Below are 282,326 nucleotides of genomic sequence, written 5' to 3'. Positions count from 1 at the left end.
TGTAAAATGTGCCCTGATGTGCTCAGAAGGAACACAGCCAGCTGACACATAAGCCTGTGAAATAGCCTCACACAACCAATGTGACAGGCGCTGAGCAAAGAGAGGGCGCCCCTGCGAGTGCTCTCTATGATGCACAAATAAACGCTGAGAGTGACGCAGCGTGGCCGTGCGCTCCACGTAACAAGACAGAGCGCGCACAGGGCAAAGAAGGTGTGATGCAGCCTCCTCCTCGGAGTCATGCGGAGGAGGGAAAAATCCCTCCAACTTAATAACTCTTGATCTAAAAGAGCTATTAATGTTCTTAGGCATGTAGGAAGGATTCGGGCGTAAAACAGCCGAGCTGCAATCTCCCTGAATGTGCAGGCAAGATGGAGCAATTGAGAGGGCTGACAGATCACTCACTCTCTTAGCTGAAGTAAGAGCTAAAAGTAGAGCTGTTTTGAGTGATAAAAACTTTGGTGAGATTTGAGACAGGGGTTCAAACGGAGCCTTGCTCAACGCCCGTAAAACCAGAGATAAATCCCACTGAGGAGCAAAGGAGCGAGAAATCGGTCTGTCTCTCCTCACGCCTTTGAGGAAGCGTTTCATCAGTGGGTGACTAAACACAGTTCTGTCACCAAAACCTTCATGACAAGCTGAAAACGCAGCTGCATAAGTTTTAACCGTGCCAAAAGCCAAACCTCTGTCCATTAGGAGCTGGAGGAAAAACAGCACGCGAGGCAGAGGACAAGACACTGGATCCAAGCCTGACTCCATGCACCAGCGCTGAAAAACTGCCCATTTCCCCGAGTATGCTGCTCTCGTGGATGCAGCTCTTGCGCTCTGGATTGTGCGCACGACCTCGGGAGAGAGTCCGAGCCTCTCTAAGCGCTCCCTTTCAGCGGCCAGGCCCACAGACGCTGACCAATCACAGGGAAACTCCTGATCGTTCCCCCTGCTTGGGAGAGAGCATCCCCCGCCACGGAATCATCCATGGCAGGCCCACTAGCAGGCGCTGTAACCATGGAAACCATGACGCTACCGTGCGCTCCGGAGCTATGAGGACAGCTGACAGCTGCTCCTCCTGAATCCTCCTCAGAACCGAGGAATCAGAGGGACGGGCGGAAAAGCATAAAGAAACTTTTTGGGCCAGGGGTGGTGTGAGAACGCATCCACCCCCAGAGGAGGGTTGTCTCGTGCGCTCAGAGAAAACCACAGGGCACACTGAGTGTTTTCTCGCGCCGCGAACACGTCCACCTCTGCCTGCCCGAACATTGACCAAATCGGAGACACCAGCTCGGGATGCAGGCTCCAGTCTCTCGCCTGAGGACCTCCCCTCGACATGATGTCCGCCCCCTGTTTTGCACACCGGGGATGTACACCGCTCTGATAGAGAGGAGATGTCTGTGCGCCCAACATAACAGCTTTCTGGCTATGTCCAGCAGCTGCGCCGAGCGCACGCCGCCCTGACGGTTTATATAAGCCGCTGTTACTTGGTTGTCTGTGTGAATCAGAACATGCTGCTTCTGTAGAAAAGGAGTGAAATGCTGAACCACTTTCCACACTGTCAGAAGCTCCAAGGCATTTATGTGGAGAGACATGTGAGCTGACCACTGTCCCCCCACAACCTGAGAGAGACACGTGCCCCCCCACCCCGAGAGAGAAGCATCCGTGAACACAGAAACGTGACATGATGCCTTCCCTAACGGTAACCCCGACTTCAGGACTCGGGTCGTTCCAGTGATCCAAAACGGGAGACACTGAGGGGGAAACTAAAACCATGCGTCTCCGCTGACGCACCGGGTCGATGCGCACACGGATGAACCATCTCTGAAGCCGTCTCATGTGAAGTAATCCCAACGGTACTACCACATGAGCCGCTGACATCATGCCGAGCAGCCGCATAATAAAAATGCTGTCACCACCCTGCTGGGGACAACTCGTCTGAGGAGGGCTGTCAGAGTCTGCGACCTCTCCTGAGATAGCCGCGCGCTCATTGTGGCTGAGTTCAGCTCCACTCCCAGATAAATAATCTGCTGAGACGGAAAAAGCGAGCTTTTTTCCAAATTGATAGCGAAGCAGCTTCAACAGGTGAAAAACCAGCACCTGAGTCTGAGCTGCCGCCTCCTCCCTGGATCGAGCCAGTAAAAACAGGTCGGTGTGCGGGGAGCGAGAGAATAACCGAAGGAGAGACGATTGTACTGGTATTGGACCTTTGAAAACGAGAAACACAGGAATTTCCTGAGTTTCAGAATAATAAAGACGTGAAAGTATGCGCCCTTCAGGTCCATTGTTCTCCTGGCCGCATTCCAGTACTAGTTTTATCGTCAGCGTGTGAAACGGACGCTGCATTATCACTGTGTTGAACAGTGACAGGTCCAGAATGGGTCTCATCCCTCCCGTTTTCTTGGGAACCAGGAAATAACGGGAGTAAAAACCCTGATTCTCCTCTCCCTGTGGGACTCTGGAGATGACATTTTTTGGCAAACTCCTGCACCTCCTTCTGTAGGAACACACACTGATCCTGTGAGGACAGGTGTGTCTCCAGAATCCCGCTGAACGGTGGGGGAGACGAAGCAAACTGCAAAGTATAACCCCTGGCGATCAGCCCGTCCATCCACCTGTCCAGCGAACATACGCGCCTCCACTCTGAGCAGCGCTCTGAGAGCGGCGAGCATGTTGCTGTGGCGCCTCCTCCGAGAGAGAGGTGAGCCAGCTTAAAGCCCTCGCCGCCGCTGCCTGCGTCAGAGAAATCTGAGCTGCAGCACATGGGGGGCTCTGATTGAAAGGGCTGATCAGGCTCTTTTTCCACTGACTAAGAAGAGAGGGAAAAAGGCGAAGCCAACCTGTCCACACAGGAGAGAATCTCTGTCCGTGGGCTCATGAATATTCAAAATGGCATCAGCCAGGATCCCGCTGAACGGTGGAGGAGACGAAGCGAACTGCAGAGTATAACCCCTGGCGATCAGCCTGTCCATCTACCTGTCCAGCGAACATACCCGTCGCCACTCCGAGCAGCGCTCTGAGAGCGGCGAGCATGGTGCTGTGGCGCCTCCTCCGAGAGAGAGGTGAGCCAACTTAAGCCGCCGCTGCCTGCGCCAGAGAAATCTGAGCTGCAGCACATGGGGGGCTCTGATTGAAGGGCTGATAGGGCTCCTTTTCCACTGACTGAGAAGAGAGGGAAAAAGGCGAAGCCAACCTGTCCACACGGAGCAGAGAATCTCTGTCCGTGGGCTCATGAATATTTAATTTGGCATCAGCCGGAGCAAACAGGGAGCGCTCCGTGTGTGAAGGAGCGGTGTGCTGCTTTGATGACTCGCGGCCGTGCTGCTCGTTAACCGAAGAGTTAACGGCAGCAGGCTCGCTCTGTGTGGGGGCTGTGTGATCACCGTCCGCCGCCATGTCAGCGGGTCGGACTTTGAAGGAGGGAAAAAGGAGAGCTCAACAGATGAGATCTGTGAGTGGCTCTTACAAGAGCTGTTGGGGTTGTTGGTGTCGCCACGCCAACTCCTTTCCCTTTTCCGCTGCACACAAACCCCGGAGGAGGTGGAGGAGGAGCTGGAGCAGGGGGGGGGCGAGAGACAGATGCCGCAGGCCGCTGCGGTCGCCTCTGGGGCTGGTCCCGGTGGTCACACCGGATCAGCCCGTGACCCGCTGGGCGCTGAAAGCCGGCCTCACGCCTCCAGATTCTCTCCTCTTCCTCTGCCGTCTTGTGCATGTGCTCCATGAGAGAGTGCAGCTGCTGTCCGCACAGCGCGTCCGCGGAGATGGGGCCATCCAGCAGCTCTTCTTGACTGGCTCTGGGATGAAAGAGGACAGACAGAGCCACATGTTGCGGTATATCTGATGCTGCCAGGCCATGACGCGAGCTGAAGCCACCGCAGAGCGGGATGATCGTGCTCGCTGCCTTGCTCAGCTCCTCTGCTCTTTCAGCCAGCTTCTCAACTCGAAGACGGCCGCTTGGTCTGGATCCAATGGAGGACCGGCAGGAAGCCTTCTTCTGCGGGCTGTATGCTGCCGCCCTCTCGACGATGCCGGAAAGCTCCTGGACGAGCGCTCCGATGACCGGCAGAGAGGTGGTCGACCACAGGGGGACCCCAGCTATACCTGAGCGAGCCCCCACGTGCTCATCCTCGAAGTTGGGCTCCTCCGGCTGGAGAGATACTGACAGTGCCTCCTCGGGGCCGACTTCATTCGAACCCGGTCCTGCGAGTAGGTTGATGGCTTCCTCCAGACTGCAAGCGTCGGCGACGTAGAAAAATCCTCAGCAGCGTCGGTGAAAAAATCCACTCGACGCCGCTCTCTGCTGGGGATAACAGCTTACAGTACGGGGACTTCTCCTGCAGAGTTGGCACTTGTCCGGTGTCCTCCGGGTCGGGTCAGGGCAGGACTCCGACGGTCTGCGACGGTCTGCGGTGGTCTGCGGCGGTCTCCGTTGGTCTCTGACGGTTTCCGACGGTCTCTGACGGTCTCCCACGACGCTATACCTGCTGCTACTGTTGTTCTTCTAGTGCTACTTCATGACTGCTGAAGAAAAAGAGGGAGCAGATTGTATGAACCCGCGGCCATTTATAGGCAAGTAGCGCGGGAGGCCCATCACGTGGGTGGGCGTGGACTAAGTTTTTTCAGTGCTGCGCTGACGCGCGAGGGTGAACCCACTAGCGATAGCCTTAAAGGGCGAAGCCTATACGAAATAGAACTATGCCATTTACGTCTACAAGGTCCTGAAGCAGGTCCATCCTGACACCGGGATCTCCTCTAAAGCTATGGGCATCATGAACTCTTTTGTGAGCGACATCTTCGAGCGCATCGCCGGTGAGGCCTCTCGCCTGGCTCACTACAACAAGCGCTCCACCATCACCTCGAGGGAGATCCAGACCGCCGTCCGCCTGCTGCTGCCCGGTGAGCTGGCCAAGCACGCCGTGTCTGAGGGCACAAAGGCTGTGACCAAGTACACCAGCTCCAAGTAAACAACTCTGCCAGCAAATCAAACCAACGGCTCTTTTAAGAGCCACCCACTAATATCTATAACGAGTATAATCCTCACTCTGAATGATCCGTTACTGTCATGCATTGATATAATTCTGCAATAATCCCCACTCAACCATTAACAGCAGTACTGAGTACAATATGCTTACCAGTTTACCAGCGACCATATGAACCAACGGCTCTTTTAAGGCTACGCCACTCCCAGCTGAAGCGAGTAAATTCATTGCTTTACCGTTTTTTCCAAAGGTCCGGAGCTTTGTGAATGTTTCTGATGCTTTGGTCATACAGCACGTTACGCTAGGTGTTTTTGCCTGTCAGGCTGTCATGATAAGCCTGAGGGAGACAATCCACCTAGGAAAACAGCAAATGGTCAAGGAAATATTTGTCACCCAAAGAGGACAATGCGCACTGAAGGCATTTAATCTACAGATAGATGATTAATGTAGTTAGAATTCAAAGTAAACAAAAAAAATAAAAGGATTGAAAAACTGGATTTCACGATAAGGGGTGCATACATGCACACAGGGGTGAAATGTAGCTGGAAGACAAAAAAGAAGGTGAAGCAGGGCTCCACAAACATCAATATGTTCAAGACATTGTGGCAAGACTTTTCAATTATATCTATTTGAACATACAGGAAGTAGTATCCGCTCTGCATATCACAATGTTGAAAATTGTGAATAATAATGACCACCCTTTGCATTACCACCTTGATTTCTTCGTAATCCAGGTGTCACGAGAATGCCCCATTCACATGGGTGACTAATTACTTCTATTAACGGTATCATTCGCTGAAGGATTGTGTGCTCTCTACATGAGGACAGTGGGTGGTCCTTAAAAGGACCTTTGTTTTTTCGTAAGCAGTCTGATGAATAACTTAACCTCCGAATCCGTATAGAGTGCGTCCCTGTCTCTTCAGAGCGTAAACCACGTCCATGGCGGTCACGGTCTTTCTCTTGGCGTGCTCGGTGTAGGTGACGGCGTCACGGATCACGTTCTCCAGGAACACCTTGAGTACACCGCGGGTCTCCTCGTAGATCAGACCGGAGATACGCTTGACTCCGCCACGGCGAGCCAGACGGCGGATAGCGGGCTTGGTGATGCCCTGGATGTTGTCACGGAGAACTTTCCGGTGACGCTTAGCGCCTCCTTTACCGAGTCCTTTTCCTCCCTTGCCTCGTCCGCTCATGGTTGATGTAGTTTCGGTTTCAAGTCGAATGATTTCGCCATAGAAATCTCTCATATTTAAATATTAGTTGAGAACTTGAAAGAAGACAGGGCGCATATTTTCTTCTTTCTTGGTTTCCATTGCGACTGAAAACTCCCCCGCGGAGTAACGCCATCTACTGACCCATCTGCGGAGCCGGAGATTAGGACTTCATATCTGGGACCAGAATGTTTAACAATATTTGTCCTGAGACGAGCAACATACTGGATGGAAAAGACAGGAAGAAAATGTTTGAGAATTATTATTACTACATTATAACTTTTGATAGATACAGAGATTATCAAATGTTTCCATCAGGGGGGAAGTCAGGGGGATCAGATACAGAAGAGAAGACCGTGCAAAAGAATATTTTATCCAGGGTTTACATTAGTCTAACATGACTTGCAGCTGCTCTCCTGTTTTGTCAGATCAGAACCATGGACAGTTCTGAACAGAAGGTGAATCCCAGAGTAAAAACTGCAGCTCCCCCACCCCACCCCTTCAATCTCTAAAGGTCTTGATCAAACATTCAGGGAACTTGAATTTAAAAATCCACTATGTTTTGGTCCGACTCAAAACAATTCTCAGACAGATAAAATGAAATATTCATGATCAGTTATTTCTCTCATTCATTTTGTTGTTGATCCTCTTTTGGTTTATGGAGAAAATTAAAATCTGTGAGGAAAAAATAAAATCTAAACACTACACATTCACTTAAGAGTTCATTTTTAGCAGGGGGTTAGAAAAGATGACACAGTTCATATTTCCCCTAAATTATAACAAATAACTAATAAATATCCAATATCCAGAGACATAATTAATGACATTATATTTATTAATGTAATAATTTTCGATCAGAAATGTACTAGATAAAAACTTTGGAACCCCAAAAGACCCATTATTAAATAAATAAAAACAAAATTTTGAAATAAACATCATCTTTATGAATAACTGAGGAATATATAATATGGCCATTAGATTGTGAAATAAGGCAATAATGTTATTACATTTTTTAAAATTCTTTCATATCAAATTATTGTAATTTGATATTTCATAATGATTATTTCATACTTATAAAAAATGACTTATTATTTATTTACCAAGCTTTAATCTAAGAAAAATAAGGTTATCCCATGTTTTTTTTTTTTTTTTGGATTTATTTCTTTCCACACTGGCCTTTTAATTTCATAATGTGGTTTTCTTTTTATCAGAATGAGTTGGTCTGTCAGTTGGAGGAGGCTGGGACCTCTGCTTGATCCCTTAAGATCAAATAGAGCGCGGTCACACTGGCCATCCGAAATGTGCCGTGCCTAAGCATGATTGCCCCCCTGCAGTGCTGTTCCCCAGCTGTAGAGTACAGCCAGCGGTCACACTACCCCAATATTAACCAGACTTTAGCGGGTATCAACACACGCACAGCCCGCCTACATCATCATGAAGCATTTGTTTACATGAAGCAGGATCTCATAAGAGTCAGCACAATGAGACACAGAGAGCACTGGCTATTCGAAACATGCTTTATGGCTGATGCGTGCTTAGGCATGGCACGATTGGCCAGTCTGACCGCGTCCTTAGTTAGATTAGAGGGGTCTAGATGAGGACCTCACCTCTCAACTGCTTGAGGAGCAACTCTGAAACTGAGTTCTCTCCTTCAGCCATTGTGTCTCGAACGTGTCATGCCCTCCTGTTTTCAGCTTTTCAGTCTTCTCAGCATTAATCACAAGAGACCCGCGGTGTGCTCAAGGTGTTTCTGGAGAACGTAATCCGTGATGCCGTCACCTACACCGAGCACGCCAAAAGAAAGACCGAGACCAACATAGACATGGTTTACACCCTGAAGAGACAGGGACGCACTCTGTACAGATTTGGAGGTTAAATATCAACACCACGCTGCTTTAAAAACCAAAGGTCCTTTTCAGGGCCACCCATTTCCATCCTTCAGAGAGTAGACTTCCTGAAATATTTTGTTGTGTGGTCTGAAAAGTCAACTGTTGTGATCTTTGAATGGCAGGCTACACTCTCTACATTCAGTTAAGTTCAGTTAAACACAAAACCCAAGGAGTGTGGTGTTGGACAAGCCCTGGGTTTTGTTTAAAGACATGAAACCTGCTCCATGGTTTGAACTATCGACAGTCCCTTTTGACTTGTTTTCTCATAAGGCAGGGTTGTCAAACTCATATCACTCACATCACTCCTTTTACACTCCTTTCACACACCTTTCCACCAACTCCACTGGCCCTCCAACACACTGTACACAGTTACATATACTAATCATGCACTCCCAACCCATCCACAACCTTGCACCTCCATCCCTGTGATCTCCCATATGTCTCCACGCCTGTCCACACACACCTCCTTGACCTCCACTGCACTGACTCACTCATTCTTAAAAGTTAACCTCAGTGTTTTTCTGTTAAAATGTGACACTGATTCGTTCTTCCCCATTTGTTGTTTAAGTTGATTAGGAGTTTTCATCATATTTTTCACAGCCTTTTGTACTTGTGCATTTAAAAATTTGTAATTGTTTCATGCCAATCAATGTTTTATTATTATTATTATTATTATTATTATTATTATTATTATTATTATTATTATTATTATTATTATTATATCATTTTTATTAAGGTTTACTGTTAAAGTTGTCTTGAGGAGATGCATTTTTTTCTTGTTGCATAACAATAAAACCATACCCTCCAGCCACATGTGATGAGATGAGAGATTAGATTAAAATTTATTGTCACTACACATTAAAAGTAGATTGTTAAAAAATGAGGTTTGGAACCTCACCAGAAGTGGAATAGGTAGAAGTGCAAGCACAGCGTAGAGTTAATTACTGATATGACAATATTGTGCAAATTATTGACAAAATATGGATGGGTTGATAGGATGAATATAAACAAATGCTTTAAACATGACTCTCTTTGTTTCCCATAACCTGAAATAACAGAGCAGATGGTCAGTGTGAGGCAACAAATTAAATGCTAATAAAAAGACTGTGATGACACTCTTCAGAATGGACAGAGACAAAACGTGATGTAAAACTGTTGCTGCTCACATTTCTTCACTTTGGTTTCTAGAAAGTTTTAGACATCCACTGAATGAAAATGATCAGAGAGCTAAAGGATTACAGCTGGTTTACAGCATTGTTTTAGGTGGTAAAGAAACAATTTTAGGGATGAAAAAAAACTATTGGCCTACGTAGTTAATACTAGAGTTACCCTCTAGTCAACCCTTTTATTTCTTTTTTTTTTGTTGTTGTCTTACATGTTACAAAAGCAAAACAGTTTCATGTTTCTGCACTTAAATTGTGTACCGTTAGTTGAACAGACAATTTTAAGAATGAAAAAAATGATCAAGAATAGTAATAACAACCCACAAAGTTAATACCTATATTTGAAACCTCTGTTTTCAAAATACTTTTATTAAATGCAATATTTATAAATCAGTTTCACGTTTCTGCACTTAAATTGTGGAAACGTTTCAAGAGCAGATCATAGTAAGACAAAAGCAATCATCAAAAATGTCTCTTATTATGTTCATGGTGTTCAACAAAGGTCAAATTCATTAAGTAAACACAAACATACAAAAATGTTTTACAGTGACTGAAGTCATAAGTATAAACTATGTCACAAAATCAATTCTTTCTAACACTGGATATCTCAGAAGTCACCTTCTGTCACAGTGAGAAACTGTAAACTCCTCAGCCTACATCAGTGTGTTTGCTGCTTCTTCAATAACCTGATATTCTAAACAAAGCACGGTCTGCAGGTGACTTTTCTGCTTTTGTGTCTCTACATAAACTTGTAAATAATAGAAAGAAAAGATGTATTTGAGTTGTGATGCGTTTTACATAGATTTATGAAAGAAAAGAGAAGGACAAGTCAATGTGCAGCTGCTATCACCATGATCAATGTGTGATGTTTGGAGTCTCCCTGAACAAAAGCTCAACAACCTGAGCGACAAACATGAGTTCACTGTGAAGAGGAAAAGCTCCAGTATATCCTACTTAACAAATCAGCCTCGATCTCTCCAAGAACAGTTAGTTGCGAGCATTTTTAGGGGAAGAGAAAACACAAGTTAACTGAATTTTTGACTGAGTGGACGAGATGCTGAGTGATTGAGTCTCTATGGTTCTCATGTGTGCTTTAAGGACAGCCTCCTGCTCAGGATTTATCATCACTCAACCCAGAGAATCCTCCTCACGTCTCCTGTAGCGTTTACTGAACCGAGAAAACTATGGCAGAAGTAGCTCCAGCTCCCGCCGCTGCCCCGGCTAAAGCGGCCAAGAAGAAGAGCAGCAAGCCGGTCAAGAGTGGCCCCAGCGTCGGCGAGCTCATCGTTAAAGCCGTGGCTGCTTCCAAGGAGCGCAGCGGCGTGTCGCTGGCTGCTCTCAAGAAGACTCTGGCTGCCGGAGGATACGATGTGGACAAAAACAAGGCACGCGTTAAGACCGCTGTCAAGACCCTTGTGGCAAAGGGAACTCTGGTTCAGACTAAGGGAACCGGAGCCTCCGGATCCTTCAAGTTGAACAAGAAGGTGGCTGAGAAGAAGGTCAAGAAGCCGGTAAAGAAAGCCGCTCCGAAAGCCAAGAAGCCAGCAGCCAAGAAAGCAGCAGCGGCCAAGAAGCCCAAGGCAGCTAAGAAGGCAGCGACCCCGAAAAAGGCCAAGAAACCCACAGCGGCCAAGAAAGCTGCAACAAAGAGCCCCAAGAAGGCCGCAAAGAGTCCCAAGAAGACCAAGGCTGCCAAGAGCCCCAAGAAGGCTGTGAAGAAGGCCCCTGCAGCCAAGAAAGCCCCCGCTAAGAAGGTGGCCAAGCCCAAAGCCAAGAAGACAGCAGCCAAGAAGAAGTGAGCTGTTATCACCTGACATCAAATTAAGAAACAAAAACGGCTCTTTTAAGAGCCACACACCTGTCACACTAAATGACTCTGTTCCTGGTAAACGAGGTTGCCATGTCTACACTATCATGGCTGTATGAAACAGCTGAAATATCTGCAGGGGGTACACTTTGCAAAGATAATCTGATTCTATACAAGTAGTGATATAACAATTTAATCAAACTGGCCTTTTTTTTTTTATTACATTATCAGCATGACTGCAAAGCAAATAAGAGGTAAGCATCAAATGCCTCCAACTGATATCATAATCAGGCTCTTGATGTCTGATAAAATTGACTGACATTGGGGCAGCAAGCACCAATCAAGTGAGGAAAAGGTGTGTTCATTAGACAGTAAAAGCGTTAAAAAGGCTGTTGCCATGTCAAACAATCAACCAAAATCAAGTGAAAAAACATTTGCCCGACAAAATGTGGAAAATAATGGGTGCGCGAATGATGAAAGGAATTTAAATTGGACCTCTATTTGACTTTTATTTACACATACCATAAGCTACTAAAAGGCAGTTGTGCAAATTATTAAATCTGTGTTCGTATTATAATCGAATAAATGCAGGAATATGATCGCTTTAGATGTGAGTGGGTGGCTCTTAAAAGAGCCGTTGGTTTGTCTTGATAGCAGAGTTGTTTACTTGGAGCTGGTGTACTTGGTCACAGCCTTGGTGCCCTCGGACACAGCGTGCTTGGCCAGCTCACCGGGCAGCAGCAGGCGGACGGCGGTCTGGATCTCCCTCGATGTGATGGTGGAGCGCTTGTTGTAGTGAGCCAGACGAGAGGCCTCACCGGCGATGCGCTCGAAGATGTCGCTCACAAAAGAGTTCATGATGCCCATCGCTTTGGAGGAGATCCCGGTGTCGGGGTGGACCTGTTTCAGCACCTTGTAGACGTAGATGGCGTAGCTCTCCTTCCTGGACTTTCTCCTCTTCTTCCCGCCCTTCGAAGCGGTTTTGGAGACGGCTTTCTTGGAGCCCTTCTTGGGCGCTTTCACTTGATCAGGCATGGTCGTAGAGTATTCCAACTGTTTGAGCTTCAACGGTCGCGGGCGCTACTTTTATAAGTCCTCTATGCAGATAAAGCTGTGTTACCGCTCGTGCAGGATTGGCTGGAACTCGCGTTTGAATGAGGCCTGGACGGGGGATTTGGGGCGGGTAGGCTTTCTCCGAAATCCTTGAGTGATTTCCGCTTCGTCGTTGCGCCGTGTGCCAAATTTCTGTGTGTGTCCTGACAAAGTGTCTTTGTTTCCTGATTCTGGGTAAAAGCAGTACAGAAAATGATCTGAGACGATCCACAGTTACAGATCCTGAAGAGGAATTCCATCAGACTGCTAGAATACACAGAAAAGCCTAGGGATATTTTCTAAATGTACTTATTTTTTGTTGTGTGAAGATGTTATTGCAGTTTTGTTTTGTTTTTTAAACCATAAATAAAAAAAAAACAACATTTCGTCAATAGCGTTTTATACATATGTTTCTGTGTCCCCTTTGCTTTAATGACTTCTGACATCCAGAGAAAAAGACAAACTCCAAATTCTGACTTCTTTTCTCATTAAAAAGAGTAATGTAAACTGTTTTCCTATTCTTGTTGCCCCAATTCTTATTTGTACTTTTTTCAGTTGGGATCTAATGTTGGGCAAAGATTCTCACTCACATGAGCACACTCTCAGTGTTTGCTGGTGAAAAAAAATATGAACGTTATCAACACTGGTGTGCGAGCATATGTGCCAGACCCCATGACACAAATCAACAGCATATGGGGCATCCTACTGAAAGTGTAATACAAATAAAAAAAAAAGAAAAAAACATCTTTTATTTTTAGGATAGGCCTACTTTCTATTGGGAAGAAGCTCTCCCTGGCCAGACCTCTAAAATTTAATTCATGTTAACAAAACCAAAAACATTATTATTATCATTATTATTTTTGAAGTATGGTTTAACAGATATGTGTGGTTAACTCTTAAATGAGTTCAAAGATTTAGATCTATTGTGGGAATAAAATTTAAATTGCTTTAAAAATGCTGAAAAATAGTGTCCCCCGGTTTATGTCACAGTCAAAACACATCAGTTTGAATTTATTGTTTGAGTCTGGATTATAGCCACACCCCTAAATCGTAGAGAGGGAAGCACTCTGAAGTCCCGTACCTATTGAATGCATGGTAAATTGCTGATTGCTATCATTTTATGACATAAAACTTAGTTTTAATTTTGGTAAAAATCTTGGGATTTTTATCAACATATTGCCTTTCTCAGCGAGAACAAATCTTCAAATTCTACTTACTAGCCATGTGCTTGCGAGCATACTGTAGTTAGTCAAAGAATTAGCTAAAAATGTCACAACCCAAACATCTGATGATATTTCGGTCATGCCAAAATACAATGATTAGTAGTTAAACCCCATCATTTTAAAATGTATGATCTGAATAATCATGTCAATGATATGTTTGTTGCAAATTAACATATCTAAGACAATAATTTATTTTGTTTTTAAAGTCATGTTTCCTATTTGAAATTGTAGAGCTCAGAGAAAGATGCCAAACAGAATGCAAAAAGTGGAGCTGAAAGGTTGAGAGAATTCAGACTAAGAGTGAGGGATGACCCAGTGAAATATGACAGATATTTGAAAAGGGAAATAGAAAAAAAAGTAGAAAGTCTATCAGTGTATCTTACAGAGAAAGAAGAGAGATGAGACAAGAGCGGAGGAGATGCAGTGCACAGGAGACAAGTACAAAAAGAGATTGCAGAGGCTAAGGAGTCTTCAAGCATACATGAAAACCAAATGAAAAATAAGTCCGCAAGCAACAAAGACAGACATGGGGGGTATTCCGCCAAGCTGGTAAGCGTCTCAGAAAAGTTACCATAAGGTCTCAATTTATGTTTACAAACAAGAACATCATTCATTACAGTTCTAGACTAAATTAATGTGACACCTGCAGTCCACAAGGCATCTTTCAGAAGACCTTCTCTGAAATGCAGCTAAGGTTATCCTGACGTTTAGCCTGAACGGGACCAGGCTTGTCGTGCTGGTTAGTTTACCATGGTTACCAAGCCACGCTAGCCCTAAGCCTCGTTTGTGGAACCCAACTCTTGCTAAAGTTAGCGAGGCTAACCCAGGGGTGTTCACTTAAACAGATTGTTGAGTAAATACAGACTTGTTTCTTGCTTTGAAAATAATGGTGGTGTCTCTCATCACAAAATGGTGTGTCCATTCCACTTCACTGTAAAAATCAGTAGTGCCTTTCAACTGGGGATTTCTCTTCAGAAATTTAATTTGTTTATTGATATTTAAAAAAAAAAAAAGTGTGATTTTGTCACCACAGGCATGGCCAACATTTAAGGATCGCAACCTTGAAAACTGGGTACGGGTCACAACCAAAACAGTGTAGTCACGACGGAAACAAGATGTGTTTTGTAATAAATAAAGCATAACAAGTTATAAACTAATTTATTAACACACTTCACTAGCAAGGATCACGCAACAACAATGTGAAGTTGAAGATTTAATGAAAAGTAAATAAAGAAAGAATGTTTGAGGGACAGAAAAAGGATAGATGGAGGATTTGTCTCGAGGCTGGTCTGGCAGATCTGCTGGATACTAGGCAGAGGGAGACTCAGTGTGGGGGTTCCCTCTCAGCGTCTCTTTGCCCGAGCTGATATTGGACCCCTGGACTGTTCCTGGAGAGAAAGGTGTAGGAGATGACATTATAGAGAACAAGAGGAGTTGTGATGAAGAAAGGGGGAAAAGGGTTGGGTGGGTTGAGAGATCTGAAACTGACAAGGCCAGATGTGTTTGCCAGGTATATGTAGACTTGTCAGGTGATAAGAGGCATGGTTGAGGCGTGACCCTGCTCCCGAACCGTTTACATATTAACTTCATTAATTTGTTAGCTTTATGTTCTGTCTTGTGAAATATTAACTTTGAAAACAATTGACATTTAGACATTAGACATAGAAATATTGCATTCTATTTCTAAAGAATTGTAATAAGAACATTTTTAAATGAAAATATTCATAATTATTGGGTTTTGAAAAAAATGGCCTCAAAAATATAAAAAGGTTTATTGATAGACAGACAACATCAAGATTAACTGTTCTTAAGATGTGTGACCTTGAAATATGGTCAATATATATATATATATATATATATATATATATATATATATATATATATATATATATATATATATATATATATATATATATATATGGGGGGAATTAGGGGAACTGAAACATACACAAATTACACATGTGTAAAATGTACAATTTACATTTTTGAAATGCTCATCAATGTGCAGTGTCCGTCCAAAACAAAAGAAATGAATGAACAACTATCAAAAGCCCCAATTCTGACACTTTAGGTAGGATGCACCATACACATACCTGCAAACAAGGGTGAAAACACATTTTGGTCACGAGCTTTTAACAGTTGTAATGCAATCCTGATATTTGACTCCCCTTCTCTCTCCTACATTATGCAATGAACACTTATACCCTGCCATCAGCAAGTGGTCTGAGCACGAGGCATTACTCCAGTACCATGTTGCAAGGAAGCATGGCGTAATCTGCCAAACACTTGGTGGATACCTGGAAGATACAATGATTATGCTGTGCAGGAAATTCAGCTCAGTCGTAGAGATGAGTGGCTCTTAAAAGAGCCTTTGGGTTGTTTGTGGTTTGCTATGACTTTACTTCTTGGCGGGCTTCTCGGTCTTCTTGGGCAGCAGGACAGCCTGGATGTTGGGCAGCACACCGCCCTGAGCGATGGTCACTCCGCCCAGCAACTTGTTCAGCTCCTCGTCGTTGCGGACAGCCAGCTGCAGGTGACGGGGGATGATACGGGTCTTCTTGTTGTCACGAGCAGCGTTTCCGGCCAACTCCAGGATCTCAGCGGTCAGGTACTCAAGCACAGCCGCCAGGTAGACGGGGGCACCTGCCCCAACTCGCTGAGCATAGTTTCCTTTGCGCAGCAGTCTGTGGACACGACCCACGGGGAACTGGAGCCCGGCACGGGATGAACGGGTCTTGGCCTTAGCTCTGGCTTTGCCGCCGGTTTTGCCTCTTCCACTCATGATTGGTCTTTTTTCAGTTAGGACTCGGAGAGTAATGAAGTCTTCATCAGCTCAAAGTCCCCTGATATAGGCTGAGAACGCGCGCTTTTCCCCCGCGCACCAACCAGTAAAGAGGCATGGAGCGGAGCAGCAGAGGGCGGCCCGAGCTCAGCTCCGCTCCACCACGCTCTCCAATAAGCAGCGGAGCTTGAGGCGGGGGCTCTGTCCCCCTCCTCTGCGGGGCTGAGCTCCAGAAGCGGCCTCTCACCAATCCCCAGCCGGAGCTCTCAAACAGCGTCACCGTTTCACAGCCGCTCCTCTGCTTTAAAAGCAGCGCGTCTCGCAGTTGCACCACATTTATCTCCAACTTAGAGAAAGAAGACGTCATGGCAAGAACCAAGCAGACCGCCCGTAAATCCACCGGAGGTAAAGCTCCCAGGAAGCAGCTGGCCACCAAGGCTGCCCGGAAGAGCGCCCCGGCCACCGGCGGCGTCAAGAAGCCTCACCGTTACAGGCCCGGTACCGTGGCTCTCCGGGAGATCCGCCGCTACCAGAAATCCACCGAGCTGCTCATCCGCAAGCTGCCCTTCCAGCGCCTGGTCCGAGAAATCGCCCAGGATTTCAAGACCGACCTGCGCTTCCAGAGTTCTGCTGTCATGGCTCTGCAGGAGGCCAGCGAGGCTTACCTGGTGGGGCTGTTCGAGGACACCAACCTGTGCGCCATCCACGCCAAGAGAGTCACCATCATGCCCAAAGACATCCAGCTGGCCCGCCGCATCCGTGGAGAGAGAGCTTAAACTGTCTGCAGCTCAATAATAACAACATAACGGCTCTTTTAAGAGCCACCACACCGAACAAAAGAGCCGAATCTCGCTGAAAATAGAAATCGAACGGGAGTCTCAAAGAGACATGCAACTATGCAATGCAACAAAAATCATCTAACAATTCCGGCAAATTTATGATTAACTCATGTTTTAGTTTCACTATATGTTGAATCCCAAGTATTAACTCCAACCCAGAAGGGACAGATAAACAGGTTGAGTAGGCAGGGAAGAGGTTTCCTCCACACGTCCTAAGCACCGCTCCACCAAACAGCCCAATGCTGCCACACTGTGGTGCTTTGTAACTCCTGCAATGAGTATCAATTTCATATTGAACACGATGACCACAGCAGAAACTTTTCTTCAATAACTGAATTGTTTTATGTTCTGATGAGGTTTTGTCCAAGAAGCAGTAAAAACTTTCTAAGTCACAGAAAAAAATCCTGTGTTGACCTAAGAAGGAGACCATCCTTTCGATGTGGATCACACACCTACTTTTGCTTTCACTGACTGTAGACTTTGAACTGTCGTAAATTTCAAGCAAGGAGTCATATACACCATGAAATGTTTGGCTAAGTTTTGACTGGAGAGGGGAATCCTGTTTTATCTCAGCTGTTAAAACAGCTTCATGATGTTTGGGTTTCTCTCATTCGTTTACATTACACAGTAACTCATGCATTCTGTTGAGTTGACAGTAACAGCGGAAACCGCTGTTTCCATACCTGTTTATTTTTGTTGTTTCCCTTTGTTCACAGAAAGTTTTCTCTTCACTCCCTCTGTGTCCTCTTCCCCTGGGAGTGTCGTGTTGCTGTCCCTGTCCAAGGTGCTGAACAACAACAGGTAAAACCTGCTCTGTCAGTCCTATTAAAGCTCTTTAAAGAACCACCTCACTTACCCCACGGCAGAGATGATTTCTACTCTGTAACAATGTTTTCACTAAGTGTTTCCACACATTGACCTGCAGCAGGCCACCCACTGGAACTGTTAAACAACATTACTATATTCTTGAATTACTCATGCCCCAGCACAATGATAAATGACTCATTAGATGTTTCTCTCCTCTTATCTACCTTAGTATTTCTTTAAATGGTTTAAAAATGTGGGGTTTTATGTCTCGTGAGGACTAATACACTTGAATGTATTCTTTGTTGATGAATTTTCTCCTTAACAAATCTGTAGTTAATATATTTTCCTATGGGAAATGTTAAAACACTAAAATGAGTATTAGAAAAAAAAGAAAGCAGCAGGCCAGAAACGCTTTGGGCTGTGTTACACCTCCTGCAGCAGAGCGCTTCATAAATATGTGGTTGAAGAGACTTGGACAGATTGCTCCGTGGTGAATAAGATACAGTGTGAAAGATTTCAGTGGGAACAGGACTAATAAGATGCAATTATTTCTAGGTGAGACTATGAGCAAAAGAGAAAAGGTGTTTATCGTTTCCTGAATGAACAGGTTTCTCCTGTAAGCCACTGTATTCAGTGTGTGATGTTACAGGTTGTACCACTAAAATGAGCTCCTTGTTGTGTTTGATGATAGTCATGATGCACCTTGTGTTCACCTGGTCAAGGCTGAGTAAATATTTTAGTGAGGATGTCATCATTCTTTTTACACAGATAACATTTAATTAATTAAACAGCTTGGATTGGAATGAGTAACTTCCTTTCATTTTCGCACCACACAGAAAGGAGAGATCATCTTTCAGAAGTTAAACCCGCCTCATTACCCAATTTACAAAGAAGTGCTCAATACTTCATACTTAAGTCAATAGTAAATAAAAGAACTTCTACTTCTGCTGGAGGACGGTCACAGAGCTTCTTCTACTCCTACTTTTAAACTTGGAGAGAGTATCTGTCCACAGTCTTCACAAACTCTGCAGGAACACACACTGAGTGTACCTGCAAGAGAGACTGCCTACAGTCTGAACACATGCTGTATTTTACTTGCTGATTGTAAAAAATCAAACTGATAGAGAACACATTTTTGACATTTTTTTTTTTTTTTGCAAAGGTCTCATACGCTGAACTCTTTCAGCATTTTTCTCTTTTATTTTTTTATTGGGTTCAAGTCAGTGAGGACTGTTTATGTTCTATTTCGTATAGGCTTCGCCCTTTAAGGCTATCGCTAGTGGGTTTACCCTCGCGCGTCAGCTCAGCACTGAAAAAAACGTAGTCCACGCCCACCCACGTGACGGGCCTCCCGTGCTACCTGCCTATAAATAGCCGCGGGTTCATACGATCTGCTCTCTCTTTTTCTTCAGCCGTTATGAGCAGCACGAGGAAAACTTCGCTATCAGCACGCATGGCGTCATCAGAGACAGTCCGGCCCTGCCCAGAATGCCAGACGGGCTACATCATGAGCAGCTGCATGCATTCTTGCTGCGAGTCCTGCCTTGGCCCAGAGCACGCCGGGCCAGCGCTGACTTTGCTAGAGAAGTGTCCCTACTGCAAGCACTTGTCCCCAGAGAAGGAGCGGCGTCGGGTGGATTTTTTCACCGACACTGCTGATGATGATTTCACCGTCGCCGACACATGCAGCCTGGAAGCAGCCATTAACCAACTCGCAGGACCGGGTTCGGATGACGCCGCACTCGAGGAGGCACTATCAGTTTCACTCCAGCTGAGACTGACTTTGAAGATGAGCACGTGGGGGTTCGCTCAGTTTTAGCTGGGTCACCCTGTCGTCGACCACCTCTCTGCTGGTCATCGGAGCGCTCGTCCAGGAGCTTCCTGGCATCATCGAGAAGGCGGATGCATATCAAGGGCTATCATCTCTCCGAGATGGCGGGCTGTTTCACAGCAGCACACACAGCCCACCGTGAGCCCACCTGGCCACGCTTCCCTTATCAGTGCGGAGCTGTGGCTGAACCAGGAAAGCTTCAGGCACAAGTGACGACGAAGTACGCCCCCATCACCAAGGTCGAGGGGCTCACGGATGAGGGCTTCCCGCCCGTCCCTCCTTTGGTCCGGGCCTGGCGGCTGTCTTCGGGGTCGACCAAACCTGATTGGCGGCTGACAACAAGCCTTCTCCAGAACCGTCTTTTACTACAGCACAGCCAGCTCGTCAGCGCGGTGCTGAACATCGACAGGTGGCGTGCTCCTGGTCCAATCTCCCCTTGGAGCTGCCATGGAAACAGAGCAGGTGTCATTGTCTCCCTGTGGGGGTTGTGTGCAGCGAAGAAGGGAAAAGAGTTGGCGTGGCAATGCCATCAAAACCAACGGCTCTTTTCAGAGCCACTCACGATTCTCATCTATCGAGTTTCCCCTCTTCCCTTCCTCTAGTCCGCTCCGCTGACGCGGCTGTGGACGGTGATCACACAGCAGGATCATCCAGGTTTGCCTGGAATGAGGGAAAGGCTTTTGAGTTTCCCAAAGATGGAACTCAAAAGGCGAAGAAAACGAAGACAGCAGGTCCCAGTGCTGCTGAGGCAGACAAACCCATGGAGCAGCCACAAACACGAGACCTTTAGGTTAGCAAAAACAGCTGAAATTCTGCAGATTGAAAATGATATTCTAAGAGATGAAAATGAGAAACTAAAGAAACAATTAGAGAAACAGAAACAAACCTTTTCATTTTACCAAATTTCGTCCAATCCTGAAAAGGTCCAGTATCACACTGTATTGCCTGATGCTGCCATTGTTCTTTTGTATCACTTCTTTCTAAATTTGAGCTAAAGTATCACTCTGATTGGACTGTCCAAATTTGGCCTCTTGTTGATCAGTTGTTTATGACTGATGAAATTAAAACTAAATTTTGGCCATGTAGATCTTGCCACCCGATTTAACTGTAGCACAGCCACAGTGACAAACATATTCACCACCATAACCTGTGCGCTGTATCATATCCTCTATGTTGACATGCTGGAGAACAGCATCCTATCCACAGCCAAAAACCAAGAGTCCTTGCCAGAGCGCTTCAAGCCATTCCCAAACTGCAGGATAGTGCTCGACTGCACAGAGGTTGCTGTCTCCAACACCGAGAGACTGGACACCCAGAGCCACCTCTACAGCCAAAACATAGGGCGGACCACGCTGGAGGCGCTCATCGGTGTTGCTCCAAATGGGGTTATAACCTTCAGCAGTGACCTGTATGGTGGGAGCACCTCTGACAAAGCTATTACATCTGACTCGGAACTACTCCGACATCTACAGCCAGGTGATATGGTGATGGCAGACAAGGGCTTCACAATTAGAGATATCTTGCCAGAAGGAGCTTTATTAAATATCCCCTCTTTTCTTGTCAATGGACAGTTCACTCAACAGGAATTTAATCACAACAAGCAGATCTCAAGTGCCAGAATTCATGTTGAGCGTTCCATCCACAGAATTAAACAGAGCGCGAAGGAGTTAGGACCCAGAAATGTGTGAAACATCACAAACAACGTGGGACTTAACAACCGGATCATCATTCACGACAAAGAGCTCACTCTAGTGGTACAACCTGTAACATCACACATTGAATACAGTGGCTTACAGGTGAAACCTGTTCATTCAGGAAATGATAAACACCTTTTATCTTTTGCTCATAGTCTCACCTAGAAATAATTGCATCTTATAAGTCCTGTTCCCACTGAAATCTTTCACACTGTATCTTATTCACCACGGAGCAATCTGTCCAAGTCTCTTCAACCACATATTTATGAAGCGCTCTGCTGCAGGAGGTGTAACACAGCCCAAAGCGTTTCTGGCCTGCTGCTTTCTTTTTTTTCTAATACTCATTTTAGTGTTTTAACATTTCCCATAGGAAAATATATTAACTACAGATTTGTTAAGGAGAAAATTCATCAACAAAGAATACATTCAAGTGTATTAGTCCTCACGAGACATAAAACCCCACATTTTTAAACCATTTAAAGAAATACTAAGGTAGATAAGAGGAGAGAAACATCTAATGAGTCATTTATCATTGTGCTGGGGCATGAGTAATTCAAGAATATAGTAATGTTGTTTAACAGTTCCAGTGGGTGGCCTGCTGCAGGTCAATGTGTGGAAACACTTAGTGAAAACATTGTTACAGAGTAGAAATCATCTCTGCCGTGGGGTAAGTGAGGTGGTTCTTTAAAGAGCTTTAATAGGACTGACAGAGCAGGTTTTACCTGTTGTTGTTCAGCACCTTGGACAGGGACAGCAACACGACACTCCCAGGGGAAGAGGACACAGAGGGAGTGAAGAGAAAACTTTCTGTGAACAAAGGGAAACAACAAAAATAAACAGGTATGGAAACAGCGGTTTCCGCTGTTACTGTCAACTCAACAGAATGCATGAGTTACTGTGTAATGTAAACGAATGAGAGAAACCCAAACATCATGAAGCTGTTTTAACAGCTGAGATAAAACAGGATTCCCCTCTCCAGTCAAAACTTAGCCAAACATTTCATGGTGTATATGACTCCTTGCTTGAAATTTACGACAGTTCAAAGTCTACAGTCAGTGAAAGCAAAAGTAGGTGTGTGATCCACATCGAAAGGATGGTCTCCTTCTTAGGTCAACACAGGATTTTTTTCTGTGACTTAGAAAGTTTTTACTGCTTCTTGGACAAAACCTCATCAGAACATAAAACAATTCAGTTATTGAAGAAAAGTTTCTGCTGTGGTCATCGTGTTCAATATGAAATTGATACTCATTGCAGGAGTTACAAAGCACCACAGTGTGGCAGCATTGGGCTGTTTGGTGGAGCGGTGCTTAGGACGTGTGGAGGAAACCTCTTCCCTGCCTACTCAACCTGTTTATCTGTCCCTTCTGGGTTGGAGTTAATACTTGGGATTCAACATATAGTGAAACTAAAACATGAGTTAATCATAAATTTGCCGGAATTGTTAGATGATTTTTGTTGCATTGCATAGTTGCATGTCTCTTTGAGACTCCCGTTCGATTTCTATTTTCAGCGAGATTCGGCTCTTTTGTTCGGTGTGGTGGCTCTTAAAAGAGCCGTTATGTTGTTATTATTGAGCTGCAGACAGTTTAAGCTCTCTCTCCACGGATGCGGCGGGCCAGCTGGATGTCTTTGGGCATGATGGTGACTCTCTTGGCGTGGATGGCGCACAGGTTGGTGTCCTCGAACAGCCCCACCAGGTAAGCCTCGCTGGCCTCCTGCAGAGCCATGACAGCAGAGCTCTGGAAGCGCAGGTCGGTCTTGAAATCCTGGGCGATTTCTCGGACCAGGCGCTGGAAGGGCAGCTTGCGGATGAGCAGCTCGGTGGATTTCTGGTAGCGGCGGATCTCCCGGAGAGCCACGGTACCGGGCCTGTAACGGTGAGGCTTCTTGACGCCGCCGGTGGCCGGGGCGCTCTTCCGGGCAGCCTTGGTGGCCAGCTGCTTCCTGGGAGCTTTACCTCCGGTGGATTTACGGGCGGTCTGCTTGGTTCTTGCCATGACGTCTTCTTTCTCTAAGTTGGAGATAAATGTGGTGCAACTGCGAGACGCGCTGCTTTTAAAGCAGAGGAGCGGCTGTGAAACGGTGACGCTGTTTGAGAGCTCCGGCTGGGGATTGGTGAGAGGCCGCTTCTGGAGCTCAGCCCCGCAGAGGAGGGGGACAGAGCCCCCGCCTCAAGCTCCGCTGCTTATTGGAGAGCGTGGTGGAGCGGAGCTGAGCTCGGGCCGCCCTCTGCTGCTCCGCTCCATGCCTCTTTACTGGTTGGTGCGCGGGGGAAAAGCGCGCGTTCTCAGCCTATATCAGGGGACTTTGAGCTGATGAAGACTTCATTACTCTCCGAGTCCTAACTGAAAAAAGACCAATCATGAGTGGAAGAGGCAAAACCGGCGGCAAAGCCAGAGCTAAGGCCAAGACCCGTTCATCCCGTGCCGGGCTCCAGTTCCCCGTGGGTCGTGTCCACAGACTGCTGCGCAAAGGAAACTATGCTCAGCGAGTTGGGGCAGGTGCCCCCGTCTACCTGGCGGCTGTGCTTGAGTACCTGACCGCTGAGATCCTGGAGTTGGCCGGAAACGCTGCTCGTGACAACAAGAAGACCCGTATCATCCCCCGTCACCTGCAGCTGGCTGTCCGCAACGACGAGGAGCTGAACAAGTTGCTGGGCGGAGTGACCATCGCTCAGGGCGGTGTGCTGCCCAACATCCAGGCTGTCCTGCTGCCCAAGAAGACCGAGAAGCCCGCCAAGAAGTAAAGTCATAGCAAACCACAAACAACCCAAAGGCTCTTTTAAGAGCCACTCATCTCTACGACTGAGCTGAATTTCCTGCACAGCATAATCATTGTATCTTCCAGGTATCCACCAAGTGTTTGGCAGATTACGCCATGCTTCCTTGCAACATGGTACTGGAGTAATGCCTCGTGCTCAGACCACTTGCTGATGGCAGGGTATAAGTGTTCATTGCATAATGTAGGAGAGAGAAGGGGAGTCAAATATCAGGATTGCATTACAACTGTTAAAAGCTCGTGACCAAAATGTGTTTTCACCCTTGTTTGCAGGTATGTGTATGGTGCATCCTACCTAAAGTGTCAGAATTGGGGCTTTTGATAGTTGTTCATTCATTTCTTTTGTTTTGGACGGACACTGCACATTGATGAGCATTTCAAAAATGTAAATTGTACATTTTACACATGTGTAATTTGTGTATGTTTCAGTTCCCCTAATTCCCCCCATATATATATATATATATATATATATATATATATATATATATATATATATATATATATATATATATATATATATATATATATATATATATATATATATATATATATATATATATTGACCATATTTCAAGGTCACACATCTTAAGAACAGTTAATCTTGATGTTGTCTGTCTATCAATAAACCTTTTTATATTTTTGAGGCCATTTTTTTCAAAACCCAATAATTATGAATATTTTCATTTAAAAATGTTCTTATTACAATTCTTTAGAAATAGAATGCAATATTTCTATGTCTAATGTCTAAATGTCAATTGTTTTTAAAGTTAATATTTCACAAGACAGAACATAAAGCTAACAAATTAATGAAGTTAATATGTAAACGGTTCGGGAGCAGGGTCACGCCTCAACCATGCCTCTTATCACCTGACAAGTCTACATATACCTGGCAAACACATCTGGCCTTGTCAGTTTCAGATCTCTCAACCCACCCAACCCTTTTCCCCCTTTCTTCATCACAACTCCTCTTGTTCTCTATAATGTCATCTCCTACACCTTTCTCTCCAGGAACAGTCCAGGGGTCCAATATCAGCTCGGGCAAAGAGACGCTGAGAGGGAACCCCCACACTGAGTCTCCCTCTGCCTAGTATCCAGCAGATCTGCCAGACCAGCCTCGAGACAAATCCTCCATCTATCCTTTTTCTGTCCCTCAAACATTCTTTCTTTATTTACTTTTCATTAAATCTTCAACTTCACATTGTTGTTGCGTGATCCTTGCTAGTGAAGTGTGTTAATAAATTAGTTTATAACTTGTTATGCTTTATTTATTACAAAACACATCTTGTTTCCGTCGTGACTACACTGTTTTGGTTGTGACCCGTACCCAGTTTTCAAGGTTGCGATCCTTAAATGTTGGCCATGCCTGTGGTGACAAAATCACACTTTTTTTTTTTTTAAATATCAATAAACAAATTAAATTTCTGAAGAGAAATCCCCAGTTGAAAGGCACTACTGATTTTTACAGTGAAGTGGAATGGACACACCATTTTGTGATGAGAGACACCACCATTATTTTCAAAGCAAGAAACAAGTCTGTATTTACTCAACAATCTGTTTAAGTGAACACCCCTGGGTTAGCCTCGCTAACTTTAGCAAGAGTTGGGTTCCACAAACGAGGCTTAGGGCTAGCGTGGCTTGGTAACCATGGTAAACTAACCAGCACGACAAGCCTGGTCCCGTTCAGGCTAAACGTCAGGATAACCTTAGCTGCATTTCAGAGAAGGTCTTCTGAAAGATGCCTTGTGGACTGCAGGTGTCACATTAATTTAGTCTAGAACTGTAATGAATGATGTTCTTGTTTGTAAACATAAATTGAGACCTTATGGTAACTTTTCTGAGACGCTTACCAGCTTGGCGGAATACCCCCCATGTCTGTCTTTGTTGCTTGCGGACTTATTTTTCATTTGGTTTTCATGTATGCTTGAAGACTCCTTAGCCTCTGCAATCTCTTTTTGTACTTGTCTCCTGTGCACTGCATCTCCTCCGCTCTTGTCTCATCTCTCTTCTTTCTCTGTAAGATACACTGATAGACTTTCTACTTTTTTTTCTATTTCCCTTTTCAAATATCTGTCATATTTCACTGGGTCATCCCTCACTCTTAGTCTGAATTCTCTCAACCTTTCAGCTCCACTTTTTGCATTCTGTTTGGCATCTTTCTCTGAGCTCTACAATTTCAAATAGGAAACATGACTTTAAAAACAAAATAAATTATTGTCTTAGATATGTTAATTTGCAACAAACATATCATTGACATGATTATTCAGATCATACATTTTAAAATGATGGGGTTTAACTACTAATCATTGTATTTTGGCATGACCGAAATATCATCAGATGTTTGGGTTGTGACATTTTTAGCTAATTCTTTGACTAACTACAGTATGCTCGCAAGCACATGGCTAGTAAGTAGAATTTGAAGATTTGTTCTCGCTGAGAAAGGCAATATGTTGATAAAAATCCCAAGATTTTTACCAAAATTAAAACTAAGTTTTATGTCATAAAATGATAGCAATCAGCAATTTACCATGCATTCAATAGGTACGGGACTTCAGAGTGCTTCCCTCTCTACGATTTAGGGGTGTGGCTATAATCCAGACTCAAACAATAAATTCAAACTGATGTGTTTTGACTGTGACATAAACCGGGGGACACTATTTTTCAGCATTTTTAAAGCAATTTAAATTTTATTCCCACAATAGATCTAAATCTTTGAACTCATTTAAGAGTTAACCACACATATCTGTTAAACCATACTTCAAAAATAATAATGATAATAATAATGTTTTTGGTTTTGTTAACATGAATTAAATTTTAGAGGTCTGGCCAGGGAGAGCTTCTTCCCAATAGAAAGTAGGCCTATCCTAAAAATAAAAGATGTTTTTTTCTTTTTTTTTTATTTGTATTACACTTTCAGTAGGATGCCCCATATGCTGTTGATTTGTGTCATGGGGTCTGGCACATATGCTCGCACACCAGTGTTGATAACGTTCATATTTTTTTTCACCAGCAAACACTGAGAGTGTGCTCATGTGAGTGAGAATCTTTGCCCAACATTAGATCCCAACTGAAAAAAGTACAAATAAGAATTGGGGCAACAAGAATAGGAAAACAGTTTACATTACTCTTTTTAATGAGAAAAGAAGTCAGAATTTGGAGTTTGTCTTTTTCTCTGGATGTCAGAAGTCATTAAAGCAAAGGGGACACAGAAACATATGTATAAAACGCTATTGACGAAATGTTGTTTTTTTTTTTATTTATGGTTTAAAAAACAAAACAAAACTGCAATAACATCTTCACACAACAAAAAATAAGTACATTTAGAAAATATCCCTAGGCTTTTCTGTGTATTCTAGCAGTCTGATGGAATTCCTCTTCAGGATCTGTAACTGTGGATCGTCTCAGATCATTTTCTGTACTGCTTTTACCCAGAATCAGGAAACAAAGACACTTTGTCAGGACACACACAGAAATTTGGCACACGGCGCAACGACGAAGCGGAAATCACTCAAGGATTTCGGAGAAAGCCTACCCGCCCCAAATCCCCCGTCCAGGCCTCATTCAAACGCGAGTTCCAGCCAATCCTGCACGAGCGGTAACACAGCTTTATCTGCATAGAGGACTTATAAAAGTAGCGCCCGCGACCGTTGAAGCTCAAACAGTTGGAATACTCTACGACCATGCCTGACACAGTGAAAGCGCCCAAGAAGGGCTCCAAGAAAGCCGTCTCCAAAACCGCTTCGAAGGGCGGGAAGAAGAGGAGAAAGTCCAGGAAGGAGAGCTACGCCATCTACGTCTACAAGGTGCTGAAACAGGTCCACCCCGACACCGGGATCTCCTCCAAAGCGATGGGCATCATGAACTCTTTTGTGAGCGACATCTTCGAGCGCATCGCCGGTGAGGCCTCTCGTCTGGCTCACTACAACAAGCGCTCCACCATCACATCGAGGGAGATCCAGACCGCCGTCCGCCTGCTGCTGCCCGGTGAGCTGGCCAAGCACGCTGTGTCCGAGGGCACCAAGGCTGTGACCAAGTACACCAGCTCCAAGTAAACAACTCTGCTATCAAGACAAACCAACGGCTCTTTTAAGAGCCACCCACTCACATCTAAAGCGATCATATTCCTGCATTTATTCGATTATAATACGAACACAGATTTAATAATTTGCACAACTGCCTTTTAGTAGCTTATGGTATGTGTAAATAAAAGTCAAATAGAGGTCCAATTTAAATTCCTTTCATCATTCGCGCACCCATTATTTTCCACATTTTGTCGGGCAAATGTTTTTTCACTTGATTTTGGTTGATTGTTTGACATGGCAACAGCCTTTTTAACGCTTTTACTGTCTAATGAACACACCTTTTCCTCACTTGATTGGTGCTTGCTGCCCCAATGTCAGTCAATCTTATCAGACATCAAGAGCCTGATTATGATATCAGTTGGAGGCATTTGATGCTTACCTCTTATTTGCTTTGCAGTCATGCTGATAATGTAATAAAAAAAAAAAGGCCAGTTTGATTAAATTGTTATATCACTACTTGTATAGAATCAGATTATCTTTGCAAAGTGTACCCCCTGCAGATATTTCAGCTGTTTCATACAGCCATGATAGTGTAGACATGGCAACCTCGTTTACCAGGAACAGAGTCATTTAGTGTGACAGGTGTGTGGCTCTTAAAAGAGCCGTTTTTGTTTCTTAATTTGATGTCAGGTGATAACAGCTCACTTCTTCTTGGCTGCTGTCTTCTTGGCTTTGGGCTTGGCCACCTTCTTAGCGGGGGCTTTCTTGGCTGCAGGGGCCTTCTTCACAGCCTTCTTGGGGCTCTTGGCAGCCTTGGTCTTCTTGGGACTCTTTGCGGCCTTCTTGGGGCTCTTTGTTGCAGCTTTCTTGGCCGCTGTGGGTTTCTTGGCCTTTTTCGGGGTCGCTGCCTTCTTAGCTGCCTTGGGCTTCTTGGCCGCTGCTGCTTTCTTGGCTGCTGGCTTCTTGGCTTTCGGAGCGGCTTTCTTTACCGGCTTCTTGACCTTCTTCTCAGCCACCTTCTTGTTCAACTTGAAGGATCCGGAGGCTCCGGTTCCCTTAGTCTGAACCAGTGTTCCCTTTGCCACAAGGGTCTTGACAGCGGTCTTAACGCGTGCCTTGTTTTTGTCCACATCGTATCCTCCGGCAGCCAGAGTCTTCTTGAGAGCAGCCAGCGACACGCCGCTGCGCTCCTTGGAAGCAGCCACGGCTTTAACGATGAGCTCGCCGACGCTGGGGCCACTCTTGACCGGCTTGCTGCTCTTCTTCTTGGCCGCTTTAGCCGGGGCAGCGGCGGGAGCTGGAGCTACTTCTGCCATAGTTTTCTCGGTTCAGTAAACGCTACAGGAGACGTGAGGAGGATTCTCTGGGTTGAGTGATGATAAATCCTGAGCAGGAGGCTGTCCTTAAAGCACACATGAGAACCATAGAGACTCAATCACTCAGCATCTCGTCCACTCAGTCAAAAATTCAGTTAACTTGTGTTTTCTCTTCCCCTAAAAATGCTCGCAACTAACTGTTCTTGGAGAGATCGAGGCTGATTTGTTAAGTAGGATATACTGGAGCTTTTCCTCTTCACAGTGAACTCATGTTTGTCGCTCAGGTTGTTGAGCTTTTGTTCAGGGAGACTCCAAACATCACACATTGATCATGGTGATAGCAGCTGCACATTGACTTGTCCTTCTCTTTTCTTTCATAAATCTATGTAAAACGCATCACAACTCAAATACATCTTTTCTTTCTATTATTTACAAGTTTATGTAGAGACACAAAAGCAGAAAAGTCACCTGCAGACCGTGCTTTGTTTAGAATATCAGGTTATTGAAGAAGCAGCAAACACACTGATGTAGGCTGAGGAGTTTACAGTTTCTCACTGTGACAGAAGGTGACTTCTGAGATATCCAGTGTTAGAAAGAATTGATTTTGTGACATAGTTTATACTTATGACTTCAGTCACTGTAAAACATTTTTGTATGTTTGTGTTTACTTAATGAATTTGACCTTTGTTGAACACCATGAACATAATAAGAGACATTTTTGATGATTGCTTTTGTCTTACTATGATCTGCTCTTGAAACGTTTCCACAATTTAAGTGCAGAAACGTGAAACTGATTTATAAATATTGCATTTAATAAAAGTATTTTGAAAACAGAGGTTTCAAATATAGGTATTAACTTTGTGGGTTGTTATTACTATTCTTGATCATTTTTTTCATTCTTAAAATTGTCTGTTCAACTAACGGTACACAATTTAAGTGCAGAAACATGAAACTGTTTTGCTTTTGTAACATGTAAGACAACAACAAAAAAAAAAGAAATAAAAGGGTTGACTAGAGGGTAACTCTAGTATTAACTACGTAGGCCAATAGTTTTTTTTCATCCCTAAAATTGTTTCTTTACCACCTAAAACAATGCTGTAAACCAGCTGTAATCCTTTAGCTCTCTGATCATTTTCATTCAGTGGATGTCTAAAACTTTCTAGAAACCAAAGTGAAGAAATGTGAGCAGCAACAGTTTTACATCACGTTTTGTCTCTGTCCATTCTGAAGAGTGTCATCACAGTCTTTTTATTAGCATTTAATTTGTTGCCTCACACTGACCATCTGCTCTGTTATTTCAGGTTATGGGAAACAAAGAGAGTCATGTTTAAAGCATTTGTTTATATTCATCCTATCAACCCATCCATATTTTGTCAATAATTTGCACAATATTGTCATATCAGTAATTAACTCTACGCTGTGCTTGCACTTCTACCTATTCCACTTCTGGTGAGGTTCCAAACCTCATTTTTTAACAATCTACTTTTAATGTGTAGTGACAATAAATTTTAATCTAATCTCTCATCTCATCACATGTGGCTGGAGGGTATGGTTTTATTGTTATGCAACAAGAAAAAAATGCATCTCCTCAAGACAACTTTAACAGTAAACCTTAATAAAAATGATATAATAATAATAATAATAATAATAATAATAATAATAATAATAATAATAATAATAATAATAATAATAATAATAAAACATTGATTGGCATGAAACAATTACAAATTTTTAAATGCACAAGTACAAAAGGCTGTGAAAAATATGATGAAAACTCCTAATCAACTTAAACAACAAATGGGGAAGAACGAATCAGTGTCACATTTTAACAGAAAAACACTGAGGTTAACTTTTAAGAATGAGTGAGTCAGTGCAGTGGAGGTCAAGGAGGTGTGTGTGGACAGGCGTGGAGACATATGGGAGATCACAGGGATGGAGGTGCAAGGTTGTGGATGGGTTGGGAGTGCATGATTAGTATATGTAACTGTGTACAGTGTGTTGGAGGGCCAGTGGAGTTGGTGGAAAGGTGTGTGAAAGGAGTGTAAAAGGAGTGATGTGAGTGATATGAGTTTGACAACCCTGCCTTATGAGAAAACAAGTCAAAAGGGACTGTCGATAGTTCAAACCATGGAGCAGGTTTCATGTCTTTAAACAAAACCCAGGGCTTGTCCAACACCACACTCCTTGGGTTTTGTGTTTAACTGAACTTAACTGAATGTAGAGAGTGTAGCCTGCCATTCAAAGATCACAACAGTTGACTTTTCAGACCACACAACAAAATATTTCAGGAAGTCTACTCTCTGAAGGATGGAAATGGGTGGCCCTGAAAAGGACCTTTGGTTTTTAAAGCAGCGTGGTGTTGATATTTAACCTCCAAATCTGTACAGAGTGCGTCCCTGTCTCTTCAGGGTGTAAACCATGTCTATGTTGGTCTCGGTCTTTCTTTTGGCGTGCTCGGTGTAGGTGACGGCATCACGGATTACGTTCTCCAGAAACACCTTGAGCACACCGCGGGTCTCTTGTGATTAATGCTGAGAAGACTGAAAAGCTGAAAACAGGAGGGCATGACACGTTCGAGACACAATGGCTGAAGGAGAGAACTCAGTTTCAGAGTTGCTCCTCAAGCAGTTGAGAGGTGAGGTCCTCATCTAGACCCCTCTAATCTAACTAAGGACGCGGTCAGACTGGCCAATCGTGCCATGCCTAAGCACGCATCAGCCATAAAGCATGTTTCGAATAGCCAGTGCTCTCTGTGTCTCATTGTGCTGACTCTTATGAGATCCTGCTTCATGTAAACAAATGCTTCATGATGATGTAGGCGGGCTGTGCGTGTGTTGATACCCGCTAAAGTCTGGTTAATATTGGGGTAGTGTGACCGCTGGCTGTACTCTACAGCTGGGGAACAGCACTGCAGGGGGGCAATCATGCTTAGGCACGGCACATTTCGGATGGCCAGTGTGACCGCGCTCTATTTGATCTTAAGGGATCAAGCAGAGGTCCCAGCCTCCTCCAACTGACAGACCAACTCATTCTGATAAAAAGAAAACCACATTATGAAATTAAAAGGCCAGTGTGGAAAGAAATAAATCCAAAAAAAAAAAAAAAACATGGGATAACCTTATTTTTCTTAGATTAAAGCTTGGTAAATAAATAATAAGTCATTTTTTATAAGTATGAAATAATCATTATGAAATATCAAATTACAATAATTTGATATGAAAGAATTTTAAAAAATGTAATAACATTATTGCCTTATTTCACAATCTAATGGCCATATTATATATTCCTCAGTTATTCATAAAGATGATGTTTATTTCAAAATTTTGTTTTTATTTATTTAATAATGGGTCTTTTGGGGTTCCAAAGTTTTTATCTAGTACATTTCTGATCGAAAATTATTACATTAATAAATATAATGTCATTAATTATGTCTCTGGATATTGGATATTTATTAGTTATTTGTTATAATTTAGGGGAAATATGAACTGTGTCATCTTTTCTAACCCCCTGCTAAAAATGAACTCTTAAGTGAATGTGTAGTGTTTAGATTTTATTTTTTCCTCACAGATTTTAATTTTCTCCATAAACCAAAAGAGGATCAACAACAAAATGAATGAGAGAAATAACTGATCATGAATATTTCATTTTATCTGTCTGAGAATTGTTTTGAGTCGGACCAAAACATAGTGGATTTTTAAATTCAAGTTCCCTGAATGTTTGATCAAGACCTTTAGAGATTGAAGGGGTGGGGTGGGGGAGCTGCAGTTTTTACTCTGGGATTCACCTTCTGTTCAGAACTGTCCAAGGTTCTGATCTGACAAAACAGGAGAGCAGCTGCAAGTCATGTTAGACTAATGTAAACCCTGGATAAAATATTCTTTTGCACGGTCTTCTCTTCTGTATCTGATCCCCCTGACTTCCCCCCTGATGGAAACATTTGATAATCTCTGTATCTATCAAAAGTTATAATGTAGTAATAATAATTCTCAAACATTTTCTTCCTGTCTTTTCCATCCAGTATGTTGCTCGTCTCAGGACAAATATTGTTAAACATTCTGGTCCCAGATATGAAGTCCTAATCTCCGGCTCCGCAGATGGGTCAGTAGATGGCGTTACTCCGCGGGGGAGTTTTCAGTCGCAATAGAAACCAAGAAAGAAGAAAATATGCGCCCTGTCTTCTTTCAAGTTCTCAACTAATATTTAAATATGAGAGATTTCTATGGCGAAATCATTCGACTTGAAACCGAAACTACATCAACCATGAGCGGACGAGGCAAGGGAGGAAAAGGACTCGGCAAAGGAGGCGCCAAGCGTCACCGTAAAGTTCTTCGTGATAACATCCAGGGCATCACCAAGCCCGCTATCCGCCGCCTGGCTCGCCGTGGCGGAGTCAAGCGTATCTCCGGTCTGATCTACGAGGAGACCCGCGGTGTGCTCAAGGTCTTCCTGGAGAACGTGATCCGTGACGCCGTCACCTACACCGAGCACGCCAAGAGAAAGACCGTGACCGCCATGGACGTGGTTTATGCTCTGAAGAGACAGGGACGCACTCTGTACGGATTCGGAGGTTAAATTATTCATCTGACTGCTTACGAGAAACAAAGGTCCTTTTAAGGACCACCCACTGTCCTCATGTAAAGAGCATACAATCCCTCAGCGAATGATCTTAGTTTTAGGAATATTATTGGAATGTACGTGGCATTATTTTGAAACTCAGATTACTTAGACCCTACAGACTGTAATCCGACACAGACTCCTACCAGTCAGGTTCACCCACTCAAAGCCAGTTATGTACGCTCCGTGCAGTGTCCGGAATCTGCTGGACGTAATCTCCGATATGGCAAGGTGAGGTTTGTGTTCAGAAACTGATTCAAGACTACTCTGGAGGAGAGAAAACCAAGGTGGTAACTGAGGGAAACATTGATGTTTGTGATGCCCTGCTTCCCCTTCTTTTTTTTGTCTTCCAGCTACAGTTCACCTCTGTGTGCACGTATGCACCCCTTATCATGAAATCCAGTGTTTCAATCCTTCCCGTGTTTTTTAAATCTAACTACATAAATCATCAAGCTATAGATTAAATCCCTTCAGTGCGCATTGTCCCTTTTGAGTGACAAATTTCTCTTTGACAATTTGATGTTGATGTTTTCGGCATAGAATGAGTGGATTGTCTTCTTGGGGCTTATCGTTACAGCCTGAATGGCAAAAACACCTGGAAGTAACCTGCTGTATGACCCAAGTATCTGAAACACTCACAAAGCCCTGGAAACCTTGGGGAGAAACTGTTCTCACTGCCACAACTGATGATGAAGCGGTGAATTTACTCGCTTCAGCTGGGAGTGGGGTGGATCCTGAAAGACCCGTTGGTTTATCTGGTCGCTGGTAAACTGGTAAGCATCTTGTACTCAGTACTGCTGTTAATGACTAAGTGGGGATTATTACAGATTTACATCAATGCAAAAATGCATTAGTTAGAGAGGAATAAACTCGTTATAGATATGAGTGGGTGGCTCTTAAGATTTACATTTGATAGAAGGAATTTAAATTAAATCTAGAAATTTGGAGTACTCCAGAATACAAAGTACCAAAAAGCAGCATATCAGATTATCATATCTGTGTATCGTTGTTTTCTTCGGTTCAATTCAGGAATATAATTGCTTTAGATATGAGTGGGTGGCTCTTAAAAGAGCCGTTGGTGTGATTTGCTGGCAGAATTGTTTACTTGGAGCTGGTGTACTTGGTCACAGCCTTGGTGCCCTCGGACACGGCGTGCTTGGCCAGCTCACCGGGCAGCAGCAGGCGGACGGCGGTCTGGATCTCCCTCGAGGTGATGGTGGAGCGCTTGTTGTAGTGAGCCAGGCGAGAGGCCTCACCGGCGATGCGCTCGAAGATGTCGCTTACGAACGAGTTCATGATGCCCATAGCTTTGGAGGAGATTCCGGTGTCAGGGTGGACCTGCTTCAGGACCTTGTAGACGTAGATGGCGTAGCTCTCCTTCCTGGTCCTCCTCCTCTTCTTTCCAGTCTTGGTGGCCTTGGAGACGGCTTTCTTGGAGCCCTTCTTGGGCGCTTTCACTTGGTCAGGCATGTTCGCTGTTGAAGATATCAGGACGACGTGGACCATGGCAGCTGGGGTGCCACTTTTATAAATCCTCCATGCAGACAAAGCTGTGCTGGAGCACACAGAGGATTGGCTGGGAACTGTGTTTGGAAAGGGCCTGAACGCACGGGGAGGGTCAGGCTTTGTCCAAAGTCCTCCAGTGATTCCCGCTTCATCCATGCGCCGTGCGTAAAATTTCTTTGTGCGTCCTGATCAAGTCACCAGTTGTCAAGAAACACTAAAGATCATGATAGTATTTCGGTGCGGTAGAAATTGATTATGAATTTCTACCTTTTTTTCCCTATTCAGCATCAAAATCAGACTTTGTATCTTAAAAACCATGACATTTCTAGCACCTACTGTTTTTCTTCCTTTGATTTGGTTTCATTATTGTAGAATTTCGAATTTATTAAGCAGTTGGTTTAAAATCCTAAATAAGATGTGTTCTGTTTAGAAAAATGAGTATTTGAATCTTTTTTTTTTAATTAGTGTATTTTTTTTAGCAGTTTTCCCCCAGGTAAACGCTTTATTATAAATCTTGCTTTCAGTGGACTTTCTGCAACAATATGACACAGTTTTTAAGCGACACTGAGCTTACAACAAATACTAAAGTAAGTTGTATTTTCACATGACAGAGTACATTTCAATGAATCAAATAAATATTAAAGCTTTAAATAAATTAGAATAAAATGAAATAAAATAGAACAAAATAAAATGAAATAAAATAAAATCAATGATCCGAACTCTGGAGGCATCCATGGCAATGTGTAGATTTTCATTTTCAAATAAATTAAAAAAAACACTCCAATGTTGGGTGAAAGTAGCAGTGCAACCACTGCAGAAGATTATTATTTGTGCCGTTAATGTTTAGGAAATAACAGGTTTTGTTAGAGATATATATTTTTGTAATAGTAGATATAATTTAGTATTTCAATGTAGTCATATGCTGTGTCCGAGTTTATGTATATTTATCTGGCAAATAGAAAGATAGCTTCTGTCTCCAGCTTGTGTGAGGTCTCTACAACCTTGCATTAACTTTCACCAAGTCTTCTAGCTCCGTGCTCTGATTCAACACTCACACTTGAAGAGCACTGAACTCACTCTGGAACGCACTCTGAAAACTGACACCAGCTGTGGGTTGAGACAGTGGTGTCAGTCATGCTTTTTGGCCAATTACTCTTGGGCGTTTAGTTTAACTTAACCTCTGAATAGGCATAGCAATGATTGTTATTACATTCTATTGCTCCCGGATATGGGGTCTCATCCTTTCAGGACCAGTGCTGTAAACCTAACCTGCAACCAGAATAAATGCTGAACTGAGAAATGGATCCTCTTTTTGTTATCTTTGGGAGTTGTTCAGTGTAAACATGAGGAACATTCTCTCAACGTTAGATAATGTTTTGGTTCTAACTAACCTTTAGATAACCATAGGCTTAAGTTCCACTTAGGTTCTGTGTTACCAGAGCCAGTGCAAAAGAAAATGTCTCAAAATATTCAGCTTATTGTTACTTCAAACTCCAACTTATCAAAAAAAAAAAAAAAAAAATACCAAGCATTAATAATAATAATAAAAAATGATAATCTAAAATATATTCAGTGTTCAGGAAAAAAAAGTGTCAGATGAGCAACATCTCTTAGTGATGAAGGCTTCAGGTGATCTTCCCTGTAAAATCTGTCAGTCACCTTTAACAGCTGTTTGAGTGTCTACACATGTGCGCTGTAATAACTCAAACGTAAACATAAACAGTGCTTTCAAAAAACTTTCGCGCGAAGAAACCTGCCCTCTGTTTTTATTGTGACCTGACAAGAAGCACAGGGATCACTTCACCAGTAAAATGCATCACTATAAGATTTTTTTTTTTTTTTTTACAATTTAGCCATTCAATGCACCTCATGGATCCAAAGTGAATGAACTGTACTTTTATGTGCAATATCTTTGCAATTACCGATTTTTTTTGCACAACATGGTGTCCAAAATGACCGTTTTCAGTGTAATCTCATGTACAGCGGAGTGTTTCTGTGCTATTTCTTTGAAGTAAAGGTTTTTTTGTTTCGTTTTTTTCGCACATCATGAATTAATTTTATCTGTCACTCTTACCCATCTATCTCAGTGGGTGGGACTTACAATGGTCGAGTCACGGTTGCCAGACTCAGCAGTCCACTGTCAAACAGACTAACACAGCAGCTATCACTGAGGGTCTGCATGAGCTCTACACTGAGTTAATAACATATATTTTAGACCCAAGAGTGTTTGCTAACTTACCTGTACTGGGCTGCCAAATACACGTGGACCAGAGCCCTGTTCCTCCAGGCTAACTCAGTTAGCTGAATGACTTCAGGATCATCATCACACAAGCTTTCTCTGTGCATCGAAGCAGGTTAAGCTACATTACTGTAGCAAAAGGTCAATACACTGAAACCTTCTCTGGGAAATGTTTATTTTTACATAAACTGGACATCCGTCTCCAATCCCCCTTGGCATGCTGAGATGCCAGCATGCCAGCATGCCCCTTCCAGGGGCAGTTTGTTCAGGAGCTGTGATCTGTGCTGCTTTTCATGAACGGTTGAGCCGGTGTTGTGCCAAGGTAGCTACCCATGTCAGGATTCCTACCCCCTCCACGGAGGAAAGCACCTGCGCTGGGTGACGACTATGGCCGATACAACAACAAATTGGAACACTTCTACGTTCACAAACCACAGCAGATATAGCAACAAAATAATACTTGCAAAATAGATACTTAGGTAATTAAATTTGTTTTTTACATTAGACAAATATACATTTTAAATAATTAATGACACATTTAATTAATTATTATTATTTTTTTATTTTATTTATTTTATTATATTATAAATTAAGTATTTCATAACACTTTTATTAATTAAAGAAATAATTATATATTTATTTTATTATTTATTGATTTATTCAATTATGTGTTTAATTAATTTTTTTTTTAATTAATGATGTATTTGTATATTTAATTTTGGCATGTTTAGTCCTCTATACTGATGATGGGGGAAATGAAAACTTATTGACCCTGTGTTTATGATTAACCACCACCCTGTGGTGGCATCAGTTTAACCTGCATCATCAAACCATTTATGTCAGTAGAAGAATCACTATTTCCTCAAACTGACGTGATGTTTTACGTCTGAGAGAGAAAATTTAGATTGTGATACATAGACTAACCCTGTGGTGGCTGGAGGAGTTGTTCCTCACATCTCTTTCAAGCTCACTTACCTGACTGTAGGCTTTTCACTCAGATGGATTTTTAGCTCAGGACTCAGTCAAAGCATCGACTAATGATGCTTCAGTTTGCTGGAGGAGGAATTCCTGTTCAGTCACAGCTCCACAGCTCCATGATGTTTGTGTTTCTCTCTTTGCTCCTCTTCAAGTTTATTTTTCATCATATGCTCACACAGTTACTCACATATAGTGAGGAGTGCACAGTAACATTTCAGATTCAATGTTTCTTTAATTTTGTCTTCAACCTTCATCCACAGAGTCCATCACTCCCTCTGTGTCCTCCTCCTCTGGGAGTTTAGCGCTGCTCCTGCTGTCCAGGTTGTTGAACGACATCAGGTAAAACCTGTTCTGTGAGTTACATTAAAGCTCTTTAAAGAACAACCTCAGTCCACACAGATGATTTCCACTCTGTGATGATGTGTTCACAAAGCGTTTCATACACACTGACCTGCAGCAGGACATCCATCACAACAGGAATGTCCTCACAAAATAAAATTTTGGTGGCTTATGTGTAATAAGCCACCACACCCAACAAAAGAGCTAACATACCTAGAAAATGTGAATCAGACAGATAAGACATCACAAATACAATCACTAAATCATTATCCAATGGTCGACATTGTGATGTGTGACTTCACGTCAAACAAAAAATATACACTCCGAGGATGGAGTAAAAGTTTGTACAGATTAATGAGCCAGTCAAGAGGTCAACAATCCCCTCAGCAGAGCACAGCTCCATTGAACAACCCAATGCTGCCACACAGTGGTGGTTTGGAGCTCCTGCGTTGAACCTTCAACCTGGAATTGAAAGCGATAACCACAGCAGAAATTGTGCTTTAAGTACTGAATTGTTTTAAGATCTAATAATAAATTGTCTAAGAGGAAATGAGTTGATGAAAGACCCAAACAAATCCTGTGTTTGCTTGAGGAAGAGTTATTCAGAAACCATGTGATCTTCTATGAGGGTCTCAAACACACCTGCTTTAGCTTCCCAGACTGTAGACTTTGAAATGACACAAAACTGCAAGTAAGGACTTAGACCATGACTCACACCACGGAAAAATTGCTTCAGTCTTGGCTGGAGGAGGGATTGGTCGCCGTGGTATGCATGAATTCAATGGATTACAGTTATTTGAAGTTGTGAACAGTATGTTTACTTTTCATGGGTTCAGGGCTGCAACCAATACTTCCTTTTCTTTGTCAACAGAAGTTAATCACACAGCTGGACCCCAGTCTAAAGCACATCCCAGCTGGTGTAGTGATGTTTTTGTTGATTTTACAAGAAAAACTTTATTCATCCCAAAGGGAAAATTCAATAGTCTGTCAGCTCATCTTCTGTTTGCACAATAATGTATAAGCCTGATGTCTGTAGGCATGCTGGATCTTCTCTGTGGCAGTCTAAACGAGAGATAGGACTTATAAAGCAGAGAAGGATGAAGACTAACAGAGAGAGGAAGAGGAGAAGCAAAGCCTCTTCATCCTTCTCAGCTTTAGTCCTTCTCTCTATGTAAGTCTTCATCAGGGGGTGCACACGAGCCAAAATATTAGTAATTAATCAAGTAACACATCCTGATTCTTCTATTTCTCCTGAAGAGATTTTGATAAAAACAGTGAATTTGGGGACAAAATATTAAGAGAGTACTGAGGGGGGCCAACAAGGTCCACCTGATAAATCCACCTTGACAAAGTGCCTTGAATTAGACGATAAGAGCCACACTTATGCTCTTTCTGGATGTCACTTACAGGGAGTTTGAAAAAATAAAAAAAAAAGCTCAGTGATTTCTTGAAATATTCAGTTTTTAAAAGTTTGACTTAAAATAAATTGAACTTCTGAAAAATACAAACAGCAAAACAATTTATCATCTCACAATACACCTCACTGCTCACGTGACACACATTTCCAACTGTTACATTTCCTCAGGAGTTTATAAAGTTTCGTTCATGAGCATGGGATTTGTAAAGCAAAACACAATTTCTGTTCTCCTGGGATTTAATAAATAACTTATGTCCAGTGTTCCTGAGTCACCATAAACCAAGTCAAATCAATTAGTTTCTGGGTTACAATCAGATGTGTACTAGTTAAAGGCTAAACGAGTAACAAATAATCTTATAATGAAACATTTTACTGGTAAAATGATCTGTGTGCTTGTTGACAGGTCACAATAAAACAGAGTGCAGGTTTTCTTTGTGTGAAAGTGACACTTGTTTTTTTGAACAGTGAATATTTTGGGGATGATGATTCTGTTTAATGTTGAATTTTTTGAGAATTTAAATTTTTTTTTTTTTTTTTTTTTTTGCAAGATATTTTATTATTCTTTTTTTTGGCAAAACTAAGAAAGATCAACAAAAACTATCAAAAAGAGTACATAAACAAAACCCAAATATATCCCACATTATGGAATTAAATCTCATACAAAAAATAAATATAGAACAGAGAAAATAAAGAGGAAAGAAATAAAAAAAAAAAAAAAAAAAAAAAAAAAACATGTTTGATCCTCACATCACAAAAGAAAAAACAAAAACACTATGACCGTCATTAGTGTAACAGGGCTGCAAGACCAAAGAAAAAGATAAAAAGAAAAAAAGTCACAGGGTGACACGGCTGAAATAATTTAGAAATGGAGACCAAGTTATATGAAAACTTTCAGGTTTTCCACGAGAGCTGAATTTAAGTTGTTCTAGTTTAAGGCAGCTTAGTAAGTCTCTGATCCATTGGCTATAGGAGGGCAAACAGGTAAGTTTCCAGTTAAACAGTATAACACGTCTAGCCAACAGAGTGGCATAGGCTACTGAGTCAGACTGAGAGCATGTCAAAGGGCTGCCAGTTGGAGGGATCCCGAAAATAGCAGTTAGAGGGCACGGTTTGAAGTCAAATTCAAAGATCTCTGAAAAACATTTAAAAATAAGGCCCCAAAAATTTGAGATCTTCGGACATGTCCAGAATTGATGTAATAAAGTTGCTGGTTCCTGTTTGCAGCAGGGACAAATCGGATCGGTATTTGGAAATATCTTTCCCAGTTTAGCCCTGGACCAGTGAATGCGATGGACTACCTTAAACTGAATGAGAGAATGTCTTGCGCTAAAAGAGGAGGAGTGAACCCTGTTTAAAATAAGGCTCCATGTCTCTTCGCCAAGTTCTTCCCCCAGGTCCTTTTCCCACTGTGCCTTGAAAAAAGATGATGGAATCAAAAGGCTGGCAACTTTTCTATAAATACCTGAAATTACACCCCTTTGGGCTTTGGTTAAACTCAGAATATCCTCTAGAGAAGTTCCCATGGGCTTATTAGGGAATTGAACTGTATTTTTGCTAACAAAATCCCTTATTTGTAAGTAGTGAAAGAACTGAGACATAGGCAACTGAAATTTTTCTTTCAACTGTGCAAACGAGGCAAATATATCATCAATGTATAACAGCGATTAGGAAGTCAATCCTAGTGATTGCCAAACTTTAAAGGCTCTGTCATTTAATGAAGGTGGAAACATTACATTCTGTGATATTGGACCTGACATGGAAAGGTGTTTTAAATTAAAAGTTAATCGAAATTGTTTCCAGATTTTGAATGAATGTTTTACCACTGGATTGTTGCCACATTTTTTTTAAAGAGAGAGGTAAAGTGCAACATAGTAAAGAAGAGAGGGCAGCAGGCTAGCATGATTGTGACTCTAGCTGAACCCAAAGAGGAGTTATGTGCTCTTCGTCTGACAGCATCCAGTATAGGAGACTTTTGAAATTTGCAGCCCAGTAATATAATTTGAAATTGGGCAATGCAAGGCCTCCCAGGTCCTTAGATTTTTGCAAATGTCCTTTGCTAATACGTGGTGTTTTACCATTCCAAATGAACGACAAAAAAGTTTGTTCAATTGAAGTAAAAAAAGATGAGGGTATAAAAACAGGTAAACACTGGAAAAAATATAAAAACTTTGGGAGCACGTTCATTTTGATAATATTGACCCGTCCAATGAGTGAGAGAGGTAGAGACTTCCAAAATATAAAGGACTGTTTAAGACTATCAACTAAAACAGCAATATTTTCTTTAAATAAGTCTGAATATTTTCTTGTTACTTTCACACCTAGGTATGTAAATTGATCACGGGCCACTCTTAACTCAAAATGTGAGTACGAAGTATTCAAAGCAAGATTGTTAACGGGGTACAACTCGCTTTTCCCCACATTCAGCTTATATCCTGATATTTTGCCAAATACTTGTATAGCCAATAAAGCCTTGGGTAGGGAATCATTTGGATTAGTAATAAACAGAAGTAGGTCATTAGCATACAGGGAGAGTTTGAGCTTCCTAGTCCCACGGGAAATGCCCTGGATATCATTGTTAGCCCGTAGTGCTATGGCCAGAGGTTCCATCGCCAAAGCAAACAGCAGAGGGGACAGAGGGCACCCCTGTCTTGTGCCACGTTGAAGAGGGAAATACTCTGATGAAATATTGTTAACACGCACTGAAGCCATAGGAGACAAGTATAAGATCTTTATCCAAGTTACGAATTTAGGTCCAAATCCAAATCTTTGAAGGGCGCATGTCAAATAGTCCCACTCAAGGCGATCAAACGCCTTCTCGGCATCAAACGATACTACTACTTCAGGATCTTTCGAGGATGGTGAGTACAGCACATTGAGAAGTTGTCTAATGTTAAAAAAGGAATGTCTGTTTCTTATGAAGCCTGTCTGGTCCCGATGTATTATTTCTTGTAGAGGGCTTTGCTAAGAGCTTTGCTAGAACTTTATAATCTGAATTTAGAAGGGATATTGCTCGATAAGAACCAGGCTCCAGCGGGTCCTTATTTTTCTTTAAAATTAGAGCGATTGATGCTTGATGAAATGTGGGAGGAAGAGATGAGTTCTCGAGGCATTCTGCAAATAATAATGATAAAAAAGGGGAAAGCTGGTTAGCAAAAGCTTTATAAAACTCGTTTGGGAAGCCATCTGGACCGGCTGCTTTCCCATTCTGCATGGTTGATATGGCAGCTTCTATTTCTTCCGATGAAAATCCATGTTCTAAACAGTTAGGAGAGTCTCCGCTAATTGAAGGAATGATAAGACCATTAAAAAATGAGTCAATCAGATGAGGGTCCTGTGAGGACTCTGAAGCATAAAGGGAGGTGTAGAACTGTTTGAAGCAGTCGTTTATTTCTTCATGGGCGGCAGTAATCGCACCTGAGCTCGTTTTTATCTGGGGGATAAGGCGTGATGCTTCAGATTTGCGGATCTGGTGGGCAAGTAATTTGGTGGTCTTGTCGCCCTGCTCATAAATTCTATAGCGAGCTCGATGGAGCAAACTCTCTGCTTGTACAGTAGTAATGCTATCATACTCAGATTGAAGCAAAAGGCGTTGTGTATATAACTCCGGCGAAGGGTCTGTTGAGTATCTATGGTCTAGAGAGGAAATTAATTTGTTAAGGTCATCAAGACGTTGCGTGCGTGTCTTATTAATGGAGGCTGTATAAGCTATAGTTTTACCACGCAAATATGCTTTTAGAGACTCCCATATGATAGAATAAGACATACCTGTGGTTATATTGTTCTTCAAAAATAAAGGGATCTCTGCAGATATCATCTGAATATACTTTTTGTCTGAGAGCAAAACTGGGTTAAGCCGCCACTGAAAACTATTTGGGGGGGATTGTGGACATTTCAATTTAAGTATAAGGGGAGCATGGTCAGAAATAACTATGGTCTCATAGCTAGAGTGCTGTAGGTTGGGTAAAAGTTTGTTGTCCATAAAAAAATAATCAATGCGAGAAAATGTATGATGTACATGAGAAAAAAAATAATATTGTCGCGCTGAGGGATGCAAAAAGCGCCATGCATCACAGAGCCCATACTTTTGAAGAAAGATTTGAATTAGTAGTGCACATTTTGATGGGGCAGTTGCCCTTTTAGACTTATCTAAGGTCGGTGACATCACCAAATAAAAATCTCCACCTAAAATTAGTGAGTGAGAGTCCATGTTTGGAATATTACATAAAAAGGTGGAAATAAAGTTTGTATCGTCCCAATTGGGTGCATATACATTGGCCAAAACTAGGGGAATGGAGAAAAGACTGCCAGTCACTATAACATATCTTCCTTTATTGTCTGCTATCACATCTGTGGCAATAAACGGTGTAGTCTTATTTACTAAACTAGCAACTCCCCTTGTCTTGTTATGAAAATTAGAATGAAACAACTGCCCAACTCAGTCATTCCTTATTCTAAATTGGTCACTTGTTTTTAAGTGGGGAGCTGCACGGTGGCGCAACGATTAGCGCTGCAGCCTCACAGCAAGAAGGTCACCGGTTCAAATCCCCACCTCGGCTGGTGGGCCTTTCTGTGTGGAGTTTGCATGTTCTCCCCGTGCATGCGTGGGTTCTGTCCGGGTACATTGGCTTCCTCCCACAGTCCAAAAACATGCTCATCAGGTAAATTGGTCACACCAAATTGTCCTTAGGTGTGAGTGTGTGCATGCATGGTTCTCTGTCTATATGTCAGCCCTGCGATTGACTGGCGCCTCTCGCCCAATGATACTGGGATAGGCTCCAGCGACCCGCGACCCTTAACAGGAGAAGCGGTCTAGAAAATGGATGGATGGTTTTTAAGTGGGTTTCTTGTAAAAAAGCAAAGTGTGCATTCAGACCCTTGAGATGGCTCAGGACTTTTTTCCTCTTAACAGGATTATTTAAACCCTTGACATTCAAAGTAATGAAGTTCATACCGTTTTGGTCACCCTTACCTTTACTGTTAAGTCTCCCAGCCATATAGTAAACAATACATCATGAACACACAGACGGTAAAATGAAAACACAGTGATGTGATAGATATATTAACAACAAAAGAGCATGAAACAGAAAAAAAGGGGAAACAAAATACAGAGAGAGCCGCCCCTCCCCAACCCCCCACCCCTCCACCCCAGGAAGTACCTCCCCAAATAAGGTACAAGCCCAAACACAACATGTTCTTCCCAAAGTTGTTTGTGAGAGATTACTAACTCCCCCAAACCTCTTGCTCCCCATTTGTCATTGTACTTTCAAAGCCACAAGTTAAACAGTGATATCAGTAATATCAGTATTTCTAACTCATATCATAAGAGCACCAACAGTGCATAAATAGGCTTGTGACTAATAAAAAAGGGAAGAAAAAGAGAAAGAGAAAGAAAAAAAGAAGAAAAAAGAAAAACTTTAAAGGAATGATTTAAACTATGTAAAGATCTCATAATATGACAATTACTAGCAAGTGAGTACTTCACACTCAAAAAGGCACACAAATGGAGAAAAGAAAAAAAGGAAGAAAGAAATTTGTTAAGAGTCAATATCAGTAAACAAACAAAAAAAATACAAAAGAGAGGTTAATAATTGGACATAGAAATAAGGAAAAGAGATATCTATTTGCTTTTACATGGACTCAGACTAGTTATATTTATCACTTTTAAATGTGCCATCCTTCCCAACAAAAGAGAGAGAAAAAAAGAAAATAGTAAAAGAAAAATTGTTTAAAAATAAAGACAATTATATAAATAAGAAGTGTTCCATCAATGCTCATTGGTGCGGCAAGAAGCTTACAAAAATAAATATGTACTCATTTTTCAAATAAAGACACATTAACTCAAGTACCTACACCGCCCTCGAGAATTTGAATTTTTTAACATAATTTTCTTTTACACTGGCTCTAGTAACACAGAACCTAGGGAAAACGTAACCCTTTGGTTTTCTAAAGGTTAGTTAGACCCATATCAAGATCTATCGTTTGGAAAACGTCCCCTCTTGTTTACACTGAAACCTAACAAAGCCTGACGTTCCGTAAACATTAAGGGAACAAGTCATAATCCCCTCCTGTGGTTGCACTGCTGCCTTCACCCAACACTGGGGTGTTTGTTTTTTGGTTGATCTGAGAATGATGAGTAACTGTAGTGCCAAAGTGTAAGAGGCCTGAGTGTGGCTTTAGAAACAAGAGGATGGATGATAATCTACATATTGCCATGGATGCCTCCAGAGTTTGGACTAATGTTGCTTTCAGTTTTGTTAATTCATAAATCATAAAAAAAAATAATAATACTAAAAAAAAAAGATCCCTCAGATTTCTTTACAGAGCAAATCTAATTTAGGATTTAGAAACCAACTGCTTAATAAATTCGATTTTTTGTCAACATTGAAACCAAACCAAAGGAAGAAAAAAACAATTAGTGCTAGAAATTTGATGTTTTTTGAAATACAAAGTCTGATTTTGATGTGGAAAAGAAAAAAAACAGAGGTATAATTCATAGTCAAACTCTGACGGCACAAAAAACTTAATGAAATGATATTTTATAAAATTGTTGAATAATAATTTGATAATTTTAATTTGATTGTAATAATTGTTTGAGTGCTTGTGTTTTTGAGCATGTGTGCTCAAAGCTGGGGAGAAGTAAACCATGATTTTCAGTTAGCCTATTATTAGTAAGTGTTTGGAGCTGTATGTTGGCGTAATTACTCTTGATTAAGTCGGATCAGACATAAATCTGACAAACTGCACAAAGCCTTTGTCACAGACAGAAAATTATCTCCAAACCCTCTGATGGAGCGGCTTAAAACTTGATTTCCCTTTTGCTTATCTTTTTTGTAACTGCGGATAGTGTCTCTTACCATTCTCGGTGCTGTTTTCATGTGAGAATCGGGACATTCAATTAGTGCTCAAACGAAAAAAAAACGACACAACTGGTGACTTGACCAGGACGCACAAAGAAATTTTGCGCACGGCGCATGGATGAAGCGGGAATCGCTCGGGGACTTTGGACAAAGCCTGACCCTCCCCGTGCATCCAGGCCGTTCTATTTCGTATAGGCTTCGCCCTTTAAGGCTATCGCTAGTGGGTTCACCCTCGCGCGTCAGCGCAGCACTGAAAAAACTTAGTCCACGCCCACCCACGTGATGGGCCTCCCGCGCTACTTGCCTATAAATGGCCGCGGGTTCATACAATCTGCTCCCTCTTTTTCTTCAGCAGTCATGAAGTAGCACTAGAAGAACAACAGTAGCAGCAGGTATAGCGTCGTGGGAGACCGTCAGAGACCGTCGGAAACCGTCAGAGACCAACGGAGACCGCCGCAGACCACCGCAGACCGTCGCAGACCGTCGCAGACCGTCGGAGTCCTGCCCTGACCCGACCCGGAGGACACCGGACAAGTGCCAACTCTGCAGGAGAAGTCCCCGTACTGTAAGCTGTTATCCCCAGCAGAGAGCGGCGTCGAGTGGATTTTTTCACCGACGCTGCTGAGGATTTTTCTACGTCGCCGACGCTTGCAGTCTGGAGGAAGCCATCAACCTACTCGCAGGACCGGGTTCGAATGAAGTCGGCCCCGAGGAGGCACTGTCAGTATCTCTCCAGCCGGAGGAGCCCAACTTCGAGGATGAGCACGTGGGGGCTCGCTCAGGTATAGCTGGGGTCCCCCTGTGGTCGACCACCTCTCTGCCGGTCATCGGAGCGCTCGTCCAGGAGCTTTCCGGCATCGTCGAGAGGGCGGCAGCATACAGCCCGCAGAAGAAGGCTTCCTGCCGGTCCTCCATTGGATCCAGACCAAGCGGCCGTCTTCGAGTTGAGAAGCTGGCTGAAAGAGCAGAGGAGCTGAGCAAGGCAGCGAGCACGATCATCCCGCTCTGCGGTGGCTTCAGCTCGCGTCATGGCCTGGCAGCATCAGATATACCGCAACATGTGGCTCTGTCTGTCCTCTTTCATCCCAGAGCCAGTCAAGAAGAGCTGCTGGATGGCCCCATCTCCGCGGACGCGCTGTGCGGCCAGCAGCTGCACTCTCTCATGGAGCACATGCACAAGACGGCAGAGGAAGAGGAGAGAATCTGGAGGCGTGAGGCCGGCTTTCAGCGCCCAGCGGGTCACGGGCTGATCCGGTGTGACCACCGGGACCAGCCCCAGAGGCGACCGCAGCGGCCTGCGGCATCTGTCTCTCGCCCCCCCCCTGCTCCAGCTCCTCCTCCACCTCCTCCGGGGTTTGTGTGCAGCGGAAAAGGGAAAGGAGTTGGCGTGGCGACACCAACAACCCCAACAGCTCTTGTAAGAGCCACTCACAGATCTCATCTGTTGAGCTCTCCTTTTTCCCTCCTTCAAAGTCCGACCCGCTGACATGGCGGCGGACGGTGATCACACAGCCCCCACACAGAGCGAGCCTGCTGCCGTTAACTCTTCGGTTAACGAGCAGCACGGCCGCGAGTCATCAAAGCAGCACACCGCTCCTTCACACACGGAGCGCTCCCTGTTTGCTCCGGCTGATGCCAAATTAAATATTCATGAGCCCACGGACAGAGATTCTCTGCTCCGTGTGGACAGGTTGGCTTCGCCTTTTTCCCTCTCTTCTCAGTCAGTGGAAAAGGAGCCCTATCAGCCCTTCAATCAGAGCCCCCCATGTGCTGCAGCTCAGATTTCTCTGGCGCAGGCAGCGGCGGCTTAAGTTGGCTCACCTCTCTCTCGGAGGAGGCGCCACAGCACCATGCTCGCCGCTCTCAGAGCGCTGCTCGGAGTGGCGACGGGTATGTTCGCTGGACAGGTAGATGGACAGGCTGATCGCCAGGGGTTATACTCTGCAGTTCGCTTCGTCTCCTCCACCGTTCAGCGGGATCCTGGCTGATGCCATTTTGAATATTCATGAGCCCACGGACAGAGATTCTCTCCTGTGTGGACAGGTTGGCTTCGCCTTTTTCCCTCTCTTCTTAGTCAGTGGAAAAAGAGCCTGATCAGCCCTTTCAATCAGAGCCCCCCATGTGCTGCAGCTCAGATTTCTCTGACGCAGGCAGCGGCGGCGAGGGCTTTAAGCTGGCTCACCTCTCTCTCGGAGGAGGCGCCACAGCAACATGCTCGCCGCTCTCAGAGCGCTGCTCAGAGTGGAGGCGCGTATGTTCGCTGGACAGGTGGATGGACGGGCTGATCGCCAGGGGTTATACTTTGCAGTTTGCTTCGTCTCCCCCACCGTTCAGCGGGATTCTGGAGACACACCTGTCCTCACAGGATCAGTGTGTGTTCCTACAGAAGGAGGTGCAGGAGTTTGCCAAAAAATGTCATCTCCAGAGTCCCACAGGGAGAGGAGAATCAGGGTTTTTACTCCCGTTATTTCCTGGTTCCCAAGAAAACGGGAGGGATGAGACCCATTCTGGACCTGTCACTGTTCAACACAGTGATAATGCAGCGTCCGTTTCACACGCTGACGATAAAACTAGTACTGGAATGCGGCCAGGAGAACAATGGACCTGAAGGGCGCATACTTTCACGTCTTTATTATTCTGAAACTCAGGAAATTCCTGTGTTTCTCGTTTTCAAAGGTCCAATACCAGTACAATCGTCTCTCCTTCGGTTATTCTCTCGCTCCCCGCACACCGACCTGTTTTTACTGGCTCGATCCAGGGAGGAGGCGGCAGCTCAGACTCAGGTGCTGGTTTTTCACCTGTTGAAGCTGCTTCGCTATCAATTTGGAAAAAAGCTCGCTTTTTCCGTCTCAGCAGATTATTTATCTGGGAGTGGAGCTGAACTCAGCCACAATGAGCGCGCGGCTATCTCAGGAGAGGTCGCAGACTCTGACAGCCCTCCTCAGACGAGTTGTCCCCAGCAGGGTGGTGACAGCATTTTTATTATGCGGCTGCTCGGCATGATGTCAGCGGCTCATGTGGTAGTACCGTTGGGATTACTTCACATGAGACGGCTTCAGAGATGGTTCATCCGTGTGCGCATCGACCCGGTGCGTCAGCGGAGACGCATGGTTTTAGTTTCCCCCTCAGTGTCTCCCGTTTTGGATCACTGGAACGACCCGAGTCCTGAAGTCGGGGTTACCGTTAGGGAAGGCATCATGTCACGTTTCTGTGTTCACGGATGCTTCTCTCTCGGGGTGGGGGGGCACGTGTCTCTCTCAGGTTGTGGGGGGACAGTGGTCAGCTCACATGTCTCTCCACATAAATGCCTTGGAGCTTCTGACAGTGTGGAAAGTGGTTCAGCATTTCACTCCTTTTCTACAGAAGCAGCATGTTCTGATTCACACAGACAACCAAGTAACAGCGGCTTATATAAACCGTCAGGGCGGCGTGCGCTCGGCGCAGCTGCTGGACATAGCCAGAAAGCTGTTATGTTGGGCGCACAGACATCTCCTCTCTATCAGAGCGGTGTACATCCCCGGTGTGCAAAACAGGGGGCGGACATCATGTCGAGGGGAGGTCCTCAGGCGAGAGACTGGAGCCTGCATCCCGAGCTGGTGTCTCCGATTTGGTCAATGTTCGGGCAGGCAGAGGTGGACGTGTTCGCGGCGCGAGAAAACACTCAGTGTGCCCTGTGGTTTTCTCTGAGCGCACGAGACAACCCTCCTCTGGGGGTGGATGCGTTCTCACACCACCCCTGGCCCAAAAAGTTTCTTTATGCTTTTCCGCCCGTCCCTCTGATTCCTCGGTTCTGAGGAGGATTCAGGAGGAGCAGCTGTCAGCTGTCCTCATAGCTCCGGAGCGCACGGTAGCGTCATGGTTTCCATGGTTACAGCGCCTGCTAGTGGGCCTGCCATGGATGATTCCGTGGCGGGGGATGCTCTCTCCCAAGCAGGGGGAACGATCAGGAGTTTCCCTGTGATTGGTCAGCGTCTGTGGGCCTGGCCGCTGAAAGGGAGCGCTTAGAGAGGCTCGGACTCTCTCCCGAGGTCGTGCGCACAATCCAGAGCGCAAGAGCTGCATCCACGAGAGCAGCATACTCGGGGAAATGGGCAGTTTTTCAGCGCTGGTGCATGGAGTCAGGCTTGGATCCAGTGTCTTGTCCTCTGCCTCGCGTGCTGTTTTTCCTCCAGCTCCTAATGGACAGAGGTTTGGCTTTTGGCACGGTTAAAACTTATGCAGCTGCGTTTTCAGCTTGTCATGAAGGTTTTGGTGACAGAACTGTGTTTAGTCACCCACTGATGAAACGCTTCCTCAAAGGCGTGAGGAGAGACAGACCGATTTCTCGCTCCTTTGCTCCTCAGTGGGATTTATCTCTGGTTTTACGGGCGTTGAGCAAGGCTCCGTTTGAACCCCTGTCTCAAATCTCACCAAAGTTTTTATCACTCAAAACAGCTCTACTTTTAGCTCTTACTTCAGCTAAGAGAGTGAGTGATCTGTCAGCCCTCTCAATTGCTCCATCTTGCCTGCACATTCAGGGAGATTGCAGCTCGGCTGTTTTACGCCCGAATCCTTCCTACATGCCTAAGAACATTAATAGCTCTTTTAGATCAAGAGTTATTAAGTTGGAGGGATTTTTCCCTCCTCCGCATGACTCCGAGGAGGAGGCTGCATCACACCTTCTTTGCCCTGTGCGCGCTCTGTCTTGTTACGTGGAGCGCACGGCCACGCTGCGTCACTCTCAGCGTTTATTTGTGCATCATAGAGAGCACTCGCAGGGGCGCCCTCTCTTTGCTCAGCGCCTGTCACATTGGTTGTGTGAGGCTATTTCACAGGCTTATGTGTCAGCTGGCTGTGTTCCTTCTGAGCACATCAGGGCACATTTTACAAGAGGATTTTCCTCTTCTGTGGCTTTGCACAGTGGGATGTCAGTGGAAGATATCTGCGCTGCAGAATCTTGGTCTTCCCCATGCTCATGTGTGCGGTTTTATCTGAGAGATGTCTCTCTCTTCTCTATGTCCCACTCTGTGTTAGGGATCCTATCAGAGTGATGGTTGTGACATGAATGGATTCATTCTGTTTTCTGGATGAGACAGGCGTGTTGTTGGGTCTGTTCTGTTCATGGTTTGACTGTTACAATGCGTAACGATCGTCTTCTCTGCTTTTCAGCAACAGACAGATGTGTTTTAGGTCTGTTCTGTTCATTGTTTGACTGTTACAATGCGTAACGATCGTCTTCTCTGCTTTTCAGCAACAGACCAGCAGAGTCAGCTTCATGGATCAGGAGTATTCCTTATCTGGAGGCTGAGACGGATGTGTTATTGGGTCTGTTCTGCTCATTGTTTGACTGTTACAATGCGTAACGATCGTCTTCTCTGCTTTTCAGCAACAGACCAGCAGAGTCAGCTCTTATGGATCATGAATATTCATTATCTGGAGGCTGATAAGGAACACATCATCAGGCATGTTGTGTGCGCACGTTCTGCGCATACAGGGCACAGGAGTTCACATGATACAGGATTCTGTGAATGAGCTTGTGTGCAGACCTGAGTTTATTGGAAGCTTTGATGCTGGGTTTTTCGGATGAGGACCCAGTGAGGCATTGACTACATCCTGCTTCGCCTTTAACCCACTAGCGATAGCCTTAAAGGGCGAAGCCTATACGAAATAGAACGTTAGTTACGTATTGTAACTCCAGATTCTATGAGTATAGGCGCAGCCCTTTAAGCTATGGGCCTCACTGGTTCCCCTTATCAGCTGAAGAAAAAGGCTGTTATCGGGAGCAGATTGTATGAACCCGCGGCCATTTATAGGCAAGTAGCGCGGGAGGCCCATCACGTGGGTGGGCGTGGACTAAGTTTTTTCAGTGCTGCGCTGACGCGCGAGGGTGAACCCACTAGCGATAGCCTTAAAGGGCTGCGCCTATACTCATAGAATCTGGAGTTACAATACGTAACTAACGTTTCCAAACACAGGTCCCAGCCAATCCTACATGAGCTCCAGCACAGCTTTGTCTGCATGGAGGAGTTATAAGATTGGCACCCCAGCCGAGAGACAACAAATAGTCTCGATATTTCTCAACCTGCGATCATGCCTGACCCAGTGAAAGCGCCCAAGAAGGGCTCCAAGAAAGCCGTCTCCAAGGCCACCAAGAGTGGAAAGAAGAGGAGGAGGACCAGGAAGGAGAGCTACGCCATCTACGTCTACAAGGTCCTGAAGCAGGTCCATCCCGACACTGGGATCTCGTCCAAAGCTATGGGCATCATGAACTCTTTTGTGAGTGACATCTTCGAGCGCATCGCCGGTGAGGCCTCTCGTCTGGCTCACTACAACAAGCGCTCCACCATCACCTCAAGGGAGATCCAGACCGCCGTCCGCCTGCTGCTGCCCGGTGAGCTGGCCAAGCACGCCGTGTCTGAGGGCACCAAGGCTGTGACTAAGTACACCAGCTCCAAGTAAACTGCTCTGCTATCAAATCAAACCAACGGCTCTTTTAAGAGCCACCCACTCATGACTACAACGAGTATATTCCTCACTCAGAAAACTGCATTATTGTCATACACTAGTAATAGTCCGTTCTAGTCCCTGCTCAACCATTAATATAGGCAATGAGTAAAATACATTTAACACCTCCGTCAACAAGACAAACTGATGGCTCTCATCAGAGCCACTCACTCCCAGCTGAAGAGAGCAGATTCAGCAATTTATCGTTACTTGTGGCAGTGAAACAAAGCTCCCCCCCGGACGTTTGCAGGGCTTTGAGAATGATTAGGATACTTGGGTTATACAGCAGGTTACTTTCATGTGTTTTTGCCTGTCAGGCTTTCACGATAAGCCCGAAGGAAAAATTAACGCACGTGTTGGAATGCCAATACAGTTCTATTGTTTTCTATTCTACTTAACTCTACCCACCCAAAGCTGAAAACATCACGGCAACATCGAGGAAATATTTGTCATCTAAAAAGGACAATGTAAACTGAAGGAATTTGATCTACAGGTTGATGATCTACCTAGCTTGAATAAAAAAAAAAAAAATGAAAAACCCCGGGAAAAGTGAAACAATGGCTTTCACGATAAGGGGTGCATAGGTGATCAGAGGTGGAAGACAAAAAAGAAGGGGAAGCAGGGCTTCATAAACGCCGCTTTGTTCAAGGTATTGTGGCAAGGAATTTCTAATTTAACAATGTGAACATCTAGAAACTAATATCTGCTCTGCATATCACAATGCTGAAAATTTTAATTAAAATGATTTGAACTATAAAGACCACCAGCAGGTTCCGGTCACTGTAGAAAATGTACATCACAGGTTTTGAGTGGGTAAATCTGACTGGTTAGAGTCTGGTCTGAGTAATTCAAGTTTAAAGAGAGTGCCTCTTGCATGACTAATATATTCCTAATAATACTATGAATTCCTTAGGGATTGTGTGCTCTCTACATGAGGACAGTGGGTGGTCCTTAAAAGGACCTTTGTTTTCTCGTAGGCAGTCAGATGAATAACTTAACCTCCAAATCCGTACAGAGTGCGTCCCTGTCTCTTCAGAGCGTAAACCACGTCCATGGCGGTCACGGTCTTTCTCTTGGCGTGCTCGGTGTAGGTGACGGCGTCACGGATCACGTTCTCCAGGAAGACCTTGAGCACACCGCGGGTCTCCTCGTAGATCAGACCGGAGATACGCTTGACTCCGCCACGGCGAGCCAGGCGGCGGATAGCGGGCTTGGTGATGCCCTGGATGTTATCACGAAGAACTTTACGGTGACGCTTGGCGCCTCCTTTACCGAGTCCTTTTCCTCCCTTGCCTCGTCCGCTCATGGTTGATGCAGTTTCGGTTCTATTTCGTATAGGCTTCGCCCTTTAAGGCTATCGCTAGTGGGTTCACCCTCGCGCGTCAGCGCAGCACTGAAAAAACTTAGTCCACGCCCACCCACGTGATGGGCCTCCCGCGCTACTTGCCTATAAATGGCCGCGGGTTCATACAATCTGCTCCCTCTTTTTCTTCAGCAGTCATGAAGTAGCACTAGAAGAACAACAGTAGCAGCAGGTATAGCGTCGTGGGAGACCGTCAGAGACCGTCGGAAACCGTCAGAGACCAACGGAGACCGCCGCAGACCACCGCAGACCGTCGCAGACCGTCGGAGTCCTGCCCTGACCCGACCCGGAGGACACCGGACAAGTGCCAACTCTGCAGGAGAAGTCCCCGTACTGTAAGCTGTTATCCCCAGCAGAGAGCGGCGTCGAGTGGATTTTTTCACCGACGCTGCTGAGGATTTTTCTACGTCGCCGACGCTTGCAGTCTGGAGGAAGCCATCAACCTACTCGCAGGACCGGGTTCGAATGAAGTCGGCCCCGAGGAGGCACTGTCAGTATCTCTCCAGCCGGAGGAGCCCAACTTCGAGGATGAGCACGTGGGGGCTCGCTCAGGTATAGCTGGGGTCCCCCTGTGGTCGACCACCTCTCTGCCGGTCATCGGAGCGCTCGTCCAGGAGCTTTCCGGCATCGTCGAGAGGGCGGCAGCATACAGCCCGCAGAAGAAGGCTTCCTGCCGGTCCTCCATTGGATCCAGACCAAGCGGCCGTCTTCGAGTTGAGAAGCTGGCTGAAAGAGCAGAGGAGCTGAGCAAGGCAGCGAGCACGATCATCCCGCTCTGCGGTGGCTTCAGCTCGCGTCATGGCCTGGCAGCATCAGATATACCGCAACATGTGGCTCTGTCTGTCCTCTTTCATCCCAGAGCCAGTCAAGAAGAGCTGCTGGATGGCCCCATCTCCGCGGACGCGCTGTGCGGCCAGCAGCTGCACTCTCTCATGGAGCACATGCACAAGACGGCAGAGGAAGAGGAGAGAATCTGGAGGCGTGAGGCCGGCTTTCAGCGCCCAGCGGGTCACGGGCTGATCCGGTGTGACCACCGGGACCAGCCCCAGAGGCGACCGCAGCGGCCTGCGGCATCTGTCTCTCGCCCCCCCCCTGCTCCAGCTCCTCCTCCACCTCCTCCGGGGTTTGTGTGCAGCGGAAAAGGGAAAGGAGTTGGCGTGGCGACACCAACAACCCCAACAGCTCTTGTAAGAGCCACTCACAGATCTCATCTGTTGAGCTCTCCTTTTTCCCTCCTTCAAAGTCCGACCCGCTGACATGGCGGCGGACGGTGATCACACAGCCCCCACACAGAGCGAGCCTGCTGCCGTTAACTCTTCGGTTAACGAGCAGCACGGCCGCGAGTCATCAAAGCAGCACACCGCTCCTTCACACACGGAGCGCTCCCTGTTTGCTCCGGCTGATGCCAAATTAAATATTCATGAGCCCACGGACAGAGATTCTCTGCTCCGTGTGGACAGGTTGGCTTCGCCTTTTTCCCTCTCTTCTCAGTCAGTGGAAAAGGAGCCCTATCAGCCCTTCAATCAGAGCCCCCCATGTGCTGCAGCTCAGATTTCTCTGGCGCAGGCAGCGGCGGCTTAAGTTGGCTCACCTCTCTCTCGGAGGAGGCGCCACAGCACCATGCTCGCCGCTCTCAGAGCGCTGCTCGGAGTGGCGACGGGTATGTTCGCTGGACAGGTAGATGGACAGGCTGATCGCCAGGGGTTATACTCTGCAGTTCGCTTCGTCTCCTCCACCGTTCAGCGGGATCCTGGCTGATGCCATTTTGAATATTCATGAGCCCACGGACAGAGATTCTCTCCTGTGTGGACAGGTTGGCTTCGCCTTTTTCCCTCTCTTCTTAGTCAGTGGAAAAAGAGCCTGATCAGCCCTTTCAATCAGAGCCCCCCATGTGCTGCAGCTCAGATTTCTCTGACGCAGGCAGCGGCGGCGAGGGCTTTAAGCTGGCTCACCTCTCTCTCGGAGGAGGCGCCACAGCAACATGCTCGCCGCTCTCAGAGCGCTGCTCAGAGTGGAGGCGCGTATGTTCGCTGGACAGGTGGATGGACGGGCTGATCGCCAGGGGTTATACTTTGCAGTTTGCTTCGTCTCCCCCACCGTTCAGCGGGATTCTGGAGACACACCTGTCCTCACAGGATCAGTGTGTGTTCCTACAGAAGGAGGTGCAGGAGTTTGCCAAAAAATGTCATCTCCAGAGTCCCACAGGGAGAGGAGAATCAGGGTTTTTACTCCCGTTATTTCCTGGTTCCCAAGAAAACGGGAGGGATGAGACCCATTCTGGACCTGTCACTGTTCAACACAGTGATAATGCAGCGTCCGTTTCACACGCTGACGATAAAACTAGTACTGGAATGCGGCCAGGAGAACAATGGACCTGAAGGGCGCATACTTTCACGTCTTTATTATTCTGAAACTCAGGAAATTCCTGTGTTTCTCGTTTTCAAAGGTCCAATACCAGTACAATCGTCTCTCCTTCGGTTATTCTCTCGCTCCCCGCACACCGACCTGTTTTTACTGGCTCGATCCAGGGAGGAGGCGGCAGCTCAGACTCAGGTGCTGGTTTTTCACCTGTTGAAGCTGCTTCGCTATCAATTTGGAAAAAAGCTCGCTTTTTCCGTCTCAGCAGATTATTTATCTGGGAGTGGAGCTGAACTCAGCCACAATGAGCGCGCGGCTATCTCAGGAGAGGTCGCAGACTCTGACAGCCCTCCTCAGACGAGTTGTCCCCAGCAGGGTGGTGACAGCATTTTTATTATGCGGCTGCTCGGCATGATGTCAGCGGCTCATGTGGTAGTACCGTTGGGATTACTTCACATGAGACGGCTTCAGAGATGGTTCATCCGTGTGCGCATCGACCCGGTGCGTCAGCGGAGACGCATGGTTTTAGTTTCCCCCTCAGTGTCTCCCGTTTTGGATCACTGGAACGACCCGAGTCCTGAAGTCGGGGTTACCGTTAGGGAAGGCATCATGTCACGTTTCTGTGTTCACGGATGCTTCTCTCTCGGGGTGGGGGGGCACGTGTCTCTCTCAGGTTGTGGGGGGACAGTGGTCAGCTCACATGTCTCTCCACATAAATGCCTTGGAGCTTCTGACAGTGTGGAAAGTGGTTCAGCATTTCACTCCTTTTCTACAGAAGCAGCATGTTCTGATTCACACAGACAACCAAGTAACAGCGGCTTATATAAACCGTCAGGGCGGCGTGCGCTCGGCGCAGCTGCTGGACATAGCCAGAAAGCTGTTATGTTGGGCGCACAGACATCTCCTCTCTATCAGAGCGGTGTACATCCCCGGTGTGCAAAACAGGGGGCGGACATCATGTCGAGGGGAGGTCCTCAGGCGAGAGACTGGAGCCTGCATCCCGAGCTGGTGTCTCCGATTTGGTCAATGTTCGGGCAGGCAGAGGTGGACGTGTTCGCGGCGCGAGAAAACACTCAGTGTGCCCTGTGGTTTTCTCTGAGCGCACGAGACAACCCTCCTCTGGGGGTGGATGCGTTCTCACACCACCCCTGGCCCAAAAAGTTTCTTTATGCTTTTCCGCCCGTCCCTCTGATTCCTCGGTTCTGAGGAGGATTCAGGAGGAGCAGCTGTCAGCTGTCCTCATAGCTCCGGAGCGCACGGTAGCGTCATGGTTTCCATGGTTACAGCGCCTGCTAGTGGGCCTGCCATGGATGATTCCGTGGCGGGGGATGCTCTCTCCCAAGCAGGGGGAACGATCAGGAGTTTCCCTGTGATTGGTCAGCGTCTGTGGGCCTGGCCGCTGAAAGGGAGCGCTTAGAGAGGCTCGGACTCTCTCCCGAGGTCGTGCGCACAATCCAGAGCGCAAGAGCTGCATCCACGAGAGCAGCATACTCGGGGAAATGGGCAGTTTTTCAGCGCTGGTGCATGGAGTCAGGCTTGGATCCAGTGTCTTGTCCTCTGCCTCGCGTGCTGTTTTTTCCTCCAGCTCCTAATGGACAGAGGTTTGGCTTTTGGCACGGTTAAAACTTATGCAGCTGCGTTTTCAGCTTGTCATGAAGGTTTTGGTGACAGAACTGTGTTTAGTCACCCACTGATGAAACGCTTCCTCAAAGGCGTGAGGAGAGACAGACCGATTTCTCGCTCCTTTGCTCCTCAGTGGGATTTATCTCTGGTTTTACGGGCGTTGAGCAAGGCTCCGTTTGAACCCCTGTCTCAAATCTCACCAAAGTTTTTATCACTCAAAACAGCTCTACTTTTAGCTCTTACTTCAGCTAAGAGAGTGAGTGATCTGTCAGCCCTCTCAATTGCTCCATCTTGCCTGCACATTCAGGGAGATTGCAGCTCGGCTGTTTTACGCCCGAATCCTTCCTACATGCCTAAGAACATTAATAGCTCTTTTAGATCAAGAGTTATTAAGTTGGAGGGATTTTTCCCTCCTCCGCATGACTCCGAGGAGGAGGCTGCATCACACCTTCTTTGCCCTGTGCGCGCTCTGTCTTGTTACGTGGAGCGCACGGCCACGCTGCGTCACTCTCAGCGTTTATTTGTGCATCATAGAGAGCACTCGCAGGGGCGCCCTCTCTTTGCTCAGCGCCTGTCACATTGGTTGTGTGAGGCTATTTCACAGGCTTATGTGTCAGCTGGCTGTGTTCCTTCTGAGCACATCAGGGCACATTTTACAAGAGGATTTTCCTCTTCTGTGGCTTTGCACAGTGGGATGTCAGTGGAAGATATCTGCGCTGCAGAATCTTGGTCTTCCCCATGCTCATGTGTGCGGTTTTATCTGAGAGATGTCTCTCTCTTCTCTATGTCCCACTCTGTGTTAGGGATCCTATCAGAGTGATGGTTGTGACATGAATGGATTCATTCTGTTTTCTGGATGAGACAGGCGTGTTGTTGGGTCTGTTCTGTTCATGGTTTGACTGTTACAATGCGTAACGATCGTCTTCTCTGCTTTTCAGCAACAGACAGATGTGTTTTAGGTCTGTTCTGTTCATGGTTTGACTGTTACAATGCGTAACGATCGTCTTCTCTGCTTTTCAGCAACAGACCAGCAGAGTCAGCTTCATGGATCAGGAGTATTCCTTATCTGGAGGCTGAGACGGATGTGTTATTGGGTCTGTTCTGCTCATTGTTTGACTGTTACAATGCGTAACGATCGTCTTCTCTGCTTTTCAGCAACAGACCAGCAGAGTCAGCTCTTATGGATCATGAATATTCATTATCTGGAGGCTGATAAGGAACACATCATCAGGCATGTTGTGTGCGCACGTTCTGCGCATACAGGGCACAGGAGTTCACATGATACAGGATTCTGTGAATGAGCTTGTGTGCAGACCTGAGTTTATTGGAAGCTTTGATGCTGGGTTTTTCGGATGAGGACCCAGTGAGGCATTGACTACATCCTGCTTCGCCTTTAACCCACTAGCGATAGCCTTAAAGGGCGAAGCCTATACGAAATAGAACGTTAGTTACGTATTGTAACTCCAGATTCTATGAGTATAGGCGCAGCCCTTTAAGCTATGGGCCTCACTGGTTCCCCTTATCAGCTGAAGAAAAAGGCTGTTATCGGGAGCAGATTGTATGAACCCGCGGCCATTTATAGGCAAGTAGCGCGGGAGGCCCATCACGTGGGTGGGCGTGGACTAAGTTTTTTCAGTGCTGCGCTGACGCGCGAGGGTGAACCCACTAGCGATAGCCTTAAAGGGCTGCGCCTATACTCATAGAATCTGGAGTTACAATACGTAACTAACGTTTCAAGTCGAATGATTTCGCCACAGAAATCTCTCATATTTAAATGTTAGTTGAGAACTTGAAAGAAGACAGGGCGCATATTTTCTTCTTCCTTGGTTTCGATGGCGACTGAAAACTCCCCCGCGGAGTAACGCCATCTACTGACCCATCTGCGGAGCCGGAGATTAGGACTTCATATCTGGGACCAGAATGTTTAACAATAATTGTCCTGAGTCGAGCAACATACTGGATGGAAAAGACAGGAAGAAAATGTTTGAGAATTATTATTACTACATTATAACTTTTGATAGATACAGAGATTATAAAATGATACAGAAGAGAAGACCGTGCAAAAGAATATTTTATCCAGGGTTTACATTAGTCTAACATGACTTGCAGCTGCTCTCCTGTTTTGTCAGATCAGAACCTTGGACAGTTCTGAACAAAAGGTGAATCCCAGAGTAAAAACTGCAGCTCAGTCAGATTCAAAACAATTCTCAGACAGATAAAATGAAATATTCATGAACAGTTATTTCTCTCATTCATTTTGTTGTTGATCCTCTTTTGGTTTATGGAGAAAATTAAAATCTGTGAGGAAAAAATAAAATCTAAACACTACACGTTTACTTGAGAGTTCATAAAGTGTCATTATTGAGCAGGGGGTTAGAAAAGATGACACAATTTATATTTTACCTGAAATATGATAAATAACTAATAAATATCCAATATCCAGAGACATAATTAATGACATTATACTTATTAATGTAATATCTTTTAATCAGAAATGCACTAGATAAAAACTATTGAACCCAAAAAGACGCATTGTTAGATGAATGAAAACAACAGTTTGAAATAAACACCATCTTTATGAATAATAGAGGAATATATAATATGGCCATTAGATTGTGAAATAAGGCAATGTTATTGCAAAATATGTTTTTTTTATTTTTTTTATTCTTTCATATCAAATTATTGTAATCTAATATTTCATAATGATTGTTTCATGCTCTAAAAAATGACTTTTTATTTATCTACCAAGCTTTAATCTAAGAAAAATAAGGTTATCCCATGGTGTTTTATTTTATTTTTCGTTTGTTTGTTAACCTCCGAGTCCTGTACGGATTCGGAGGTTAAACCATTTATCTGACTGCCTACGAGAAACAAAGGTCCTTTTAAGGACCACCCACTGTCCTCATGTGAAGAGCGCATAATCCCTCAGTGAATTATACTATTATTGGGAACATTATTGTCATAACGCATTCTTTTGAAACTCGGATTACACAGAGCAGACTCCTACCTATCAGGTTAACACGCTCAAAGCCTGTGATGTACACTGTGATGCACAGTGTCTGGAATGGTCAGGTCTTCTTACAGATTTGGAGGTTAAACATCGACATCACGCTGCTTTGGAAATCAAAGGTCCTTTTCAGGACCACCCATTTCCATCCTTCAAGAGTAGACTTCCTGAAATATTATGTTGTGTGGTCGGAAAAGTCAACTGTTGTGATACTTAAAAATAGTTTTACCAATGACTTGATCCCTTGGACGTACTGACAAGCGACGTGCACTAATGTGTGATCTTTGAGTGGCTGTCTACACTCTCTACATTCAGTTAAGTTCAGTGAAACATAAAACCCTAGGAGTGTGGTGTTGGGCAAGCCCTAGGTTTTGTTTAAAGACATGAAACCTGCTCCATGGTTTGAACTATCGACAGTCCCTTTTGACTTGTTTTCTCAAAAGGCAGGGTTGTCAAACTCATATCACTCACATCACTCCTTTTACACTCCTTTCACACACCTTTCCAACAACTCCACTGGCCCTCCAACACACTGTACACAGTTACATATACTAGTCATACACACACAACCCATCCACAACCTTGCACCTCCATCCCTGTGATCTCCCACACACCTCCTTGACCTCCACTGCACTGACTCACTCATTCTTCAAAGTTAACCTCAGTATTTTTCTGTTTAAATGTGACACTGATTCATTCCCCTATCATTATTCTTATTCTTCTTCTTATTATTATTATATTTTTTATTCAGGTTTACTGTTAAAGTTGTCTTGAAGAGATTCCTTTTTTCTTGATGCATAACAATAATACCACACCCTCCAGCCACATGTGATGAGATGAGAGACTCAAACTTATTATCATTACACATTAAAAGTAGATAGTGACAAAATCAGGTTTGGAACCTCAACAGAAGTGCAAGAGGTAGAAGTGCAAGCACAGCATATAGTCAATTACTAATAAGGACGATATTATGCAAATTATTGACAAAATATGGATGGGTTGATGGGATGAATATAAACAAATGCTATAAACATGACTCTCTTGTTTCCCATAACCTGAAATAACAGAGCAGATGGTCAGTGTGAGGCAACAAATTAAAAGCTAATAAAAAGGCTGAGATTTCACTCTTCAGAATGGACAGAGACAAAACGTGATGTAAAACTGTTGTTGTTCACATTTTTTCACTTTGGTTTCTAGAAAGTTCTAGACAACCACTGAATGAAAATGATCAGAATACTGAAAGATTACAGCTGGTTTATTTTAGGTGGTAAAGAAACAAGTTTAGGGATGAAAACAAACTATTGGCCTACATAGTAAATACTAGAGTTTATCACCTCTGTTATTTCACTTTTTTGTCTAACATGTTACAAAAGCAAAACAGTTTCATGTTTCTGCACTTTTACTGTTAGTTGAACAAACAATTTTAAGAATGAAAAAATGTTCAAGAATAGTAATAACAACCCACATAGTTAATACCTATATTTGAAACCTCTGTTATTTTAATACTTTTATTAAATGCTGCTTTATAAATCAGTTTCACTTTTCTGCTTTAATTGTGGAAACATTTAAAGAGCAGAACAGAGTAAGACAAAAGCAATCATTAAAATGTCTTTTATTGTGTTTATGGTGTTTAACCTTGACAAAGGTCAAATTCATTTAGTAAACACAAACGTGCAAAAATGTTGTATGGTGACTTAAGTAATGAGTAATTGCTGTAACAAAATCAATTATTTCTAACACTGGACACCACAAGAGTCACCCTCTGTCACAGTGAGAAACTGTACACTCCCTAACCTACATCACTGTTTGCTGCTTCTTCAAAAACTTGATATTTTAAACAAACCACGATCTATAGATGACTTTTTTGCTGTTGTGTCTCTACATAAAATTTGTTATTAACAGAAAGAAAAGATGTATTTGTGTTGTAATTAGTTTTACATGGATTTATTACAGAAAAGACAAGGACAAGTCAATGTGCAGCTGCTATCACCATGATGAATGTGTGATGTTTGGAGTCTCCCTGAACAAAAGCTCAACAACCTGAGCGACAAACATGAGTTCACTGTGAAGAGGAAAAGCTCCAGTATATCCTACTTTTCATATCAGCCTCGATCTCTATAAGAACAGTTAGTTGCGAGCATTTTTAGGGAAGGAGAAAACACAAGTTGTCTGAACTTTTGACTGAGTGGACGAGCTGCTGCGTGATTGAGTCTCTATGGTTCTCATGTGTGCTTTAAGGACAGCCTCCCGCTCAGGATTTGTCAAAACTCAACACAGAGAAATTTTCTCCCGTCTCCTATTGCGTTCAGTGAACCGAGAAAACTATGACAGAAGTCGCTCCAGCTCCCGCTCCGGCTAAAGCAGCCAAGAAGAAGAGCAGCAAGCCGGCCAAGAGCGGCCCCAGCGTCGGCGAGCTCATCGTTAAAGCCGTGGCTGCTTCCAAGGAGCGCAGCGGCGTGTCGCTGGCTGCTCTCAAGAAGGCTCTGGCTGCCGGAGGATACGATGTGGACAAGAACAAGGCCCGCGTCAAGACCGCTGTCAAGAGCCTTGTGGCAAAGGGAACTCTGGTCCAGACCAAGGGAACCGGAGCATCCGGATCCTTCAAGATGAACAAGAAGGTGGCAGAAAAGAAGGTCAAGAAGCCCGTAAAGAAAGCCGCTCCTAAAGCCAAGAAGCCAGCAGCCAAGAAAGCAGCACTGGCCAAGAAGCCCAAGGCTGCTAAGAAGGCAGCGACCCCGAAGAAGGCCAAGAAACCCACAGCGGCCAAGAAAGCTGCAACAAAGAGCCCCAAGAAGGCCGCCAAGAGTCCCAAGAAGACCAAGGCCGCCAAGAGCCCCAAGAAGGCTGTGAAGAAGGTCCCTGCAGCCAAGAAAGTCCCCGCTAAGAAGGTGGTCAAGCCTAAAGCCAAGAAAACAGCAGCCAAGAAGAAGTGAGCTGATATCACCTGACATCAAATTTCGAAATAAAAAAGGCTCTTCTGAGAGCCACACACCTGTCACACTAAATGAGTCTGTTCCTGGTAAATCAAGTTGCCATGTCTACACTGTCATGGCAACACTGGATGAAGTCAATATCTGCAGGAGACACAGACTGTACACGTCATCGGAGACTATACAAGTGGTGATATAATAATTTAATAGACCTGTCCTTTTTTTTAAACTTATGAATATTAGTACTGTGAAGCAAATAAGGAATGGAGCATCAAATGGCTCTAACTCACCTGGTAAATGTCATAATCAGGCATAACTAATTAGATTGACTGATGAGACTTGGGCAGAGCAGCAAGCACACATCAAGTGTGGACAAAAGTAAATTGACTTAACAGCAAAATGTTATCGAACAAGCGGATTTGTGTATAACACCAATTTATGGTTTGTTCGTTTAGAAAAAAAAAGGCATATCTGGATACGCATGACAATGAGCCACAAAATCGTCATGTCCCTGTATGGGATGGACCAAAGCCATTCAACCCCCTGCCCATATTACAATAATGTCATCATACATCAGGTACAATTCTGAATAAAACCTGTTGCACTGTTGCCATGTCAACGATCGATGAAAATCAAGTGTGGAAGGACTTGCCTAACGTTGAATTTAGCAGGAATATGATCGCTTTAGATGTGAGTGGGTGGCTCTTAAAAGAGCCGTTGGTTTGTTTTGATAGCAGAGTTGTTTACTTGGAGCTGGTGTACTTGGTCACAGCCTTGGTGCCCTCGGACACAGCGTGCTTGGCCAGCTCACCGGGCAGCAGCAGGCGGACGGCCGTCTGGATCTCCCTCGAGGTGATGGTGGAGCGCTTGTTGTAGTGAGCCAGGCGAGAGGCCTCACCGGCGATGCGCTCGAAGATGTCGCTCACAAAAGAGTTCATGATGCCCATAGCTTTGGAGGAAATCCCGGTGTCGGGATGGACCTGCTTCAGCACCTTGTAGACGTAGATGGCGTAGCTCTCCTTCCTGGACTTTCTCCTCTTCTTACCGCCCTTGGAGGCGGTTTTGGAGACGGCTTTCTTGGAGCCCTTCTTGGGCGCTTTCACTGTGTCAGGCATCTTTGCAGAGTATTCCGAACGGAATGACCTACTACTGTCGCGAGCGCTACGTTTATAAGTCCTCTATGCAGATAAAGCTGTGTTGCCGCCGGTGCAGGATTGGCTGGAACTCGCGTTTGAATGAGGCCTGGACGGGGGATTTGGGGCGGGTAGGCTCTCTCTCAAATCTTTGAGTGATTCCCGCTTTGTCGATGCACCGTGTGTCAAATTTCTTTGTGTGGCCTGACAAAGTGTCTTTGTGTCCTGATTCTGGGTATAAGCAGTACAGAAAATGATCTGAGGCGATCCACAGTTAAAGATCCTGAAGAGGAAATCACCTCTACAGCAGCTCCATCAGACTGCTAGAATAAACAGAAAAGCTTAGGGATATTTTCTAAATGTACTTAATTTGTGTTGTGTGAAGATGTTATTGCAGTGACGTTTTCCTTTTTAAATCATAAAGAAAAAAAATCATTTCATCAATAGCGTTTTATATATGTGTTTCTGTGTCCCCTTTGCTTTAATGACTTCTGACATCCAGAGAAGAAGACAAAGCTTGAAATTCTGACGTCTTTTCTCATTAAAAAAGGGTAATGTAAACTGTTTTCCTATTCTTGTTGCCCAGATCCTTATTCCTACTTTTTTCAGTTGGGATCTAATGTTGGGCATAGATTTCTCTACTGATCGGTTCTCTCTCACATGGGCAACCTGTCAGTGTTTGCTGGTGAAAACAAATATATACGTAATCAACGCTGGTGTCCGAGTATATGTGTCAGACCCATAGACTGTAAAAAAAAATGGACGAAGCGTCGCTGACGTCACCCGTGCGTTCTGAGACACGATTTTGAAGCCAATCCATGGCTGCGGCCATCATGGAAATGCAGCCTTCCGGTGGAGCCAGGCTCCGGTTCAGAGGCGGAGTCTGGGCGGGCTGAATTGTGGTTGGGCGATGAAACCGCGCCCATTTACTGCGACGCTACGGCTAAGCTACGCTAAATGCTACTTGGCGGAGCTAACGTAAGCTAACTGGCTACTGAACGGCAATCCCCTTCGTCTCCGAACCTCCGCACCCTTCGATCGCACTTTTTCAGGTAAGTTGAGCCAAAACTTTAGAAAAGTTGTGAGAAACTGTCATCTTGTATGTCAGTATACAATTTTATTATTTAAACATGCAAGTTATTTTCTAGTGTACAAGTATAGTAAAAATTGATGACAGTAATTAGATATTATCCTGACCATATACTTATCTTGACTATACTCGAGTATAGTCAAGATAAGTATATGGTCAGGATACTTTAAAATAGTAATGTAGTGATTTTTCAAGCTAGGATCCTAGCTTGAAAAATCACTACATTACTATTTTAAAGTATGATTCAGTGTCTGCATTACTTATCAAATGGTTAATATGAAAGAAATTCAAAATTTCATAATCACATTGATATGTGTTTGATTTGGGTACCACTGGATGATAATTACATAAAGTTTAGGTTTTGTAAGAGAAGTATGTGTAATTATGCAGTGCTTGGGCTTGCTCTTTTTTAAAGTTCATTGGGGGAGCATAATATATAATAAGATGAAAGTTATGAGACTAAATAAGGAAGTACATCATACTGCAATGCATTTAATATTATGCTGTTGTGGTTTTGCCACAAAGGAGTCCAAAGACTGTGTAAAACTGGTACTCAAATACCAAAAAGTATGGTAGTTACTTAGACATGACAGTTAAAAAAATCTCTTTCTTAACATATATATTTTTACTTTCCCTTATACACCTAAGAACAAGCCATGACTGCCTGCCCTCCAAACACCATCCCTGTGGATTTTGAACCACCTGTGGCACCTGCAGCAACCTGGGATGAAAGATGACCTCCAGCAGCTCCGTGTCCAGCACCCAGACATGAAAAGAATTTTGTCTGGCATCACCCAGAGATGCCAGTGGAAAGTTAAAACTCAGCAAAGATAGAAAAGAGCAGAAAATTTATAAATAGTGGTGTGCTTCTTGAGCACCCTCACATTAGACATGACAGCCCTGGACTATTTTTGAGGGATGGAGTTATTTCACACCTAGGGGAAATAATATATTTTTTTAAATACATTAGCACAGTGTCTTAAAAACACAGTGAACTGTCTCTGCCTTTGAAGCTGGTCTTCGGGAACTTTTTATTTGATAGTCCATCACTTTCATTTCAAATGTTGAGTTTCAGGTTAAATTTTAAAAGAATCCAAAGCCATAACACTGTTTTTTTTTCTGTGCTTTTTCATCTTTCCAAAACTATTTCATGTTTGTGTCTGTATCTGTTCCTGACACAGTATGGATTGCAGACCTAACTGGCAGGCTTCGTGAGACTCTCACTGACAGCTAGTGTGCTGGGTTCCAGTCTGCAGTCAGTCTTAACCAGACTTTTAAAGAAGTGACACTTTTAGCGCATATACATGGACTTCATTTTTTAAGACTTTTTGTTTGTGCGTGTTGAAGTAATTTTTTTAAAGTTTGTGTTAGTCTGTACAGTTTTGTTTCTTGTTACAACAGTTTAAAAATATGTTTGCACTGAATAAATTATTGTTATGTTTGAATCACTTTGTGTGAATTTCTGACAGCAAGTTTTGGGCTTCAGATACCCTCAAAAGCATGAACTATCAACTCATTCGCTCATTGAAAAGGCTTTATTAACACAAAGCTTTTCTGTGACGGAACATTAATAAGAAAGCATTATATTTCTGTTTGGAGTGAGTTACTTTTCTATACAGAATAACTAATGACTATTGCCCCCAAATTGTAAGTTAGGTTTAAAGACAGCCCTTTTTTTAACAACATTCTGATCAAAGTCAAGATTCAAAAGGAATAATGCATTGGAAAAATATGTGCACTAACAGCACAAGTAAAACAGCGGGTCAGGTGCTGGATTAAATGTCTCAGATCAAGAATAAGATACCTGCCTGCTGCACATAGTTTTTAAGCTTAAATGATAATGTCCTTCCACCCACTCACAGGCATTGTCTGGCTGTGATAATGGGAATTTAGTAACAATTAGATATTGATCCAACTGTAAGCAATTCTATCAACCTGATTTGTTTTTGTGGACACTTTCACAGTTCTGCCACTTGGCCGCAGTATTTTTCCCACTCACCACCGTTTTGGACATACTCACCTGTACATCAGGTAACACAGCGCACCTGAGCACCCAGTTGCAGCTCATCTGCGGTCAGACCTGTTTTTAAACCAGACTGTACAACAACTTTCCCTTTTCCCTTACAGTACTGTTGCCTTGTTTTGAAAATTTATCTGTTTAAGTTTCTTTCATCCAAAGACATTTCTGGCCTTTTTTGAGCTGGGCTTGGGTCCAAACAACACTTCTTACTATCACATTACAACACTAACTATACATTTCTCATACAATGACAGCAATGCATGAGATGATTTTAAGAAAAAATGAAGGAGGCCCATTGAGTTTTGAAAAAGTCTTTAGTTAGCAAATATCCCTGATTACAACAGAATTTTAATTAGTTATCCATCAAGTCAATACATCTATTAACAGTCAGCATTGAGTCTTGAACCCCCACAAGTTTACCTAAAAAGTATGATTAGTTTAACAAGCCAAAAGGAAATACTAATACTACCTTCTTAAACACTTTCAATTGGATCAAGGAGAGCAGTTTAAGGGTTTTATTGCACAAGATGTATGTTGATCCAAAGTCCAGAGATCCAGATCCACAGAGGATGTAACAGAGGGAGCTAGGCAGTGTGGACGAAGGGCAGGATCTTGAAGGAGGCACTGGAGGTTAAACACAGACACACAGGGTAGGGCACAGGTAAAATCACGGAAATGAACTTCAGAAAGTTTTGCAGTCACTAATATCATCAACACTGAAAATGATGCAACTTCTAACAGAGCATATAAGTCACTTAGAGGCTTAGTTTCAATTATGAATCATGGGTCATTCATCACTCTCATCTGAAAAAAAGATATTTCTAAAATAAATGTCAGAGATTTTATGTATAAAAGCAATTACCCTTCCATTACCGCTCTATGACAAAAAAAACTCCCTACAAATGACTGGTTTGATAAGTATTTGTACACTGACAATTACACTATAAAACATGTTCATCTTCATTTATGCCTTAGTTTTGATAAAGTGTGTATAAGTTAGAATTTAGTTTTGGGTATCACTTAATCAGTTTACACCAATAAGGTCTCTGTACCCTGGAGTCAGTGCTGAAGTGACAACTTTCAACGTGTTCACTGCACAAACGAGAGGCCTCGTTGGGAGTCCAGTTGTCTCTTCTCATGTTGATCACCCACTGGTTCAGCCTGTCTGGATCACCTAGAGGAAAATTGACAAGTGCATCAAAATACAGGCAAGCTGACCTTAATCACATGTCTATTGACAATTACAGCTGGGATTTTGTATTTTGGATGTTTCACAATGACTTCATTTTATTTCAAGATATCTCTCCTGCAATCAAAATAGTGTTGTAAATTCTACTGTAATCACATGAGAGTTAAGAGATGAGATTCCAACATGCAGTGTTAGACCTGAATCTTGTAATGCAGTTGCACCTTGCTACTGGCGCACAGTAGTCACTGAAGTCAGCAGCAATTTAAAGTCATTTTCCTCAAAATGAAATGTTTTTTATGGTGGGACTGCATATCAGTCTGTCTATATCATGCCGTTCTTCTTAGTGCATGGGATTTGATTTTGATGAAATATATATTGCAATAAGTTAAAGAAAATGTTTGCATATATGTTAAAATGTTTTGAATAGCATAATAGAGAGAAATAATTATTCATCGATTAACCAAAACATTTATACATTTAGTTCATACCCTTTTATACTAAATACTTAGACACATGTACTTCACTGGCATAAACATGTCTGTAACTTTTTGAAAAGATCAAATATTTGAAAAAAAATCAATGAAAACATATTTTTTCAAAGCCCAAGGAGAATTTTAAAGATGATGAAAAAAGTCTGGGCACTGGCTTTCATATTTTGCACACCTGAGGGTTAAGCTGTACTCAGAGAATAGATATTGTCCCCTTCATTGTAGTGAGATGTCCTGCTTTCACAATGTATCCCACTTGGAGTTCACTGCAGTCATCTATTTAGCCCTCTATCTGTCGAACGAAACGTGTGATTCACCTACAGGCACAGATAAAAACCGAAGAATACAGCACACACTCTGTACATACTGTTTCTGTTTTTAAGAGCCTCTCTTATGGCCTCTCCCTAGTTTTAACAAATGCAGCACAAAGTATTTCAAGGCTGTTGTAGTGTAATTAAAACACAACGTAACCTCATAGACTGTAAACCACGTACCAATACATCCTCAGATTCTCATAATGAAAGCTACTGAATTATGGCATTATACTTTTCAGGAATTTAAAATATACAGATCAGTCGGACCGTTTTCTTCGTTGATAATTTTTTTTGTTGGACAAATCGACGTCCACAGTACCAGATTAATGATCATGTGGTGGACTTGAAATTATCTTACTCGGTAGCTTTGCACTTCACATTTTAACAACCGCGAAAAATTAATTATTCTACATTTAAATCCAAACACATGCCAGTATGCTTTTCTGTCATAGGTTTCCATTAGCACTGCCTGCATGTGTGACTTGATCGGCAATTAAAAGCGATCCAAACCACAGGGTAAGCTGGCTAACAAGCTCAACTCATAAGCCGTGGGCCGTGAGCAGTCTACGGCATAGGCGTAGAGCTGCTAGCCGCCCGGTTCGGCTAGCGTATACGTGCTAACACCTGCTAATACCGTAACACAAAAAATATAGAAAACGAATTACTCACCGGTAAAGCTGCTGCACCGACTTCTTGGACGGTCTGTCAGTACATTCCAAGGCACAGTAGGATACTTTTGGATTCATTTATGATGAAAACAGTTCAAGCTCAACTACACGATCTGTAACCTAGCCTCCGAGCAAAAAAGCTAATAGACGCTCGCTTGTCAGTCAAGTCAAGCACGCCCTCATCTATCCAAATATGGTAAAAGTCGATAAATGTAGATATAATCAAAAGGAAAATGTTAGAAAAAAATTCACCCCCCTCACAGTGTGTGCCGATGGTGAAGTCAACGTTTCAGACCCAAGCCGTTTGTTGAACCAGGCTGTAAATATGCTTTTTAATGCCGTAAAAGTCCGTTTTTTTGGCTGGGGGTCTATGTAACTTCCGGTCTTTCTGCAGCCAGCCTCAAGCGGCGTCTCGACGAACAGCGACTTTTAGCACTTCCGCATAGGCTTCATTTCTACGAACCGGATGTTGCCCCTTGGTCAGACCCCATGACACAAATCCACAGTATACAGGGCAGTCTACTGAAAGTGTCCAAATTAGTGTCCCCTGACATACAAAAAAGGAAACAAAAATATGTTCAATCATATTGCAAATTTATTTTTATAAATTGTTAAAACAAAATATGAAATTGAGATAGAGATAAGCTAAAAATATAGATGATTACAAAAACCATCTTTTATTTTTAGGATAAACAAAACCAAAGACTTGTTTTCTTTTTATTTTTTATACTTTTTTTAAGTGTGGTTAAACAGATATGTGTGATTAACTCTAAAAACGAGTTAAAAGATTAAGATCTATTGTGGGAATCAAATTTAAATTGATTTAAATATGCTGAAAAATATTGTTACCCAGATTTATGTCACAGTCGAAACACAACTTAAATTTACTATTTTTTTTTTAAAGTCTGGATTATAGCCACACCCCTAAATCTTAGAGAGGGAAGCACTCTGAAGTCCCACACCTTATGAATGCATGGTAAATTGCTGATTGCTATCATTTTATGACATCAAAGTTTGTTTTAATTTGGGTAAAAATCTTGGGATTTTTATCAACATATTGTGCTTTTCAGCGAGAACAAATCTTCAAAGTATGCCTACTAGCCATGTGCTAGCGAGCATACTGTAGTAATTCAAAGAATAAGCTAAAAATGTCACAACCCAAACAGTCATTACTGAAAAATCTGATAATGTTTCGGTCATGACACAATCGTTTGGGTTGTGACGAAATAGAAAGATTAGCAGTTAAACCCCATCATTTTAAAATGTATGATCTGAATAATCATGTCAATAGTCTCTTTGTTGCAAATTAATATATCTAAGACAATAATTTTTTATGTATTTGAAGTCCCGTTTTCTATTTGAAACTGTAGAGCTCAGAGAAAGATGCCAAAACAGAATGCAAAAAGTGGAACTGAAAGGTTGAGAGAATTCAGACACAGTGAGGGATGACCCAGTGAAATATGACAGATATTTGAAAAGGGAAAGAGAAAGAAAAGTAGAAATTCTATCAGTGTATCTTACAGGAAAAGAAGAAAGATCAGAAGAGAACGGAGGGAAAGACAGCAAAAACACAGGGATGTGAAGAAAAGAAAAAAAGAGGTGGACAAGACTTTTTTCCCAGTGCTTCTAGCCAAGCCACCTCTTCCAGTGACACCAGTGACTAGGCCTGCAAAGAAAAGGAAAAGTTCACACATGCACAAGCACAGAAAAATTTAAAGGCTAGATTAGAAGATTTTAGAGATGCAGTGCATTGGAGACATGTACAAAAAGAGATTGCAGAGGTTAAGGAGTCTTCAAGCATAGATGATTCCCCCCAAACCAAATGAAAAACAAGTCTGCAAGCAACAAAGACAGACATGGAATCAGGGGTGTTCGCTTTAACAGATTGTTGAGAAAATACAGACTTATTTCTTGCTTTGAAAATAATGGTGGTGTCTTCCATCACAAAATGGTGTGTCCATTCCACTTCACTGTAAAAATCAGTATTGCCTTTCAACTGGTGATTTCTCTTCAAAAATTAAATTTGTTTATTGATAATTTTTTAAAAAAGTGTTTGTGATTTTGTCACCACAGGCATGGCCTATATTTTAGGATTGCAACCTTGACAACTGTGTACAGAACACAACCAAAACAGTGTAGTCACGATGGAAACAAGATGTGTTTTGTGATAAATAAAGCATGAGTTATAGTTTATTATACTAATTTATTAACGCACTAATTTGTTAGCTTTGTGTTCTGTCTTGTGAAATATTAACTTTGAAAAAAATGGATAAAAATGAGACATTTTACAAAGAAAAATAACATTCTATTTCTGAAGAATTGTACTAAATGTAATTATATGTAATACGTTTTTAAATGAAAAGATTCATTTTTATTGGGTTGTGAAAAATGGCATTCAAAATATAAAAAGGTGTATTGATAGACATTAGACAACATCAAGATCTGAACAACTATCAAAAGCCCCAATTCTGACACTAGGTAGAAAGCACCACTCAAGAGGGACAACACATTGGTTACGAGCTTTTAACAATTGTAACGAAATCCTGATATTTGACTCCCCTTCTCTCTCCCTGAGTCATTGCAATGAACACTTGTTTTGTCCCTGCACTCATCAAGTGGTCTGAGCACGAGGCATTACTCCAGTAATGCCTCCCGTGCAACAAACCACGTTGTAATCTACCAAACGCTTAGTGGATACCTGGAAGACAAAATTATTTTGCTGTGCGTGGAATTCAGCTCAGTCGTAGAGGTGGGTGGCTCTTAAAAGAGCCTTTGGATTGTTTATGGTTTGCTATGGCTTTACTTCTTGGCGGGCTTCTCGGTCTTCTTGGGCAGCAGGACAGCCTGGATGTTGGGCAGCACACCGCCCTGAGCGATGGTCACTCCACCCAGCAGCTTGTTCAGCTCCTCGTCGTTGCGGACAGCCAGCTGCAGGTGACGGGGGATGATACGGGTCTTCTTGTTGTCACGGGCGGCGTTACCGGCCAACTCCAGAATCTCAGCGGTCAGATACTCCAGCACAGCCGCCAAGTAGACGGGGGCACCTGCCCCTACACGCTGAGCATAGTTTCCTTTGCGCAGCAGCCTGTGGACACGACCCACGGGGAACTGGAGCCCGGCACGGGATGAACGGGTCTTGGCCTTCGCTCTGGCTTTGCCGCCGGTTTTGCCTCTTCCACTCATGGTTAGTTCTTCTTCACTCTGGACTCAGAGAAGTGTAGTCCTGAACACCTCGAAGTCCCCTGATAAAGGCTGAGAGCGCGCGCTTTTCCGCGGCGCACCAACCAGTAAAGAGACTTGGAGCGGAGCAGCAGAGGGCGGCCCGAGCTCAGCTCCGCTACACCACGCTCTCCAATAAGCAGCAGAGCTTGATGCGGGGGCTCTGTCCCCCTCCTCTCCTCGAGCTGCGGGGCTGAGCTCCAGAAGCGGCCTCTCACCAATCCCCAGCCGGAGCTCTCAAACAGCGTCACCGTCTCACAGCCGCTCCTCTGCTTTAAAAGCAGCGCGTCTCTGTCGGTTACGCATATTTCTCCCAAGACAGAGGAAGAAGACATCATGGCAAGAACCAAGCAGACCGCCCGTAAATCCACCGGAGGTAAAGCTCCCAGGAAGCAGCTGGCCACCAAGGCTGCCCGGAAGAGCGCCCCGGCCACCGGCGGCGTCAAGAAGCCTCACCGTTACAGGCCCGGGACCGTGGCTCTTCGCGAGATCCGCCGCTACCAGAAATCCACCGAGCTGCTCATCCGCAAGCTGCCCTTCCAGCGCCTGGTCCGTGAAATCGCTCAGGACTTCAAGACCGACCTGCGCTTCCAGAGCTCTGCTGTCATGGCTTTGCAGGAGGCCAGCGAGGCTTACCTGGTGGGGCTGTTCGAGGACACCAACCTGTGCGCCATCCACGCTAAGAGAGTCACCATCATGCCTAAAGACATACAGCTGGCCCGCCGCATCCGTGGAGAGAGAGCTTAAACTGTCTGCAGCCTAATAACAAAACAACGGCTCTTTTAAGAGCCACCACACCGAACAAAATAGCAGATTCCCGCTGAAAATAGAAATCAAACAGAAGTCTGAAAAAGACATTCAAAATGACACGAAAAATCTTAATAATTTCGGCATCGTGAACAAATATGGTTTAAGCCTACTTATTTTATTTTCACTAAATATAAAATCTCAAGTATTAACTCCAACGCTGAAGGTACAGTTAATACTGGTTGAGCAGACAGGAAAGAGCTCTCCTCAACAAACAGCCCAATGCTGCCACACAGTGGTGCTTTGTTACTCAGGCAATGAGTCTTCAATTTCAAATTGAAAACGATGACTACAGCAGAATGTTTTCTTCAATAACTGAATTGTTTTATGTTCTAATGAGATTTTGTCTAAGAAGCAGTAAAAACTTTCTAAGTCACAGAAAAAAAAATCCTGTGTTGACTTAAGAAAGAGACCATCCTTTTTATGTGGCTCACACACCTGCTGTTGCTTTCACTGACTGTGAAGCAAGCAAGGAGTCAGATACACCATGAAATGTTTGCTTCAGTTTTAACTGGAGAAGGGATTCCTGTTTTAGCTTAACTGTCAAAACAGCTTCATGATGTTTGGGTTTCTCTCATTCGTTGACATTACACAGTAACTCATGCATGGTGTTGAGTCGACAGTAACAGCGGAAACCGGTGATTCTTTACCTGTTTATTTTTGTTATTTTCCTCTGGGAGTGTCGTGTTGCTGTCCCTGTCCGAGGTGCTGAAAAACAACAGGTAAAACCTGCTCTGTCAGTTGTATTAAAGCTCTTCAAAGAACCACCTCATTTACCCCACGGCAGAGATGATTTCTACACTGTGAGGATGTTTCCACAAAGTGTTTCCACACATTGACCTGCAGCAGGCCACCCACTGGAACTGTTAAACAACATTATTTTACATTATATACTATATCATTATATACTATATTCTTGAATTACTCGTACCCCAAGCACAATGATAAATGACTTTTCTTTAAATGGTTTAAAAATGTGGGGGTTATGTGTCTCTTGAGCACTAATACACTTAAATGTATTCTTTGTTGATGAATTTTCTTCTCAACAAATCTGTAGTTAATATATTTTTGCTGTTAATATATACATGGGAAATGTTAATACACTTAAATGTGTAATAGAAAAAAAAAAAGAAAGCAGCAGGTCAGAAACCCTTTGGGCTGTGTTACACCTCCTGCAGCAGAGCGCTTCATAAATATGTGGTTGAAGAGACATGGACAGATTGCTCCGTGGTGAAGAAGATACAGTGTGAAATATTTCAGTGGGAACAGGACTAATAAGATGCTATTAATTCTAGGTGAGGCTATGAGCACAAGAGAAATGGTGTATATCATTTGCTGAATGAATATGTTTCTCCTGTAAGAGCCACTGTATTCAGTGTGTGCTGTAACAGGTTGTCCTACTAGAGTGAGCTCTTTGTCGTGATTGATGATCCGGTTGTTAAGTCCTACAGCATTCATGATGTTTCACCCATTTCCGGGTCCAAACTCCTTCGCGCTCTGTTTACATCGGAAAACCATAGTGGAACCGGTCAATCTGTTTACTATCACTTCTTTTTTGCGTCGATTAGGGTAAAAAAAGGGCTGAATTCTTTTGACTCTAACAGAGTTGTGAGTGTTTCTGTCCTCCCTGGAGGAATGATTAAGGCTAGCATTCAAGCCTCAATGAGGAAGAGAGAATACAAAGTTGAGGTGAGTTAGGTATTAGCTAGTAAGCCAGGTTTCTTGAATGAAGCTAAAATCTGTACATTCATATTCATTATATTCATTGTATATTGTGATACAGCCCTTTCAACATAAACAGTGTCAAGTCATGAAGTGCAGCCATATTTTGGTGTATTGATGTTTTATTACACCGTGAATAATCAATAAATTGAACAAAATCTACAATAAAGCACAATCGCATGAACAGAATGGTACAATAACAAACTTGATTGGCCAGAGATTTACTTTCACTGTCAATGAGAGAAACAGAGGGAGGATAAACAATATTACAGGAAAAATTAAGCACTTTCAGGACATTTAACTTTTTTTCCTTTCCCATGACATAAAAATTGGTGAATCATTTACCAGGTCTTTCTGGACTCATGGGAACACTAAACTTAATCAGAAATGAAATATTTAAAACTATTTACAACTATTTACAAGAGGCAGATAAAACTTGGAGCAGATACTAAAGGGGCTGTGAGGTTCTAATTTGTAAATATTTCATACAATTTATCTGAGAATGGGCATTTGCAGATTTGTAAGACACACACTTAAAGAATTTTGTTTGCATATTTTGGTGTTGATAGGGGATATGTTGCAGAATGTTATATAATTTAATTCTCTGGATGGAACGCTCAACATGAATTCTGGCACTTGAGATCTGCTTGTTGTGATTAAATTCCTGTTGAGTGAACTGTCCATTGACAAGAAAAGAGGGGATATTTAATAAAGCTCCTTCTGGCAAGATATCTCTAATTGTGAAGCCCTTGTCTGCCATCGCCATATCACCTGGCTGTAGACTAGAGCTGTACGATTTGGGGAAAAGGTGTGATTGGCGATTAGGTGGACAATATTGCGATTGTGCTTGCGATTTAATTAAAAAAAACTTGTGTCGTGAATCTACAGACTTGCTTCGTTATCGTGGAGAAAGATCAAGAAAAAAGCAGAGACAGATTACTGAGGATTTTATTTGTGTAATAATTCTCAAATTATCCAAACTTACTGTATACAAACAACAATGTGCATCACAACAGTAATGTTTGCATTCAAAATAGCACATTTATGCCACTTTTGCTTTGAATGTTTTGAAAATTACATCTTTTTGCTGTGTCATTCAACCGGTAACCAAAATAACACCAAATAAAAGAGGTAGAGTTTCTTTTCGCCATGAGCGCCTCACTTACTTTTTTGTCTTCTTTGTGCTCCATCTTGTCTGATTAAACTGCCGTACCAGTTGGCAGGTAGTCACATGACCATTTGAAACAGTGACTGATTAGTCATCTCATGCTCGCTCTCTTACTCAGTCACACACACACACACACACACACACACACACACACACACACACACACACACACACACACACACACACACACACACACACACACACACACAGGTAGGGGTAGAGATAAACAATGGCAAATCAAATGATTGTTTCTCTACTGTTTGCTATCCATCATTGAGTGTGTATAATTGTGTTATTTTAATATACTTTGAGCTGCAGATCATAATCATCAAAACTAAGCAAAAAAAAACAAAAAACAAAAAACACTTTACATTAAGTGTTTTTTGATGGTCTTACTTTGTTAGATGCTCGTATCACCCTGCTGTCTCTAAATCACACTTCCTCTCACAGATGTGTGTATGAGGCTGTGATTCCACTCTGTTTCCACCATCTTGGTGATTGTATGCTTTAAAGTCGACTGATGGATCGGTTGTAAAGGATGCAGTCTACTTGTAGTGTGGTCGTCTCTGCTCATCTTGATCGGGGCAAAAGCAGCAGAAGAGAAACTGATTCAGCAGAGGGCGCTGATCTACCAGAAACATCGAAATCCACATAGACGACAGAAAGGAGAGGAGGAGGAAGAAAGGCGCTGCCTCGGAGCTCTGGCACGTCCTCGTGCAGTGTTCAAAGCTGCGAGCAGTGTGTCTCAGCTTCCTCTGCCCTCCCCCTCAAAAATGGACAGAAAAGGGCAACAAAGCCCTGAGCTGTCTTCCCAGGACCATGTATCTCTGAACTGAACTCAGCTTCATACTGGACAGACTCGCTGCTTTGAATCCATCTCTCCACCCAGAAAACTTGGACTCCACTGCAGATAATTTGGGAAACATTCTCACCCAAGCCCGCCAAGAAACTATCCCCCAAAAAAACAACTAATACCCCATCCTCACCATTGCCCATGCACCTCCTCCATCTCATCAGCCAGAAAAGAAAAATACGAAGGCAATACATCCGGACAAGGACACCACAATACAAAACTGAACTCAACAGGATAAAAAATACAATTAAAACCCAGCTTCACATTCACCGACAAAACAAATGGACAGATTTCAACAAATCCCTGGAACAAGACACCAACCCACAAACATTCTGGCAAAAAATTAAATCCATCAACGGAAACACCAAAACAACTAATATTGCACCGATCAGACAGAATGGACAGACCTACACAGAAAATATTGACAAAGCGACCATTTTCTGCCAACATCTCAAAACCATCCACATATGCCCTGACAACCCCTTCTTTGACTCCAGCTGGAAAACCCAAGTTGACACTGAAGTATCCCATTACATAGCAAACCGCACCAACCTCCCGATGCTCCCCTCAAGTCCACACCCACTTACTAACCCTGTCGCAATAAAGGAAATTCAACAACAACTCAAGAAAATGAAAAACAAAGCCCCAGGAGAAGACCAAATACACACCATATTAATCAAACAAGCCCCCACCATCTACTTCCTTCACCTCAGCCACCTGTTCACTGCCTGCCTCATTCATGGACACTTCCCCTCCCCCTGGAAAACAGCAATGGTCAGAATGATTCTCAAACCCGGAAAAGACCCACACAACCCCTCAAGCTACCGACCGATCAGCCTACTCAGCCACCTTGGAAAACTATTCGAACGCATCATTACCAGTAGACTTACGACTCATATAGAAGGACTTGGACTGATCTCACTTCACCAAGCTGGATTCAGAAAAGGACGGACCACTACTGACAACACTCTCCGACTATCAGAACATATCCACCGAAACTTTAATAAAAAACATCTCTCTCTGGCCATATTCTTCGACATCGACAAAGCATTCGACAGACTTTGGCACAATGGACTCATCTACAGACTTCTCGACACCAACCTCCAACTCCCACCCTCCACCCAGTCACTCATTACCAGCTTTCTTCATCAACGCCAGATAAAGGTCAAGGTCTCATCTGCAATATCCACCCCTTTCACCCCCCAAGCAGGAGTCCCCCAAGGTTCAGTTCTCAGCCCACTTCTTTTCACCTTGTACGTTTCTGATATATATTACCCCCCAGCCACCGTTGCACAAGTGTCCCAGTTTGCCGACGACCTCTGCTACTGGACATCATCCAAATCACCTCAGCTTGCTGCCAAAAAACTCCAATATTGCATCACAGAAATAGAGAACTGGACAAACCTCTGGAGGATCACCCTCAACCCAAATAAAACTCAACTGGTCATCTTCACCCGCAACCCAAGACTCATGTCACCAAACATTACAGTCACTCTTCATAACACTCAACTTCCGATCAGTCACAGTGCCACCTTCCTTGGCACCACATTCCAAACAAACATGTCCTGGACCACCCACATCACTACAATCGAGCACAAAGCCAACAATAGACTAAACCATCTCAAAGCCCTCTGCGGCAAGCATGGCGCCTCACCCACAACAATAATAAAAGTATACCTTGCATACATCAGACCACTCCTCGAATTCTCAGTACCAGCATGGATCACCGCCTCCAACTACCAAACCCAACGACTGCAGAAAATACAAAACAAAGCAATAAAACTGGCCTACAGACTACCATCTTTCATAAATACGGACTACATACACACACTCTCAGGACTCCAGACTATTAAAGACCGACATATACGACTGACCAGACAATACATCCAATCAGCCACAAACAACCCAGCCCTCAGCAAAACAATTATGGAAGCAAAGGACCTGATCAATACACCCCTTTCTACCATCATAAACTCTGATGACAAACAAACATGATACCTCTTCAACTCCCATCAAACCAATAAGCTCAACATGCAGCTGCCTGAGGAAATGACCACACACGCATGCACGCACGCACAAAACCATTAAAAAAAATAATAATAAAAAAAAAATAAAAAGGGTGTGTGTCTCTGTGTACATGTATATGTGTATATATGTAGAGATATGTATGTGTGTGTGTGTGTGTGTGTGTGTGTGTGTGTGTGTGTGTGTGTGTGTGTGTGTGTGTGTGTGTGTATGTATGTCTATATGTATGTGTATATATGCATGTGTATGTCTTATGGATTATAATAGACAAGTGATTGCCTTGATCTCCATGAGTCTTGTGCCTTGAGTCCCCCCCCCCTCCTCTTAACCAAACAGATGGACAGAAAAGGGCAGAGAAGCTCTGAGCTGTCCCACCAGGCCCAAGAGGAAAACTGCAACTCAGCTTCATACCGTGCTGTATAACTGTCTTTCGAAAATGAGCGGAAGGGGCAAGGGAGGAAAGGGACTCGGCAAAGGAGGCGCCAAGCGTCACCGTAAAGTCCTCCATGATAACATCCAGGGCATCACCAAGCCCACTATCCGCCGCCTGGCTCGCCGTGGCGGAGTCAAGCGTATCTCCGGTTTGATCTACGAGGAGACCCGCGGTGTGCTCAAGGTGTTCCTGGAGGACGTGATCCGTGACGCCGTCACCTACACCGAGCACGCCAATAGAAAGACCGTGACCGCCATGGACGTGGTTTACGCCCTGAAGAGACAGGGACGCACTCTGTGCGGATTCGGAGGTTAAACAATCGACTCCACGCAACTTAGAAAACCAAAGGCCCTTTTCAGGGCCACGCACTTTATTCCGTGAAAAGCAAAATTCTTCAATTTTTAAGCATCGTCTCTGATTGTTCAATGAGGGTTTGCGCAGAAAGGTACTGGTATACTAGCAGAAGTGATGTTTACAGCAATGAACAGTTCTGCCCTATTTGAAATATTGTGTTTTTTTTGTAGCTCTATTCTTAAAGAAGAGCGGGCTCTTACAGCTCCTGAGCATGCAAAAATGCACTTAAAATGGTACAGTTTGTAGCCTTGTGGTTTTGCATGTCCTGGTAGATATGCCTGGTGATTACATTAACCCTTTTCCATTCAGTGTTTCTCAAAGAAGCCCTCTACTTTCCTCGGGAAATTTGTGCTGCAATTGCTACTTTTGTGGAAAATTTGAATCTCTTCACACTATGCACAGAAATAGACACCTGCTGGTTCTGGTGCTTGTGTGCAGGTGTCTCTTTAATTTGCGTTAAGCAACATTACATGCTGTCCTCCTCACAGGTGTCCGCTCTCCCTGAGTGGGGACAAGACTCCTGATAGTGTCCCATTCTCTGCTCCTCGTCTTGGTACAATACTGTATCCTCACAAGCACTGCTGTTACGCCTTCAATAAAAACGAAACTTCCAAGAGCAAGGCTGTGTGACTGAGGAAGAGCTGAGCAACCAAAGGAAGAAACTGTGGGGACAGCTCTCACTCTTTGGGAGTCAGCTATTCTGGATCATGACAAAGCTGTTCCTAGAGCTGCATACTTTTAAAACGACTCAACACCAGGGCAAGTAATTAGTTTGTGGTGTACATATTTTATCAAGATATTTATTTAGAAGGTTCATAGATATTTAGGAAATTATTTCTAAACATGTGTGCCACATTTATTCTTTTTTTTATTTCTATTTGTCTTGGGGCTATATTTTACCTTTGTACCTGCTACAAAAGGTAACCTTCAATCGTCTTGCAGCATCTGTATTGTTGTTCATTGATAGCAGTTCAGCTCTTCTCGAACAAAAGCCTGAGGACTATTCTGCTTTATTGTTATCTATAGATAATTCACACAGGTGTCAGATGAAAAAGTCTGAAGTTCAGGACGGATACATCAACACCATCAGGCCTCTAACTAAAGAGACAAGCACTCACAAGAAACCTGCTGCATAATACCAGTACAAAATTCCTGAAACCACATGGCTCTTAATGTTCCCCATGACCTGACATAAAATAAAAGTTTGGTCGTCGTGAGAAAGCAAACTTCAAGCTTATACAAGTGTTGTGACAAAACATTGCAGCTAAGAAATCTGTGTTTTCCTTTCATATTCGGTTTTAAATTCAAATACAAAATACTGTTTTTCCCTTTTTGAAATGAAAACAAAAAAATGAAACTTAGTTTGTTTTTAAATGTCCCATTTTTAATATAGATCACATAGAGGGCAGTTTAATTATGGGTTGATTTTGATTTTAGATTTTAATTTGTCAGATCATTGTCAGTAAGGAGTTCTAACACTTGTTGATTTTTTTTTAAAATAAAAAAGCTGTCGATCCTTATACATACAAGCAACTCGGTCAACAACCTACGATGATCAGACAAATTAAATAACTATATATATATATATATATATATATATATATATATATATATATATATATATATATATATATATATATATATATATATATATATATATGTAATATAAATAAGCCTGTGGCCTGAAATTTTACATCTTTATTTGTGGAAAAAAATGGGAGGTATTTTATTTCTCCCATTTTAATATAAACCTTTATTAAGTTAAGATCTGGACAAAAGACACTGATTTCTGTTTTTAAGTCTTTTATTTGTTGATCCACAAGAGAAAGAAATTCAGACCAGGATACCTGAAAACCACTGAAACAAAGTTGTTTTAAAGACTAAAAATATGAAATTGATAATATTTTTGTTTAAGTAAAGAGACAATTGTGGGGTGAAATAAAAATAAATCAATACATTGATAACTACTTTTATTGAATGCTTAAAATGTGGAAAAAAAATTTTGCCAAAATTTGTGAGAACATTTCTGGACCAGTTTAGAGTTTAAAGGGGACACATCATGTGTATCCCTGATTTAATGCTTACATATAATCTAATAAATTTGAAAACAAGACCTTACACCCCATGAATTTTCAAAAAATGACATATTGTATTATTTGCTATTGTAGGGCAATGAAGGATCTAAATGTCTTGTACAGAATTGCTTAATAGGCATCCTAGTCTGGCATAGTGAAAAGGAGAAACAAACATGATATGTCCCCTTTAAAGAAAGAAAATCATTAAAAACGTCACTCATTTTTTCCATGATGTTCTGCCTAAACAAAGGTCCAGTTAAAGAAGTGAACACAAACATACATTATACATTAAATCAATTATTTCTTACCCTGAGTGTCCAAAGAGTCATCTTCTATCACAGTGAAAAACTGTACACCCCTCAGCCTACATCTATGTGTTTGCTACTTTCTCAAAACGTGATATTCTGAACAAACAACGACCTGTAGATGACATTTCTGCTTTTATGTCTCTACATAAACTTATAAATAAAATAAAGAAAAGATGTATTTGTGTTGTAATTAGTTTTACACGGATTTATTACAGAAAAGACAAGGACAAGTCGATGTGCAGCTGCTATCACAATGATGAATGTGTGATGTTTGGAGTCTCCCTGAACAAAAGCTCAACAACCTGAGAGACAAACATGAGTTCACTGTGAAGAGGAAAGGCTCCAGTATCTCCTACTTTTCATATCAGCCTCGATCTCTCCAAGAACAGTTAGTTGCGAGCATTTTTAGGGAAGGAGAAAACACAAGTTGTCAGAGTTTCAGACTGAGTGGACGAGCTGCTGCGTGATTGAGTCTCTATGGTTCTCATGTGTGCTTTAAGGACAGCCTCCCGCACGGAGTTTACCACCACTTAACCCAGAACAATCTCCTCCCGTCTCCTATCGCGTTCACCGAACCGAGGAAACTATGACAGAAGTCGCCCCAGCTCCCGCTCCGGCCAAAGCGGCCAAGAAGAAGAGCAGCAAGCCGGCGAAGAGCGGCCCCAGCGTCGGCGAGCTCATCGTTAAAGCTGTGGCTGCTTCCAAGGAGCGCAGCGGCGTGTCGCTGGCTGCTCTCAAGAAGGCTCTGGCTGCCGGAGGATACGATGTGGACAAGAACAAGGCCCGCGTTAAGACCGCTGTCAAGAGCCTTGTGGCAAAGGGAACTCTGGTCCAGACCAAGGGAACCGGAGCATCCGGATCCTTCAAGATGAACAAGAAGGTGGCTGAGAAGAAGGTAAAGAAGACGGTAAAGAAAGCCGCACCTAAAGCCAAGAAGCCAGCAGCCAAGAAAGCAGCAGTGGCCAAGAAGCCCAAGGCTGCTAAGAAGGCAGCGACCCCCAAGAAGGCCAAGAAACCTGCGGCGGCAAAGAAAGCTGCAACAAAGAGCCCCAAGCAGGCCGCAAAGAGTCCCAAGAAGACCAAGGCTGCCAAGAGCCCCAAGAAGGCTGTGAAGAAGGTCCCTGCAGCCAAGAAAGCCCCCGCCAAAAAGGTGGCCAAGCCTAAAGCTAAGAAAACAGCAGCCAAGAAGAAGTGAGCTATTATCACCTGACATTAAATTATGAAAAAAAAAACGGCTCTTTTCAGAGCCACACATGTCACACTAAAGGAGCCTAATTCACAAAGCCACGTTTGAGCCTTTCCTGCAGAATTGTTCCGTTATATGCCCCAGAAAAATCTGCTGTCCGCCAGCCAAGTGATACCGCACGATTATGTTTAGCATTACATTAATAATGTTGTTGAATTACTCCTTTCTTCTACTAACATCATCAATCATGTAGGATACACATATGACATATCCCCCTTCTTTAAGTGCAGTAAAAAAGTAATGATCTGGAGAAATTACAACAAAGGGGCGCAACAATGGTTTGCTTGATGAAGTGGGGGAGCATAAGTACACCAGGATAAATCAAAAGGGAAAGGGACAAATGTTGCACTCTGCCTAACCGTTATCAGGACTCATACAACTCTGTATTACATATTAAATGACTGGTGAACACAATAAACTATATTAGGTGTGCTGTAGCAACAACACAATGTATAAAAAAAAATCATAGACATGGACGACAGTAGTTTAATTTGGCATTAACAATGGCAACAGTGTCACCGCAGTCCTTTTTTGTTACGCGGTGACAACCGTGCATTTCAGTAGGAGATACCTATTCGTGACACAGCACAGTAGTCACCTCAACCTCAATCTTTTTCAGAAGATTGAACTGACTGAGAAGCAAGAGCAGGTTTGACCAATATGTGGTGAACCTCAGACTCGGGAGAGATAACTGGAGCAGATAAAAATGAATGAGTCAACATAATGGCAGGTTATACGCTACTGTGTAGCAGTAGGAATGCTACAGACGTGTATTTTGAAGTCATAGTACATTGGCAATGCTTGTAATTGCAACCTTGAAAATTACTTCGGTCGAATTCAGGAATATAATCGCTTTAGCTGCAAGTGGGTGGCTCTTAAAAGAGCCGTTGGTTTGTCTTGATAGCAGGGATATTTACTTGGAACTGGTGTACTTGGTCACAGCCTTTGTGCCCTCAGACACAGCGTGCTTGGCCAGCTCACCGGGCAGCAGCAGGCGGACGGCCGTCTGGATTTCCCGCGATGTGATGGTGGAGCGCTTGTTGTAGTGAGCCAGGCGAGAGGCCTCACCGGCGATGCGCTCAAAGATATCGCTCACGAACGAATTCATGATGCCCATAGCTTTGGAGGAGATCCCGGTATCGGGATGAACCTGCTTGAGGACCTTGTAAACGTAGATGGCATAACTCTCCTTCCTGGTCCTCCTCCTCTTCTTGCCGCTCTTGGTGGCCTTGGAAACGGCTTTCTTGGAGCCCTTCTTGGGCGCTTTCACTGTGTCAGGCATGCTCGCAAGATGTCTCGGACCGTATGACGTTCTCCATCCGTGAGCTCTAGTTTTATAAGTCCTCTATGCAGATAAAGCTGCGTTGCCGCTCGTGCAGGATTGGCTGGAACTGGTGTTTGAATGCAGCCTGGACAGGGGAAGGGGGTCAGGCTTTGTCTGAAGTCCTTTAGTGATTCCCGCTTTGATTCCCGCTTTGTCCGTGCGCCGTGAGCAAAATTTCTTTGTGCGTCCTGATCGAGTGATTTGCTTCTGCGCCCTGATCCTGACTGAATAAAGATACAGATATGTGAGACACAATTAAAAATCAAAGCAGTTTGAAAAAGGAAATAGTCTTCACAGCAGCTCTTTTAGACATGTAGAAAGAACAGAGGAGTTCACATATTTTCCTCTTTCGACAGATCCTTTTAAAGTTTGTTATATTGATATCTGATGTGACTTAACTGAGATTTATCAGTTCATACATCTCGTAATCCTTTCCTATCATCTGTACTTGTTTTTTTCCAGCAGCACATGAGCACTTGTGAAACTAAAAACTCATTTGTTGTCCATCGCGTGGTGAAGTTACCTGCAGCTCTTTTGCAAATTAAAGTAAAGCAACTTTAGCCTACATCTCATCTTTCACGTTGGAATAATGTTTCCGTGCCCGTAATTCTTTTGTGGTTCCTGACACTTGGAGAGAAGATTACTGCACTGAAAGAAAATATACATTTTGGAAAAAACACAACTTCAGTAAACTCCTCTAACTATATAGGGGGCATTCTACAAAAAGTGTCCTAGATGGGGCTGTCGATATTATTATTATATTTATTATTATTTAAAATTTTGTATGTTTTAATCCCCCAAATTTTCCCCTATATATATATTATACCAAATCTAATCTTCATGTTGTATTTTCAGAATGTTTTGCAATGTTTTACATCTCCCAAAATTTGTCACCACCAAAACATATGTTAATCTATGCAAAAAAAATATAAATATTGTATCAAGCTTTTAAGATTTTTTTCTTCTGTGGTCTATAGATTAACATTTTATTCATTTTTTCCTGGGCAGTTTTCACAACTCAATCAATAAGAATGGATATTTTAACAGATTTCAAAGTTTATATATTACAATTCTTCAGAAATAGAATGCAATATTTCTTTGTAAAATATATTAGTTTTTAACTCAAAATACTTTATTTTTACAAATCACTCGGTCGTGACTACACTGATACGGTTGTGTCCAGTACCTAGTTGTCAAGGTTGCAACCCTCAAATGTAGGCTATGTCTATGGTGAGAAAATCACTAACAGTTTTTTTTCTTTTCTTTTTATTTTTAACTATCATTAAAAAATTTTTTGAAGAGAAATAACTAGTTCAAAGGCAATACTGATTTTTACAGTGAAGTGGAGTGGACACATACCAGGAAACAAACATTTTAACCCACACTGAGGGAACACACTACAGGTTTAAATGGGTAATGTGTGGCTGTCCTGTCAACCTCTTTTTTCTTTTTTCCACATCCTTGTGTTTTTGCTGTCTTACCCTCCATTCTCATCTGATCTTCCTGTCAGATAAGTCACTGATGGACTTTCTTCTTTTCTTGCTTCTTTCTCTTTCCCTTGTTTAAATATTTGTCATATTTCACTGGGTCATCCCTCACTCTTTGTCTGAATTCTCTCAACCTTTCAGCTCCACTTTTTGCATTCTGTTTTGCCATCTTTCCCTGAGCTCTACAAATTCAAATAGGAATCAGAACTTTGAATACAAACAAATGATTGTCTTAAATATGTTAATTTGCAACAAAGAGATTATTGTCATGATTATTCAGATCATACATTTCAAATTGATAACTACTAATCATTCTGTATTGTCACAACCTGAATGATTGTGTCATGACTGAGACATTATCAGATGTTTCAGTCATGATTGTGACACCTTTAGCTTATTCTTTGAATAACTACAGTATGCTCGCAAGCACATGGCCAGTAAGCACACTTTGAAGATTTGTTCTTGCAGAAAAACACAACATGTTGATAAAAATCCCAAGATGTTTACCCATATTCAAGTTCACATATATGTATGACCGTGACATGTTTTAATCTAACACACTGATATTAAGGCTTTAGAAGCAATCAGTGTCATAAAATGATAGCAATCAGCAACTTACCATGCATTCATTGCTGGAATTCATTCAAGTGAAGGAATTCAGGGTGCTTCCCTGCCTAAGATTTAGGGGTGACTCAACCAATGACTTTAAACTGTTGTGTTTCAGCTGTGACATAAAATCTGTGGAAACTATTTATCAGCGTATTAAAAGTAATTTACATTTATTCCCACAATAGATCTAAACCTTTTAACTCATTTTTGGACTTAGTCATAAATATCTGTTTAACCACTCTTTAGAAAAAATATGTAAAAACTTTTTTGGTGGTTACATGAATTTAATTTTAGAGGTCTAGGCAGGGAACAGCTTTTTCTCAATATAAAGTAGGCTAACCTACACCTAAAGTAGGCTAACCTATATATATATATATATATATATATATATATATATATATATATATATATATATATATATATATATATATATATATATATATATATAACTATATATATGACTTGTGGTTATCTCTATCTCGTTTTATTGTTTTTGTTAAAAAAGTTCATAAAAAAGACCTTTGCAACCATATATGACAGAACATAGTTTGCTCTTTTCATGTCAGGGGATGACACAAACACAAACACACACACACACACACACACACACACACACACACACACACACACTTTTATGGATGGCTTACGTAAGCGTATGGTCGGAAATTACAGCTAAACACTTCAGTGATCGACGAGCTATTGCTTGAGTATTACGGGATAGATAATTAACACATATTCTGAACGTTTCAAATTGTACCATGGCCCCTACTTTGCTAACTATAGCTTTCTTCCTGGTAATCTAGATAGGAATTCTCTTTTCGGTGGGAGTGGGTGGCTCTTAAAAGAGCCTTTGGGTTGATTGCGGTTCGGTATGACTTTACTTCTTGGCGGGCTTCTCGGTCTTCTTGGGCAGCAGGACAGCCTGGATGTTGGGCAGCACGCCGCCCTGAGCGATGGTCACTCCGCCCAGCAGCTTGTTCAGCTCCTCGTCGTTGCGGACAGCCAGCTGCAGGTGACGGGGGATGATACGGGTCTTCTTGTTGTCACGAGCAGCGTTTCCGGCCAACTCCAGGATCTCGGCGGTCAGGTACTCCAGCACAGCCGCCAGGTAGACGGGGGCACCGGCTCCAACACGCTCGGCATAGTTTCCTTTGCGCAGCAGCCTGTGGACACGACCCACGGGGAACTGGAGCCCGGCACGGGATGAACGGGTCTTGGCCTTAGCTCTGGCTTTGCCGCCGGTTTTGCCTCTTCCACTCATGATTAATCTTTCTTCAGTATGGACTCAGAGAAGTGTAGTCCTGAACACCTCGAAGTCCCCTGATAAAGGCTGAGAGCGCGCGCTTTTCCCCGGCGCACCAACCAGTAAAGAGGCTTGGAGCAGAGCAGCAGAGGGCGGCCCGAGCTCAGCTCCGCTCCACCACGCTCTCCAATGCGCAGCGGAGCTTGAGGCGGGGGCTCTGTCCCCCTCCTCTCCTCGAGCTGCGGGGCTGAGCTCCAGAAGCGGCCTCTCACCAATCCCCAGCCGGAGCTCTCAAACAGCGTCACCGTCTCACAGCCGCTCCTCTGCTTTAAAAGCAGCGCGGCTCGCCTCCACACAGCATATTTCTCCCAAGTTAGAGAAAGAAGACGTCATGGCAAGAACCAAGCAGACCGCTCGTAAATCCACCGGAGGCAAAGCCCCCAGGAAGCAGCTGGCCACCAAGGCTGCCCGGAAGAGCGCCCCTGCCACCGGCGGCGTCAAGAAGCCTCACCGTTACAGGCCCGGTACCGTGGCTCTCCGAGAGATCCGCCGCTACCAGAAATCCACCGAGCTGCTCATCCGCAAGCTGCCCTTCCAGCGCCTGGTCCGAGAAATCGCCCAGGATTTCAAGACCGACCTGCGCTTCCAGAGCTCTGCTGTCATGGCTCTGCAGGAGGCCAGCGAGGCTTACCTGGTGGGGCTGTTCGAGGACACCAACCTGTGCGCCATCCACGCCAAGAGAGTCACCATCATGCCCAAAGACATCCAGCTGGCCCGCCGCATCCGTGGAGAGAGAGCTTAAACTGCCTGCAGCTTAATAACTAAACAACGGCTCTTTTAAGAGCCACAACATCGAACAAAAGATCCTTAATTTCTGTAGAGAACCTTGAAAGGCATATATACTCGATGGGTTGGCCATCACCCAAAGCTCCACTTTATGTATGTCCAACGATTTAATGTCAATCTTGGAGGGCTCACTATATTAACCATATGAAAGGATAAATCGGCAATGTAAAATATAGCCCAATGCCTGTCAGTAGACAACCAATGCACCGAGCAGCTCTAAGGCTCGTTTTTATTTCATTTTTTTTTTGCGGCACAATGCTGCCCCACAGTGTTTGTTTTAAGCCCCTGCATCACATTTACAGTTTGATCATAGACCCACCAACAGCGACAGCAGATATCGAGCGTTCATAACTGGTTTGTTCGGGTTTCGTCAGAAGCAATATTTAAAATGTTACACCCTTGTCAATTTAAAGCAGAATATTCTTCAGATAATATGACATCCTCTATGAAAGTCTCTAACACACCTACTCCCAAGCCCATTTCACTGACTATAGAGCCACATCGGTTTATTCCATAACTTTATCTAAAGATTTCAATGATCATAAACAAAACTGTTTTCTACAAATGTAAATGTTTTAACAGTTCCCTCCCCACTTCACAACATACAAAAGAGAGAGAGAGAGAGAGAAAGAAAGGAAAGAAAATAGATTAAGCGCAAAAGGAAAAAAAATGTGCATTTATACTTATATTAATGGTACAGCAATAAAAAAAACACTCTGACAAGAAGGAATATAGAAAATAATAGTAGACAAGGAAGAGAAGAAAAACAACCTCACAAAACGGTAATTATTAATTGATAAACATGAACTGTTCAGACAAGAAAAACAAAACACAAACAGATAAACATACAATCAAACAAACCAAAAAAGAAAGGTGTGTGTGTGTGTGTGTGTGTGTGTGTGTGTGTGTGTGTGTGTGTGTGTGTGTGTGTGTGTGTGTGTGTGTGTGTGTGTGTGTGTGTGTGTGTGTGCAGTCACCCACTACCTGTCCTTACCATTCAACTTTTAAGATAACGATATCTTAAAGGGATCTGCTCCAACAGATATTAAATAAAAGTCTGCCTTGCCGTGAAAGACATATTTTTTCTGGCTTCATATAGTACGATGTATCCCTTACCCAGTGTTTGAATGAGGTGGTGTTGGGGTGTATCAATTGTGTCAAAAAAAAAGCCTTCTGGCTAGGAGAGTGACATATGCTATACAGTTTTTTTTTTTTTTACAGAGTCTTAGGGGAGATTGCTGTCCTCAGGTTGGATTCCAAAAATGGCTGTAAGAGGATTTGGGGTGATTGGTCTTCTAAGTATTTTGGACAGTGCATTAAATATGGGTAACCACTATTCTGAAAGTTGTGGACAATGCCAGAAAGTATGAGCTAAAGTTGCAGGAGAGTTACCACATCTATTGCAGGAGTCAGTACTATTTTGAACTGAATCAGTCTGTGCCTGGCACATATTGATGAAGAATGTATTCTGGACATTGTATTTGACCACTCAGTAAAGTTTATAAAATTAATATTTAGATCAGTCTGCCATGCTTCTTTTAATATGTCACAAGAAGCTGTTTCATCGGATGAGAGCTTTAAGTAAAAGATATATATATATATATTGTGCCCCTGGAGGATGGATCAGCTGGGAAAAAGTGTAGATCCGCTGCTGTTCAGGAATTATTGGAAATGATTTGGTATTATTGTGAAGCCAATCTTGAACCTGCAAATATAAGATAATATAAGATAAGATATATCTTTATTTGTCTCACAGGGGGAAATTCCAAATTTACAGCAGCAGGACACAAGAGCAGTAATGGTAATAAGTTAAAAATAAAAATAGAATTAACATATATAAAATAGAATATATAAGCATAAATAAATATCTTAGGAAATGAGAATTTGGTAAATTAAATTTTGCTCTAAGCTGGTCAAATGAGGCAAAAATATTATTTTTTTTATGTACAGATCCTTAAATGACACCATTCCTTTCTCATGCTAAACCTGAAAAGAGTTACAGCAAAATGAGGGAAGAAATTGATTATTTGCTAACAATGGGGCACAAATTGATCCTGCATGCCAGCCAAAGTGCCTCCGCACATGAGTCCAGGTATGTGAAGACTGGTTCAATAAGGGGGCAGATATCATATGCTGTTGTGCAATAGGCATTGTTGAGTACAACAGAGCAGGTAAGGATGTTGGATGAGAGATGTCAGCTTCAGTCTGTAGCCAGGAGGGAGGACTGTCTTCTTTATAAGCCTGAAGCCAATATGCTAAAGCTCTCATCCTACACGCCTAGTAATAAAGCTGGAAATGCAGTGATGCCATGTCCACTTTTATTCATTTCTATTTTTTTTTCTATATATATTTTGTGTATTTGTATAGCTTAAATCCTAACCTTTTCTATATTCTATCCTACATTGTCATTATTTTCTTGTTAATTGTTGCACCAACACACCATGACATATATATATATATATATAAACATATATATACATATATATATATATATTCTAATGAAGTTATAGCATTTCTTTAAAAGAAAAGTCCACATTCCCAACTAAAAATATTTATTTTAATCTTTAGAAATCCTAAGTTTGAAACTATATTAGGTTTTAGGTAGCATTGTCAGGACAACATTTACCAAACCACAATTGCTTAAAGGTTAAGACTCTCACGGGCTGCCTTCTTGGTTTCTGCAGTTTATAAAGAATGCACAGCGCAAAGTACGTCAAACCCTACCAGAAGGAAATGTGCGCTTTTAAGCGGTGAAAGGTGATTTTTTTTTATTTTTTATCGGTTTATCATTTACAACATTCCCTAGGTGATAATTCATATCTAAAGTTTCATGTATTTATCATAACAACTGCACGTGACTCTTTTTATTTGATCGAAACTTATCGAAATAAAAAACACATAAATAACATACTATTTCACTTATTTTTTTTCTACTTGGATTAAGCTAGTTTTAAAGGCTATTTTTTCCGAAACCATTTTCAACCTCTTATTAAACTTGTAGTTTGACTCGACATTTACGGTAAATAATCTGTTTAGCTGTTTGGCAGTGAAAGGAATAATGGAATGGAATGGAAAAGGTAAACAAAGAAAGAAAAAGTTTTGTCCAGGACAAAAATTGCTTCACTTACAGAGTCTCTGACAACATATGGATAAAAATGATAAAAAAAAAATATGTCCAAAATCATGTTGGTTGCAGGTAAGAAATGTTAAGAACAGTTTAAAGAATCTGACTGTGGGAAAGTTGTAGCTGTTCTGCTAAACAATGCTGTATTTTATAGTTTTTAATAGGTGATTGGTAAGAACCACACATCTTTAACTCCACTTTATTTATTACCATTACCACCACCACAGCCATATGAAGCCTGCTCTCTGATGGTCCTGTAGAGAGTATACACAAAACAGATAAATGTAAACAGAGTTCTTCACTAACAGATAAACTGAAAGGCTTTGGAGGATATCAAATATCTTAAACATTCACATCAGTAAGGCAACACTCCAATCTACTGGACATAACTTGCATTACCTCTCTTGATGCCATGTAGGTGTCTTGCTAATTAAGATAGAGGTAAACAGATATGGCTACAATGTGGCCATTCAGCAAGTCTCCTGATCAAAAAAACATCATCCAATAATCAATAATACCACAGTCAAACGGAACACATACATTCTTATCCTAGAAAAGAAAGTACAGTTAGCTGCTAATAAATACACACAGTGAGCCAAAACAAACCTGGGGTGGGTCCATTAGCATAGAAGGCTAAATGGGTATAAAGTATTGGCAAATACTTTAGCAAAATATATACTGGCACCAAAATCACCTTGTCCAAAGCTGACCCCATGTGTAACAGGTGACACTGTTAGAAATAATTTTTGAAAGGTTCATAGATGATGGTCGTGTCTTTAAAATAAATATACAGTGATGAATGAAATTAGAATTGAACTATTAGTTTTCTTTGTTATTGAAGTCTGGGGTATTATTTTATTGGGACAAGATCATTTGGATTTTATTTTTTACTTCACTATACTGAAAGGTTTAAATGCTAGCCTGTCTACTTTGTCACTGTAACGGTAGACAAATCAAATGCAAAACATCTAGTCAGTACAACTAAACATATACACAAAAAAATACAAATCTAATATAATTTGACCATTTTTTTTAAGTTTTACCATATCTTCTACCTGAAATCCAATCTTTCCCATGCCGGGATCAGGGTAATCCTGTTTTATTCTTCCTTTTCCCTTTTTTTCTACCTTTTTGTATTATTGGTTTGAATTCTTCCAAATCCTACAGAACAGTTTTGAACAATACAAACTAAAGATTAAGATTAAAACTGTGATTGGATTGTGTGATGTAATCCGATTTAAAAACCCTTCTTTTCCTTTTGAATCAAACAACCAAAATCAGATCAGTTTACCTTTGAACAACTGGGCCCCAGAGTCAAACTGATTCCACACTTATACCTCTTCAGACCAGGTTTTTACCTCTGCTGTACACCATGGTCCACCCCGGATGAAGAAAAATAGTCCCCCCTTCACATAGGGAATTAAACCACATCAAGTCTCCTGTTAAGTGCTGAATGTTGTATATGGAACTTACAAGCACAAACTCTCCCCAGAGATCCTTTATCTGTTCATCCACATGCTACTCTTACGCAGGATGCGGTCCATTGTTGAGAGACTTATTGTTTGTAAGTCCTCATTTGGATTTGCTTTAGTGTGATGGCAGTGTTTCCCCCCATCATGTGTGGCTAAAGTATAACCTTATAACCTTTTGACTTCCTTTTTTGGACATTTTCTTCAGAATTGTATGTGCACGCTGTGAATAAAACAATGATTTGCGTCATGTGATATTTTATGTTTGAAGAAGTGGACCCACACAAACACTGGGGAATACTGAGTTAAAAAGTGGAGCAACAGATGCTCATTTTGTTGAAAGGCAGTCAGCAGATACAGCAGATTGAGCAGCACAAGCACAACACGGTAGTTTGCGACGATCATAACAACGGTTCTGTTGTCCTGTTGAATGCGTGTGACGCGAATTATGACGTCAGCGTTTTCACTGAAAACACCGGCTTACTGTTTACACGGCAACGGTGTTGGGAGCATTTCAGAAAAATCCCTCTCTGGATCACGTTTTCAAAAGTTTGCGTTTTAGGTCGGCTGTGTGAATGCGAGGCTGAAACGCAACAAAACTTTTGCCTTTCACCCTAAAACCGTTGTCGTGTAAATGGCCCCTTGAACAGAGGTGGAATCTGTGGCTGCATTAACATGGAGTCAATATTCAAGTTGAGGTCAGTATTCTGCTTTCTGAATTACATGAAAAAACTGTTTAACATGCTTGGGCAAACAGGGTTGTTAACATGGTATCCCAATCAAAACATAACTGCTCAGACAATATCTTAACACAAAGAGAACGTCATAAAGCAACATCATTTCCCCTATTTTAACTGTTCCCATAGTAACGCCAACAGCAGCAAGCTTACTTTCTGTTCTCTTTATTTTTGGCAAACTTACAATGATGTGCAGGACACAAATTAATTTTCCTTTCAATGGGGGTATCCTGATAAGCATATACATGACTTGGTATTCAGTGCAGAAAGGAGTTACCTTTTGTTTTTGTTTGTTTACATGGCCCATGTGCAACCAGATTATTGCTAGTTTTCCAAGTACAAGTTACCAACTGGAATTAGCCACTGGACTACGCCGTGTACCGAGTACCAACGTCTGATTGTGATGGAGAAGCAAACTTTAACATACTACATTCTACCAGTTTCAGAATCTTTTGAAAAAAATGTTTGCTTATATACCCATGGCTCGTATTACTATCATGTGTATAATTTATTTAGAGACTTGGTTTTCCTGTAGAGTTTTAAGAGTTAACTGGCTCATTATCAGGTTACACTGTCGCTTGAATCTACCCTTCAACACTGCAGTTTACTATCATGAGCTAAGATGACACTTTCACTATCCAGGACATAGGCGCTTTAGATGTGAGTGGGTGGCTCTTAAAAGAGCCGTTGGTTCGTGTTAATAACATCATTATTCACTTGGAGCTGGTGTACTTGGTCACAGCCTTGGTGCCCTCGGACACAGCGTGCTTGGCCAGCTCACCGGGCAGTAGCAGGCGGACGGCGGTCTGGATCTCCCTCGAAGTGATGGTAGAGCGCTTGTTGTAGTGAGCCAGACGGGAGGCCTCACCGGCGATGCGCTCGAAGATGTCGCTGACGAACGAGTTCATGATGCCCATAGCTTTGGACGAGATCCCGGTGTCGGGGTGGACCGGCTTCAGGACCTTGTAGACGTAGATGGCGTAACTCTCCTTCCTGGACTTTCTCCTCTTCTTACCGCCCTTAGAGGCGGTTTTGGAAACGGCTTTCTTGGAGCCCTTCTTGGGCGCAGACTTCGCTGGTTCAGGCATGTTATATTGTTGCGACGAACAGAGGAGACGAAAGGGAGGGGGGGCACTCAATATATACACTCTTTATGCAAACGCAGCTGTGCTGTCTCCTGCTTGTGATTGGTTGAGCCACATGATGTTTCTGTGGCATGGTTCTTGTTGCCATGGCAAACCTGAGCGGCCCTCTGCAAACTAAGTTTTCCCTGTTCAATGCTCAAACGCATGATTTTGTGTCCTTAGAGGTTTTTTAAATTACTTTCTTCTTTTTCAAAGTTGACTTCCATTATGAGGAAAGTGGGGGAAGGAGTAGCTATAGCTTAAAAATGGCATTTGTGGGCAGATTTGATTAATGATAATAAACCTTATTCTTTCCTTTTGAAGATTTTATTTTACCTTTCTAAGATTTTCTAAGAGCTTTCATCATCGATAATGTGGTGGAATTTTCATATTGCTTTATGCCTTCCCTTAGTTAATTCTCTAAATTGTCTCTATATGTGTCCCAATAATACCTGTATTTGCCTTAAAGTTATCTGCACACAGAGACAGTGTTTTTCTTAGTCTGGGTTGGATCCAATTCACACGTTCCTGTCTTCTTGAATTCTGTTTCTCACATTGAGTTCCCAAGCTGAGCTGAACCCCCCATTCTGATAGATAGACATAACAATCCCGATCTCAAGAATACTAAATACTGAGCACACGGACTGGTCTGTTAGAACTGCCTGTCATATGGCTGTCACATACAAGAAGGATTTTAAATGCACCCCCATCACCCTTAGCACTTTTATTTCTTTTGAGCACCTTGCTGTTGTCATTAAGACCCTGTCCTATTATTAGTCATCTATAGACCTCTGAAAACCCAACACTGTTTTTATTCTAGAGTTTTCAGAGTTTTTATTCCTTTTCATGTGGAAATTTGATAAAATTCTTAAATTAAGGAATATTAATGTAAACGTTTGTTGTCCCTCTCAAACAATGACTGCTGATTTTATTGAAACTGGACTTTTTTTTATCTAACCCAGGCAATACAGGAACCAACCCATGTAAAGGGACAATGCCTAGATTTGGTTTTATTTTCTGGACTTAGTCCTGATGGGTTTTTAACCAAGGATATCTGTAACATATACAGTCCTCTCTCGGTCCACTCTCATTAAACATTAAATCATCAGCCAGAAATCTAGGAGTCATCTTTGACTCTGAACTCACCTTCTCCACCCACATCAATAAAATCACCTAGTCCTGTTTCTTCCATCTGTGCTCCATTTAAAAAATCAAACAAATTCTCACCCCTCCAGTTATTGAAAAAATAATTCATGCATTCATATTCTCAAGACTGGACTATTGTCTCCTCCCTGGTTTAAATAAAAAATCTCTCCCTCGCCTCCAACTAGTACAGAATGCAGCCGCTAGGCTTTTTAAATGAAGCTTAGCCGAAGTTCAATCAGAAAGACTATCTTCCTGGCATGCCCTTTTCTGTCTCTGTCTTTAACCGCTTCCTAATAATTCACCTCTCATCTCTTTTTCTCCCAATCACAGTCAGCCAATCTCTCTCAGCCAATGCGTTGTAGCTGTCATATTTAAATATGCTCTCTCTCTCTGCAGCCGGTCAGCTGTCATTCAGCGGAAAGGTCCTCAAACCCACCTCCACCCCTTCACCACCCCATCAGGCCTCGGTCATTCCTCAAGTCTCAACTCAAGCATCACACTTCTTCACCACCACCAGTGTCTAGGCTCCGGGGGAAGTTTACGGGAGCGTCAATCATTCCTCCTGCTCCTGAGACGATCACTTCCTGCGGGGTCTAAGCGCCAAAGACTTTTCACTCATCAATTCTTTATCTGTTTCATTAAATTTGGTCACTCATACTATTTGTCTTCTCTTCCTTATTAGTCTTTCCTGATTGAACTGGTTTTAATAGACGGCATCACATCACACTAGTTTTAGCATCCCTCCACAGGCTTCCTGTCAGTTCTAAAATTGATTTTAAGATATTATTGATCACTTTTAAAGCTCTCACGGAACTTGCCCCTACCTATATTTCTGAGCTTTTAATTAAAAATGAGCCAGCTCGCAGCCTCAGATCCTCAGATCCAAAGTTGAGGTTCAAAAGTAAAGGTGACAGAGCTTTCTCTGTCAGAGCTCCTCGACTTTGGAACAACATAGAGATAAGGCATGCAGAGTCTGTTGCTTCTTTTAAAGCACTTTTAAAAACCCACTTTTACAGGCAGGCTCTAATTTTGCCTTTATTGTTTTTTAGCCTTTCTGTTTTCTTGTTGTTCTTGCCTTTTTAAACCACTCTGTTTTATTTATGTGTAATCATTTATTTATTCCATTTTATTTTAGCATTATTGTTAATACCTTCCACTACTCCTGATTTTACTTGACTTATGTTTCACACTTGTTTCACTTTTAACCTTTTGACTTATACCCTTTAGGCCTTTAATTCTTTTATCTCTTGATCATATCTTTGCTTAATTATAATTATTCTTTCATTATTTTTGTTCATATATATTTTACAATTTCATATATTTGTAAAATATATATATATATATATATATATATATATATATATATATATATATATATATATATATATATATATATATATATATATATATATATATATATATATATAGAATAAGAAAATAGAATAGAAAATATTTTATTTATCCCCAAGGGGAAATTTAGGAGTCACAGCAGCGTTTAAGAAAACAAAAGTAAGGAAGTGTACAGAAAGTGCAAAAAGGTCCACAAGACACAAGAAAAGAAATGACGATATCCCGTCCCATATATATATATATATATATATATATATATATATATATATATATATATATATATATATATATATATATATATATATATATATATATATACTTCTATTTTTATTATTTTAGTTCTTAAAGGAACAATTCCAGAATTTTTGTCCTGTGTTTGATCATCATGAATAATCCGACCATTACATGTCAGTTTAACAACCAGGCGGAGTTGGTAAATATCCGTAACTATCACAAATTTGTATGACCAACTTGTTCAAAATAGATCATCACAAATAACTGATTTACTTCATAAAAATCTTAAGGCATGTTGAACAACAATCTACTATGTTCTTATGCAATGTTAACTCCTCATATCCGTCATAGAGGGGTACTTCAATCTATTACGATTGTTGAAGAACCATAACGGATGTATAACGGATGTATGTCCCTATGTAGAAGACGCTTCTGGTGTCGCGTTGTTTAGAAGTGGAGCCAGCTCTTTTGTTCGGTGTGGTGGCTCTTAAAAGAGCCGTTGTGTTGTTATTATTGAGCTGCAGACAGTTTAAGCTCTCTCTCCGCGGATGCGGCGGGCCAGCTGGATGTCTTTGGGCATGATGGTGACTCTCTTGGCGTGGATGGCGCACAGGTTGGTGTCCTCGAACAGCCCCACCAGGTAAGCCTCGCTGGCCTCCTGCAGAGCCATGACAGCAGAGCTCTGGAAGCGCAGGTCGGTCTTGAAGTCCTGAGCGATTTCTCGGACCAGGCGCTGGAAGGGCAGCTTGCGGATGAGCAGCTCGGTGGATTTCTGGTAGCGACGGATCTCTCGGAGAGCCACGGTACCGGGCCTGTAACGGTGAGGCTTCTTGACGCCACCGGTGGCCGGGGCGCTCTTACGGGCAGCCTTTGTGGCCAGCTGCTTCCTGGGGGCTTTGCCTCCGGTGGATTTACGAGCGGTCTGCTTGGTTCTTGCCATACTGTCTTCTTTCTCTGACTTGGGAGAGATATGCTGTATGGAGGCGAGCCGCGCTGCTTTTAAAGCAGAGGGGCGGCTGTGAGACGGTGACGCTGTTTGAGAGCTCCGGCTGGGGATTGGTGAGAGGCCGCTTCTGGAGCTCAGCCCCGCAGCTCGAGGAGAGGAGGGGGACAGAGCCCCCGCATCAAGCTCCGCTGCGCATTGGAGAGCGTGGCGGAGCGGAGCTGAGCTCGGGCCGCCCTCTGCTGCTCTGCTTCAAGCCTCTTTACTGGTTGGTGCGCCGGGGAAAAGCGCGCGCTCTCAGCCTATATCAGGGGACTTTGAGCCGATAAGGATATTACTTCTCTGAGTCCAGACTGAAGACAGACCAAACATGAGTGGAAGAGGCAAAACCGGCGGCAAAGCCAGAGCTAAGGCTAAGACCCGTTCATCCCGTGCCGGGCTCCAGTTCCCCGTGGGTCGTGTCCACAGGCTGCTGCGCAAAGGAAACTATGCTCAGCGAGTTGGAGCCGGCGCCCCCGTCTACCTGGCGGCTGTGCTGGAGTACCTGACTGCTGAGATCCTGGAGTTGGCCGGAAACGCTGCTCGTGACAACAAGAAGACCCGTATCATCCCCCGTCACCTGCAGCTGGCTGTCCGCAACGACGAGGAGCTGAACAAGTTGCTGGGCGGAGTGACCATCGCTCAGGGCGGCGTGCTGCCCAACATCCAGGCTGTCCTGCTGCCCAAGAAGACCGAGAAGGCCGCCAAGAAGTAAAGTCTCTCATCAGACTGCCAACAACCCAAAGGCTCTTTTAAGAGCCACCCACCTCTACGAATGAGCTAAAATCCTTGCACAGTACTTACGTTTGACCTGTCGGACAGTGAAATGTACGTGGACCACGAATGAGTGGAGGAAATATAAATCCGCCGAGCTACGCTCAGTACTAGGTGAGGAAACCCGCAGGGCAGCCTATATCCAGTACAGAGCTGACAAACCTGCAGAAATGTGTTTGGAATTTTTTTTTTTTTTTTTTAATTTATCTTTTTAATGAAAATCACAACAGCTTTGACCACAGGTTATTAAAACAGATTAAAACGTCCATCACGTACCTCGACACTTAGTCCCACAGCAACAAAAACACCTCAGCATACCCAATCCATTTCTACATTTTTAAGTCTATTGATTCTAAAAAGTGCAGCGTTCCTCACATAAAAATGCTAAGCTGAGTCACATCAGGAAATATCCAAGAGAATTGGTTTTATTCCCTCCACCTTTGTGCATAAAGGCCAGCACATGACATCTCCTCTTCCCTCTCTCTGATTTCAAGAGAGTTTTATTGGCATGAGAACGTACATACACATTCCCAAAGCAAGTGTGATGAATGTACACACAGTTAAACATACTTTAAGGACATGGAACAAGCATGCAGTGCAAAGGGAATGAAATAAGATGAAATACTGATAAAAAATAAACTGTATATTCAAAATATAACACAAATACATAAATAAATGTTAAAGTGTTGTCGATAAGATTAGAAAATGTACAGAGCTACTTACTATTGTTATTGTAGACTTGTGTTGGCTGACCTTGCTTGTATTAATTCTAACAGCAGTGAAGTATCTTAATGCTTTTCAAAAGTGCTATACAAAAATACATCCTTGTCATTATACTCTTAAAATTACAGCTAGGATTGTGTAAAAGATTATGGAATCATAATTCTGCAGCAAAACTAAAATCAAACTGAGAAACAGAGAAATAACTTCTAGCAGGTCTCTTCCATTGAGGTCTCTTTTGCAGGTTGGTGAAGTGATGTACAATAGTCACGGGAAGTTTTTTTTAACTCTTAAAGAACAGTCTGCTCTTTCAGGTTCCAAACATCTCCAAAATATGTGAATAGTTTGTGTATTGATAAATCTTTTTGCATTCAGTTTTTATGATAACCCTCAAAATGTCCTAATTTTGTGCATGTCTTCTGCTACAAAACATGGTTGTCAAACTTTTTTGCACAATATTAAATAGAATAAAACACTCAACATAAACCCACACAAAGAACCAGAACAGATACAGAACCAAACTCAGGTTCAAACAGTATGAAAACGTTCTCAGTTCAAGTTGGTGTTCAGAAAAATCAGATGCCTGAGCTTGGATGGACTGATATTATTCTTCATTCATTGGGCTGCGTCATGTGTGAAGTAGTGATGTGACATGCTCAAAGATGCATCTCCAAAAGCCAAAGCCATCTTAAAAGTCAGAGTAACTGACTTCTATCCTGTGAGTCGGCTTCCATCTTTTTTCCTTTAATGCTTAGATCTTACACTACAGCTCTGCTGGCTCTCTGTCGCTGCCGACCGCTGGAGTTTGTTTAAATTCATAGAACAGCAGCCATGTTGCAAATCACATGTCAGGATATAGGATCATACTATCATGCAAAAATAAATAACACAACATGATTATATAGGAAATAAACTAAGTGGAATGGTGTGGCTTCACTTTAAAATAATAATAAAATAAACTTTGAATGCAAGAGGGCTCATCAACATACAGCTCATTCATAGCAGGTCAGGCTGAAATTCGAGGAAACAACTAATACTCATACTGGAGCCATTCGGAAGCCAGATCAGAAGAGCCAAACAAGAGGCTGAATGTCCCATCACTGGCGCCATTTCCCTAAATAACCTCGATCCTAAAAGAGAGCTGTTCAGGTTTCTGCTCTGTACAGCATGATGCAAGAGACGCTGGTGTTGGTAACAATCTCTATATAGAGAAGGTCGGGCTACACCTTTGGTACAGGAGCATGCACGTATTCGGCGTAGGGATGAGTACTTCTAGCATATAACACATCGAATAACCTTATCTATATACCACATCGGCCGTCGTGTCTTAGGAAACTCTTTAATTAGACAGTGGGTGGCCCTGAAAAGGGCCTTTGGTTTATTAAGGCAGCGTGTTGATGGTCTAACCCCCGAATCCGTACAGGGTGCGTCCCTGTCTCTTCAGGGCGTAAACCACGTCCATGGCGGTCACGGTCTTTCTCTTGGCGTGCTCGGTGTAGGTGACGGCGTCACGGATCACGTTCTCCAGGAACACCTTGAGCACACCGCGGGTCTCCTCGTAGATCAGACCGGAGATACGCTTTACTCCACCACGGCGGGCCAGACGGCGGATAGCGGGCTTAGTGATGCCCTGGATGTTATCACGGAGGACTTTGCGGTGCCGCTTGGCGCCTCCTTTGCCGAGTCCTTTTCCTCCCTTTCCTCTTCCGCTCATTTTCAACGATCAGCTTAACGATTAGCAATGGCAACAAAATTTGACTGCTCAGACCTTTAAACACTGCATGAGGACGTGTCAGAGCTTAGAGGCAGTGCGTCTCTTCTTCCTCCTTATTTCGGTAGTTTGTTGCTTCTGGTAGATCAGCGCCCTCTGCCGAACTACTTGCACTTCTGCTGCTATTGACTACAGGACCAGATGCATATGAGCAGAGTCAAACAGGAGCGAGTCTGTAGCCTGTCAACAACTCAGGGAGAGTTTAAACCACGGCAATAAAAAAGGAAGGAAATCTGTTCACTGCAGCCTCACGGCATCAGGCACGTTTTGGTTAAATTGTTATCGTTGGAGCTCCGCATTGCACATTACAACCGAATCTACAGCAACCACACTGCAGCTCACCATGAAAGTTCCAATTCAACAAACTTCATTTACTTACTATTATACCATTCATTCGGTAAACCCAGGCCAAATAACTTAAACTTTAAGTATTTCAAAAAACGTCATTTATTTACTATTAACAAGTAATGTTATCTTCTCTATTATCACTGGTCATTTATTTATATGTATTTTCTGTCTTTATAATGCGCTCTGGTGCATGGGTCCGTTACCTGCGTTATGCGGGGCGGTAGCTCCGCTCCCCATTTGCCAGTTTGAATGATTGACATCTTCAAAAAATAAACAGTCAGAGCGAATAGAATCTCTGGGAACCGCCTTGATATCAAACACACCAATAGTGATCGAGGAGGAGGCAAACACATTTTATACTAATTGATGGACAGGAACCTTTCTCCAATCAAACCGCTCTAAAAGGGGTTAAATAGTGGTCACGCGACCTGGCTATTGTTCTCAAGGTATGCTGGGAGATGTATGCATGTGACGATGGCGACATTTTCACAGTGGATAAAGTTTTAAGGTAGGACAGATTTTCTGGTTGTGTTTTTCAAGAGTGAACGGTTTGTGTATATGAGTTTTTAGCTGAGTTTTCAAGTGAGTTCTGTGTGCATGCCACATCAGCAACCAGACAAAAAAAAAAAAAAAATAGTCAAAGCAAACGAGTTTTAGGGAGAGTTCCAGGCTAACTACCTTTAGTTAACCAAAAATAGCACGTTAAATTATTCCTTTAAACTAAAACATGAAAAGCACATAATCTCCTTGTGCGCACTAAAGCCCATAAATTGCTAATCAAATACACACTCTCATAGAATGCTCCCCATCCATCATGCTCATTTTATATGGTTTAGCTGACTAAATAACAAGGTGGCAAATTCACACAATTTTTACTCCATATGGTTTGGGTGGGACCTTCTCAGAGACATGGACTATGGAAAAAAAACTGATAGGATTATGGCGAACTGATCAGGGGGGTTAGTGAGAGAGGGACATTACAAATGCACATATATGTAAAAGAGGGAAGTTAGTGAAGAATGTGGGATCAAAAAGAAACAAAATAGAGAAAAAGATCAAATAAGGCAGCTAGCAAGAGATGAAACTGATTCAGAGAGCTGGGTAGGGTATAAAGTAAAATAAATAAGGGGGGGGGGGGGGTCACTGGAGTGTGCAAGAGAGGAATGAAGGTGGTACTGGAAGCTGATGGTTACAACAGGGCAGTCATGGGTGGTCAAGCTGTGTGTATGTCTGTGTGTGTAGTTGTGTGTGACTCCCTGCTGTGGTCAGTGCTCTGTGACAGGCAGACGCAGGGTTCCTTTGCTCTAAGAGTGAGTTGGTCTCACTGTGCACAGTTGTGTTTTTTATGGTTGCTGATTGGATTTCAGACTTTTTTTCCCATCACTCCTGCTGGTTCACTGTACGCCTTGACCAGTGGAGTTCCTTTCCCATTTAGCACATCCATCTACCACATTTTTTGATAGCACTTTCAAAACAATGTTAAAAATATCAACTTAAAAAAAAAATCCAGTCTTTTTCTCTCAATATGCACAGTGAGAAAGCGGTTTTGTCCCCTCTTCATCTGCCGTAGCAATGCGTTGTTTGAGGGGGAATTCTTGGCGTTGAATGTCCACATTACATTTTCCTGCACCGACTGCCCATGCCTTTTGGAAATGGGTTCAAGGTTCTTTTATTGACTTTTGAATCTTTCCATTGTTTTTGCTTCTTCACATCAGTTTTCTTTTTATCACATGAGCCTGTGAGAGCCCTCGGGTCTTCAGGTTATGGTTTTTAAAGGTTCCTAAAGTCAGAATTCTATCTTATCGGACTGAAATTTAAACTTAGAACAAAAGCAAATAAACTCATTTTGAAAAACTCGAATATTTTCACATTTTGGTGTCATTTTAAAGACCAGCAAATCCATTTAGAACAAAAATGGTCAGAGTCAGAAATATTAACACTCAGATAAGAGACTAAAGGTGGAGGCTGATACCTGAACAATCTGTAGTAAATGCTATCTGTACAATTCTGTGCACATTTATTAGACCACCTGTTGTACCAATGAAAAAACACAATCTCAACTTCACTCTTAAAGTACTTTTAGTACATTTAAACATGCAGCCCATGGTGGTGCTTTACCAAAGAACAGAGACATTAAATAGCAGTAATATCAGAGAAGAGTCCCATAAAACATAAAATAAGTGAAATCAAACCTGTATAAGATCTAATGAATACCAAGATATGCATTAAATAGAACAATAACAAGAAGTGAGTTCACATGAAATGAATCAGGATGAGTAAAATAAATAAATAAATAAATAGAAATAAGGGTGAAATTAAAATAAATTGGAATAAAATAAAATGATTTGCAACAAAATAAAAATAAAGTGAATGAAAATAACATAAAAAAATACAATTAAAAAACAAACAAACAAACAAACAAACAAAAAACATATTGTTGAATGAAATCAAAACAACTCAGCATCATGAAGTGCATAATTCAGACTCCTTTCACAGCAAGTATCCAGTCACAAAGGATTTGGTAGAGAACAACATAATACCACTAAAACACTTTATTTTTCTTTTCATTCATAAAAGTAAAAGTACAAAAAATGCCCTGTAATTTAGTGAGCGTTACTATTTATTTGCTGTTTGTATATATGTATATATATATATATATATATATATATATATATATATATATATATATATATATATATATATATACACACACACATATATATATATATATATATATATATATATATATATATATATATATATATATATATATATATATATAAATCAGCACATAAGAAAATTCATGAATTGCAAGGTTTTTTTTTTTTTTTTGTACTCATACATTGAAAGAAAAGGTCTTTCTTTGCACTTACCTGCACTCAGTTGAAGTGTCTGCTGCCATCTGCTGCTCATTTTCAGCCTGTGCATTTAAAGTGAAACAAACCAGAACACAGAGCAGGACTCCTGCTGCTGCAGATACTGTTTTGTTGTATTTGTTAAACATTTGACCTTTCAGATGATGATCACAGCAAGAGTGAGCCTTTTTTACTTTGAGTACCTTTACTACTTGTACCCATCAGCTATCTTGGTTTTAAGACAAGATCAACTTTATTAATTTTGAAGGATACTGTATAGCTCTAGCTGGGTGTTCACAAAAAGAGTAAATGCTTGCCTCAAAAAAGACAATGCTTATTAAGTTTTTTTTTTTTTTTGACCAGTTTAGTGGATTGTCTGTTTAAAAGAAAGGGGACATTGAGTGGTGTATGATGTAGTACATGTGCACATGTAAGTGGCATGTCCTCCTAAGCTTGGACTTTGGAGTGTCCCAGCTTTTTGGGTTTTTCTTGAATGGTGTCGAAGCCGAGGCCACTGGTTTGTAACAGCGCTTGCCTTCTCTGACTTTTTTAACACCTGTGATGAAAACATATGTAATCAGAATTTTCTATGACTCTCTGAGCCACAAACATGAGAACATAGGTCTGGGTGGTGAAGGTGTTTTCTATTTCACCACTGTGTATGTCCACATACTCAGTGAGACGCTTCCCCTGAGAATCTGTGTCATATCCATCATGAGGGCACAGATATTTTCGTTTCCCTTCTTTCTATTTGCCTGCCCATGACTTTTTAACACTTTGCACATCAATATTTCAGATGATCCTGGAATTACTGTATCACTCACTGATGGTGTGACTGTGAAGTTGTCATGTACCTAAAAGGTGTAGTGTGACAGCAAAGTGCTTCGATCATCTTGGCTAATTTTTTTCTGTCACCTGTTTCCCTCTCAAGTAGTGTTTCAGTGCTTTGTTAATCGACTCAAGCAAAGATGCTCATTGACTTGATACAAAGAGCCTCTTCCTGAGCTATCTGATGACAGCTTCTGTGGCATTTTTTTCTATGATCACTAAGACTTGGGTTGTCAACTGCAAACTGGCAGGTATTCGGTCAAATCAAGTTTGCAGGATGACTTTGCAAAGTGTAAAAATCAAAGATAGCAACTTCAGTAAAAAAAAAAAAAAAATATATATATATATATATATATATATATAGTTTGGTTCTTGCCCCTTCTGATCCTTCTGTTCTTGTATGGCCACAACTTTATGTGCATTCATATAAATTCTGGACACTTACACAGCAGGGGAAAATGAGATAGGGCCGTTTTCACCATATGTGTATATAATGCCATGATAAAGATCCACATCCTGGCAATATTCTGGACACTAAGATCCAGAATATGAAATATGTGCTGGCAGGTCATCATAATTTTCAACACTGTCCAGTAACAAGTTATCGTACAAACCTGGAACACCAAATTGTTGCAGACAGTCTGATGAAAGGGAGTATAACATTAAAGTAGGTCATAAGTGTTGCATAACAATCACAATATGCTTGGCAGAGGTCTGCGCCCTCTGAGTGCTTTTCTAGTTTGTAATGTTTTATAAGGAGATGGTCCATTAAAATGGTAATTTTCCGAATGTACCTTTGTGCACCAAAACAGAGGGGCACATTTTGGAGTGGATGTTATTTTTAGTCTATTTTACTTTCTTGATCCACTTGCGATAAATTTAACTGTATGTGACACCTCAACTAAAATAAGTGTGACACCTCTGACTGAGACGTTTGGTGATGCCCTCTTGGCTTTTTTCATGAATTTGCCTAGAATCTTTCAGTGCCTTGGTCTTTATGCTTCTGGAGTCTTTGGGGCTTCAAATTGTAGTGGTTCCATGCAGGTTGCATGTATTGAAGTTGAAGATGGACAAATATAATCTTCCTTGTACTTACTCTGTGTTACATCAGTTTCAGCCTGACAGTGATATGTCCTCATTTTCGATTTCAATCTCTGCATCACTGGTTTAAAATGATGGCTGTCTTGACCCTATGTCAAAATCTTGCCAAACTCCTGTGTGTCACACCTATCAGAGGGGACCTCACCTGATGATCTGGAAACAGAGCTGGTAGCCCTGTTATCGCAAGGCAAAACCGCCTTTAACGATGTTGTTGGGGGAAAAAAAAACAAAAAAACTTGCTTCCTTCTGCTCTGACAATGTTCCCCAACTCTGAGGATTGTTTTTTTCATCAGGATGATGCTCTGTGCCACATAGATTGGTCAAACAAGGTGTGGGTAAAGGACCACCAGATCAAGACCCAGACCTGAACCCTATTGCAAACCTCTGGAACCCAAAAGTATTGTTGCGTTTCAGTGTTCGAAAACAAATTTTTGAAAACAGCCTCCAAAGTGGGATTTTTCTGAAACACTGCCGTGTAAACAGTAAACAGTAAGCCGACGTTTTCAGTGGAAAACGTCACACTCCGCTCCTCACGAGCGCATACAACAGGACAACAGTACCATTGTTAGGATGGTCGCGAACTACCATGTTGTGCTTGTGCTGCTGAATCTGCTGACTGTCTCTCAAAAAATGTGCATCTGTTGCTCCACTTTTGCACTTAGTATTCCCCAATAGACCAGATGACTGGCCCAACTCTACTTCAGTGGAGATCTACCAAAAGCGGCTTCTGGACAAGAAATAGTGCCGACTACAGGCCTGGCATGCTTACAACAGCGTTTACAGTCCCTCAGTGTTTCCGTTTGAATACAGATTTTTCACCGCATTTTCACTGCGTTTTGACATTTTCAGATGAAATGTTGTTGTGCAAACGGGGCCTGAAACGCAGCACTTTTGCACTTCACCCCAAAACCATTGCTGCGTGAAATGCCCTTAAAGAAAGACTGGAAGAGAATTATACCAAGATGCATGAGCTGTGATGAACAATCAGGGTTAGTCCAGCAAATACTGATTCCTGAACTCTTCCTGAGTGAAAACATTGGGGTTGTATTTTTAATTAAAAAAAAGCTCTGAAAACAGTGCCTCTTGTTAAATATTTTAACTCTTTGTAGTGTTTTGTAAATAGATGCTCGGAAAGACGATATTTTTATTTAGAATTTGGGAGAAGTGTAGTGAACAGTGAATGGATTAAACCAATCTTCATTTTACTCAATCACAAACCTAAAGTAATAGCAGAGAAACTGTAAAGATCTCAGTGGTTTCTTGATTTTTTCCAGAGTTTAGTTTAAAATTATTTCAACATTTTTTTTTTTTTTTTTTTGTCAAAAGATCTAGTTCTGCCATTTCTACCCAGAACAGAAAAACTGTTGAGCCCAGTGTGAGCTCAGTCATGGATCACCAGCAATCCCCTCAGTGGAACAGCCCACCTGTGTGCGTTTGTGTTGACAAGTGTGTACAAGTCAAGTGACTTACAGAAGTTTCTCCATGTGTGCTAAAACCAGGACTGTAAATGCACACTGTCACCCTCACGTTACATTTCCCTTTTATATATATATATATATATATATATATATATATATATATATATATATATATATATATATATATATATATATATATATATATATATATATATATTATTATTATTATTATATTATATTATTATTATTTTTTGGGGGGGAGGACAGAAGATGCTCTTGTTTCCTCTTTCTGACTGACACAAATAGAAGTTATCTTGAGATCTTCACTCTGGATTGAAACTTTGAGTTATGCTCGCTTGCTGGTACCCTCAAGCCTGCCAGATTAAGCTCTGTCATGGATCTTGTGACAGGATCTTACAGAAATTAGAAATTATCTGGACATAAATGGAATTAAATCATTTTTGAAGCCACTTCTTCCTTATCTCTTCTTCTTCTGGATGTTTTTGGTCACAAACTTATCACCTGCTAGGCGCAATATTCTAGCCTCATCCACAGATGTGTGAGCATATGAGAGGTATCTGTCTTGAGTAACACAGACTGTATACTCTCCAAATATTAAGTATTTGCATTACTAATGCTGGCCAACAGATGGCACTGCAACTCTGTTGTTTTTTCCATATGAGTAGCTGTCCATGGTTTTGAATATAAATTTCACAGATGTGCTACTGGCAAAGGAAGAAAAGAGGAGAGGAGGGGTGAATCAAAAGGAATGTAAACAAGAAAAAAATATATATGAGAGGAAACAGAGGGTTTAAAGGAGGACAAGAAAAAAGAGGGATATGATTAATGGTAATGATACGGAGGGGTTAATGTAAGGACAAAAGGGAATCAGTGCAATCAAATAAGACTCCTTGTTTTTGGTACTACCACTTTTGGTACTACTGTTTTGAGTCCGAATGAACTTATGATAAAGTATTTTTAAATAAATTATTTTTAATTGTGTTTGGTTTTAGGCCACAGTAATTTAAAAAAAAAAAAAAAAAACAAGTTGAACAAATGAGTTTGTGTGAATTGTATTTTAAATATTTCAAGTTATCTTAAAACAAACTGTCTTAAATCTGTGATTCACATAATAGTGGTTGATGTGTGTGTTATAAAGTTATAAAGTCTTTTGTGCCTGTATGTTTTCCCCTGCTCTGTGTGTGTGTGTGTGTGTGTGTGTGCGTGTGCGTGTGTGTGTGTGTGTGTGTGTGTGTGTGTGTGTGTGTGTTTTGGGGTCACAAAAGGCCTTAAAAATACAATTAAGTTGCACAATTCATCTATTATTGTAAGAATATAAACAAAGACAAACAACAACAAATAATGAACCATTTTTCACATTTTTTTTGTTTGTTTCTACAAAGCCCCAGGGGTGACTAAACCAGGATAAAGACAGTATCAGTGGAAGTAGATGAATTTTGGAGACTCAGCAATTTGTAAACATAGGCACTCTGATTTCTATTAATTCCCTAGATTAAGCATCTAAGGCCTTTTTATTTAATCGGTTTTGTCTGGTTTTGGATTGGCCTAATAGTGTGTTCCCATTGCAGTCTTCACCTGTGTTTTGGACGTTGCTGGCAGAAAAGTTTGTTTGTTGTTTAAATAACTGATGATAAATAACTGATGATAAATAAATAATAACAATTAAAAAAAACTTGTTCACAGTATTCTACCATCTTAAGATCCACTTATGCAAAGTATTGAAGTCTGAAAGGTTAGATAACAAATAAATTGAATTATAAATGACTTTTTCTTTCTTTCTTTCTTTCTTTCTTTCTTTCTTACAGTCATATATCAAAAACACATATACAAATAGGTTTTCTTCAAGAAACTAATCACATGACGGCTCACTCAACCAATCCACCAGACGGATAGTTTAACTTAATATTTCTTGTTTTATCTACAAATGATCATACAATCTTTTCATCCAACTTCTACCGTTTATCTTGGTCAGGGTGGCTGGAGGCTATCCCAGCCTTCTTTGTATTACTGGCAAAGTACACCCTAGACTGGTTGCCAGTCAATCACAGGGCCTGCACACAGAAACAGACAACGTTTGGCATGCAAACTCACACCTACAGGCAGTTTAGAGTCACCAGTTACAGCTACATAATTTCAGCTGCAGGAACTGTGATGTTGATACATAATTTAAGTTCACTAGAACACACACATACATCCTTCCAATGTTTAGTCAAAAAGTAAGTGATGTGAAATTGATTTGGATCAATTTGTGGTGAAAAAAAGATACTTTTTAATCTTTCACTGGAGAACTACCTTAAAACTGGTTTTGCAGGACAGAGGTGTATAACACGATCCAGATGTCTTGATTATTCTGTTTTCATGCATATGGTCCAATCATGCGGCAACCTCCAGTCTAAGAATATGGGACAATGCTGAAGTGCTAAAATCTGCTGTTTCTCGAGCGTTCCCTTGAGGTTGGCTCCAGAGGTACTGGAAATCACACACACCAAGCCAAAAAAGCTGTTTTCAAAGCAGAAATTAACTTATTTACAGCCTGGTTCAAAAAACGTCTCCTGAATGAGTCGCTAATTTTACTACCGGCTCCCACTGTACATGGGGTGAATTTTTTTTCTAACTCAGCCATTCAGAGGATACCATGATTGCGAGCTCCTTCGATAAGAGGCACAGCTGAGGGTCACGTGACCGACAGGCACCCTATAGCTGTACACCAAGCCCTTGCCACTACCAATATGGCCGCTATAGCTGATGTGCTTCATTTTCCGTTTCAGAAACAGACCAGTGACATTGGCGCGCTTACGCCCATGTTTCTTAGGCCCCGTTTACACGGAGACTCCCGCAACGATTCTTCCTTTGCGTTTTAAAAAGCCACCCGCGTTTACATGAGGACGGCGTTAAAACGATCCGCGTTCATACGACTCCAGGAGGAGAAGTCACTTCTTCTGTTCTTTCTTTTTCTGCCGTTTTGTTGTGTGAGACGGTCGGCAATCCAACCATAACGCACATTACCGCCAACTACTGGCTCAACTGGAAATGTGGCTGAGCGCGAAGCCTTCACTTGAAACTGCGAGTGCGCATGCGGTGACGTCAGCGTTTCACCCTGACACGCTCCGCTCTGTGTTTACACGAAGCTGGATGGAGGAGCGGATTCAGATCTTTACACTCTGGGGAGCGTTTTCAAAAGTTTGCGTTTTCACTGAAAACGCAACGTGGTCTCGTCTAAACGGAAGGCCAAAACGCGACAAAATGTTTGCGGAATTGACTGTTTTCGGCGTCGTGTAAACGGGGCCATAGTCTGTTGGTACAATCTGGAGGTGAACTGCATCAAGAATCATTTGCCTGCAGTGTTGTTGGACATTTTCTTTAAAACAAGTTTTCTTTTACCTGTAATATCATGAAAGATGATTCAGATGTGAGGACTTGACAGGCAGCCTTTAATAAGTATAATGAGATATTTGAGTTCTCATCTATGCTCCGAGGTGTTTTCATGTAGCAGCTAAAGCAGCTTTGTCTGATAAAACTTTGCCCAGCATGTTCTTTCGATCTCACCCCAACCTAAAGTCCCCTTGTGTATCCTTGACATGGTAAAGATCTTAGTAGTCATTCCCACTGATAAACCCTATTATCAAATCGTCCATTCAGATAAGATAAAAATCTCTCCAACAGATGCTGTTGTTGGTAATTACAGCAGAATTGATTGCCAAAGCAGTGGGAAAGGTCAGGGCAGGATGGCTGTCCTGAATTTCTTGTCCTTCATCTGTTCTGCTTCCTCTCGACGGTAGGATGAACCACGAGTGGAATCAAGAATTGAAGTGGGTATACTCTGATTTTCCCCTACCACACACAACTGAAGGAAACCCACCATAAGCACCACGACCCTTATAAAAAAAAGAGGGGGTATTGTCATTTTTTCTTAGCCTGCATACTGCACCTCTGTTATCTAGGTAGTAGCTCGAAGGAATCCTTTTTTTCTCCCAGCAGTGTTTTAGCCTGTTTGAAACACTCCGTTTTGGCTGCTGTCTCCTCCTTTCTTCAGATTGGTCACTCTTTTCAGGGCTTGTTGCAGGCAGAGCTTTGAACAGGCCTTGTATTGTGAACCACTTATGCGATCCATATGTGATGACCTCAACATTTCAGCAAGTCTCTTGAAGCTCTAGCGTTATTTTGAGCAGTTGTTAGACAAACTCTGGGATTTCAACAACAGAAGAACATGTAGAGGTTTAAAAATCTGCACACATTTAGTTTGAACATCAATAATTGCTCCTTTCAAACATGTTTAGAACCTGGAAAAGCAGAATACCCCCTCCTTAAAGAGTGGTTACTACTATGCGTTGAATGCAACACATGAAACTAGATAAATGTTTCACTCTTCTAGCAGCTTTAACTTCAAAACAACTATTAACAATTCTAAACTCCTGATGCTACAGCTGCTGCACGGCCAGAGAAGTGACCACCAAGCGGCCGTATTGCTGCTTCGGTAATACTGGGTGAAAAATATTACAGTCTGGAAGCAGCATGGTAAAAAAGTCTTAACATGGCAAGCACCAGAAGCATTTTTAAAGTAAAAGCAAAAGCATGTTTCTATGGGCAGACTAGACAATGGGATATGGGAAGGGTTAAAAATCCAGGGTCTAACTGCTTCAAGCCCTCTGCATGGTCACCACCATTTAAGTTGACATGCACAAGTTTTTCAATGAACACTTGTTACTTATGAACTATCCATGATGTCACTCATCATCTTGCACATTTGTTTTGTTTATCTATTATTTTTTGCTTTGAAACCTTCCTCTCTTTCTCTTTGTTTAATGAAGCATACACTCCTTTACCAATTCAACCCACTTAAACACTTCCCCTAGCATTTATTCATTCTCCTTCAAAGACAAGCATCTGCTTGACTCATCTATCATCGACCTTCCCTGCACCACTTAAGAAAAACTCTCTTCTTTTTATCATCTGAAGTTAATTGTTGTACCACGATAGTATCGGCTGATGCATCATAAAGACGGATCTACATGTCACAGAGGTCACTGATTCATACATACATGTAGTTCAAATGTATTTATAACTTGTGCTCGGCTCTCTGGTTGGTTTGCTCGTTGATGTGATTGGTGCTGTAGTGGGAGAACAAGGAAAGTGTTTTTGAGTTGAACACTGTAAAGCCTTTTACAGTCATATAGTGTGAATATTGTGATGGCCTGTGCTTGTCTATTTAATGCTGGTGGATCTGCTAGTTTAAACGTTTCCTTGGGGTGTAGGGACTGCCAATTGGTCGCGTCCTATCAGATTTGGCGTACCTTGCCCCAGTGCCTGACAAAAGCCAGGCTCCTAGCTACCTTGCCCTCCTAATGCCAGACCAGCTCACTTTTCTTTGGTTTGACTTTTTGTCCCAAAGTTGATGTTTTGGGATCAGAAAAATGGGTAAGTGTGACTTTTAAAAAGGCCCAAACTGTGATGGCTACGGGAAAGGGTCTGAGCACAGTGCAATGAACTCTACAGTCACAGAGAGCAACTTGATTAAAATTTAAAAAATACTGCAATTTTTTTTAAAGATGGCATGTCTGTGAGCAAAACTTGTCCAGTAAAGAATCCTGACACAAGATGAGGAGTGGCTGAGACTTTTTTTTTGTTTTTTTTGTAAGGAAAGATTGATCTCTAGACTTTATGAATCAATATTAAGTTTAAAAATTTAGAATCCTTTTTTTTCTATTTTTAACCCTAATCAACGTATGTATTCCCCCTTTTTCCCTAAACCTTACCCAAGTTTCACAGTAAAAGGACAAAGGTTCTTAAAGTAACTGTCAATTCAAGGCCCACACTATGAGGCCTGAAGATGACAGGTTTACTGTCCTCCATCCAGTCCTAAACCTCCAAACATCCAGTCTCTGCTCTGCAAATGACTCTTTGCTCCTGTCAGCTTGATTTGTAGATACAGGTGTGTTGCCACTGAGTGAGTTTGCATGCTGTCAATCCTCCTAGCCTGCTGTTTGTCATGTGGCTTATTTCCCTCACGATGCACAACTAAGACTCAAGCAGGCAGATTTTTCAATGGCACAGTTATTATTCCTGATTAAAAGTTAAATTCAGACACCCTTAGGGCTTGGGTACAGGGAATATTGCAGTGTAAGGCCTATTTCAGTGACCAGGACATGGAACAGCCCTCACAAAGTCTTATTAAGACATGTTTAACTCAGGAGTCCTGCACCAGGTGCAGAGTATGGAAGAATGGTTTCAGATATGAACTGTACAACAAGTGCACACATCTACAAAAAGTGGAATGCCTAAAGGTGACTTTGGACTCTCATATATATAAAAAATCTACAGGAAAGTGCAGTACAGCCTTTAGTGTCAAAGAGGCAAAGAACTCATGGGTGAACTTTTGCCCAACATACCCATTAGTAGAAACTGAGGAGAGCCTGTAGACCACACAGAGGACTCTGCTCTTAAGTGTGAAGAGGAGGAAAACAGAGACCTTGTGAAACTCAAAATGAAAAAGACTTTGCCCTTGTAAGACATAAAGTTATCCATGATGCATCAGTGTCTGATTTTATGGCAATGGCCTGCCCTCTTTGATGTCTGTGAGGTATGGGTTAGCTTGTGCTCGTTTTCATTATTTTTTTCATTTTTATTTTTTTGATGGAGTGTCTTGATGACACTCACAGACTGATATGCCTGAATTAATATTGGTCCTTTGTATTTAATCTTCCTCATAATTTAACTTTCCCTGCCTACTTGTGTCTTTTTTCTAGATCAATGTTCTGCATTCAAGAGAATCACTACCGTTTTACTGTAGTCTGAGTTTCCGCAGTTGTAGCTGAACTCCAACAACCTGATGAGGTTTTCTTTGAGGAGGGAAGGATTTTTATACTATTTGTTTGTTTAGGTCAGGGTTTGGCAACTGTCAACTCTCAAAGAGAGTTTCTTTCTTTCTTTTTAACAGTACTTCACAGTGATTTTGTGTTGAAATCTTGCATTTTTTCAGACTCTAATATAGAGCCTGTTTTTGTTGAAAACTTGAGTCCTGCACTTGAGTCCTTGATTTGGTTTGTGTCAGGCTTGATTGATTTGTAACATCAAGTCATACGGGGTAACATAAAAAGAGAGCCCAACCTCCAATCTCAAATGATAAAATAAAATCTTTAACAGCTTCAGATTAGTTCATTTTATCCAAATGCTAACAGCAGACAACAAGCCACCGTCGTTGTACTGTGTTACCATCATCGTTGCTGACTATTGTGTGAATTACAGGCCTGGTATGTTTACTAAAGGGTTTTCAGTCCCTCAGTGTTCTTATGTAAATGCAGATTTTTTTTCACTGCATTATTTGCATTTTGGGGTGAAATGTTGAGTGAACAGGGCTTGAGAGCACACCTTTTCATTTGTTCACAGGAGTCATCCATCCACAATTTGAGAATTTTCCTGTGGGTAAATGGTGACAGAGAAAATGGAAACTGGACAATCCAGCTGAGTTGGATAACAAAAAAAACTTTATTTGCAGCTCCTGTCCTGTGCATTGTAATGTTTGAAAAAATAAATCATTGGATTACCCTTTTCAAGGGGAAAAAAAAGAAACTGTGTTAGTGACACTGCTATTTCTAATGTTGTTATTCCCCTTTCTGTATTATTTCTCTTGGGTATACTTTACTGATTTTGGCAAATTCTAGATTATTAACATCTGAGTATTGTTGCCATATATGAATTCCCTTTTACTGTAGAAATGTTTGCTAGATCAAACAATGGGTTTAAAATAATATTAAAAATAATACTAGTCCTCTGGTGAAAGTGGTTTTGAATTCAAGATTTGAGCCGCTTTGCTTTGGCTGGTATTTTTAGTTAATCAAGGTTTATTCTTGATCTAAGTATATAATTTGAAAACCTTATGCCAGAAACACTATTTTTAAATTCACAGCTGCTTTTAAATATCACTCCCTATTTGTCCCTGTGTTTTTCCTGCAGATAAATTTTGCCTTGATAGCTGCTCAAAAGGAGAATAATCCACAACTTGGGAAAACTATTCCCCTAACACCAGGCCCTGACACAACTGCCCACAGTCTGCTTGATCAAAAAACTTTTAGGGACTTCAGCCAATACTTGAGGGACCCTTCAGTCTTCTGTATCCAGATGGCTCTGAAGTAATTAACATCCCTCACACACACAAGGACTGTTTACTCCTGTTACAGCCAAGCTAAGACAGCCCTGCGAGGTTAACAACAGTTCACACACGAGTCATGAGTACAAACAGAAAACAAAGAGGTATTTATTTATAATAACACATCGATAAGATAATAACACAACATAATTCAAATAAATAGATATTAATGAAACAGGCTAAAATTATTGCATCAGGAAAAGCTGTAGTACTGTTTTAAGTGCCCAACAAACCATGACCTAATGTAACCCCACCACATAGCCTAAAAGCAGCAGACTCTGTTTCTCAATGTTCACAGACTCAGTGCTAGAAAAGATGTCACAAAAAAACAAAGATCAATGCTGATCAACTCTAGATCGACTTATAAAAATCAGCAATGACAGCATGTTGGAAATAAAACAAGCTAACTCAGGTGTACCTGCTATTTACCTATTCACAGGGGAGTTGGAGGCTCTGCTAGATTGAGGGATATTGGTCTGTTGTTTTTTAGAGGAAGTAGAGGGCTGTGGAGGCTCATATTCAGCATCATTGGTGAAGTTAATGTATGTATATAATGACAAAATACACCTATTTACACACACCTTGCAGGGAAGTTGGATGACTGATGAGAGTTTCTAGGGCAGGGTTCTCCAACTCCTACCCTGGAGGGCCGAGAGGCTGCAGGTTTTCGTTCCAACCAAAAAACTCCATCAGCAAGAAAAAGATTAAAAGATCTACTGACCCAGGGTCAAACACCTTGCACAAGGAGAGGTTGTGCTCCCCTATATAGATCATGACAGATCTCTTCTGGACACATTATCCACTGCCACCAGTCATCACTAGTGACAGTACGTCTACAGACAGCTAAAGAAATCGGTCTGTTGAAATGCGTCTAAACATCTTAGTCAGACTAAGAAAGAACCAAGCATAGCTGAATCGACATATAGATAATGTGGTTGCTTTCAGACTGCGGTCGGATTCGGCAGGACTCAGCATGTCTCGGTACACCTCGGCTTTCAGTGCAAGCAAATTTCATCTACAAGAGGAAGCAGATGACCATGATAAACAGGGTCTCCAACACAACAAGCAAACCCTATGGCACATACATACATGAAAACATAAAAAGCTACAGCTGCATCCATCTCAGCCACTGCTTTTAGATTTTTCAGGTAAATTGAGGCTAGTTTGATACACATACAGCTTTGGTTATGGAAAAAGGACACAGCGCCACCTATCATAGTGGAGTAAGACCTTCACAGTCAGAAGTAAATTCTGTTTTCTGCATGCATAAGCAGACTAGACTAGATCCCCCCGCCATGACTTTGAAAGGAAGATATGACCTTAAGACGCGGTCACACTGGCCAATTGTGCCGTGCCTGAGCACGCTTCAGCCGTAAAGCACGTTTGGAATGGCCAGTGTGACCGCAACTGTACCGTGCTCAAGCACAATTCCCTTCCGTGCTTCGGCACGCTTCGAAGAGGTGGGCTTCGGCACAGTTTACTTCATAAACGAGCACGAGCACAAGCACGCGGACAGCGCGTGCGATCCATTACGTATAATCACCGCGAGCGCATCTCTCGACAATCATTTTAAACGAAGCGAGGGTATTAGAGGGCTGTGTCGGGCGAAAATGACTTACTATAAGTCCAAAAGTCTCTAAAGTTGTAGCAGTGTTCTCTGTGTCTCATTGTGCTGACTCTGATGAGATTGCGCTTCATGTAAACAGATGCTTCACGATGGCGAAGGTGGGCTGTGCGCGTGTGTGATACCCGCTAGAGTCTGGTTCATATTGGGGTAGTGTGACGCTGGCCGTACTCTACAGCTGGGGAACAGCGCTGCAGGGGGGCAATCGTGCTTAGGCACGGCACGTTTGGCTTGTGTGACTGTGCTCTTAGTCGAACCACTGCCTGCATGTAAACGTACTGAGTGATGTCTGGGCAAAGCATGTACAGTAGTTCAGATTGCTTTTCTTGCCCTTTACATCTGTGAAAGCATAACACAACATTGTGTCTAGATTTGATTTCCTGAGGCCTGTACAACAAAGCTGAATTTTGTCTTAGCAAGGTAACTTAAGGGTTAGCCCTGGATTTTCTGTCCTGTGACATTGGTTCACTTCTTACTGGGATACATCACTACTGTAACTCATATGGAACGGCTAACCTGCTCCGGAGCAGGTTAAGATCTGGATAAAAGATCAACAAGTAAACAAGCACCACCTCCTGACCAATCAGCTCTCTTGGAAATAGACTGCTCTTTCTTTGAAGATGGTGTGCGGATTGTGAGAGAAAGAGTTCTGGCATAGGTGTAATCCTTTTGATGTCCCCGATGAGGAAAGATACAGATCTTCATCAGATGGACTGAGCTGCATTTTTAAACTGATGGATCCACATGTTACAAATGTAACGCGTCACAGTCAGACACATCTGAAATAATGAGGCAGTCACACAACACAACTGCAGAAACATAAATTTATGGAACGCACAACTGCTTGCGCTGTCACGGTGAGGAATTGATTTTTCAACACAAAACGATTTTACAGAGGGACTGAGCCTCAAAATATCCAATAGAAAATCTAAACCAAAGGGAGGCACTTAGGAAGTGCTCTGCCCAAACGAGTGTTCCATAATAAAGTGAAACTGAGTGATGAGAGCGATGTCTGCTTGTATTGTCCTATGAATTAATATTGTATAATCTTATAAATCTACGCATTAACAGAGCCAGTAATTTTTTTGCCAGTATTCTTTCTTGGCTTTTGCTGTGGCAGCAGTGTTGCTTTTTGTCCTGGATGATGTGTTTGAGGTCCCCGTATTTCTGAAGGATAATTTTCTGCTCCTCCAGGGTAAAGTAGGCTGCTCTGCAGGGTTTCTCCCATTTCTTCTTTTTTTTTTTTTTTTTTTTTTTTTTTCAGTGGTCAGACGCTGCAAACTCCACCTCTTTTATGTGAGCACGCACTGATCAAGAGTGGAAAACCCTGGGTTCACTCACTGAGTTGATATTCCGCTTCGTAGTACCGCTTATCAGGACTGCGAATGTCTCATTAAGTCAACCCAAGTAGCAGAGAGAGATCCTGGACATGTTGATCCCGCTGCGTAGTACAGGCCTCTGGACCTTACTGGGTAGCTTCACTGTGTCCTTAGTTCAGAAATACGTTTTTAATTTTTTTAGGGGGAAACACTCTTTTCCTCAATGTTAAAGGATCACTGTATGGGTCGTTTTGACACACTGTTTATTGCCATGCGAGGTCTGCATAGACTAACTTTGTTCCTTAGTGGCAAACAAGTTAAATCACAATAAAACTAATCAAATCTCTTCCCTTTCTTAAGTTGTAAACATTTCTATTTATCCTTTTGCTTGTCTGGCTCTGACATCTCTAATGTCATCTTTCGCTGCTTATATCTAGTTTCATTCATCTATATTGCTTCCCTCTTCACCCTCTTATCCCTTACACCCCGCCCTCCTCTCCACTCCTCTTTGTCTGCCGCTAACATTTTGCAGCATCAACTCCTTACTAACTTTGCCTCTATCTCATTACAACTCTTCCTCCTGCCTTGCTTTCTGAGAGCCATCTTCCTCTCTCTTCAGACAGAAAGCCAATCGAGGCCGTCTGAACAAACAAGAGTTGTCTCTGATCATTTAAACAGCAATAAATAACACTGAGTGAGGAGAAAGAGGACGTGTGGACCAAACTGCTCGATGCACAGCCACACTGAAGACTACACACTTATAAGTATAAACATGCACGGTCTCATTAGTGGATCCCTTTGGTAATTTGTCTGATCGTGTGTTAAAGGAAGATAAGGATAGAAGCAGGAACACGGCCTGCCAGTGATGCATCAGTTTGCCTTGCACTGATGCCTGTGCTATCGGAGCACAGCAAACTGTTTGCTAATTTGTTCTTGGCACCTTCAGTTTTTAATGCTGGTAGACCTGATTATCACAAATCAGTAGACAAAGCAATGTATGTGTAGTGTGGTCTTGGAGGATAAAAGTGGGTATATTATGGTTATCCGTATTTTAAACATTGATATAAAGTAACAATGCTGGATGTTCATACCAAAGGTGTGCAGATTTTTCAAACCTCTGAATATTCTTCTGTCCAAGAAATCTCTGAATCCATTGGTGAACTGTTCAAAACAGTCTTTTCTAAAAACAGCACAATATTTTCACTAGACTTGCAGAGATGATGAGGTCATCACATAAGGATATCCCAATTGGTTCATGACACATTGCAGAGGCGGGCCTTGAACACCAAGGTCTGCCCATAACCCTGCCCTTCACAGGCCTCCAGAAGACTGGCCAATCAGAGTGTAGGGGGTCTGTGGAGCGGGTAGCCTTAAGCCCCATTTCCACTAGACTTAAATGATTTTGGAAAATAATCTAATTGCGATTGTTTTGGACCAATAATGCGTTTGCGATTCAGCATGTGACCTTTTTGGAGGGGACGTTTGTCTTCTGCATTTTTCTCTCAGCACAAGATGCAAATCATTCTGTACTATGCCAACCACGACAAAGGATACTGTCAACAAATAAATAATTCTTGCTTGCGCTTTTTAACTGAAAAAAGAAAAAGAAACTTTAAAATATTATACTGACCTCCCTTTGTCAGCAAAAGTAACAAACCATTCAGAATGAAGTGAGCATGACCAGCCACAATCATTCTACTGTATGTTTCTCTTTAGCTCTTTTTTTTTTGCCAAAAAAACCCCTGCATGTATTGACTTTTCAGGTTTTAAGGAAGGCTGAGTACAAGTTGCTATACTCCCTACAGGTCTGCGTACATAAAACTTTGTGAAACTTTGTGCTTTGAAAACTGCATTCTATTACATTGCACTGTCTATTTCAATTCGATTAATTTTTCAGCCTTAATTTTCACCAAGCAGTTCAGTTCAGTTTGTATCCATAAGCATTTTGTGGTGATTCCACTGACCAATCTCGGGACAGTCAACCAACTTTATGGTACCCTTCTTTTGGGGTGTCAGGCTTGCTGCTACTCTCCAACAAGGGTCTGCAACCTGTGGCTCTATGACTCTTTTGCTGTGGTTCCTTGTAGCTTTAAAAGATCATTATTGAAATAAAGTTTTTTTTTTGTTTGTTTGTTTTTTCTTACAGAGGGTATAGATGATTAAAGGCATCAACATAAATAAGATCATATGTAACACCCTTGGTGAGATTACTTAATTGACAAAAAAAAAAAAAAAAATCTAAAAAAAAAAAAAAACAACAGATTTTAAATCAGTGTGGATGGATTCATTTAACTGCCACCATGCCATCTTAAAATTCATGCTCGATATGTGGCAAGGCATTTGCAAACAAAAAAACAAAAAGATAAGTTCAGAGACATTATCAATATATGTTATCAAATTCAACTATCCTTCAAAACTTAAAAAATTTTTTTTTAAGTTTTTGAAATTTTATAATTGTGTGAATTTTTTTGCTAAATTATGAAATTTCTGCAATTCTTTAAAATGTACAGAGTTTCGGAAATTGTAAGGTCAACATTTTTTTTAATCTTTTGCAAATGTATCATTATTTATACAGTTTATCAAGTTTGTATTTTTTCAGATTTATTTAGCAATTTTTTACAATTTCATGTTTTAAAATGTTTTTTGCAAATGTATTAATAATAAAACAAACTAAGACATAACTGTAAAATTTTACAAATCAACTTAAAAAACAACAACATTTTTTTCAGATTACTATTCAGTAGAATTTAACCATTTATAGAATTTCAAACAGTTGTTTTTATTGCAAAGACAAGGTAGATTTTGTGGCTCTGGGATGACTTTAATTCAGATGAGCTGAGGGAAAACGGCTCCTATGAAAGTAAGGGTTGCAAACTCGTAAAAGGTGGAGCTACAACAGTTCAGCCCGTTCATTGGTCGAAAGGTTCGTCACTTACTGTGTGACAGCTGCTGAATTTCTCCTTGCTGATCACAGCCTTCTCTGAAAGAAAACTTTGTTGCCCTTTGTAACAAAGAGACACATGCCAATCACAAAGAAGACAAATTGCTGGATGTCTTCCATTGTTGCTCTTTGTTTACCGAGTCAAGTTTTTATCTCCGTTGGATTTATAAGCGGGGTACACTGTGTTGTGCTGCAATGGCGTCATGCTTTTACGTAACTGACGCGGCTATGGCATTCGGCATACGCATCATCTGCCACAAGGGGGCCTGGTTGGCTGTAGAAACACAAACAGAATCTGGCTTTACCGACCCAAACTGTTAGACCAACTGATCTAAACAGGACTGCTTGGTGAAAACAGGGCTTTAAAGAGAAAACAGCTAAACAAAGCATTAAGGCTAAAATAAGGGTTTTCTAAAACATCCGAGTGCGACAGGAAAGAATTTCTTGAGCTGTAAAGTGAAGCTACAACAGGTGGACCAGAGGGACAGCATAAAGACAGAAAAAAGCACAAAACCTCCTCTTTAAGGCACATTTCACAGAGAAGAACACATTGTGTTTTTAGTTGTCAGTCCCAGCATCAACACTGTGGGTTTTTTTAAAGCCAAGTGGAACAAAAGAAATTGAGCTCCCCTCTTCTTCTCTGTCTGTCCGTTCTTGTCTCTTGTTTTCCCTCCCCGGTCTTTTTCCAATTGTCTGTTTGTGTGCCTATCTGACTTACTTGGTGTTCTTCTTCATGATATATATTTATCCAGGAATGAATCACTGGCAGTTCTATGTGTGGAGTAAAACGTACCACACACACACACACACACACACACACACACACACACACACACACACACACACACACACACACACACACACACACACACACACACACACACTCAGGCGCCAGAACCTACTTAAATACTACAGAGCTGGCACTTGTTATGAGCCTCTACACATCAGGCAAAATCCATTTTTGGGAGTGCCAATTTCATTCTTGGGATGTTAAGCATCTACGCCGTGAGGTTAAAGCATTTCAATGAAAGGCCCATCTCGCTCTGTAACAGAATTGGATGAAAATGAATGTTTTCCTTCTGTAGAAAGAGCCATCATGTTTCACTGGTTCCCACACAGAAGGCTGGCATATGCTGCAATAGAAGGTAAATATTCATGCAGAGAGACAATTGGTGCAGAAGTGAGCTTAGTTGTATAATTTAATTGCCCTGCGTCATGTTATTTTAAATTTTGACATTAACATACATCTATGTACATATGTCTCACTGCTATGTGAGTGCACTGTTATGTATTTTTTTTCCTTGGCAAGGTTTTAATTTGCCGATAGATGTCACACTTTGACAGTGCCAGAAGGTGCAGTGGGTGTGGGTTGGTGGGCGTTTTGTTTAAAATATATACCAGTTCTGAGCCCTCTGATTATGCTTATGATGTTGTGTGTGACAGGTTGCCTCTGGATGTGCTAGAAAGAGAGGAAAAAAGAAGCCTCAAACACAGTCAAAGCATGTACAGGGGAGTGAGAAATTAAAAACCTTCATGCTTGACCCTCCCAGTGAGGGCTCTGTAATGCTGTGGTTGTAGCGCTTTACGGACAAAAAGGAACCAAGCAAATCAAGGAGGGAGAAGTAAAGACTAAGGAGCTATGGAATTATCTCAGTGTTGACTCTGCTCATGAGAAATGAACTGAAGTCAGAATATGATCTTGAAAAAACACAATTCAAAAGACCAGACACACATTACTGCCATGTAAAATTTTTGTTAAGAATTGTTTCTTTTTTCTGTACAGCACAGGGCTGTGTTAAATGGTGTGGCTATGACCCTATAGTCACCTTAAAGTTGTCCCTTCCTGAGTGGTTTTGTTAGATGTTATGCTGGTGCTAACTTTTTTCCTTGCGTGTTGATCTTGTTTTTCAGTACCTGTGTGTGTTCCTGTGGTCTCGTTCTGAAATAAGGTCCTCTTACTCGTGTTTTACTTCATGTGTTTTTCTTTCTTTGAGATTGTGTGCCCTGCCCTCATTGTCCTGGTGTTGGATTAGTTGCAGAGGTTCCTCTCTTCTGTGGGTGCATCCCAGTGCGTTAACTTCGTGCTTCCTCCGTCCTATCTCCTCCACGACATCGGAAGTAGTTTCCCAGTCCCCAGTTTGAAGACTGTCCCAAAGTGATAATTGTGCTCAGAGGAGAGAGGAGAGAGGATGGAGGAGACTGATCGGAGGAGCTATGATCGAGGAGACATAAGAGCCGGCTTTGCGGAAGTCTTTTCACTGAACGTCACGCCCCCATATGAAATATCACTCTCTGATTGGACGCTGCAGCAGCTCAGACTTTACATGAAATTTCACAAACACACAAAGGAGTTTAATGAGAGAAAAGACGAGCTGACAACAGGCACTGAGGATCGTTCAGAAACTGATCATAAATCTGGTAATTAAGTGTTTGCTGTGAGTTTAAAGCACAAAACACTGAGCACAACCATCATGAAATCAATATAACAGAGGATTAATACAGAAAACTGACTGATAGATAATATCTCCCTGAGACACAATAAGGTGGGTTATTAAGAAGCTTCACAGAGTTCACGATCAGATGGGCTCTAGATAAAGGCTAAATAGTTCATAAATAATCTCACAATTACGCATTTTACCGGAAAAGTGATCCATGAGCTTCTAAACAGCACACAGAATAAACAGAGAGCAGGTTTTCTTCATGATAACATGTGTGTTTAACTGGTTAAAGAAACAGACAAATCTCTGTTACTGTTTCTGTTTGATGCCCAGACGCGCTAACAGCTGTTAGAGCTGACTGACAGATGATCCAGAGGTGATCAGCTCATGCTGTCATCAATGAAACACGTTGCTTCATGTGACGCTCTGAAGGAGAGGATGTCCCATTGCTCTAAAAACCAATCTCCTCCATCCTCTCTCCTCTCTTCATTTCCTTGCGCCTCTCCCATGCATCTCTGGTGGGAGGGACTAAGACGCAAGTGAACGACGCATGTGGAGGAAGGAAGGATGGAACTTTGGAGCTTTGAGACGCACCCTGTGTCTAATGTGTGTCAGACTTGTTCATGTGTCTCTGTACTTCCTGAATTTTCTGTTTCACTGTTGGTGTTTTGACTTTTCTTCTTTGTATAAAAAATCTGGACTAGAAAAGCACTCAGAGAGCGCAGACCTCCACCAAGCGTATTGTGGTTGTCACGACAACCACAATAGAACAATTTAGTCCTACTTTAATGTTATACTCCCTTTCAGCAGACTGTCTGCTACAATGCGGTGTTAGTTGTAGTGTTGATAGTTGACGTGATGACCCAGTATATATCTCATATTACAGATCTTAGTATCCAGAATATTGCCAGGACCTGGATCGTACTTTTACATCTGTCAGAAATGATGGTGACCTTGTCTTGTATTGTTTTGAAGATAAATCCAACTATTTATCGTGGAGTTATATACACATATGATGAAAATGGCCCCAACTCACAATGATAAGGAATCATTTAAGAGAAATACTGGATTCAAACCGTGATCAGGATTGCCACCAAAGTTTTATCACTTCTTCCTTATCTCATTTTGAGCATTTCATGAGAATTTCATTGGGATCCGTTTGTTATTTTTTGAGTTGTGTTGTTCACAGACAGACAAACAGACAGATAGACGAACTCTCCCAAAAACATGGTAATTATGTTGTTAGATGATCAGTTGTGACTAAAGAAGTGGTGAATGGTTGATAAATGGGATTGGGCAATAGATGGGAGTGGGGGGCATTGTAACCCAAACTGACATTGTTCGTCTTTATTTATCATGGCACATCCTATTTAGGCTCTCTTAGGTTGACACTGCTGCTTTAACAAGGTTTCAGGGGTTTTTAAGAATTTCAAAAGTTGACAGCAGAGGAAAACATGAAGTGCTGTAGACTGCACTGACTCTGAGGCCTTGATTTCAAAAAGAAACTGTTAAACGCACTTTTTGTGTAGAGGAGAACCTGTTTTGCCTTTGATGAAGATGTAATGGATCATTCAAAATCTACAAACAGCTGTAGTGCGCAGAGACGCTGCTTTCTCAGCAGTGCAGTTTGCGGAGTGTTTAATTCTTTGTGCATGCTTTGTGTTTCAGACAATGTCTTTTTTCCCCTTACTTTCTCAGGTTTTGCTGTTATAAAAGCCACACAATCCTTTGGTGAATCAGGCCCTATGTCTCCTCTGCAGCCCATCCCTTTAATTCTCTCCTTGCTCATCATGGGGACAGTAAATCCCTTGGTGGTTGGAACACAGAGCCATGGTGCGCTTTGATCATTCGCATGGAACCAACATTCTGACTGCTGCTCTGGATGGAGCTCTGTCTCCTGTCTCCCCTGTAGATGCTGAGGAAGGAGCCCTCCGTTCTTACACACAGTTATGCCCCTGACATGCACACACACACACACACACACACACACACACACACACACACACACACACACACACACACACACACACACACACACACACAACTCAACCAAGTGTTGTCTTAGTGTTATTAAATTTCCCAAGTAGCAGAACGCGACTACATGCAACCAAATAATTTAACAAAATTAGAAAATGCACAAGATTCTTTCCCCCGCTCACAGTCTACTGTATCTTTAACTCATCTTCCTTTATTCCTCTGCCATGTACTCTAAGGACTGTTTGAAGCCTCTTTCCCAAAATATGCTGTTTAATTCGGTGATATGAAAAATTATCATCAAACAAAAAATGCAGATTTATTAATCTAGCATGTCCCATGCCCTTGCAGTGACTTATAATGCAATGAAATGAACATGTCATGTAAAATTCACGAGTGCAGGGCTTGTAATCAAAGGGAATTGTGTTGTTCACTTGCTGGGGATGATGAAATGATGATGATGTCCTTCAAAATGAATGCTTCCTGGGAGTTAAGTTCAGTGTGGATTAGGAAGACAATCTCATTGCAAGTTATGTTTGCTTTGACTTGATATCAGGGACAAATATACATGCTTTATTCATATCAGTTCAGTAGCGTGCTGGAGAAACACACAAAGCTCTAATCTTTCAAATATATTCCTGTACGGTGCTTTTACGTTTTTGTTCTCCAAGCTGTGTTTTTGCAAATCAGAAAACAAACACAAGCCCCTCAAATGTCATTTTGTTGTTCTCCCCTATGTGAGTCGCAACTCTTAAATATAAATGCTGCATCCCTTATGTTCTACTTAATCCAGTGCAAAAAAAGCAATGAACAAAGGATAGGGCAATCCCTCATCTTAAACTATTTTTAATGGCTGCAGTCAAAGGATCCAGCCGAAGAAACAAAACACAAGCACATTTGCCCTGACATCATTATGGCATTTATTCATGACAGTGATATTTATTTGGGGATATGAAAATCCATTTGTATTTAACACTTTGTCTCAGTTGTCAGATGTGGGGAAAGAATACAGACATTTAATAAAGGCTTGAATCCCGTTAAATCCCCATGATTTTATTTGACATTTGGCTCAATACCCTCGTTATGAAAGCATTTAACATGTGACAAATGCCTCCCCTCTATACACACACCCCAGTTTGTTTCAGAAAAGGGAATTTAAAGAAATGCTTCTAGAAAATGCACACAAATGCTCCCATACACACACACACACACCACCCTTCACTCAGTTAATCCTGGGAATTGATGTGCCTCTAAGCCCTTTTTTTCCTACCCTGTACATTATGCCCCAAGGAGAAAGCCTCTGAATGGTGGTGGCTGCATCTCATGAGGGTTTAAGCTCAGGATCAGACTGTAGAGGTGTACACACACACACACACACACACACACACACACACACACACACACACACACACACACACACACACACACACACACACACCTCTAATGGTAAACGAAGCAAATTTAAGGGCACTAATGCACAATTTCAAAGAGGTTAGAAGTTCAAAGGACAGGCATCCCGTCCCACAGACACACACACCTCTCCCCCATCTGTCACACACAGAAACATAAACACTCACCTCTAAGCCAAAGGATGAGACCTGCACAGTGTGTCTCTGCCTCACGCTGGCTTATCCACAGAGCCGAAGAACAGTGAAGGGATAGAAAGTGGAGATGAAGACATATGACAGAAAAGCTCTGTAAACAAGACCCGCACAAAGACACTTCTTTTCAAACACACACACATACACACTCACATACACACAAACAGGTTGCCTTTCCCTCTCCTGTCTCTCCCTTCTGCTCAGCCACAGTTAGGTGTGGCACTTTATGTCAGACGGGCTGTCCTGTGCCATGTTTGTGTGTTTTTCTGTCCTGCGCTCAGCACCACAGGGGGTGCTTTATGTCAGTTTGCTGAGCAGCAGAGAAGGCTTTGTGAAGGGCTGACTAGGCCCCTCTGTGGGGGGCTTTGGAGTTTGTCTGCAGATGCTGCTAAACCTTTCAGACCTACAGTACCCAAGTTGCACCACTTGCTGTGCTGCAGAGGAAGGGGTTGCTGTTGCCTATTGCGTGATCATCACTTTGTCAAGGCGAGGCAAAGAGACTCTTGTTTATCACTGGACATTTAACTTTAGTGTCTAAGTCTTCCTAATACGGCACAAAAACTAACATAAAGTAAAGCACACAAGAAAACGCTTGCATGGCAAAGCAAACTAAAGCAAAGAACTGATTTCAATTCATGATGCAATGCTAATAACTGCTCCAACAGAGTTTGCCTGCAATGGGCTTTGGTAGTGTGCATTTAATGAAAACAAATACTGAATTAACTATTTATGATGTAGGGATAGCATTTATGAAATGAAGTTATAATGACAATGTTTTAACACTAACTTTCTCTTTCTCTTCTTCCAAACTCCAAATTGTTTTTTATCTATTTTTTTCTTTCTTAATTTCATAACTAATAAAAGACTGTCTGGGGTCACTTGCACCAGAATCCTGTCCAGCACTTGCAGACAGCAGCGTAAAACCTGCCAGTGGGATCCAAATACCAGGGATACACCGATCCAACTTTTCTGGACCTAATACAGATACCTGGGCTTTGGGTATCGACCACTGTCAATACCAATCTGATACCAGAGTTGAATGATAATCTGCATGTCCTGCTGTTGGATAAGACTGGTAATGTTTGGGTTAAAGGAAAAAAATAGTATTTAGACTCACTGAAATTAATATTTATTTTAACTATCAAATAACCTAAATGTTTACCAGCAGTTTGGTAAAAACAAAGCTTCAGAATGTACATGTAAATCACTGCTCAATCGTACACTTTTACACCTTGTAGCTTGATTATCAAGTATCCCCGAGTCCAGGTAAATAAATAAATAAATAAATAAATAAATAAAGAGGCATGGAGCTGGTTGCCTGTATTGGCATCATGGATCTGCCCCTTCCCACTGGTACCCAAGGGACTGGATTGGACTGATACCAGGTTCAGGATCGGTGCATCCCTACCAAATACCACACATTTTCAAATGACAGGCATTAATGAACCATTAGTCCAATCCAAAAACTTAGAAAACTGGTGTAATTTTCAGATTCTCAAGTTTCGGAGAGTACTAGAATGTTTCAAAGGTTTTGTTAGCAGCATGTCTAAACAGGTTGGAGCAGAATTAAGAATTTGTCTCACATCACTTTAAAGTTTTTTTTTTTTTTTTTTTTTGAGAATCTTACAAAAAATCTGTTAAAAGCAACAAATTAAGCAAGTCCAGAATTATCCACAAATACCCTCTTACTTCAAAAACCCTTTGACTTTTGGTCTGCATGGCATCGCCTTGGAGGCATATAACTGCTGCACAGAGCCACTCAGCACTCAGTCTTATTAGAAGCTGAAGCTGAAGCTGCATTCAGATTGGCATTATACCTCTGCAATGCAGACTGTAAATTGTGTAAATTGTTGTGACAGTATTGACTGTACATACTTTATAAAGAGTAAATGGCTTGTAATAAATTGCAATGAAAACAGTAAACCACAGTTGATATTAAAAAAAAATAAAAAAAAATCCAACCATCAAATTGTATAGATTGTTTAAAGGGCCATCACCACTATTCTCCCAGTGTTGCTTAGGCTTAAGAATACCTGAAAATGTGTTGTGTAGTGATGGGTACCAAATTAGGTACTTTTATAGGTACCGACCAAATTCTGTCTGAAGTACCGATTACCCTTTGATGTAAAATCAAACGGAAGCATCTTTAGGTACCTAAACGCATCCTTGTGACATTATGAGAGTGGAAGAGTAGTGATTTTCCATGTTAGACATGAACACAGCATTGCAAGTTTATATACTTAGAAAAAAATATGTTACATTGAAAAACTTTGAGATTTTATTTTTAATCAAATTCATATTTTTTACCACACAAACACACAAAAGTACCAAAAATTGGCACCGTTGGGTACCAATACCGAATGCCAGGTACCAGGCATCGGTATTGTATAATTTCAAATGTGAAAGGTATCCATCCATAGTGTTGTGTACACTTCTTTCTTTCTTTTCTTTTTTCTTTTTCTTTTTTTTTTAAGGAAAAAATCAGAGAAATTCAATTCAAGATTTTCTTTCTTTCTTATGGTTATAGCTTTTAAATGTTGTTACACTGTGTGAAGACATAATTGAGCTACATCAGCATATAACCATGGTTGTCTTGAATATAGTTGCAGAGGGAAATGAGACAACAGTGACAAGAACAAAAAACATCCAGAAACTGCATGGGATTTTTAGGGTTAAAAAGAAATAAAACTGGATGAACACAAGTTTAACCATACAACGTCAAAAAAAAAAAAACTTTTAATTTCCTGTCAGAAGTATTTTTTATTCTACATCTTCTTGTTTTTTTTTTTTGTTTTTTTTCTCTTTTTGGTTCCATCACTGACCGGATCTGACAGCCTGGATGTGTGAGGAGGCAAGGAGAAAACGTTATTAGTGTCCAACTGTTTTTTAGCCAATTGCAAACTGGTATGAGATGCTTTGCTGGCTGAGCACATCCTCATGGACAGCCAGCTGGAGGGTGTGTGCCATGTTGCCAAAACTACCCAGATTGCTGTCCATCTTAGCTTTGACCATATTTCTAAAGTTCTCTCTTGTAACAGCGTTCACTTTTTTCAGTGTCTCTGAGGTGGCAGAAGCAAAGTAAAAGTCACTGTCAGTCCACTGTGCTATAATAAGCATGCCTGCAGGGCCTAAATCTGAACTCTATAGGTCTACTGTTAATCTAAAGGCAGGAAGTCAGTTTCTCATGACTAAGTGTGACCACATCATTGTACAAGACATATGTCCTTGTTGCTTGGGTTGAGATAAGATCAGACTTCTTCTCTTGTCTTCACGTTGAGGTCTCTGTTAATATTAGCAGGTCTAGACCTGCCAATGTTTTTGAAAAGTGTCTCAAGATAACATTTGTTGCGATTTGGGGCTTTAAAGGTAAAGACTGATAGATAAATCAAAAACCTCAGGGCTTGTGATCAGTATTGTTTCAACAATAGTAGTTGCATTAGGTAGGAGTAGCACTTTGGCAAAATGCAAACTCATCTGAGGAAGTACGGAGACTATGCAGATCTACACAGCGGCCTACATCATTGAATGGCCACATAAGTATAAATCAGTCTTTCTTCATCTCTTCAGCTTTGCTGCAGCTGGGTGAGAACTTTTCCTGTCCCAAAAGCTGTGACTGGACTGAGTCTTGCTACTGTTGCATGAGTGGTGAGAAATGAAAACGACTGTTTGACAAAATGACAATGCCATCAAGGGTAATTCACTCCCAGGATATTCTACTCTTCACTTTGAATTAGTATGAAGAAAAAAAGAAATTTCAAAAGCTTAACTGTAATGTGCTAGATTTGATTGTGTTAATTACTGCATAAAAAAGGACTCAGGATGGAAGGCAGGGAGAGAACCAGCATGGCAAGAATCCAAACATTATAAAAGGGGGTAGGGGGTCCTTAACCAATCGCTTGAGAGACTGCACTTCACAAGAAAAGGAACTATGAAGAAAACGTGGTCAATGAGAGACTGAACTGCTGCTTGACGCACACTGCACCTGTACAACAAGGAGAAAGGAGTTAATATAACAGGACTGAGGAAACAAATAACAATCAAACAGATAAATAAATAAATCGAAACAACAGTAAATAAATGAAAGCTACTGATAACCAACGGGGAGTTCACAATTTACCACTCTTGAAGAAACAACATGGTTATTTTAAAATTAAAGTTTTTAAATATCATTAAATAAATGCCTAAATTTCGTGGTAATCTAAACTGTTACACTGGTTTCCAGGATGCATGCAGCGTAGCCTCGGTGCCTGAGGAGGAGGAGGGCCACTAAGGCTCGGCTCATTAACTACAGCATTAAACACACATTAATCAGTCAGGAACTGAGTGGAAGATTGAAAAAATAGAGGTGGCTAATACAGACTTACAAAGCAAACACTGACTGTGTCCAAGCAAACTCCCAGAGGAGATAACCTTTCCACAGCTCCAGCTCTACCTATGCACACATCGGACACCACACAATGACCTGAGGGAGTGTGCGTTACCTGACTCAACGTAGCCTGTGTCAACTCTGTCAACTCTGTCAACATGCTCTGCCATGGAAGGAAGCATTGTAGAAATGTATATATATATATATATATATATATATATATATATATATATATATATATATATATATATATATATATATATATATATATATATGAGTGATAGATTGCTAACTGGATTAATTTATTGGAATTATAGAATTACTGGCCCAAGGTAAAAGTAATCCTACAACACCTCCCAATTCCTCTGTTAGACAGCACATACATGAGAGGGGTCCAGCTGCAGATCCTCCACTCTGGGCAGACTCAATTGGAGGCTCAGCTCCTCCCCTGTCAGAAGAAAGTGACGTCACCTTTTTTTTATCAGCTTCTTGTTACCTTTTTCTGTTGTTGTTGTCTGTCTTATAAATGCCTGATGAGCTTTGATCTATTAAAATTCCAACCAGATATGTCCTCTTGAATGTCACTGAAAAATGTTTTTCAACGGCAAGTCTAACTTAAACCGCTGACATTTTGCTAGACCATGAAAACAAATCACACCGTGTCTGAGCAAAACTATTTTTTACAGATCAAAACTGTGAAAGTAAGATACACAGCACATCATCGACTGTTATTGGTGCACTGCCAAAAGGCAGAGTGATCTGTTAAGTCTTTGGAAAATAGTGGGGACTGGTCATAATGTAAGGCCACGCAGAAGGTCAGAGTGGTTGAGTTTGCTTGAATTCTCTGAACTGAAAAATCAAAACTTCTTGGAAAGGCTGAAAGATGAAATCGAAAAAAGGGATTAAAATATTCATTCTGTCTCCTGTCCATGTAACTAGCTTCTCCCATGTTTCTGATATTCACACCGACTTCTGAATATTCATACATTGTAGAAATTATTGATTGTTTTTACAGTGCTCTGTTCAACAAATAGTATGAGATCTTCATGTGTCTCGCTGAAATAAATGAAATCTTCACATAAGGATCCCCTAAATGCCTCATGACATGTTGCAAGGAAGGACTTTTTAGGGGGGTGCCTTAAAGAAACAAAGCGTTTCTGACAGAGGCTGAAAATTAGCTTTTTGTAAAGCACCAGTGAGAGAAAAATAGTTTTTTTTTCTCGGTGTAAATCATGTAAAGCTCCTACAGGTGCACCAGAGGTACAGTATTAACCCAAAAAAGCACAATACCCTCTCTTTAATTATTTTTAGGGATCCCAAGTGAGAACATTGTTGTTTGATGTTTATGGGTTTAGATGCCAGCTCAGGATTTAGAAACACCTTGGTCTCACTCTACCTGACGACATCACTAATTGCACGACTGAGTCATTGTCCTGTTTCTCTAAGCAGAGCCAGAGGGAATATGGATTATATACATGCATCTTGGTCAATTTCAGGCATTACTGAAGGAAAGGGGACCCTGGAATAGATCAGGGACATGCTAAAGGGATTAGATGTCCCTGTGGTTCCCATGTACTAGAGAGGAAAAGAGAGTTGAAAAGCTTGTAAAGGAACAGGATATTAAGGGCTGCTTAATTCACTGATGTTTTCTCAACCTATTAAACCAGGCATGTGTGGTGTGTATTAAGACAGATTCTGACCCAATTTTTGAGTCCCACGGCTGCTGTAGCAGTTATGGGACTGAAAAATGTAATCTTTATCCCACAACAGTTTCTATAAAGTGTTCAGGAGGTCACATGAGTCGATCTTCAACTGCTACAGACTTGTTTGATTAATTTCTGGTATGTCAGAAATTTTGGTAGTCTGACCACACTTACTAAAGTGCCATGGTCAGAGTTAGCTACTGTACACACTAGACGAAATGCTCTCCAAATATCAGCAGCCTCCTGTGCCCTGATGCAGCAGAGAGCATGAGAGGAGATGTGCTGGTCCAGATGTCTTCAGCCAAACTTGCTTTTTAGGTATTCAGAGCTATCGTACCATTACCAGCGCCAGACTTGTAGAAACGGAATATTTTGTGCAAAGTACCCGCAGTCACCCACCGTATTTAAAAAAAAAAAAAAAACTTGATTCAACTTGTAAAATTACATGCAACTTTGAAAAAATTCTTTCATAGTTTCTTTTTTTTCCATTTTGCTAAATTTCATGCCAAGCAACTTCATTACACCCCCCCTAACGTAGAGTAAGAAGTTTAGGTCATGTAAAGGCTTGATTTATGCTGACATGTCTGCGGGGTCCACTCAGCTTCTGAGATGTGCAGACAAGATGGTGAAAGACCAGGGTCTCAAAGTGCCAAAAAACAGTCATCTGTTTCACTCTTCACACATAGATCACGGAGATAACCGAGTGGTAAATAATTCACGGTGTGATATTGTGGCTTAAAAGAACCTGAAAACAGATATGTTAGTGTGTTTTAAACAAAGGCAAACTTCTTTGACTCTCATTTAGTACTCTGGTAGACTCATGTTTGTGATACACCGCCCCCTGCAGTTTGTGAATGGACACCAACGGGCGCCACGTGGAGTGTAAAACCCTCAAGCATTCTCTCGCGCAGACCTCGTGCATCTTATTCTCTCCGTCACGTTCACGTGGAAGGTATAACACAGCCTGAAGTGTACTGACAGAAGTGTTTTGAGACACAGCCAAAAGCACTTGATGTGTCTCAGGCTGTGACACCTTGTACCTGTACACAAACAGAACACACAAGTAACACTGTATCAAGTCTGTGGATGTATGGATTGTTATATCAAAGTGAAACAGTCAGACAGCATTGCACTGAATGAACAATCAGCTGTTTTTTTATGATATGTGTTAAGGGATAAGACATAAAATAAATCCTGTTTTCAGCCCCATTTAAAGTGTTCTTTTTCTTTTATCCCTGGGTTCTCAATATATTGCTTTAAACCCATGTTAATCCATTATGCAACATGCCATAAGTCTTTTAAAACTCACACCCATAATCCTAATCCCAGGTTGAGAAATAATTTAATTCAGTGTTCAGATTTAATCCTCTTCCTCAAGAGGGAGTCAGAACAGACAGAGTCAAGGAATGTGTAATAATTAAAATCTGATTTAACAAACTGCGTATGTTTTCTCATTCACAGGATAGTTTGTCACTGCATGCTTTCTGTTTTCCTACTTCTCCTCACTTCAGCCCCATAGGAAGTTTCCCATAGGGAAATATTCAAAGATGTAATTATGCAGTCTGGCTTTCATAATTTGAACATTTACACTCCATGGATGCATCTCTCATCTCAATCAACAAACATAAACAGATCAATTAAGACAGGATAGCAACCATGTTTACTTTGCTACTTGACAGCAAACTTTGCTAGAACAGTGAGAGAGTCCCTCTCCATCTTTGTTTTGTTTTTAGAAAAATATCCAAAGACAAACTTAGGCATGCAAAAACGCACATCTTTGAAAAACGTGCTAGGACGTGCAGTTTTTTTTCAAACACACACACACACACACACACACACACACACACACACACACACACACACACACACACACACACACACACACACGCATATTCAGGCTAAAACTAAAAAAGACACACTTGTGTTACCACTAATTGCATCAGATCCATCAAGCCATTCTCAGCGAGCCACAAACACAAATCAAATCAGCGCTTCACATCCCGTGTCCCCTGCCACAGATACTCCAATTAGGCCATGATTGAGGGACTAGATTAATGCACACTTACACACACACACTTACACACACACACACACACACACACACACACACACACACACACACACACACACACACACACACACACACAGAAGTCATAGCTGAAACAGTTTGAGGGTGTTTGCAATGACACAACTTTTAGAAGTTTTAGATTTTTGGTCTTGTGATTAGATATACATTGTGTGTGTTTGAGCAGCAGGAGATAAGACAGCCGAGTCAGAGATAGTTGAAGGGAGGGGAGGTGGGGGTGACGGAGGCCTTGAGAATGCACTGATGGATGTTGTTGTCAGATCCACACATCCCAGATTTGGCTCATTATGTGGCTCTGTCCCTGCAGGCTTTTGCATGCCTTTGCCTTGATATTTTCTATTTTTCAAGTGCATTATGGGAGATATGTGCACTGTTTGTCAGTGTTATTGTTGCATGTATTCAAACAGTGGCCTATGGCAGTGTATGCTGGTTGTTCAAACCATGGTTCGAGTTTGAATAATGATAACCATGAAAGCAACAGAATTTGCGCCAGAGAGTTTTGATATTCATATGATCACCTGTTGGAAGCAAATCAATATACTGCTGACGCCTCAATGTTACAGATTAGCAGACAGAGAAACTTTTTTTGGACTCAGGGAATATAGAGTTGATTGCCCATTTTTATGGGCTGTTCAGTCTCTGTATTTGTGGAGTGAGAGCTTGGTCCGTATTGCCAACAGTAAGTAAAATTTGTTCCCAGTCAGGGTTGGACTTCCCCAGGGCTGCCTTTAGTCACCAAGTCTGTTCATTACTTTTAAGGACAGGATTTCTAGGCGCAGTCAAGTGGCAGAGGGAGTCAGGTTTGGGGGTCTCAGGATCCCATCTCTGCTTTTTGCAGATGATGTGGTCTTATTGGCCTCATCAAACACTGATCTCCAGCTCCCACTGGGACAGTATGCAGCCGAGTGTGAAGCAGCCAGGATGAAGATCAGCACCTCTAAGTCTGAGGCCATGGTTCTCAGTCGGAAAAGGGTGGACTGCCCACTCCAGGTCAGGAGAGAGTCTTTACCCCAAGTGGAGGAGTTCAAGTATCTTGGGGTTCTGTTCATGAATGAGGGGAAAATGGTGTGAGAGATTGTCAGACGGATCAGGGTGGCGTCGACAGTGATGCGGATGTTATACTGGTCTGTCGTGGTGAAGAGAGAGTTGAGCCAGAAGGCAAGGCTCTCAGTTTACCTGTCAGTCTATGTTCTGACCCTCACCTATGACCACAAGCTGTGGGTAGCGACCGAAAAAACAATATTGCAAATACAAGCGGCTGAAATAAGCTTTTTCTGCAGGGTGTCTGAGCTCAGCCTTAGAGATAGGGTTTTGGAGCTCGAGCATCCGGGAAAAGCTCTGACTAGAGCCGCTGCTCCTCCGCATCGAGAGGAGCCAGCTGAGGTGGTTTGGGCATCTGGTGAGGATGCCTCCCCTATGCCTTCCTGGAGAGGTGTTTTGGGCGTGTCTAACTGGGAGGAGACCCCGGGGCAGACCCAGGACAGATTAAATATCTCTCTATTGGACTGGGAACGCCTTGGTATCCCCTCAGAGGAGCTGGTGAAAATGGCTGGGGACAGGAGCCGCTGGTCTTCGCTGATGGCACTGCTGCCCCTACAACCTGGACCCTGACAAGTGGTGTGAAATGGCATGACATGATGAAAAAAAAAAAAAAAAACGTTTTGCTTTACTGTTTTTTTGTTTGTTTTTTAATTTAAGGCCCGTTTACATGACGTTTCATCTAAAAACGCTAAAACAGAGTGAAAAAAGTCTACGTTTAGTCAACAGTCAGCAGATTCAGTAGTGCATGCACAACACAGTAGTCCGTGACAATCGTAACAACTGTACTGTTAGACTATTGTATGCGCTCACGCAGAGTTAAGCCTGACATCAGCATTTTCACTGGAAACGCCGGCTTACTGTTTACATGGCAACGGTGGCAGGGTTTTAGAAAAATCCCACGTCGGAGGCCAAGTTTGCGGTTAAGGTCGACTAAAACGCTGTTTCCATGTAAACGCGAGGCCAAAACGCAACAAAACTTTAGCGTTTCACCCTAAAACTTTTGTTGTGTAAACAGCCCCTAAATTTCTCTTCCTAACAAATGTTGTAACTTGCAACTTGGTTGCATACTTTTAAAGTTAAATCCATAACTTCAAATTGTCCATCCAGATTCCTGGTTTCACGAGTTACAATTCTCTCTAACATTTCTTTTAGATACTGAAAGACTTCTTTTAAATCCAGCTATGTTTTTGCAACCCGTCCTCCACCTGAGCCTTTGGGAGCAAGACTCTTTCTTGAGAAACCGCAAGGTCTAGTTTATTCAGACTTTATAAAGGGCTCTTCGATCTCTGTCGATGAGGAGGTGTGTGAACAGAGGAGTGAGTAAAAAGATTACAACACCCTTGATTTGAGATGATCTAAAGTATGGTTTCATTGCAACAACCAAATGGATTGTTTGTACCAAGGTTACCGAAAATGAATGAATGAATGAATGAACAGCTCACGTATATTATTGGACTATAGTTTACACCTGTGTGTAAGACTTTAACAAGGACTTTCATTACTTTCAACTCAGTCTACAGCTTCTAGTTTCTGTGCCTATTTGATGCTCTTTTCATTGATATGTTGTAGCTATCTTGTTAGCGAGCAGTTGTTAGCAAGTTGTTGAACCCAGTAAGGAAAGTGTTTGTGAAAGTGTAACAAGGTTCAGAGAGAATATGTCAACTTTAATGAGCCAAAAGTTTTTGTTTGTGTTTTTTAATGGTGAGTAATCACGAAAACACATCAAGTAATGCATTATCCTCACATTCATCAATACCATTGTCTTTCTATCTAAAATTGCTAGTATGTTACTATGAAACCATACACAGTTGAAACCACTTTGTCACAGTGGTGACTCCCCCCCTCAATAACTTTGGCTATCCCTGTTTACAGTTTATTATTCAAAGAGTTGTTCCAGCATCTCTGTCACAAACTTTCCAGCATGGCCTGCAGAGATGCCGTTTGCCAACAGGCAAGGCAGGCAATTGCTTTGGGCCCCGAGCCACAAGAGAGACCCCTTAAGAGTTGACAAAAGACAGCAGTGGCAATGTGCAAAGTCTGCAATGTGAGTAGTAGACCCCGGTATGGCGCCCTTGCCTAATGTCACTCTCTCCAGATGAACATATTAATTTATAGAATGTAAAATGTTTGACAAAAGCCACCAAAATAAAATGCAGAAGACTCATCCATCTGGGATGAACAAAGAATAAAGAAAGAAGGAAAGAAAAGAGAAGAAGTGAAAAATTCAATAGTGATATTCCAGTGAATCAAACACTGCTGGCCTTAAACTGTCTTTATCTTTTAATAACTGTTGTATGATAAACAGCATCATGTGTCAGCTTCAATATAATGTAATATGTAAGTATGCTCAAAACTGCTGGGGAAAATAAAGAGCGCAGGAATGTATTGGGACTGGAAACAGGTGATTTGATTATCATACAGACTACACTGCCCTCCTGTGTTTTGGAGGAGTACTGAAGAGAAACACAGGACACTAAGGCCTAGGGTCTGCGCAGAAGTAGGAAATCAGACTTTGCAGTCACACACTGATCTGATTGCTAGCGATGCAGCCAAAACGATTCCATCTCCATCTTTTTCTCTGTGGGCTGTACAATCTCTTCAGTTCCTCTGCACAATGCTGGGCAGTTTCACAGGAACATGTTAAGCAGTTAACAGTAATATTACTGTCAGAGACCAGGTGGGAGGCCAGGATTGACAGTGTGAAAGTGGTGCCTTACCACCTGCCAGAGACCATTAAAGCACTTTCTGCTCTCAAAACCCTTTTACTGCAAAAGGACTCTGAGACAATGTCCACGGCAACCAGCATAAAGGGTGAGCTCATGACATGAAGTTTTGTACAGTGAGCTGTAATCTAACGCAGCACATCGTGTCACATTTAGCACGTCAGCAAGATTCTGCAGCTCCTCAGCGTTTCTCTTGGAACCTTTCAGAGAGAAACCAGCGAAGTCAGAGTGTATCTGGGACATGCTGCCTCTCAGAGTGATGCTGAAGGGATAGCAGAAATCCAAGACATTGATATTGAGTTCCTGCACAACAACCCAGCAGTTTATCTATGAGAGCAGAGAAGAAAGACAACCTATTATTTCAGATTCTGCTTGATCCACGTTATTTCAGCTGCTGTCTCTTTAAGGCTCAACAACCCCCTTCATTCTGACTGGCCAGCTCTCTGGAGGCCTGAGACTTTTTTATGGGTAGACCTTAGTATTAAAGACCCCCTCCCCTCCAACTTGTCATGAACCAGTGTCTATAAGTTTATGTACTCCACTGGAAATGTAGCCTTTAAAATTATTTATGTTTCTATTTCAATACTCATGTAACTTTGGAAATTAAAAGGGCTGTGTGGAGTTTCTAAGTGATCTTGCAAAAGTATTCCTGCTAGACATGTGCCTGATTGTAATCCACACTTTGAAATGAGATGTTCACCACACTGACTGATGAAGTTTATAAGTGAGAAGAGAGATCTGTTTTTTTCTCAGCTGAAAATAATTTCATGGATTAATTCTTATGATGGACACAGGAGCCTAATTGTAAGACGGGAAAACGTAAGAGAAGAAGAAGAAAGCTTAACGAGAGAGTGATACAGCCCTAGCTAAATGCCAAAACACAGGTGAAGCTGTTTGTGCTAATGTTCATTCCAACCCACAGTCAGCAGTTATTCTGTAGTGGTCTGTTCAAACATGAGAGTCTATCAATAAAATGAAGAGTGAGGTTATATTTGCTCTGCTTGGTAGATGACTGACAGGAAATAACCAGGATTTACTAATGTTACACATTACGGACATGTCGGGCTGCGAGTCGTGCCACATACAGCCGGCTGCTAAACTATAGCGTAAACTTATGTTTGTTTGTTTTCACTTTTCAAACTCTAAATAATAATAATGATAATAATAATAATAATAATAATAATAATAATAATAATAATAATAATAATAATAATAATAACAATAACAATAACAATAATAATAATAATAATAATAATAATAATAATAATAATATTTATTTATTTATTTATTCAATCTTGTTTTTTTGGGGCACTTGTAATGATACGGATAGATATGGTTATGGATAGACACAGATAGATGCAGAGCAGATGGGGAATTTATACCCTGTTTGGAAAGACAAAATCTCCTCCTGATGACTGAAGTGAGGAGTGAACAGTCAGAGAGAGCAAAAAAGAGCTGGGTTGCCTGCTGTCAGGATGAAGACCAGTCTGTGAGTGACTGAGACTCCCTAGTGGACAAGTGTGTGCACGTGCAGAAGTCACACACCACACATGTTTATGTGTCTTTGTTTAAAGGTACCTGACGTGCCACTGTAAAACTTAGGATTACAACAAATTACACTGTTGACAGTGGACTCACCTGAATGAGCCTAAGTCTTGTTAAATATAATTTTTAATGTTTAACCAAATATATCTGGTTAATAGACCAGGCTGTGCTCAAATGGGAATCATTTATTAATGTCACGCAAATAAAGGCCTGGCTGTGGCCAATTTACTTTTACAAAAGTGTGTTATCTAGAAATGCCCGTGTGGAATAATGGTCACCACTCACTGCACTTCTACGTGTGGGCAATTTGGGTGATGAAACCTGCTGCCAAAGGATTTCCTTAATATGTCCATCAACAGGATTTTTCAAAACCATTGATGAGAAAATGAGATTAAGTGCTGCAGATGGGTTAAGTATGCATTCCTGCATCAGGCTCACTCAGCTGAGGGGCTCAGTGTTATCTCACTCAGTTACCTGTAACAGGTGAGCTACAAGTACACGTTCACTCAGCTCTATGCATTCTGCTAATTTTCTTTGATGATTTAAACCTCAGGTTTATGTGCTATGTTTGCATCAAATTAAGTGAGATGTTTGGAAGTTTTGATCAGCTCATTAAAGCTGAAGAAGCAGTTCAGACTGCAGGGAACTGTCTGTCAAATGCTCACCTGTCACTGCAGGTGCAAGGACCATCTTAAAAATGCAATACACTCTTTGTATTGTGTGTCAATAGTACTTTCATATGAAGGTAGAGATTAAAATGGAGCCACGGTGTCCACAGACAGATTTTTCTTTGTGCTTGGCCTGGAGTAGGTATCATTCTTCTATAGCTCTACTTTTATCTCTCTGTGTTATAACATGTAATAATGCATTTTATTTATATTGCACTTTACATTTACACAATCTCAAAGTGCTACAGAATAAGAATAAGAATAAGACACAAATTAAAAACAAATTTAAAAGCAATTTAAAAACAATTAAGACACCTTAAGAAATCCTATCTAAAAATAGATTCTAGCAGTTAAAAATGTACTTAATCCATCAGCAGGGTATATAAAATAAGACCCATGATGTTACCCCAATATTTAAAGGTCCATGCATGACAGGGAAGTCACGTGCCCACCTGCCATTAGCTGACAGGCTGATGTTTGCATCATTGTTTCCAACTCCACCAAGCCAGTAACAATTCTTCTATAATGATAAGGTGGTGTATTTCAACACATGTCCACTCTTACTGATCCCTGCACCTACGTGACTCACGTTCTGCTGCTGTTGGTTAAACGTCCCTTCCTCCACTCCAGCCTCCTTGTGTATGTATTTACCCATGTGGGGGGCGCTGCTTGCCTGACACAGGGGGCACTCTGGGAAGCAGAGCCTGTAATTGGACTTTTGGAGGGTTAAGATGAAAAAGGACTCCTTAGTTTGTCCTGATGTTGGGTCCTTTGTAAAAAAAAAAAAAAGAACATCATAGTCTGCATCTGCTGTATCAATAATGATTGAATGATCGATTGAAGATAATTTAGAACTCTCAGCACTGTCTCCTTTTGTGATTGTACATCTTTTCAGACACAAGCCTGAAAAGAGGAAAAAAGAAGCATTTTCCAAGAATAAGTTCACCGTGCTTAGTGTTTTCTGGGCCACAAGAGAGGACACCTGTTGCCATCTTGTCTGTTTGGGAGGTTCTTATTTTTACAAAGAGCCTTGGCTCTGTGGGACCTTGGAGGCCACTCAAAGATTTCATTGAGGTATATCAATTTTTTTCTTTTTAGTGTGTTTTGTGTTGGAGCGAATGGGTTTTTAAAGTTTTGGGCCTGAGGAATCCACACACACACACACACACACACACACACACACACACACACACACACACACACACACACACACACGCACACACACGCACACACACGCACACACACGCACACACACACACACACACACACACACATGCCCATATGTATATAATGTGCTATTTGGTCAATTCAGTGTGAGGGCAAATTTTTGTAAATGCATTTTCAAGGCTTACTTTGTTGATGACCCATGACACAAAAAGATGTGCAAATTGCAAATTGCAAAAAAAAAAAAAAAAGGTTGTTGCTCACCTGTTAAATTATACTTTTGAAAAAAAAAAATAATAATTTATGTGTTTACTTATGAAGGATATTTTAATTTACTTTATTAAATCATTATTATATATATAAATACTTATAATGTTTATTTCTGCAAAAAATTCTGTAAAAATGCTTCAGTAAAGCCAAAGGTGACTGTCACTAGCAATAAATTAAAACAGGCTAGCAAAGAAGAACCAAACCTAAAAAATAAAGAAATAATAATAAATAAATAACTAAGAGGGAAGAAAAAAAAAGAGTACAAAAAACAGCTTGCAGTTAGGGATGTCACTTTAACGCGTTAATTGAATTGATTAATTACATTGCACATTAATGGTTTATAAAAATTAACACAAGATTAACTCATTAACTGCCACGCCTATAGACGCCAATGGCAGCAAACATTGACATTTTAATATTGTCCAGATGAAGGACCTGGCAGTGGCACATCACTTCACACAGCCGCCGCTATCAAACCAAACAAAGTGGGTGAGGCTAGCAAATTTTTGCCAGGGCCTTTGAACAGCAAGCTTATTGACGGGACAGTCTACAAAAACACGGTAATTTGTAGTTTAAAAGAATTTTTATATTACTGAAACTGCTCCTGCCTGACAAATCATTATAGTTTTATTCACCAAAAAAATATGGATTTACACATCTTCTCTTCTTTGTGTATTTACTTGATTAGTCATGCACTACAGTTTTTAATGTCCTCAACTTCAAATTCTTTATGTGGGGGCCTTAAGCAGATACGACATTAAAATGCGATTGATTAGATTAATTAATTACAAATCCTGTAATTAATTAGATTATTTTTTTTATAAAATTGCCTGACAGCCAGTGGTGTGCGGGCAGGGGAGGCAGTGCCTCCCCTAGGCTAACAAGAAAAAAAAAATATATATATATATAATTCATTTTTTGTTCCAGTTGTTTGTATACAATCTGTCATAATTAAAAAAAAAAAAAAAAAAAAGGAAATTGCTGATTTGTCAATAAGAGGGAGACAAACAGAGGGAACGGACAGCGTTTCACACTGGCTTTATGCTTGGAATGTGCGTCGGAGGCAGAGACTCCGAGAGAGAGATAGACCGTTTACGTGAAATCACAACATTTTGCAGGTTCGCGCATGTGTACTACGGTATCACGCTGATTAACCTGGGCATCGATGAGGCACAGCACTTCTCTGCCTCCGCAGGTTTAGTAACGCACCCTCTTTGAGGTCTCGCGATAGTTTGTTTGTGCAGATGTTTGATAGAGTATACCGGAGGTGTCTGGCCTGTGTTCTTGTGTTGTTGAGATACAAGTTTTTTTTGTTCGTATTTTGCTCTTTCTCCTTTGATGTAAATCCTGTAGAAATGCAGGTGAACGTATGTTTCGGGTTTTAATTGGCATTTCGTCTTGTTAACGCCGGGACTTCAGTCTGTCTCATAACCGTAGATGGGAAAGCTGATTAACATTTATTTACTTGGCTCGTTGCTGGTAACCGGTGTCTAGGAGTCCAGGCCAAAGTGAGGGAAAAGACTAAAGAGGAGGAAAAAAAGGTGCACCTTATGCACAACCGCACATTTATTGAGGAAACAAAGACCAAAATAATGTACTCCCGCTCCACACACACCATGCATGCACTCAGACTGTCTCTCCTTCTGCTATGTCACACGCGCGCGTGCGCGCGCACACACACACACACACACACACAGCACAGACTGCCACCGCGTTAAAGGGGCAGGGCTGGCCAGTAACAGTTTGTATTAGCAAATGTGAGCAGTGCACCGTATATATAACGCACACATAAAGAAGTTTCAACTTTAGCTGGGTGCCTGCCTCCCTCGTCATGGACCTCACGGCACGTTACTGCTGACAGCACTACTTTCAATATAACAATAGTAAAAATTACATGAAGTTGGTGAATTGATGTAATACATTAAAACAAACAAACATAACACATGCAGGGCTTGCAGAAAAAGCCTTACTGAGGAAAAAAGGGAGAGCAACGCAACAAACAAAAAGCAGCATTAGGTGTAAGATGTATACCTTTACACTGAGCATGCATGGTTCTCACATCGCCTAAACCAAGTGCAAGGGGTTTGAACCCTGTTGCTGTATGTAACACCAGCGTATCCTCTGCCCGCAGGTTTGCCTGTGGTAGTGCCAAGTAACGCTGAAGGCAACCAGTAAACCATCCCGTTGGACTGAATCAGAGGGAGAAACTGTCATATCAGTGGGAAACATTCTGGGTTTCTTATACCTCACTGATGTAGTTAGACCTGTCAAAGTAAGTCTATTTGAAAAAAAAAAAGAAAAAAAGAAATGCACCTCATAGGAAATATTGAGCAAGGAGCTTCACCAGTGTGTGCACCAGGTTCCTACGTCTTCCCCACCTGCTTGGATGTGAGTTAATTTGATGAACTACCCTGACGTCTCCTGTCCTGTCACAGATCCTGTGACTGGACAAACTATACAGGCTGTAAAGCAGTCAAATGAGTTTTCTGGTAGCCTGGATGACACATGCAGCGGTTTCATTTGCGGAGTTGGTGAAAGGTCAAAGAACACACCTGGATAACTCAAACCCTTGATGTAAGGACAGAAAAGTGTATGTCCATGTAGTTTGTATCTTTTAAGGAGATTGAATTATTAGTTGAGAATGGTAGAAGATATTAATCTGGATACGTATGTGAAGTTAAGCATGCTGGCCTCTCATGGTTAGGATGATTGACTACTACAGTTGTCCAACATGGTCTGTGTATCTGATAAAGCTCCCATAATTTTCAGGATGCAACCTCAAAAACAATGGCGCCAGTGACCAATGACCCCCTGCTGGGGGAATACACAATGAGACCAGTCCAAAAACAGAAAAAAAACAACTAGATAAAAGGCAAAACATGTTTAAGTAAGTTTTTTTATATCAACTTGCTGCCACTGATACTGTCCTGGTGTCTCCACACTGGGTGCGTTGTGGCAAAAAAAGGAGAAAATAGTACAAACATTTTCTGTTTGTTGTTTTTTCAGTAACTGATGAAAAACTGGATTGTATTTTTTATTTTTTTTTATTTTTTGGAAGGGATTATGCAGTGTTTGCCAGCCCTTTCTCTGGGAACCACTGCACTAAATTATATGAATGAAACAAGATAGATAAAACAACACTTTCTAAAAATTATTTACCATCGTCTTCATTGCAAATGAGCCTGGAGGGACAAGCAAATATGGTTCAACTCTCTTTGTTGGGAAGTGGGAGATCGGGTGGTGGGAGGAGAGGAGAGGATGCAGTAACCCATCCACATGTCCCCAGACACACCTTGCAGAGACCTGCACTTCCTCCATAATGATGTATGGACAAACACACACTCATAAACAGCTTGTCTTTTTGCTCAGTTGTCCCCATTGTTTTTGTTATGGAAGGCACAATAGAGTTTTCCTGTTAATAATTCATGAAGCAGACGTGAAATAGCTTGTACATCAACAGTGGGAATTGTTCTCCATGAACCCTTTCCGTCCAGCCATTGTGGTTCGTGTTTTTTTTTTTTTTTTTGCACTGCTCCTGCTCCCCATAAAACCTGTTTGACAGAAAAACATGCAGCCGCAGACATCCAGAGCCTTGAGGCTCCCCAAATGTTCCAGCTACATCTACACACAGGGGACCAATTACAACAACATCAAGATGTGTAACCCTTAAAGAATTATTAAAACCCAGAAAAGAGTAGCAGGAACCCTCAGACAAGGACACTGCACAGCATTAAAATGTTTTTGTCTCCTAAAATGAGCAAACACAGGTTCATCCCTGTGTGCAGCTGTGAAAGTCCTCTCCGAGACAGTCATGTTCGTCCGCGCCACCATCTACCTGCTTTTTAGTAACACCTCATGGTGTCTCCCCCTCATCCTCTCCATCCCTAGAGGCCTTTGCAGGAGATGTTAAATATCTTATTCTACCATCCCTGGTTTCAGGGTCAGTTATTTTTATGTTTAATTTACAGTCTCTTAACTAGAGGAAGTGTAATCAAAGAGCCCAATCTCGCCTAAGAAGTGAGAGTCTCCAATCTCTGATGAAATGTAGGGGACCGTAGTGGTTGCAGTGTGACAGGACGGGACTTTGAAGTGAGGCATTTGAAAAAGGTGCCTGCGATTGATTTCACGCAAACAGGACTGGGAACTTCAAAAGGCTGAAGAAGGTTTTCCCGGGCTTTGAATTTACCACTCACCCTCAAAAACCAGAGAGATAAGACCGGGTTCAAAGAAGGACATTATGTGCCTGAGCAGAATGTGTGATGGTCCAGTAGCATTTATGAAGACATGAAGCTTGACGGGACAATTAAGAACACCTGCAAGTTTGGAGACCTTACAACATCATGAATTGAATGAATAATTCCAGTATATCATATTAGGTACAAATTGTGGGGGGAAAAAAAACAGTAAAGAAAATGAAAACAGAGTAAGTTGTTTCATGCACACTCACGGTTTGATTTTTGGCAATAATTCTGGTTGTGCTGCGGCCCATTTCTTCAAGCTTCACTTTTCCTCGAGAAGTCTTAACTTACCCCAGCTACCCCAAAAGCTTTGAATTCTTTGACAAGTCTGTCAATTATTCCAAAATGTAGTCAAGAAAAAAAGTGGCCCATATCACCCAGGCCCCTGACGGCTTGGATTATAACATGAACCGGGGATTTTACTCTTCCTTGTGATGGATTTCTCGCCAGCCCCTTCAGCCTGCTTTCTGACAGCTAATTATTTCATTAAACAAATTCCAATGGCACTTTACGTTTATCTTTCAACAACTTAAGCTGGTTGAAATCCTGGTGCACAGACTCATTTGCTTTATGGGGGGGGGGGCTGTGAGAAGTGTCTTGACAGGATCTATAGGTCTCATTTAATAGGATTTTGGTTTAAGTTTAACAACTCATCTGCAATCGGTTGTCTTTTCAGGGAGGTGGGGATCCTGTGTAAATTTGCATTTCTAAGTGAAGTTTTATAAACACAAAAAAGGACCCTCAGGGATATATCTTACACAGTCAGTCTGACCTCATAACGCCAAAGGCACGCACAATAAATGTGAACTTTGAAAGTACGAAAACTTTTTATCCTTAAAAAATATATAATACATGAATCAACAAAAAATAAAGCTCCTGAATGAAGAATGCATTCAAGATTATCAAGTCATTTGAGATTTAGTGTTGAGCTACCGCCAATGTTATAACCTTTGATATTTAGGTTATAAAACTGTCAGCAGGAACACAGGTCGGTGCCCCACCTGATGATATCAAACAGGAGGCTTCATCATCACAGGTCATAACTAATGTTATCTGGTGAGCCAGGGGACTAAACTACCTGAATAAGTAAGGGCTAATATTTTAAATGCTGCAGAAGTGTATAAATGATCATTTTAATTAAATTTCATTTTGGTGACTTGCTGTCCTGAATGTTTCTGAAAACTTCTAGTCTCTATTGCTCTTGTGTCTGTGTCCGTGCCTAGACTGCAGAAGGTCTATGCACACAGTCTAACCTTGGCTTTTAGAGGTGTACGGATTTTCAAACTGCTACAAATTTATATGTTGTTGAAGTCCCTGAATTTTTCTGTAAGCTGATCAAAAGAGCCTGTTAGACGTGAGGATGAAAAAACAAACAAACAAACAAAGAAAAAAAGTGCATGACATCTTTACAAGACTTGAATAAGCAGATCGAACTGGTACATCATGAAAGGCTATATGAGAGAGAAAAGTGCGAAGCCCAAAAAACAACATCTCTTCTTTGACAATAGTACAAAAGTATTATTGATTTAGTACAAATTAGTCAAAATCAACAATTATCTGATTAAAATGTTGAAAAAATACCTGCTGAATCATAAAACTTGGTGAGGCACATGCCTCTTTAAGGGTGTCAGGGCAGCATTTAGGGGCTTCACTGTCCCTAAAAATAGTCTAAAAACAGCCACGAAAAGCACTTTCCCATTTATCATACTGCATTCTGCTAAAACTGTCCTTAGTCATCTCCATCTTTTTTTTTTTAATTACATCTTATTTCTTGTCCAAAATTACAGCAAAAGAACCTTCCTCAATACATTTCAGTCATGTTTTAGGATCTATAGTAAACCCAGTTTATGTTTTCTGTTTCATTAATCAATCCAAAACCCATCCAGTCTGTGTCACTGGCCAAAGTATTTATGTTTATTAGATTTAGGCACTATGATCATCATCAAGTTGTTGATCATGTATCAGGTAAAAAAAAAAAGTAGGAAAAAAAAAGTGAAAAAAAAAGAAAATGGCATGATAACAGCATCAGGCATCTGTTTACCTGCTCTGTCATTATCAGACGAACCACTGAAAAACTGGTATCAGTTGTCCACTAAGTTTGAAGGCTATGAGAGGACGAACCAATTTAGCAGAAAGTAATTGCAAGGACACCCAGCGCCTGAATCGGTGGTGTTTTGGTTGAAGACTGTTGTAGATCTGATCTTCTTTTTAACCTTTATTTTCCTTTTTCAAGGCATCTTTTTGATGATGTATTTTATTTATTTGTAGCAGTATTATTTGAACCATGAAATCAAGCAGACTTTGTAAAGCTTGTAGTTTAGAGTCCAGAAGGTGAGAAGACTGTCTGCTCATTGCAGTGGCAGCTGCTAGTCAGTCAAGGAGGGGAAGCTCATTTTTTTACGGCCTACATCATAAATTTGTTTATTTATTTGAAAGTAAATTCTACCCTCCATTCCTTTTCAAGAAAATGAACTGTGATCCTGTCGAACTAGGTGTTTTTTTTTTTTTCAGGGATTTTTCAAGTGTTCTCTCAACGCTCGTTGTATTTAAGAAAGGTAAACTCGCTGGGGATCAAAAAAGCCTCCTGATCAGTCCAAAACAATTGAATGTAGAACTCAGAAGATGCTCCAGTGTAGGGTTGTACTTCAAGATAGATGACTGGCTCATTTCACTGTCAATCAAAAAGGGATTCGGCCTCAGACAGATCATCCAATCATCATGCAGAAGCCCAGCGTCCAGCCCAGCCCAACTGCCTCATAGACCCCCAGAGACGCTGAGCATCCGATGGGCGGGACAAAGCCCAGCGTTTATCCAATGACCATCCAGTTTCCACAGTGGAACAACCCACTCTACACCTCCCCGCTGAAGTCAGAAGACGCTCCGACTGTGTTAAAGCGCTGAGACGCTGCGGGGATGAATGAGAAGGAGGTTGAACCAATTACTTGTGATAGGTAGCTGATTATGAACAAAAGATGAAGGAATTCTAGCGCAGATTTTGTTAATAAAATGTACACACAGCAGTACATGTCACCACTTTTTTGGAGACATTTTTGGGGAAGCTGAGCTTCCCTTGCAGTCTTAGAGCAATCGCCACTGGTTCAGTGTTACTCACAGCCTGGTGCTCTGAGATGTGTGTGTGTGTAATGTGTAATGTTTGTGGATACTGCTTATGTCCTACCAGTGCTCATCTACCAACTCCAGCCTCACCAATCAGAGCTAACATAACCTCACTCTTCATTTTATTGATAGACTCTCAAGGTTGAACAGACTGGAAGAACTGCTGACTGTGGGTTGGAATGAACATTATCACAAACAGTTTAACTAATGTTTTAAAGTGGTTTCCTGCACTCTCCTGTTTAGCTTTCTCCTGCTCTGATGTCCTTTTTCTTTTCTGACAGTTCAGTTCCAGTGTCCACTGTGTTACTACAAAATAAGTCCAAGAAATTGTTTTTTATCAGAGTAAACAACAAATCTATTTTCGCTTGGTCAACTAACTTTTAACAGTAAAACTTTGCCAGGCTGTGTAATGTCATCAAAGTGGCTGAGTGGGTTCACGTGGTAGGTCTTCCCAGCAATGGGTACTAAGGGCACGGTCACACTGGCCACACTGACTTTTTGGCTAATGTTAAGTTGTTTTGGTCTGACACAGCCTTTTAACACCCCCATGTCCTAAGGAATAGCATACAAAAATAACACATTTTGGCGCAGGTTATTTCATTCTAAATCATAGATTTTGAACACTCAGACAAGTAAAATTTAGATTTCAAAATCAGACAGACAGTCCTCACAGGGCCTTTGAAACTGTTTTCAAAGCTTGTTTATCAACATGAAATATTACAAGCTTATTCAATTACAGTAACCTTTCTACCGTATATTGGCAGATGTCATGTCACCATATCAATAAAATCTGTATACCATTACGCTGCAACACAGGTAATTAATCACCAAGCTTGTACTGCACAGTAACAAGCAATCCAACATAATAATACATTTAAAGGCACTTAACAAGGTGTCACTTGCTCACACAGTCTCTTTGTAACACCTATAGTTACAGGACCAGCAGCATTTAAATCAGCTCTCACTCAGCAGTCAATTTGACTGGCCATCACTGTCTCTGCCTCTCTCTGTTGCATGCATCTTTGCTGAAGTGAGTGTCTCTTTTGCTTCATGTCTGGTTTCCCACTGGACCCTCTCTGCACTCCAATTAGGTTTGTCACTCAACTACTGTGGAGGGGATTAAGGGAAAGGCAGAGGGGGAGGAGTAGAGGGATGGAGCGAGATAGAGAGACAGAAATAGAGTTTGAGAAAGAGACACTGGTTGGAGCAGATTTTTTTTTTAATATAGGCTCAAAACAAGGATGTGAATCAAGGTTACAGAAGGGAATGAGAGCAAAGGGATAAAAAGAAAGTGTGTGTGTGTGTGTGTGTGTGTGTGTGTGTGTGTGTGTGTGTGTGTGTGTGTGTGTGTGTGTGTGTGTGTGTGTGTGTGTGTGTGTGTGTGTGTGTGTGTGTGTGTGTGTGTGAGTTTGAGTGTGTGTGGGAGTGGGGTGGGGGGTGTTGGAAGCTGCAGGCAATGAGTGAACAGCTGTATTTGGCCTGGAGGACTTTGAATAATGTGATGTCATTAAAGCAAGATTCATAAACTGGCTGTCCTCCTTTCTCTCTTTTCACCTCACTGCCTTTTTTCTGCTTTTATCTCTTAACTTTAATATTCCCACAACAAACATTCTGGATGCTGTTGCATATCCTCTACAGCGGATTTACTGCGAGTCAAACCACATATGGACAATAAGCTGCAATGCTGCCTTATACCCCAGATGTTGTAGTGAACAATAAAAATGACAAAGCGGTAAATGTTTCCTATCAAGATGTACAGTCTTTGCTTTAGGCCCTACATACAGTAATGCTGTATAAATATTTGATAGTTCAGATGTTGTGTGTTTATTATGGTGATGGTGTTGTTGCTGAGGCAGGGGAGCAATAGAAAAAGAGCTAAAACAGAAAGAACATCAACAGGAAGTACACTGTGACACAGAGTGCTTACTGCTAACCTGCTGCTGAACTTTAACCTTGTGATGCCGTCAGCTGGTCATAGATATCCATCGAATAAAAACAAATTTATGTAAAATATGTAGGAAAAGTAAAAAAAGGAGCCAATAGTAGATATTAAACACTTGGTCTTATAAAAAAAAACCAGAAAAGCACCCAGAGAGCGCAGACCACCACCAAGCATATTGCGATTGTCCCACAACACTTCAGTCCCACTTTAATGTTATACTCCCTTTCAGCAGACTGTCTGCTACAATTTGGTGTAAGTTGCAGGTTTGTGCGATAATTTGTTACTGACAGTGTTGAGAATTATAATGATCCAGTACAAATTTCATATTCTGGATCTTAGTATCCAGAATATCGCCAGGATCTGGATCGTACTTTTACATCTGTCAGAAATTATTTTGAACTTGTCTCGTATTGTTTTGCAAAGTAATCCGATCATTTATCGTGGAGTTATATACACAAACGGGGAAACAGCCTTATCTCACAATTATAAAGAATCCTTTAAATAAAACTTGGATCAGACTGTGATCCAGATCACTTCCAAAATTCAATCACTTATTCTGTATCACATTTTGAACATTTCCTGAAAATTTCATCAAGATCCATTTCTTGTTTTTGAGTTACGCTGCAAACAAACAGACAAACTCTCCCAAAAACATAACCTCCTTGGCGGAGGTATTGACTTACATGTAGCAGATTTCTAATATTTTCAAGAGGGGGTGTTGTGTTTTTTCAGGCTTCGTACTGTCACTGTGGCTCCAATGTAGTAGAGTTACATGATTTACAGCTCAAAATTATAACCATTACACAACTTTTCTTAACCCTTATTTCCAGCCTTTGTCTAAAAACGTTCATTTTAGCTGCTGTCTCTTGAAGGCTCCCCACCCCACAAAGCCCATTCCCTCTGATTAGTTTAGGACTTGTCCTTCTAATGTGTTATGAACCAGTTAGGTAATCCCTAAGTGAAGACCTCTTCATTTCAGCAAGATCTTGAAGATGGCATGCTATTTATTCAGTATGAGTCATTCATTTGTTTATTTGTTTTGGGGGGGCTTTAATCGAAGACAACAGGAATGGGTATAGAACAGAAAACAGAGAGTGCGGGGTGACACACAGGTTGGATTCAAACGCGTGCTGCCTGTTCAAGGGCTTGCCTCATGGAGTGCGCAACCTAGACTGCTCAGCTATATCAGCACCCCAGAACTGCTCTGAGCAGTTCATACAGATCCAGGGATACCTACAAAATTTGAATATTTTGCATTTTGAAAATCTCCCACAAAATATTTGAATATAATCTTTGCTGGAATAGAGAATTCATTTTTTTAGATAATAATGAAAAAAAAAAAACTTTTGTCATTGAAATGCTTTCTCCCATACATTATGCATATGACCAAGCACCAACATCCGGCTGCGATGACTAAAGCTGATATTAATGTGCTAAGAGCTACAGTTTGACTATGTCCACACTGCAGGCCTTAATGCTCAAACCTAAATGAAGACTCGGGTTTACGGATCAAACATGGTGGCAGCAGGCAGACCTCATTTAGTCTTATATTAAAAACAGTGTAAGAGAAAAAGCTCCATGTTTGCTTTCACTGAGCGCGACTCTCATCTCTTTTTCTTTTTGTTTGCAGCGCAGACCTGTGGTGTGTGTCGTTCCAGGATGACATCAGAGTATCATTAAATGTGATCTGACTGTATCTTCAGAAAAAAAGTCCAATAGGTATGTAATTCAGTACCGCATTTGAAAGTGGCCTGGACCTGACTCAAAAATATCAGATTTAATGCAACTTATGCTGTTCACACTGTCAGAAACAAAGCAGATACGGGTCACATTTGAGCAAAAGGAATCAGACTCAGGTCACTCAGTTTGTGCAGCGAAAATAACCCCAACCCTCAAATGGTCAACACAGAGCTGTTAGCGTAGAGGCTAAAGCCCCACATATTTTACTTTAACAGAAGCTAGGTTGGGTTAGCATTTATTATATGGCAACAGACGATGTTGGGATGAAAAACTCTAAATTAGAAATAGATCCATGACATCATGGAGACCATGCCTATGTATTATACACTGTGTATATGACGCATTGAAATACTTGTGGAAAGTAAGGCTCCTCCAGTGTTTCTTAACTTTTATACCCAGCTTTGTTTGTGAATTCCGGCTCAAATGTCTAAAGAGAAAAGGAAACTCAGTAAAAACGTAGTCTATAAAGACAGACAGGAAGGAGAGAACCTAAAAGTTAAATATCTTATTCCACTTGCTCAGACTTCTCTACCTTACATTGAGAGATACTTTAACAAGGCAAGGCTGTGCAATAATTTGAAACTTTTAGAAATATTGAGGCATGACCCATTTACTGCAAGGCAGCGGTCTGCGATGGAGACTTCAAACAATGTTTTATTTTTTATTTGACTTTGCTCTGTGGTCTGCTTCATTGCCTGCAACCTGTCTCTGTGACAATAATTCACAAATCTCCCCTGAGACACTACAAAGAGCTAAAACTAAGCATGGTATAATAATATTTGATGTTGAGACGTCTGATATGGAGGTGAACAGGCTGAAGTCTTGTTTTCACATTTTTTGAAAGGCCTCTGTCAGGTTTATGATTTTCAAAGAAGCATTCAGCGAACAACAATCAAATATCAAGCGTTCTTTTCTTAACTTGAAGGTTGTGAGTGGTTTCTGGATTGTTTATGTGTCTTTTGTTGTGTAATGTATTTATTCCTGTGGACCAGGATGCTTTTAGAAGTGATTTGATCAAGAAGCATCCTGTTACACACATCTAACAAGAAGAAAAAAAGTGCTCTTTGAGTCGATGTTTCTGTTCCTCTGTGACTTTTCTTTGTTGTATTATGCAAGGCAAACTTTCCCAGACATGACTCGTGGCAAATTTCTAAATCTGTATAGAGTGTTGTACTGTGCAGATCAGACTTTGGGAAATTGAATATTTGGAACAAGCATCAAAAAAGTGTGTGTAATCACTTGAATATGAAAGTAGTCTTGTCACATTTTATTCTAACTAAGCGGTTTCGTCTGGGAAATGGAAAAGGTTGAAAGATGACGAAGAAGACAGCAGTTGTGTGCAAGAGATTTTGTATTGATAGAAGTTTAGATGATAAAATATGGATCATGCTTACCATGCAAAAAGCCTCCTCACCCTAGATTAGGTGACTTTGTGTAGAAGATGGTTAACAGAGCTTTTCCATCTTCTGGATTAGGAGTTCCCAAACTCGAACGCCAAAATGGCAGTGCCTGACACTGACAACCCCCTGCTGTGGAAAAACACTAATAGGCCAATCTGCTGCTCCACTCCTTTTAGGTTCATTCAGTAATAAGTTGTAGGAGCTACAAGTGAATTTTCGCTGACTCCAAGGCCCCATTTACACGACAATGTTTCATCTGAAAACGCTGAAATGCTGTGAAAAAAATCTGTGTTTACAATGCAGTGGGACTGAAAACGCTGTAGTTAGCATACCAGGCCTGTAGTCAGCGCTAAAACTGTCTTGTCCAGAAGCAGCTTCAGGGAGATCTCCACCGAAGTAGTTGAGTTGAGCTGATCATCTGGTGTATTGGGGAATACTAAGTGCAGAAGTGAAGCAACAGATGCACATTTTGTTTAAAGTAAGTCAGCAGATTCAGCAGTACAAGCACAGCACGGTAGTCTGCGAAGATCGTAACAACAGTACTGTTGTTCTGTTGTATGCACTCGTGCAACGCAGAGTGTGACGTCAGCATTTCCCCTAAAAAAGCCAGATCACTGTTTACACGGCAATGTTGTCGACACTGTTTCAGAAAAATCCCACTCTGTAGGCCGTTTTTTAATAGTTTGCGTTTTAGGTCGGTTGAAACACTGTTTCCGTGTTAACAGGAGGCTGAAACGCAACTGAACTTTTGCGTTTCACCCTAAAACTGTTGTTGTGTAAACCGCCCCCAATATGACCACCAGACAGCCACATCTATGGACCCCTGCCTTGTATTCCAAAAAAAAAAAAAAAAAAAAAAAAACCTCCAGAAGTAGAAAAAATGGTATACAGAAACATCCAAGTAAAAAAAAATATGTGTTTTTTCAATCTGTTTTAATGTATTATTATTTAATTTAAAAAAAAAAAGTAGATGGATGATATAATTGTCATATAAATGTTTAAAAAAGTCCTCACCGTCACCTTTTTTCTTTCAATCTTAAAGGGAGCTAAAATGTATTTTATGTGGATTTGTAAGTGCCATACCAAAGACGACGTACCCTTTTCACAATAAGCTGCACAGGACAAAAAAAAACATCATTGTGAACAAATAAATAAAAGGATAAAATTAGATTGCATGGATGATGCGAAACCAGTTCTCTGTTCATTTCTCTTTCTACTCCTCTGTTTTTCCTCAACCACTCTAGCCTGCCTGTCTTCTACAGTCAAGTGTTTACGCATATTTGAGACCATATGTTCAGGGTCAGTAAATAATTCTTTATCCTGGATATAATACTGTTTCCAGAGAAGAAGCCCTATTGAGGGATATGCTGCCCTACTTTGAAGTGTATGAGGTCTTTGGTATGCGTAGGTGAAACAGTAAATGTACTTATCTGCCTGTCTGTGTGCAAGGGTGTGTATTGTGCTTGTGTGTTTACAGTTCAATAGGTAAAGGTATTCTGAAACAGCTTTAGAACTGTGAATATATATTTAGATACTGTAACATTACCTCCACTAAGAAGGCTATGTTTGTGAGAGTTTGTGTGTTTTTTTAAACAGCATAACTCAAAAAACAACAAATGGATCTTGATGAAATTTTCAGGAAATGTTCAAAATAAGATACGGAAGAAGTGATTGAATTTTGGAGGTGACCGGGATCACCGTCTGGATCCAGGATTTGTTTTAAAGGATTCTTTATCATTGTGAGATAGGGATGTTTTCACCATATGTGTATATAACTCCACGATAAATGGAATGAATTTGCTTTGCAAAACAATTCAAGACAAGGTCACAATAATGTCTGACTGATGTAAAAGTACAATCCAGATCCTGATATACTCTGGAAACTAAGATCCAGAATATGAAATATGTACTGGGTCATCATCATTTTTAACACTGTCAGGAAACAAATCATCATACAAACCTGCATCTAACACCAAATTGTAGCAGACAGTCTGCTGAAAGGGAGTATAACATTAAAGTAGGACTAAAGTGTTGCGTGACAATCACAATATGCTTGGTGAAGGTCTGTGCTCTCTGAGTGCCTTTCTAGTTACTTTATGGGATTAAAATTGTAAATTTGTGCTGAGTAAATCTCCTATACTAAGCAGAAAAGTATAGAACTGAGTTGATTAGATTTGCCCCATTAAATTGGGTCTTTGTCCCCAGAATCTGATCTACCTTTTTGAGTCCGTATCGAAACAATTCAAGGTGCCACAATTTGATTGAGGCATACACACATAATTACTGTTCAGTGTTTAAGGGTATTGAGAATTAGCTGGTTGGATTATGGATGACAGGTCATTCTTACAGATGGCATACTTTTTATTTGTGCTTTACTGTTTTCTGTGCCTGCGCCATCTACTTTACAACTTCTAAACATTTGATATGTGACTCAAACGTTTGTTTTTTGATTTTCTCATTTCATTTTCATTTCCTCATTTCAATGAATTAATCTTCAATGAAAGTGGACCATTTACATTACTCTTTCCATTTCTCGAAGCAAGCAGGCTTCAATAGACATTTCGAACTGAGGGGGTGAAGAAGTTTGTGGGTCAGATAGATGTAGAGCAGCAGTTTCAACTGCGTGAGCAAAACTAGAAGGAATTGCTTTTTTTTCATATTAGTATTCCTGTTACAAAGCTGCTTGCCAACTTTAAGAGTCAGTAAGTTCATAATGTTTAAAGATAAAGTTAATGAATTTGCTACAAGGCTGGTGAACTTGCTCCATCTGCTGGCATGAGTATGAGTTGAAGCCTGGCCACAGAGAGGAACAACAAAAGCAAAGGGGGAAGTCCTTCCCACACCTCAGCAATTCACACCTTGTTGTACAGTAAGTCTTTTTAACAAAGCAGTGAGTTAACAGCAAGGGATAGAGGTACAGAAATGTGTGTGTGAGTGTGTATGCGTGTGTGTGTGTGTGAGAGAGAGAGAGAGAAAGAAAGAAAGAAAGAAAGAAAGAAAGAAAGAAAGAAAGAAAGAAAGAAAGAAAGAAAAAAAGAAAAAAAGAAAGGGAGAGATAAGGAAAGGAAAAAAATAAGGGGCACTTCTCAGTGTGAAAAACAACCTTGGCTAAAACAGCATGAAGCTTTTAAACCACTCAGAATTCTATATCAAACCAAAGTACCCAAGGACAATCATGAATACACTGCACCACACACACACACACGCACTTGTACAGAATACTGAACTGAATCGGAGTAGCAAAGATATAAGGGGTACTCCCTTAAATGTAAGCTTATAGTGCTGTTTGGCATGTGGCCCGGCAGAAACCACCAACACCTGTCACATAACCAAAAGTGAAACAGGGACTGAATAATGGGATAATCAATAAAAAATAGATAAACACTGAGGACACAGTCCCACTGATGGACAACAAATTTTTCGAGAACAAGATTCGATTAGGCTGGCTTTGTCAAAGACCTTGAACAATGGTGAGAAAAAGAAGAAAATCGGAGAAATGTTAGATATAGAAAAGTGTGTGTGTGTGTGTGTGTGTGTGTGTGTGTGTGTGTGTGTGTGCGTGCGTGCGCGCGCGTGTGTGTGTGCGCGCGTGCGCGGGGGGGGGGGGGGGGGGGGGTTCTTAAGGAAGTGAGGCCAGAGTGTTGGAAGAAACAGAGGGGGGAGGACACTTGGCTAGATAGGAGGATGAGAGGGAGCAGAGAGCCCAGTGGCAAATCTCTTTGGAAAATATGATGTGATTTATGGAGGCCATTATTCTGAAGGACAAACAAATGGGGGTTATTAGCTGTGTATCATCAGATGACTCATATATATATATATATATATATATATATAAAATGCCTTTCAGATTACATTTACTACATTTCACCACATCACTGATTCCTTTTTTTAACCCATTAATCAAGTCTTAATTTGTGTTGTTTGTGTTGATTGTTGGTTCTTGGGTTAAGGAAGCTGACTGACTTGCTGCAAACTGAAGAATAAAGGCAACGTCAACCCAACCAGCATTATAGCACAGATGTGTAACCCAAAGTGCTTCACAGACAGAGCGACTGTGATTGGTGGGGACACACGATTCAAAAAAAGTTGTTGGATAGTCATATCAAGTTTTTTAAAGTAATCATTTCAATAAAATCATACACTTACAAAGAAAGAGGAAGCATGACTGAGAAAAACAAAACACGAAGAGTTGCAAGAAGGAGTGCCCTGCTTTCCCAAATTTCAAACATAGATATGAATAAAAAATGCTTCAGTTGTGCTGAAATCATGCTAAATATGCAGATTTCGTTTGAAGTGGTCCATTCCAAAAGTAGCATGTACTATTGTTGTTATTATTATTTTGGAGTTTTGAAACATGAAAAGCTACTACAAGGGAACCAGAGAGGAAGAATAAAGCTTAAAAATGCACAAAACTACCTTCTAAAGGAGAAAATGATAATATGTGAAAAAGATAGATAGATAGATAGATAGATAGATAGATAGATAGATAGATAGATAGATAGATAGATAGATAGATAGTGTGACAAAGAAATAGCCAGGTATTGAGAAACAGAGAGAGAGAGATGGAGAGATTGAGAGAGCAATAAAGAGACAGAGAGAGGGGGAACAAGAGGTGCCAGTTTGCAGATGAGAGGCTTGGAAGCCAGAAGGCAATTTAAACAGGCTTGGCTCCCTCTCAGGCATGACAGACTGCTCATTCTTCAATCTTACACACATACAAGTGTGCATGCACACACACATACACACATATTGATACAAAGTCATTCATGCATGCTGGCACACAGAACTACTAAGAAAAGTTAAACAACCAGAAACACTCAAGAACCACAAGTGTGGAGGCACTTGTCACATGAAAAATACAAAAATGTGCAGATGCAACAGCAAAATGCTCGAGCTTTATGGAAGAGAGAACTATACTGGCATGCAAATCCTTTCAATCCCCAAAACTCTGCATATGTACCAGAATGTGAGTGCTCAAGCAAAGAGACACACATATCCAGTACTTAGGATAATTCAACACGTGCACACACATATATCACCCTAATTATCATTTCACAGCTCGATTCTCAGAGTGGACTGAATCAGCCGTTGGGTGATGGCAGACATGCTTACGGCTTAAAAAAATCTACATCCAGTGCAGGCTTACTTTCTCAGTGTGATAATAATGAGCATGTTAGGCTAACTCTACTTGTCTTCTGGAAGAAGAGATAGTTTTTTCCTGCCTTGGTTGAAGCAGAGCGGCTGTTTTAATAAATGTTTGACTATAATTGGTTGAAGACTCATTATACCTCTCTCCATTAGTTAGTGTATGTTGAATTATCCATCCCGTTTCTTAGAAAATAAATAAATATATAAACTGAGCGCTCACTTACTGGTTATCTGTACATGGAATTGGAATAGGTAAAACTGTGTTTAATGTAAACAACTGCATTAATATGTAAATATAGATATATTGCTCAAGTATTTTAATGTTGTCTACGCAAATATATTTATTTCTTACCTATTTTTTCTTTTTCTTTTTTTAATCATTTTCTTACAAATATCTCCATCATAGTCATCAGTCCAGTTTATGTTTTGCCTTGAAAAGTTGCTGTCTTTGGTTTAAGTGAAATGGATTCTTAAAAAGTTTTCAATTAAACTTTCAACAACATCTAACCTTAACTGTGTTTCTTCTTGGCATTGCACTCCATTAACCTGGACTAGCAGTCTGATAGTTCGAAGTACAATTGTTTTAGATGTAGGAAACATGTATGCTCACATGTACACACCTAATGTGTACCCTCCATTCAAGGGGCAACTGGTCATGTGACGTCCAAGTGGAAATTTAGTACAGCTTAGCTCTAAGTCAGACCTACTGAATACATGCACTGACTGGACAGCCACTTTACATCTTAATGTGCAAATACTCCTGTCATTAGACCTACATGGTCCCACTCAGCTCTGAGTGGGTGCTCTGAGTGAATTTGCAAGTGTTGCATAAATGCATTTCACTAACAGAGGGTTTACAAGGTTAATGAAAACAGGTTCTGGAAGCATTTATTCTTGTGGCAGGAGGAGGAAATTATGGATACCATCTATTAGCATGTCTGAATGTCTGACACATTCTTGGACTGTCTGTCTATTTGCCTAGTACATTCTCTGGATTCTTTTTCTGTCACCTTCCTGCTGCCATGAACCTAGTTGCTTGTGTCAGGGCTTTAGGCACCCAGACTCTCTGTTGTACAGTCTTTTATAGTCAATTCAACTTCAAATCCAGAAATTCTTTCTCTCAACCTTTTTCTAATCTCTTACTCTCATTCAGGGTGTTTACATGCACACAGTTTTCCAAATGAGGTCATACCTGAACCGTAAGGTCACAAAAGGGGGGGTCTAGTCTTCTCTGCATATACATGCAGAAAAGACAACCAGACTTCTGGCCAAGAACATCTCACACCATTTTGAGAGGCAGCTCTATGTCTGATTATGGTAAGTGAAGCTATGTGTGATTACAATCGCATTATCTAGGCGTGTCAGTCAAGTGATGCCTCGGTCGTTCTCGGCTGTTTACAACTTAAATTTGACCTTGTGCTGACCAAGCTCATAGTCGAATTCTTTAAGCTGCATGTCAATTAACTCAGTGACCCACTGGTCAACCCATGCCCCTACCTGGTAATTTTTCCCAATTATCTCTCTATTTTGAGCAGTGGTCCTGGATTTCTAATATTTCTCAAGTCAAATCAAGTCCTATACTTGTGCCTTATGCTGTGTTTTGTTGTACTCGGAACTAGGAAGTCGAGAATGGGAGTGGCGTCATCTCAGAGTTCAGCGTTCCACTTGCCAAGTCAGAAAAAGTTGCTGTAAAATTAGTATTTCTGTATATAAACATTGAATAATACTATGGAGCTTAATTACTGTTTACCCCAAACTTGGAATTTCCTGGGAATTCGTGGGTTGTGTTGGGTGCTCCGACTTACAAGTCAGAAATTCAGACCTGGGGACACTGTCGAGCACTGTCCTGCCAGTGCTCATCTACTAACTCCAACTCCAACTCCTCACCAAGCAGAATTAATGTAACCTCACTCTTCATTTTATTGATAGACTCTTACGTTTGAACAGACCACTGCAGAATAATAACAGCTGCATGTGGGTTGAAATGAACATTATCAATTTAACCTGTCTTCTAGCCTTTAGCCCGTGCTCTATCACTTCCTCATTTAGCTTTCTTCTGCTCTTTTGGCCTTTTTTTTGCCAGTCTAGCCCCAGTGTCCACGGTTACTACAAAAAATGTATTCAAGAAATCATTTTCAGCAGAGAAAAACACAGATTTCTTTTATTACTGCTAAACTTTATCAGCATGGTGTTGTCATGGGGACTTTGATGTGCTGTAGATCAGTCTATTCCTTTCTGACCTGATAAGGGGTTCGAAATAGCATTTAGAAATAACATATTTTGATGTTGATAATCTTGTTTTAAATTGTGGATTATGATCAGTCATGTATGTATATATATAGAAGACTTTTCAAGCTTACATTAAGTCCCTCATAGAACTTTAAATAAGGAGCAGAAAACACTACAGGTTGTTAAAATATGAGGGAGGTTTGCTTCCTTTTAGTGAGATACTATTAAAATGTAAGAGATAACTGTGATCTAATTAATAGAGAAAGTACACAATAGATTACACTAAGTAAAAGCACATACCACATTGATAAAGCTTCATCATCAATACCGAACATTATTCCATTTTTTCACAAACCAGATCACAGTATCAACTCACCTGGATCCCCAGTGGAGTGGGATAAATCCAGTGTGTACATATATATATATATATATGTGTGTGTGTGTGTGTGTGTGTGTGTGTGTCTGACAAAGGACTGACGTCAGAGCTCCAAATACCTGTATTTTAGCTGACAGAAGTCATGTCATCATGCACTATGCTGTGTGAATTTAGTGTCAGGAGGGAAGGAAATGCAGCATAAACCTGTGGAGATGAGCTGGTTGTCCCAAACAATGACTCAAACCAACTTCTCTGTAATCCTTTTTGTTCTTTCAAGGACACTTAATCTTTTAAAGTCTAGGGTTTGTTTCTCCAGCAGGGCAGCCTTTCCTCTGTTCTTTTTTGTGAACTCTGTTACATCTTTTGTTTTAGGTGTTGCATCAAATTGGTAGTTTTGAAAGCAGCCTTACTGCTACCCCCTCATGAAGTGTTCCTGCTGCATATAATTCAAGGGACTGTTAGATTCTTTTCACCTTCACGCTTTAAGTAGTCATACATGGCTGACATTTTAGTCACAGGGTTGCTAATACGATATATATAACAGACTGTCCTGTCTTTGCTACAGTTTTCAGCCTGCTGAACCATGTATCCCTGGAGAGACACCGTATGGTGCTGTAAAGTGGTTTCTGATACTGTAATTTGACTCGTTTTGCACATGTGTGTTCTGTAATGAAACTTAAGCCATGGCTGGAGTATAGTGAATACCAATACCACTAGTGCTTCTGAAACTTCAACTAACAGTGACAGATCATTTTGAACAAAGACGGCACAGTCACACAAATGAAGCACAAACAAAAGGTACCATTTTGGGTCCATTTGGAGCAAATGGGTGTGTGTGTGTGTGTGTGTGTGTGTGTGTGTGTGTGTGTGTGTGTGTGTGTGTGTGTGTGTGTGTGTGTGTGTGTGTGTGTGTGTGTGTGGGGGGGGGGGGGGGGGGGGGGGGGGACGCTCTGGATGACCTATAAAATAATATGTAAAAACTTAAAAGCTGTAGCAGCACAAATAAAAATGTTCACGGCACAAACCACCACAAATGAAGCACAAATGAAACAGACTTTTTTGTCCCTTAATTTTGCGTGGGGACGGAGGCCAGCTTCATGCAGGTCCCAGTCACTCGGCCATCAAGTCAAAAATAAAACACAAATAAAGCTCTCTGAGATTAAAATTTGTTTGTAATAAGTTAACAAAAATGCAAAATACAACCAACAACTATCAGTGCATTAGTATTTTTTAAACAAACTGAAATGCAAAATAAATCAGTTTGACTGTTACTCTACCTGGTTCATTAGTATGTTTTTTAATAGAACAGGACCTGATGCACATTTGTTGTGGTGTCAAATTGCAGCAATGCAGCATTAATTACTGGGGTCGAAGACTTGCTCGACATAAGATTCTAAAGAAGGGCTATTCTGCTATTTTATATTTGAAACATTAATACAAAGTAACAAATCTGGATGTTCACACGAAGACTTTCAGATCTTTTAATTGCTACAAATCTGCAGAAATCCCTGAATCTGTCCATGAATTCCTCAAAACACTCCATTCTAATGCTTGCGTAAGATCTTCATGATGCTTGAAGATATGATGAAGTCATCTCTTAACTCATTCATTTCATATTGCAGGCGAGGGTCCTGGTCTGCCCAAAGCTCTGTCCTTGACAAGCCTCCAGGGGGCTGTCCAATCAGAGGGAAGAGGGTTGGTGAAACCAGGAGCCTTAAAGAGACAGCAGCAAAATATGAAGGGTTTGAAACTGAGGCTGGAATAAGGTTTTTCCAAAACAAGTTTAAGAAAAAAATGATAATTTATTTGAGCTGTAAATCATGTAAAGCTACTGTGCGGCACCAGAAGGACAGTATGAAGCCTAAATAAAATGGCTCATGATAACGATGACCCACACCCTGTGGTAAAACGCAAGTTTACTTCCTGTCTTGAATTATTTTTTTATGATTAAACTCAAAGATTTCCCCCTGGCTTGTGTCCCCTTCACCCGCACAAATCCATTGTTGAGGCCTGATGTATTGACAGGCATATTTCATAGGTACATAGCTTGCAATGACTCAAGGCAGAGGTAAATGCTCATAAAATGTACAAGGTGAAGCCAGTTGCTGCTGTGGTATGTTCAGATCACGGATCTGGCAGGTTGAAGGCCTCCACAACAGATACGCAGGACTTGTACTTTTACCGTAGAGGACATCATGTCAACTGTTTTTGACTTTGCTACAAAAAGAAAAACCAACATAAAAAGCGAAGCCAGGTCAGGAGTCAACAGGTTGAGGATTCACAGCCCGACATGAATAAGGAGAATAAGTTTGTCATTGACATGGGAAGCGTAGGAACCCCTGCATGGCAGCTCTGTGATGTGCCAGACTTAATACACTCAGCTGGCATAGTTGAAGGATGAGAGAGCATGCGGTCGAAATGCAACATGACCTTTTTTATTTTTTTGATAAGAATTGCGACTCCTCTTTGCTTAGAGTTGTAGTTTGCTGTAAAAATGTGGAGAAATTTCAATTCTAAGATAGAGTTCCAGGTGTCCGTTAGATAAGTCCCTTGTAGCAGGGCAATGTTGATCTCCATTTTTGACAGTTGATTCATAACTGCCTGATTTTCAATACCACAAATGTTCCAGCTAAAAAAATTAATAGAGGACATGCGTAATTAAGAAGAGTTAGGAGAAGGACTTCCCACAAAAGACCCAAGGGCACGACTCAATGTAAACACAAAAAAAATGTCTTTGTTGATGAAAAAGGTAGGAACAACAAAAAAACAAAAACAAACAAACACAGAAACTCTGGTCAAAAAGTCACATATAAAGCCTCAGCTAAGACTGAAAAAAATTGAAAGAAAAAGGAAACAGAAAACCACAGGAATCCCTGGCTTAAAGTCCCATATTGTGCAAATATCACATTAAGTGTTTTAGTGAAATTCGTGGGTCTTTGGCTTTCCTCCCAGCCCACAAAATGTGATATTTAATGACAAAAGCTGTACTTAGTTGTGCTTGTGAATGTAAAATCCTGACCTAAAACGAGCTGTTTGGATTTTGGGGATTTGCCGATGTCAGCGATTCCCTTTTTTGACCAATCAGGAGCAAGTCTGACCTGATTAGTCCACCGGGGCAGACACCCCTGAACCCCCTCCCCCGCCCACTTCCCATCTCGGAAGAAGACAAGACTGAGCGGCAGGAGTTAATTTATCAAGGAAATGTGCCAGCTACACTCAGTAAAACTGTGCATGTATGTGCTAGTCACTTCACGGCCGACTGCTCTTCCAACTTTGGACAGTACAACAGAGGGCTAGTGAATAGACTGGTCCTGAATCCAGGCGCATTACCAACCATCCACCAACAAACCTCGGACCCTGGAAATATGAGTGTTTTAAATGCTGTGTGCTGTGGAGCAGATGTAAGAGCTTTTCCTCAGTGTCCCCCTTGTCTCTGTGTCAGCTTCAGGATGCTAACTTTAGCTGCGGTAAGCCAGTTGTTTCAGCCTGTAATGTTACGGTAAACGAGCTTCCCTGTTTTCTAAACATTGTGCACTCGGAGCTTGTGTCGCCGCTCTCAGTGACGTGGAAGAGCAGGGCGGTATCAGCGGTGGCTCATTTACATATGAAGGTCACGCTCACTAAATCAGAGCATTCTGAACAGAGGGGCTATGAGAGCCTGGAAACAGGCACTCCCTGAGTGCTTAGTTATATTGTGTGTTTTGGGTCAGCTTCAAATCGTGACAGCTGACATAAATGATTGAGCTATGAGATAAATGGCTAAAAGTGCCAATCACCGGCTCCAATCAAACAGTTGAGATCAGGATCTGGACAAGTTTACTTCAGCAAGGGTGACTCCCTTTCAGCTCTAACAGCATATTGCATTTTCCCTTGATCTAAACCAATTCTACACAAGTTCACTGTCTTTGTTTGGGTATCCACAGGTAGTCTTAAATCCCATTTTCAGTAGTAAGCCTCTCAGCTCTAATGCTCTTGCACTGAGAGCTTCTTTGTGGATATTAAGAGTGTGTGTGTGTGTGTGTGTGTGTGTGTGTGTGTGTGTGTGTGTGTGTGTGTGTGTGGGGTGGGGGGGGGGGGGGGGCATTCAATGTAAAGCTCTAAAGGAGCAGCAGCATCTGTGTGCTCTGCATGGAGAAGTGTGGAGAGTGAGAGTTTTCAGTGGCATTTGATAATGTGCAGCCTCACAGTAGTGATTCAACATACTACAGCGGACTCTCTACCCCCACAACTCCCACAGCCTCTACCTCCCATGAAGTCCTGTGAGCCACCCTCTATTTGCCTGACAGTTGCCATGGTGACCATCACTACACCACAGAGATGGCAGTGGAAAGCTGGCTGGGTGGGTGGAGGGGGGGAAGCAGCACTTAGGGATGAGAGAAAGATAAGGGCAGGTAGAGGATGAGATGGTTGTTATAAAGAAAGAGTGAAGGAAATGCTGGGGGAGATGTACCGGTGGCAGTGCAGGGGCAGCTGGGGTGAGAGGAAGGAGGTGATGGAGATGAGTCAGGCCTTGACATAGGGGAACATAGAGAGTTGAGGAGAATAAAACATAAAATCAGAGAGAAAAAACATCAGTGTGTGTGTGTGTGAGAGAGTGTGTGTGTGTCTTTAACCACAAAGAAGCACTACAGCACAGGGAAAATAAAATCCACATTTCAAGGGGTTGTGCATCTTTTCCACTTGAGGGAAATGTACTTCAGATGTGAAAGTGTGTCCTTTTCAGTGAATGCTAACCTTGAAAACTATTTCAGAAAAGCCATTATTCATCTTACCAGCCCCAAAGTTCAATTTCAAAACTTAGTTCTCTGGCAAGCCAAGCATGGCACTGCATCACACCAACTCTGGAGAAAATATTGCATTAGCTTTATTTACTGTGTGCCTTTTTCAGGGGACAATCACAATCTGGGACAGGAGAGGTGAAGAGGAGGACTGAGAGCAGAGTAGGAGTAGGAGGATGCTGGTCGCCTTGGCACTTACTAAAAAGCTGCATTTAGCACAGGTAAAATTAAAGGCCTTTTTTCAGTTGTTAGCCTGTTATGAATGCTCTTGCATATCTTCACCTCTTTAATGCCCGTGGCTGTGTATGTGTGGCTGTAGGAGTGTGAAAGCAAGTGGAAATGAAAATTTGCTAAATGTGTGTTTGTGTGTGCATAGATATGAGTGCGTCTTCCCACACCACCCACAATAATCCTCACATGCCAGAGGGCCAAACATCAAGGCACTGTTGTTCCTTATTAGGAGTCCCAGTGGCTGTAACAGAATTAGCAGAAAAGATAACTAGCAGTGCCACGCCCTCAGATGAGACCACTTCTACATTGATATTTGTCACATCTGAAAGCCTCAGTCTGCCCCCGTAGAGCTGTAGATTCAGATGTTTATGTACAAACGGCATACATTAGCAAATACAGACTCTGCCAGTGTGCATTTGCATGTGCCAAAAACATGAATACATAGAGCAGTAAAGATGTATGTAAAAAAAAATCTATCTTTTCAACCCAAGACGTCACTTTGATATAGAGAATGAAAAAACAGAAAAACAAAATAAGGCTGGTGATTTATGTATTAACTTTTTTCTTTTCCTTTTTTTTTGATGACTTTAAAGTTAGAAGCGCTTCAGGGTTCTTATAACGGACGTCACAATGACAAACCCAATCTTGACTGAATGACCAAACAGACATGTTTCTAACTGGATGCTGGTGCTAAATGAATGACACTTGTCCCAAAATTATTCATAGTAAACTATCATTAACGCAGTCAACCATGATTTTCTCCAGTTCTGAGGGAAGGCAACCTAATTTTAAGTTATGTTGCATGCTAAAAGTAATTGAAAGAAGTGGATCACAGCCATTCAACAGAAGATAACGACACAAATTATCATCATCACACTAGTTCTTATGCTAACTTGGTAACAGTGATACAGCGGTTGTTGTGTTTAGCTGACAGTCATGGGATTCATTATGAATTCACAAAAGTATTAGCATTTGTGTCTCATATCTATTGCAGCTAAAATAATTGTGTAAGTAAGCAGTGAATTGCTGTCACCTGTAGGGTTGTATGACCAGGGCAATGTCACAGGCCTCTTAAGTTTCTTTTATTTTTAGGGCTCCAATAAACAACATGATTGTAATGCAAAATGCATTCTAGCCTAACATTACAACTTCTGCGGTTCATTGAAGTGAGTGAGGTTAAACAGAGCCCTTGTAGTTCAGTCATATAGCTGGAAGTAGCCAATAAGTGTCCTTGTGATTACCCTGCCCACAGCTTTATAAATATTGTGTAAATGTGGAAATGAGGAAATTTGTATCTAGTTGTAAATGGTTTTCCCTAAATAAACCATGGTTGTTGGCATGATGTACACTAGCCAAGTCATAATAAAGCCATTTGAACAAAAAAAAGCATGAATTACATGTGAAGACAAAGTCAAGATGCTGCCATGCAACCTAATCTGTGCAGATAAGCAAATTATGAGCTCCACACGCTTCATTCACTTGTTTTCAAGAACTGAAAAATCTGATTCATGATGCTTTACAGAATCGGAATTAAGATCCATCCTTAACATATAGCTGAAGTAGAGGGTTCATTCACATGTAAAATATGAGACAAACTGGCGGACTTGAGTGGTGTCCGAAGGAATCCCCTTTCCTCTTTGCAAAAGTTGTGTCTTGGGGCGCTACCCTGGTACTGTCAAAGCAGGCTCACTAGTCTGATTTTCCAGAAATCAGAACCCCAAGTCAGCCTGCCCTGAGATAAAATTTGGCAGAAAATACGAGTTGCAGTTGATGCAGTTGAAGAAACATTTTGACCAGATACAGGAGAAAAGTTGAGGATTGTGCAAGGACTTTGGCTGTGGACACAAAATAACAGTCCTGTGTATGAATGCGAAGTTATGTTCAGAGTCTTGACTGTATAATTAATGGACGTAGTCTCCCTGAGGTCACCTGTCTGTTTCTGAAACTGATTTTGAAGCAAATTGACTGTAGCAGCCATTAACCGGCCACTTGTCTGTCACGTGACCCTGAGCTGTGCCTCTGGTTGGGCGAGCTCACGATCTTAACCCCCCCCGTAGAGTGTCTGCTGACAGTAATATTAGCGACGCAGACAGAAGAGTTTTTTTGAACAAGGCTGTAAATAGGTTAATTCCTGCTGTGAAAAACGGCTTGGTGTGTATGTGACTTCCAGTACTTCTGGAGCCAGCCTCAAGTGGACACTCGAGAAACAGCAGGTTTTAGCACTTCTGCATTTTCTCCTATTCTTAGACCCCGTTTACACAACGTTTCATCCAAAAACTCTAAAACGCAGTGAAAAAAAAATCTGCGTTTACAAGGAAATGCTGAGGGTCTGAAAATGCTGTAGTAAGCATGCCAGGCCTGTAGGTGGTGCTAGACCTGTCTTGTCCAGACCCAGCTTTCGGTAGAGCTCCACTGAAGTAGAGTTGAGCCGATCGCCTGGTGTTTTGTTAAATAGTAAAAGCAGAAATGACGTCACAATTTCCACTGAAAACGCCAGCTGACTGTTCACACGGCAACGGTGTCGCCAGCGTTTTAGAAAAATCCCACTCTGGAGGCCGTTTTCTTAAGTGAGTTTTAGGCCGGCTAAAACGGTGTTTCCATGTAAATGCAAGGCCAAAACTCAACAAAACTTTTGCATTTCACCTTAAAACCATTGTCGTGCAAACAGCCCCTTGGACCAGAGGTTGCCTCTTGGGTACAGGTCTAGACTGTTGTTGTTGTGTGTTGTTGTTTGGAACTTATCAAAACAGCACCTCTGTCAATGATCATGACACTGATTTCTGTGTCCTATTGTAAGATGATCAATTTACGAATAAGCCATTTACCTCAAGGTGTTCGATAAATACAGAGCCATTTGGTATTTAGGCATACTGTATCCCATCACTGCTGTTGTTATACTTCAAAACCACACCCACATAAAACAATATACCAGGACAGACAGCAAAATTTACATTTGCTCTAAAGAGAAGATCCGGTATTCCTGCATTCATTACAATACACTGCAGTGGACGTATCCTCCCTGAGAGCATAGGTCATAGTCCCTATTCAAAAACAACAACAGGTGCGAGGTAATGCTCAAAAGTGCCCTTAACCTGGTGAGTCACAGATGCATCCAAAGTCTATGAGCCAGACACATTTGTCAAGGAGAGAGAAACTGCACAAGCGAGGGAGACTAGTGAGAGCATGATGACGAATCTTTCAATCTGGTATCAGCTGTGTTTTGCTGCTTCAAAAGAGGACATCAGAGCTGGGTTAAGTGGTGTTTCCAAAATATTCTTCGCATTTGTCATATTTTGAGGGAAGTAACAGATGGGTGGGGTTTTCCACATTAAACAGAGTGATGTCTGCCAGATCATTCAGAGAAATTGAATGCCGTAATGTGACGGTTATTTTCATGTGTTGACGGAGAACTTGAAATTACTTGTAAGATAATATTTCACTGGCTTCAGTTATATTGATAAAGTGGTTTTAACAGTTGGTACAAAAAAATTTAGCATTTCTTTACAACTGCTATCAATGCCATGGCCTAGTTAAAATAATTTGAAAGATATGTTCTGTCCGTGGGGCTTTTGGAATGGAAATGGGCCTTAAAAAATGGGAGCTGGAGAATAATTTGTCCTGGAAGAGAGAATACTGTCCAAAATTGAACAATGTTCATTTTCTACCAGAGACACTGAATAAAGTTAGGGTGTCTTAATCAAAAATTTAACCCTCTATGACCTGTAATATCATGCTGTAGTGTTTTCTTTTCTTTTTTTTTCTTTTCTTTTCTTTTTTTTTTCTTTTTTTTTTTTTGCACAAGACTTTTGCTAAACATCAATACAACCCTTTTATCCCAAGAATGAATAAAATGTATGGACTAATGTCAAGACGAATTAAATAGAATGCACAAAAAATGCAGCAAGCCTTAGAATAATTTAAAAAAATTACACACACACACACACACATACACACACACACACACACACACACACACACACACACACACACACACACACACACACACATATATATATATATATATATATATATATATATATATATATATATATATATATATATATATATATATATATATAAATATATAATGTTTTTTTGTTGCTTTTTTCACAGAACACAGAACTGTCACAGCTGTAACCTTCAAAAATGGTAATGTAAAAAATCTGATGATGTGTAACGTAAGATGCCATGTGAACTTCTGCAGTCTTTGTTGTAATGTTTTCGATGTTTGTGCTTTATTCTGGATTTCTGCAACACACTGGTGCAAGAAAACATTGTTTTGGGACATGTTGATAGACATGTATAAACAATATTAAAGTGTAACTCCACAGATTTTATTTGCAAAAGGACAGATTGATCGATCTATCTTCTCTGGTTTCAAATCCACCAGCCGTTGAAACTTAGTATTCAAATTGAAGCACCTTGTTAACGAGACTCTCTTTCCTTGGATGGTTGTTGAAGGCAAGTGATAATTATGATGTGACTATCAAGAGATATTAAAATAGCTTTTGAACTTTAGATTTATGAGTGAATATACAACACTTGTTTAGTTTGCATTTCTTCTGCTTACTGAAAAGCCATTTCTATCTTTTCACATCCATGGCATTCCAGTATGGTACATTTGAAAGCGAAACACCACTCCAGTTCCTGCCTAGTCTTCAAATTGATTTAATGGGAACAGAACAGACACAAATCAACAACCCATGCTGCCCACCTCACTTTAGCTGGTAGCTCTGTCAGAAGCTAACAGCACATCAAACCATAGAACATATATGTACATGATGATGAAAAAAATAAAGTTCATTACTGTGTAGCCAACTCAGCAAGGCTAAAAGCACAAATGTCACAGAATAACATCCAAATGATTGGACTGAGGGACTCCAAGAATACAAGATGTAAATATTGTAAATCACGTTGTGGAGAACATGTCCTGTGCTCCTTTGCACACTTTGTGGCGATGTGTGACACTAAGAAAGAAAAAGACTCTGCCCGACAGCTGCTCACTATGTCAGAATTAGTTAAATTGACAGTTGCGGGTTTATGCATTTTGTCAGGCTGACAATGATGATATACAAAACAAAGGGAGAAATTTGACAGGTGAGAAATGTTGGTTTTGACCCCATATGTTGTCAGTAAGAAAGGATGTGTCAATGACAAGCTGCCATGATGCAACCTGGAGAAATAGGAGATGAAAAGCACACTTCCTGTGTGGCCTAATCAGGCTCCCATGTGTCTGTATCCAGCATTTCTCCAGGCTTAGCTCTCTCCTGCCTGCTTGTTTTAGAAATGCAAAAAGTCTGAAAGGAGATAAACAGTCTATCACTTGTCCTTGACACATGAAAGAATATAAGGATGAATATTTAAAATTCATAATTCATCACAGTGAGCTCTTTGAGGGGGCAACGATGTGAAAGTAAGGAGGCTATTTAAAAGAAGAGTTAATGCAGCAATCAGCTTCGCATGATTTGTCAATTGCAAGCAATTCATGTTTCTGCTCATGTGCAATGCCCTACAGGTAAACATGGGGGAAAGGAGAGACATTCAAGTGCACTCTTCCTCTACACCACACACAGGCACATAAACACCTCCTCAGCTGTTGTTGTCAGCATGTTAATCAGGCTTTGGTATCGCTGTAGCCCTGAGGCGCTGTGTGATATAAACACAGATAGAATAAATATCGGATTTTACTACTCTTAAATGACTAACTTTGTTGTCTTCTTCCCTGATGGCTCTGAGAAGAAAGTTTGTAATTAGGTATTTATGATGTTCAGCGTTCAACAAGGCCATGTTTTCTCTATTGAGAGTATTAAACCTTACAGAATAAGAGAGTGATACTGCACAATCTGCTGCTGTGTCTGTGTGTGACCTTATATGAGAGGCCATCAGTGGTACACTGCTGGCATTTCAGACAAGCTCTGGTTTTAATTGAAGCCTTAATCCCAGGTGTAATCAGGGCTAAATCAACAACACTGAAATCGTCCAAGAGCCAATTAGGCCTATAGGGAGAGTAGTGTGAAGAGATGCGATGTGCTGCTTCTTCATAATCAGCTGAACTAATACTTGATGAAAGAGTCTGATATTGCTACCTGTCTCTGCGACTAATCGCCTGTAATTAGAACAAGGCAGGGGTAATTGGGAAGGTTGATGTTATTATGAGACATATCATCGCTACAATATTCAGATATACTATTGTGTGGGCTTTGGAAAAGTACCTTTAATTGCTGGCATAATGGGCACTTTCACATGAGAGTTAGAGAAAAGAAATCATTAGTAGGATTTGGTCGTCTTGTAATCTGCGGTAAAAAGGAAGACAACAGTCACAGAGAGTTGTTAATCTTCACACGATGCCTGTAAGACCTCCAAATGACTCCACACCTCTGTGGCGGAGAGATAAACAAAACTCAACAGGAAAGAAAAGAAATAGCAGTGATACTCCACCGTAGCTAATTAAGTGACGAAATAAGCTCAGAAATCCCCTGAATCAAATTTAACAACAGGGGTGGCACACACACAGTATGCACACCACTGCCCCTGTGTAACGAATGGGCTTAATGCAATCGCACATCTTTAATGAAATCATGCGAATTTTTGTCTTAGATCTCTGCTTTTTTGAATTTGCCTCTGGTGGTGACTGCACCAGGAAGTCAACGGAAATTATTCTGCTATTGCTCTGTGGAACAGAGTCTGAGTGTGTCAGCACATGCCTGAGAGAAAACAGGGAAGTAATAGGACAATGAGGGATGATGCACTTATTCCTTGATATTGCAATATAGTGTATGTGTGTGTGTGTGTGTGTGTGAGAGAGAGAGAGAGAGTGTGTGTGTGTGTGCTGAGGTGAGCTATTCACATGTTAATACATTTATTTCTCTTACTATCGAATTTAAAGTAGGCTTCTATTGTTCAAGTACCATGAACTCAATACCAAGAAATTTCTTACGGTTGAAACCGTTTTAAGATATACAAAGGGTCATGATGTAGAAAGGTGATCAAATGTCTTTTTTAATTACAGCCATTTTCAACTCTTAGACTATTTTCTAAACCTGTTTTTGGTATCATGTTTTGAGGCCTTCCATCAAAAAGTGCCACATTGGAAATGCTGGAATCAACCTAGTATTGTCTGAGTTTGCATGAAGTAAAGAGGCTGGTCTTAAGCCTCTTTGCAAGATATGCCTGCCTGTCTGTCAAGTCAGTGATGCAAAGTGGCCGATAAGGGTCAAACATGAAAGAGCTAAAATGGGAATAATGATAAGTGTGCATCATATATTAAAGGCAAACGCAAACTTCCAAAGCAGATGCAACAGCTGAAACACGCTGAAAAGGAAACAACTTGTAGCAAGAGGCAAAACAACTGCATTAACATCAGACGTGCACGCTCCAGGCCTGTCGGGTGGCTCTGTTGCACAGCTCACAAGAGAAGGACCAACACTTTCTATTAAAAATGTTGAATTTGTGCTCATGGTCTAGATTTTCAGCATGGAAAGGGCTCTGACTGTCATGAGTTGGGTTGTCTGTTGTGTTTTTCTGGATTTTGGATTTTTCTTTTGGGTCTTGGGTTTCTGGGTTCTTTGTGATTCTTGTGTTGATCTTGGTTATTCTTGTTTAGTATTCTGTGTTTCCTGTTTTTGTCTTTAGGTTGTCTTCCTTGTGGTTTTGATTTGGATCTTGTCATGTGTATGTCTTTCTGTTATTATTATTATTATAGTTTCTGTGTTTTAGATCTCTCTGACTTGAGTTTCCCTGTGTTTGGTTTAGTTCTCCTTGTGTTTCCCTCCACTTTGGTTGCCCTCTCATGTGTTTCACCTGTGTCTTGTTTCATACCTGAACTGATTACTCCCTTGTGTATATAGTCTCTGTGTTTCTTGTGTTTTTTCGTCAGTTCATTGTGCTGCTGTCACCTGTCATGCCCTCTTGCTTCCTCGTGCTTCTTGGTTGTTTTCAGTGAGTTCTGTAGTGTTTTATGATTTTGTTTCTTTTGTTGGAGGTTTTGGTTTTGAGTTTTAAATTTTTGAGTTTAGTGAAAACATTTTTGTTTACATCTGCAATTGGATCCTCTTTTTTTTGTTTTTTTTTTTGTTTTTTCAACGTGGTTTATGACACTGACTTCCATTAAAAAGTGTACTCTGATCAGTTTTGAGTGACTGTGTATCAGAGGGATTTAGGGAAAACAGTGTGTAATGAGAACATAGGAACATAGTAGTCTGATGATATTTTTAGAGATTTGTGAATGCTTGTGGACAGTTGGTTCTGAGCAGACATTTCAAATTGATCGATGGGACTGTCAAAGCACAGGTTTTTTATTTTTTATTTTTTTCAAGGTAGTTACAACACAACTAGTTCAATATTGATGTCTTTGTTTACTTAAACTTCTATGTATATTTTTGACAATAATGGATAAAATATGCCACTTTATTCATGTGTAAATAGCTTTTGATTTTAGAATGCCATCAATGTTTTGTCACCACATAAATAGATTAACCCACAAGATTCTTGCATTATGTCTCAAAGAGTAATTCAGCAGAATAAAATTGACTCCATAGAGTAGTTTGGTGTTGTTAAAACCCACAGAATATCCTCCTTATCTGACTGAGGAATATCAGTGAAATGTGTTTTTGTTAGTTGTAAATGGAGGTTGTGGTTTCTGTAAAGTCAACATCTAAGAGAAAAGTCTTCCATGACAATCACAATGATTCATTTTCCTGAAATTGATCGCTGTATTGTGCTGCATGTACATGTGTTTCAGCTTCTCAAACCTTTTTCTTTTAGAACTTGCTCAATCATGTGACTTAGTGTAAAGACATTCAGAGGTACACTGATGGAGACAACTTCACACAGAGGGTGAAAGTGCTTGAGGGTGTGAAAAAAGATTACCAAAAAAAAAAGTCACTATCTCATCTGGTACATGGCAACATGACTGTGATCTACTCCCCTACAGCCCCACAGGGGATGCAGTACTGATCTCTCTGTTGGCTAAATGTCAGCACCTTACCCGACTACTATCATCTGTTGTCTGATGTCCTCTGGAAGCTCTCAGAGATAGTGCTGATCTTGAATGGCTCACAATCGGCCTCCTGGTCAGTCTGAGGCCAAACGCACAGTTGTGGTTATCTGTCTGAAGCGAGTTAAGTGTAAAGCAAGGACAACTTTTAATTTTGACTTTGTCTTCTCGGAAGCTTTTCATCATGTGAGTGTTGAAGTGTCAAATCAAAAATTGCAAATGATCTTGTTGCAGAAAGATATTAGTTATTTTTATTTATTTATTCATTTATTTATTTATTTATTTATTTATTTATTTAATTATTCATTATTTTTTTAATTGAATTTGAGTCCTAGATTACAAGATTGTGAATAACTGCAAGAATTACTAAAACCTGGATTACTTTTTAACACCTTTGCTTCAAAATGTCTGCCTGGACTTGTTCTTTTCTTCTCTTTTCTTTTCTTTTTTTTCTTTTCTTTTCTTTTCTTTTGACTATTAACAGTAAAAAAAAAAGGCTTCTGAGTAATTGCTTTGCCCCCAATATCTGGAAGTTTTTTTTTTTTTTTTCCAATTTACTGCATGTTATAAGAGTTTAAAATAAAGAAAAAATATCCCCTGGAAACTCTCAGAGATGGAGCCTATCTTGAATGGCTCACTATCACCCTCTTGGCCAAATGCACAGTTGAAGAGTTTTGTTTCAGAGGTTTAGTGAAGGAAAAAAATACTTCAATCAAATATAGCCAGCAATGTTTACAGGAAAAACTTAAAGTTTGAACAAAATAAAGCACATGTACCATAACATTTATGAGTCTTTGCCTCTTAAAAATGATAATTTAAAAAAAAGTCTCCACCATCACCAGAGCCTCCAGCATCCTCACTGTGTCTCCCTGTCCTTGCACACAAGCCACTTAAATATGGCTGCTCCTCATTATGAGACAGAACAAAAGTAGAGGAAAAAAATATTCAGCTGCTCATGTACACTGTACAGTACAAACAAGGCATGGCACATTCTTCTACAAAGGTTAGCACACATTACAATCCTTAACTCATGCACATACAGAGCAAAGAAGACTTGGTACACTATGTGCCACTTTACATGGTGCGCAATGCACACATGTTCAAAGTACAAACACAGCATGGTACTGTGCTCTAAAAAGGCTGTTACATACTGTGAGCAATTACGCACATAATGTAATACTTGGTACACTGTTCTAAAAAAAAGTCACCGCACAATTACATACATAAAGTGCAAATGTTGACTGAAAGAGAGACATCTCAGCTTTCACAAACTGTTGGAATTTTTCTGATTTTGCAAACCGTTGAGGAATAATGATCTTTGAAAGTAAGCTTTAGCAAAAGTGTCGGCGCTGACACATCGGGAGTTAAAAGTTAATTAGAAAGAAAACTGCATGACAATTATACTTTTTCACATTAATGCAAGAATACCTCTTAGGGATATTGATTTATTAAAAATAAAAAAGGTGTTTAGGCAGGTGTAAATTAATTTATGCAGATGAATGACAGGTGTGTTTAAGACATGGCATTTCTTTTTTTTCATGTAATCATGTTTAAAATATCTGTGTAATGCAGTTTTTGGCCTCTTCACTTATCAAGTTCATTTTATACAGCGCATAATCTGTAACAAGGGAATTAAAAGTGCTTCACACAAGAGACAAAAATAATCATTTCAAAGATTAAAAAAAAGAATTATAAACAAATAAAAAAGTCTACATTTGCACTACATGATACATGATCCAAATAGGTATTTAAATACGTTTATTACAGTTTTCTGAGGGGCTACACAGTGGCTCAACAGTTGGCGCTGCAGCCTCACAGCAAGAAGGTCAACAGTTCAAATCCCCACCTCGGCCCACTGGCCTTTCTGTGTGGAGTTTGCATGTTCTCCCCGTGCATTCGTGGGTTCTCTCCGATACTCCTCCAACAGTCCAAAAACATGCTCATCAGGTTCATTGGACACTCTAAATTGTCTGTAGGCATGAGTGTGCGGATGAATGGTTGACTGTCTCTGAGTCAGCCCTATGATTGACTAGCGACCAGTCCAGGGTGTACCACCTCTCACTCAATGATAGCTGGGATAGGCTCCAGCCACCCGTGTCCCTGAACAGGATAAGCCGTATAGAAAGTAGATGAATTAATAGTTTTCTGATAAAAGGCAGATGTAAAAAAGTGGGTCTTCAACCTGGAAAGGAGTTGAGAGTTTCAGCAGATCTAACATTTTCGGGGAGTTTTTTAGCTATTTAGAGAATAAGAACTGAACTCTAGTTCTTCATGTTTCAGACCTTTCCAAGACCACCTGAGCAGTCTTGATGGTTTTTACGGAATGAGAGCCTCACATATGTGCTTTGGCTAAACAATTCAGAAACTATAAACAGGCAGCAACAAAATGTACTCTGAGAGATGGAGAGCCAGTGAAAAGAGCTCAGAACTGGACTTTTGTGATCCACTTTATTGGCCTCAGTGAAGACTATTTGAGTCACATTTGAATCAGCAGCTGCCTTCTAACTTTTTTTTTTTTTTTTTAAGAGACCTGTGAAGATTATGTTTCAGTCATCCCAACCCCCTAACCTCCGAAAGGGATCTGGCTTCAACACAGCGTGATTTAATCTGAAAACCACCCAGGAGTTTTTATATATGGTTGCCTGACTTCTTGCCCCACTGAACCGCCCTGTGCACATTTATTTCTGCATTTTAAATCTGGCAAAAATATCTGATTTAACCCTCTAAATTTGAAACATAGCCGAACAATGGAACAGAGCCAGAAGTTAAAATACAGACGATAAAAAACCTAACATCTTCGGTGCAGTGACACAGCAGAGACGGACCAGATTCAGACCTGGTGGAATTTCCCTGCTAGATGTTGATTAAGTGGAAAGCAGGATTAAATGATCAGCCATTCTTTGAGCTATTACCATCAGTGTGAATTCCTCGTAAAACTGCTTTTTTTCCCCTGGAGGCAGATGTTTCACTAACAGACACTCAATTCCATTTCTAGCCCACAGCACACGCTCTAACCAGAAACATCTTTGAGCTGTTAATCTGCAAGCAGCCACATACTGGTTCCACTGGTACATCCACTGAAGATGTAAAAGAGCCACCTTAGGCTAGCCCTGTGTCCAGCACAAACTGCTTCTAGGAGTATCAATAATTCAAAGGACAAAGTGTCGGATACATGAGAGTAAAATGCAGCTTGCTTTTTCTCTCTTGTGTCAATATTTTGACAGTGAGTGCAAAGAGAGAAGCAAATCCAAGGGGACTCTGCCATGCAAAGTGTTCTTTCATGTTTTGCAAAGTGAGTGCTACTGCTCCCTCTACATCCATGAAATGGAGATTGAAGAGGAAGCTACTGTGCTGGCACAGTCTGTTCAGTCAGACTGACTGACATAAAGACTGACTGGCTGGGAAATTGACTGGGCTTCATGCTGCCTGTCTCTTTTTTTCTGCTCCTGCTTCCAGTTTCTTACTCTGAGTATTTCTTTGACTTCGATCCTTCTTCTTTTTTTTTTTTTATGATTGAACACTCTCACCTGCAAAATTCAAAAACACAGGGGAGAGATGATAACTTGCACTCTGAGAAAAAGACACACACAAGGAGATCTCAGGCAGTAATGTGAGTTATTAATATATAAAAAGTGAGGTTTACATGGAGTGCAATGTGACCCAAAGAAAGAGATTGACTGAGTAGCTCTCTAAAACTGTGATGTCTCTCAGTGTAGGCCTGATCATTTATGATAGCTTTGATCTTTTCAAACTCTTTTCTGTTGTGTTAGCCTCAGGGCAATTTGCTATCAGAGCACAGGAAGATATACTTTTTTGATCCTTAACAAAAGATTACTCTTGCATCATCAAAGCAGGGGTTAATAGTAACACTCAAAGTGGGTAGGTAGGACCTGTCACTCATATTTGAGTTGCATGTTGATCCTAATCGTTTAACACTCCTGGTAAAAGTCTAATTTTGTGCTGCAAAGTACAAACACCCATGTACACGCAAAGTTAGACGAAGATGCAAGGCGTGAACACAGCTTTAATTATGCTGTGAAGTTTTCTCCCACATGCCCTAGTTATTCTGAGGAGCAGGGATGCAGCAGTCTTTTGGGACAGATGATGGTCCCTAAAGAGGGTGAAGGAGGAAAGAAGACGTCTCTAGTGTCAGCAGGGAAATAACATGTCGGTGCTCTCATGGGGGATGGCAATTTAGGTCCTTGTTTTCTTGTTCCCTCTCCTTTCCAGTGCATGAAGAGAAAACAAGAAAACATCTCAGAACTGCTCTTTTCTTTTCAAGAGCATGATAACGGTTAAACATTGAACCGAAGTTTAAGCAGTGAAGATCAAAGAACCCAAAATTAACTATTCAAAAAGCATGCTCTACGTATGCTAAGTTAACTAGAGCGTGTCTGACCATATTTTGTCAGGCAGCACACAATCAGAGAGTTGAGGTGCAGGTCTTGACCTGCTTATGTTTTGGGGAGTGTCTTGAGAAAACATTTGTTGTGACTTCAGGTCATATAAATAAAGAGAATGGAAAAGAAAAGAAAAAAAATTTGCACAATTGTGTGATTTTAAGTTTACAAAGCCAAACTATGTGTAACCACACACACACAAAAAACCCTGCAGATGTGACATTAAGTTTAATCAGACTGAATTTAACTATTTCCTGTACTTTAGTTGTTTGACTGAAAGCTTTTAATCACTAAGTGCTTTGGTAATGAAGCCAGTCCTATGGATCAAGATTTCTGCCACTCAAAACAAATTTTAAATTAGTATATTGAATGTGAAAACATGATCTAAATTTCAATTTAATGTTTTGAAGTTGAACTTATTTTACAAAATAATGTACTTTTTTTTATAATTTAATTTCAGTTCAACATGGCACAAATTATGGTATCTATGTTTGTGAAGAAGAGTAATTGAGTGCAGAATCCCAGAGAACCTCTCCACATCCGCACCCACAAAAACTAATGCAGTGTCAGGTGTGCCTGAACTTCATAAGTGTAGATGTAATTTTAACTTTCAAGCAAATCTGACTATTTGGACATCATGGAAATGGCTCTATTTAAGCCTGCTCAGGTGAGGCGTACAGCCACAAACTGTTTCATGAAGACTTTTCTGAGTCTGTGCCAATGATGTAATGATCATGCCATGGGGAACAGAATCATTAAACTGAATCTTAATTATGCAAACTGCAATTGAACTTCGTATTTTTAATGTAAGGATAAAGAGAGGTGAATTGTCAAGTAGGTTAGATACACTTTTAAAAACAAATAAATTCAATTCATTAACATTAAATTCAATTCCAGATCATTCTTTATAAATTCAATATTATAATTCTAATTCAGCATCGAGTGACACTAATCTCAACCCGTACAGCCCTGACACATGAGGATGCATGCTATGATTATCTTGTATATCCTCTTTCAAAATTTAGATTAAAATAGTACTTCACAGTTGTTTACAAATGTTTCTCTTTTATTTCCAAAGGTGATAAACAAACTGAAAGCTTTTATCAAAGGGTTTTGGTTATAACTCAAGTGTTTTTAATTTTTTTTTCTAATTTACCACAGTTTTACAAAAAAAAAAAAAAAAAAAGGTTTAAAACTGTAAGTAAAGCATAAAAGAGCTGCTTTGTTGTTGTTGTTTTTTTCGGGGGGCAATTTACAAACACACTAATATTTTGTTTTGTTTTTTTATTTTTCTAACTGAATGCAGTTACAAAAAAATCTTCTCTGTGTTAATAAAGCAAGAGTGAGGCAATGTTGAATTACAAATGTGTGTGGATAAACAGATGGCACAGTACAGCAGAGTTGTGATTTCACACTGTGTATAATTTACAGCTCCAGTGATACCTACCATCATCAAGCCAGAGCCCCATAGTGCTCTCAACTTTGGTGATGAAAAAAAAAAAAAAAAAGAAGTCTCATACTGACATCCGGAGCAAAAACTCAGTCACAGGATTATTGTTAGCCAAGGATTTTGGTATGTTCCTAGACCCCTAATTTCATTATGAAGTCTTCTTGTCGCACTTGCTGCCAACATTCCCAAGCATCCCAACATCAAACGGCTTTTTCTCTTGCTAATGAGCAAAGGATGCATCCAGTTTTTCAATCCACTAAGCGCCACCTTCTCTGAAATGCATTTCCCTTTCTCTGTCTTCCAACCCACCCTCCTTCATCCCTCCACCCTTCTGCAATTGAACTCTGAAGTGCCGGCACGCAAATCAAGTGCTTATCCATTTGAAGCTGACAGGGCGTCCTGATTACCGCAGAAGCTTTCTTCTTCAAAAGTCCCGTCACCATCATCTCTGCACAAACACATGTCGAAACATGAAAGGGCCCCCAAGTTCAATTAGCTGATCAATTGTTTGTCGGATTTTCCACAAACTCGGGTTAAATTGTCATACACACAACTGAGCCCAGAAGTTAAGCAGTAGAGTTTATCACAATAATACACACACTCTGACAGTCTGAGACTGCCAACATAATGTCAACAGCACATTCATTTAGTGAGAAACCACAGAGGTGTCCAAATGAGTCAGATTATTTTTCAATTTGTAAGAATAAGAATACAAAATATGCAGGATGAGAAACAAAGTACATATAATAATAGTCCTGGACTTCTGCTTCATGTTTAAGAGAGTACTACGATATGATTGTTATTTCCATTACTATCTAAAAATCTTCAAGAAGACCATTTCATACGTTCCATCTTTTTGCATCTTCTTGTATTTATCTAATTTCTTTCAGGTATGTTAGGTTACGTTGTACAGAAGCTTATTACTGCCTTAGCAGGAAAGAAAGAAAAAAAAAAAACATCTGTACCACATAATAACATCAAAAGTTTATTATTGGAACAAGATGCTTTTCACATTTTAACAAGATATTTTCAAATTACTACAACCTAAAAAAAAAATCATGTTAGAAAGTGAAACTTCTCTTGTTGTGACAATATTCTCTCTTTTTTTTTAATATTATTTTTTATTTTTTATAACCTCAAAGGCTTCATGATTTAACATGATTAGTTATATCTGAAAAACTCATTTTTGAAAGGAGAAATAGAGAACAAATAGCTAAATTGAGGAGTATGCCTCACTGACGTGATTTAATTAAACTCTGCTTCATGCTTGGGTTAAGACACAGTGAAACTGTACTGCTATTGAGCACTGATATTATCATAATCAGTCATACACTGAGAGGGATTTTCGAATGCATGAAGCTCTACTGAATCAACAATTGTCACATCCCTGTGGCGGTATTTCAGTTTTTCACCGACAAACTGGAGGGGCAGAAAAGTAATCATGTTACGTATGAACTGTTTCATGTTATAACAAGATAACAGGGTATTAGGACACACAAAACTGTTTTATGGTATAATGTCATAATTTTGTTTGTAGTAATGTGATACACGTTTTTTTCTGTTGTGGAGCATGTCTTTTTCTTCCCCTTGTCAGCTTGTTTTGGCAATGATGGTCAGTTAAGGACAACACACACACAAAAAAAAAAAAAAACTCAAAACCCCAGAAATGTAAATATCATAGCTTTTATGATAGGTTACACTTTCGTTTAGTCAAACACGCAGGAGGCCTTCCCACTTGCCATAGTGCTCATAGCTTATTTGACGACTCAAAAGGACAAAAAAATGTGTCGTTTACTCTCTGTGGGTAAGTGTCAAGCAACTGCTGAGAAAAGTGTTTTAAGTTATTAGCTGTGAAATTATCCACCGTGTTTGTGTTTTAGTGAAGCTGTGTTTTGGTGTTACAATGAAAACACTAAAACAACAGTTTCATTTACATAAAGTGATTTCTTACTACCTACAATTATGCAAATTGATTACAGGTGAAATATCAGCATCTGCTGCCAGAGTTGTCTAATACTTGTGTCTACCTGTTGTTCAACCCTGTCACCTTAAATGAGCAAGTATACTAACGAGCTAATTTTCTCATGTGCTGTCATCTTGGACAACCAGAGTTAGAGCTCATGGTCTGAAACACATGACACAAGCTTGGTTAAGATGCCCTGCTATCGGGCCAGCTAATTGAGCAAGGAATACTCCAAGCAACAGGTGAGGAGGAGTGGACAAATATATTGGCTTCATACACTCATATGATTGTTATTGTTGCAGCAATACAAAATAAAGACAAAGAGCAGCATAACTATGACATTACTAAGTAATACTAACTTAGTGAGATGTGTAAAAACAGGTTTGTTAAATACCCCTTGCAGCTCAAAACTCAATGATGAGCCTACATTGTAACATACATTGGTCACTTAAATCTTATATCACTCCTTGGATCCTTTACACAAATATGGTCACGCCGGATAATTTGGAACAGAAGCAACATGGACGTCTTTGGCAGGGGAAGAGGGGCTGTCTGCATCAGCACTGAGCCGATATTTGTGCCAGTACCAAGTACAAGTAGAAATTTGCAGTTTTCTCTGGTGGAAACTCTATTTGCTTGATCGTGGATGATAATGATAATTTTGGTCTTGAGGAAAGAAAGAAAGAATAATCTGGCAGGGCTCTGAATCTCTTTCATCTATTTCTGCTCACAAAGGTTAAGTCCTCCATGACTGCTGGACTCTAACCAGACCCTTCTAGGCACTTACTGGTTCCTCATGGCCCCTTGCCTTTTCCACTGAGGCTTGAAGTCCAATGAAGTTTATACAAATCAGGTCATTGAAACAAGGAGAGGAAATTTAATTGTACCACACCAAACGGTCCAGTAGAGGACAATGAGACAACCATGAAGACTATTCAACAAAAATGACACCAGAGAAGGTGAAAGGCCAGCAACACCAGGGTTAGCCCGTTAGCCTGGAAGATTTTCAGCCTGTGCTGATTTTGAATTTATTTATTTTTTTTTTTATTTTTTTTTTTTAAGGGATTGTATCAGTGCACACACGCTTAAACTAATACTTCACTGAATCAGCTTCTGACTCTAATACAGCACTCAGTCTTTTTGAGTAGGCGTCTTTAATCATGAAAAATCTTGAAATGGCAGGATTTGAACACTCTTCTTTGCAAAAATGCTTCAAATCTTTAAGATTCTGAAGGCATCTCCTGTGCACAGCCCTCAGACTGTCAGTGAGATTCAGGTCTGGGCTCTGGATGGGCCCGTCCCAAAACTGTCTACTGGTGAGCCATTATTTTGTTGATTTGGGCATACACTTTCGGTCATTGTCATGCTGGGAGATGAACTTCTTCTACATTTTCAGCTTTCTGGCAAAAACCTGAAGGTTTTGTGCCAACACTGACTGGTATGTGGAACTGTTCACAGTCCCCTCCAGCTTGAATCAGGCCCCAGTTTAAGCTGAAGAAAAACACCTCATACACACACACACCTCCCAGACATATGGAGAATGCAGGAGATTGTTGTCACATGTACAACACATCCAGTACTTGTGTCTAGAAATTCTTGTAGCTCTTTTTAATGTTGCCGTCGGCCTCTTAGCAGCCTCCCAGACCAGTTTAATGATGCGTTCCATTTGTACTTGGGAGTCGGAATATTTGAGTTCCGAGTGGGAACGCTCAGCTGGAACGCCCCCCGAGGTTGGAATTTCTGACTTGTAAGTTGAAGCACCCACAGCACACCACCTCCGAGTTCCCAGTGAGAAAACTATTTTTATTTTAGAATTCTGACTAGTGTTTGTCACAATAAATCAGCTGTATATATAGCATTATTCTATGTTTATATTCAGAAATACTGCTGTTATGGAAAGTTTTTCCGACTTGGCAGCTGAAACGCTGAACTCGGAGATGATGTCACTCCCACTCCAGACTTCCCAGTTTCCAGTACCAATAGAGCACAGCATAGGTCCTGACTTTTTTTTAGTTTTGGAACGATGTCCACTTTTTGGTAATGTGGTCACTGTTGCCATGCCATGTTTTCTCCACTTGATGATGCATGTCTTCGCTGTTTCTATAGAATATCTTTTAATCAGAGGCACTGTAATTAAAGGCAGGTGTGGACTGACTCAACACAAATCAAGAGTGATTGGTTCATTCTGAACACAGCCACATCCCAAGTTATTGTTATCTTTGTTCTTCTTTTTTTTTACCACCCCAAAGAGTGAAATGATTTATCTTGGTCTCATTTTTACATCAAAAAAGCCTCACATTATAACAGGGGCATGTAAACTTTTTATATTCACTGTGTATCTTTAACTCAAGCTCTCACTTTCTCCCACTAGCTGTTCCTTTTTCTTTATCTTCTGTGTTCTTATTTGTTCCATACTCTCTTATCTTTCTCTGCTCTCTCATGACTTGGCCTGCTGTTCCCTCTCTTTACCTTTCTTACTTTATCCTGATTTCTTTGCGGGCAAGAAGTCACAAAGATCAAAGGTAGAGATGGAGAGAGGCAAAGAAAGAAACCCACACATTTATCTTCCTGCACTCCCTTCTCGGTCTCACTCTACTAAGATTGAAGTGTTGCAAACACTTCGGCGCACTTATTCCGTTGCAGTTTTCACCCTGACATATCACCTGTTGTGTCTTTTACCCGTTACAGCGTTTTCTCACTTTCCTTTCTTTTCTCACAGCGTATCTTTACCGTTGGAGTCAATCTTGTGAATCATTCCAAACATACTTAAGCAAAGAAGCATTACAGAGACAATCCAGCTCTCTTCAGTTGTTTGCAAGATGAAATAAATGAGAAAAATAACGGGGAAAATAAGAAAAAATACACGCAGAAGAAGACACACTTAGATGCTTAGCCCCTTGAGCTGCCAACGGGGGTCGTGCACATACAACAGGCTTATTAGTGGCAGTGTCTTTGTTCTGTTTAGTTATTTTTTCTTTTATTCCTCAACAATAAAGCAGAAGTCTTGGTTATGAGCGCATAAGCACAAGCACACACCTAAACCAGTGATTATACAGAAATATTTACCCGCATGCAGAGAGGCGCTCACAGCTACACACCACACACCTACATAAGCTTGAACTCTTTATATGTTAATAAAGTCCCTCTAGATTTCTTTGTTCTCCAAGCTGCTTCATCCATCCCTTTTCATTTCCCCTAGGGTGCTGTATAGTCTCCAAACACACTCAGATACACACAAAAGTCATGATCAAGAGCACCAAGACAGCTTGTGAGAGTTTGTGTCTTGGATTGTCCATTTAATGTATTCATAAGAGCTGCGAGTGAACACACATTGTTTGCACAACTTCTGAAAAATATTAGGACTACAGCTACGTGATGAAATTTCTAACTCAAGACTGCAAATCTCTCAAGTGTGTCATAAAGCTTGAACTTGGATTCTTGCGCGGAGAATTCCCCATGGGGCACATCATCAGAGCTGTAAGACTCAGCTTTGTTAATTTATTTAGTCCTTGTTCTCCCTGAGGCCCACCGCTAGGATCCTCCTGCAAGCCACCCTGAGTGAATCTGCAGGACATCACTTGTCTTTGATGTTACACTCAGAGTCCCGACAGGGAAAGTCTTGCAGGTGGACTAAGGGAGCAGCTCAAAGCTAAGGTGGATCTAAAAATAAAGTTGTGCGTTTAGAAAGACTTGAGATGAAAATTGATTCTGAAAGATTGAGGCGGTATGGATTTATAAGGAGTGGGTGTGACAATGAGCACACAAGAGCACAGCACCACAAAAAAAGAGAGAAGGACAGACTTGCTGAGCCACACCTGTGTTTTAAAAGACACAGTGTGACACTGTGCAGCACCTACTTAACCTGCCATAGTAATCTGCCTACAGCCATTAGTTTCATCAGTGAACAAAGACACCAATGGGGAAAAGATTCGGAGGAAAAGACAGAAAAACAATTCTGGCCAACAGTTTTATTTACCGGTCTCCCCTTTCTCATTCCTTTCCTTTTTTTTTCATTTTTCTTCCTTTCCAATCAAAGTTTCAGTGTGCAACAATAAGACTGCTTACTCTCTCAAAAGCTGTTTAAGTGAATTTCACTGGCACACCGGGGAATCGCCCTACTGAGGCTTTTGAAGGCATTGAAGCAGGGAGAGAAAGTAATTACTTTTTTCCCTAAACAGAAGTGGGGCGCGGCATGGTGTGTATACAAGCTTGAGAGTGTGTGCATGTATGAGAGAATAAATTAGTTTCTGTGCATTTATGGTGTTTTTCTAATCTGTGGTGTGCTCATATGTGTAACTGAGCAACTGTGTGCATGTATGTAAGAGACAAGGAGGGCAATTTTGCACTCAAGTGAGGAGCAAAGCCTGCCGAGGTCTGTAGAACGGTCTTGAGGCGAAGGTTTGAGTGTGTTCTCGCATTTCAATTTTTTATTTCATTTAACCATTTAACATCTGTCGGAGTTTTTTTTTAGACATTTTTGGGGAAAGACTTTTTGTGACAGTTTCTTTTGAGAAATGATTTTGTTTACAGTGTTGGATACTGAGCAATAAATGTTTCCACAAGGAAAGGTGTGCTGTTGCTCATAATTGAAGATATTATGAGTTCACAGAGAGGTTGCAGGGATGCATAGAAGACTTTGGTGGCAAAAGAAGCAGAGCCTGAATGCAAAGGTACATTGGTGCTTTTTGCCCTCAGGAACATTCTTCAGGAACCAGGGGCTTTTTGAGGAACTCAGTGTATTTTCTTTAACGCCCCAAAATAATAGTCTTCTTTGAGTCTGAATGTGTTTCCATCAGCTCCTGGTGTTACAGTTAAAAGAGTGTCCCTGTAAACTGGAGACCTACAGCTGAATGTGTCAGTGGATATTCAGTGTATAACATCTGTTAAAACACAAAAGTGTTCAGTAATGTGTGCTAGTTTTAAAATATTGATAAATGCGAAAAAAATATTTTCATTTGTACAGTTTTTCATGATAATGTAAAGTCATTTGAGAAGGATGTGTCCTGCTGAAAGTTGTCAATCAACGGGCTCATTTTTGGGCTGAAACAGTGACCGATCTCTGCCATCTCTGTGCTTTTGATGATAGAGCAGCCTGAGGCTTCAGGGTTTCTTGACTGCCAATGGCTTTGTCACTCACACTTATCGCCTGTCGAGTGTCAACAAATCCATCTGCAACTACGCACAATCGAAACCAGCACAGACTGAATATCCTCAATGCTAGCAGGCTAACTGTGGTGCTGCACATAAAGAGGCCAGTATGGATATGAATAAGTAGATACGGCATGCCCTTTTGAGCTGCGTGCCCGTGGTGAGGCTAAGCTAGTGGGAGTAAAGTGTCAGGGCATTGTAGACGGCACAAATACTAAAACAACAAGGATGCCTGCACATGGTGGTTGAAATGAGGGAACTGGGAATAACCTTTCATAAGTAAGAATAGTTATTGGTCCTTTTTTTTTATTATTAGATCTTGTTGAGAGATTCCAGTCTGTGAGAGCTTCAGCAACTACATAGGTAATAGCAAAACACTAACAAAAGTTGGCAGTTTAACAGGCAAATACCAGAACATTACTAGTCGCTGTAGAGTTGTACAAGCCATAGTAATACTAAAAGTACAGGCGGCAGTGTAAATAGCAGTCACTTCAGTCGTAGTCGTAGAAGAAAACCTAGGATAACTTTGTAGGCTATTGGTATAAAGCCTTTTTCCTTTTTTCTTAGTAATTAAATGTTCTGTGTTAGCAGCAAATGTTTTGAAGTTGACATCAAGTAAAGTGCATGGAAATGGGTTGAGAAATCAGCAAGTTAAGATTTATTGGCTGTGGGTCGTGACCGAAAGAACAAGCTCTCGGCTACAAGCGGCTGAAATGAGATTTCTCCGCAGGGTGTCTGGGCTCAGCCTTTGATAGAGTTTGAAGATGGGACACCCAGGAGAGGCTCGGAGGAGAGCCGCTGCTCTTCCCAATCGAGAGGGGCCAGATGAGGTGGTTTGGGCACCTGGTGAGGATGCCTCCTGGACGCCTCCCTCAGGAGATGTTTCGGGCATGTCCAACTGGGAGGGGACCCTGGGGCAGACCCGGGACACAATGGAAAGATTGTATCTCTCATCTGGCCTGGGAACACCTTGGTGTCCCCTCAGAGGAGCTGGTGGACATGACTGGGGATAGGAGCCACTGGTATTCGCTGCTTGCACTGCTGCCCCCACGAACCGGGCCAGAATAAGTGGTGGAAAATTAAGTGAAATGAAAAATGAGTGGCCTTTATGGAAACATTGCCCTCACCAAGTCTTCTATTTATATCTGTGGATGCCATCCTGTCTGTCTTCTGTGGTGTCATCTGTGCTGAACGACCCTCGCCATTGTCTTGTTGCCCTTAAGTGATCTTGCATTGTATTATAATAAATCTAATTTTTTCTTTAATGGCCTTTTTTGTATAATTTACCGGGGTCATGGTGGAAATGCAGAAAACCAATGGGCCCCAGGAAAAAAATAGTTCCGGGAAAGGTTTTAAAGTTCCTGGGTCTTCTGGTTGAAAAGCACCTTATGTCAACACTGGATACTTCTTTCCACCACTTGTTCATGAAGCCCGATGGTGGTCAAAAGTGGAAAACCTTCTGAAAACATTATGAACCACTGATATAGGACAAAAACTGGACATAAACTTGAACTTGCATTTGATTTGTCTAAAAAAAGTTATGAGTCAAAGTAAGGATATGCTTACATTTTTGTAGGAGCCCTTAATAACCTTGCATTGAAATGAGATCTTGTCTGCAATACCAAATCAGCCCGCACTGAACCCTTCACTGACGCCGTGTTCTGGCTGCTCGGAGATCACTGGTTTTATATGTAAATCCATCTGACACCATGGCTGTATCCGACATAACTCCAATAGTTTTTTTTTTTTTCTCTGCATCTAAATCAGGGTTCAAGTTGTAATCTGAGCTTTCAAAACAACGATGTGGCTTCGATAAATAAACCATGGAAGAAGTCTGCAAGTCAGAAAATAACCTGAATAGTAAACTGCTCATTATGTGGTCCAACTTTTTCTTTCTCTCGCGCACACACACACACACACACACACACACACACACACACACACACACACACACACACACACACACACACACACACACACACACACACACTACTCTTTGGAGCACTCCAGACACAGGTTTACACTTACTTTTAATTTGACTTTTGACTTTTGACGGTCAAGTGATAGTCAGGTATCTCGATCAATATTTTTTTAATTTAAGACACATAGCCAAACCAAAAGGTGAAAAAATGTTACATACCGTGGTCTTGTGAAAAATAAAAGCTGACCTCCTTCCATAACACAGCTCAGACCCCTGAGCTCTGTTACGAGCTCCACCATCACCCGAACCCTGACTAAAAACTACAACTCTCACACTCAGTCGTCCTGCGCATCCTTTTATCAAATCCTCATCAGTTTGGCAGCTTTTTATTTGGTTAGTAATCTGTCTTTTTTTGTTTATTTACTGTATTTTGTTTTTTACTGAAATGATGATGAGTCACCATGCCTAATAAGTCTCATGGGGCTTTACTTTGAATTAAAGATAAAGCCAGTTGCATCACTGGTTTGGTTCCAAGAGGTAAAAGTTGGCTGTCAGTGTGCACAAACTTTTTTGTGTAATTCAAGGATTTGGGAAGAAGAAATGATCAAAAACGAACTTAGTCTATGAGGCCTTGTAAGTAAAGAGAAGAAAAATCCTTTCCGCAGGATGGTTTACAGATTTTTTTTCTTTGCCACCAGCTGGTAACTATCCTCCTGGTGGTTTTCACAGAGACAAGATGCTTTGATTTGATTATTCAAGATCACAGTCATTGGAAAGCCTCTTGTTGGCTTTTCATTCATGAAATTGTTAAATTGTTGTTATTCTCTCTCAAAATCTCAGAAAGTGCTTCTTTTTTTCATTAAAGTGATACTCCAGGATGGAACAAGTTGGGTCCTATCACAAGGTTTAGGGCAGAAATTACCCCTACAGCAGTGTTTTTGTGCAGCAGAAGCCCAGAGCGCTCGCACCAAACACCCCCTCCCTCCTTGTCTGCTGGTTTCCTATGCACTCAGACGGGGCCATTTTTACTTGACCAAAAACACAAATAAACGGACTCCCACTGAAAAAATCTGGTATCGGTCTGCATTCACGCTTTATTTAGAGAATTTTCAGCGCGTTACTTTCACACAAAAACACAGCTACATAAGGCTGTAGTTCTCATCGTGTCTCTTCGTCCTGGCAGACTACCTGCGTTTGTTTATATCTGGCACGCCACACGCGCAGACTGATACACTAAGCGGCGAGCGCCTCGTAACCAGCTGTGGCTCTGCAGCGGAGGTAGCGCCGCTTTATGACACAATTTCATTGAAATATATATTTTTCTACAAACTGGATGATAACTTTAACTTACCAGAACCATCCATGGCAAGGGATCAATTTGGTGTTCTGAGAGGCTTAGCAGAAACACAGGACAAACTTCTGTTGTCAAACTGATCACACCATCATCACATCCTCACTTGAAATCAGTGTATGACACTATGGACTGCTGTACAGCTCCAGTGAAGCGGCAGATCAAGCATCTGAATGGAAAGACATACCATGGATAACTGAGATGGCATAAACCTGTGTCCCACTTTCTTCTCAGAATTTATTGAGCGCTATTGTCTTCCTTCTTCATGGATATTTGTCCGTTCTTTTAAAGCTCAGAAACAGCAGAGCAGCCTTTCCTTTTTAAGTGAACGACGTTGCATGGTGTTTCGGGATGTTTTGGTCGAACTGAACGCCTCTTGAAAAGATTGTAGGGCGTGGATGTGGCTGTTGGGTTGTCATCACTTTCTAGTTTGATATATTTCTACACTGCTGACACTAAAGCCACAGAGTTGTTAGTGCTAAGCTAACAGACTATACCGTGTTTGTTTGTTTTCGCCCTTTGAGCTGTTTGTCCCTGTCGAGGTACCATAGGGTGCTGTGAAGCAGATGTTATTGCTGTAACATTGCTGTGTTCTGTAATGAAGCCAAGTGTGGCTGCTGTTCTATGTAACTGTACCATACCATATTTTATCATTATCTCATCAACTGTATGAGGTTGGGCGCACTTAAAGCGCTCAGTTTTACTGACGCGTTGGCGTTCGGCAGCAATTTTGGCTTTATGACGGCTAACGTGAATGATCGGTTGAGATCATAGATTTCCCAATCACTGATACTTAAAAAAAAAAGCCAAAATCATCACTATCTGATACTAGGGATCGGTATGGGGACATCTGTAATACACACACACACACACACACACACACACACACACACATATATATATATATATATAAACATACAGAAACATTAATTTTACTTCAATCTGAGTCAAGCTTGGGGCAACAAATACTCACCAGATAAGGCAGGATGGCAAGTCTCTAAATTGTACAAGCAAGTTATAGGTCAGGGACTTTCTTCTGTACTTGATGTAGGAATAAGTAAGCAAGGAAGGGTCCTTACAAAAAACTTGCTTGCTTTATTGAACAAGAAAGAAAGAAAGAAAGAAAGAAAGAAAGAGTGCTGTCCTTGGTATTGTATAGACTCAAGTGTGATTTTACTTGTCCCCTCGCTGAATGGGCTACGTAACATGAGCTGGAATCTGAACATGGTCACAGGAGTGGAAAATGTTGTATAAATACACACACACACACAGACACACACACACACACACACACACACACACACACACACACACACACACACACACACACCAGCCTAACCTTGTTTCAAGTATGAATACTTTCCTCATTGTTCACTCAATGTCAAATCATGGCCTGTTTCTAGTTATGTCACTTTCAAGTAGTTATTTAATTTAAAAGTGATATTCAGTGTTACATGCACTGTCAATACAATGCTCCTTTTCGAAGCAGTGTTGTGTGGAAATATGATTTGTACATGATGTGTAGCCTCCACCACAGGTTGGCTGTTTGTGGCATGTGCTCCAAATGTTAGAAAAATTAGGAAGTGGTTGACAGTGACATACTAATTTTGTGCATTTTTACTTTTATTGTCCTATCTTGTCTTATTTTACCTATCCAGATTTCACTTGCATCAGATTTATCAATTGATATCAGTGGTGTGTAAATGTGAATGAATCAGTTTAGTTTCAGGCATGCAATAGATATCACATCAGCCCTAACTAAACCGTGAGCAAAAACTGCAGGAACCTTTCCCATGAATTAGAGACATGTTTAAGGAACTATGTGCTTTTCAACATCAAGAAAAAGGGTCTAAATTTAGTTCTGGGGTAATTTTTCCTCTACTATTTCTGGAAAAACACTGCCCAGGGGGGTTAAACTTCTTAAAGGTCCAGGAACTTCACGAGTGGGGCATGAATGTTTCTGATTGTTAGAGGAACAGCCAGTGGATACTGACACAATAACAAACAGAAGTTACGAGGACAGGTGAATGTGTAGCAGTGTGTTGCCTGGTCTAATAAATACCTTTTCAGACAGTTAAATAAGATAGGTAACTAACTAACTAACTAACTAAATAAACAAAAAATAAATAAAACATTGTTTTTATGGGGTGATGTGTGCAGAATTTTGAAGAAAAAATGAATTTATTCCATTTTGGAATGAGGCGGTAACATGACAAAATGTGGAAAAAGCAAAGTGCTGTGAATACTTTCTAAATGCAATGTAGGAGGATAATATGAATGTGTTTATCGTAATCCTGCTAAGAATTTGTTTGTAAAAGCTTCATCTTCATTTAAACACACCTTATGAAAGAGTACATTTAATACAGTGATTTCACTTTAAATTCTCAGATTTTTTTTCTTTTAAAGACCTTTCAGGCTTGAATCAATGCCGGGGAGCATAGAGACCAGTACAAGTGGCCACTTCACGAAAATACAAATCTGAAACAAAAGAGCATGTGCACTGGCAACTAGTCCTTTATTTCTCATCGGTAGTGGGGACAAAGAAGATTATCACAGTGATGGTTGATAGACAAATGAGGGGCTCAGGGATGGCAGCAAACAGTCCACAACAAAGCTAATGAGAGACGTCTAACTTCCAGCAGGTCCAAAGAGAGCTTCCTGGTCCACTGTGTACAAACAGATCTCTCGCTCTTATTTTACTCATCTAAAAGCTCAATAAATTATCATACCATGTGAGCGTGTCCATGTGAGCTCAAAACTACCTTATAACACTAACACATATTAAAAGCACACAGTAGTATTCACTGCTACTGTTCTGTACATACATGATAATTCTGTTAGCATGCTAATGTCCTGATCACACTTAACAAATCAAGTTCAAACACACTACATCTTGACAAAATATAACACACAAAGAGAGTCAGAAGACATTCTGAAGGTTTTAAAGTCAGTATTTTGCATTTAGTTACACGGGTAAACACAGTTAGCCATGAACAGATATCCAGGGTTCCGTCTATCGTACTACTACACCCTGTACATGGGTCGACTGCTACAAATATAAAAGCATTTTGAGGAATCAGAAAGACTAGAAATGTGCCCTATCAGTAAAAAATCCATTTACCACAGTGTATCTATTGTGATGCAGATATAAAGTTACACCAATCAATACTTTAATTATGGTCATGGCTTAGTCAATAGGAACTTTTCCTTAGGACATGGAGGCTGGCTAGTACAAGTACAGCATGGTGAGGTTAAATGCAGTGTGGAGTGGTAGCTGAAGAAGTGCCACTTGCCCATTTAGGGACTAAGAAGTGCCTCGGAGCACAGTAATGAACCACTAACTGCTACTAAATGCTAAACTATGCAGCAGCTCATTACTCTAACATGTCTCCTGAATCAATATTCTATTGAATCCTGTGTGTGCTCAGATACCTGTTTGTAAAAAAAAACAACAACAAAAGCACGGAGAAGGAAAGAGCATTTCCATTTTTAATAACCACTTATTTAATATGAATGTTTGCAATAACAGCTTCATGTCAAATTAAATTATCTTGAAAGGATTAACCACAAGTTATGTGGATGTCAGAATTATGTTAAGAATTGTAGGTCTTTTCTGGTCACTGTTTAAATTTTAAATGCAGCAATTTACTGGTTCCTTTACTCCTGCTGCTCATCTACAATGCATGCTTGTAAATCCAATCACACATTAACTTCTTGATAAAAAGTGAAAGGTCTAAAATTATTCCCAAGGTTATGCAAAATGCCAGAGACAGTCGTACATTTCTACTGCTAGGCGTTAACTTTGAAGTGACGAAGAAAATGACTTCAAAAGCAAGAATATTTATATGACAGAGTACGCTGTTTGTAAAATTTTCATGGCACACTTACTTGTTTAACATGATTCAGACTGAAAGACACCAAGCCATGCCTCTTCTTCCTGAAGATGCTGAAACTAAAACCTGCCACTCCCTTCCTCTCTTTCTCCCTATTTGACACTAGCTTTCTTGGCTTGCCGTCTATCCCTCTTTCTATCCTTTCGCTTGTTAAGAAGTGTCACATGCTCTTTGCGTGACAATATTCACAACCTCATCCTCCTCTGACAAAGATGACCTCTTTCCCTTTTAGCCCACCCTGGATTTTCTCCCTCGCTTTCTCAGTCCCGCCCTGACAGAGTACAGCAGGGTTGATCTTAATACGGCTGGTGGATCCGGAGGAGCTGGAGACAGGCATGGAGACAAAGACACTGATAGACATGGGCACATGCATATGTATGAATACACACATGCATATTCTGATAGAGGAAATGAAATGTACAGAGGCAGGGCTTTAGATTGGAGGGCTTAAGCTGCACACACTGGGTAAAAGAACGGGACAGATGTTTTTTGTATTGTCAATCACAGATTTGATAAAATGTGGTCGGGAATTTTAGTGTCCGCTTACGTTGGTGTATCTCATCTAGACTACAGCATGCATTCATGCATATCATATAGTAGTGTTGTTGATATCTGTTCATATTTCTATACGTGGACCTAATTATTTTTCTAACTCGTCGGTTTAGGAGATGCAAAAATCGCGAGTTTGCCCTATTAGAAGCACGGCTCAGCTCACATGACCAAACGGGCATCCTATAGCTATTAGTTGCTCAAAGAACGCCCCATTTCTAATATGGCTGCGGCAGCTGTTTTGCTTCAAAACTCTGTCTGTTTTCCATACCGCATACTACATTAATGCTTACTATTTCAACAGAAATTTAGTATGTAGTATTCTGTATGCAACAAACTGTAATGACTGTAACTCTAACATAACTGTAAAATCTGGATATCCTACTGATCCAAGAAAAGTCCACCAGCCTACCTGGCATACTGTCCCCCACAATGCACAGCGCTAACATTGTTTGTTTGTGCCAGTGTCAGGTTTAGGTAAATTACTGCCATCTACTGGAATGAGTCGTTGTTATAATTACAATACAACAACACTAATGTTAGATGGTCTGTGAGATAGAGGTAAAGTAATGTGAAAGAAACTCTCCCAGTTATAAAAGAGGCGTTTACGTCTTCAAATGTATTAATGTCATACGAACCACTATGAAAGCAATAAAAATTGAATCCCTTCCTGATTTATAACTTTGGGTTTAAGATTAAAAATCAAATATGATGATTCCCCTGTGATATGATTAATAAGATAACTAAAATGTCAAGATCTACTCGTGGTTTGTTTTTACATTTATTTACAAAAAAATCCATCACCTGTGGTCCTGCTTTCCAAAACTGAAAAACAGAGTGGTATACTACAAAACAGACTACTATATTCACATGTAGTATGTAGAAAGCAGTTTGGAAAACAGCCTCTGTTTCAGAAACAGATGGGTGACGTCAGGGAGACTAAGTCCATTTATTATACAGTCCATGGTTCACTCGCACCTACACTAAATTTATAGTCACCAGTTAACTTGAGCATGTTTTTGGACTGTAGGAGAAAGTCTGAGAACCTGGAGAGAACCCACTTGCCCTGACTGGCATTTGATCTTGTGACCTTCCTGCTGTGATGCCACAGCACCACAATGTAGCCTTGCTGCAATTCAACCATAGGAATAGGAAAGAGGAAGGAAGGAAGGAAGGAAGGAAGGAAGGAAGGAAGGTGGTTAGGAAGTATGTAGGTGGGAAAGATGAGTGAAGGGAAACAGGAAAAGAGAAGGCAAAATGAAGACAGCCTGAAGGAAAGATAGGAGAATAGAAGGAAGGAATGGAGAAAGGATCAAAGGAAGACTAGAACAATGAAGAAAGGAGGGAGAGGTCTAATGAAGGGAGGAAGGGGGCGAAAGGGAGAGAGGACAGAAAATAGGAAATGGAAGGATAAATGGAAGAGAGAGTAATGAGGAAAGAAAGGAGGAAAGCAAGGGCAAAACAAAAGGAAAAAGAAAGGAGAGAGGGGACAACAGGGGAGAAAAGAGTGGGATCAGAAGAGGGCAAGAAGAGGAAGAAGGGACAAAATGAAATGTGGAAAAAATAAAGAAGAGTGAAAAAGAAAGAGGTGAGAAATAATGAAAGGATGGGGATAGGGAAAATGAAGACAGAAAAAAATGAAGGGGGATGTAAGGAAGAAGGGCAGAAAGATGAAAGGAAGCGTAGAAGTACACAGGAAAGAGGGAAGGCAGAAATGGAAAAAGGAAGAGAGAGATGGGGAGAAAAGCAAGGGGAGGTAAAAGGGAAGAAGTGAGTGCAGAATGGCGGGAAGAACAGAATAACAAGGGAAAGGAATGGAGAAGGGGAAGAAAGGAAGGAGGGAGGAGAGACATAAAGGAAGGGATCATGAAGAGCAAGTAGAAGAAGAGAGAGGAGGGAAGTGGGGAGAGAAAAAAGGAAGGAAGGTCAGCAGAAAGGTGTGCATACATAAATAGAGCATCACTGCTGACATAGCAACACGCTAACAGACCCAAAACATGTCTGCAGGATACGCCACAGTCCAGTCATAAATGTTTGAAGCGGAGTGAGACGTGGATACAGAAGAAACTGTGGAGCATGAACCAAGGATGCAACAAAACATTTGTCACTACTCAGTTATTACCTTTGTCACACTGTACCTCTGGTTTCATATGTCAGCTTGTCTTAGACATTACTGACAGCCATAGACGTGTAAAGTGAAATCTCCACATCCTGTAGATCCTCTTAGCAGTTGGCTAAATCCATGGCTGGCTTCACTAAAGGGGAGCTCTAATGGTGAGGGTGGAGAAACCAGCTGAGTTAAAGAGCATCAGTGTTACCAGACAAAGGCCAAGGACAGGAGGGCTAGTTTGGCTTGTTCCACATTAGGGGGCCGTTTACACCACATCGGGTGAAACGCAAAAGTTTTGTTGCATTTCAGCCTCAGCTGTCCTAAAACGCAAACGTTTGGAAATGGCCTCCAGAGTGGGATTTTTCTGAAACGCTGCCGACACCGTTGACGTGCTAACAGTAAGCCGGTGTTTTGGTGGAAATAATGACGTCACGCTCCGCTTCGCGTTTGACGCATACAGCAAGACAAAGGTAAGAGGTTAAATTTGTGCCATCAGAAACTGAATTTGAATTTAAAAATTGAATTGTAAAAAGCATGATGTGAAATGGAATTTAATGTTTTGAAATTGACTTCATTTTTTTAAATTGAATTTGAATTTGTATTTTGCCTATGAAAATTCAACTCTTTATATTTTGATTCAACGTTTTTTTAAACTTAAAATTCAAAAACACAGAATTCAATTTCAATTAACAAAAAGCAGATTCAGTTTTAAAATTCAGTTTCATTTCAGAGTGGCACAACCACTACGTCATCTTGTGTCTGTAGGGAGACTAATCGAGCAGATCCAAAGACACCCTTTACATGTCCGCTATCTGTGCTGACAAACCAGGGCTGTTGTGTTAACTGTTGTTAGCACGCCCTGCGTTTAGTCCACAAATACCACAGGAGGGATGTAAAAAACACTGAGGTAGCATTTCTACAAATATAAGTTGAACAATACTATGTATATGGCTGATTTAGAGTTACAAACATTTGTCAGAAGTGCTTATGAACTGATTATTACAGGAGCTTGATAACTGTTTAGAATGGGGGGGGGCAGCCATCTTCGATTGTCAACTCGCAGGTGGTGAGGGGCGTGTGTGTGATTTCATTCATTTCTATACCGGCTATCCTTTTCAGGGTTGCGGGGCGGGTGCAGCTGTCACTGGGCTAGAGGCGGTAGCAGAGAGGTAGTAGAGAGCGGTACTGATCACCAGTCGATCGCAGGGTAACATAGTTGACAGACAACCATGTGTATTATGTGATTTCTAACTTGATTATTCAACCGCTGGTCTTCAGCCATCGTTGAACTGACGATCGTCCCGCTCAGGGGAGAGGGAGTACAGCTAGACACAACACAATAGAGTCCGGGGATGTGTAGAAGGTGTCTGTGAATCTGTGCTCAATTAGTCTCCCTACAGACACAAGATGATGTAACGGTTGTGCCGCTCTGAATTGAAACTGAATTTTCAAACTGAATCTGCTTTTTGTGAATTGAAATTGAATTAAGTGTTTTTGAATTTTAAGTTTAAAAAAAGTTGAATTTTAAGTATAAAAAGAGTTGAATTTCATAGGCAAAATACAAATTCAAATTCAATTTAAAAAATCAATTCAATTAAAAAAATCAATTCAATTAAAAAAATAAATTCATTTTCAAAACATTTTTTTTCAGTACACGTGCTTTTCAAATTCAACATTTTAATTCAATATTTAGTTTCTGATGGCACAAATATAACCCCATACAAAGGTACCGTTGTTATAATCGTCGAGAACTACCGTGTTGTGCCTGTGCTGCTCTATCTGCTGAATCTGCTGACTGTCTTCCAATAAAATATGCATCTGTTGCTCCACTCTTGAACTTGGTATTCCCCAATAGTATCACCTTCAGGCCTGGCACGCTTTCTACAGCGTTTTCAGTCCCTCAGCGTTTCCGTGTTAACGCAGAGTCTTTTCACTGCATTCTAGCGTTTTCAGATAAAATGTTGTCATGTAAATGGGGCCTAAGTGGATGGATAAATCCCCCTGACATTGAAGGAAATGGGCAAAAATATTAAAAGAGAGGACTTTTTATGATCTATCCCCTTCAAAAATAACCTGCTAATGTTGATCAGTGACAGCAAAAGCTTTACAAATGTTGTCCTTGGTTTCAAAGATGTTCCCGAAAGAGCTTGCATTGACAATGTTTTATCTATGATTTCAATCATTGCCAGCTCCAACAGGTGTTTTTTTTTTCTTCATGTCACAGACATCCCCATATTTCAACATTTGGTGCAGATCATTTCATTCTTTCAAGGCTTGAATAGTGAGTGGTCTCCAGTGATGGATCAAAATCACTGTGGTGTGACAGTGATATAACAGAAGCTCTTCTTTATAGATTAGACTGCCTGGGCCTCTGTTTCGACCACCATTGGGGCCCACCAAAAACAGGATTTTTCATCATATTTTAATGTTCTTGTATCCATTTGATTCCTACTGCATTAGGGGATTGCCTGTGACTGATGTTAGAAATGATTTTTCCATGTTATCATTTCATATTATACAATTTGAATGATAAAAGAGAAAGGACAGGTAAAGGTAACAGTACTCGTGATGTTAAATAATGGTGCTCATTTTTACACATCTGATAAAGAAGCTGGAGTGTTATTGTTATGGTTTATGAATGTCTTACCACTATAGTCAGGAGCAGTGTTTCCTTTTGTCAAATAACATGCACTCAGGAATTCTCAAGAAGTGTTATCTCATCAGCCACTGGCTAGTGGTTTTCAAAAGTTCAGAGTCACTCTGAATTTTTAGTAGCTACAGCTGTGTTGTGGAAGGGGCATCTTCTATCGTTTCCACCAAGCGGTTCAGTTTGGTTCTTCTCAGCACAGCATGCATTTTATGGCATTTCCACTAATCCCAGGACACACCCCCAAATAACCAAGATGAGCTGTCTCACTTTTTGGCACCCTTCCGTAGGGGTGCCACACTAAACCGATCCAATACTGGAACTTGGAGCTACAACGCTGCAGACCGTTGATTGGTCGGAAGAATCATCACAGGTTTGGTTATATTTCTCCTTGTGGCACTAAGTCTTCTCTGAAACACAACTTGATTGTGCTTTGAACCACATGCCAATCACGAAGAAGTCGAATTGCTGGATGTCTCCCAGAGTTGCTCTTTGTTTATTGTGTTGTGTTTTTCTCTTGTCACACTGCTATGGCATATCTGCATCCATCTTACACACTGCCTACCACAAGGGGGCACTGTTGGCTGTGGAAACGCAAACAGGACCAGGCTTAACCGAGCCAACCCGTACCAAACCATACTGATCAATACTAGACTACTTGGTGGAAACAGGGCTCTAAAAATTGGCATCTTCGGGTTGTAGGTGAACCATCTACGTTTTTTTTTCACTACCTGTTCTTTGAAGCACAATAGCTAAACTCTTTAGTAAAGTTTATTTATGTCGTAGCATTATCCCTTAAGGTTGAGGGCAAAATAATTTGCCCCCCTGTACAATTTTAATTTTTTTTTTGTTTTTTTTTTAAATGTCCCAAATGCAGTTTAACAGTTCAGGGAGTGTTGAACACAGCTTTCCCAAACATCTCAGTTTTATTTTGGATGTTTGCATTGTTCTACTTTGCACATAGAAAAAAACGTTTTTTCACAGGAAACAAAAACTACTGGGGTCATCACCCCCATAATCCCCAGTCCTCCGGAAGCTAATCGTCAATTTTGTCTCCTTTTCAATGAACAACAGTGTGTAGTTTGTTGTAGATTGTAAAAAGTCTCTAACACACCTGCTGAGGAATCCCAGCCCATTTTTCTTTGGCAAATCTTTCAAGTTCCTCCAGATGTTTTGCTCTTCTGGCATGAACTCTGGTCTTCAGTTCATTCTACCAAACAGATTTTCAATGAGAGTCAGGTCATGGTTCGGTGCAAGCCAAAGTGATATTCTAAGTAAATAGGAACCAAGACTACTCAGGTCATTTGGAACAGTTTTGCTTTCAGCTCCAAGATTCAGAAGTGGACATGAAGAAGTAGCATTCAGCTTTCAGACTGAATATCTCGGAATAAACTCCCAGAAAACAGAAGGTCTGCCGAGACTCCTAGCTCCCTCAAATCAAGGTTTAAGACCCACCTTTTGATCAGGACTTTTCACTAGAATGTTTTAACTTTTCATTTGAAACTTTTTTTTTTGGTTGCACAGCTCTCTGCAGAGGTTTTAATGATTATATTTTAAAATCTGTTTTTATACATTTTAACCTTGTTTTTGCCATTTTATTTGATTTTTTATTTTTGCTTAAACCAAATGGTTTCTTTTAATTGATTTTGTTTTCTTTCTATAATTATTTGTATGTCTGTGTGAAACACTTTGAATTGCTGTGTTGCCAATGTGCTATATAAATAAACTTGCCTACCCACCATAGAGCAGAGGATAATGTTGACTTCAACTGTATATGTTGCCTGTTGATCTGAGGAAACAACTGCCACGGTGACAAACCCTCACACTGAGGAGGCGAAACAGGCACATGGAGAGAAAGAATCAAACTGGTGCTTAAGTGTGTGTATCACCTTCTTAGAGGTGTGTGTTTGTGTGCTCGCGCACACACTCAAGCCAACCTCTAATTACAAAGCTACTCATTAAAGCCCAGGTGCCAACTTGTGATTGGCTGAGGCTGACTCCATTTAGGCAGCCAGGGTGACATGTTAATGATGAAATCGTGCTGACCCGTGTTCCCTGGTGGTTAATAATTACCTGCTCTATGCACTTATGGCATGAGGGATTAAATGAGCAGGATACTGAAACAGGGGGTTAGGAAAGGTCTCGAGACCCTGTGGAGAACCTCTGGGAGGAGCGCGAGCTACAGTTTAATTGGTGTGACTAAATCAAAGTGGAAAATAAAGCTTGGTTTGTGTAGTCAGAGCAGTGAGGATTGTACAGATTATTTTTTTCACAATTAAGAGAGTCAGGATGGTTTTATTGCAAACTGCCAGGGGGAAAGTGGTGACTGTCACGTTTTTAATGTTCAATTACAGATTTTAAAAACAAATTTATTTAACTTCCGTTTAACCAGATAAGCGTCTGTTGAGATCAAGATGTCTTTCACATGAGTGACCTGGCAATGAGATCAGCAGCACATGTCATGATAAATATTACATGTTCCATGACCAATTACAGACAATAATGACCAAATCACACCGGATCTGTCTCTGCTCTGTCACAGAGAGTTTATTTCGTGTCGAGGGTTCATCAGAACTGCCCTTTTCCCAGCTCCAACAAAAGACATCAAGATATCACAAGGCACCATGGCTTTTAGTTCTGTAAGGTTTAACACATAAATAAGGTGAAACTAAGCCAAGAAGAGTTTTATAGATGTACGCTCAAAGACAGCTGCTCAGATTTAGCATACAGGTCACAGTGATGAGTGAGGCCTGAACAACCAGCGACAAGCCTCCAGGCACAATGATTGGTGTGTTGAGAGACTGTAAAAATGCATATGAAGCCTTCAAATACAACATATCACCATCACACAGCAGAGATGGGAAGTTTCCTTGCTCTGGAGAAACTTCTCGAAACTGCTACCAGACTGTAGAGGTGCATTGCAAGGTGTGGTTTTGAAGAAAGTCAACCCCGAATCCGTACTCTTCACACTTGTGCTGTTGGTTATTTCAAAGCTTTGCCCTCATGTTTACCTGCATAGTTAGTTGTATTAAAAATAAATGGTCATGCAACATAATAAGGTAACTTAGGGTGTCCTCATTACAAAACTGGACTGGTGTTAAAGGTCTTAAGGATTAGGTATTGTAAAGGCTGTGTTATGCTTGAAATCAGACCCACGAGAGAGCGCACAAGGCTTTTAAGCTTTTAAACACCCTGCATGATGTCCATTGGTGTCCATTCCCAAACTGCAGGGGGCGTTGTATCACAAACATACATCTATCAGAGTACTCAACGAGAGTCAAGGAAGTTTGCCTTTGTTTTCAACATAACATACCTGACCCGGAGATTTCTCCAGGCTCTCTTAACTGATTCCTCTCCTCTGCAAGTGGATGCAATTTCACACCTTGAACTATTTACCACTTGGTTATCACTGTGATCTCTGAGCAAAGAGTCATTCGATTTCTGTATTTCTGCAATTCAACCACTAGGAGATACTGTTCTTCTGCCATCTTGTCGGCGTGTCTCCATCTAGCAGGTTAGAAATTTTCTAGTGTGTGCGTTGCGGAAATTTTCCGCGTGAAAGGGACTGTGCCAGGGGGTGTAGGTGCAAAAAAGACGTCATTTGTCTGCACGATGACGCGTCAAGCAGGAATCAGCCTTACCTCTACTCACATGAAATGGCAAATCTCTTGAACTGATTATTTTGAGTCGTATCACTTGCTATATTTGACACTTACCTGCTAAGCCAGCCAACCCATGACAAGCCCTCAAATTTTAGGCCCCGTTAACACAGCAACTTTTCATTCAAAAACGCTAAAACACAGGGAAAAAAATCAGTGTTTAGAGGGACTGAAAACGCTGCAGTAAGAATGCCACACCTGTAGTTGGCGCTATAACTGTCCTTTTCAGAAGCAACTTTTGGTAGATCTCAACCGAAGTAGAGTTGAGCCGATCATCTGGTGTATTGGCGAATGCTAATTGCAGAAGTGGAGCAACAAATGCACATCCATGAAGCGGAGCGTGACATCAGCATTTCCACTGAAAACGTAGTGTTGGCAGCATTTAAAAAAAAACAACAACTCTGGAGACCATTTTCAAAAGTTTGCATATTGGTGTGGCTAAAGTGCTGTTTCCATGAAAACGCGAGGCCAAAATGCAGCAACTGTTTTGCATTTTCCCCTACAACTGTTGTTGTGCAAACAGCTCCTTAGCCACACACAACCAAACACATCATTCACTAAAGTTAGGAGGTTAATGAAACGGGTGATCTCTGGATCAGAGATGAATTTGTTACCTAGTCTCTTGCTTTGTTACTGATGCACGCCTAAACTACAACCAGTTTGAGTTTTTTTAAGGTGTTGCTATGAGTTAAGACAAAGATTGTTAAATATGTGTAAAATTGTTGCAACCCAACCTTCAGACACCTCCACCCTAACCCTTCCTCAGGTTGTGGGAAAACTTGTGAGAGATCCACAGTTGAGTGGCTCAGCGAGATAAAAGCCAGCTATTTTGGGCACATGGTTGGCCACCCTTGCTTCATAAAAATGGTTCAAAGCTCCCCATCCATTTTGCCCAAAGGCTGTTCTGTATATAGAAGTGGGAATGAATATAGGCTTTAAAGACAATTACTGTGCTGTCAAAGTAACGGATGCCTGTTACCCTGTGACCTTGATGGGCAAACAGCTCTGCAGATCCACTGCAGAGACACTGACAATTCCCCTGTCTTGGTTAAAGACGTTCAGAAAGCTATACATGAGCCTAGCTTTGGGTATTGCAGGTAGTAGCTCGACTCTGAAAATAATTCTAAAGCAAACACATGGGAGGAGCCACTGCCTGCCTGCAGCACTGTACTGCAAATAGAGGGTATGTGTAATATTGGTTTGTCCTGCTGCCATCTTAATGCACTGTTTAATTCTTATGGAAAGTGAATTTATATCTTCTAATTCTCTGTGTCAGCAGTACAGCTGATTCATTGTTTGTCTGTAATGTTCTTGTCAGTTGCTGCCCTGGCCTCAGTCCAGTGCTGGTTATAGCTGTGAGTTAAACCTGCAATCAGAAGCGATTACTGCTGTACATTTTTTTTTTCTACTGCGCCTCTATGCATCTTGCATCTTCAACACAATCCTCACATGACATGGTTTAACCCTTTAACACCTGCCCTGTCTACCTGGATTCTTGCTTGTTTGGACTATAAAGCAGTCAGAAAATGTCCTGTGATTAAATTCTTTGGCCCATTTTTCTGTAATTATTTCCTTTTGTCCCCTTTCATTCATAGTAAACTATCAACAGATGATTTATCCGTCTTGGAGTAAGCAAGTGTTGATCATAATGCCATGAACATCTTATAGAATATGCAAACTGTTCATACATTTGATCTCTGAGGGTATGAATAGATTATATTTTTGCCGCAATACAATTTTGTTTCAATTTAAGATTAACTGTTTTGGGAATCTTGTCTGTATGTATACACACACACACACACACACACACACACACACACACACACACACACACACACACACACACAGAGTCACAAAACCCTGATTTACATATGTATACCTCATAGCATTTTGATTTACATGTGAAAACCTCACCCAGTCCAAGGGGCAGGGAAAGCCCCCCACACACATTTTGCCAATTTACATCAATTTCCAGCAGTTAACGACATTTATCTGTGCTGATGGTGAATTCCTGTGAGTCTGAACTTTCATGCAATTCATGCAATTCATGGTGATGGTTACTGGAAATCCCACTTTTCATGCAGTGTTTGCAGTCTTTGTCTGAAGTACCGGCACATGCCATGTGGAGAGATAACTGCCTCACATGGTTCAATTTGTGTTTTAGCAACGGCATGGTGGCATGGAAGTGTTAAGGCATAAAATAGGAGGATAATCCTTTTCCTTTTTTTAAAGGACAACACGAACACGGGAATGCAACAGAGTTGATGCGCGAGTTCAAAAGAAACCACATTTTTTAAGGGAAGTCACTGTGCTTCAAACACATTTATAAAAAAGGTATGGTGTAAGGCAAAGCACGCGGTCATGCATATAGTATGAGTCACTGTATGTGTGCCAGTCCCACAGGTGTCTTTGACCAAGGCTACAACCATTTCAGCAGGCTATAGAATCAGGTTGCACCAGGCACCAGCAGGCTCTAACAGCTACAGCCTCACTCCTTCTCTTAGAGGGAAAAGTGTAATAGGAAGTAGTGAAACAGCCGGCCAGGGGGGGTGACACCACTTCCAGAGCGCTCGTAAAGAAAACATATGAGGAGCATTCACACCTCGCTCTTTCAATTTAGTCTGAAAAGTTGTTGAGGGATTCTTTTCCTGGTGTTTTGTGAAGCACTTAAAATCACAGCAGGGTAGACATGGAGTCATAAAAGGCCATGTGTGATCTGTGAGCATGGATGTGCTCAACCTCACAACTGTACTGTTTTGCATGATTTCCAGGATGCCTGTCGTTTATTTATATACAAATAAGCTTTTAGAAACCATCAACATGAATTCCATTCACCTGTATTACTTTTAGAGTACTTTTCAATCGTTTTCCGTTTTTATGTCTGATATCTCACTCAACAACAGAAGTAGTCACTTAGTATTATGGTGTTGTAGGCACATTCTTTTAGACCCATTCAATGAAGTGCATTGTTCCAACAAATCCCTGCTTTATATTCCTGAATAACCTTGACTGCCTTGGCGTTGAATGCACTACTTGGGGAACCAGGGACTCTCTTTGTCATTAGGAGGTGTTACACAGTAAATCTGGAAACTAGATTGCAGGGCAGTGAGCTGTGGCAGGGATCAGGGAGGTAGCGGCAAAGGCAGGATTGACAGCACTGGCAGCTAAATCAAACAGACAAGAGGGAAATACAAATATTTGACCGAAATTCAATTGGCTTTTGATCAGATTCAATAAGAGGTTTTATAAACCCAGTAAGGTTGGATGGGCAGCGTCCTCCTGTATCACCACAGTGACAAACACGTTTCAGCTTATTAGAGGATAATGCTGTGGGTGGTAGAGGAGAAAGGGGAGAGCGTAAGAGATTACTCTGAGAAAATAGAGTGAGGCGGTAACTAAATGAATATATGCAGATACAGAATACCAGTGGGAATGAGTGCTGTTTTGAGGAGACAGGAAGACAGGGTAGCAAGGTGAAAGCTGACTGGATCAAAGATGGCACTTGTGACAGTTGAATGCAGACTGTAGCTGATTTTGTATTTATCTACACTTTTTTTTCTTTACTGAGGCCAACAAGAGCAGCAATCTGTAATGGTCCGAGCAGTCTTCATGAGAAGAAATGAGCTACAAAGACAGACATTATGCACCTTTAATAACAGACGGAAGTGTCGTGGTTTAAGCTAATAGTTATTTTGTTCCAATACTTGATATACTAGTTAAGGCAGTTTAGTAGTGCTGCTTCTTCTTATTTCTTGGTGGAAATCACCCTTTTGAGGATGAAATCTTGCTTCATTCCATGCTCCAGTGTTGAGTTTTATACTAAAATAAACTTGGTACAGCTCCTCTATCAAAGCTCTGATTGAAGAAATATGTTGCAGTTGTCGATAATTAATGAAAACAAAGCTTTCTCTAACATAGAAACTCATAACCAAAGCTGCCTCACAGGTGCAGTACAATAAGGTTCAAGTCATTTGTCTCCACAGTAGAAGCTGCACATGATGAGAATTATTCCCTCTTAAATTCACTGTTTAACTGAGCTCATTGAGTGAGAAGATATGGCCTGAAGTGAGCACTAAACAAGTCTGATTTGAATTGCAATCATGTAATTGGTCGACTCTGCTCTAATCATGATTGCATTTTCTTTGTGCATTTTCATAAACACAAATGGCCTGTCCTCAAAAACAAATCTGATCTAAACTTTTTTGTAAAAAGTTTGAATACGTTTTAAGGTCAGAGATCAGAGGGCCGATGAAATAGGTTGCTGTTATCTGTATAAACCACTACATTTTACTACAAACTAACAAACTAGGCATACAAACAGTGACCTTTCTTTTTACAAAAAGAGGAACTTAGCAAACAGTTGACACTGTCTGCCAGTAATGAATGTTGCTTTCATGTAAACTTCAGAAGATTCATTTGAAAACAATGGCAAACATTTCTTCTTGACCTTTCAAAAGTTTATGAATCAAAACTGAAATTACACACGTTTCAGCTCATTAGAATCTTGTTTGTGAAACACATACCCTCACCTAAAGATTTATTAGATACACCTTGCTAGAACTAGGTTGGACCCCCTTATTGTCTTCAGAACTGCCTTAGTTCTTGGTGTCTTAAGCCCTGTTTCCGCCAAGTGGTCTGGCTTGGATCGCTAGAGTTTGTCTGATCCTGTTTGTGTTTCCACAGCCACCAAACCCAAAAAGGCCTGGACCTCATCGACCAGGGAGAAACTTGACGGGACACCATTCTTGCAGTTGTTGTTTAAAAATTCCAGATGGCTCTCGTCCTCTAATGTCCTGTCTTGTTTTGGGCATTACGCTCATGACTCATCAATGACGACATTGTCTGACCAATCGGTAGTCGGCAGTCGGTGACAACATCTTTTAGTATCAACTCAGCTCGCTTGGAACCAGAGCGGGATAGGTACTACAACCAGCTTGTTTTAGGAGATACCAGGCTAGTGGAAACACGCTGCAAATCGAGTAGGGCTGAGTAGAGTAAGGCCAAGGTGTGCTAGTGGAAAAGGGCCGAAAGAGAAACAATGAAAGACGTTCAGCAATTTGTCGTCTTTGTGATTGCCATGTAGATTTTTGTTACAAGGCACAATCAAGCTTTGTTTCAGAGAAAGCCACAAGGACAACAACCGCTGTCGCATGGGAAGTGACAATTATTTCGACCATGCAATGGACTGCAGTGTTTCTAGTTCCAACTTCTGGGGTCAATTCGGTGTGTTTGGCACCCCAACAGAAGGGTACCTAAAAGTAGGTCGGTACAAGTCAGTGGTTGTACAGAGGTAGATCGAACTGAACTGAACCACTTGGTGAAAACAGAGCTATAGATTCCACAAGCTGCTGAAAAAAAATTCCTGAGAGATTTTCGTCGATTTTCATTGACATGATAACATCACACAGTTGCTGCAGATTTGTCAGCTGAACATCCATGATGAGAATCTCCCGTTTGTTCACATCCCAAAGGTGCTCTATTGGATCGAGATCAGGTGACTGTGGAGGCCATTGGAGTGCAGTGAACTGATTGTCATTAAAGAAACCAGTTTGCGATGATTTGAGCTTTGTGACATGGACTTTTGTCCTGCTGGCTGTATTTATTAGAAGGTGGGTACACTGTGCTCATAAAGGGGTGGACATGTTTTGCAGCAACACTTAGGTCAGCTGCTGACTAATGCTCAATTTCTACTAAAGGTCCCATAGTGAACCAAAAATATCCCCCACACCATTAAACCGGCAGCAGCAGCCTGGAGCGTTGACTCAAGGCAGGATGGATCCATGCTTTCATGTATACTCATATTTTTTTAGCCCACCATCTGATTATGGAGAAGTCCAGACCTATCAGACCAGGCAGTGTTTTTCCAGACCATTCTCTATGAACCCTTGAGAAAATTGTACATGAAAATCCCAGTAGATCAGCAGTTTCTGAAACACTTATACCAACAACAATGCCACATCAGTTTGAACTTCCGCAGGTCGTCTAGATGACAATGTTCTCTGAGATTCTGCCATGTAATTCTCTGATTGGGTATTTGTGTTAACCAAAGCTGTTGTCTCAAAGAGGCTCTGTTCAGACACGTGTTTGTTGTTTTATTCAGGACATAGTATGATAATGAATATTCAAAGTGACTCTGAAGGAGGTGTTTAAGAGTCTTCACAGCCTCTAAGAGAGATGCTGCTCATCTGTCAAGAGGACCTCAACATCTGCTCCTGATGAAAAGAGAGATGAGATTAAAAAGAGAGGGAAGTGGAGGGTGCCATGAGACAGCAGTGCTAGCTCAATTTAATGGAACACAGAAATGTTGCCCTGATTGTGAAGTGTCTCAAAAAATTTAGGGGTTTTCATTGTTATGTTTGCTTTAGACTTCAGCATGTTTTTTCAAATGAGATGTTTTTAACTTTTACAGGTGGTTTCTCCCTTAACCCTTCAACACCTGAGCCTCAAAATGCCCGCCTGGACCTTTATTTTGACTATAAAACGATCAAAAATTGAGTAAATGCTTGGCCCATTTTTCCGTAATACTTCAAATTTTCAATATCTGGAGTTATTTCCACTTTACAGCATGTTTTATGAGAGTAAAACTGCTTAAAATGAAGAACAACACAAAAACAGCATTGGATTTTAAAGGTTGAGTGAAGGAAAAAACACTGGAATCAAACATCAGGAACTAATTTTACTGGATTACCTTAAAGTTTGAACAGTATTAAACATATGTTCAACAACATTTGTGAGTCTTTCTCTTTTACTTGTAAAAAAAAAAAAAGTCACATAAAGGAAACACACAGCAGGCTTTTTTGCCAACTCAACAAAACTACAATCAAGCACCAGCAAAAAAATTTACAGGACAAACTTAAAGTTTGAATAATATTAAACTATTTTCCATAACATTTACGAGTCCTCGTCTCATAATTTGGATATCTATTAAAAAGGTCATATAAAGGATACTAGGTGCAGGCATTTTTTTTTTCCCAACTCTCCCCTCTCTGGTTGCAGACACATCACCGGCCTTGGTGGTACTGGCAGTGGCAGTTCCTCTCTGGCTGCAGACACTGACCCACGTCACAACCTCCGCATTTCCAGGCTGTTCTCCTTCTGCAGAGTTTGCAGCGTCGTTGCCCCTTGCTAGCTCTCTGGTCTTACTAATATAACATTAGCAGATCTAGACCTGTTGATATTTTTGGAAAGTGTCTTGAGATAATGCTTGTTGTGATAAGGCATTTTGTAAACAACCATTGATCGTTTGATTCATTGAAGTTAAAGAGAAGAAATGATTGTGGAACAGTCAGGATTGATTTTAAGTCTGGACACCACAAACTATAGCTCATTATGTTTGAAGACGTGTCTGTTGATTCCAAATATCGACATGTGGTGATCGAAATCCTCACACAGTGAAAAGAGAAGGCAAGCCACCAACGTGTACCAGGTTACAATGATGATCTCTGAGTTAGATACAATGCAGTGGGCTAAATGGTTCTACTGTGCATCCAGAAAGATGGGTGTGCCAAGCTCGTGGCATCATATTCAAAAAGATTTGAGGCTGTTATTGCTGTGGATACTTATGTAGATGTGATGTGTTGGTTTTTTTTATTTTTTCAATTTTGAGAAAAATGAATTTATTTCATTTTGGAATGAGGCCGTTACAATTTCTGAATGCATCATATGTCTAGTTTTCTAATTCTACAGTATTTGTAGAAAAGTCTGGTCAGTTCATTAATTAATTTAATCATTCATAGATTTGCGTCTACAGCGTATTCTGTTCAGAGTTGCGGGTGGCTGGAGCCTGTCCCAGCTGTCTTCAGGCGAGAGACTTAGTACAACCTGGACTGTTTCAATCACAGAGCTGACACATAAAGACGAACAACCCTTCACACACACACACTCACACCTGTAGGCAATTTAAAGTCGCCAATTAACCTGATGAGCATGTTTTTGGTGTTTTTGGACTATGAGAGGAAGCTGAAGTAATCAACCCAGGCACGCATCAGGAGAACATGAAAACTCCACACAGGAAACCGGGATTCAAACTGATGACCACTGCACCTCTGTGCAGCCCCTGGACAATTCAGTGACTTTTACTTGAACATGCATCCAGTAAAGAGCCATGTGCCTTTAAGAGCTGCTACCTCTCTGTTCCCTTGTTGGCTGTGTATACGAATGTTTTGAGTTAGTTTTACTTTACTTTCAGCATGAGACAGGGAATGAAAAGCAGTGTCCTGTGTCTCTGTCTCAAGCTCAGAAAATCCATCCATCATCCCTCCTTCTGCCTCTACAAAGTTTTAGGAAAGGATCGAATATTTCCACACTTTACTGAGCCTCAGATGGTGGACAACCAGAAAAATGTGAATGAATTATTTTGCAAAATTTTCTGAAACAGCACGTTAACATCCAGTGACCCAAAGCTTTCTGTTATTCGTTTGTACAGCATATGTCAGGAGTAGCCCCTGTTACAGCTGCACTGTCTGTAAAGGGAACAGATCTCAATAGTGGAGTGGGTAAACATGGGCCAGTGTTTTGCACAGAGGACTGCTGTTCATTTCCTGTTCCCTTGGATATTAGAGACCAACATTGCTTTTTGGTTGAATGAGATCACAGTGTTTCTCTGTCCTTTGCAAAGTGATCATTATTGTTACCTTGATAGTAAAAGCCTAACCACAACTCACCCAAAATCAAGTCTGTTGTTTGTAAACATATCATAGCTCAAGAGCAGTCGAGTCATGACACTGTTGCACTGGCTTGTGGAGATCACTTATCACCATTGAAGCACTAAATGTGCACCTATTAGGGTGACCAGGTGTACCGCTTTGTGCGGGACTGCACAGCATTTTAACCACTTTTCCAACATCCCGCAAATTGAGATGATGCTCCACATTTGATCGGCTCTTGCTTAAAGGGCAACTCCGTTTTTTTGACACCTGGATCTTATTTATAGGTGTGTGCATGCTCATATACTTGCTCAGACAAACATCGTGCAGCTCGGAGTCCTTCAGAAGTTATTTAGATCCAGCCGATTTTAGCCGCACTTAGCGGGGGCCACAGCAAGGGAGCTTCAGCGCGGGACATGATCTATGCAAAATCGCTCATTTCAGCTATATTTTTTCATCCATCGCCAGTGTTACCATAAAGTCAGGGAGAAAAAGGGGCTGCAAACACGTTTATATAAGGTTGAAACCAGTGCAGGGGGATTTACAGTGAGTGTTAAAGGATCTTGATCTGTTATTTCTCCGCTCCGCATGGTAGTGAGTATGATGCAAAGCGACACACGTCATGATGTAAAATCTACTGAAACGGCCCGCGCACAAAGTTAAAATGTCATCACCTGTGCTTTTTTGTTTTATTGCACACAGACTAGTTGACCTTTAAGAGCTGTGCGACGTCGATTTTTAAATAGTTTTTATGAGTATCATTTTCCTGTGACAAAAGCATTCCCTTGTCTTTTGAATAGGAAAAATTTGATTGAAGGGAGATCAGAAATATTGATGTTTCAGGATTAGATGGACATTAATTAAAATTTTAGTCTATGTTTTAGCATTGTGTCCCACATTGTCCCGCATTGTCCCGCACAAACACACTCCTTGTCTCATATGTGGCTTATAAGCACCTGGTCACCCTAGCACCAATCCATTTGAAGCTTTCTCTCACAAAGTCAAATGATATATTCCGGCAAAAAATGCAGCTCATCGTCTCTAATCCTTTAATGCAGAGAACAGGAGGACATGCTTTTAACAGTATCTCAGTTTGAGTTGGTGTTTAAGGGGTCAGGGAGTCAGAAGTTATCAAAAAACATTTATACATATCTAACTGTGAGAGTATCCGACTGCAATTAACATTTTAATACCTGATTAATGTCAGGCTCTTTCATGTATTACAAGACCAGGTGCATGCTCCTGTAACATGATAATACAGAAGTGAAACACATCCGTCCTTTTACAAATAACTGTCTCACTTGGATTGAAACTGTCTGTTACGTCATGCTTCTTAGTAAAGCAGACACCACAGATGGTGAACTTAAATGTATAAGAGTTTGATTCTCTATCAGCTGAGTGTTTTCAGTGTGCACACACACAAAGTACTTCAAGAGTTCAAATGCACCTTAGCCGTTTATATCAAGCTGTGTTGAAAATGCTCTGTGGTTTTGCACTCAGGAAATCCGACACTCCCTCCTTTTTCCATCCCACTTCACTTGAATATTTCCTATTTTCAGCTCTATCTATCAAACAAAAAATCATGAACTTTTAGCCTCAGATTCTTGCAACCGACTTCTCATATCCTGAGACTATAATTCATCCGCCTGGTATGGCTTACTCTCCACCTACAGCTTCAGATTCCACACCCCTTGCAAAAGTCATTGCCACCCAGAGAATAACAACCACCTGAGGATGAACCCATGGATGAATTTGAAAGAAGCCCATTGCTTTTGTATTAACTGCCTTAGGCCATGTTGGGTAACCACAGGAAAAAAGTGGCAGTGGAATCAGAGTTAAGTGTGTTTCACTGCGGAAGGGTTAAGCCCTGTTTGGTGAAAGCCTTGAGGCTATGTGAAGGGAACGGGGGAAGGATTGAGGTATTTCTCCAGCAAAGGCCTTAAATGGTTAAAAAAAAAAAAAATCCTTAGCTTGAGATACGGGTTTGTTTTGCACCATCGTGTGTGAGTGACTCAGTGGGTGTATCCGTTATGTGTGTTTTTGTGGGAAAAACTTGAAGATCACGCTCTCTCTCTTGCGTCCTTATTTTGAGAGTGTGTATGTGTGTATGACTGGCAGAGCGATGCACATGAGCATCACCCCTCGACTCTTTTCGCTTTAATGCATCCCTACCTACCTAAGCCTCCTGGAACCAAACATCAAACTGGATCTGTTGATACTTGCACACAGATAACAGTGTTTCCTTCATACTCTTTACTATTTCATATAATAATAGCAATAACAATAATAATAAACTGCTTAAAGGTTTTTTTTTTTAACAATTATAACATTGGAGGCGTTAAAATGTTCAGACTCACTCCTTCAACTATATGTCTTTCATATTAGTTTTCTCTGCCTATAACAGGATGTAAAGACCCCTCAGTGTGTGTGTGTGTGTGTGTGTGTGTGTGTGTGTGTGTGTGTGTGTGTGTGTGTGTGTGTGTGTGTGTGTGTGTGTGTGTGTGTGTGTGTGTGTGTGTGTGTGTGTTAGGTGGGGAGCTACGCAGATGTCAAAGTTACCCACTAGTAATGAAATGTCAGTTTGAAACCCATCTTACGTTAGCAGGACAGAAAATAGCTTCTTCACAACTGCACTTGTGCAAGAACAGATATTTGTAACTGGTTAACTTATTTTCCTCTGAGCTTAAATTGCCCACCTTTTCTTTTCTTTTTTTTTCTTTGTTAAAGGTCCACAGCCGCAGGCTGTCTACAGCAACAATCCAGGGGAATCTACAAGCAAAGAGAGCTTAGGGACTCCCAGAAGGATCTGTGCTAGCTGACCTTAACAGGGCCCTGACAGTGTAAGACTATAGCAGCATAACTAAGAGCTGGTCTAGACCTGTGTCGGCTCTGACCATAAGCTTCACCAAAAAGGAAATTTTTAAGTCCACTCCTTACGTAGAGAGGGTGTCTGCCTCCTGGACTCTGGCTGGTAGAAGGTTCCAAAGAAGAGCAGCCTGATAACTGAAGACTCAACCTCCCATACTACCTTTGGAGACTTCCAGGTACCAACTTCCTGACCCCCATCACCAAGCACAAGCACCACACTTTCAACACTGAGATTTTGTCATCACAGCCCCAACTCTCTGGAATTATTTTCCTCCAAACATCCACAGCTAAGACTCACTTTTCTCTATAATCAACTTAAAAACTTCCTTCACAAAAACGCTGACACCATGCAACCCCTACTACAACTATGTCTCAATGATATCTTTCTGTGTTTCGTACTTCTGTTTTGCCCAACATGTAAAGCATCTTTGAGCATTTTGAAAAGTGCTGTTTAAGTCCTATAAGTTATTGTAAATTATTAGAAGTGATTGAAATATAAAGACATAAAGGGAATTTGAAAAGTGAAAAAGACACCTTGGTCCTACTCTGGAAAATCAAAAAGCCTAATTGTGAATGGAACACAAATATCCCTGAACCTTTTCCAGAAGCTGTAAATATGTCATTTTACCCCCAAACACTATTGTTACAATTAGTATCACCATCACTAACGCCAGGTATTTTTTTTACCTGATACTCAATTAAAAAAAATGCTTCAAATCAAAATACTTTGAAGTACAACAATACATGGAAAAGTAAAGTACTCTTCTTCAAAATATCAGGGAGTGGTAAAAAATAAAAATAATAATAATAATAATAATAATAATTGAGCTGGGACCTTTTATTTTCAGTCTTCCCATTCATTGGACACGTGAGCCTTGTTCAGCGAGTGAAGGTTGTAAGATTTTTTTTTTCAATAATAAAGTTAAAAAATATTTTACTCCTTAATTACTAACGTTGTGTGAAACTCACCTGAACAGGTCCTTTCTGGAAAAAATAAAAAATAAAATAGATAAATAAAAAAATGATAATAATAAAAAAAAAAACAGGATGGTTGCTGGAAAACACGCCCACCTTTGATGACTTCAGTGAATGGCCTGAAGCTACCCAGGGACCCATTAAACTCAGACAAACCTAGCATAATGAAAATCATGTAAACACATTTGCTTGGGTGAAAATCACCCGTCAATAGTGTTTGGGTTAAAAAAAAATGACTGTTATAAGTTAGACTCATTTATTTATCTTTATGGAAAAATTGGTTAATGAATATGCTGTGTATAGTTTCACGTTTTCCAGTAGCAAACCTTTGACTGACAGGAGATAAAATTCCATGTAAACCCTCTAAACGCCTTTGAAGTAGACTTTATAGCAAAAAAGTAGCGATCTAGTTACAGGCCAAGGCTGCACACTGTCTGCCTGTCGGTCAGCACATTATCCAATCAGACAGTGACATATGGTGAGAAATCAGGGCTTTGTCTTGGGAGATCTAAAGATAAGAATCGTATTTCCATTAAATCAATGAGCTGTGTGCTTTACTGTGATGAATAATGCATCCCCCTCTCAAACCTGCTCCCCTTCCTCCAGTCCTTCCTCTCCCTCCCCATCACTTTATGTTGTGATGCATGCTGTGTTGCAGACTCTCAAATGTTTCGTACCTTTGCTCTTCATCATAAAGTAAAGGTCTTAATCTCTTTCTGTGAGTGCTTCATTATCACTTCGCTATCCTCCCAGGCTAACAGAAGAGGATGGCAGGAGCATGCACCAGAGATGTCGACCAGACCTTTTGTTGTGCAGGGAGGATATACCCTTTGTGATGATAATCAGCCTGGAGACAAATGCTAAACAAATATTAATTTGTGTCTCTCTCTAAAATGTTTGACTGTTATGAGATTTTAAAAAAAGAAAGTAAATAAATTAGATTACAGAAGTTTGTGCGCAGCAGCACATTTGCAAATGATATGCTGGCACTAAAGTTGAATTGTAACAACTACTCCCAGACAAACTGCCTCTCTGCATGTCCCACAATACATTAGCCCCCTCTTTTACCTCTCTGTCGCTTGTCTGTCCCCTTTTCAACACTCCGCCTACCTGAACCCATTAGGTCCATTAAGTCCCATTAACTGTCTCCCCCACTGTGAACTTAAACCAAGCCAACATCCTTTACACCCATTCACACTGACAAGGCTGCCGGGGACACAATAGACCAGGTCCCACTCCTTTAATAACTCTGTGTATAGAAGTCTACAGGTGCGTGTAAAGCCCTATTGATCCCCTGTGGAGAGGCAAGGCTAGCAGTCCACGGTAGTGTGCAGCACTGACCTTGTCTCCCTCTGTCTAATTAATTAAAACTTCACAGCAGGACTGACAACTGATGGATTGCCCTCTTGTTGATTGTTACTATTGTGGTAAGTGCACATGCATGCGCACACACACACTGAGTTGTGCATACATGCGATGTCATGTGGAGCACAGAGGGGTATAAAAGGAATTGTGGTTTGCCTGATAATGGCGGTGGCAGCAGAGCAGAGTGGTCGGTGCTGTGTGTATGTGTATTTGATGTGAGGAATCCAAAAAAAAAAAAAAAGCTGGTTACCTGCTCTAAATACCTTTCCTACCACAGAGATGAGATAGCCTCAAAATGTGTGCAGTTCTGTCTGCACCTGCTTATCCTTCACATAACAGTCCCTGCCTACCTGTGTCTTTGTACTCTATCCCTCACCCTCCCTTCATCCGACTCAGCCAACCAAAACTACAGTGTGTCAACCTCGTTTCATCATTTTCTGTTCACTCTTTCAAAAATTCTTCTTCACCTCCTGCTCATGCTCCTCTCTCAGCTGCACTGTGGCTATTTGTATGAGCGCTGATATATTGGTTCACAGAAAGTTTGAGCCTCTGTATTAAGTCTGTATGTCTCAGACGATCATGTGACTGCAGCAACCTGTTTGTCCCTTGTTCTTTCATTAAATAAGACAGCTGAAGCTTCATTCGACATCATTTCTCTCCCAGTGTTGTCTTGCAGTGAAGGTAACCCAGTACAAAAGCACTGTGAGTGTTGGTTCACAGAAGCCTCTCTCAGTCTACATAAATTGACTGTCTGCGTTGTGATCGTATCTGTCAATCCCACAGGGTTTTAGTTATTGTTATCTAACCTTAATTCATTTGTACAGCAGTGTCAAAGGCTGCCACAGAAGGTGCCAACCTGCCCGTAGGGATTTAATGAAGCTTATTTGCACATCACACACTCTCTCACATATTACTGAAAGCAGGTAATTTGGGGTCTGGTTTCTTGCCCAATGACATTTAGACATGAAGGCTGGAAAAGCTGAAGGTGGAACAGCTTCCTCACTCAGATGGAGTGAGGAACTCACACAAGGGCATCTAATTAAATACAAATACTGTAGGAAAGCAAATGTATGTCAGTTTAAAAAGTGAGCCTCATTTATCACATAGATCCAGTACACACAGAGTGAAATATTTTGAGCATTTATTCATTTTCATTGTGATGATTATGGCTTACAGTTAATAAAGCCCCAAAGCCAGTATCTCAAAAACTTAGATTACTTAACACCAATAAATAATGATTTTTAATCCAGAGATGTGCGCCTTTAGAAAAGTGTGATATAAATTTAGAGATAAATGAATTACTTTGCTAATGAAGTTCTTTTTTCTCTACATTTTTGCCAAGTCAGTGTTGTATTACTTGAGTCTGAATATGTAGGACATGACTCAGATTGTGCACTGATGATTGACTTAGGGTGTATTTACACCTAGAATATATCGGGCAGTTGTTCTGAAACAGTGAGCCCACCCACTCCCCGCAAGTCCAGTTCATTTGAGAGTATGTGAACACAGCAATCACACTCTTAAGTGCCAAGTAATGACAAATTGTCGAATATCGTCTGTCCTTGATCTGGACTCAAACACTGGTAAAGAGGACTTGACCCGTTTTTTTCTCTTTTTTTTTTCTTTTTTTGTAATTTTTCTTTTACTTGAGCTGTGGTGATTCCATTACAACACAACGCTACAAGTAATCAGATTGCAAGGTCACTGAAAACAAGTTTTTTCAAACACATCATTCAAGGTTCCAAATGTATTTTTCTTTCATATGAACAGCAAACGAAGGTGTACTGATGCAAGACATTTGTTATTCAGTCCAAGGTATCATGCTACTGAATGTTTACATCCGTTCTGTACTTTAAGGTTTGAGTGCGTATCTAGAATGAAACCCTTCTGTTCATTTTAATATTGACTCAAGAGCACTCAATAGTTTGTCATTTCCCAGTCCATGCACAGTTTAGAGAACAATGTTTGCTGTTACTGCTCGCTCAAGAAAACTATCAATACACAGTGTTCTGCTCTATTAATGCTTAACTCTTGTCTGAGAAGCTGGAGTCATGGGTTTGTCTGGTGGGAGTGCCCCTGCTGTATTAGCTCATACACAACATATCGCAGATTCAGGAAAATTATCATGATAAGTCACATATTTCCTCAAATGCCTGTTAAAGTTCATTCTATCAAGATCAAAACAAGTTGGGGTGAAGCCTTTGAGTCTCTCATAGATCAAGTGATGTAGGAACATTTCTGGTTGGATGCACAGGGAATTACAGGATCCAACAAATCCCATAGAAACTAATACAAGATTAATAAAGGCTGCAATCTATGGCGTCTAATCAAAACAAATATATTCTTGGAATTTGTCTTTATGCAGCACTGCTCTCTATTCTTCAGAAATATTCAGATGAAGAGTTTCCTGACTTAAAATGTGCTATGAAAAATTCCTTCTGTTTCACTGTTAAACAGATTATACCATGTTCTCAGAGTTACTCTGGAGGCGTTTGTGCAGGAAACTGACTTATTAGGATGAACCCCTTGAGATGCATCATCCTAATGCCGAGGGATACCAAACAAAATCACATACATAGAAGGATCATCTTGAGGAAGGAGAGACAAACAGAGAGCATATATGTATGTGTGTGTGTATATATATATATATATATATATATATATATATATATATATATATATATATATATATATATATATATATATATATATATATATATATATATATTATACATTAAAATGAAGAACATTAAATACTCAAAATTACAAAATAGTAGAGCTGAACAATTAATCTAATTTAAACCGACATCGTAATGTAATAGAGTGCAATTTTTAAATCGCAAAGGCTGCAATTTGAAAAATGATAATAAAAAATTAAAGTGCTGTTACTTTATTTGTGTTTTACAAGAAATCAGTAACATTTTATACAATTAATCTTTATATTTCTGTTCACACAGTGTTTCTTTTCCAGTTTATAAAAAAGTGCACTCCATGTGTTGACATATTTCAGTGATTGAGCCAGAGATTTGGTCTTATTTACATTTCTGCATAGTTTTTGTGTGAGATTTATAGACGAGAGGATTCACATCTACTTTTTATAATATTGTTCATACCAGGCCTGTCTTTCTGCAGAGCTTTGTTCCTTGCTCGGATCCTATTAAAAGTAATTAATGATAATTTTGTTACATGCCTACAAGGCTTAAAGGTAAATAAATCAGTCAATATTTTACTGTGATTCTAGTAGTTAAATCAAGATATGTTAATTGTATTAATTCATCTCATTTTATCATAACATGTAGGCTTGGCCTACAGGAAAGAATTGTTTATACGTTAACAGTATCCTTTGTTGTGTTGGTCATACTATAGAACAGTTTATTGCTTGCGTTCAGTGAATAATGTAGATGATAAACACCCCCAATCGCAATATTGGCCAAAAAAAAAAAATTGCAATTAGATTATTATCTTAAATCATTCAGCCTTAAAAAATAGTCTTAGTTAGTTGTTCTATATGGATGGACGACACTTCAAACAGAGAGACAGCAAATACAAGCAGAAGTTAATATACAAAAAGTTTACCTTAAAGCCATGAGAAGGCCCAAGTTGACAGTTGTATAAGTTCACCTAATTGTGAGGGGATCACACAGTCCAAAACCATTTATGAATTTAAAAAGACCACAAAAAAAAAAGAAAAAGAAGAAGAAAAAAAACCTGACAAAGTGAATGATCTGCAGAATAATCCACCTACGTAGAAGAGAACAGAGCATTCTTGAATATGCTAAATGATGAAATTGACCAGATTGGAACTAAGAAATTATTCTAATCAGCAGGAGCTTTGAATCTGAAAGTTTTTCCATCGTACATTTCACAACAATGAGCAATAAATGAGGGAAGGAAACGAAGGACAAATCCTCAAGAGAACTTTTTTTTGGCATGTGTGTGTGTGTTTGTGTATTAAAATGAGGTCTAAATTGAATACATTTTGGGAAATAACATCCTAACCATCCATAAGCGGAAGTATCAATTGAGAGGGAAGTTTCTTGTGAACATTACTGTGAGATCGCTACCAAAACCGACTTTGCATAAATCATCATCAGCTTGTGGTTTAAATGACGGTCTGGAGTCAATCCAGACACCAAGATGTTTAGAATTTTCCACGCCATGCAGAGGTGTGCCATCGCTACAGGTGATGACAACAACAGAATGGTTCAAATTTTACACATAATGATTGCTAAAAGTGCTAATCCTGTTTAAATGAATGAATAGATAAATACAAGTTCATTTCTTTGGTTAGTTTCTGGGTTGATTTGTGTCACATTTATTTTTAATGTGTTGAAGGCTACTTTTTGACCAGAAGTTGTCTGCATTTTTAGCAGCAGAAATGACCCCATAGAAGGTGAAGACAGTGGCAGAGTGGCTGTGGCTCAGTGCTAGAGCCGAACTGAAGGTCAGGCATTCAATCCCAGATCCTTCAGTCACATGGCAAAGTGTCATTGAATAAGACACCAAACCCCAAATTGCTCCTGGTGCTGTTCAGTGGTGTGTGTGAATTAGATTAGCTAATGATCTCACCCCTCCCATTGGTGAAGTGACAGTAGCCTCCTTTTGTAAAGGTTTAAAATAAAGTCAAAACAAAACAACTCATAGATTCAGATGATTATTTAAACAATCTCATTAGTATTATGTTTAAAGTCTTTTCCACCAAATAATGCAAACTGCATCTCCAACACACTGACCAGTTGGATGAAAACTTACCACAAAAAACTTTTTTATCTCACTAGTTTCAGCTCCACTATTCTGCACTTGAACCAATCCTGGAATGTAAATGTGATCATCTTTCATTCCAGTCATCTCAGCCTTCCTCAGTCCGTAAAAGACATCTAAATCTCAAATCCTTAAATGATATCTTTCAGTTGAAGAAATGTCGAGGAGAGGATTATGCAGTGAAGACTTAAGAGATTTTGTCTGGAACACCAGTGAAACCACAACAATACCTCAGTGTCTCCTTCTCAGTCTTGGGGGAGCTGAGTTGAGCTAATTAGCCATAATATCAGCAAGCAAACTCTCTTCGCTTCGTTGACACACACAACAGCCTCTAATTGACTGCCGGGAGTTTTGAGGCTTAAATGCAGCAAAGAAGCAGGCTGTACCTTGATGATTATGAGGTTTGGGGATATACTGCATTACATACTGCACATTCTTGCAGAACCAATCCAATGTCACGAACTTCAAATGCAACACTGCTTGGATAAACAAAGACATGCTCAAACATTGAAAAAAACCCAAAGGAAAGAGAAACATTTTGTACGGCACTTTGAAACTGAAGGCGTTTGTATTTTGGTTTGTGCTCTGAATATTTTTTATTTATTTATTTATTTTTTTGGGAAAAAAGGGAAAGGAAAGACTTCTGTTCTCTGTCACTGGTTTGCACATCCATTAGACCATGCATCCTACAATTATCACGGCAGCAGAAGTATCAGGTTATACATTTACTGCTCTATCTCCTTGTCTTTCTGATAAAATTGAGTGCTTAGAAGATATTGCATTGACAGCCTCAAGGCGTATGTCTCTTGACCACACACACACACACACACACACACACACACACACACACACACACACACACACACACACACACACACACACACACAACACTCAGTAGAGATCGATAATAACTTATTATGCCAACCACATAACAAAACAATTTCAAATTGGATGAGGCTGAGGTAGGGGATGAGTGGAGTAATAGGGAGAGAAAAGCAGGGATATTGAACATAAACATCTATTTTCTGATGGGGGTTTGAGGTGGGACAGATGGCCTCTTGAGTCATTTAGACGAATCATCCATTTTTAAAAGGGATTTGATGGAAACCAATCCCCCTGTCTGAGTCTTTCAAGCATTTCCCCACGATTTCAACAACCAGAGAGTCTTACTGTCAATCATTCCCAAGCAAAGCGCACATGTCACTTTGAACCTGGCAGTGCAACATGCACGTGTGCAGTACAACAGCATGAATCCTGACCGTTATATTTGTCTGAGCATCTCTGCCATCCTCACTGCATCCAATCTTTTCTTCTCTTAGAGAGCAGGGAGAGACAGAGAGAAAGACAGAGAGGGAGAGTAGGAGGAATATGATGGGGGCCTCACCTAACCTCTGGGGAAAGGCCAGTGCATTAGACAGAGAACAGATCAGTTCCAGCTAAGATGAATATGAGTGCATAGATTGGTCTACTGTCTGGGGAGACTCAGAAATGCAGTTTTGTGTACGCCAAAGCTGTGATGCTCGGAGGCAGCAAGTGAGGAGGGCAAGGAAGGAGGCAATCACTGCATAACCAAACAGACCCTGAGCGGAGCACATCAGAGCCAAGGGCCAAGCAGAGACAGATACAGATTGCTTATTGAGCTGTTTTTAGAGTGACGGTATTAACAGCATATGGCTGAGAAAGAGTGCATTACTGAGAATAGTTAATGCTCTTGGGCTTTGTTGCTCCGTAGATTTTGCAGAGGGTAATGCCATGGAGAGGAGTTGATGGCAAAAGATATTATTATCAATATTTTTCCATGTCCGTAGTAACAATATTTACTTGCCATCACCTCTCATTACCAGCGAAGTGTTATATCTCCTCACTAATGGCATCAGTTATATTTAGTGATGATCGTCTTTATCTCCATCATTATCATCGTGATTACATCTCTTATTTGTGTTTAGAGCTTTTTGTCTGACTGATAATCAGTTGTTCTTTTGAAAACAGCCTTTTATTCATACTGAGAGTAAAATCAATGGCAGAAAATGTATATCCATAAGGATGAAACTTTTGAGCTGCACCAAACAATAGAAAGTGTGCATTTACATCAGTTTTCCTCTAAGACGCGCCCCTCTCAGTTGGACTGAGTGGCAAAACAAACCCAAGAGGCAATATTCGGTTTAGAAAAATGAAGCCGATGTGGGAGTGTGAAAAGTTGCTGTTCATCGAGAATCCACATGAGGCTTGCTTCAGAAAGACAGGAATCAACGTACACAAAAAACCCTGACTTTTGTGGCATAAAAAAAAACTTATTTACAGCCTGGTTATCAACAATTACAAACAAACAAACAAACAAACGAAACCCCATAAAACTAAAATAACAACCAAAAATAACAAAAAAAAAAAAAAAACGCTTAGGTCTGAAATGCTATCGGTACTCACAGTGCAAGGGTGATTTTTTTTTTCTACCACAGTGGTTTAGAAGATAAAAATTGTTAAGAATTGTCTGATTGTCCAATCAGAGACACAGCCCAGATCATGTGACTGACGGCGCCCTATAACTGTTAAACAGGAAGCTTAAAGCTCACATCACATCCAACATGGCCACGTCCACTGACTGGCTTCATTTCACTGTTTCAGGAACAGACTGGTGACATTGCGTAGACTTAGTAATGTCACGATACCAAAAATATGATTTGATACAATACCATACTGATACTTACTTGTGGGTCTAAGAAAGGTTTGTAAATTGTGCTAATATTTCATACACACACACACACACACACACACACACACACACACACACACACAAAGTTTTATAGATTACATGCAGAATCAAGTCCTGGAGGGAATCCGAACTAATTCATTATTCTCAAGTACAATTCAACTAAAAAGAAAACTAGAAAATATTCATTGTTGGAAAATAATGAGCAGGTAAAATAACCCTGCCAGACTTCATCAGCCCACAGATGTAACACTTAAGTGTCACCTATAGGTTTCTATCATCATTAATGTTAGAAAACTATGCGTCACTTATTGTAACTTTGTCAACACCACACAGCTCTGTGACTCAGGGCTGGGTGTGCTCGTGTGTTTACAACTCTGATTATTTGTCGTATCAACTACAAGCAGTGGTGAACTAGTTTGCTTGTTACAAAGTAATTGACACTCATTTGACTTTTGTGTTTAGGCACGTCCTTTGAATCTGTCTCACCTGCTCTTTAAGGAGGAGAGAATGCTGAACAGTAAGGTGTTTCGTCATGTTCGTAGTGTTTCCTCCGTCATTAGCAAGCTTTATAGACGGGCTTTGATAGGTCTATTGGCTTATGAAGCCGCCCCGACAGTCGGCTTCGTAAGCAGAGTGATGCCAAATTTTGCTTCCCGCTCTGGCTTTTTCATCAAGCTGCGGCTGGTTCACAAGAGCGCTGGAACTGCAAGCCATGTCTGTAACTCCCTCTATATGTTTGCATACAATAAGAAATCAAACTGTGAGCTAGTCAGCCCGAAATCGGATAATTAAGATGCACGTTAACGTTTTCAGACCGAAAACAGCTGTGCGACACATGTAGATAATACTTGCTCACTGTCTAACTTCACAACAACACACACACTTTGGAAAGAGAGCAAGTCTCCGCCCACTCCAGGAGGGAGAGAGGACCCAGCTCTGTGGCTGCAGACTCACAAGTTGCCTGACTCAAAATGTCTCTGATTCAGATAGAAAAAAAATGCCTTGGAGTATTGATACTTAAAACACGTATCATTTACTTTTTAAAAACAGGTTTTATCGATACTTTCTCAGTATCGATATATCCTGCAACTCTACGGAGGCTATGTCCATATTTTAAACAGTCAATAAATAAACCCTACTTAACTATAAGGGGTGTAGCAGTAAACACAGTGAGACCAGGAAAAATGTGGACTTTGACATGAAATTATGACGGCTAGACTTGACATTGAAACATACAAACTACCAAGTGGTCCATAAACATTGAAACATTACCAGAAATTGTTTCCTGACATTTATTATAATCTACTTACCGATGGCAAAGGGGTACATAGCAAGTCTCTTTTGTTTGTACCTTTGTTTTTACACTGTCTGAATCATTTTTTTTGACAAAAAAATGATCAGAAGAATCTGCAAACTTTTGGACAACTTTTGGATTTGGACAAGATTAGTATTACCAGAGGACCTATTGTGTCTCAAAACAGGGACATGGTCATTTCAATATCTTACAATTAAAAACACAGACGTCCACTGCAAGTATTACAAACTATGAAATAGTTTAAGCTAATCCTGTGTAAAAAGGGCTTACGATGGGGGGAACCACTGAACATTTTTTAAAAGCCCCAAATTACTCACGGTTGTTATAAATGGTTACCTGGTATGTGTGTCTCATTTGAAGAAGCAGTTGGACACATTTTACAGATGCTAACATGTTTTACATTGCTGTTATAAACCAAGGCTTTACAGTGTTTTTGGTGTTTTCTTTTTATTGGCTATTTTCCCCACACAGTTTTCATGTTCAATGTTGAAAAGTGAGACATAAGAATATATAGACGGACTTGACAGTTGTGTCAAAACCATTGAAATACTTTTCAATAAAGAAACTCATGAGAGTTTTCAGAATATCACTTTCATTTTTTATTTATTTATTTATTTTTTCTACAGTTTTGCTTTCCAAACATTTTGATCGATCCGCTCCTCTTTTCTTTGGCTTTTAGTAGCCTTAAAAAGAGATAACCCTGACTGCTTTTCAGACCTGTTTGTACAATAAAACACAACAGCTCTTCCCATATTTTTTGTATGGTTCAGAAGTGTATACAGTATTTCAGCCAGTGCTGCCTCTTCTCTCCCTCTTTCTGACACTCAGTGGGCGTAACCGCAGTAACTTCTGCTTGCTGTGACTTCACATACGTACCCTCTATATGTTTCTTTAACTACAGTAGTTGTGAACCTATGCAATAGAAAGTAGTCTAAATCTCACTCAAATCTGCAGTCCTCTGCTTTAAAAAGTCACCAAGTGTCCTGCAGGGTATTGCTCTGGTTTTACAGCATCAGTGTTTTGGGTCACTGTCACAATTCATGTCAACTTCACTTAAGTTGGAGCGGAAACCTGTTTTGTTACTGTTTCCTGCAAGCAGCACACCAGCAAACTGCAGACAGGTTAGCAGCTTTAAGGTATTAATAGAGGAGCAGGTATTTCACCTACTGCATGTGAAGTAATGGAAAACAAACACCTCTTTATAAAATCATGTAACTTGTTATGAAATCTGTGTCTGAATCACATCTCACTTGATTAAATCTCCTGCACCTGATGTCTCTCCCTCGGCACTTCATATCTCTGAATAACACCAGCCTCCTCATGGTTGTTTTTTTTGCATCTTGCCAAGATGCAATGTTGAAAATGATCTCACCGACAGCGAGCGATGTATTTACAGAAATAGTGATGGATTCTCTGTGTGAAAACAAACCAATTAACTAAAGTAGCATCAGCTTCATCTCCACTGCTCGTCCCTCCTCCTCTCTTCCATTTCTTATCAGCACCGTTTTCTGCTGTCACGCCCAGATCCCTGATCGCCATCTCTTACCACCATGTTTCCTCACCTCCACTAATCTCACTCTAACACCTCAACCTCCCGAGGCTCCTGTTCCTCCATCCATGCCGCTATTCTCACTCCTCGCTCATCCCACCCTAATCTACTGACCACCACTTCCCTTTGAACCCCATCTCTCCTCCAACTTTCCTTTTTCTTTTCCTCCCCTCCATTACCTCTGCCATCCCTCCATCCATCGAACTGAGTATTGGCCATCAGGGCGGGGAGTCACCCTGCAGCTGTGTGGAGCAGACACGGATCACACAGCCACTTTGAGCTGAGGGCACAGCCATACATATCTGACACTGTCTCATTTAGCCCACAGATCACTGAACTTAAAAGAGGTTACAGATGAAGCTGATCACACTCGTTTGAGGTGATTTAACCAATTGTGTTCCTTCATTTTTCTTTTGTGGCTCTATGAGGTGGAAGGATCAAGCAGGAGATGGACATTGAAGCAACAAACTGTACTTGTGTATTGATCAGTTTTCTTTTCAGCTCTGATTATTGCAAGACTGAGAGGCACTGACTCCAGTGTTCACAGTGAATTGTTTATTTATTGACCTCTTCTCTTTTACTCTTTACCCAACATTTACAACCCTGGGGCTTCAGAGGGTTATTGACTGTGTTAATATCACGCAAATAGAGTTAGATCTTTTCATTTAGCTCTGATCACCAAAGGTGTTTATAAACAAGGCTTTTAAGGTCTCCTGAGTAGTATTTGTGGGACTAAATCAAACAACAAAGAGCTCTGAGCTATTGGGAGAGACTTTGCATACCTCAAGTCAGTTTGTCATGGTACCTCAACTCACTTCTACAGTCTCAAAGCAGCTATGCAAAAGAAAGGGCCATATGCTTTTTTTATGCTAACTCGCAATGGGATAACCAATGATGCCTGAAGCTACGCTGCTTCATGTTGTGGTTCAAGTGTTGGCACAATTTATGATCACCCTGCTATGGATCAGCTCACACTTGTGCTTTTGGAGCTAGGGTTGGGTGATAATGGCAAAAATCAAATCAGGACTAATCTAACCTTTTGCCTTGATTTCCATTAACCCCTTAGGCCCCAGCATTCACATATGTGGACATTACATTTCTGCCTCTCAGACACATAATACTTCATTTTTCCAAACTTTGACCAATTAACCACATGTAGGGACGCTGCCAATATCATCTTTTGGTGAACTCACAACATTACACTAATTTCAGTGAAAAACCCCCAACATAGTTAAGTACAGTAACACTGCTAACAAACAGCTTATAGAAAACTCGTTACACAAATAATCAAACTTCCCATACAAAGACCAAGTTTAGTCGTTATACCTTTTAGATCTTACTTATCCTAAACAGCAAGGTGTATTAAAAAATGCACATCAGACAAAAGCTTGGGTTAATTCACAACCACCCCACCCTCAACTCAGTTTACTCTGTAATTTTGAAATAAGTAACTGAAATAAGTATGCACAGATGAGCAGTTGAAGGTTATTCATTAAAAGAATAGTTGTGAAAACACAGATCAGCTAGACTAGAAATATTTTGTGGAAAAAAAAAAATCAAATTTAGAGAACAAGGGAGGAATAACTGCAGTGACTGACATGGCAGTTTTACATCAGTTAGAAGCTCTACTTATAGGTTTTGATTATTTTTTTCGATTATTGTCCAGCTCTTGTTGGTGCTGACAATTTTTTGTTTGTGTGAGTAACAAAGGGATGCACTTTGTAATTCTGCTGCTATTTTGGGTCAGTGAGAAAGTTTCCTCCCCACCTTGTCTTTACCCTTTGGAGCAGTAGATGTTGTTTCTAAAAGAGGAATAATTTGAATGGCAGGACATGCTGTTCACAACCACACACTGCCCATTATGTTGTGGAAATTATAGACTGTAACAAAAAATAAATAAATAAATAAATAAAAAAAAAAAAAAGAAAAAAAAAAAGATGGAGGTCACCTTATCGAGGTTGTCACAAAAACTGCTCTACCTGGTGTTAGGCTACAGTATAGGTCAAAAAATCCATGTCCCCAGCCATACCAGATGAGCTGTGGTCAAACTTTAAAAAATAAATACAGCTCGTGAAAAAGTTTCTCACATCTTGCAACATGTCCAAGTCATCTTCAAAAGTTTTATTTTTATTAGTCATTTACATCACGTCAGTGATTGACTGCTGCCATTCTGTGTCTTTTCTGGATTAGTAAAATTCTGGCAGGGGCAGAAGAGATTGGACTTTTGAAAGAAAAATAAATAAATATCTTTTCTCTCTGGGCTCTACTCAGGTTCTCTATAGGGTCCCTCGTATTCACTTAAAACCTTGAGAAATAAATCCTTTTTCTGTGACCTGTTTGGCTTGAAGGCTTCAACAAGCTTCATTTTGTCATTCCTGATACTAACCCTCTTAAGGGTGGGCTATGAGGTTGTTACCCTGTGCACATTATTTCATGTTTTAGGATAAAACACTTCAGGTTGATTATTTTAGTTACATGTTAGCAAAAAGGTGACTGTTGCTCAGATTGTCCCTCAATCAGAGGAGTTTGATCTCAGTTCCTGCAGTCACAAGACAAAGTGTCCTTGGACAAGACACTGAACCACGAACTTCTCCTGCTGTTGCACACTGCACACTGTAGCTAACACTTGTCCCCTACTTCATAGGCCTCTGCGTGTGAATGAGTGAATGAGACAAGCAGTGTAAAAGGAGCTTCTACCAAGACACAAACATTTTAAGGCCCAATAGACAAAGTTTGATGTTTCTTAATGCTGTTTAGAGTCCAGACGCTGACACAGTGGATGAAGAATGCACTGTGGAAATTGAAGAGGAATATGAGAGAATCCATGCACAATTATTCCTCATGTCCCAAAAGGCCTGAAAAGGGCTACAGTGCTCGCAGCCTTGGGGTACTTGGAGACAAATCCGTCAAAAAACGCACTGCCCCACTGAGTTCCTACCCCTACCCTGTTTGCTGTAGAGCTACCGGAGCAACTTGCTATTTCTGCTTGGTGTCAGGCTCTGAGAACACAGGCATGCTGGCTACAAAGCTCTATGAGCTGTGTGGTTAGCGCTGGCTCCAGGCATCTCCAGCAACAGAACCACAGCTCAGATCTTCAGGAATGAGGGGGGAAGAAAGATTGTGACACCCCTCTTGCTCTCAATGATCAGACTCTCTTTAAATTTTATAGCTACAGTCATTTCTAACATTACACCTGGAAACCAAAATGTGGCACCCATCTAAACAATGATTTCAGTGCTCCTTCCTCACCGCCATATCAGGAGTAAAGAGTAGCTCAAGTCTATATGTAGCTTTTGTATTCTGCAGTGCACTAAATACACTTGGTCTGCATTAGCAACATGTTCTGTTTTCTATTTGAAGTTGCATTTGTTGTGTATCTTTGCACGTGTCTTTTTTTTTTTTTTTTTTTTTTTTTTTTGAGTGGCTATTGTTGTAGATACAGTGTGTGGCATTTTTTCAATAAAATCTGGTTGGCCATTTTCAAACCTAAAAGACACACACTGGAAACCCTTAAACCCTGTTAGACAACAGCATAAAAAATTATATTAGAAAGAATTCAGGTACAAAAACCAAATCCTGTTGATTCTCCAAAAGCAAGAAATTGTCAATCCTGAATCCCGGACAAAGAAAGTACAGAAAGAAGGGGAAAAAGCTCCTAAAGAATCAGATTCAACAGGTCCCTGTCTTTCAGTCCTATGTTAAGTAGAGCCCTTCTGATGGTTCAATATATCCTATTTCCCTTTGACTTTTAAAGGAGAAAGCCACATAAAAAAGGAGAAAAAACTTAAACTTTCCTTTTCTTCTTATAGTCCTCCAGCCTCATTGCTTTCCCCAACTTGCTGTTTATCTAAGATTTCTCCTCCTTTTTGAGGTACTCCTGGATACCCCCACCCCCTAATGCACACTTGCCTCCCTGCCTCCTGACAGAGACTGAGTGGGCTCACTGACAAACTACACCCTGACAAAGGAAGTGGTATAACCTTAAAAGAAGTTGTATTATGTTAAACCCTATTTATTTATCCCTTATGTTTATTATTATTATTATTATTATTATTATTATTATTATTATTATTATTATTATTATTATTATTATCAATAATAATAATAAGAAGAAGAAGAAGAAGAAGAAGAGGAAGAGTATACTTTCTCAGAATATGTTCATATATTTAGATACTGACACAAATTACATTTACTTCATCTTGTGGCGTATATTTACATTTACACTTTGTTCTTTGATGGTGGGAAATGTTTAGACAGTTGTTTTATTTGTTTATGCTTCAACTAATCTGTATATAACTACCATTATTCGTAGATTTTCTATATCACCAAATGTGAAAGAAGTGTTTTAATTTAAACAGAATACTCATGGAACTTTAATTCATAAATGCAGACTTTGTTCCTGGAGACTGAATCTTAAGGCTTTAGAAACGTTTCTCATTCTGGTTGCGTATTAGAGGCTTTTTTTAATGAATCAAGTTGAAATAGATGCACAGTGGCTCAAACAAACACCACTAAAATAGGGAAGTGGATAAGAAGTTTTGGGTCCCTCTTTATTCCCTGAATCATAAAAGAGAAGGAAGCGGACGCGAGGGGGCGACGTTGTTCTCTGAAACAGACAGAGATGAGAGGGAGAGGGGCCGCTGTGCGCCTTGCTCACAGATCCAACTCCGGTGTCAGCTCGATTCAGTCACACAGCTCCGGCTCAGACATGGCTGGAAATTCATCTAACGTCTCCCCTTTGTTTCTTCTGACTTGTATGGCGAGATGCAGAATCGCGTATCACTCGCTGTTTAATCCACTGCACAATGGGCACGTCGCATTGCATTATGGCCGATATTGTTGCGCTGCGTCTATTACATTTGGAATTACAGACTTATGCTAATTAGCTTCAATTACGCTCTTTTTCATCTTTTTGTCATCATCCTCCAAATGGTGTGCTAGTAGTTAGACCCCCACTATTTGTGTCTCCCTCAAAACAATCTCATTTGCATATTTAATTTATGCTATATGAATTAAATTAGCGCATGACGCAACAGCATTCCAGTTCAGGCCAGCATGTGAGGGGGTTAATGATAAGAATGTGAAGATAGGGGAACTAATAGGCTTCAGGCTATTAGCAACACGGTAGGACCAAAGTATGACGCTTCATTACACTGAATTAAAGTAACTCATGTGTGATCCTGCTCTGATGGAACTCTGTATCACACTGTTGCTCTTTAAAACGCAACACTGAAGATGCTGCTTTATTTAAAATGTTTTCTAAACGCTTTTTCATCTCAGGGAGAAAGAGGGAGAGGAGGGGGGAAGAGGGGAGAGAGATGGCCGTGGCTCTGTGGGGTATTGCGTCACTGGCTGTCTTTACATGCGCAGGCTCTTTACATGGTGGTCGTTGCTGTTGAGTATCCTTTACTACACACTGACTCATGCACTGATATCAGAGCTGCGCTTTAATTCCAAACTGTTGAAAGTATTGCGTCAAGGGCAAAGTCAGACTGGGTGTGCTTCCATATATTCAGTGAGTTGGGAGCCGTTGTCACATAAAAAACGACTCTGATCATAAAAAAAGTAGAAAATATTTTAGAAATAAATAAATAAAAAATAATATAATAAGTGGCAAGCTGACCTCACCTTCACCAACCATCATGATAGTTTTTTTTTTTCTTAATCCACGGTGTGTGTTATGCATTTAATTTTCCTCCCACAACTTAGAAAGAGCCTGGATGAGAGCTGGGAGAAGAGGAGAGGAGCGCAGTGGCACTTAACTGGTTTTGTTATAAGGGCTCGATGTGTGCTCTGGCTGGCGTTGCAGAGCCCCAATCAGGTGCCATTACACCCGGTGTTTGAGAACACCATTGGCTGGTGGGGAAAGGAGCTGTGCGCAAAACCAACCCCGCTGCTCCCACTCGCCTTACAGAAGCCGAGCTGAGAACATCATCCGCTTTGAGCGCTTAGGCGCAGTGATTACATCCTAACAGAGTGAGATAGAGAGAAAGTCCTGTTTTTCGTCAGTCTTTAATCAGGAGGTGAATTTGTTAAGGTTTCGGTGGTGCGCGTGGTGGAGTTTTCCCATTTTTTCTTCACTGCCAGTGTGGAACATGCATTTGTTAGACCTGAAGTAAAGAAGAGGCACAGAGAGTGTTGGCTATGCGTCCTGGCTCCAGCCTGCAATGTTTGCGCTGACGCCAAAACTCACAGACCGGTGCTGAATTGATTAAAACAGCGGAGCCCGGATCAAATGGCTCTGCTTCTCACGGCTGAAACGACGCAATGTTCCACTGACCCGAGGCAAAGGAGAAGAAATTTACAATCGGACAGCCTTGTTGCTGTTTGTTTCACTGCCTTTTTGCGGACAGAGGAAAAAGGAAATGTTTATTGCTCGTAAGAAAAAGGAATAACACTTTTTTTGTTTTGTCTTTAAGTGCACTTTGTGAAAGGGTGAAACGATGATTTGGTTTATTTTCCTGCTCTCCATTCTGAAAGGAGCTGCCTCTCAGCTGCACTACTCTGTGCCAGAGGAACAGGAGACTGGCTCTGTGGTTGGGAATATTGCAGAGGATTTGGGGCTGGACATCACCAAACTTTCCGCTCGCCGCTTTCAGACGGTGCCTAGCTCCAGAACACCTTACCTGGAGGTGAACTTAGAAAACGGTGCGCTCGTGGTGAAGGAGAAAATCGACCGGGAGGAGATCTGTAAGCAGACCATCCCGTGCCTCTTGCACCTGGAGGTGTTTCTGGAGAACCCACTGGAGCTCTTTCGTGTTGAGATCGAAGTGATGGATATCAACGACAATCCGCCCAGCTTTCCTGAGACAGACATATCCGTGGAAATATCGGAGAGCGCAATCCCCGGGACCCGTTTCCCGGTGGAAAATGCTTTCGACCCTGACGTGGGCACAAATGCGCTCAGCACATATGCCATCACGAACAATAACTATTTTTATCTGGACGTGCAGACTCAGAGTGATGGGAACAAGTTCGCAGAACTGGTGCTTGAAAAGTCGCTGGATAGAGAGCAGCAGGCGGTGCATCGCTATGTACTGACGGCTGTGGACGGGGGCATCCCACAGCGTACCGGGACGGCTCTTCTGGTGGTTAAAGTGCTGGACTCTAATGATAACGCGCCCACCTTTGACCAGTCCGTGTACTCTGTGAACCTGCGGGAAAACTCTCCTGTTGGCACTTTGGTCATTCAGCTCAATGCCACTGATGTCGATGAAGGGCAGAATGGGGAAATAGTTTATTCCTTCAGCAGTCACAACACCCCGAGGATAAAAGACTTATTCAATATTGATGCAAGAACAGGCAGGATAGAGGTCGCGGGTGAGGTGGACTATGAGGAGAGCAACACGCACCAGATTTATGTCCAGGCTAAAGATCTCGGGGCTAATGCGGTCCCCGCTCACTGCAAAGTGCTGGTAAAACTCACAGACGTAAACGACAACACACCAGAGATCGGTTTCAGCACTGTGACTGAATCCGTGAGCGAGCAGGACGCCCCGGGCACTGTGATTGCACTTTTCAGCGTCTCAGACCGGGACTCAGGTGAAAACGGACACATGAGCTGCGAGATACTGGGAGATGTTCCTTTCAAGCTGAAATCGTCTTTTAAAAACTACTACACCATTGTCACCGACGGACCGCTGGACAGAGAGAACACAGATTCTTACACTATCACTGTGGTGGCCAAAGATAAGGGTCAGCCTTCGCTCGCAACCAGCAAGTCCATCAAAGTGCACGTCTCCGACGAGAACGACAACGCGCCCCGTTTTACGCAGGCTGTGTATGATGTGTATGTGACTGAGAATAATGTGCCTGGTGCTTTCATCCATGCCGTGAGTGCTCTGGACCCTGACATAGGACAGAACGCTCTCATAACTTACTCCATATTGGAGTGTGACATACAAGGCATGTCTGTGGACACATATGTATCCATTAATCAGGACACTGGCTACCTTTACGCGCTGCGCTCCTTTGATTATGAGCAGCTGAAAGAGTTCAGCTTCATGGTCCAAGCTAAAGACTCCGGTGCTGCTGAGCTCTTCTCTAACGCCACAGTAAATGTAATCATCGTTGACCAAAATGACAACGCTCCCACTGTAATAGCCCCCATCGGTAAAAATGGCACAGCCAAAGAGCACCTGCCGCGCTCTGCGGAGCCCGGCTACCTTGTGACGCGCATCGTAGCCATGGATGCTGATGATGGTGAGAACGCGCGTCTGTCCTACAGCATCCTGCGGGGCAACGAGATGGGGATGTTCCGCATGGACTGGAGAACAGGGGAGCTGAGGACAGCCCGCAGGATCTCTCCAAAGCGGGACCCGCAGGGGTATTATGACCTGCTGATTGAAGTGAGGGACCACGGTCAGCCCCCTCTCTCCTCCTCGGCCAGTGTGAGTGTAATTTTAGTGGACAGTGTGGTCGAAGGCCGCAGCGGGGATCGCGGGTCGGCCTCCAGGGCAAAGGAGACCTCCCTTGACCTCACCCTTATCCTCATCATCGCCTTGGGCTCCGTGTCCTTCATTTTCCTCCTAGCTATGATCGTACTGGCCGTGCGCTGCCAAAAGGACAAGAAGCTCAACCTGTACACGTGCCTTCTGGCCGGTGACTGTTGCCTGTGCTGCGGCTCCTGCTGTAGCAGAGGAGCTCGAGGCCGGAAACAGAAGAAGCTGAGTAAATCTGACATAATGTTGGTTCAAAGCACCAATGTGACGTCAGGGGTCGGCCCTGTGGGGCAGGTGCCAGTGGAGGAGTCTGGTGTGGGCAGCGTGGGAGGGGGCTTCGGCTCCCACCATCATCAGAACCAGAACTCCTATTGCTACCAGGTGTGTCTGACACCCGAGTCCGCCAAAACGGATCTCATGTTCCTCAAACCATGCAGCCCCTCCCGCAGCAATGACACGGATCACACCAACCCCTGCGGCGCCATAGTCACAGGTTACAGTGACCAACAACCTGACATCATATCCAACGGCAGCATTCTGTCCAATGAGGTAAGAGAAACCAGAACCAGCGTTTGTCTTCCAGGGCTGTGCTTAACTTCCTACCAAAGGTGTGAAAGTGAAACGAAAGCGTGATTCAAAGTTTAACCAAATTGTTAAAGATCCCACTGCTATGTTTGTCTCATGTTAGAGCATGTTATCCTAAAAGAGCTGGGCAGCCCCATGTCTCCATGTGGACTAATTTGTATCCACTAGATTGGTTGTTTTGCATAGTGGCCTTCAATCAGTCATGCGTAATGACTGAACAATTCAATCGCTATCTCTCATGCGCCCTTTTCAGTTTGATGCAGGCAGATCGTCTTTTGTATGGTGCGCATAAAGCTGAGCGTGACGGAATTTGAAGATAAGATGTTTAATTTTCTAGATTATGAAGTTGAAAGACACTTTTATTTTATTCGCTTTCTTTTTTCTATCTCTGCTCAAAGGTGAGTTGTATCAAACTCTCATGCAATGTAAGGCTCTTGTAATTCGGGTCACCCTTAAAAGAGGGTGTGGCTCCTGTCATCTTGGGTCTATAGATTATTTGAATTAGGGGTGTAAACACAAGCCTTCATTTACCTTTAACCCCGAAGGAGAGCATTTCTGTGCTTGTAAGATCAAGTGGTTACATCAACAGGCGTGATTAATTTGTCCACCTTAAGCCCATTTCAGCTGATGTGATGAAAGGACGTTAAAGGCAACGGCGTGAGACGCGTGACTTGACGGCCCTGTAGTATCTACAGCCTGTGGGCTCTGCTCGGGGAGCTCAGAGTTGGGGCTTTTTGTTGATTGCGGTGTGGCTGGAGTGGAGCCAGACAGCCAGTCACAGCCTTGCCTTTCCTGTGTGTTAAATATTCCGTGCACGACCCAGCATGGCAGCACCACGAACAAAGGTTGTTCAGTTTCAGCATCGGGCGGCTCAATCATTTACGCATTCAATTGCCGCCCTAACCCACTCTCCCTGGCTCTCGTCTCCTCTCGCCCACTCACTCACCGAGAGGATGCGCGCATTGACAGCACAATGCCGTGTGTTGCCACAGTTTAATCTAATATGTTTCTTACTCCATGTGTCCGTGGTCAGTGAATGTCATTTAATCTAATCTTGCATTTATTCATGCCTCTATTAATGACTTCACATAGTATCTTAATATGTGTTAATGTGTCTTCTAGACAAAACACCAACGCGCGGAGCTCAGCTACCTGGTGGACAGGCCCAGGCGAGTCAACAGGTAAAACACACGCACATGCACACACCTTATTATTACTGATGTGCAAAACCCAGTGAGCTACAAACCATTCGCTTCCAGAGGACCTGTAACATTCAATAGGCCCCATGGAGCCACAGCCTATTCACATATCAATAAAACAGAATATTACACCCATCAGGGTGAATCCTGTATATTCTGCTGCGTTAATTGTGGCTCAGAGAGGCAACATGGTTCCCAATGTATCCATAACGTTCATCTTCAATTTGGCATCATTCCCACAACTGACAGCCCAGCGCCCATTAAAGCTCTAATGCTGGATTTCATTACATGCCATGTGTAACATCCAATTTAGACTCTTGAAGGCCACCGTGACTGAATTAAAGTGGGGGGTGATTTCTGATTATCCCTCTCGTCTTCTCTACCCCCCTCCCCTCTCCCCTCATCCTCCCTTCCTCCCTGTACCTCGACCTCTCTTTTCCCCCTTCTATATTTACACGCCTCGCTCCTCCTCCCACCTCTCGCAGTTCGGCATTCCAGGAGGCGGACATAGTCAGCTCCAAAGACAGTGGACACGGCGACAGTGAACAAGGGGACAGTGATCACGATGCCACTAACAGGGGTCATTCGGCTGGTGAGTTACCCCGACGTCACGTTATTACTCTGTCCTTTCAGCTCTCACTTCACCTCGCTCCCTGCTGTTTCCACAGTGGGAATGTGCTGCATTTTTTGAATAGTATAGTGCTGAGTTGTTGGTGCGGATCGGTGACTTTTAATTTCCTTAATTTGAGGGTGTACGTCGGCTCGGGCTCCGGTGTTGCTGGTTGGCTGGTTTGCGCGAACGGGCCCCGGAGGTGTTGATTGTATTTCACACCCTGTTGAAAAAGAGGGGAATTTGGGGAAATCTCTCTCTCCCCCTCTCCCTCTCTGCTCCTTGCTGTTACCCCTCTCCCTCTCTGTGACCCTGCCTGCTGCTTTCCTGAGTGGTGCTGAAAGGACAGCGACCTAAGGCGCAGCAGTGTGAGGCCTGCACTACTTCAGCGACACAGATCGATAAGTTTACTCTGTGAGAGGGAAAAGCACGGACGTTTAGCTGATACAACGACATGCATTTCAATCAGCTGTGTGTCGTAAGGCTTCTTCATGTTGTGGATTTAGGTTAAAAACGATGTACTAGCAGCCTCTGTGCCTGTATATGAAGTCTGTTCAGCTTTAAGTGAAAACAAAGGTAAAATGTTAGAGATAGAAAACATCACCTCCAGCTTTTTAGATAAGTTTTTCTACTTTTATTTATTTATTTAAAACTTACTCTCTTCATCATTTACACCAGGGGCGTAAATATATATATACATATATATATATATATATATATATATATATATATATATATATATATATATATATATATATATATATATATATATATATATATATATATATATGTGTGTGTGTGCGTGTGTGTGTGTGTGTGTGTGTGTGTGTGTGTGTGTGTGTGTGTGTGTGTGTTACTTTGCATGTTTTAAAGCAGATTTGGTTGCTTTAGGATACTTTCGTTTTTGGTAAAATTTTACATGTTAGAGCGTCAGACAGCAATAGCTCTCAATGGTATTGGCCAAAGAGTAGCGCACCAATGGGCTACACCATCTCAACTCTCCATGTATTATCGGCTGTAAGAGCAGCAACATTAATATCAGTTAAATAAAAGACAAAAATCTACAGTTTTTCCCAAAGTCATTCTCTTATCCTAATGGTATAATGGGGGACTAAAAAACTCATATTTTTTTTTACCAACAGGCTATAGATTGCCAAACTTGGCTCATTTTATAAAGACGGGGCACCTGACAATAACAACACAAGTGTGAAGTGACAAAATTGGTAAAATACTCTTTAAAACAGATCTTTTCAATAAATAAATACTTTTAAAAATCTAAGAAAAGTTTGAGGTGGGCCTGTCAGAAAGTGGGTGGGCCTGGGACTGTTGGGCCCACCCATGACGCCGCCCCTGATTTGCACTATGCAGTGCTCTGGCCATATGCCCTTACTACCCCTTGTTTCCCCTAAATTCTATTAGGTTAGAGCCTGTTTATTGATCAATTGGAGTCAGACAAAAAGTAGAACAATACAAAATCTCATTTCATATTGAATTGCCCTTTTCTTCTGAGGGCTCGTTGTACTGGGCTCATGTAAGACCCCTATCCAGGCCAGAGCCTGACAAATATCATAGCGGTGCTGGGAATACAAATAGAGCAGATTAGATAGGTGTTGTAGGATGGTGAATGGTCTTCATCAGGTTCCACTGTGTTTGACATCATTAATGAACAAAGCCCAAATTGCGAGCCGGTATGCAGCAGTGGTAGTGTCACTCCTCGCCCTCGCTGATGAAACTGGGCGAGAAGGTCAGAGTGTGCGAGACAGACATGCAGAACTGAAAGAAATCAAAAGAGACTCATCTCCTCGAGAACAAAGTCTTTTTTTTAAAATAAATACTCGCATCAATGTTGAAATATGCATTCTGAGTTCTCACTTTGGGACCTGGAGATTTCTGGAACAGAACAGTAATGCAGAGGGTTTTTCATTCTTCTACATTTTTTCAGTGGTACTCAAAAGGAATACAGATGTGTAAGTGACGTGATGTGCATGTTAAACTACACATCTAGAAAGTACCTGCAGACTTGAAAGTAATCAGCACCATGCGCTGTATTTTTGGTGGTATGTTGCATTAAATATCATTTTACTAGTTGTGAGGCCACATTTAATGAACAGTAACATGTTGGTTTTCCTTTGTTTGGCTCTGAACATGTTCATTTGGCACAGGCCTGGGAGTGTGCCCAGTTGGTGCAGTACTTTGTATTTCATATGTGGAAACGAACATTTGTTCCTCATGTTGGATTTATAAGGCAACAGCTTACCACTCAACAGGAGGTAATATCACACGACTGGTTCTTTGGAGAGAGGGACACTGAGTCTCACAGTCTTCTGGAGACAACAAAACCAGACAGAATGTGTGTGTATGGTGTGTGTGTGTGTGTGTGTGTGTGTGTGTGTGTGTGTGTGTGTGTGTGTGTGTGTGTGTGTGTGTGTGTGTGTGTGTGTGTGTGTGTGTGTGAAAGGGGGGAGGGTCGTGGTTGTTCAGGTATACCACTGTCTGATTCAATATGTAGGTGTTTGTATCTGTATGTAATCCGCTTGTGTGTGTGTTTTGTGTAGGAGAAAACAAGGCGAGGTGATGATGTCTGTATTGAAAAGGAGTTTTCCTCTGAGACGCTGCTCTGGGAAGCTTAAATGAGATTCTGTTTGAGAAGAGAGAGTAGAAGCTAGAGCCTGGCCCTCTGCCAGGTATATATTGCCTCTATATAGGCTTATCCAATGCTCATTTGTCTCTTTCTATGTATATGTGGGACTTACTTTATTGAGTAAATATATTGTATGAGAGTACTGTTTGTCGCTCATGTGGGCCGAGCACTCAGATGGTCTGAAGTGTTAAATGCAGGGAGCCTGTTTCGCAGATTTGCATAAATGCGACAGGAAGCTGAACCAAAACAGCAAAAGCCTGGCCTATGTATAGACCGTATTCAGGGAAATTCATGAGTGCACATGCATAAAAACAGGTTTAGCATGAGGAGTATTCCTGTATGTGTGTTTTTGGACACATATTCACACATATATTTGCTTTCAAGGGTAGGTAGCAGGGTCTCATCCTTCATTCTGTCTCCCCCACACGTTGGCTCTCTGCAACACTTGGCTGATCAGTAATTCATTTCTAGAACCTTTACATAGCAATTATCAGAGAAGGGTTAAAGGCAAGGTTTCCTCACGGGACGGCGCCACACATATTCTCTCTTTTGGTGCAACCCAGAATATTTCAAATCAAGGGGAAACCATTTCCACTTGGCATATCATCAACTACACCTGCCGTAGCTTCCCGCTCGGCCGCTTGCCTGACACTTTAGAAAATAAGTCTCCTGACGTGGTTTTAAATCAAAGGGACACTGCCTGTGAGGCTGGGATATCAGCAAACGCCTTTAAAAAGTGGGAAGATGGCTTCTCTGAGAGCAGCGTGTCTGCGCTAAGGCACTGCTGCATCTGGACTCAAAGCAGTATTGATTGACTATCACACCTTTCATCACCCCACAACCCTCTTCTTTTACCTCATTGGGTTTAGGGTTAGACTCTATTTTCCTGAGCATATCCCTCCTCATACTTAAACCAGACGAGGGAGCAAACATAGCAAACCCAAATAAAATGACAGATAAGAGGAGGTGTAATATCCATCAGTGGAAAACGCAGCAACTCAGAAACCTTCGATCAGCTGTGGAAGGCTGCGTGACGGGCAGGAGACGGGAAATCATCATTATCATGACGTTTGTTTTGGGGAGAACAACAGCCTTGACAAATGGGACAATTAAATCACTTTGGCAACGGTGTATTAGATGGCTGATTATGAATTAGTGGCGGGCACCGTGTTGCAGTTTCCCATGTCAGTGAGCTGTCAGGGGAATTTAGCGCTCAGAGTTTTGAAACGCCCTCCACTCAGGCCCCAGAAACTGACAAAACAGGAAGCTGTGATCCCTGACTCCATGATGCATCAAAGTAAAACAAATGTCTTGTTTATTTCAAAAGCTCAGATAATAAAAAATCTAAAACTCTGACCTTGCTTAGAGTGAAGGAGAATAAGTTTCAAAGAAGCACAAATGGGGGAAAAAAGGTTGTTGAGAATAAAGAGATGAGTGAAAAAACCACAGAGGTAAGAAATCGTAAGCATGCTCAGGATTCTGTCATCTTTTCTCCTGCTGATCATTTTTCTTCATGATTAGTTTGGCGACTGTGTATCAGTGAATAATTCAAAACTCCTCTCAGAGTCTCGAGTGTTATCTCAAAATTCATGTTCTCTGAGACCTAGAGCAAAAAAAAAAAATCATCTGCTGTTGGATTCTGACTGTGAAGGAAGACAAAATAGCGCAGCTACAACTGATACTACAACATGTCATAAGATGTACAACCTCACAGTGACATGCATCGAGTAAAACTTCACACTCCAGCCTTTAAAAATCCATTAGCAGACCTGACTGGCTTGTTGAATGTCAATAAAGTCAATAAAAGTAGTGAAAGGGAGAGATCAGTCATTTTGATTAACTAATGAAGTGGCTGCCTTCAGTTCCCACAAAGTGTCTTTCTCATCTCAAAAGTCAGCGTGTAAAATCAAATCTCTATTTCACGTGACCTTTTTACAACATTGTAACTCCTGATGGAGGAGGGTATTGAAACCAACGCACTGTGTTGTGTTTTGAAATAAGTCAAATCCAATACACATTCCATGGAGTGCTGAGGTGAATACGTTCTGAATAGGCTGTGCTCTCTGAATGAGCTGAATATTTCATCAAGTGTTATCACCCTGAAAAGTTAAAAAATCTAAAGCTTTATTTTTTTTAATGAAAAAATGCTGAGAATATAGGGTATGAATGGGGAAAAAATGTTTTCTCACTTCTTCTACTGAGGTCTTATAACTAACCTTAAACATTAGGCAGTAAGACTAATGGAAATCCCAGCAGATCGTGGGAGTCATAAACATACTTTGGCCCTGAGCTGCATAAATGTCATCCTCCTGAAAGAGATTTAAACCATCAAACATCTGCCTCAGTCAGGCTGCGGTGCTAACTTCTTTAACAGACACAAATGTGAGTCAGAGATGTGTTCTTAACGGCACCGTAGAAACTCAAACCAGGACACATTTGCACAAGCAGAGTACTTGTGTTTTTGTTTTTGAGGCAGACTAAAAGTTGAACACCTAATAGTCAAATTATTGTTTTTTTTTAAATGTTCTGTAGCGTTGAGTTTTCTGATGTGTGGGCAGTGAAATCACTCTTGTGAAATGAGTATTTCACCGTTTCTCCTGCACCCAGTCTTACTCCACACATTGATTTTCATCCTCTGTTCTAAACCTTTTCCCAAAGCAAGCCCCCATGAGTACATGTATATTTAGAGCTTTTTTGAGCAGGGGTGAGACAATACATGTCCAGTACTTGTGCTCAACAATCACAGTACAGTTGACTTTGAAAAGGTGAGATTTAAAGAACAAGAATCGCCCATAAATAATGAAGGAGGCAGGACCCAGTTTACACACGCTTGTGGAGCAGACACAGCTTTGGTCAAGGCAGTAAATAAATTATAAGATCAATAAGGAGTGGTCATCCAGAATCCTTGGTCCACCATATCTAAGAAGATTTATCAATCAAAGTACTCTGGTCAGGGCAAGAGGCCATCTCAGCCCGACTTCCCAGTCCATTTGTCCTGTAACAAACATCAAATATGGTCACTGCCTCTCAGAGTCTCAGAACAATTTCTCTGCGTGTAGTAACTGGATACAGCCAGGATCATCCTCGTCTTTTTCTGGTTCTGGGAGGTCTCTGGTTTACTCATCACAGCTTCTCTGGCCAACTTGTGCAAGGGAGCTATATTACTCCCCTGCTGTCCTAGCTGCTGTCCAAATATTGACGTTTTGTGTCTGCATTCTCTCCGGAGCACTGGAGGACAAGATGAAAAACAGAGGTATGGAGGGGAGACACCTTCTACCTGAGGGATGAGAACGCTTTCTTTCTTTTTTTTCTGAGAGAAAAAAAAAAGGATTAAGAGAGAGGAAGACAGGCGAAGAGGATTAAATGTTGAGGAAAATAACAAGAGACAGGAACACAAAAGGCATGAAAGAAGCACAGAGGGACTAATACAGACAGAAGAAGAGGGGTAGAAAGACAGAGAAATGAGTGCAGGGGGGATAACTTCAAACCTGAGAGCTACAGATATATACGCACAAAGTGAATCAAACATGGGGCTCGTGTTTTGCGGGGATTTGTTTTCCTTCATTTCCGCTCCCTGTTGCTGGATGTATGTCAGGCACTGCAATTAGTCAAATCACAGCAACGTGGGATTTCAGAAACACTCAGAGACGTAATGAAAAAAAGCAGCAGTGGAAAATAATCTAGAAGAGCTGATTGCTTATTAGCAAGTAGATTGTGTTTGCATTGTGTTGTGTTGATTTGCCAGTGTGTGTGTGTGTGTGTGTGTGTGTGTGTGTGTGTGTGTGTGTGTGTGTGTGTGTGTGTGTGTGTGTGTGTGTGTGTGTGTATCGGTGTGTGTAAGCGTGTGTCTGTGTGTCTGTGTGTGTGTGTGTGTGTGTGTGTGTGTGTGAGTGAGTGTGCTCTTTTAGTCTGATGAGGTCACAGTGAAACGGAGGACTGCTGGCAGGGACTGTCATTGCCAGTCACTGTTTTGGTTGTTGTTTCTCTTCCTGCCAGAGGAAGAAAAGGTGTTTCACGGGAATCGGCAGCCACTGGGTGTCATGTGGTGTCATGGCCTGTCTGCCTGTTTTCTTGCGTACATTTACATATCTGCATTAAGGAAGTCTTCTTGAGTGTGTCTGCAAACATATGTGTTGATGTTGTTTTCATAAGAGTCAGCCAGCAGGTATAAATCACTGCCTAGTTTGCAAGTAAGTGACAGTAAATTGACTGCTGCAGACTATATTTACCTTTCACTCCCAGAGAACAATGTGCTGTTGTTCCTGCTAAATAATATACTGAGATTTGAAACTGAAGAACAGACTAAACCTCTCCCTTAATCTCTGGATATTAACTCTGTATCTTAATCAGAGTGCATGTCTATGTTTGTTTCTTTTCTGCATTGTTGCAGATTTGCACCTGTGCTTTAGTCCTGGTTTATTTTTAACCATGTTTCGTAGCTGTCACACACTCTACTTGTGGAAGAGCACTGTAGGGATGGAAATTAACATCCATATGTTGAGAAGAGGAGCAAAACTGTTTGCAAAAGTCCTGTTAAAGGATGACAGGCTATCAAGAAATACACCTTGGTTTTTTTGCCCCACCCTTTGAGAACAAACATGAAAAAAATCATTACATTAAGGACTGAATTTGTGGCCACAAGCTGCTCTCTCAGACAAGCTCTCTCCCCACATGGCATTTTGAGACTTTCTGTTTTGATCTCCACCAGATCATAGTGTGTTTTCTTCGGTACACGGCTTCCATTGAACCACAACCCACACGTGCTCAGTGGTGGTGGTGGTGGTAAAAACAAACAAACCCTTTGGCAGAAAATGCACTGGTTCTGAATCTTTGGGCCAGGCAGATGAAACAGGGGTAAACAGACATTTATGCATCATGCTGAATCAATAGATAAAATAGAAAACCTACAATTTAAAAAGTAGCTGTCAACATTCTGCAGCTATTGCCCTCAATCTCTCAGTGTTTGGGTATTTCTGCAATTTACTCAGGGTAGTTTAAAAGGAGGTTGAAGGCTTTGTTTATTCCACAGGAAAGTGAAATTGTGTTGTTAACCCTCTTTGGTAGAGAAAGAAATAAAAAGCTCAAAGTTGAGTATCTCTCACTTTGATTTTCTCTTATCTGTTTTTAGTTGTTTTTCTGGGTGTTCCAGCGTTTATATATCCCACAGTTGTTTTTGAGAAGATAGAAAACAGTTTCCATACGATGAGGTCAAAGGACAAAACAGCTCATGTGTAAGATGAGATTTTCATCTTGCATGCTGTAATCAAATTTGCCTCTGCATAAGCCCTCTCCCATCTCCATCTGTGAAGCTGGGGTCTCCCACTGTCTCTTCTGGCCATTGCTATTTCCATCTGTGAGTGCCCAGGTCTCCCCTCTCCCTCCTTATGGTTCCCGCAGTCTTGCTGCTTCTCCTGCCTGCTGTCTCTGTCTGTGAAATCTGTGACTCCCCCATCTGTTTGGCCCTCGCCGTCCCTTGTCTATGAGCCTCGAGTCCCTTCTGGCTCTGTGGGAGCTGCACAGTCTTTGTTGCCTGTTTCACTTCCTGTGAGCCCTGAATTAGCCACACGATTAGATCCACACAATGCACACAGGCAAAAAAAAAAAAAAAAAAAAAGTATCAGCTCCTTTGGTAACACTTGGCCAAAGAGTTGCAGAGGCTGTTGTTAATAATGTATGACATTCACATGTGCACCGGATGATGTGTGCTGTTACAGTATGTTTTTTTTTTAACTGTGTGAAATTCAAATAAAGCAAACATGGAGCTCAATCCTAAAAAAAATGGTTTTGCACGTTAATGGTAACATAATCTGAACAAAACAGAATAAAAATAGCTGATTCTCTGCTCTAATGTTCATCCACTTATCCTCTTATAAAACATCTTTGTTACCTTGATAGAAGACAGATAAAGCGACTTTATTGCTTTATCACTTTCAAACAATGTTTTCTATTCATTTTTTTAGGACAATCATAGCCGTAACACAGTTAAATAATGACATTTCAAAGCAACACACACCGTTTATTGATTTACTTTTCGCCCAGAAACGTCTGCATGGAGTCCTCAGAGGCTCAAATGTATCTTAGTCACCACACCACTCACTGCTGCTCAGTGACCTTTTTTTTCTTTAATGTGATTGGTAACTGCTGTGGGCTTCACAAACTGCATGTAAACATCAGAATTTTACAGTAAGACACTGTTTGAGGAGGGTTTAGAAAAAAAATAGTTTGTGCGCATTAATATTTGCTTCCCCCATGTGTTTTCGTCTGAGATGAGTGAATGTGTGTCTCGTTCACAGAGCAGCAGGGCAGCAGCTTTCTATCAGACAAAACAAACAAAGCAGAGGGAAAATTTGACTGACGCGCTGCACCTCTATTCTTAAGGCTTTTTTTTCCACAGGGAAAGATAATCCATAATCTGTGACAGGCTGATATTTTGAGATTTAGGTCTAATATTCAACAGGAGGGATACAGCAGGACCCAGAAAATGTTTTCTTTTCCTTTAGAGCTGAAGGTAAAAACAAGGCTGAAAAGAAACAGTTTCTTCTGTCTTAATGTTGCCTGGAAATATAAAGTAATGCCAAAGATTCATTGGGTTCATTGAATTGATCGATTGCAGTTATTGGAATCCTTTTCTCTCAGAAAGACTGTTTTTTAGCCCTGCAGTGGGAATAGACTTGTTTTCCTCTAATGCAGTCTAATGGCGTTTAAAGTCTTATAGCACAGCATTAGTGTGGGCATGTCTGCTCTTAGTAACAGAGAAACTATTGTGATATCAGTCAGAAGGATCAGATGAACAGACTTCTGCTTGTGGACCCTTTGATCTGAGGACACCTCTGTTTCTGAAATAGCAGTTTACAGTTTGCTGGCTTTCTTTGTTTCTGTATTTTTCTTTCCCTCTCTTTCCTGTTGTATCGGTTTTCCCTCCTCTCGCCTTTAACTGCTCATCTCTTGCTTTGATGCCGCCGTCCAAAAAAGCCTCCCCACATCGCCCTGGCTATGCTGGAGAGCCTGGAGAACTGCAGAGCTGTTCTGCACATGAATAGAAAATTGCTGCACAGTCTCATTTTTATGATGACTTTGTTCACATCTCATGTTCTTTTCTCTTTCCTTTTATAATATCTCTGCTACCCCCCATCTCTCCCCTTTATTCTTTCTAAGAGAGTGTAATTAACATAACTGGTAGCTCCTTCATGCTGGTTGTGTGTGTAAAAGAGAGTAAGAGAGAAAGAGACAAAGCATGTGTGTTATCCTATTATATCATTTCAGATGTTAATTTAATCTGTTTTTTTATGTTGATTTTTTGTTTTTGGCAGCAGCTCTGTGCCAGTTAAACTCTTTGTGGACTTGTGTGGGGATGATTGACATTGGAGTGTGATTACGCTGCACGTGAATATTGTGTTGGTATTTGTTCGTGGCTTCTTAAGATAATTGTAGGGTTTTTTGTGTGAGGACGATGGAATATTGAGTCACAGTTTGTCTCCTAGTGTTAGAAAATCAATTGTGAGTCTGTAGATGTTGACGTGGAGAAGGGTTGAAATGTTTTTGCAACACCACATCACTCTGATTGCGCATTTTATTTGAAATGAATGAGGTGAGACGGAAAACAAACAATTCACTTCATCAATGTTGGCCTTGTCTCTTTGATGAATAGCTTTTGCTGCACTTTTTCTGCTCGCGACATTGGCAAATGATTGCTAACTTATGTTCTCTCTTCTGCTCTCTTTTTCTCATCTTCTCTCCTCTGTCTCGGCTTTCCACTCCAAACATCCACACCCCTTCTCCCGTCATGCTCCCTCTCGCTTCCTTTCACTTTTCATCCCCTTCATTATTGAAATCTTCCATCCACATCTCTATCTTTACATTTCCCTCCTCCATATCTCCACTGTCCATCCATCAATCTGTACTTTCTGTGTAGGGGCTGACCTTTTCTCCAACTGCACAGAGGAGTGCAAGGCCCTGGGTCACTCCGACCGCTGCTGGATGCCATCCTTTGTGCCGTCTGACGGGCGCCAGGGTCCAGACTACCGGAGTAACCTGCACGTTCCCGGCATGGACGCCACGCTGCCCGACACTGAGGTACCCTCCTCCGTCAACCTTTCCGACCAACTCACCATGACCTCGTCCACCGCCTCGACTACCGATAGGTCATTCTCCACCTTTGGCAAGGACGGTCAAAGGTCACAGTCACACCACAGCCTTCACCATCACCTCCATCAGCAACAGCAGCAGTACAGCTCCAGCACGCTAGAGAGGAAAGAGTATGATAGGGGGACCCTACCGTACAAACCCACCTTTCTCTGTGAGTATCAGTATGAAAGTTCCCTGGGACCCTATGACTTCGGTCTGGTCCAGTACAGATACTAAAGGAGGGGACGGTGAATCTGCCTCTTGAATTCTGATCGGGACTTTTTATGTTGTTCATTATTATCTTTTATTTCTGTTTTATTTATAAAAAAGTAAAAACGATACCATTTTTGTTTTTGTTGCATTGTTTTCTTTTCTGTTGATATATATAATATATTTTTTTAATGCAAACTGTAATTCATCATTGCTAACACTTTCTCCAAAACCAACTTTGAGAAATTTTATCTAACCCAAACCTTACCGTAAAGATGTTTGTAATCATGTGATTTATTATCCAATAAACTCAATTGGAATTAGACTCGTTGAAATCTGCTGTGGCCCCTTTTTCTTTCTTTATTCCATGTCTCTAAATTCCCCCCCACCACCAAACTGTTTCCCAATCAGCTTTTTTTCTGATGCTCATATAAGTAAAGGTCAGGTCTGACAGAAGCACCTGTGACATCCCGCTTTCACAAACTTGTGTATTTCTAATGCCTCGTTAGTGAAGTGAGGGCACATTCTGACTGCATGGAGAGGGAATACAAGAAAGACTGAATCATAATGTGAAGGCCATCTTTTCCATTTGCTCAACAGCCAGAATTTGTTCAACTTGGATGACTTCTCTACTACATAGCTTGAGAGGTGAAACACACAGCAGGGGCTGCACGTTTTAGGTCATTATCAACCTTTGTTGAAGTCCATTGGCGCTAAAAAAAAGGGGTGTTCAATATCTGTGTTTGCTTAATTGTGATTAATGCTTCACATTAGAGAAGCTGGGTGACACGGCCTCAACCCCAAGTTCATGATTCTTGATTTGGAAAGTAACACACTCAAGTTTGTGTTTGGCAAAGATACCAGGAATTTCCAAAGTGACAAATGACAAATTGTGATACCCACTGTATTTTCAGTGTCCAGTTTGCACTTATTAAGAAGCAGAATGGGATTCCTCAGAAAAGGTTGGCAGGGTACGTCTTGCCTCGTTCAATTGCTTTCCAAGCTCCACATTACATGAATAATCTATTAGCTCTAAGAGTAGGGAATGGATTCGATATACGCATTCAGTAGAGAAGTCATTTCCAGTCACCACCATGTTAACCACCATCCTCCATGATACTGCATGCTGACTGTGAGCCGTCTCTCAGGTAAACCATGAGCTCTACAACCTGCCTCCTTTTTCCCCTCGTATGCGACTTGGCAAACCAAGCCAAGCAATTTTCCTCTTGCACATCAGGTCTGTGTGAAAAATAATTTGTATTTAGCCTTAAGGTGCTAGAGCTTGCTTTGCTCCAGATATAGCAGCCTGCACGTCTGCTCATTTTGTCTGCCTCAGAGGGTTAGAATAAATGCACTTCATATTCGCTCAGTCTAAAACCCACAACTTTTTTTTATATTTCATTTCACTTTTCTGATTTACAATTTGTCCTGCTTTCTTTGGTCTGTTGAAACAAACTGACCCCATGCTTTTATGGCAAAGATGTTATTCATCAGTCTAAAGTAAAAAAGATGAGAAAAGCCCTGGAGGCTGAGGCTCTATTAACCAACAGGCATCATGTTCTACTTTAAAATAGCGTCATAGACTACTGCTGGCTACTGCAATGCTCTGATCACCACGGTTGCCTTGATAAAGGGTTTATAAATGTTTAATGATCCATTTATGGATAATTAATGAAGCAATTAGTGGTCTGTGTATGCATGCATTATGTAGCCTCCAAATTTTAACATTTATCTTCACTGATGGACGTGTTTTTTACCCAATTCCCCAATTACTTTTACTATTACATTGCAAAGAGCAAGCTTAAGGCCTATAAATAACTTCTCTCGGTGAGCTTTGTGGCATGAGTTCTTCTAGTGATGGTATTTGGGGCTGTCTGTGTCACACAAAAGTCTCAAGGGACAGGGTGCCATTTGTCTTAACCACTGTGTTCTCTGTCTTTTCAGCCCGCAAAAGGATTTGCTAGCTCATTCCATGTGGACCTGTCGGAGACAGCGTGAATTTCTGTGCTAGACCACCAACACTGATAGACAGCGAATTAAAACTTAACAAACAGCAACCTGGACACAGCAACCTTGGTTAAGCTTCATTATCTGGGGTGGCGAGCTGTAACAAAGCCTTGGCAGTGGCTGCCGAGGGAGGAGAGAAAACATAAATACTGAGTAGCTGTAAACCTCTCTAGATATTCGAGGAGCAATCCAAGGCCTTATTCCTCTCAGCAGGACTGAGATCAGGGCCACAGCACTTGACATGTGGAGATTATTAAGTCATCAGCAGAAGTGAGGAACTGAAACAAACAGGAATACAAAACGAGAAGAAGAGGGACCGATTTAAAAAGAGAGTTTTGTTTTTTGGTTGTTTTTTTTTTTTTCCTGGGGGGCGGGGTGAACATTTTGGAGTTAACCTCTAGAAATCTGTGTGTGCCTGTTTACATGAAGAAAAAAACTAATGTTTCTGTACAAACTTCAACCAATGTTACACGGAACCCTTTAGCTACAGTATTTCTATGGTCACCACTAAGCCAACTGTACAGAGACTCAAAGAGGAGGAGGCTGACAGAAGGAGGGAGGAGTGCAGGTGTTGTACAGGTGTAAAATGACATTTACAAAGAAATGGATGGAGCCAAGCAGAGATGATGTGCAGTATTATAAATTCAGTAACTCAATTTTTTTTAATTAAATCAATTTTTTACTTGACTATCTTTAGATAACTTCTTTTTGTTTCAGTTATTCTTTCTGTGTTGTTAAAGTGTGCAGACCTTGACATATTCCAACTTATCTTTACAGACAGGGACTCGAGGTCCTCAAGACAGGTTCAGTCCTTCTCCAGGTTTAGCCACTTCAGGAAGGAGATTTTGACTTACACTGTGTAGAAAGAATAAATAAAACATGCGTTCCATTTTACAATAAAGCATCGCAAATGTGAATTTCCTCATTTCTAAACTAGTGACTTTCAGTTTCAGAGTTCCTTCCTGAGCTGGCTGCAGGGAAAGTGAAATGACCCTTTACCAGGATGTAGTCCTCGCCATTGGCCTATACATAAACAATCAGACACACTCGGTGGTTTTATCATGTGTGCAAAGTGTTTACTGTGCTATTTTAAAAGCCTTTAACGGGTTTAAATATAAATCTATATATAACTATATATATATCTATATATATATAAATATATAATATACTTTTTTTCTAAAAACTGTGTAATCATTGGTTAGTTTCTAAACCTCGTTATGTCATCAAACTAATAAAACTAAGTGCTACGATAACAAGACATTGTTTGGATGAGGAGAAGCTGAGTCAGCAGGAAAAAAAATATAACGCACCAACCAAGGATTAAGTTGATGTTCTTCTTTGATTGTTACTTTTCACTGTTTACAGATAAAGGGCCTTGTTGTGTGTAGCAGAGACACCAGTTGAGGTTTTTTTTTTTTGGGCCTTTTGTGTATTTCTAAAAGCAGAAAATGTGTTCATGTACAGGAAGGAGGACTATCACAACTGGGCTAGATATCAAAGGTTATACAATCATACGAGGGAGGTATACAAACAGATAATTATGGACATAAGCAGGCAGTACATGGTGAGGCACTAAGTGTTGCACACATGCACACCCACACACACACACACACAAACACAGGTCAAGTGGTGATGAATAAAAAAAGTGTCAATGGAGCTCTCTAGTGTGTGTTTTGTTGCATTCACCTGGTCACGATTTCATGTTTCTGATCCGACCGACAAAAGGAAAGCCTACAGCCAAACATCTGTGCAAGGTCATCATACACACGAGGACAACATTTATGTTAATGCCCCCTGCTGAAGGCAGGAATAGCGCTCACCATGTTTGCCATGTTAGTTTGGCACATTAGCACACTGGAAAAGCTGAAATCTACGCAAGTGTTTATGTCTTATTTCTTGCTAAGGAAAAAAATCATTTGATAAGACTTAACATGATCCATATTTATCTGACAAGAAGAGAAAATGTCTTATTTTAAGACTGTAAAATAAAAATTGTGCCCCATATAAAAAGCCAATCGGCTTTTTCTACCATTTGATTTAGCAGATGCTTCTGTACAAAGCGACATACAACACAAGCAAGAATTTAGACCGGAGGGGGAAACCTTATGACAAAGTGCTTCAAGATTGTTTGGCTGCAGGAGCTGCCATTTAGTGCCATATGAAGGACTTTCTTCTTCTTCTGCTTCTTCTGCTTCTTCTTCTTCTTCCATCTAAAATAGTGAGAACAATTTGCTTGTTAATATTCTTAAAATAAGAATAATGTCCTAACGAAAGAAGCCAATAAGCACATTTTTCCACCCATTTGTACCTTCTTTTTTTTTTTTTTTTTTACTTTTTACAAGCAATTGAAGCATTATTTCTGTCTTTTGATTTCTTAGAGCAAGACATTTTCCTTGTTTGGTTGGTGTATGTCTTTTATATTATGTCTCAACAAGACACAAGTGCTTGTTAGATGTCTTTTTTTTCTGAGTGCAGGCTTCCATTTAGCCACTAGCAAAGAGGGAAACACAAAGTCTCCTAAAACATTGGGTTTGGAGACATAGATTTACAGTAAAACAAAAATGTTATTTGACCTGCTTGTCGCTTGACATAATAAAGAGAAAATCTCGAAATGAGCATCAACATGTGAGTGCCAGAGTCAGGCTACAGCCACAGAATTAGACTACATCTTAAAACAGATCTCATTTTCCTTCTCAGTTCTTCCTGTTCACACTAGAGGTGTTGCTGAAGACTCAACTGTCCACACAGCAATGCAAAAAAAAAAAAAAAAAAAAAATGCCAAGCAGGTTGTTGGCATTAATGTGTTACTAGAAGGAAGATCACATGCTGTACTGAGCATTGTTTTAAATAAGCCCCAAACAATGACATTTCATCTGCATTTGGAGTGGCAAATTAAAACTGACTAGAGTCCTGTATTTTTTTTCCCAAGTGTCACAGTAAATGCATGTTTTGTATGTATAGACGACAAACAGAAAAAGATCCACAGGTGATTTTTGGACCGCAGCATCTGGAGTTTTTTTGTGTAACTCATTGCTTTTCAACAGCAGGAACTAGGGTCTAAATTTAGCTCTGGGTTAATTCGTCCTCCTCTTGAAACAGCCCTGCTTGGACGGTGGTACTTTCAACAGATCTTGGAAATTTGGGGGGCAGGGCCTGCAGGTTGATCATTTCTGATTGGTAGATCACCTGCAGTGTTTATTTCATACCCCGTTGACAACATCACACACAGCAGTGACTGAGTTGGTTTATCAACTCCTAAACAATGGTCTTCTTTGTGCGTGATGGTGTGTGTGTCTCCGACAGCTCCCAGTGTTTCAGTTTAAAGAGTGACCCTGCAAACTGGAGACCTTCAGCTGAGCATGTCATTGGGTTTAGTTTATGACAGCTGTGTAAAATGGGAAATGCATCCTAGTTTAGTTTTATATATGTTGTTTTGTTTTGTTTTGTTTTGTTTTGTTTTGCTTTTTAGCTAAAACACTGGTATATCGTGCTGTGAATGGTAGAACAGTTCAGTGTTTCATTGGCTGGAGCTGTTTTGTCTCAGACCAGCAACAGCTTTGCCTATCACTCCTCACTTTTAAGTGATCTACAGTCTAAGAAAGCACATTTAAATCCAGCAAAGACTGAATATGCTAACCACCAGGCTAACAGTCTGACTGTGGCGATGCACTTAAAGATGCTAGCCTGTTTTTGCCTTCTTTGGTATCATTTTTGCAAAGTGGTCTCTGTCATTGTCTTAGTGCCCTGTAATGGTCTTTTGTGTGCTGCTATCACCTAACAATCATTTTTTTCTCCTTCTTTAAATTACTGATCTGTTATGCATAATTGACCTGGGCCTGCAAAATTGCAAATACCCACTAATTGAACTGGAGAAAAACAACACTCTTTAAAAAATATAGATTTCAAAGTCTTTCAGTCTGATAGGCAGACTATTTGAAATACAGACTTTTTCTATTACCCTGTTGCTGGCATGGCTGGGAAAAGTGTTGAAACTTGGACCCAGACAGCTCCTTTGTCAGTCAGAGAAAACATGTTGTGCAAGCATTCAGGAGCAAACCCTGTAAACCATTTGTCTGATCAAAGAACCTGCTTACTATTTAAAATCCTCACAGAGCATGTTCTCTTCTCTCACAGTTGTTTTTAGCACATGAATTTTTATGAAGAGACATCCAGCTGTCCCCATAGAGTCTTCCAAGATGTAATCACCATGGTTTTGCTCTACTTTCCTCATTTGTTGACCTCGATAGCTCACACTCGAGACTTATGTCCGTTTTCTTAAAAGTCCCAATCCCAGTCCGTCACAGTGTGATCTGTAGTTGGCCTGGCCGCAAGATCACAGGCAAGAGAAGATGAAGAATGCTGGAGCACAGATCTCCTTCTGGGAAAGAAAGCGTCATTTGGGAAAAACAGCAGTTCCTCGCTCGAGAGCTTATAAACAGACATGATCTGTTTTTGTCGGTCACGAGATAGTCATCCTTAACAAGCAGGGACGCATAAGACTTACTCATGTGACTGATCTTGTGATAGCCGATGTTTGCGGATGGCCTGGGGTTTGTCTCAAAATTTTGTGCAAAAAGAGTTCAGCAGAGTTAATGTTTCGGTGCTTAGGATGTACAGTTTTTTGTACACTGAGGCTGTTTCAGGTCAAATAAGATGTGCGTATTTATATGGATTTTAGATCTACCAGTGTGGGACAAGTCAAGGAAAATGGTTGTTGATGGGGGTTTTGAAACAGTGAAACTGTACAGGTAATGCTTGTATTTATTTTTTAATGGACAGGGTTACAGAGTTACACACTGTCAAGGGAACTGTCTGTGTTCCCCAACATTTAACCAGGTCCCCAAAGAGACAAATACCTGCTGGCCTTTTGGATACAGTAAAATAGTAAAAGAACATAAGAGTGATCATATATGCTGCACGAAAGGAACAGAAGTCACCCAAGTCACAGAAGCACCTGGGATTTGATAAAATAATCTACTGGATAGCATTTTTTTTATGTTTTGTTTTTGGGGGTGCTGGTGGGGATTCCTAATATCAAAAAGAAATTAGAAATAAAAGACTTCTGTGCTGGCATTTCAGTGACTGATATCACTGTAGACAAACCAGGTGTGTAACAAACCTCTGATCTGATCTCCGAGGATGAGGAGCGTGACCGTGATTTGGAAGAGAATGTGTCAGAGCAGGAAACCAAAGCGGAAAAAAACTGATTACAGTTAAGTGTCACTGCTTTAAATGCAGGAAGTGTCTCACAAAAAGTATTTTATGCTATAAGTTTTGTGTTCTAAATGGTCGAATTGACATTACTATTACTGTTGTTATTATATTTCTGATTTCTTATGGTCTGGCAGTCAGGGCAGCCCTTGATGGCTTTAGTGGCGAAAAAATGTCTAAACAATCTTGTGACTGCTTTTCTCAACAGCTTTAGATACTCTGATAATCCACTTTTTCCTTTTTACATCTTTATACTTAGATATCAGTATGTCATGACATGTACTGTCCTTTTTGTTACCAAGCAGCAACCTCTGCTTTTAAAATATAAATTTTATAGCCTCCTTCAACTAATCCCAACTTGAATTAAGTAGGTTGACTCTTTCAGTGTGTCACAGCAAAGTGTTAATCCACAAACAAACAAACCAACAAACAAACAAACCAACAAACAAACAAACAAACAACAACAACAACAACAACAACAACAACAACAACAACAACAAAACTGTATCAGAAACAATGTCTATATATTCCACAGTCTATACATTTGGCTACATAATTGCAAACATTACACAATGTAAGCTAGCACCCTTATCAAAACTATTTGAACAGCTGTCTAAATGTCTAAATATCAAATATGTGTTAGAAACAATGCAAATAAAATAGTGTAAAAACATCCCATTATCCATTATCTTCTGTTGTGTAATGTAGAGTAGTGTTTTTGGACTGTGGGAGGAAGCTGCAGAGGACCCACTTGTGTGTGGAGAACATGCAAACTCCACACAGAAAGGCTCCTGCCCAGCCAGGTACTCAAACCAGGAACCTTATACTATGAAACAACAAACATTGCACCATTTTACTTTTTTTTTCTAGTTAAACTTATATGTATTGTTTCTTTATATTTTTCTTCCCCTAAAATAGAGCAACATCCAAGGAAAAAAAAATCTCATTGTTTTTGTCATTGACTGCTAGAGTAAAATGTTTAATCATGGGAAAAAACAAACCCCTCCAGCAACTCTCTTCCAAAAAAAAACAAAAAACACCAGTAACACATCTAGCACCTTTTTCTGGGGTTTGGACACTGGCATGAAAGCATGTTTTACTCCTCTAAATAGGTAGCAGGTGCTGCCGTGGGCCCCTCACTTGTTCCAAACCACTCACAGGTGGATAAGTCGTCCTCACTCATGCAGGCAAGGCAACTGCATGCAAATGAATCACAGATGTGTGAACCCGTTGCTGGTGGGTCCCAGGATGGGATGTAAATGTAAAATTTTATGTGTTTAAAATAAATCACTTTTGTTGTTCCCAGGCCCAGATAAAGGAGACAGGTTGTTATTTTCACATTAAAACAAACAAACAAACAAAAAGAAGGATTGACCAGAGAAAGTTCATTTTTAATTTTAAACATATTTACTGTGTTTTTTTCTAACTTTTGTATCTCCCATGTTATTCTCCCTCCTTCAGTGTCCATGACAAATTCAAATAGGTCAATTCTGCAAATGAGGTGATGGCATCATTAAGTGACTTCTTGGACAGCCTGTAACTACTTTTTTTTACTCAGGCGGAGTACTGTAAAATCCTGCTATTTGAACAGAGCCTGTTTTAAACACATTTGTCTCTCCAGTAAGTTTATCAACACGCAGAGGCATCAAACATTAACATTAGATATTTTCACTTCACATTGCTACACACATTTCAGTCATGACTCAGAATCATGGTGGTACAAATTCTAAAATGATACTTTACTCTTCTCATAACTTTTTTTTTCTAAGGATAGAAATTAAGAACGGAAAAAAAAGACAAAAAAAAAAAAAAACAACAACTCATTTGCTTCCCTTTGTTTTGATTTTACCTAAAATATATTCTTTGGCTGCAATGCCTAGAAAGAAGAAAGCAAAGGCTTTTGTGAAAAAGGTGGAGGCTGACACTCAATAGCTGTAACTTCTCCTGATCTGGTTGTACTTCAAGGCGCCTCCATGGCAGACAGGGAGAAAAAGAGCCATTACACCTGAATCATCTTGTCCATCTCACCTCTTCTCTCTACACAAGGTTGAGTGAGGTGACCTAGCTGTCTGTCTGAGCCTCTGAGACTGTCGCTCATATTCTTTCCCTGGCAGACGCACTTCATTACTCTGACTAAATAGACTTCCAAGAGACCCCATCGGACATCATTTACACAGTCTGGCCCTATCACCTTTCACCACAGACACCTCATCAGACATACACACCCCTCCATTTATACACTACGTGGCATGGCCAGCTCGGCACACATGTATGCTGTTGCCGCTCGGCTGTCTCCTCTCCTTTCTTATCTGTTGCATCAGTCAACACACGGAAACCTACACGCACGCTTAAAAGCATGCACACACACACACACAGGCATCCTTGTGCTGTATTCCCCAGCCACCTCATCAGGCCAGACCAGACAGCTATTACAGTGTGTGCTTGGATACCCGTTCTCCTCCCATCTCTTTTCTTATCAGCTGGCCAGTTAAATCTGCAACAACCTATTGACCCGAGACATAGCTTCACTGCCCCGATGACCTGGATGTACTACTACATTTAACAGAATGGCTGATATCCCTTTGTCAGGAAATCCAGTAGACAACATTTCATTGTATTCTTTTCACCTCAGCCGAGGCAGGCTTGACATGATGTGATGAAAAACATGCTTAGAGCCCTTTTTGTGAGGATCATGTTACTCCTAACATTACTGAAAACCATGTTAAAATCAAACATTTACATTGTAAACCCTGAATAGGTTAAGTTTACTTGAAAACATGTTTGTAAACCGGTTACCTTAAAAAAATAAATTAAAAATAAAAATAAAAATTAAGTAATTAAATATGAAACTTAATTAAATTCACTCAACATCTTCAGTAGTTACAATTATTATGGAAAATTATTCTACTGATTGTCTTTAATCAAATAAACATGATGCTTATTTGTAACAAAATAAAATATTAAGTAAGGTAAAAAATGTTGTGTATCACTATCAAACATAATAAGATGACCTTAAAACTGAAAGATGTGACATCAATACATTTCCCTTATGAATTAAGTAAATGTAATAACAACAACAAAAAAACGCAAACCTGAACAAATAAATGAAATAACATTTTAAAGAACAGCTGGGTCTCGTATCGGCAGCGTTCCCTCCTCACTCATGGTTACAAACGCCGTCACAACAAAAATCAGCTCTAATTTCATAACTTAAGAAACTGTGTGTAAGGGGGGGAAGGCAGTAGATATGAGACCCCACTGTTCATTGAAATATTGTTCGTCAGGGGGCACAGGTTGTCTGTGCGCCACAGCACTGACTGGTGGTCTGTGCTCCATGACACAGGGTCTCGTATCTATTGATTTTTGCAGTTTGTGCCTAATGGTTGATATATTTGTAAATTAAATTTTGGACTATCATTCTATTTAGGCCAGTACTGAAAATTTAAAAAGATATATTTATCTGTTTTTGACGTAGACAGCCTGTCCACACCACATAGAGCGTGTCTAGACATGTCTTCACGTCTAGAAGCAGAATATTCTCTTATTCTTTTATTGATCCCCCATAGGGGAATTTTTTTAAGTACAGCAGGGTCTCATATTGACTGCGTCCCCTCCTCATTCACGGTTACAGAACACAATCACAGAAACTAATGATTTTGAGTTGTGCTTACTTAAACAGTAACAAAAGTTAAATCTAATCATCATTTTCAACACTGACATCTCAGACATTTGAGTAAATTGAACTTACTTACAAATTTTAAGTTTTCATAGCTTAATCCAATTGAGTAATTTGAACTTTGGAGTTTACATTGTATAAGTAGAAGCACTGTATTTTTCAGACATTTGAATGAAGAATATACGATAGTACTGAGACCAGGGATAACTTTTAATTAAACCCAAGCTGACTTTTCTGAGTAGTAGTGCTTACCAGAGAAGGTGTAACAAAGTAGACTTTGTGAAATTAAATTATATGAAATGCGTCACAATTCACCAAAACTCAGTTTGAATCTTTTGGAGACAAAAAAAACATTCCCCCGCCCAACTGTCTTTTATGATATGTATGATTCTTCCCTCCTACCCCAAGGTTTTTATAAAAAATGCTGTTAAAGCGTCTTTTACAGTCTGATAACTTTAGTGTAGACTGACTCTACCACAGCCACGCAGGGCAAAATGACCTTCATCTCTGCTCTCCTTATCTGCTCCCAGGAGGAGTCAGGTTTTTCTTTTTTTTAATAGGTTGTTCTGCTGAGGAGCTGTGTTTCTTTCTCTGGAGATGTCTGGGAGAAGAGTAAAAGCAAAGTTACAAAATCTAAACAAGCCTCTGCCCAATAACACCAAGGAAAGAGGAGCTGATCTATCGTGTAAATGCAACACTACGGACTCAAACTACAACAATGGCAAAAGCAAGACGAACGCAATTTGCCACGGAACATTTTTCATTTGTCCTGAATTATTTATTCCAAACCTGTCTGACACTTCTAAAACAAAGTGTTTGTATTTCTGTCTGGCATTCATTACCTCATAGCCAGCTTCAGTATTTGCTAAATTACATCCAGGCCTTTGATGTTTCCAATTATCGTCCCTCAGTGCAGGAAGGAACAAGTCTCTGTTATTGTCGACCCACAGCAGTGACTCTGGCCATTAGAACAAAGCTTTTCAGAAAGTCTTCCTATTTTTTCCAAAAGTTCTGCTTAAAAATCAGAATATAAAGGAAAATGCCACTTTGGGTATTGTAAACATTATGTTTCCATCTGTGGTCCAAGTGTTTTATATTTCAGGTCAATGATCTTGGGCTGTGTGCCACAGCAGGCGACACAGAGAGGCTAGGTGTGTAAGGCACAGTCCTAAATGTAAAGGGCTATTGTCAGAGTGCAGTTCAGATTTGAGTTAAATTAATGAACAGACTTCTTCATGATCCATCCAAGTCTCTACTGTGCTACGTTTTTCAGTGGTCAGCACTTTTGCCTCACATGAAGAAGGTTCCTGGTTCCCAATCCCTGTCATGGTGTTTCAATGTGTGGAGTTTGCATGTTCTTCCTGTGTACGCCTGGGTTCTCTCCTGCTTCCTTCCACTGTCCAAAAACATGCTTATCGAGTTGATTCTTCGATCAAAATCGCCTGTAGGTGTAAGTGTGTGGTTTAAGAGTTGTCTGTCTCTACATGTTAGCCCTGTTATTGGCTGGAGACCTGTCCAGGGTCTACCCTGCCCTGCAATGAATGACAGCTGGGATAGGCTCCTCTGACCTCTGGCACCAGCAAGACATTTAGTCCCAGAGAACAGCTGCTCACAGGATATTTTCTCCCTTTCTCTGTAAACCCTTGAGATGGTTGTGTGTGGGAAATCCCAGGAGATCAGCCATCACTTAAATCACCTTTCTTCTCCATTCTGGTGCTGGGTTTGAACTGTAGCAGATCTTCTTCACCATGTCCCTATGGCTAAATGCAACAAGTTACTTCCATGTGTTGGCTAAATAGACGTTTGTCTAAATAAGCAGCTGAACAGGTGTAGCTAAAAAAAGTGGCCAGTGAGTGAGTGTTTATAAAGACAGGTAGAGACAACGTTTTCTATGTTTATCTTAATTGTTGATTATTATCTAAACTCATTGAGCACTGTGCCAAAAAATCCTAAAAAATTGATGAAAGTTGTGTTCAAGAAACAAAGTTACAATCCGTGTCAGATTTGATACTTTGACTTGTGAAACTTCTCTAAAGAAAAAAAAAAAAAGTAAGCAAGGTTTAATACCCTGACAGCAGGATAAGGATTAGAGATGATGTATAATATAACACAGTCACTGCTGTTGAGTGCTACACGTCAACTATCCTCCAGAACCCTTTTCACTGTCTCGTTAACCTTTTAGGTGTGTGGAAGTACAAGTGAAATGTATGTATTGTTTTGATCTGGGCCAGAGGAAAGTGCAGTCACACACAGTACTGCACAATGACAGACACCCTGAACACAAGACAGGGAAATGCTTTTACTCTAGGCTCTGTTAAAAAAAAAAAAAAAAAAAAACAAAGCTAAAAAGACCCGGCACAGATCACAATTACTGTTCTTTTTTAAAACACACATACACACACACGCACAATCATGAACACTCACTCACAAGGCCTGAAACATCTTGCCCTTAGCCACCACCCCCTCTCATTCTCTATTCTGGACAGGAAGTAGTGAGTTGGTAACCTGGGGTGACGGAATCAGGCCTCTGACTCATGCCCTGACCTCGAGTGGAGGACAGACCTCTGCCTCCAGCGCTAGGCTAACACAACATGCCTGACAGAGACAAACAGGCTAACCACAGAGCAGAGATGACTACTAGAAAAGAACAAACATCACTGAGAGCAAAAGCTGCCTGCATGCAAAGCAAAAAAGAGGGTTAGGTTAATGCTGGTTTGGCAGAACAAGAAAAAGAAAACAGCCTTTGTTTAGGTGCAGTGGGGGGGGGGTCATTTTCACTGGTTGTTGATATAGAATTTAAAGAGGAAGTGTCATGCTTACCCATATTTTAAACAATAATATAAAATAATTATTCTGGATGCCCTTTGTAAATGTGGACAGATTTTCTGACTGCTTAAATGTTTTCTGTAAAATGATCAAAAAAGTCCTTTCTAAAAATGGCACAAGATCTCAAGGAGATCTTCACGAGACTTGCTGAAAGTATGAGGGCGTAATGATCTCCCAATTGGTATATGAGATGTTGGAGGGGCAGGCCACACCAAGGTCTGCTCATAGCTCTGACCTGCCAGCCTTTCGGAGGCCTGACAGGGCAGAGGGAAGAGATTTTGTAAACCAGTGAGACTTAGGGGCCATTTACACAACAACAATTTTATGATGAAACGCAAAAGTATTGTTGCATTTGGCTTCGTATTTACACAGAAACAGAGTTGTAGCCGACCTTAAATACAAACTTCTGAAACGCTGCCGACACATTTTCATGTAAACAGTAAGCCGGCGTTTTCAGTGGAAACGCTGGCGTCATGCTCTGCTCCACGCAAGCACATGCACCAGTACAGTGGTTATTATCATCATGGACTACCATGTTGTGCTCGTGCGCATCTGTTGCTCCACTTCTGTATTTAGCATTTGCCAATACGCCAGATGAATGGCACGACTGTATTTCAGTGGAGAGCTACCAAAAGCAGCTCCTGGACAAGACAGTTACAGCGCCAACTACAGGCCTGGCATCCTTACTATGGTGTTTTCAGTCCCTCAGCGTTTCTGTGTAAACGCAGATTTTTCTTTCACTGTGTTGTAGCATTTTCTGACAAAGCATCATCGTCTAAACGGGGCCTCGGAGAGACTAAGCTAAAAGGTAAAAAAAAAAAAAAAAGAAAAAAAAAAAAGAAAAAACATTCCGGACAAAGGCTGAAATAAGAAACAATAAAGAGAAAAATATTTATGCTTTAAGTCACATACAGCTGCTACAGGGACACTAGATGAACAGTATAAAGCCTATAAAATAATGAAAAAGCATAATACCTCCTCTCAAAGTTGGGTAAGGAGGGCACTTTGTGACAACAAGAGAGGTGGCCACAAGTAAATGTTTTTAAGTGTACATGCCACAAAGAAAAAGAAAAAGAAAGGAAAACAGAAATGCCTGCCTGTTAGAAAAAAAAGCTTCAAAATGCCTGACCGACTGTAAAAGGGGAGACAGTTCACTCTGAGAAAAGAGAAATGCCTGAGCTGCTGACTCAAAGCCTGCATCATTTCAATGATATGTGTCAGGAAGGGTAGAGGGTGCTGGAGGGGGCATGGAGGTCTGCTTAAGGGTGGTGTAACAACAAAGGTAGAAGCCTCTAGAGACCAACATTTTCTGTCTCCCCACACCCTGACCCTGCAGATGCAGGTGCAGAGATGCTGAGTGAACCACAAGGCCAGGCCTTTTTCTTTTTTGGTCTCTTCCAGTCATGCCCTCTCACAAGAACACCTGGTTCCTAAAGAGAAGGGAAACTTGGGGTAAGTCTCCAGAAATAGCCACTCTTTCTGCTTGTCCACCTCATTACTCTCTCTGTCTCAGATTCCTCATATTCAGCCTTTGTCTCTCCTCCTCTTCACATTTCCCCTTGCTCCTCCCTTTCCTTCTTCTTCCCATTGTTGTCCCACTGCCTAGCTCTCAGCTGTCAGACTGAGAAATGGCAGGCAAGACAGGGGTCTTATGCCTGGGGAGATGGGCAAGTGAGGACATTGGCCTCGAGACACATAGTGCTGATACACACACACCACACACACTTGTTCTATATTCACACACACACATATATTCACACATTACACACACATGCCCACCAGCCTGAGCACCTACCGCGTGACACTGTCATATTTGACATTATACTTAATAGCAAAAAAAATTAATCACAACAAGCTGATAATTTTAGATTACCCAAATTTTCAGCCAATCAGCACTTCTTTGCACCAAACAGCGCCCTACATTTGCATGTATACAAAACTTTAGGAAAAAAAAAAATAACTAAAACTTCCCACAGAGATATTTTATGTTGATTGCAATCACAACTGGATGATGAGGTGGAAACATCAGAAAAAAAAAGATTACCACCCAGATTTTTTTGTTTACACTGCAGGGATGAAGTCTTTTGCAGGATAAATAAAGTTAGAAACACATTCCATCTCAGTGTAAATCGTGCAGTAAACATTTTTTATTGCCTAATTGTGTTTGTATACATAGACATTATTATTAAATACTTTATCCAGGCCAAAAGAAAGAAGTACAGGTTATTCATGTCTGATGTTGAGAGTTAGATGTTTAGATCAGCATTTCACCATCTCTGAGAGCAAATGTAGTGGCTGCAGATTGCCTTAGATTAAAGACTGGCGGCAAGGCAGTTTCTCATGCTAAAATGAAACAACTTTCCCATCGGCGTCTTCAAACATTATTGATTAGAAACTGTATTTAAAGTTTTCAAAGAAAAGGTTAAAACCACAACGTTGCGGCTTTTAGAGGGACTCATATTCTGGAGATATTTTGTTGCTGTGTGCTCGCATGTAACTGTAGCAGGTCGCTGCGTGATGTTGGTGAACATAAATCTTTGATTTTTCTTTCTGTTTTCTCAGAGCTGCACTGGAACTTTTGCCTTCTTTTTGATCTGAGCTCTAACTAAACTTGTCTCTGCCGACATGACTTTACCTGCATGTTCTCTCTAAAATCTTTCTTTTCCATATCACACCAAAAGTGTACTGTATATTTGTCCAAATTCTGTATTTAACATTGTTTTAAACTATATATAAGGCATGCATGACTTGGAGTCTTTAAATCAAAAGGAATATCTAGCGGGCAGACGTTCCCCTAATTATCACAGTGATGCTGCAGACAAGATCAAACAAAATGTGCAGATTGACTCGAAACTTTGTTCTGAGACTTTCATGCACTGGTGTGAACTATATTACCTTTTTGTAACTAAATATCACTCAGCATAAACAAACTGTTGCCTTTGATGAAATAGCCCTGTCAAACCAGTGTAAATCACTTCTAAAGTATCTGCTCCACAGCTGATCAAGGGAAGGATCATAACACAATGGAGTGAATTAGATATTTATATTTTGACAGGTATGTCAAACAATGAAAGCTTTCTTGAAGTTGGATGTATCTGATTGGCCCGTGCTGTCAAAAATGACTTTTTATTTCTTTTTAAGATGCAAAAACAGTAGAATTACCCTTTATGTGGAATTCATTTTGAGGCCCTTTCTTTTGTTCTGGGTGTGACATTTTTCAGGCTTGATGTGTTGTGAAAGGTCATTGTCAGTGTGCGTTTGCCAGATTACTTGCCAGGTTAGACAAGTACAGATCTAGACTATTGTAATAAATGTGCATCAATTAGAGCTGGAGCCACAAGGACATGCAAACTGGAAGTTAAGGTCACAGCAAGCCTTGCTGTCTACGAGTGCAACAACATGCACAACCAACACCTCTCAGGCTCACTCAGAAGCACATTTTATCATAATTTGTCCACAACAAGTAGTCAGAGTGTTTTCGTCAAAGATGTTGTGAGGAAGATCTGTTTTAATTTAACTCCTTCGCCACCTTCTGGCTTGGAGTCACACGCACACTGTCGTAAATTACTTATAGCGAGGCATGCGTTTATTTTGGAATTAAAAGGAAATTGGAAAATATGTATAATATATATATTCAAATATGGAAACATATTTTCTTTGTTTGAGACAACTTTTTTTCTGGACACAGCGCACCGAGGTAAGGTATTTATCAGTACAGTTACGTAGGGATACACTTTGAAATATGTAAACAAGCATTGTAGCAGCTAGCTATATGAAGTGTTATCGTCAGCCCGTTGCTCCAACATATCTGTGGGTTAACGTGACAACAAGTCAACACCGTCAGTTTTTAAGTAGTTTAGTAGCCATTTATATTCAGCACAGCTGACAGCTCGGTGCTCTAGGACATGTCCGTAATGTGTAACGTTAGTAAATCCTGATTAGCTATGTCCTGCCAGTCATGTACCAAACGGCGCTAACGTAACCTCACTCTTTATTTTGTTGATAGACTCTCAAGTTTGAACAGACCACTGCAGAATAACTGCTGACTGTGGGTTGGAATGAACATTATCACCAACTACTTAGCCCCTGTGTTAGCCTCTAGCTTGTGCACTGTCACTCTCCCGTTTATATTTCTTCTCCACTCCTGTCCTTTTTCTTTCTGACAGTCACGCTCCTATGTCCACCATCACAATAAAATTGATCACAGAAATTGTTTTCAGCAGAGAAAAACACAGATTTCTCTTCTCACTTCTAAACTTTGTCAGCCGGCGTGGTATTGTCATAGAGACATAGATGTGCCATAAATCAATCTTGCTTGACTCGATCGGGAGGCTAAGTAGTAGCAATTAAAAATCACCATTTATCAGGCATATATCTAGAGGGAGACTTTTTTAAGATCACTTAGAAACTCTTCACAGCCCCTTTAAGCTACTTTTTTTTTTTTTTTTTTTGGTTTACAACAGTCTGGTACATTTACTTCCTGGAGTCAAAGGCTTGTGATGAAACAATCATCAGCTCTGGATCACTGTCTACACATGATGCGTTCAGGCACAGTTCTGCATGTAGGTCACTTTTGTTTTGGCAGTGCTCAGAGCCACTCAAAGAATGACAAACAGTTTAGTTACACACAAAAGAGGAACAATAGGAATAAAATATGCCTCAAGATGCATGTGGGTTTGACCCCACATGTTGAAGTTTCCATGGGCAAGACACAGAGCTAAATTCCTCCTGAGTGGTAGCCAGCGGTGTGTAGATGCATGTGGATGGGATTAGTAAATGCTGATGGATACTTGCAGTAGCATCCTCAGCCATTAGTGTGTGAATCTGTTGGTGTGAGAGTGAGTGGGTGAATGTGACAGGAAATGTAAAAGTGCTTTGAGTGGTCTGAAGACTTTAAGCACCTCAACTTACTATTCACCATTTGAGTTTGACCCATAAAGTGGAACATTGACCATTGCTTTGCCACATTGGGCTCAGTTTGATGATTAAGAAAGTGCTCTTATGATGTCAGATTTCACTGTAATGTACTTATGAAAACTTTGGATGAAAGAAAAAAAAATTGAAGTCACTGTTGGGTTGTGGGGCTGCCCAGTAGTGCAGTGGTTGGCACTGTTGGCTTAAAACAAGAAAGTTCCTGTTTTTGTTCCATGCTGATCACCTTTGGGATGTGGTGGTACGGGAGTTTCTTGTCATGGCTGGATTTTCAGCTGATAAATCTGCAGCAAATGTGTGTGATGCTATCATGTCAACATGGAGCAAAACCTCTTAAGACCATTTCCAGCACCTTATTGAATCTATACCACCAGGAATTCAGACAGTTGTAAAGGCAAAAAAGGGGTCCAATGTGGTACTTGCAAGGTGTACCTAATAATGTGGCTGGTGAATGTGTGCATAATGTACTCTATATGCTGTATATGTGTGTGAAGGAACAGATACTTGTGCTCCCACTGAGGGCACATCTACTGAAAATGTAACTATAAAAAAAGACAGAGGAGAAAGACACTGAAATCTAACACTATCAGTCACAATGGAAGCCTCTTTGTGTGTCACCACACTGGAATACAAGAGAAAACAAGACCCATCTGCCCTCAGAGAGAAGCAGTGTGTCCCTGGTGACCAGAATGATGCTGCCTCTCTGTACTGTAAATGACACTGAAAATACCAACATGCGAAAACACATGGAGCTAGTTTTATACAAAGAAAAGCTCACACACCAGCCAGTTCTACAACAAAGATTTATTTTAATCCAGAATGCTTCAAAAGAAATAAATAAAGAAAATACGTTCTAAATAGAAAAATTAACAGATCAAAAAAATGAATGAGATAAAATGAAATAAAATAAAGTATAGGGGAAAAAGTGTCCTATCCAATTACTACAAGCAGATGTGGGCAGGTTTCTGTCAAATTACACAGATTTGCTTCCAACACAAGTTGTACTTGACTATTATTAAGTGACACTGGCACATAATGAAGCCCAAGGTTTCACTTTATCAAAGGTTTTAAATGGATCTATTCAAGTTAGACTCTGAGCCTCATCCAGCTACATCTCAAAGATTTTTGTTGAATTTCTTCATGAAAAGTTTCAATAGAGAAGTTCAAAGGGACTGCGGAAGAAATGAACACAATTTTCACTTTCATACCTCTCTGCTCTTCACAGCAAAGTTCTGTCCTATAATAAAAAATAATGGGTTTATTTAAATAATTTCAATAAAAGGAGTTAGAGGCAGATTAATGAACCTGTCCTCAAACCACTGGTGTCCCCACCTGTTAAGTCTGGTGAATGCCATATCCTTGCAAGTTTGACTCTGGTGCTTGATGTTCACAATTACTTTGATGGAGAATTTTAAAAAGATATGTTGAAAGGGAAGAATAACATGTGCTAAACCAAATACAACCAAGAAAATAGAGAAAGATCTGTCCTCTAAAGCAGCAGTCCCCAACCATTTTTGTGCCACGGACCTAAATGAAAATGTCCAAAGATGTTTGTTATTTGTCCATTTTGCTAGCTTTGGGGGGTTTAGCATCAGGAATGAGTTATAGACGGATATGACAGAGAATCCAGTCATTTTTCAAAATAAGGCATTGTTCAGAATCAGATTGTTAATCAAACTGAAATAATGTAAGTTGAGTATTTTTTATGTGTGGCCTGCACCAATTGACCCATGAACCTTACCAGTTGGCAGCCCAGGGATTGGGGACCACTGCTCTATAGCATGGCTTTGTCATGGCATGGTTGTGTTAACCACAACAACTTCATCAGAAAATGAGACAGATGTTGGGAAGCTGTCAGCTTGTTTTTTTTTTTTTTTTTTTTTTTTTTTTTTTTTTTTTTTTTTTTTTTTTTTTAAAGATATCCACGGATACAAAAGTTGCATTTGGACATTTAGTTGTGGCCAGCAACATTCATTACATACATCAAGAGGAAAATCACTTCTTGTCTGTGCTGTGGAGGAAAACAAACCCACTATCTAAAACCACTGTGTGCCTTTCTTAACCAAAGAAAGAAAGAAAGAAAGAAAGAAAGAAAGAAAGAAAGGACAAACAAACAAAACATAGATAATAAAAGATTTAAAGTGCAAGAGATACAAAGAGATATTCAGCACTTTTGGAGGCTGCTCTGTGTGTAAACCCTAGCTTGATGTAACACCTGAATAATGATGATCACTTGCTGCAGGAATTCATTAAAACATGCTCATCTGTTAGTGGTAATGACAACACATTGAGTTCAATTTATTATATTGATAGCAAATGTGACACTGTCTCTTACCAGGTGATTTAACTCATTACTAAATGCTATCTGTGGATTCTACAGGATCATTTGTCATGTCTAATTTTTAAGTTACTGACAACAATCCAATCATAGTCTGTTTGGTTTATTTATTTTTCATTCTTTTTCAAATGTTAATGGGGATTCCGTGAAGGACATGACAGCTTGTTGTAGTTGGTTTCCTTCTATGAAGACATACTGCACCCAACTACCCCAATTGTACCTTTAATGGTGGGAACATGAAATGTCAACTCCCCACACTACATACATATTGTAAAATACAAACCTTTTTTTAAGACTTCGTGTGTTAAGCCTTCAGATTATAAATCAAAATGGAAGAGAAGAAAGGGGTCAATATCAAATGCTTGTAATGAGCCTGCATTGTTGTTCTTGATGTATCCTACCCCTGTACAATTACATCAAACTGTTCTGTCCTGTGTTTCTTTGAGGGCATTTCCTTGAACAGTTTGTCTATCCAAGGGTTTGGCTCTGGTGTTTATCATCCTGCAGGGTGTTTTGAAAACATTTCTTCTGCTTTGGTCACAGAATCCTTGAGTCCCTCTTACCTGTTAAGACTCTCCTTTGAGGACATCAGGAATCAGACAACGAGTAACTTACCTCATATTAAAAAAAAAAAAAAATACAATTAACAGGCCTCAGGAAATTTGTCTTTTCATGATTCAAAGTCCTTTTATCAAAGGGCCTACAGTTTCCTTACATATGTTTGACTTCCGCCTGAAAGCTTTATGTATAAATGTGTTTTAGGGTAAACTTGGAAATAAAAGCACATCAGTCATAAGGCTGCATACATAAATTATCTCAAACTCATCCCTTTTTCCAGTCCAGGAAGTGCTCATTTCATTTTTTGATGCACAAAATCATCCCAGGACCAGGGACTGTTCCTGCCAACAGTCCATTGGACGCTAAACCTAGCTAAACAGGGCCCCAAGTTTATGAGATGTGTGTAATTAGGGGCTGACTGACTTGACTGTTGTGCACACAGAGAAAATACACAGGACTAAAGAAAGAATAAGTAAGCTATTGGAAATTTTCAAATAAATCTATAAATCACACAATAGGCTACAATTAAAAATACTTGAGTGGTTCTGAAACTGAGGTAGTGCTGCAGGAAGGAAAATAGGCTGGTTTTTGTAGTAGTGGTAATAATAGAACCCACATTCGGTGCCTTTCAGCACATTTTCAAGTGACCTATGACTAAACTTCCTACTTATTAACGCTGGCTAGCAGAAGAGTAGATAGAGGGTGTATCAGAAACTCAGTTAATGCTTTCAAACATGGCTCTCGATACCCCATTCAGTGGGAGTCAACATATCAAAAGAACTCCACTGCAGGAACCATATATCCCCCAATGTGTCATCTCTCTATAACACCACTTAAATATAAAACGAGCATGAATGGGGTGAGAAGGCTGCAGTCTTGGCAGTGTCTCGATCTTGAAGAAGCTCTTTGATGATAGGATGTTTTTGTTTTTTTTGAATCTTTGGTTGGCACAAAAATAAGAGCTAGAAAGGAGAAATTGATTTGTTGGTATTCCTTTGAAACTAGAAAGATGGGCTCCAGGAGTATCTTTCCCAACTGTGTCCATGTTCTTCTTTTTTATATATATGTATACATATATTTTAGCTCAGGATCTATCTTGTTACTCAGTTGAAAAGAAATCACTTTCCCTCAGCGTATTCAATCCCAGATTTTGGTGTCCTGATGAGTGAATAATGGGGACAGAGAATAAAAGAACAAGGTACGTCAAACATGTCCTTACCTGGGAGGCAGAATTGAAGCTGCTTGGTTGAGCCTTTGAAACATAATGAAGCATTCAAGCTCGTATCGACAAACGTGAAAACACAAACAACCCCACATGTTCACCTGAAGCAAAACTCTTCCAGCCAACCAGGGGCCAGTCTGCAAGGTTACTTGTTGTATTTAATCCTCTGAACCCCCCATAGGCCTTGTTGATGTCTTGGGTTTTGGCATTTTGTGTGTGTGTGTGGTTGGGTGGGTGGGTGTGTATGTTAGTGTGGGCGTATGTGTGTTGATTTTCTCCCCTCGAGCCACAGTTAAACCTCAGTGACATTAGCAGCCATGTCTTATTTCCTTATTACAAAGGTCCCACTGTAACGCAGTGTGTCAGAGTGGGGACTACTATCTCACACACAAGCGCACACACTCATTAGCACACATGCTGTGTCTCTCTTAAGCAGAAGCGCACACACACCAAAGGGAGAGAGCAAGAGAGCAGTAAAAAGGCACAAAAACAAATTAAACCAAGCGCAAGATAGGCCTTTCATTATAATTACCATATTCAATAAAACACAGATTAGATAAAGAAAGAGAGGCTCAGGGAGGGAGGAAAGAGGTTTGTTGCGTGTGTGTGTGTGTGTGTGTGTGTGTGTGTGTGTGTGTGTGTGTGTGTGTGTGTGTGTGTGTGTGTGTGTGTGTGTGTGTGTGTGTGAAGTTGGGCATATTTCTCCATGAACTTGAAAGATGAGTAAAGGATTGTGCATAATTTGCGACGCAGTTTTCAAAGAGGCAGCAATTCCTCAGATGGTACAAATGATGATAGCTGTGTACGTCCACCAAAGATTGAAAAATATCTCTCAAGTCCTGAACTCAAAGTAAATGTGACATTGAATCAATCATAAACTCATTTCAGTTTGGGCATGTAAAAGCTTGTCTCATGTCGGCTCCATGGACTCTTCTAACAATGCTTCTTGGAAACAAATTGTTGAGCCTGTTCATTCCAGCTGTGAGCTGAGTATGAGGGTTGCATCCATGAAATGCCAATCAGCTTAATCTGCTTTCTGAAAAAGTTTCTTGTTTTGTTTGTTTGTTTGTTTGTTTGTTTTTGGCTTGGTGTGTATGTGGTTTTCTGTGTATTTGCAGCCCGCCCCAAATGGACACTGGATGAACAGCAGTTTTCATCATTTCTACATGGGCCTAATTTTTCAAGATCACAGGCTGCTGCATGGTTGGTTCATTACTTACTTGTAAGGAAAGGATTTTTGTACTTTACATCCATTTTAAATTTACTTGTATGCAAGAATCAATAGTGACTTAAAGGATACGGGACAATCGGGCTGATTTTGTCCCGATCTCCACCTTTACGATCAAAGCCAGCAAAGGCCCGATTGTCTGATGACATCATGTGTGATTTTCCTGTGGTATGGGGTGTATTGAGAGTGATTTCTTCTGGTTGGAGCCGCTCAGAAGGCCTTCGTTTCAGAGATCATAGAAAACAAGCATGTTTAATATTAGCAACTAAAAATCTTGTAGTGTGTGGGGCGCTCCTAGAGGAGCCGAGAAAGGTACAGCATGTAATGTCACGTGTACCAGACCAAAGCCAATCAAGACGCAAGCTGACTCAGCTGACTGACCAAAGAGGAAGTCAGATATCTATTCGTAATACTTAAAACGATTTTACTCACCCCCAGCTCACATTGTTATTCAAACAGCCCATACCCCTGCTGTCTCCACAACCTTTTCCATAATCCTTGTCTTTTGTGTGTTTTTTTTTTTTTTTTTCAAAGTTCTAGAGTCTGAAAACAAACATCTTTGCTTTTTCTGTAAGTCTGTCGTGTTTTTTTAAACACTGAAGTCACGTTTTACTACGCGGGATTTGGAATATTGAGCGTGAAGAAGCTGAAGCTCTGCTGAAGAATCTGTTAGTGTGTGGTGAAATCTTGTGTGATCTGTCTTTTGTTATCATCAAGTGTGTGCTCTCTAAATGTGTGAAGGTTTGAAGAATCCTGTAATGTGAACCAGCCTTTAGACGGCATTGATTGAGCTCACTGTTGCATTTTGTCCTCAACTTATTGTCACGAAAGCTGAACCAAAGCATTTAAGAAAGTTTATTTCCTATGACTCCTCTGCTTTTTATTATTAACTCACCCACTTGTAAAAGTTATAGAAGCGACACAAAGTGCCATAGCAGGAGTAATAAAATCCAAGCTTGATTTCCACAACACATGGGGGTTCAGGGAAATAGCTGCTGTTATTGCTAATTTCAAACCCCCAAAAAAGTAAGCCAAGATTTTTTTTAGGATCATCACAGATATAAGTTAGTTCACAGTGCTGCTCTGATATTAAGTTCAGTTCATGTTCTAAGAAAGCCTAAAAAATAAATAAATAAATGGCCTCAGAATGGCACATTGAGCTTAGCACTTAGCAAAGATGACATCAGGGTGAGTTTTCATTGGACTCTACAGCACATTTTAAGCAGGGTAGAGCAGCGGTTAAAAACAGCTGAGCTCTGTTTTACCTTTCTCTGGATTGTCACAAAATCTGGATACATCTTGCTTATTACATAGCTGCATACTAAAGAGATTGATAATGTCACTCAACATACAGATGACTTTTTTTTTTCATAATTTCATGATTTCATTATTCACCTTTTGCTAATTAAAACTGATATAATCTCAAAAACCTTTTGAACCTGGATACATTACTGAAGTGTTAATCCATGTCAGATCCAGAGTTACTGGCGTTCCGGTGTTTAAAGGGTCCAATCCTCACCTCTAACTATGGTTAATAGGGTTAAGGATTAAAACATTATGTTCAAACATGCTTACATTCTTTAGATGTATCATACTATTACACACAGCTGACCGATGAAGCAGTGCATATTTCCTCTTTAATCCGTTTTTTCTACTTGTTAAACTTTTGATTGCAGATATCTCTGCG

The 282,326-nt window shown here is 41.1% G+C and overlaps 27 protein-coding genes, 2 long non-coding RNA genes and 1 pseudogene across 32 annotated transcripts; 15 read left to right on the top strand and 15 right to left on the bottom strand.

The window, feature by feature from the left end:
• Positions 1 to 5,845: 5,845 nt before the first annotated feature.
• LOC141786280 (histone H4) lies at positions 5,846 to 6,157 on the bottom strand. Its single transcript, XM_074665028.1, has one exon. The coding sequence runs from the start codon at positions 6,155 to 6,157 to the stop codon at positions 5,846 to 5,848; it is 312 nt and encodes a 103-aa protein (XP_074521129.1).
• Positions 6,158 to 10,368: 4,211 nt separating this feature from the next.
• LOC141809055 (histone H1-like) lies at positions 10,369 to 11,235 on the top strand. Its single transcript, XM_074695871.1, has one exon. It carries the CDS (start codon positions 10,412 to 10,414, stop codon positions 11,024 to 11,026), a length of 615 nt encoding a protein of 204 aa, XP_074551972.1. The 5' UTR covers positions 10,369 to 10,411; the 3' UTR covers positions 11,027 to 11,235.
• Positions 11,236 to 11,381: 146 nt separating this feature from the next.
• LOC141809845 (histone H2B-like) lies at positions 11,382 to 12,072 on the bottom strand. Its single transcript, XM_074697061.1, has one exon. The coding sequence runs from the start codon at positions 12,067 to 12,069 to the stop codon at positions 11,698 to 11,700; it is 372 nt and encodes a 123-aa protein (XP_074553162.1). The 5' UTR covers positions 12,070 to 12,072; the 3' UTR covers positions 11,382 to 11,697.
• Positions 12,073 to 15,701: 3,629 nt separating this feature from the next.
• Positions 15,702 to 16,149, bottom strand: LOC141784367 (histone H2A-like). Its single transcript, XM_074662194.1, has one exon. The coding sequence runs from the start codon at positions 16,129 to 16,131 to the stop codon at positions 15,748 to 15,750; it is 384 nt and encodes a 127-aa protein (XP_074518295.1). The 5' UTR covers positions 16,132 to 16,149; the 3' UTR covers positions 15,702 to 15,747.
• A 347-nt stretch (positions 16,150 to 16,496) lies between these two features.
• Positions 16,497 to 16,907, top strand: LOC141786198 (histone H3). Its single transcript, XM_074664949.1, has one exon. It carries the CDS (start codon positions 16,497 to 16,499, stop codon positions 16,905 to 16,907), a length of 411 nt encoding a protein of 136 aa, XP_074521050.1.
• A 2,802-nt stretch (positions 16,908 to 19,709) lies between these two features.
• Positions 19,710 to 21,296, top strand: LOC141786143 (uncharacterized; annotated as a pseudogene).
• Positions 21,297 to 22,888: 1,592 nt separating this feature from the next.
• On the bottom strand, positions 22,889 to 23,299 carry LOC141786084 (histone H3). Its single transcript, XM_074664802.1, has one exon. It carries the CDS (start codon positions 23,297 to 23,299, stop codon positions 22,889 to 22,891), a length of 411 nt encoding a protein of 136 aa, XP_074520903.1.
• A 347-nt stretch (positions 23,300 to 23,646) lies between these two features.
• On the top strand, positions 23,647 to 24,094 carry LOC141784519 (histone H2A-like). The gene has a single exon (XM_074662361.1). The coding sequence runs from the start codon at positions 23,665 to 23,667 to the stop codon at positions 24,046 to 24,048; it is 384 nt and encodes a 127-aa protein (XP_074518462.1). The 5' UTR covers positions 23,647 to 23,664; the 3' UTR covers positions 24,049 to 24,094.
• Positions 24,095 to 27,739: 3,645 nt separating this feature from the next.
• On the top strand, positions 27,740 to 28,790 carry LOC141784541 (histone H2B-like). The gene has a single exon (XM_074662383.1). The coding sequence runs from the start codon at positions 27,758 to 27,760 to the stop codon at positions 28,127 to 28,129; it is 372 nt and encodes a 123-aa protein (XP_074518484.1). The 5' UTR covers positions 27,740 to 27,757; the 3' UTR covers positions 28,130 to 28,790.
• LOC141784508 (histone H1-like) lies at positions 28,304 to 29,458 on the bottom strand. Its single transcript, XM_074662350.1, has one exon. The coding sequence runs from the start codon at positions 29,413 to 29,415 to the stop codon at positions 28,801 to 28,803; it is 615 nt and encodes a 204-aa protein (XP_074518451.1). The 5' UTR covers positions 29,416 to 29,458; the 3' UTR covers positions 28,304 to 28,800.
• Positions 29,459 to 33,663: 4,205 nt separating this feature from the next.
• Positions 33,664 to 33,987, top strand: LOC141799785 (histone H4). Its single transcript, XM_074682148.1, has one exon. The coding sequence runs from the start codon at positions 33,676 to 33,678 to the stop codon at positions 33,985 to 33,987; it is 312 nt and encodes a 103-aa protein (XP_074538249.1). The 5' UTR covers positions 33,664 to 33,675.
• Positions 33,988 to 35,130: 1,143 nt separating this feature from the next.
• Positions 35,131 to 35,512, bottom strand: LOC141785727 (histone H2B 1/2-like). The gene has a single exon (XM_074664172.1). The coding sequence runs from the start codon at positions 35,497 to 35,499 to the stop codon at positions 35,131 to 35,133; it is 369 nt and encodes a 122-aa protein (XP_074520273.1). The 5' UTR covers positions 35,500 to 35,512.
• Positions 35,513 to 53,421: 17,909 nt separating this feature from the next.
• LOC141810143 (histone H2B 1/2-like) lies at positions 53,422 to 53,820 on the top strand. The gene has a single exon (XM_074697504.1). The coding sequence runs from the start codon at positions 53,435 to 53,437 to the stop codon at positions 53,801 to 53,803; it is 369 nt and encodes a 122-aa protein (XP_074553605.1). The 5' UTR covers positions 53,422 to 53,434; the 3' UTR covers positions 53,804 to 53,820.
• A 1,022-nt stretch (positions 53,821 to 54,842) lies between these two features.
• Positions 54,843 to 55,165, bottom strand: LOC141799831 (histone H4). The gene has a single exon (XM_074682212.1). The coding sequence runs from the start codon at positions 55,152 to 55,154 to the stop codon at positions 54,843 to 54,845; it is 312 nt and encodes a 103-aa protein (XP_074538313.1). The 5' UTR covers positions 55,155 to 55,165.
• A 9,358-nt stretch (positions 55,166 to 64,523) lies between these two features.
• On the top strand, positions 64,524 to 65,132 carry LOC141785987 (histone H1-like). The gene has a single exon (XM_074664666.1). It carries the CDS (start codon positions 64,524 to 64,526, stop codon positions 65,130 to 65,132), a length of 609 nt encoding a protein of 202 aa, XP_074520767.1.
• A 718-nt stretch (positions 65,133 to 65,850) lies between these two features.
• Positions 65,851 to 66,253, bottom strand: LOC141786698 (histone H2B-like). The gene has a single exon (XM_074665244.1). The coding sequence runs from the start codon at positions 66,242 to 66,244 to the stop codon at positions 65,873 to 65,875; it is 372 nt and encodes a 123-aa protein (XP_074521345.1). The 5' UTR covers positions 66,245 to 66,253; the 3' UTR covers positions 65,851 to 65,872.
• Positions 66,254 to 69,783: 3,530 nt separating this feature from the next.
• Positions 69,784 to 72,161, bottom strand: LOC141800986 (uncharacterized). The gene is made up of 3 exons (XR_012599361.1): positions 72,033 to 72,161; positions 70,425 to 70,546; positions 69,784 to 69,996 (listed from the first exon to the last, which is right to left on the bottom strand). It is a non-coding gene; the product is annotated as an uncharacterized LOC141800986 (long non-coding RNA).
• A 2,252-nt stretch (positions 72,162 to 74,413) lies between these two features.
• On the bottom strand, positions 74,414 to 75,230 carry LOC141786676 (histone H2A-like). The gene has a single exon (XM_074665232.1). It carries the CDS (start codon positions 75,212 to 75,214, stop codon positions 74,831 to 74,833), a length of 384 nt encoding a protein of 127 aa, XP_074521333.1. The 5' UTR covers positions 75,215 to 75,230; the 3' UTR covers positions 74,414 to 74,830.
• A 356-nt stretch (positions 75,231 to 75,586) lies between these two features.
• Positions 75,587 to 75,997, top strand: LOC141785957 (histone H3). Its single transcript, XM_074664614.1, has one exon. The coding sequence runs from the start codon at positions 75,587 to 75,589 to the stop codon at positions 75,995 to 75,997; it is 411 nt and encodes a 136-aa protein (XP_074520715.1).
• A 6,264-nt stretch (positions 75,998 to 82,261) lies between these two features.
• LOC141786708 (histone H4-like) lies at positions 82,262 to 82,573 on the top strand. Its single transcript, XM_074665254.1, has one exon. The coding sequence runs from the start codon at positions 82,262 to 82,264 to the stop codon at positions 82,571 to 82,573; it is 312 nt and encodes a 103-aa protein (XP_074521355.1).
• Positions 82,574 to 85,581: 3,008 nt separating this feature from the next.
• Positions 85,582 to 86,192, top strand: LOC141786664 (histone H1-like). The gene has a single exon (XM_074665223.1). The coding sequence runs from the start codon at positions 85,582 to 85,584 to the stop codon at positions 86,188 to 86,190; it is 609 nt and encodes a 202-aa protein (XP_074521324.1). The 3' UTR covers positions 86,191 to 86,192.
• Positions 86,193 to 87,154: 962 nt separating this feature from the next.
• On the bottom strand, positions 87,155 to 87,531 carry LOC141786704 (histone H2B 1/2-like). Its single transcript, XM_074665253.1, has one exon. The coding sequence runs from the start codon at positions 87,521 to 87,523 to the stop codon at positions 87,155 to 87,157; it is 369 nt and encodes a 122-aa protein (XP_074521354.1). The 5' UTR covers positions 87,524 to 87,531.
• A 2,989-nt stretch (positions 87,532 to 90,520) lies between these two features.
• LOC141786688 (histone H2A-like) lies at positions 90,521 to 90,930 on the bottom strand. The gene has a single exon (XM_074665239.1). It carries the CDS (start codon positions 90,920 to 90,922, stop codon positions 90,539 to 90,541), a length of 384 nt encoding a protein of 127 aa, XP_074521340.1. The 5' UTR covers positions 90,923 to 90,930; the 3' UTR covers positions 90,521 to 90,538.
• Positions 90,931 to 91,283: 353 nt separating this feature from the next.
• Positions 91,284 to 91,706, top strand: LOC141785894 (histone H3). Its single transcript, XM_074664501.1, has one exon. It carries the CDS (start codon positions 91,296 to 91,298, stop codon positions 91,704 to 91,706), a length of 411 nt encoding a protein of 136 aa, XP_074520602.1. The 5' UTR covers positions 91,284 to 91,295.
• Positions 91,707 to 97,769: 6,063 nt separating this feature from the next.
• LOC141808290 (histone H2B-like) lies at positions 97,770 to 98,176 on the bottom strand. The gene has a single exon (XM_074694818.1). The coding sequence runs from the start codon at positions 98,166 to 98,168 to the stop codon at positions 97,794 to 97,796; it is 375 nt and encodes a 124-aa protein (XP_074550919.1). The 5' UTR covers positions 98,169 to 98,176; the 3' UTR covers positions 97,770 to 97,793.
• Positions 98,177 to 101,077: 2,901 nt separating this feature from the next.
• Positions 101,078 to 102,333, bottom strand: LOC141808281 (histone H3). Its single transcript, XM_074694804.1, has one exon. It carries the CDS (start codon positions 101,872 to 101,874, stop codon positions 101,464 to 101,466), a length of 411 nt encoding a protein of 136 aa, XP_074550905.1. The 5' UTR covers positions 101,875 to 102,333; the 3' UTR covers positions 101,078 to 101,463.
• Positions 102,248 to 102,631, top strand: LOC141785870 (histone H2A). Its single transcript, XM_074664467.1, has one exon. The coding sequence runs from the start codon at positions 102,248 to 102,250 to the stop codon at positions 102,629 to 102,631; it is 384 nt and encodes a 127-aa protein (XP_074520568.1).
• Positions 102,632 to 103,389: 758 nt separating this feature from the next.
• LOC141785878 (histone H4) lies at positions 103,390 to 105,133 on the bottom strand. The gene has a single exon (XM_074664479.1). It carries the CDS (start codon positions 105,122 to 105,124, stop codon positions 104,813 to 104,815), a length of 312 nt encoding a protein of 103 aa, XP_074520580.1. The 5' UTR covers positions 105,125 to 105,133; the 3' UTR covers positions 103,390 to 104,812.
• An 846-nt stretch (positions 105,134 to 105,979) lies between these two features.
• Positions 105,980 to 222,326, top strand: LOC141787177 (uncharacterized). Of its 2 annotated transcripts, none has more exons than XR_012598042.1 (3): positions 105,980 to 106,037; positions 158,286 to 158,374; positions 222,016 to 222,326. It is a non-coding gene; the product is annotated as an uncharacterized LOC141787177 (long non-coding RNA). The 2 variants fall into 2 exon arrangements; XR_012598041.1 differs by lacking the exon at positions 222,016 to 222,326 and adding an exon at positions 172,437 to 172,509.
• An 18,400-nt stretch (positions 222,327 to 240,726) lies between these two features.
• LOC141810238 (protocadherin-10-like) lies at positions 240,727 to 260,870 on the top strand. Of its 3 annotated transcripts, none has more exons than XM_074697659.1 (5): positions 240,727 to 243,821; positions 244,980 to 245,038; positions 245,542 to 245,648; positions 256,247 to 256,603; positions 258,586 to 260,870. In XM_074697659.1, the coding sequence occupies exons 1-5, from the start codon at positions 241,275 to 241,277 to the stop codon at positions 258,603 to 258,605; spliced, it is 3,090 nt and encodes a 1,029-aa protein (XP_074553760.1). In that variant the 5' UTR covers positions 240,727 to 241,274; the 3' UTR covers positions 258,606 to 260,870. The 3 variants fall into 3 exon arrangements, with proteins under 3 accessions (XP_074553760.1, XP_074553754.1, XP_074553762.1); XM_074697653.1 differs by having other exon boundaries at positions 256,220 to 256,603; positions 258,586 to 260,867; XM_074697661.1 differs by having other exon boundaries at positions 256,220 to 256,380; positions 258,586 to 260,863.
• The last annotated feature ends 21,456 nt before the right edge of the window (positions 260,871 to 282,326 follow it).

The sequence above is a fragment of the Halichoeres trimaculatus genome, unplaced genomic scaffold (assembly GCF_033239565.1).
Source record: "Halichoeres trimaculatus isolate MK-OKI-2021-1 unplaced genomic scaffold, fHalTri1.1 fHalTri1_scaffold_2, whole genome shotgun sequence".
Classification (NCBI taxonomy): domain Eukaryota; kingdom Metazoa; phylum Chordata; class Actinopteri; order Labriformes; family Labridae; genus Halichoeres; species Halichoeres trimaculatus.
Note: the sequence above shows the minus strand (reverse complement) of the source record. Positions and strands in the feature narration are given on the sequence as shown.

Coding starts and splice junctions, on each gene's coding strand:
- LOC141786280 (XM_074665028.1), bottom strand. CDS start 6,157: ATGAGCGGACGAGGCAAGGGAGGAAAAGGACTCGGTAAAGGAGGCGCT.
- LOC141809055 (XM_074695871.1), top strand. CDS start 10,412: ATGGCAGAAGTAGCTCCAGCTCCCGCCGCTGCCCCGGCTAAAGCGGCC.
- LOC141809845 (XM_074697061.1), bottom strand. CDS start 12,069: ATGCCTGATCAAGTGAAAGCGCCCAAGAAGGGCTCCAAGAAAGCCGTC.
- LOC141784367 (XM_074662194.1), bottom strand. CDS start 16,131: ATGAGTGGAAGAGGCAAAACCGGCGGCAAAGCCAGAGCTAAGGCCAAG.
- LOC141786198 (XM_074664949.1), top strand. CDS start 16,497: ATGGCAAGAACCAAGCAGACCGCCCGTAAATCCACCGGAGGTAAAGCT.
- LOC141786084 (XM_074664802.1), bottom strand. CDS start 23,299: ATGGCAAGAACCAAGCAGACCGCCCGTAAATCCACCGGAGGTAAAGCT.
- LOC141784519 (XM_074662361.1), top strand. CDS start 23,665: ATGAGTGGAAGAGGCAAAACCGGCGGCAAAGCCAGAGCTAAGGCCAAG.
- LOC141784541 (XM_074662383.1), top strand. CDS start 27,758: ATGCCTGACACAGTGAAAGCGCCCAAGAAGGGCTCCAAGAAAGCCGTC.
- LOC141784508 (XM_074662350.1), bottom strand. CDS start 29,415: ATGGCAGAAGTAGCTCCAGCTCCCGCCGCTGCCCCGGCTAAAGCGGCC.
- LOC141799785 (XM_074682148.1), top strand. CDS start 33,676: ATGAGCGGACGAGGCAAGGGAGGAAAAGGACTCGGCAAAGGAGGCGCC.
- LOC141785727 (XM_074664172.1), bottom strand. CDS start 35,499: ATGCCTGACCAAGTGAAAGCGCCCAAGAAGGGCTCCAAGAAAGCCGTC.
- LOC141810143 (XM_074697504.1), top strand. CDS start 53,435: ATGCCTGACCCAGTGAAAGCGCCCAAGAAGGGCTCCAAGAAAGCCGTC.
- LOC141799831 (XM_074682212.1), bottom strand. CDS start 55,154: ATGAGCGGACGAGGCAAGGGAGGAAAAGGACTCGGTAAAGGAGGCGCC.
- LOC141785987 (XM_074664666.1), top strand. CDS start 64,524: ATGACAGAAGTCGCTCCAGCTCCCGCTCCGGCTAAAGCAGCCAAGAAG.
- LOC141786698 (XM_074665244.1), bottom strand. CDS start 66,244: ATGCCTGACACAGTGAAAGCGCCCAAGAAGGGCTCCAAGAAAGCCGTC.
- LOC141786676 (XM_074665232.1), bottom strand. CDS start 75,214: ATGAGTGGAAGAGGCAAAACCGGCGGCAAAGCCAGAGCGAAGGCCAAG.
- LOC141785957 (XM_074664614.1), top strand. CDS start 75,587: ATGGCAAGAACCAAGCAGACCGCCCGTAAATCCACCGGAGGTAAAGCT.
- LOC141786708 (XM_074665254.1), top strand. CDS start 82,262: ATGAGCGGAAGGGGCAAGGGAGGAAAGGGACTCGGCAAAGGAGGCGCC.
- LOC141786664 (XM_074665223.1), top strand. CDS start 85,582: ATGACAGAAGTCGCCCCAGCTCCCGCTCCGGCCAAAGCGGCCAAGAAG.
- LOC141786704 (XM_074665253.1), bottom strand. CDS start 87,523: ATGCCTGACACAGTGAAAGCGCCCAAGAAGGGCTCCAAGAAAGCCGTT.
- LOC141786688 (XM_074665239.1), bottom strand. CDS start 90,922: ATGAGTGGAAGAGGCAAAACCGGCGGCAAAGCCAGAGCTAAGGCCAAG.
- LOC141785894 (XM_074664501.1), top strand. CDS start 91,296: ATGGCAAGAACCAAGCAGACCGCTCGTAAATCCACCGGAGGCAAAGCC.
- LOC141808290 (XM_074694818.1), bottom strand. CDS start 98,168: ATGCCTGAACCAGCGAAGTCTGCGCCCAAGAAGGGCTCCAAGAAAGCC.
- LOC141808281 (XM_074694804.1), bottom strand. CDS start 101,874: ATGGCAAGAACCAAGCAGACCGCTCGTAAATCCACCGGAGGCAAAGCC.
- LOC141785870 (XM_074664467.1), top strand. CDS start 102,248: ATGAGTGGAAGAGGCAAAACCGGCGGCAAAGCCAGAGCTAAGGCTAAG.
- LOC141785878 (XM_074664479.1), bottom strand. CDS start 105,124: ATGAGCGGAAGAGGAAAGGGAGGAAAAGGACTCGGCAAAGGAGGCGCC.
- LOC141810238 (XM_074697653.1), top strand. CDS start 241,275: ATGATTTGGTTTATTTTCCTGCTCTCCATTCTGAAAGGAGCTGCCTCT. Junction 245,649..256,219: donor TAACAGGGGTCATTCGGCTG/GTGAGTTACCCC, acceptor CTTTCTGTGTAG/GGGCTGACCTTTTCTCCAAC. Junction 256,604..258,585: donor GTACAAACCCACCTTTCTCT/GTGAGTATCAGT, acceptor CTGTCTTTTCAG/CCCGCAAAAGGATTTGCTAG.